Source organism: Melitaea cinxia, chromosome 1, assembly GCF_905220565.1.
Source record: "Melitaea cinxia chromosome 1, ilMelCinx1.1, whole genome shotgun sequence".
NCBI lineage: Eukaryota > Metazoa > Arthropoda > Insecta > Lepidoptera > Nymphalidae > Melitaea > Melitaea cinxia.
The window spans coordinates 3,930,348-4,174,788 of NC_059394.1; the positions used below are offsets into that span (position 1 = coordinate 3,930,348).

Here is a 244,441-nt window from a genome sequence, read left to right on the forward strand (position 1 = left end):
AGCCTAGTCTGAATTTGTAAGTTTCGTTCTGATATATCAAAAGGCCGGAGCCAAGTCTGAAGTAACTTTATTGTTCTTCTGATTCGATGACTGGTAGAGTAAGGCCGAAACCAAGTCTGAAATTTCATATTTTCGTCTACTCTTCTTTGTCTATAAGTGATAGGCGAGGTCGAAACCAAGTCTGTAATAGGCCGAAGCCTGAAATATCAAAATAAAATTTCACATCCGATGAATGAAGGTCCTGATCCTGTTTCAAATATCATTGATAGTATTGCAAATAAATTCAAATATACTAGTATAGTTATCCAAATTAGTCAATAAATCTTGTGTATTGCGCGGGACATTTTTTGGTCCAGAAGTTGATAACAAGTTGGCTATAAATAAGAGGCGTTCCAGATTAAAAGCGGAGCATTCAAAAAATATGTGATCTAAAGACTGTGTAGAGTTGTTGGTGCAATGTGGGCAAACGGGCGATGAGATGATACGCATACGATTCAAATGTGCATTAAATCTGCAATGTCCAAATCTCAAGCGGCATAGTATTGTATAATATTTTCTGCTTCTATGTTGATGCGATTTAGTAAACCAAGGACTTTTTCCAATATCTTGATTTATCTGAGCATACCAAGATCCTTTTCTTAACAAGGTTTGTCGCCAAAGATCACGCCAATCAGATAGGATTTTTGATTTAATAGCAACTAATAGATCAGTGTATGGTACGGCAACATTCTCATCAACAGGGCTGCCGCTGTCACTGTCAACAATTGAACGTGCCAGAAAGTCCACATGTTCATTTCCCCTTACTCCTATATGTGAAGGTGTCCACAATAATTTGATGTTGTAGTTTCTTCTGGATAGTTGATAAAGGAGATGTCTTATTTCTAAAATGATGAAGTTTGTATTAGCACTGAATTGATAATTATCTAAAGCCTTTAGAACGCTCATACTGTCAGTAATGATCAGCCAATATTGATTAGTTTGTTTTTTAATGAATTCTAGGGCAGCAGTAATTGCTAGAGCTTCAGCTGTAAATATTGATATCTCCTTTTTCAATCTGACGCCTTGGCCAAACTTCAGATGAGGTACATAATAGGCCATGGAAACATTTATATCATTTTTTGATCCATCTGTGTAAACTTGTTTGAACTTATCAGAGTATTGTGCTATGAGGTTGTAAACTTCCTGGCGCTCTTTTAGCTTATGGCCAATAATAATATCGATTTGATTAATAAGACAGTCAAACTCCTTTTCGTAACACATCCAATTGCTAGAACTGTGTATTTTGTGTTGGTTATTTAGATTTAACATGAATGAATATTCGAAGAGAATAAATGGGTTATTAGAAGTTAATGGAGCATTTACAGGATATTTACTATGTAAGTAATTAAGCTTTTTAATTAGAGGATGATTACTAATGGAAAACAGTTTTAGCAAAAAACAGTATTTCAAATATTTAAATCTAAGGTGTAAGGGGGAAATGTTGCACTCGACCTGTAACGAATTAATTGGGGTTGTTTTCATGGCGCCAGTGATAAGTCTCAGGCTGTGATTTTGAATAATATTTAATTTGTTAACCAACTTGTCATTAGCAGAAAAACATAGAAATCCATATTCAAAATGACTGCGTACAAGAGATTTATATAGGGTAAGAAGGATTTTTGGATCAGAACCCCAATATGTTTTTGCAAGAGACTTTAAAATATTAAGAGCCTTAAGAGCTCTATCAACTATGTGGTCTACATATTTGTTCCATGATAAGTTATTCATGAATATAACACCTAAAAATTTAACTTCATTTGTGATAAGAAGAGATATATTATTATAGTTTATTTTAATTCTTTCAGACCCTACTTTATTAAAAACTATGACTTTAGACTTTTCAAAGCTAATGTCCAATGCAAGATAATTAAAATAAGAATTTAATTTAACTAAAGCTTCGTTTAACTTAAGATTTAGGGTAGTTATATTATTACTAGAACAATAGACTACCAAATCATCAGCAAACTGTAAATTGTATATATGAGAGCCTAGAATTAAGTTTAATCTATGTATATAAAGTGTGAAAATCAATGGACTCAAAATGCTACCTTGACATGTACCTTTATGAGAAAGCCTTGGACCAATAAGTCTATTATTATACTTAACAAATACCTTCCTACTGTGCAAAAAATTAAAAATCCATTGTATAACTTTTACAGGTAAACCAATCGCAGCTAATTCCGTGGATAGAATATGATGGTTAACATTATTAAAGGCTCCAACTACATCGAAGAAAACTCCAGCGAGAGCTTGCTTTGATTGTATAGCATTATAAATATCAAGATGTAAGTGAGCAATGCTCTCCCTTGAAGACCTGCCTCTTCTAAAACCAAACTGATTAGAAGGTAAAATATGATTAGACTCTATGAAATGTTCCAATCTTTGTTTTAAAAGTTGTTCAAATATTTTTCCCATGCAAGAAGTCAATGCTATAGGTCTATATGAATCAAAGTTAAACTTGTCCTTGTTGGGTTTTAAGATAGGTACTAAACAATCAACCTTCCAATCCATAGGAATAAGATTATGCTCCCAAAGAAGATTCAGGATATTTAATAAAATTAGTTTAGATTGAGAAGACAGGTGTTTAAGCATTTTATATGAAATGTAGTCAAGGCCAGGTGTAGAGTCTTTTCTGGATGAAATAGCAGAATTTAATTCGACAATGGTAAAAGATTTTATAATAAAATTTTGATTAGGAAGAATATGGCAGAAAGAATTAAGATTAAAGGCTGGCTCTACAGTATCTGGAGTATATTTTTTGAGAAAATCAAAGATCCAAGAATAGTCAGAGTTGTTATGGGAAGGTGGAAAATAGCTTTTGTTAAATTTTCGCATATACGTCCAAATGACTGATATAGGAGTCGATCTGTTAAATTGTTCACAAAGTTTTATCCAACTGTTTCTTCTCTCATTTCTGATAATATATTTTTTGGTGGCTTGTAGTCTTTTAAAATTAATGTAATTAGCCTCAGTGGGATCAGATTTAAAAGTCAAATAAGCGTTTTTGCTATTTAATACGGCTTTGGTGCAATTGAAATTCCACCAAGGAAGAAGTTTTTTTTTTTTATTTAAGTTAGAAGGAGAGCATGAAGATAAAGCTGTATTAACCAAAGAGTGCTTAGAAATAGAAGATGATTTCCACAGTGCTGAGTGTAAAATATCTGTAAATTTTGTGTAGTTATGAAGGGGGTCTTGTGTATCAAGAGGAAATTCAGTGAGCAATAGTTGGACATTTAAATTATAAATGTTCCAATCAACGTTGTTCAGGTTAGGGAAGCAGGGTAGTGAGCTACTATTGGGAATAGGAGTGGCATTGTAATGATTGTTATTAAGTAAAATTTTTGTGATTACAGGAAAGTGGTAGCTGCCTAAGGGATCGTCATGTACTGACCAGTCACACTCTAGAGCCAATGAAGGTGATACTATGGTTAAGTCAAGAGCATTCTGTCTCCATATGTGCGAACCAACAGTGGTCATACTTCCGTCATTAAGTATAACCAAATTATTGTTATTGATAGACTCTAAAATGTCTTTGCCTCGACAATTAGAAGTAGAACAGCCCCAGGCTGAGTTTAGGCCATTAAAATCTCCTGCTAGGAAGATTGGTTCTGGTAAACTTTTAATTAACCTGTCTAGTTTAGATTTAGAAAAAGCAGGATTGCAATTAGTTGGACTGTAAAAGCTTATGATAGTAAGTTCTTTGTTGCTAGAGTATTTTATACGAACAACAACATTTTGAATGGAGTCATCATAAAAAGTATCAATTTTAGAATAAGAAATAGAGCTATGTATTAATATGGCTACGCCATTGTGGGTGTTTCCTGAATCAAGACGAATTACATTGTAATGACGTATCTTAAATTTTTGACAAGGCTTTAACCAAGTCTCACAAATTAACGCAATGTGAATATTTTTGTCCAAAAGGAAATAATTAAAAATATGTTGATTGTGTAGAATACTCTGAGCATTCCATTGCACAATATTTAAAGTATCCATAAAGTACAAATTATTTATTAGTAACCTTTTTTAATGTATCTTGCAGGACATTTTTAATATTTTGGGAAGAGATAGGTATTTCATTATTTTTGTTTAGTGTTATAAGTTTTACTAAAGCTTCTGTAATAGATTTGAGTATTATTTCGGAATTTAAAAGAGATAAGAACTGATCAGTTTTGTTTAATGATGGAAAGTGAGAGCTGTTTAAAACATCAACAAAGCTTTTTTTCTGAAATTTATCTCTGTTAAGCTGGATTTTTTCTTTTTTAACAGGGCATGCAGGGGATATGGCAATGTGATTGCCAGAGCAGTGACAGCAACTGGCTGCAGTATAAGGAGTCTGACAATCTTTAAAATTGTGACCTTCGCCACAAATGCTGCATCTTTGTGAATTTTTACAGAATTTTGCAATATGACCATATCTTAAACACTTTAGACACTGCTTTACTGGCGGGATGTACTGCCGTACTTCGAACCGCCAGCTGTTGAGGTCCACACTATCTGGTAAATTGGGACAGGAAAAGGTTATAGAAATTGTTTTTGTGGGGATTAATTTTATTTCTCCATTTTCTCTTACACGTCGCATAAATCTACGTATAGATATAATATTTTTCGTGCTAGTTAGAGCTGAATATATTTCTTTATTGGATAATTCTATAGGCACATGAGAAATTACCCCAGTGACCTCTGTAGCGGCAGCCGGAAGGGAAGCTTTAAGTTTGTACCCATCAAGATATTTTTTGTTGCCTAAGACCGCGTTAGCAAAAGCAGGTCTATCAAAGATAACTCCAACTTTACTTTTATTAATGCGTTTTAGTTGTTTCACGCCTTTATTATATTTTTTTATGCTATTAGCGAGTGTCATCATGTCTCTTGTTCCGATTGGCTTGTCAGCCTCTGTACTCTCCAGGAATACAATATAGTCAAAATTACCCCCGTTCTCAGGGTAGTGCCGCACGTAATCGGCTACCCGAAACGGGGCATACCTTTCGGCGTCTGTTAGCTCAACAGATTTTATGGACTCGGAGTCGGAGCTCAACGAGTCGTCCTCAGCGTTACCTTCCTCCTTCTTTTTCCTTTTCTTACTTCTCCCCATCTCTTGATTAATTTATAAGTATTTATTTATAAAAAACTCCAGTGAATGAATTATAAAATTAATAAAATATTTTTGAAAAAAAAAAAGACCGCCTTTTCACTTCAAAGTTCCCGCGCTTTTTTTCGTGAACGAATTGGTTTCCACATGATTTCTTTCATAAAGGTTTTTTTCTAACGTTCCTATTTACGTAAATATGTAATACGTTTAGCATTAACAGTCAACATTTTTAAATATAAAACATTTTCATATTTATAATTTGACCTGTTTTATTTTAAAATTTGTTTGTATTTGTATTATAAAAAATAAGTCATGTAATAATAGAGATTTAGATAATAGAGATTTTAATAAAAGCTTCAGAAAAAAATATTGCTATTTTTATAAAATTATAACTAGGTCCACAATTTATGTTTTAGAATATTATGGTTTTTCAACAAAATCTGCATTAGTTATATTTTACTTATATTGAAAATGAGCTTTAAATATAAATTAAACCTAGTTGTAACGTTTCTTTTTATTGTAAATATATTTATATTAATTTGGATACGTTCCGTCTTACGATACAGGTTGCCAGAATAGTATTGATAAAATTATCTATGAGCAATGTAGATAATTAGATATTGTCTGTGTCTATGATTTTTTGACATCTTACAAGAATATTGCACATTACGTAAATCAGCGAGCAAAATTTCATTTAGTGCCCGGATAGGAGGAAAAATGTTGAAAGTAGCGAGTACTTTGAGATTAGTTTCAAATAAGGGCAATCATGTCCGGGCCTTGGCAACTGCTGTAGGCTACAAGGAAGCCCTTGTAAACGTTCCTCCGACTCAACTTACATTACTCGACAATGGTATCCGCGTTGCTTCAGAAGATTCTGGCGCTGCTACAGCTACAGTGGGCCTGTGGATTGACGCTGGATCAAGGTACGAAACATCTAAAAACAATGGTGTTGCGCACTTCTTAGAACACATGGCCTTTAAGGGTACCAGCAAAAGGTCGCAGACTGATTTAGAGCTGCTGGTAGAGAATATGGGTGCTCATCTGAATGCGTATACCTCTAGGGAGCAGACTGTATTTTATGCGAAATGCCTCGCCAACGATGTTCCCGTAGCCGTTGAAATTCTCGCTGATATCATTCAAAACTCATCCCTCGCTGAACCCGAAATCGAACGAGAACGTGGCGTTATCCTTCGTGAAATGCAAGATGTCGAAAGTAACTTGCAAGAAGTAGTATTTGACCACCTCCATGCCACTGCTTTCCAAGGTACCCCATTAGGACAGACTATTCTTGGACCAACCAAAAACATCAAGAAGATTTCAAAGGCTGACCTCCAGCAATACATCAAAACTCATTATCAGCCAAGTAGGATTGTACTCTCTGGAGCTGGTGGTATTGAACACAGCAAACTTGTGGATCTTGCTAACAAGCACTTGGGTGGCTTGAAGAACACTGCCTTAGATGTACCTGAGTTGGCTCCCTGCCGTTACACTGGCTCTGAAATCCGTGTCAGAGATGACTCAATGCCACTAGCACATATTGCTATCGCTGTTGAAGGTGCTGGCTGGACAGATGCTGATAACATTCCTCTAATGGTGGCCAACACTCTTATTGGAGCTTGGGATAGGTCTCAAGGAGGTGGCACTAACAATGCTTCCTTCCTTGCTAGGGCTGCTTCCTGTGAAAACCTATGTCACAGCTTCCAGTCATTCAACACTTGTTATAAAGACACTGGCCTGTGGGGTATTTACTTTGTTTCCGAACCAATGCAAATTGATGATATGGTATTCAATATTCAAAGAGAATGGATGAAATTATGTACAACTGTAACTGAGGGAGAAGTTGAAAGGGCTAAGAACCTCCTCAAGACAAACATGCTTCTCCAGTTGGATGGAACTACACCTGTGTGTGAGGACATTGGCCGTCAAATTCTATGCTATAACAGACGTATCCCCATCCACGAACTCGATGCACGTATCAATGCAGTCTCAGTACAGAATGTCCGCGACGTCTGTTACAAATATCTCTTTGACCGCTGCCCAGCTGTTGCTGCTGTTGGTCCTACAGAAGCTCTACCAGACTACACTAGGATTCGTGGTGGAATGTACTGGCTCAGAGTTTAAACTCATAGTGTATTCGTATTATAGTAAATTCAAAATCAGTTAAGATCATTAAAACTCTCTCCCAAATGCCTGTTGTTTTATTGTAATAAAACACAATGTCTTTGGTGTATGTATTTATTATAGTTACATAAGTAATAAAACATGTAAATAAAACATTCAAACACAATACTATGGTTCTTTTAATTAAATTTAATTTTATTATTTAGTATTCATGGAAAAAATTATTTTTATTTAATAAATCCTTATCATAAAATAATTATTTAAGGATTTTGGTTAGATGGAGGCAAATTTTTTTGTGGTTGGTGGGGATTTGAAGTGTTTTCTGGTAAACTGGTAAGACTAGGCCTATGAGTGACATTTGTTGGCTTCTTTTTTCCATATGGTAACACGGGTTCTGAATGACTAATCAAACTTGCAGATGAAATAAACACAGATACTTGTTCGGGTGTTGGGCAGGCAACTATTAACAAGTCATCATATGTATATCCAGAATTAGCAAGAATTTGCTCCAATTGCACAAAATATCCCACAACATTATTCTGAAACAAAAGTAAACAAATTGACTAGTATGTTTAAGGAAAAGATACATTTGACTTAATGGTAACATAGGAAAAACATGAAAAATAAAATACCGTTGTTAACATTTATGTACACACAGCTAACTGTACAATTTTTAAGAGTTCCTGAGAAATTCTTTCGATTGTGATAATATGGTGATTTATTTTTTTATTTTTACATTAGTATACATGAAAAAGATGACATTATAATAAAAAGAGATTTTACCACATAATATATACCATACAACAACTGATATTATTTAATAGTAATTAAAGTTATTTCTTACTCTTATAGGTCTAAATAAAATAAATTCCGTCTCTTTGTTGGCCAAATACAATTGCATTGATCTCTGCAACGGCGCTAAATGGGTTTTAATGCATTTTTGGGCCTCTTTCACAGCAACAGCCAATTTTCCTGGTGTCGCCCATAATTGAGATTTTAGTTGATCAGGTGGAGTAAATGCCTGTGCCTAAAAGAATATATAAGAAATGAATTATAAAATATCGAAAAATTAAAACTGTATCAGTAAATTTTAAATCCATAAGGAGACAATAATGAAGCTTTAATTTTAATTTCTGGTTACATAGTCTAAGGTAATAGGATCTTTATTCTTCTTAAATTAGTATACTATTTTCATACTAAACATTTTTTTGAAGATTAGGATAAAAAATAAAATAAAACGTTTTAGGAAAGACAGCACTATTTTGGACGCATCTAAGTTTCTCGACGTACCTTTTCAATAAATTCAATTAACGGTCCAGCAAGTATTTCCGTGGAATACTTTATAAAAGTTTCGCAGCAACTCTTCAATTGCCTATCAACCTCCTTTCTGGAATCTAGTAGATGTTCTCTAACCATTGGCGTACCTTCTAACAAAAATTCTAGCAAGGCATTATTACTGTTCAATGAAAAAATTTGTCTAGGCTTTTGTATTAACCCATATGCTGCATTCTTCATATTACTGAAATCTAATGTAGTTTCTTTCACCACGAAATCAACTTGGAATGGAGCTATTTGCTCTCTTAAGATCAGCAAATGTTTAATCTGGAACAATTCTCCGTCGATATTGGTTTTGTTGGAAGATATCTGTTTCGCCGCTATGTCCACGCTTTGGACACATAGAGAAATAGCTTCTTGGGCAAGACCTTGGAAGACACGTTTTTCAAGACATCTGTAAAGTCTAGATAGTGCTGCTAAAGTTCTCCGAACTCCTGGGTACCACATGCCGTGGAGATCAGCTGGGGACGCTTGTGGTCGTCTTTGTGCTTCTACGTTAATATTAGCTACTTCTTGAGATGTGGCTGACACGTCAGATATCATTGAGTTTCGTGAATCGCTTCGTTTCAGACTTTGTTCTTGGAGTGATAGAGCTATTTGCTGCAAAATATAAACGAAGATTTTTAAAATATATACTATAATATTCCTAATTCATTTATTATTTGGTACCTAGCCAAAAAGTAAATCATGTCAATTCGGTCAGTTTTTCCCGTAAGATTAGAGATAAGCAAATATGTGTAATACCTGTGATTTAGGCTTTAACTATAATAAATAAAGTGATAAGTAACTTTGTCAAAATAATTATTTGCTTAAATATTGCTAAATTAAAAATCTCTGATTTACAGGTTTAACCTCTGCGTCGATGTATCGAGTGGGAGTTAGTTTAAAGTTTTTAATTATTGCGAACTAATGAGCAGGCCCAACCTCCCTTAACAACAGTGAGTAGGAGCAGGTATAAGATGATTTCTCCCTCAATAGCAGCGAGCAGTGGTGTGGTGTCAGTGAGTGCGTGCGCTCACCTCCATCATGAGCAGCTTGTCGGGGTAGGCGAGGTCGCCGGGCGCGGCGCGGTAGCGCAGCACGTCGGCGCGCAGGTGCACGTGCGCGCGGAACACGAGCCGCTCCTGCGCGTCCTGCAGTCGTATGGTGTGGTGTGGTGTCAGTGAGTGCGTGCGCTCACCTCCATCATGAGCAGCTTGTCGGGGTAGGCGAGGTCGCCGGGCGCGGCGCGGTAGCGCAGCACGTCGGCGCGCAGGTGCACGTGCGCGCGGAACACGAGCCGCTCCTGCGCGTCCTGCAGTCGTATGGTGTGGTGTGGTGTCAGTGAGTGCGTGCGCTCACCTCCATCATGAGCAGCTTGTCGGGGTAGGCGAGGTCGCCGGGCGCGGCGCGGTAGCGCAGCACGTCGGCGCGCAGGTGCACGTGCGCGCGGAACACGAGCCGCTCCTGCGCGTCCTGCAGCAGCGCGCGCGCCGCTGCACCCAACGCCGACAGCGATGCTAACGGGCCATTCAACAATTTCATATAAAATAACAATTACGCGGCTTTGAAAGCGCGAACAAATTCAAAGTTAATCAACATTCGCTTACAGTATACTATAGTCAGTTGGTAATAAATTATATCTTACGATCGTTGTTAACTTGTTCCTCGATCACTTCGACCCTGAGAATGACGCAGAGTTCTGCGAGCGTCTCCAAGTGGTTGATGTGGATGATGTGAGGACGGAGGGTTTCGTACAGCCCGTTGCACAAAGACTGGAGGTATTCACTGTGAAACAATATATAAAGATGCTATAATTAAAACAACACAAAACAAGAATAAACTTCGGGTAAAATTGTTCCTAAAGGTCTAACTCAGTATTAGGCAAGCTTTGATTACAACTATTTTATTAAAATCATTTTTTTTATGAAATCACGTTAAATGAAGAAAAAATCCACACCACATTAAATCTATTAAAAATATTATTATTTTAAAAATTAAATAAATAATTAAAAATAAACAATAAATTAAAATCAATTTTATTCTTCAAAGTCAACAACAACTTAACAGGTAACTCACTCGAGCGCGGGCGAGGGCTGCGCGAAGAAGTGCCCGTAGAGCGCGCACTCGTCTCGCACGGCGAGCGCCAGTAGCGAGCACGCGGCGCGCAGCAGGGCGCAGTGGTCGCGCGCGTGCCGCGCCGCAGCGCCGCGCAGCGCGCGCTCCGCCGCGCCGCCCGCCACGCGCCCGCGCCGCGCCGCGTACTCGCGCTGCACATCCGACAGCAGAGACGCGTAGCTGTAGAGATGAAACCGTGAGGACTGATCGACACAAATTACTTAAAAATATTGCGGAAGTTCGACAGCAGCGACAGGTAGGGATGTGGAGTTAAACCGATCAGCACCACAATTGACCTAAAAATGACACATCAGAACTTATCGAAACAATTGAGATGAAAATATAGTAGAAATGCAACAGCAGCGACGAGTAGCTTTGGAGATAACCAATCGAGACTGATCGACACAATTTAACAAAAAATATTGCAGAAATCCGACAGCAGCGACAAGTAGCTATGGAGATAAACTAATCATAGTGATATTAACACTATAGTTATTGAGCTAAATAAATTGCAGAAATCTATGTGTGGTAGCTTGTTTTTAGCTTTTTTTTATTCATATTCTGTATTAGTTATAGTTATAATAAGCTGTGAGCTATCCTAATAAAATAAAATAAGTGCGACAGCAGCGATGAGAAGCAGTGGAAGTAACTTTTTTATTTACAAGTAAACTTATGATATTGCATTTTAGATAGGTGGAAAGTTAAATGCGCCCCTAAGTTTATTTTATCACCATGCGGCGATAGCGTGGATAAAATTGTAATGAAAATGTGAAACAAAAGTAGCCGATTTCGCAACATTTGTTGGTAGTAAGAATTATAACCAAAATTATATTATTAAAGACAATAATTGTGTTTGCTCGCAAACGAAAAAAAACCGACTTCAATTATATCGACAAGTAATACAACGTAGATCGACGAAAAAATAGTCAAGCAACTACGCGTTATCAAAGATTACTCAAAAAGTAGTTATCGGATCTCAATAAAATTTATATATGACCACATGACAAACATCAGCTTTCGATTAAATTAAAAATTATCAAAATCGGTACACCTAGTAAAAAGTTATTACGGATTTTTGAGAGTTTCCCTCGATTTCCTCTGGGATCCCATCATCAGATCCTGGTTTCCTTATCACGGTACCAAACTAGGGATATCCCCTTTCCAACAAAAAAAGAATTATCAAAATCGGTACATGCAGTAGAAAGTTATGCGGTATAATACAACGTAGGTCGACGAAAAAAGCGTCAAGTAAAAACGCATTATTAGATATAACTCGAAAAGTAGTAGTTAGATCTCAAATAAATTTAAATGGGACCAATTGGCACACACCACCTTTCGATTAAAACAAAATTTGTCGAAATCGGTCTGCCCGGTCAAAAGTTCTGATGTAACATACATAAAAAAAAAAAAAAAATACAGTCGAATTGAGAACCTCCTCCTTTTTTGGAAGTCGGTTAAAAAAAAAGAAAATAGAATGGAAGTAAGGAAAGCATACAATTTTCATTTATTTGTAACGAAAAACCTATCTTGTATGTAAACTACTACTTTTATTTGGTGCATGAAATGCTTCGCTTCGCTTCAGCCTGTAATATCCCACTGCTGGGCATAGGCCCCTTACACCATGTAGGATCCCCCACGCAGCTCCAATGCGGGTTGGTGGATATATTCCCTACTATGAGTAACGATCGCTAACAGGTGTACATGATAACAAACGGGACCGACGGCTTCACGTGTTCTCCGAGGCACGGTGGGGAGACCCACAAGGACTGCACAAACACCCAGACCACAGCAAACACCTGTATGGCCAATACAAATGTTTGTCATGTGCAGTGATCGAACCCGCAACCGCCAGCGCAACAGGCACAATCCATAGCTGTGACCGTTGCGCCAACGCGGCGGCATGAAATGGTGTGTAATATATGTGGGTTATTTTAATATCTCTTACTTAATATCTACTTGTATATTAAATTATATACTCACTCTTCATTACTCTCTGCCCTCTTCTCAATTTCACTGATCACCATTTTCAATTTAGGGGCAGCTGCTTGAAATTTACCAAAATATACTGCATATGCAGTGTCCATTGTTTCGCTTTCATTTGAGTCATCCGGAGCTAGAACTTGTTCAGTTGCATGGTTCAGAATATGGGTAACGTAACTACGAATTAGAGATATGGCACGGCTTTGAAGATGGCGATACTTGACTGTATATGTGTGGGCTTCTTTAAAAGTATTCTGAAAATTGATATAGATTAAGTAAAATATAATCTGTATAATTTGTAGTTGAGAAAAATTTACAAAATACATGAGAAAGTTTTACTGATTTTTTTAACATTACTATGTAGTATTATAAAATAAATTCACATAAAAAAAATATCAGTGCCTAAGGAAACTATATCCTGAAATTATCAATACTTAAAATGGCAAGAAATACACACCCATCTATGAAATTAATAACAACACAAATAGTATAAAATTCTACACAAATATTTTGAGAGCAATAATATCAATAATTAAATAAAAACAGGTGCAATATGTTGTACATTAAAATTATATATTTTTTTTTAATTTTTGTGTATGCCTTTTGTCATGAATGAAGCTTTGAATACTGAATGAATTTAGTATGATTCAAGTCTATGATACAAGCAAGACAACTGGATACTTTTATAGTCTTAAAAAAGGGGTGAAAATAAAAATGAGAAATTGCGAATAAATTGATGGTACAGCTTTGTAGGATAAAACAGTCAGTAACATACTTATTACTATAACTTACATTTGCTCTCATGTAATCCAAACATTCATCAATTTTTCCTAAGACACTGAAAAATTGTTCACTGTTGACTGACATTGTCGGACTGTTAAGACGTTGTGATAAATGTTCTACTTGAGTAAAGTAATGCATCTTTTGTTTTATGTCATCACCTGTTGAAAAGAGTGGAGAATATTTAGTATAAATTAATATATATTTTTATCAGGTATATGTAATATGTTACATTATAATGTTACTTATTTTAGTATTTGCAAAAATTTACTGAGCATGTAGGATTAATTTCTTATTTGATTTTTTGACAAATTTTAGGCTGTGTATAGTAACGATTTTATTGTTGTTTTTCTGACACGCAATAATATGGCATACCTTTTACTAGTAACATTAAAAGACAAGATTCTTAATCATACATACTATTTATTATTATGATTTATTTATTTCTATATAATTCTTAATTATATTCTTAATAAAATTTGTACTTATTTCACAACTTTTGGTTAACACACCGGCGCAATAGAATGTGCATATCTTTATTTGCGGCGTAGAGAGCGCGTTGGTGGAGGGAGCTTACTACCTTGGGTAAGTTTGGGCACGCACATGGAATTTTGGTGACAATGAGTCACTTCGACGGAAAGGGTCTATATTGTTCTGAATATGGGCTACGATGAATTAGTGAAGCTCCGAGTGCTAATTTAATTAAAATATGGGTATAGCGTTTTAAAGAGATTGGTTCAACATTTAAAACTGGTGGGTGGAATTTTGAGAGAGTTATGCAGTCTGTACGAGAAGTTCCACGATTGTCTACTCGCAAGACATCGTCTGTCTTACACTTATCGCGGCGAAGTTTGCAACAAATTTTAAGCTTGGATTATAAACTGCAACCATACATGCTTCAATTAACAAATGAAAGTGTGACACTTCAATGTCTTCAAATGCTTAATGTATTTTCCAATTTTGACAAGGTCCTTTTCTTTGATGAGCCCCATTTCTGTTATTATTTGTGAACCGTCAAAATTATCGTTACTGGGTGAATATTCCAAACTCAAACACCAGAAACCACGGCATAGTTCTAAAGTGACAGTATGGGCAGCAATCTCGAGCAGAGGAATCAAGGTCTTTTTTTTTCTTTGGTAAATGAGCGGGGACAGAGTTCACTGTTAACGAGCGTTGTTTTTTTTTTTATATAAGTAATACACATCCACGGGCTTTTGAACCCATGTCCTTTTTTATTTCGTAAGCATGCAATTTTTTTTTTAATCAAGGTAGGCATTACTCAGCAACATCATTGTTTAAGTTAGACTAACTTAATGTCTCCAACAGAGACGTCAGTCCACCGACCGGTTCTTATTCTAACGTGATACAATTTTTTTTAAACTATTTTTATTATTTATTCTAGATGATTTTTATATATGATGATTTTTTTTATTATTATTATAATTTTTTTTTCTTTTTTCTTTTCTTAATTTTTTCTTTTTTGTAAAAAAAAAGAATGTTATGTTTCGATGTTATTATTATTAATGATGTTGTTATGTGGGCAAAACACATGAGTTCACGTTTTTTTTTTAGCGTAAACTTGTGGAGGCCTACGTCCAGCAGTGGATTGTATAGGCTGTAATGATGATGATGATGATGATGATAATGTTTCGATGTTGGAAGGTTATTTGTCTCCAGAACTTGAGACTTAAAGAATAGCAAAGCCAGTAGTTTACACTGCTATACCGCTATTTTTGCACATCAAATGACTCCATGGTGGTTGTATTCCCAGGCAGACAGATTTCGAAAAGAGGTGATATCCCATGGCCCCGTCGTAGTCCAGATTTGATGCCCCGTGACCTTTATTTGTGAGGATACTTCAAACACAAAGTCTACAGTAATAATCCGAGAACATCGATCAGCTCAAGGAAGGTATTTGTGGTGAAATAGCAGTATATATATCAGCATTCCTGAAGAAAGTTGTCAATAATTTCCATATGCGGATGATATTATTTTCAAAAAAATAAACTTTTCCTTATTTTATTTTAACTATACCTTTTTTATTAATTTTTTAAACTTAATGGAATTTTTTTAATCATAATCAAAATGTATACCTATTGCAGAAAGTTTATTTTGGTCAGCCAATAGCTGTTCGCTCATCGTATGCAAGGCATTGGTCTTGTTTGCAACAAGATTATATTCATCAGACAGTTTGTTCAGGTCAGACATGGTTGAGGTTATCTGGAAAATATTAAGTTATTAAGTAATACATGTCTTACACTAAACAGCCCCATATCAGTAGGATGTGAATACTGAGATAAGAGGTAAAGAAACACACAACATATGCGTAACATCCGACAGCTAAGACCTGATTCAGTTGCTATGACACCCTTCTACGCTAATTTGTTTTGATAAGAACCAACCGAAATTTGTGATGATTGATGTGATTGCAAATAAATGTGAAAAAATAAATAAGGCTCATAGTCTACGTGACTTTCGGTTTCTATTTTGGTTTCGACCGTAAATAAGACTTCAGTCAGACACTAATTTTCAATCAATAGTATTAAAAATTAATGTTGAAAAAAAATAATCATTACTATGATAACTTTTTCTATTGTCAACTATTTTGAGTTCCTTTCTTTTAAACTGTTCTGGTTTTTAACAAAAAAAATTTAACATACTTGATTTGTCAAAGCAACACACTCATTCCTCCTGTCTTCAAGCTGTTTGTAATAGTCTTCATACAATGCATCATTCCTTTTCAAATTTTGCTCATTTAAAGTTTCGTACCAGTTTAAAAAGTCATACGCAGTCTCAACTGGGGCTATATCTTGATTATTTTCTTGAGGAATTTGTTTTTCCTGAAAATTATAGCAGTTCTTTGTATTATTTTAAACTAGTTTAAGTTTTATTAAATTAAAATTTTAATTAATTAAATTTTTTTAACGAATTAGATTTTTTTAAATAATATATTTATAATATATTATAATAATATATTTATAATTTTTGAGTGATAAGGCTAAATACGTTCTAACTAAATTTTTGAACCTATAAAACCTATAAATCATGTAATACGCATATATTAAATAAAATATAAATGTTTTACATACTTCTTCAATATCAGAAGATACACCGAGGATAATGGACTCTATATCCAAAATAGCTTCTCGTTGGCATGAGGTTAATGGCGCCAGAGGATTTTCTGTCGCTTCCCATAATAATAGTCTATTCTGAATTTCTTTTAACGTCATATTATCCATAATTATTTAGATATTAAATTTATAAATACTGAAACTTATTATTAATTATAAAACATACTACGCAAACTGTCAAAGCCATTTTGACAGCGAGATGTCACACTATTGACGGACGACGGTGGAATTTTGTACAATGTGGAATAATGTTAGAGTTTAAAAATACAAAAAAATATACCTACACCTATTTATTTCAAGAGTTTACACATATATGTTTTTATAAAAAGTACTGAATAACTAATTGTGTACAGATTGCGATATAAATTATGTCGCTTATTTCAACATTTATTATACAATGCAATGTTAAATAATTAATCATAGACAACTACAAAAATGGAATACAATTTTGGAAGTGATTATAGTAATAAATATTTTGATAACAATATTCATTATTTGCATTTTTTTTTCGAGTTGAAGTAGTGCCATCCCAAGGATTATCATAATAAAAATATATTTTTTAAGTTACTTGTTTTATGTTAAACAATCAATATGTATTAGCAAGAAAACGATAATAATACTACTTTAGGATACATATCCCTACTACACTATACGATACCTACCTAGTAATTAGGTACCTATATCATTCAAGGTACTGTGTGGGTATAATTATGATTGAAACAGACAAATGTAAGTGTATTTTCTTTTATTTTAAATAAAATAAATTAAAAATTAAAATTTAGCGAATGAGCCTCTGAAGGATATAAGAATAGAAATAGATTGCACGAAGATATGAAGCAATATGAAAGCAGAAGACAATTTGTTTGGATTTTGTAAAACAATATTCTAAAACTTTTAAAGTTATTTGCATGGACGCTAAATCGAAATACATCAAAGATGAAATAATTATGAATTATATACTTCACACGATAAAATTCAATGCACATGGAACATAATAAATAGTACCTATCTGTGGGTCTGTGGGAAACGTAATAAGCAAATTTCTCCAATTGAGTTAAATATAAATAATATTAATTAAGTTCAGATAAAAAGCTAGTGAACGTATTTGAAGCCTTTTTTATATAAAGTACGCATTGATTTATCTTCTCAACTAAATTCATCTTCAACAAATTCTACTCAACGTCTTAAAAATAGCGTAAGCAAATAAGTAATATTGATAAGATTGCTAACGCTAAGACTTAGCGCTTTAACTTAGTTTAGTTACGAGTAGGTGAAAATTATAGTTTGAAGGAATCAAAACAATGGCAGGCAGAGAGGCCATTAAACCATACATTATTTATATGACAATCTTCTTTACATATATTAAAATATTACTCGTTGCTATTTTTAATAATTTTAGTTTCTGTTTTTACAAATTTTGAGACCAAATTGTTTTGTCTTCACATTAGTAGTGATATGCCTCATGTAGAAATCTGTATTTTTTCAGATTTCTATTGTATCAATTATTGGTTTCCTGCCATCTATCTTGTTATGTAGAAACTTTTACAGTTTATTTTAACGCCATCTATGGTACATAATAAGGTTACTTTATCCACAAAATGGACGCTAGATGGCGCTATCATATGCGTTGATATTTCAAAGTAGATAATATTTTGATTTTTTTTGTGGATGATTGATTGTTTTTACGAGGCCTAATCTTATATATTGCAAAATAACGGAATCATAATGATGCTTTTGAAAATATATTTTGTTACTGATTTGTGAAAACATCTGTATGTAATTTGTATCGGGAACGCCGATAAAACACATATAATATGGTAAAATTTACTTTTACAAAACATATACATACCTATTCACTAATGTATCTATTGTATGTTTTGTAAATTTAATTAATGCCATATTAGTTTCAAATACTTTATGATTAATTTTTTTATTATTTTAAATACTTTTTTACACATTTAGCGAGACTTCCTCCAAACCTAGGCAAGTCCGCACTGTTAAACTGCGTGTTTTGCATTAATAGGTATTTTCATCCCCAGATTCTATTGAGTTCTTGAACGCAAGGTGTACTTTTAAAACTGGGATTGAATAATTCTTTTGTTGCGTTTAAGCCACTTATTAATACATTTTACTTAAAATTATAGCAAAGTGACAAAAAGTATTAAAATAAGTAAAAGTGATAATTTTAATTCATGAAACGTTAACGCGCATAAGCTTATCTTTAAAAAAAAAAAACGTAAGTCGATTACAAAACAGACTAAATAAAATGCAGAACTTAAACTTGCCAGTAGATGAATTGTCATTGTTTAAGAGGGCGTCGAGCGCAAGACGCTGGTGCAAATTAGGTATTTTACAGCTTGTGTGCGTAACGCACTCACACAGCCATGCCTTTTAGCCGGCCATCAGTCGGTAGCGCGGTAAAACGAAGTAACTCATGTAAAATCACTTTCGCAATCACATTTATTAGTAAATTTAGAATTTTAGTATTTTGCTTGTATGTGTATTACAAAAAGTAAATGTTGTAATGATGGATGTTTGTTAGGACCTCTTTCATACAAAAACTACAAGTAAATTTTGCTTTCCTGTAAGTAAATATAGGTACACAATTATAGTTTATTTTTGAAGTGAAAACTGTGTGTATTAAATATTGTCACAATCTTGTACAGCCCGTAATATATTCAAATAAAAAATCTTATCTTACTAATATTATAAATGTGGAATTGTGTTTGGAGTGTTGTGGAGAGGTTTGGATGTTAGTTACTCAATCACGACAAAACTACTGAACGGATTCAATCGGATTTTTTTTAAATATTCTTTATTGAAAGACAAATAAAAAGTTCCTGACTATTTACGATAAAGTTAATATTTTTAGAGATATGGACTTTTAAATGTTCGAAAAATCTCAAATTTGGGTACTTTTGACCCATGAAAAATATATTAAAAAAATAAATAAAATATAAATTCTTCTATTTTTTTAAATTCTTTATACAATAGTGAATAATATTATTTATAGAGATTAAAATAAAATAACTTTTTATCAGTTTAATAATAAATATTTTTTTTGTTATTAAAACAGAAATTAGTATTTGATAACTTTTTCAAACGAAGGTTATATATGTAGAAATATTAAATAATGAAACAAGATTTAAAATCAAGTATTTATTTAATATCAATATCATTTTTATATATTATATTTTTCGGTATGTTATTTGTGATTCTTTACTTCTTATTTCTTTTAGTTATTTGTTCTTGTTCTTTAGTTGCTTTTCGTTTTTTTTATTATCTTCTCTTCTCTTTCCTTTATTGCATTAAGAATATAGTCTGGTTCTTTAATTTCCATTTGTCTATCTAACCTAGAGTCAATGAATTCTGGAAGCAAACAATCAAAATAAAAAAAGTTTTACACTTTTTCGTAAAATATTTGTCTTTTCGCTTCCCCATTTCCACTAAAACAAAAAAAACTATGTAATATTAAATTCTTTCGAACATCAATAAATATGATCTAGTAAATCAAAATTTTAAAAAGTATACATAAATCCCTTTGGCTTTGTGCCGCTGTATACGCACACGCTAGATCGCGATGAATATTTAGGAAGCGTCGCTCGGCAAACTGACGTGACCACTCCTTGAGCTCTGCTGAGCGACTGAATTTTTAGAAGCGCGCGTCGCGAATTAGGTGCGATTGCGTGCGCCCATAGTAATAATGTATGGGGAAAAACAGTCACTTTTTAAAAAAATCGCAATAAATAATTGTAAGAAAACATCCAAAATGTAATGCGGTCAAACTGTAGTGTAAACTTTGCTAAATTGATTGAATCGAACTTAAAATATTTTTTTGACTGTTAGACGTTGAATATTAACTAAACGCGGACATAGTTTTTTCGATTTTTGTCCTACTTTAGATGTGTATATCACTATACCTACACATTATTTTAAAAATTGGGTTCGGTGTAATTGTAAAGGCTTTCATTTTCATGCCAACAAGGTATATTTGATGCCTATTATAAGAATATTTTACTTGCTATCTACTTAACCCGGACAGCCTTTCGAGCCATTTTTGCTCGATACAGTCTTAAGGATTTTTTGCTTACAACTTCTTCGAAAAGTGATATTATTTAAATATTTGATATTATTTTTGCTAAAAATTCTACTTACAAAGTCAAATAGTAATAGCATATTAATTAAAGGATCTTTTAAATACGGTAAATAAAAAAAATACCTACTATGGAGAATACCTATATATATTTTTTTGTATACGCCTTAATAAATTGACATTTTTAGTAGGGTAAGGTGAGGTAGAGGGTTAGGGTATAAATAAGTAAAGGAGAAAAACAAACAACATTCTATTAATTTTGCATTTATTGGGTACGAGGAACCTTCTGGTCAACATAAGCTATATTGGACATTCTGTTTACAGTATATTTACAATATCAGAATCATATATTGTTAATCTAATAATGGAGTAAATTACTGCATATTCACAATAATAAAGACGACATCATAAAACTTCTATACACATACGTTGCCTTGTACAAAACTAATCTATCGATAGTAACAGTCGCTGGGCTGCCATCGTATAGAATATTAATAAATCAATTCAATATATACGATACGCCAGACTCAGCCACTTTGTTCGATTAATCAACTATAAACGGTAAAGCGTTTTAAATACAGCATTTTCATTTTCTTATATTAGACACATCTCGCGGAGCGTCCTACATCCTTCCTTGACAAGACTCTTGCCTTCAAACACTCTCATTATTTACATTCCGACTCACGATTCTATTACAACTTGTACTATATACAAACAATTTTAATCATTAAAAAAAATACAATGTTAAATCGCTATAAGTTCTATTCGTATAAGTATAAGGCTGGAATAGAAATAGTTTTTTTTTTTTTTAGTTTCAGCGTGCAAATTCACTAAAGCCAGCGTAGACGAGGCTACCTCCCCGCAACGACTAATTAACGCCTTATTACACTAACATCAATTACAGATGAATACATCCAAACATTATATTAACTGTAACAATTAAAAGTATAACTAAATGACAAATCCACACATTCAAGAACTTCTAAACAGATCATTATTCTTGGGGCGATGAACATATATCTTTTTTAGTTTTATTACAAAGTATTAAATACTGATCGATAATGAAGGCTTAGTTGCCGAGGATTTTACGTGTCGAAAAAAATTGCTCATTATTTTTCGATTCGACTGTGACCTCATAATTTGATCTAAAGTTAATAGAGATGACATCTGTAATTCAACAAGAACAAGATTTTTAGTAAATTAATTACAATATGTCAATGTAGTTTTTTTCTTTTTTTAGGAAAAACTCTTGATTTCGATAATTTATTTATTTGGCAGCTATATTTCAGGGTTAATATAGAAAACTAGAAACATACAGCGGAGATGAAGGAATCTTATTCGTATACGTCCAACCAACCAAAGCCTTTATATATCTGTCGTATAAAGTTAAGAAACAATTAGAAAAAAGTTCAATCTATTGAGTCATTCCGTTCATCTCGGCAGCTGGCCCTCGGCGACGGGTGAATCGAACGCACCCGGGCTCGTACGGACCGAGTCCACATAACACAACAATGTCATTTTCAAATGTTACACGATAGAACTCGATAAATAACTTAAATTAGGGTACCTAATAAAATTATAGAAAATAAATTAACAGTCATTGTTCAATGTGTAGATATATTCAAATATTTTTATATCGCTATAAACAGAAGACTTAAGAAATACTTTCTTATATGGAATACGTTATGGATAGCGATGTCTAGACGTTTAACCAAAGAGAAATATTGCCATACATCGTCAACTAGACGGGCTCGTTGCCGCGACGCGTAGCTAAAGCGCGGCGGATAGCACGATTTTACACCCTAAAGATTAAATAACAGAAAAATGTATATTTCTATAATTCCAAGCATAATAGTACGAGAGGCTCGGCGACCGGGGCGATGTCTTGGGGCCGCAGTTGGGCAGCGTCGACGGGTTAACTAGACGCAAACGGCTCACGGCGGCCGGTTCGACGGGCAGCGCGGCCCTTGTTAACGCACGAATTAACATAGCACAGCCATAATAACAAGGCCGGAGCTGGTGGGCGGGGTCACAGGCTCCGGGCGCCGGTCTACGACACCGGGGGCTGCGGGCCTTGGGGCTGCGGCGGAGGCTTCGCGCCCGCGGCCGGTAACTGAGCCAACGTATCCTGGCTGGCGTGCGCGCGAAGGTAGCTATTCTCCACTTCGAGCTGGTTAATCCTCTCCATAAGTTCGGCGATGCGCTCCTTGAGGACTTCCACTTCCTCGCGCACCGCAAACATCAAGTGGCTCTTAACCAGATCCTGCAACAATAAAAAAATACTGTTATTGTACTTCGAAATACACACTAAAATAATTTTAATCACTTAAAAACGGCTTGGGCTCACAACATAATTTATGATTTAATTCGATCGATGATAAATAAGTGCACTGTTCGATAAGATATTAAACATGGAATATTAAAAATACAATCGTCGAGAAATTTACGAAACACGAAGATATTTTATAAAATTAAGGTCGACAGCTCGACGCGTAGTTATTTAAAACACAGACGTAATTAAATGTCCCACATTAAACAGAATTTAAAAATTATTAACGTACTTTTGTATCTGGCACGACCACATAGCAAGGGGTTTTCTGTCCTTTTTGTCTGATCTCGTAGAGACAAGCATCACGAGGTTTAATAACATCAATCATGTTTGCGAGTTGAACTTGTTTTTCAGGGTTACCAGATACGCGTTACAAGCCAACGACGGCTAAAAGGCGACTGAGGACAATATGACTCGCGAGTGGTGTGATCGAGTATCGTCTCCGCGTCCTACCAGGCGACTGATAGTCTGCGCGCGCGCATGCCCTATTTAAAATGGCGGCGCACACGTCATCGCCACGCGATCCGCATGTGGACCCTGTCTCAACAACAACGATATCAACAAAGCTCTTACGTTAAGATTGTTGATGTACGTGTTATATGTTTAAATTTACACCAAACAACGAAAAATAATAACTTGCTTATTGTTAAGTTCTTAACTTCATGAATAATTATAATTTGGGTTTATATAGCTCGTTTTTGTACTTTACTTCTACGGGTATTGTGTAGAGTTGCTTTAATGTATAATGTAAATTACACGATTCCTAGTGAGATATAGAATATTTATTAACTCATATTTATAACTCAGACAGCGGTTAAAATATCTAGATTTGGTACCAACGCTTATTATATATTTTTCCATCCACAGATATAAGTAAACATAATATTTCGCAAGGAGACTCTACTTTTACATTATTTATGTTTAGTCCTAATATAAAGTTTTTCGTATCAAATAAACAAAAACAAAAAATTGCATAATGGTTGAAATATTATTAGTTTATTTAGTAATGTTTTTTGTTTTATCTATAAATTATTAATATTTGCCGGATTTCAAGTTTAATATGATGTGAGAGAATGAAAGTGATGGATCGGATCCAGGAAATGTCCGTGATTCCGCTATTATCCCCTAATCCCTCAGAGTCATTGATTTCTTCGACCCCGAGGAAGCGGAACATCTCATCTGTTCCGACTCAGATAAATTTGAAACAGCCAATGATATTGACTCTTGAATGCCAAAGAAAAGGAAGAAATAACAAGAACAAAGTGTCAAATATATTACGTGTACCAAATGTTAGGCTAACGTCGAAGAATTTTTAAAAGAGTTTAATTTTGTCCAACCGACTCCAATTATGTTACCAAAAATAGCGATTGTGACCAGCTGAGGGTAAATTTTGGACGTGGAAGGATAATAAAACAATATACTATTTGCAGAAGTTGATACATTAAAAATAGTGTTGATTGTAGTCTGAGTTAGGGCACAGCAGGAAATATCTTGCTCAAATTCTGGAGCATCCCGATTGAGGAAGTACCTTACAGAAGATTACAGCTAATTTCACTGCTTTCAAGCTACTGGGTAGGGTCTGGGGTAGGTTCGGTAACGGGCATGCGATACTTGTGGTGTTGCAGGGGTCTATAGGCTATCAAAATCGCTTACTATCAGGTGAGGTTCATCACTTCTTAGCCGACCTAGTTGTATAAAAAAAATATAGAACAGGGTTAGTCACTATTCTATGCTAGATCACATCAATTACTATAATAGACTTGACTCGATAAGGACAAATGGAATTAATCGTTGTAATTTTATATGATAATACAAAGTAAGAATGCGGAGATAACTCGCGATCAAAAAATAAATAAAAATATATACTTATATAAAGTTGCTCATTAAAGCTATTTACCAACAGTGTTGTTGATAATGAATACACGATACAATTCGAAAAATGTGTCTCCTCATTCTCAGCGAACTATCTTTCACACACCCACACAGTATCTAGACTTTATGACGTGCGAGAGTCAAGGTGCACCTGTAACCGAACATAACACTAAAGGTGGACTGAATCTGATACTATTATTAGAACCGAGTAAAAATAATTCAAATGATGCGATCTCGTATTAACGTGGGCGGTGCGACCTTCAATTAGGAGGAGAATTAAAATCTTCAATGATACTGGATTTCGCCGGTTTGACTCGGCAGTATTGCGTCGGACTCGTATATTGACGGGACGCCGATAGCTCCATTGTAAATTGTAATCAAACAACATTGAGAGTCAATTGGCCACATCGATAATTTCTAAGATGGAAACAACAACCTGCGTACGACTTGCAGGAAACTGTCGATTAGACGCGCATCACTCATCCGTTAATGGCACAAGCATAAATTAAACAGTCGTTTATATGTATAGTGTCAACGCTTACATGTCAGTAGGTAAAGTAGATAACGATAACGAGCACGAGAAATATGTTAAGAGGACGAGATAAGATGATGGAGATGATTTTATTGATATTAAAACAGCGGACCACCATTTAGCTGGAGAGTAATCGAAAACGGTGCAATGTCCCCGACGCGAGTGCAGTGAACTTTTTCGCAGTCACGTAAAAAAATACAGAATGCGGTGATATAATGGGCCCAAGGGTATAAGACCAGAACCTACTGAGTTGCATTAAACGGTGATCGCAACGAAGGAAACAATAAGTGCTCGAGGGTTCTGCTAAACTACTCTATGAGATGCCGTAAGTCTGGAGCTTAATGCATAACAAAACATGAGAACCGATTGATTGATCGAAAATAAACTATCAATTTAGGCTAATTGCGTATTGATAAATTTAATAATCATCCGATGCGCAAACAAAATGATACATTATCTTTTAATTACTACATTACGTTATCAAGAAAATCTATAAAATATCAACAGGACAAATAAAAGTACAAATTCGATGTGAACAAGTATCCGCATAGATACATGTTAAAAAAAAAAACAATAACAAAATTTTTTATTCGTTTCAGAAGAACAAAGTGAGATAAGCAACGGTGAACAGGTTTGACTGGTGCAATAGCTAAACAAGGCAAAGTCAAAAAAGTATTGGCGACCGTAAACTTTATGCTCGGGTGACATCACCGCCATATTAGGCAGCGGCGATACTGTACAATTGAATATAAAAATAGCACGATGAATGTTTGCGTGCCACTATCGACACACTTAATACGTAAATTCTTTTGTTTATAATTTAAGATAAACAAACCGTTTGTTATTGTTTTTTTTTTTTGTGAAATTTCGCTATTATTAAATCAGAAAAAAAAGTATATAAGTCTGAAAAATATTTTTAGCGATTATAAATTGTTATGTAACAAAGTGTCGGCATGGACTTAAATTTAAGTAAACAAGTGTACGAGAATAAACATTTAGCACAATTTACATACTACACGCATACATTATGACAGTAATGTATGTTCGCATAATACCTACTGTTAATCACTACATCGTACAAGCAGATGACATTAAAAATTTGCTCAAACATTTGCCGAGAAGAGTTATTTAAAAACCATATAACTATATTTTCTGACATTGTCATGACAGTGGCTTGCGTTTGTTATTCTTAATGTATTCTCTCGCCGGGTATAATTCTAATATTTTTTATATATGACACGATTTCAAGACTGTTATGGTTAAGTGTTTACGAAGCGTGAATTTCTTTACTAGCTATAAACTAATTAAGTTTTTAACGTAACGCTTCACGACTAATGCTTAATTTTAATGAAGCTAGTTCGAAAACAAAGCAAAGGCAATTTCATTACGAATAGGTAATATTTTCGTTCAACACTTATTACTTTTATTCTTTATTCTTTGCTACACGATGCTATCATTTCTGTTACCTGCACATCAGGTATCTATTTGATAATATTTTACATTATAAAGGGCCTAAAGTCTATTTCACCGTCAGCTAAAATTTAAGCACATAATTAAAATTAGGTATTTTTTAGTTTATTCTTATCTGTATAAAAACTTTTACAATATGAACTTTATAAATATTATTTATCTACCAATAATATTAGCTATAAAAAATAAACTGATAAACTAGTACGTATCACGATCATGACCTAGGGATGTTCAGACGTTAATATAATCTTCGTCCAATCTATAGCTACATATATGTACCTATATTTGTAGTAAATGTAAAATGAATAAAAAACAATGCAAAGAAGATAGGTATTGCTGTCGTAGAGTTATCTGCACGAGATAAAAGCAATGACGAACGAATGAAAACAAACGAGGGTCATTACAAAAGTAAAACTCTTGACCTAAAGTGTACAATGACATGTGATGATGTGACGAATCATCCCACTTATCCCGATATCTAAAGGACCATTGACCTCAATGAAAACGTCATTAGAGGTGTTCAGAGAGTTCGTTGGCACGATGACAAGGATTTAAAAAGAAAAAAAAAGGATACAGTAGGTACTATATATAAGGATAACACGATTTAAATATTATGTACAGGAGTGTTTACAACAATGAAAATGAGAAACATTTATTGCAACGACAAGAAGATTGTCAGTTTTTATGATTAAAAAAAACCAATTACTACCAACCAAGGGAACGAAAGATTAAGGGCAATTTCATTTGGTTTTTATTATAAAAAGAAATCGTGCGAATAATAAGGAAATGCGTAAGCAGTTGATAGGCCGATAGCTACATGCCGGAATAGTATATTTTAAATGTACGCTTTGTAACTAAATTGTTTCATATGTCTCTGTAAGATACAAAGGTTACAAATATTTTATCGTAATTAACTTACAAATTGATCACCCAACCTATGTTTCTGTAGTCTTAAGTTTTTAACCGACTTCCAAAAAAGGAGGAAGTTCTCAATTCGAGTATATTTTTTTTATGTATGTTACTTCAGAACCTTTGACTGGGTGGAGCGATTTTGACAAATTTTATTTTGATCGAAAGGTGGTGTGCGTCATTTGGTCCCATTTAAATTTATTTAAGATCTAACAACTACTTTTCGAGTTATATCTAATAATATGTTTTTACTTGACGCTTTTTTCGTCGATCTACGTTGTATTGTACCGCATAATTTTCTACTGGATGTACCGATTTTGATAATTCTTTTTTTTTTTGTTAGAAAGGGGATATCCCTGGTTTGGTACCATGATAAGGAAACCAGGATCTGATGATGGGATCCCCGATAAATCGAGGGAAACTCTCAAAAATCCGCAATAACTTTTTACTGGGTGTACCGATTTTGATAATTTTTAATTTAATCGAAAGCTGATGTTTATCATGTGGTTACATATAAATTTTATCGAGATCTGATAACTACTTTTTGGGTAATCTTTGATAACGCGTTGTTTTACTTGACTATTTTTTCGTCGATCTACGTTGTATTACTCGTCGATGTAATTGAAGTCGGTTTTTTTTTCGTTTGCGAGCAAACACAATTATTTTTAATCAGTTTTATTCAGTCAGTATAGTTGTCGGTTATATTTAAATAGTTATTTTCTTACATTTTTAGTTTTATAGTTAGTTTGTACAGTCGTAACTTGCTTCTAAAGAGGATTTTGAAAAGCGATCTAATAAATCCCCTACCTACGAGCAAACAACTCATAATCTCAATAATATTATTGTAGATAAGCGAGAAAGATATTTTTGGATAATTTTTCAGAAAAATAATATTTACAATAACATCTGATAGTTTGCATGATATTGCGATAGATAATAAAAAAAAAATCGATAATGATCGGACACAGTTCAACAATCCATGTACTTTTCCACTGTTGGATTAAACGTGGAAATATACAGACTTTGCAAATAACAGATAAATATTAAGTTTAGATATAGATTTTGTAATCAAACTGTTTGATATTTTAAGTAAATGTTTATATTGGATTTTAGCAAATATTATTTTTATGGTCGCTAATTGCATAGTTAGAGTATAGGTGATAAATTTTCTGTTTCTACCCACACCTACAAATGATGATCATCCACAACACAGATTATACTAATAATCCACATAGAATGACCAGTCTGAACTGATGTAATTAAAACCTTTGCATGAGTAAATTTTTGTAATTTTTTTTTTTTTGTTTTTTACGTGAAGCAAACATTTTGTACCCCTTCTTTACGAAAATTGCGCGGACGGGGAGTGTGAAATTTCGCACACTTATAGTTTATAAAAAGAAGGAGTGCAGAATGCTAATATATTTTTTTTTATTATGCTTAAAAATACATTAAATCAATAAAAAAGACATTACACACACTACCATATATTTGACACTCACTCACACACACACACAGAGATCATATATTTTTTTTATGTATCGAATTTCGACCACTGGGCGACCACTAGTTACTTATTATTACGCCAACAAATTTCCATAACAGAATATTCAATTACTAGAGACGAAACATAAAGTGGGAACGTAAAATGGTTGTCTCATTTAGAAAATAGAGTATTACATTTTATAGCTCACGACTTTAAAATAGTGTGATAATAAAGGGCCATTTGTAGCTTTGCCACTAGTTCTCGCGAGTAGAGCCGGCACGCGACGGCCCTTACGTGACCCTTGATGTCAGCCAATCTTTATCCTGCTTTAGCGAAGCAATCAACAGTGTAATCAGTTGAGCACGTGTCTCTACTCCAGTAGCACAACGGGGCCAGCTTTCCTTCCGTGTCTATTCTTAGCCCCGGCAGGTCACGCCTGGTTCATGCAAATCACGTACACAAAGAAAATTAGCATACAGCGGTATATAAAGCACACAAAAAACTTACTAGCACACAAAAACTTACTAGCAAACAATTACTTGCAACGGCTTTAAAGAAAGAAATGGTTTTTAAAACGATATCTTTGTTAAAGTTATATAATACTCAATTTTTTCTTGTCACTGATTAAGGAGCAAATTTTAAGTAAACTCAGAAAAATTCATGACGAAAAAAAAAGCAAGCGAATTATCATTTATTGACAAAGCGTTTAATGTTTCTAATTTTTGTGATCAAAGGAGTGCAAAGACGAACCTTAAAGAAGGGAAATGAAAGAGAGTTGTAAAAATTAAACAAACAAGACGTTTAACATGAGACGAGTTGTGAACCGCGAATGATCAAAGAAAAAACGAAATAGCTCATTCCAAGCGTTACAACTGCGGGAAACGGGGTCAGTGGTGTGAGCTATGGATCCTAAACACCAATTGGGAGAAACTTGTGTAAACATATAATTATATGAATGATGTAACATTGTGTGAACGCGTAGACGTGTGCGAACTTACGAAAGAAGAAAAAGTAAAGGAATTGTACTGAGAACGATACTCGGTATGAATATACTTTATTCCGAACGCTACGTTTGCACTACAGTTACATTCGACGGCGCCCCAAGGTAAACTGGTGTTACATATACCACGTGACTATTTTTGTAACGATAGGTCGTAAAGCTATAAATAACTAGAATTAAAAATCAATGTTACTGCCTTGATTAATATTTCTGAATAACATTTGTACGGTTATGCAAATAAGGCGTATCATATGCAGACAAACATGTTTAATATGTGTTTTATCAGAAAGCTTGATTAGTATTATCAAAGTTATCTGTGAAGTGTTTTACAATACTCGTAATTGCATTCTAAAGTTATACTTAAAACTGTTTGATATAGAATAAAGTTCTAGATAAGCTTGTTGAACATATAAAATTAGATAATGATATGTGTACTTAGATTCTAATTTCCAAAAGTTTAATGATATCGATTATGCGATATTTAAACATCAAATTAACCAAAGATTTCATGATATTATTAAATAAATGCGCCTCATTGTTGACACAATAAAACTGAAAGAAGCCAGGCGTATAAATAGCAATAAAGCCATTGCGTTATTAGAGCAAAAATAATCAAACGAGCGTACTGGACATGGAGAGATAAAAATACGACGCGATGTTAGTGGGCATTAGGGCTGGATTGGGGTCAATCGCTTGAGGCCATCTGTGGCCGCTAATTATAGACGATACGCGTCGACTCCAATAATGCACATCTATGAATCTCAATTGCAATCACAAAAATATTACGAGTCGTGGAAGTGCGAGCTAATGGAAACAATATCGAAAGTAATAATTATATAAAATGAAGTGCAAACGATTTTACGAGTTTATCAGTAAAAGAACATAGTTATAATTGTGTATAGTGCCAGAAATAAAAACAAACAAACCAATGCAAAATTGCTAGACAAATATATTTGGGGCAATACATACAGAGATATGATATCATCAAATGTATCTGAATTGAATTTTAAGCACTCACATTAATTTTTATGAAGAGTGTAAGTACTGGACGGTACGCACACATAAAACGTTTACTGCTACTTGGCATTGATGAAACAATCAGTGCTCATTTGGCACAAATAAAAACTATTAAAACAAGACAATAAAAAATCTAATTTATAAAATAAGTAGTAATAACATTTTAAACGTAAAAAAAATATGTGTATATAAATAAGCATTAGGAATATTTCCATCCAATATTTACTCCGAGATCTTGTAATGGGACTCAGTAACATATCTCAGATGAATTGCTATTATAATTATGTACTGTTCTGAAATTGTTGTTTTCGTCAAATACGCCTGACAGCCAACTATAATTCATAAAAGAAACATTGCGGCAATTAGTATTTTGAATTACTCAACGACGCAATAGTTGGTGAGAAAAACAGTGTAGAAAAAATGGATTACTATAAGCGTTTTGTAATTCTATGTAATGGGTAATTTACATTAGGTATATTTGCATTCATTAAAAATATTTTACTTTGTACTAGTATTATTACTACGTAACCGGACGCTTTGGTTGGGTGGAGAAGTTCTCAATTGCTAAATATGGGTATTTATGGGCTACAGTTTTTGTTTTCGTTTATCATTTATGTTTGTTATTTTTTTTTAATAGAGCACATTTTAACATCACACCTGATATCTGTTTCGTTCTGTTCGCAATTAAAAAAAAAGCTGTTTACTTTTAAATAATTTCAACAGTGGCGCTAAAGTTCCGGCTTTATGATATTACAAAGGTATTTATTAACTATGGTTTCAATTTATTACCAAATGCAGAAACTCAAAACATGTTATGAAACCTCGTTGTTATGAAATGACAACTTACACACCCAGAGATACTTACATACATTTTACGAACAACAACAACCGCTGCTTGTTTACTTATTGTTATACATAGGCAGATCCTTATTTGTACACGAATTTTTTCGTAGCTGGTGAGAGTTAGGTATTGCATATGAAACAATTTACGTTATAAAAGACCGAAAGAGGACATTCTCTGTCAGCAGTTATTCATCTTGTTTTAAAGCTAACTGACTTATTTTTGTATAGAAAATTTGTGTTGTGAAGAGTCCTCAATCATGGTTCTGATATTTTCCAGAAACTAATTTGAACTCCGAGTAGGCTTTTCAACAAACGAGCGGCTGTTTTCTCAGCCGTGTGCATACCGTTTCTTAGAATCGGTATTGAGCGCACGCGGAACTTACACGGCACACTGACACAGCACAGTCACGCGTCGAAGTACGATCAGATCAGATCAAAGAATTACATTACTGACGTACACATAGTGATCAATCGTTTTTCAGTAAAGAAAAAAAAAAAACTAGAAACACTGCCCAAGTGGTAGTAGTGGCGTCTTTTATGGTTTGTATAGAAAACATAAGAAACAGTTTTAATTTAATAAATCTAAAATAACCCTCTAAAAGTTGCAAACAAGAAATAAAGACTCTAAATAATTCATTAAAAGCTAATATTTTTATAGCTTCAAGAAATATTAGTATAACTCAAAATTGTATGATTATAAAATGTAAACACACAAGCTGATATCTATAATAATAATCTCTTGACATTTAAATGATGATCAAACAACAGACTTTCTTCCTATACGAAACAATTTTTTACAAATGTGAGTTAAATATAACTTCTGAGATAGTTCAATATTAGTGATAATCACAGCTTATCGTCTGGGTGAAGTTTGTTCAACATTTCTGTATTAGAGGTCAACAACTTAATACTAATCTCAGACAAATAACTTTATAGTCACCACAATCGCAGTTACTTATTTATATGGAGATAAGATCATTCGCATTGTTTTTAAATAGCACTTTATTAAAAAAAAGACTGTTAATTGGGAAATTAGAAAATTGTCAGACATCAAACACAAAGGGATCCCAAATACAGTTTTACAAAAATTATTTTTATCCATACTAATATTATAAAGAGGAGAGATAGAAAGGAAAAAAATATTTTGAAATTTTTGTTAAATACCCGTTCGAAGCCGGCGTGAAATGCTATAATAATATATATATATATAAATCTCGTGTCACAATGTTTGTCCTCAATGGACTCCTAAATTACTTAACCGATTTTAGTCAAATTTGCACACCGTGTGCAGTTTGATCCAACTTAAAAGATAGGCTATATTTTATTTTGATATATTATGTTATTATTATATTTCAGAAAAAAATAAGGTAATACGAAGTTCGCCAGGTCAGCTAGTAATAATATATTTTATAAATTGAGAAATTTAGTAAACAAATATTTTGATATGTCATTGGTGAAAACAGCATTTCACAAAATACATTTATCGATAATTCGAAATTTAAAAAAATATATATAATATGCGGATAGCATGTAGCTTCCCAACAGTGAAAGAATTTTTCAAATCGATTTAGTACTTTCGGAGCCTACACAATACAAACAAACAATCAAATCTTTCCTCTTTATAATATTAGTTTATTATATATATATATATATATAATAAACTAATATTATAATATTGGACTAGCCCGTTGGCGCAGTTTGTAGTGACCCTGCTTTCTGCTCCGAGGGTTGTGGGTTCGATTCCCACCCCGAGTCTGGGTGTTATATAAATATTTATTTATATATGTATTATTTATAAGTATGTTTATCGAAAAAAAAAAAAATATGTAGCTATATACCAGTCAGCTGTTACCTATAACACAAGCATTAAGTTGCTTACTTTAGGAACAGACGACCGTGTGTGTATTGTGTAAATATTTATTATTATTATTATTATTATATATATATATGTAAAACTCTATTACGTCGTATCACACGTAACGTTTACTACTTAAGACTTGCAACAGATACCACCGTATGTATATTTCAAATTTCGAAATTCAGGAGTTTGATTTGAATACTACGTAATTTTCAAAGAAAGTTCAATTAGTAAAAGAAGTCTAGAAGACATAAAATATTATGTTGACTTTTTAGAATGGATTCGCAGTCTTAAATGACACCAAGAGTCAGGAATGTCTATATCATTTAAAATGTCAATCATAGCCATGTTATATAAAAATGCCACCACCATGTAACTAATATGACTAACGACTTCACTAAATACTTTTGATAGGTAACGTCTCACGTGTAGAATATTCTCGAATACAGAGAGATGTTTGAGTTTCTTCCACAAGGGAAACGGAGAGGCTACACAGCCAATCCTGCATCTCGTCAAACTCGCTTTACCATAAGTAGCAGAGGTTAACTTTTACCAATCATCACGTCTTAAATATTGGTTGAAGCAAATTTTATATCTAGTTATCTGGACAAGTCTACAATCTCTTCTTTACGCTTTAAAATTATAAAATTTATTTGGACTTTACAAGATAGTGACAATGCGTAAATGAAATTGTTTATTGACAACACATTTTGTGTCAATCAATATAAATAATTAATGTGGTTGTTTGATTGATTGATTATGTTTCGTGCAATCATTCTAAATTTACTGGCATATAAGTTTTTACAACCAGTTTAGGCCACAAAGAAAGAGTAGGGATCTTTACCCAAAAAGGATCTCACAAATATACATAGCATATAGAATCAATATTTTGAAGATACGAGCCGAAAATTTTTGCAAATATATTTGTAGAGGGCCGTGGCTGTGAGATTATGAAAAGTTATACTAGGCACTCACCATAGCTTGCTCGATCTTGTTATCGATGGCCACGGCGCTTGTACCCGATGCGCTGTAATAAAAATAATATTTAATTAGTTACATGTTATTAATTTTACGTAGAACATTATTTTATCCGTCGATTTAGTAAAGAAAAAAAAAACTAAGTTTGAAATTTATTAAATTGGTAAAATTTGTAAAAAGAATTTACCTAAAATGTCAGAGTTGTATTCAAACAACGTTTTATCAAATTGATTAGATGGTTGAATGTGCATTAAACCTTATTTTTGTTTACTATATTAATGATATCATAATTAACCATAACGTAACGATAAATTTGAAATTGAATGAATGCCTAATTATCATGCAGGCGGCAGGACGCAGCCGTGTTGACGCCGTTGCAGCTAAATTCACATAAATTCATATATTTCTAGGTCATTTTCCTACGCTACAATATAATTATGTTGATTGATTTCAACGAAGCTGTATTAAAAAACGCATTTTTTCATTTTCCTCTGTTGCTATCGTCATGGAATGCGCATATAAAATGCTTATCGGACATTTTAAGCATGATAGATACGGCTAATTCCTTTTATAAGGTTATGCAAGGACGAATAAGAATAACATTGTTTATGCCGATCGTTTATTAGAAATACAAAGAAAATTTTATGTTTTGGTATATGTCTGCATAGATGGTTGGTTTACGGCAGATTAAAATAAAATATTCTGCCGTGCGTGGGGCACTGCTGTGTGGTTACGGCACTAAAGAATATAGCCTCCCCCTCTCATCCCGTGGGTGTCGTAAGAGGCGACTAAGGGATAACACAGTTCCACTACCACCTTGGAACTTTAAACAGCCGACCGAAGGCGGGATACCCATCCAACTGCTGGCATTGAAATACACATCCGAAGACGGACGGTGCGACAAAACCAGCCCTGCGGTCACCGACCCACCTGCCCAGCGTGGTGACTATGGGCAACACAGATGAGTTCACGCTGTTTTTGCCGCGAGTTTGTGGAGGCCTATGTCCAGCAGTGGACTACGATAGGCTAAAGTGATGATGTGATGATGTGTGATGAGATTAAAATAGCATAGTGTTGAGGATAAAACGCTAGAGCAGTGACCCAGCGTGACTCTATGTGGCAACAAAGAGAACAATAAACTAATAGTTTGCAATGCTGCTTAGTTTTGCACTTTTAATACCCAATTCATATTAAATGAAAGTATACATAATCCACCGATAGCTGACTATAACGACCGCTTACAGAATTCCAGGAATATTTGTATGTTCATGCTTGGTTATTATTTTCACTTTTTTACTTTTGAAAGCCCATCCGCTCTTGACATTTGACAATAATTGATGGCTCTAATAACCTGTTCAGTCGAATACGTAAAATGTCGAGCAAAATGCAAATGCAAGAGAAAGCACTGAATTTTGACTCGAGTAACTCGACTCTTTTGGAAGACGGGATTGATTTATTTAATACGTTTGTAAACCTAAAATTAAAGTAAACGAAACCACGTGTCATTTAGTTTCGCAGACGCAAACGAAGTGCAACCACGTGCACACCTCAACACAATCTGTGCCGACACACTCTACTTGGTGGCATCTGGTGGTCACACTATTGTCGGACCATTATGATCCATTATGATCCAACCTCGCTCGTGTAATCATCCGGTAGCTAGTATGTGGCACGTTGTACGGGTATGTACTTGACTTTCTCCGGCTTCAGATTCCGTGCCGCGTCAATGAGGTGAACAGCACAACGCTAAAGTTGGACCCAGTGAAGCATTCAGATTAACAGTGTCGGCGATTGCGTATCGATTTCGACCAGTCCGTTACTGAAGTGAAGTATTGAATAACGCTCGTAGACCGCATGACCGCCAGTGACGCATATAATCGATATCTTAACAGATCAGCTGTAAAACTGTTTATTGAGGACTAAGCTGTTAATCGGCACGGTATATTCGAAAGCTAAACTGAAGACAGGAAAAATAAAAACAAAACTAGCTTTCTCTCGACTGATTTCGGTAAAACAAGTTTTAGTGTTTTGTGGGTGATTATATAAGACGGTGACAAAATTGCACACAGTAACGGGGATGTGTAGTTGAATTGGCAGGCAAAAAATATGGGGAAAGCAATTACGATACCGGTGATGACTATTTCGCTGGTAATGAAGTCGATAATAAGATTATTATGATGGTTTGTAAGGAGTATTGTTTTTTATTAACCAATTGAATATTAACAATTCCAGCGTCATGTATTTTACGTTTTATTGTGATAACAAGGACATTGTCGAGAATACGTTTTTAAAGAGTGCGTATGAAACGAGTTATAAGTTGAACAAAGAGTAGATAAGGGTTTTGTCATCACGCACGTGTGTTTTCTTAGCTCTTAACTTTACTGCGCCATGAATAGAATTTCAACAAACATCGCAATTGCGAGCCTGAGTGTACAAAGAACAATATTGGTCAGAGTGGGCTGAAATGAATATTATTCTGTCTGGCTTTGAACTGTATAAAAATATTTTAAGCAAATAATTATTAAAAGCTACGTTTTTTGTCGTTTATTTGTGAAAAAGTTACATAGTTGTTTGTTAATTTATATAAAATAGAAACATGATTCAAATGAAGTTTTAAGTAATAAACACAATACTTAATTTTGCTTTGTCTTACAATCGATAATTCGTGTCATTTAATTCCTTAAAAAAAGACAAAAGGTATAAAAACGTGTTCCTGTTTAAATAACAGTATTTTATTGTGACAAAGAAATTTAAATAGTTTGATTCGAGTTTCGTGAATCATTCAAGTTGTCACGTTGAACAATGCGGCTTAGATAACAAAGGTCATGAATTAAATATGCGAGTCTCATTAAAATTTAACTTTAACGATTAGTCATATCGGTTTTTATCACCTTTCGTTAGTAACTTAATGACAAAAAGTGATCTATCCATCCACCAGCCTTTAGAAGTCCACTGCTGGACGTAGGCCTCCTGTAATATTCACCACTCTGTCCGGTTCAGCGCCCTTTAAATCCAGCATTCCCTTCTAATCCCGCTTTCTTCTTTAGGTCGTTAGTCCACCTCCTCCAGTCGGTTGGATGACGGCCTCATCCGGATCGTCGGCAAATCGGTGTGTAAGGCTTTCCCACTCCGTAAGCTTAAACACGTCTTCCAGTGCAGCGGTAAACAGTTTCGGGGATATTATAACATCCCCTTGTCATTACTCCGAGCTGCAATAGGTTCAGTGCTTACGTCGTGGACTTGGGACTGTTGTTTGCGGCTTTGAACTTGTGTGTGTGTGTTTTAAGTGTGATAAAATATTACTATTAGAAGAAATAAAGTAAGTTATAATAACTTAATTGTGGTTTAAAATGAAAGTTGTGATAGACGTTAAAAAGTAGCGGTTAAATATAGACAACAGTAGAGTTATAATAATGCAATCCGATTTGCATTTCGTAACATTTCAAGCTGGTGTGAAGTTAGATTGTGATAAATTATGGTGCTGCAGTGCAGTATGTTATCGCGGGGCGAGAGGCCTGCGCCACTTCCAAGGTCGTTGAAGGGAAATCAACGGGTTTCGATGTCGACACGCTCGCTACCAGCTCATGGCGATCATTACATCTCGCTGTTTTGTCAATAAGTAGTGAGAATGGAGTAAAAAATAAATTTACTTTAAAATTATCGAAATAATGATCTCATAACAATATTTTCACTATATTCTTAATGACTAATCATTAAAAATGGGAATACGCATAAAAAGCACATATATTAAAAACAAAATCACGTTATCGATCAGCAAGCGGATCAAATGAGATTTAACTATTTTTTTACTCGAGTATGTTTAAAAAATATTTTTATAGTACTTGGACTGTCCACGATAAAAACGAATTGGACACAAAGGGCACGGTAAAACAGTGGGGGGACGCGATTAGTCAAAAGTCGTCACGCACAAAGGTCACGCAACAATACTCTTCCCCATTTTTAATTGTTAACAACACGCTGCGATCTCTGTTATGAATGGCTCAATTATAAACGACTTCGTTTCATAACACAAATTTACGACAGTTGTAGGAGAATTACTAAATAGGAAATATTTGTTTCAAACAAATAACTTATAGCTGCTACGTTTCATAAAATGTACTTCGATATACTATCGTTCTACCTATATAACGACTATGATGGTTTCTTCGGACATCGAAAAGATCAATGCCAGTCTCTAAGCTCGTCGAGGTCAGCGGCGACTTTTATATATTGACATGTATAACGTAGCATGTTAAAACGATTTGGAGCCCAGTGCAGTGGATCGATACAGCAGCAGTGAGACGATAGAGATAGCTAGGTTCAATAGGCGGCGCTGACGTCAACCGTCCGCGTTTGTTTGTCCGGCTGCAGACGGAGTCATTGCCGTGGAACCTTCACCGACTTACCGGTTCGCTAATCAGCTGAACTTCGCCACATCCTTCGCTGCGCCGCTCCACCACTACGCTGACATAACAGAAAAAGACGCACTGCGTCAGACTATAGCGATATCGTAATATAACGTAATACTCACACAGGGTAGAAGTAGTCGATGTACTTGACGACGACTTCTCTCAGCAAATCCTGTTTGTTCATGATTGACGAGTAGTTTGCACTTATAAGTTTAGTTTGCATGGCTCCCGTTTCGGCGAGCGAATGTTTTATGCGGGACTGTCGAGTCCCCTCCTTCGGTTGTAGCGGAGCCGTTTTTGCGAGATAGTTTGTAAACGTTGTGCGTGTTGAGGTAGAGCTGTATTAGGTTGTAAGTTTTAAGACGCGGGCGAGCTGAGCGACGCGTTGCGGTGAACTGGGTCCGGAGCCGCTGCGAGGGGCGCTCGGAGGGGGGGGGGACCGACAAGCGGCGCGCGCATGGCTCTACCTACTACGGGCTACGATGGCGCCTCCGAATACCTAGGTAACGCTTTTTCGACACACCCGCTCCGACTCAGCCACTCGAAATCGAAAATGAATCCATTACTGCTGAATTTTTGCATTAAATAATCGCTTTGAATGATACAATCGCTTAGGTTCAAGGCTGACGAGATTTGGCCACTTTTTTGTTGAGATCTGAAGGTAAATAAATATAAAAATAAAACAAAGAAAACAGGTATCGGGAGCTAAATTTAAACCGGTTTATATAGAGTACAAGCTTAAAAAGATTAACTGATTCACGTTGTTTTATACAATAATAAGAGTGACGTAATGCAACAAAATGCAAATGAAATTAATCATTTATTTTCTTAATAAGTCATGGCTGTTTAAAGTAGTCAATAGATCGGCCGATTTTTAATAAATAGATAAGAATTAATTTAAAAATTCAAACGTGATATTTAAATAATTAAATGTTTAAAAATAAATCGTCGTGTTTCTAGTTTATTACGATAAAAAATATCGTAAGTTTTGTAAACAACTCTATTTTAGTTGTCGGCTTAACTGTGTCGTAAACCTGTTATGGTACATTACGACAGACGCTTCCGTATATAGTTGAAACAAATTAGGTATAATTAGGTATTATATTCTTAGAAATTAGGAAATTATGAAGAGTGCATTTACTAACGAGATACTAGCTAGATCTTTTGTATCATTAATAAATACATAAGAAAGTGACTCTTACGTCAAGAGTGGAAGAAAGTCGTATTTATGTTTAGATATATAATAAATAACACAAATATGAGACTGAATAAAATGAACTGCAAACGAGAATATACGCCGAACGTTTCAAATATATGCATCTGTAAAACCAATAGTGTCTACTGTAAAAGAAAATGAATTTATTCTTATAAAATCAAAGAGAAAAGCTGTCACAATGCCGGCATTGTCGCTCTTAATAATGCCTTAGAAACAATAAAACACGAAACGGTAAAACTAAGTAAAACGATGGATAAAATTGCAATGGTGCAGATTTGCATTTGTCCACAAGTATGCAGCATCAAATTATTATCGCAGTAATTACGAAATTGCTTCCGCACATTGTTCTCGCGGCAAAAATCTGAAAATTTAATACAATATAATACTTAATTATCAGTTTTCCTGTTGACTGCAATAAACAGTTAAAATAAAAATTGTATTTAACTAAAACACTTTTCGTATCCTTATTGATAAATAAAATTAGAAGAATATTTACTAAGAAGAGAAATACAAATTAACGCCAGAAAAATAACCTTCTAGATCTTATTTAAAATTGAAGGCGCCGCTTCACATATGTGTTCTAAATGAGACGAAGTATGGGTGTTTTACAGAAAACAGAACACTACTTGCTATCGAATCGGAAGCTTGGCGTCATCTCAAGGTGTATAAACATTGATCCTCCAATAAACAAACACAATTCGTAAGATATTCAAGGTTGGCTGCATGGATTTAGCCTAATAATGATTACCAACTTAAAACACACAGCAAATACCATAGCATTTGTTTTCTAACATTTTATCCAAAACCTTTAAAAATTGCAACAGCAGCTTTATACGAAATAATGCATTTTTGCAACAGTCGGATGCAAAAACGGGCATCACAATAATGACTTACTAGCGAACAAACATGTTTTACGAGATAATCCAACTTATGTTGCAAGAATTGGACTCAGCGACGCATCTCACAAAAGTCATATTATGCAACCAATTACACACGTTTGGAAATATAGTAATGAGTTATTTTAGTTTCAGACGCTCGTTTGGAAACAAAGTGTTGATTAAATTAATTTCCGCAGCCACGTTAACGGTGAACAAATATTATTATTTTGCCTACTACATGTGCTACGATAGCGACTAATAATGTAAACACAATTGTACAATTGATTTTCATAATAGATAATTAATTCTTATAACAATGCTAGGAATAGTTTACATACGTTTTTATTTCAATTGTTTATAATCATTACACTGAGGTCTTTCGTAATTTATTAAAAAAAAACTACGTTTATTCGTAATTAACATGCTAATTTAAACTAATAATAGAAATATAACCTATGTTATTTTACTCAAATCATGAAATATTTAAAATAAGCAGTTTGGTCGTCTCGTGTTACGATGCTATAATATATGTATAGTAAAGGCACAGTGTTCCACAGTGACATTAATATAGTATCCTATGAACGAATTGTATTTTTTATACAAAAAGGGAGTAAACAAGCAGTCTACATTGTGGTAAGTAACTAAGTAGTCACTATTGCGCATAGACACCTGCAATATAAGGGGGCGTCGCTGACACGTGCCCTTGAAGCTGTACAATGGATATTTGAAAGGGTCCATATTATTACATTATTATGACTTATCATGTTACAACCTTACAAAATTCTATAAACACGTTAAGATCAATAGGTATGTAAACCATTATTTGAACATGAAAACAGAGTTAGAGCCAGTGTTGTGAATGTAAACATAGTCGCACTTGTTCAACAAGCGACAATGAATATGTATTACGCGACAGGAGCGTTTGACGACGTTACGAGTGTTTTATATGCGTTGCGTTGTTTATAGCGACCAGCAGGCCTAGCATGCGCGCCACGACAAAATTTTGTCTACCCCTTTTCTCGTATTATCTCTCTATGTCTACAGTAGCTAACATGCGTGCACGCGATACTCTTCTCGTTACGTCAATAGAAGAGATAATCATTAAATTTTAGTGATCTGTGATATTTATCTCTACGGAAGCTAACATGACATCGTAATTTTGTCGAATTTTGTCGTTTTAGGAAGAGAAACTTCTCGTTTTCAATATTATCGACGAGAAAGACGATAAATAAAAAATAAATAAAACCGGGTGCCTATTTTTTGTATACCATGGCGTTTCCCTATTATAATTATATAATTTCGGTATACGAAGAGCGGGAAATGCGAAAAGTCGAGTGAAGTGTGCCATATAATGACACAAAAAACGTATTTGCGCCCTGTTGCTTCTTATTCTAAATAATAATAATAATATTACTTTATTTCAGACCAAAGTATAAGTCCATATTGGGTTAGTACAACAAGACAAGACAACATTCAGAATAAAAAACAAAACAAAATTATATTAAAAAAATCAATAAGTAAAAATAAAATTAAATAGAATAAAAGTAAAATCAATAATCAAAAAAAAAAATTCAAAAATTCAAAAAATTTTAAAAAAAAAAAAAAAAAAAAAAAAAAAAAAACAATGCGTGATAGAATTACAATTATCTAATGTGCGACAAGATATAAAGCACAACACGAGCATATTGTTTTACATATATAATTAAATTCATTTACTTACGCCGTTTTATTTTCCATATTAGATTTTTTAAATTAGATATACACTTTTTATCTTAGCCAAAAGGCCGAGAACATTGTTAAATAAAACGTGTCACTCGTTTGAAATTATACAAACGTTGGCTCATCCCGGTTTGGCACGATTGGTCAATAACCTTGTAAATTCAACTTTACGACATAAGAAATAAGAATGATATTCAGTTGTGATTATGGTTGATAATGTTTCTCTACTCGACAAGGCGAAGTCTTCGGAAGAGAATTTTGTCTCTCGTAGTGCGCATGTTAGGGTAATCGAGAAAATACTCGATGTAGACATTATCTCTCTCTCTCGTCAAGAGATATCTCGTTGTATGCATGCTAGGCCGGCAGGAATCGTAAACACTCGACCTTGATTAATGATTAATACCTAACGTGAGATAGAAAACTCTAAGTTAGAAACTTAACTGTATAGAGACACTAAAATAAATATTTCGATAACCTTCCTCTGTTAGCTTGTAAATTGTATAAAAGCAACGAGATCAATATTTTGTTTGGTAAAGTAGGTTACGCTTTGATAGATAGTAATAATACCTACTGATATTGTCCACTATAAAAAAGTAAATGAAAAACGTTAATCTGTTTAAAATATTATCCGTATTAATTTATTGTCCAAAATGATTTCGATAGATGACATTATTAGAAAAATGAAACGAATTAATATCATAAATAGCGTGTTTTTAAAACATACATTGAGTAAAATAAACTTAATGAGGTTTTCTTACTAATACTTTCAATAATGCTATTATATTAAAGCTTTATGCGTTAACTGAAAACGCAAGTCATATTTTTTCATTGTATAATAATAGTGATTTTTTTACTGATACCGTCATTACTCCTGGCAGTAATTTAGTATATATCAAAAGAAAATTTCGCAATAGCATATGAATGGATGAAAAAAAATCAATTGAGGACTTCATTGTTATAACCTTGATATTATTACGTTTTAAGTGTTGATTTGGCAGAAGTAACAATAACAAATAACTGAGATGTAATATCTATCTGAATAAAAATGAATCGACGAAATGTATGCATACACATACCTCCGAAATTTTATATTATAACAACTGCAGCAAATTATATTTATATTTTTTGTATTCGACTTCCTCATTATTAGCACAAGATTAGTAAAAGTTAAATGAAAAGAAAAAACCAAATATTCATTTTAAAAAAATATGGTGTTACGAAGTTATAGCTACGGAATAGATTTATAAATCGGAATGACAATATTTTTTTAAGCGTTAGATAATCACTATGAAGATTAAATGGACAAATATTCTTGAGGTAGACGTTTGCGATAATTTCGATGATGAAATGATTCATTCACGTCAACGAGTGTCGTTTGCGTCAATATTGGCAATGAGCACTCCCTAACATGTAATATTTATTATAAGATTGATAAAAATTGTTGATATGATAACAGTGTTATTTTTAATAATTTAATATTAATGTTATGAAAAAATCTGATACACACCTATTAGTAAACATATGTATGTTGCTAATTTGGAATGTATATGAAACGTAACTATCTCTCTTTCTATCTTCGAAAACTTAAATCACCTCTCAACTTCCGTTCACCTCGCCCGATCACACTTTTCGTAACGCTCTCGTCACGCATTCACCAGCTTGCGTAAAGTAGTTTTACTTCAAAATTACTTAAGTTTTAACAAAATCAAGACAATCAACACTAGTGTATAAAATTTATTCTTCATAAAAAGACAAATGAATAGACGACCACTTTTGTTTATATATATATATATATATATATATATATATATATATTGATATTGTATGAATTATATTAATTACTGAAATGGTGATTTGTAATTGAAATACACAACTTGTGTTTGGCTGTAGGCACATTACCGTTTAACGCTGACGCTTATCTCCGACCAGCCGAACATTAGATTCGCAATCGCTACGTGTACTCTAGTAGAGTTAGGGAGTTCTATGTTAAGCAATATGAGCGCGGTTTGCATGCGGCATTAACATTTCTCAAACGTTCTATCTAACTAACACCTTTAAAAACGCTAATATTATACTATATATCGCAACCTTAAAATGCTTAGAAAATATTAGATACTAGAACTATAGGCGTAAAAATACGATATTAGGAAAACATTTAACCGCAATACTGCAAAATACATAATGACATTAATTTCTACTGATAAATATTAATAATAATAAGCTAAAAAGTGTTTATATGAGTTATATGCAGCGAGATTAATTAAAAAAAAAATAATAGTAGTCTAGCTGTGACTTTCAAGCAGTTCTATAAGAAAATGTCATTAAACACAAAAAGGCACTTTACAGAAAATATAAAGGATACAAAACGTAACAAAATGACAGGACTCACATGCGCTCATTAGTCAGACAAAACCACGAAGGACGGCTAGTAATTAATACAAAGATATTAATGACAACAAAGGTTAATTACGTGTTAAATAACGTATAACATGTAGGTATATAAAATGTTATAGAAATATTTATATTAATGGACACATTTCCATGCAACACGATATGAATTAAAAATACCTAGTCTTATTTTATGCGGACGTAGGATAAAAAGGATTTTTTTGATTTCTTAGCAAAGTCGTTAGTAACTGCGGTATTTTTTTTTTATATCACTAGTTCGGCAAACAAGCGTACGGCTCACCTGATGGTAAGCGATTACCGTAGCTTATAGACGCCTGCAACACCAGAAGCATCGCAAGCGCGTTGCCGACCCAATCCCCAATCCCCCCGGGAGCTCTGGTTACCTTACTCACCAACAGGAACACAATACTGTTTGAAAACAGTATTATTTTGGTGTGATCTTCTGTAAGGTCGAGGTACTTCCCCAGTCGGGCTGATCCATATTTTGAGCAGGGAATTCCTGGTGATAAATGCTACAATATAAAAGTTTAGATTTGTTAGAAACGAACTCATTTCAGGCTACAGGATTACGATTTGTAAACCGATTTTGCATTAAACGTCTTTTTTAAACAATTAGTAGACACTATCATAATATATTACGTAACATACATCGAAAATATAATATAATAAGCGAAAGAGTTATTACGTCCTTTAATCTAAATTCTTACGGTATGATTAAAAAAATAAAATATTTCTTTTTTCGCTATATAGCCTGTTTATTGAATAAGTTATAAAACATTGCGATAAAAAAATACATATAATTACCATAAACTCAAGAAAAACGATAGATATTATAATGACTAAGAAATCACCAATACGTACAATTATGTAGGAGTTAAATGTTAAATAATTCCTAATAATTATATTTGTTCTAACGATTAAATAATGGTAAAGATGAATTATTCATTACAGTTACAAAAACGTGTTTCTTAGTTTCCTTGATAGATATAAATAATTACGAAATAAGTATTATTGTTGTCTGCAGTTGTCAGGTGCATAAGTGGCAGATAATGCTAATTATCAAGTTGTTAGTACATTTCAATTGACATAATTGTCATCTAAGCTAATGGCATGCGTAGGTGAAGATAGTCTGTTACGAGTGAAAAAGTTTAAAATTGCAATAGTGTTTTTGAAGGATTATTGGCAATTATTTGTTTGTTGCGATTTTACACGAACGACACGACACATTAAAGATTGCTCCTCCAGAAAACACCCTGAAGGGACACCAGCGATCTTTGGTGTTCATTAAGGAACAATTGATTGCTATGTAAACGCTATGCTATAATTAAAAACATAAATAAATTATTGAGATTGTACTTGACTACAACTACTCAATACGATAGCGGTAGCAAGATATAACACAAGCGGAAACAATCGTAGTATTTGAAATTATTTGTGTAATATCAATTCTTATATTTTAAAGATAGTGAGTCGGTCACATCGATGCATGCACATTATCTGTAAAATGTCATTATCAAATGAAAAGTCTCAAGTGAATCATGTCGACGACATCCTTATTGTTATAACAGGGATAACTTGAATAAATTGAAGTTTCCGCTAGTTTCGGGTTGTTGAACGTTACTGCAACAGATTGTACTTCACGACAGAAGAATTTAAAATGTATCCGTTGTACATATAATTCAAGAATATCATTAAGCTCTATGAGATGTATAAAAATGTGCACGGCATGTGGAAATACAGGCTTATGATTCAATCATAATATGAGGGTAATCGTTATTAAGACATATGTTTTATGCAACATATAAACGCAATGTTAATAGAAGAAAAAAATATTATAACAATTATAAAACACGAAAGTGAGGCAAATTATAACAATTATTTTTTTAATTAGGTACTTTGTTTTGTACGAAAAAAAGTAAACAAACTGTAGAAACGTTGACATGAGCAAATGTAATTTTTTTATTTAATTACAACATTACGTTCAAGGTTAAACCATATTATGTAACAACGTTAAGGTCTTTTGTAAGTTTAGAAGATCGCTAGAGGTAAGAAGCAATTCACGAAATAAAAGTTTTTGGTAGAAGCAACGTACAACAAGTACAACAGTAAGAATCACGCACTTAATACAAGACAAGTAGTAGATACTGATATGATATGAAGTGATATCGATGATAAGTGATATAAGGAAAACAAATTAACATATATAGAGGTGGAGCGATCAATTCTGTGATCTGACAGGACGCACTGATAATATGATAAGGTGTCACTAGTAGGATGTTTAGAAGATTGCAGCAAAAATCACATGTTACACTTACGAACACCAAGTATTTCGACGAGTACAGGTCGGTCGTGTCGGGGTGACGGAAGTTTTCTGGGTGGTTTCAGGCGCGAGGTTCAACTTAAAGCCCGCTATTGACTTCCGTCGTTTCGCGGCGAGGGCGCGTGATGCTAGGTCCGAGTCATGTAGATGTTCCGAAGGGGGCGAGGCATGTGAGCAAGTCCTGATGTGCGCCTGCGCTGTCGCCACCTGAACAAGCTTGCTCGAGAGACTGCGCCGCCCTAGGGCCTCGCAAGTGGCACACCGTTTTTCCTCCATGAAAGTCCTCGTGTGTTCGTCTCGCGCACGGCGCCCGCACTGAACGTGTATTGTTTTCTAGCGGACGTGGTGGCTTAACTGATGTCATCCGATGAGCGACACGCGCGCTCGCCGCTCACACTCGTAACTCATAAAATTCAAGACTAAGTTCTTGGCCGACGGCAAAACCGATCGATAGCCGACCGAAACAGGCTTAATGCGATAATAGGAGAGCGATAAGGTGTACACGCGAATAAGTGTAATGACCTAAATGGTGAGGCATAAACACGGCTTCGGGGCGACCTCGGCGGGCAGCCATGCGCGGGCGTCTCGGTGCAAGCGACTGCGGTCACCACTACAAAGCACCCCCGCCGCTCGGCGTAATCCGAACGTATGCGATGATATCGATGTTTGCGGTTAATAATATGACAAGCATAGAGTGACTTCCTAACATAAGCAAGTCAAAGATATAACCCGATCTTCACATCTCTACCACATTCCTTTGGAATCCATCCAGGTATCTGTTATAAATTATGACTTCACTACACACTCATCTCGGAACGACAAACACTCACCATTGCAACGAATAATTTTATGTAGCTAATGTAAAAATAATGATCGCAGATAAATGTGGAAATTTCGGAATACAAACGCGTATGTATTTATTAACTGTTGCCCTATTTAAATTTCAAAATAGTAGCAAAGAATCAAAAACAATATAATGTCAAGGTATATTCCGTCAGTCCCAAAAAATCAGATTTTTAAGGGCCGTTGAAACTTTACGGGATGCCGAAGCTATCGCTATATTTAAAAGTAATGATTTTAAAGTAGCTTGTTTTCATATTTAATGTTTAATACAAAGTTTTTAATACTGTTAATATAATCGTTATACGGGTGCTCTTGACAGATTACAGAGGTCAGTTTAAGCCGTATTGAATTCGATATAAAGTAAACAGATAATTTTAATGTATGTTGAGGAATATGTCACCTTTATAAAATGAAATTACATTTTCTATTTCAGATGATTTATACGTGATAACTTCAAAATAATCGATGAGATATGAGTAGTTAGGGACAACACGATCGTAGTAACTAGTTGCTTCTGTCTTAAATACAAATGCGTTATGTCATCATTACTTATGTCCTAAGAAACTAACTTTATTTTTAGTACATCTAATTGCATTAACTCGCTCGTCGTAACATGACAAAAAACGTAATGATATACCAATAGATTATTATTGAGACATAGGTCAACTCCATAAGTGTTAACAACTAATAATAATGGTAAAGCAGAATAAGTTTAACTACTAATTTTAGATTCTAAATAAGATATGTGGGGTCCAACAAATAAATCAAGGTTGGTGCCAATGTAATCGCATGTTAATAAACAAAAGATTGGCAATAATTTGTTCGACACGCCTCTCAATCTTTCGTTATGAAATGTGTTGGCAACAGGTGAAACTAAACGCGTGTTAACATCAATTGGAACACTTTTAAAAAATCCGTTAATATCCTACCACTAGCCAGCGACTTTCCATTTTAAATTAATAATATTGGCTAGTAAGCCGACCTGTAAGGTTATACTAGCGTGAACTTTAACGGTTACCATTCCGTTTCTATGAGTCAGTGGTAATGTTTTTTAACCTAAGGTCATCATCTTCCTGCCCTTATCCCACTTATGTAGGGTCGGCACAACATGTTTTCCTCTTCCATTCCTCTCTATTATTCGTCACTTCAGTGCTTACTCCTTTCTTTCTCATATCCTCACTCACACAATCCATCCATCGCTTTTTCGGTCTGCCGATCGCTCTTCGTCCTTCGACATTCATCCCTAACATTCTTTTACCGACATAGCGGTCATCCCTCCTCATTACATGCCCATACCACGCTAACCTATTGCTCCTCATTTTCTCTGTCACGGGTGCTACTTTCAAACTTCCCCTTATTTCATTTCTAATCCGATCTTTCCTCGTTACTACGTTTTTTTCTTTCCTCGTTATTACTCCTAAGGTATGACCAAATATATAGGCCATAAATATATCAAGTTTTATCAAAGTCAGTTTAATACTTTTGAGATTAGCGTCTTCACACAAAAATATAAAAATTCCAAAAAATATATTACAGTGCAATTACCTACATCACGTAAAGTTTATTGTTTTTAAAATTTGGTCAATCGTATAAGCTAAAAATATTTTTATGGTCCCATTTTAAGGTACTCATATATACATACATACATATATATATAATAAACAGTTAAGAGTAGGATAGGTCGAAAACGTTCTACCGCTACGTGTAAGGCTTACAGAAATACAGATGATTGCCGTGGTCTTGGCGTTTCCACACCCCTAACACAAGAGTAAATCCTACTGATAGCCGTTGATTGTGAGGCCCTTTTATTTTTTTAAGCTGTTCTACTGCAGCTTGGCGAGTATTATTTCCGCTCTACGATGGCTTAAATTACAAGGACGAATTACAGTAATTATAGATAAAAATTACATAAGGATTATCGCGGTATCGACTTAATAAAACAAGTCAAGTCTCAATTTAAGTATTCGAGATATAATTTTGTTATATTGTTATAATAGCTTAAGTGTTAAAAAATATAAAATTTGTTTGTTTTATTTCTATCTACTTTTTCATACATAAATATAAAAACCATATTTTACTGAACATTGTGGTAGCGATTGAAATTTTACCATCTATCAATTGTCGATTTGAATCAATTGTTATACTTAAATTAAAGTTCATTAAATTAAGGCGGGCAGCGAGGGAGCGGTGACAGGTGCTTCTGCGGTTACCTTGAGACACGACTGTTATAACGGCCCTTCTTCGAGCCGCTGAGGCTGATCTTACGAAATACTGTACCACTTCGCCTCGCAACAGGAACTTTTCATAGTTAAATGTTTCACGGCAGTTAAATACGTAAATTACAATTTCATTTCCATAAGTTTTGATAACGAAGTATCATCGGTGTTTGCTGTGTTCAGTGAATCGTTTGTTCATAGTTTATAGTACATCCTTCGATACGGGAAACTTTTAGAGTCAAATAACGTAAATACGAGCACGCGGATTTCGATTGCAAACTTGTTACAATATCACTAACCTGTCAAGTACAATACTCATATGCCTATGAAGATTAGCCTTCAAATCTTTCCGTGTGTAGTGGTGTTGGTGCGGCGAAGGCGGGCGCGGGGGTGCGGGGGGCGGTACTCCCGGCGGAGCCCACTTCCCTATCAGCACCCGCAGCTCTGCCATCAGAGTTTGCACCATGCGGACACGACTTATCAACGCGGCGTTACACACACTAGTGTTGAAGATCCCTCAATCAATCACCTTGCCAAGAAGCAGTAGCGCGGCGGTTGCATTGTAACCTGACGTCACTACAATTACACATGATGGGTAATGAAGCATCGATATCGACGCGGGCGTGCATGCGAGTCGCGTGAGGTAGCCGCACTGTGTGTCCGTAGTCTACTCTGACCTCGCCGCTTTTTATAAGTGTCCGATGAGTGCGCAAGGTAGTGTACGAGAACGAATTTTGCGTTTATATTTAGGCGAGAGCATCGTTGACTACGCATGATATGTCTAATAAATATGTAGAGAAACGGGTGCCTACAATTACTCTATATTCGTCAACTTGGCACCGGGAAAAGTGTTGATACGTGACCGATATGTAATCACAACATAAGACCAATGTCTACGTTTCACTTTTCTTTGAATATTTAAAACTTTTAATTATAAAAACAATGTGGGAATGCAAATAAGACAAGACAGCTTACGGAGTTATGAAAAAAAAGTTCCATGAAAGTCGCAAATAAGAGAAGTTTAACAAATTCGTACCGTAGTAAAATCAGATCAAGGACGTTTATAAAAGTAAAAAGAACAGATAACTTTGAATTAGGTTTTCAGAAAAAAAAAAAAAAAAATTTTTTAAATGAAAACTATGTCAACTAATAAATAAAACAGAGTACCGATGACAGTTGCACCGGTATTTAAAATAACCGACTTTGAACGTGAATCGTGAGTCGGGCCAGTTCACGGAGAGGTAGAAATAGCACCACCTGACGCTACGGGAAGCGTGGACGAGTGAGCAGGCAACGATGGCAACGTCGACAATAATAAATACGGACCAAGTGAAAACTTTTTCTAAAATGACACAATCGAAATAATAAAAGTCAAACGCTGATGGTTACGAAACGTTCTTGAACCTATTCAATCATATTTAATAGCAACATTATACGGGACAAAGTTCTTTGTGTCATGCGAACTGCAATGAATTACTGGTTCACACCCATTCGAAACTGTACTACGAGTAGCCCTACGTAATAAATAACTTTTATTTCCTGTTGTACGCTTACTATACGCCATAATAAAACAAAAACACAAAATTACTTCACCCGGTCTGCAATATATTATATGTACACGAAGTATAACGGCAATAGTTGAAAGGCAGTAGCCACTTTCCATAATCAAAAAGCGAGTAGCATTACGTATTTTGTATCTATTAATTCATTATACATGCAATAACAAATGCACCGTTGTGTAATTGTGATACAATGTCTTCTGTTGAATTAACAAGACCATTCAGGCCTAAGTGTACACGAGTAGTATAATCCTATGGAATCGAAACTTTCTCTTATCGAACCGAGAATATCAAGATTATCGAAGTATAATAGACAGGCGTAGACTATGCTTCCGACCATGTTACAATATGGGAAGGAAGTTTATGCAATTTCCTGGACTCTTCTACTATCAACAAATATTGAGCTCCATTCACATAATTTTAAAAATACTCAAGCAAGAGTCACCTGCAGTGTCGATTACCGTCGTGCAAGATAGGACACCGATTTGTTATCTCAGCTAAAACTAAATGACTTCCTATATCAGAAACGCAATTATACTACTGCACTTGATAACAATAATTTTCAATTTATAATCTACTCATTGCTATCGGTAATAATTTTATAATACAATCTAAATTACTTAAAACAAGAAACGTAATTGTTTAAATGGATATGTGTTTCCAGCCTTCCATATATCATGATGAAAAACAAGCCAAAACAAAGGCGAAATTAGTACAGAATAACAGAATATTTTACACAAGTAAAAAGTATTCGGGTTGAGGACGCGGAAGCATGACCCAGTTAAACGGTACAAAGGCCAAGTAAGTGTTCGATCAAACTGAAACTTACAGATGATTTTTCAATCGGTCCTCCAGGGTACCGGCTGTTAGAATCAAGTTATCGTCACTCTTTTAGTCACTTCGGCGGCAATTTAGTTTTTTGCTTGGAAAGCTTACAACACACGTCTTTCGTTCTCGGGAATCGTGTACACACTGAGTTTGCGCGTCCCTATTCCCAGCGTCCTTGCGTGAATGGGGCGGTATGGAAAGGGTGGCCGCCATAGTTGGTGGCGATGTCAATCAATATACGAGAGATGAGTTTGCTCAGTTAATCATCAACATTTAAATTTGACAGATATTCTGATTGACGTGATTACTTATTAAAAGTCTATTATCATAGTTACATCAAACACTTGAAACTCGTGTTGTTCTGCGATTTTGATCGTTATACGAAATAAATAATGAACTAATATTACGTTAATATCTGATTATTTAAAGCACGCACGCAATACACTCATACACATTTTCCAGTTATTAAATCGAGATACGAGATAGTAAGCTAATATTAATGGATTAGGAAGATGTGAAAAGTACATACACTTATAAAAGTGAACGCTACATACACAACAGGTTACAAGTACGCATCAGAGCAAAGTGCATATGCAACAATATTATGCAACATTACGTGAAGCGATTTTTATTCGACTCCCCATATCTTTTCGAAATTACTCGTCTGACATGTAGTAAATGTTGGTTGGTTTGGTAATTTATAAAGAGAAATTTCCTATTCTATCAATGGCGAGTATTAACGTTCATAATCTATTTAAAAATGTTATTTGGCAATAAAATTGGATTTCATGCAAAGTGTCATTTAATCGTTTATTCAAACACAAGTGGTTTATTACTACACATACACATCAGCTTATCGCAGTCCACTGCTGGACATAGGCCTCCACAAGTTCGCGCCAAAAATGGCGTGAACTCATGTGTTTTGTCCAAGCTGGGCAGGCGGGTTGGTGACCGCAGGGCTGGCTTTGTCGCACCGAAGACGCTGCTGCCCGTCTTCGGTCTGTGTATTTCAAAGCCAGCAAAATGAATCCGCCATCGGTCGGCTTAAGTTCCAAGGTTATCACAACTGTGTTACCTCTTAGTCGCCTCTTAAGAAACCCACGGAAAAAGAGGGGGTTGCTATATTCTTTGCTGCCGTAACCACACAGCCTAAATGGTTTATTCCTATGTTTGAGTTAATCCGATTTTTGTTATGCTTATTTTAACGACTATTTACTTAGCGATATACTTTACAATTTTTTTTTATTTTGATTTCTGTATCATAATTTCAAAAAGATTACGCTAAAGTTGTTTATTTATTATAACTAGAAATTTAATAGTGAAAACGTAACAATAACAAAATCTAAATAAATTACACGGGCTAGTATAAGATAAGAATAATAATGGATTCTTTAAAATGTAATAATGTTTATGATCTAAATTAATGAAAGCTTAATTGTCAAAGAGTTGGTAAACAGCTAAATTAATCTGTATAAAAAGTACTACGACTATTTAAACTAAATTTAGTATTTTAAAAATATAATCAATTTGCTTTCTTAACTGACCAATAATAGTTATATTGCATTGGCGTTGTGTATATGTAATTATACTATAATATTTGTATGGAAATATTGTGTGCGCTTGTTTTATCGGATTAAAAATTCTAATTTACTTTTAAAAGTGCACAGACAAGCTGCTGGCATTATCAAAATAGTCATAGGTACACGTCCGCTTAATTATAATTATAACACGAAAATTAATTAAATACAACGGAACGGGGCAAGCTTTTATTATTAAGGTCACTGAAACAAATAATAACATTGGCCTCAATTTGCATTTTTATATTTCATATTATAATTATATGTTATTGTGAATATACAATGGTAGGTCAGACAAACCTAAAATACTCAGAAAAGAAAGATAAACGAAACACCTAATTTATTCTACTGATTAACACATTATAATAAATTTCAAGAAGTTAAAACATAATAAATATATTATAGATATATACGCAAGTTAAGCTTGATGACAATGATATAATAGGTGAAGTCTCAAACATTCATTAATTTTATTTAAGCGCATATTGATTATTATCATCACATCAGCCTATCGCAGTCCACTACTGGACATAGGCCTCCACAAGTTCGAGCCAAAAATGGCGTGAACTCATGTGTTTTGCCCATAGTCACCACGCTGGGCAGGCGGGTTGGTGACCGCAGGGCTAGCTTTGTCGCACAGAAGACGCTGCTGCCCGTCTTCGGCCTGTGTATTTCAAAGCCAATAGTTGGGTGGTTATCCCGCCATCGGTCGGCTTTTTAAGTTCCAAGGTGGTAGTGGAACTGTGTTATCCCTTAGTCGCCTCTTACGACACCCACGGGAAGAGAGGGGGTGGCTATATTCTTTGATGCCGTAACTACACAGTATTAACACAGATATAATTAAAGATAATATTGTATACCTGTAAAGAAGTATCAACAGCCGATCCCATAAATATAACTAAATAAGAAAATCTTATCACAGCGGAAGTTTAGGATAAATGCAATTACAGACTTATTAACTAAATTCGGTACGATAAAGTATCTAATGATAGTGAGATAGCATTAGTGTGATATAACCGTATTCGAATGCGGTGCGAGTTAACGAAGGTTGTGCAACGTTTATTACGTGCGGCTGTAATGACACGCACTATCTCTCATCATATCGAAACGCATCGTTGCGAGAGCCGACAGCTGATATCCGAGCTGGACTAAAAGAGTGCAAGCTACGAACTATTCTTTAATATTATAGTTTATTGATCACAGAAGCAATTTGAAAGAACTTGAAATCAATTATTATGTACCAAGTTTATAACAATACGCGAATAGTTTTGGTACCTGCTAATTAATATGTATAAAGAAAAAAATGGGTTATCTGTAAAGTTGGTTTACGGACGATAGTTTAACGTGACAACGTCATAACAAAACATCTCCTCAGACGCATAGGCTAATCGAGTGGAAGTGGAAGAGAGCTAGATGCGGCGCAAGCGTGCAATGTGCGTAACGGGACGATGAGCGTCATGCTACAATGGGCGTAACTCTACCATAAGTCATCCGTTTTCGTGCATGCAGCCGGCGTTCATCGATTTATTAGTCACGTCAAAAAATAAAAATTATATGATTTTACGGTCACTTTGCGTAATTTGTTTAAAAATATATTTGATAAAAATCATTAATACAGGTATAAATTGCATTTGAATAGATTATATCATTAAAATAAATAAATGTGTACTAAAATAGGTATTTATAACGTAAAATTATAAAATACTATGAAACAATGAACGTTGTCGTAACTATCAAGAAATGATAAGAATTGTCAAATGATCCAAAATAAATTATTTTAAATTCGTAAAATAAAAAATATCAACACAGGTTTAAACGTTTGTTGAGAAACAAAAGTTTTTTATCAGTATTGTAAAAAAGATTTTAGTTTATGTCGACAACGTGACAAAGGATTGAACTGATAACGAATACGACAGAGATATGAAACAATTTACAGTTAAGATTACTATTCTGAATGATAAAAATCAAAATACGTGCTGTCATATGTATCTTCGATTAAGTAAAATTACATAAGTTGTATCAAATAAAGATTGAAAGTATGATAAGGGGGTATTAAACGACGACAAAAGTTAAGAACGCTGTTACCGCTAAAGGGAAATTGCTTACAACAACTGTTTTCATAGTGAAACCAAACTAATATCTACTATATTAGTGGACAGTCATTAGTGTGAAATGAAATAAACAAGAGGAATTAGCTGGGCAATAGCTCGAGCTAATCTGACCGCAAGGGAGCGGGCGCCAACGACTTTCCCTTTTGTTATTGTGAAAGTGATGATAGCTAATGGAACAAAGCAATGGTTTGCATCCTAATTTCACCCACTAATCAAATGCATTTCAAATGTATCGTGCAATTCTATAGTTTCTTAACAATGTCGTGTGGGTCGTATCTCAACATAGAAAGATGAGACGGAGGATGTAGTTGGGAATTATAGACATGGCGTAGAAATACACATATTTTTCATTTGTACAGAAACAATTTTGAATAAAATGTCTTGATATGAACATACATGTCGTATATTAATAATTGTGTTTGCTCGCAAACGAAAAAAAAAACCGACTATAATTACATCGACGCATGCTGGTATAAAATGTAAAATAAATATAATATACTCGTATGCGCAAAAATGTGGTTATTTACGACATCACATAAGAAACCTCTAAAACTATCGGTGTTCCTCTACTATATTTTGCATGTATTATAAGTACATATAAACCTCCCACTGGAATCACTCTAAAGTAAACTAAAGCAAAGTGCATCAAAATCCGTTACATAGTTTTAAAGATCTAAGCATACTGACAACGGGTGACTTTGTTTTATACTATGCAGTGATTATTAATATCTTGCATGAAATACATCGACACTAAGTCCACACCATCTTTATCTTTGTAATCCTGCACCTAATAGGGCAACTTTCAATAAAAATGAAAGATATATTTTGACAAGCATTGCCAGAAAACAAATGTAACAAAGGACAAACGTAATTTATCAACACGACACGTAGCAATGTCTGTAAGTGAAAAGTTTCTTAACCTCCTAACGCCCAGCTTTTTTTTGCCCAAGTAGTGCTAGACACCCAAAGTCCTTTTAAAAGGTTCGCATGGTAGACGCCCAGAGATATCGACATTCGAAAATGTACTTAAAACTGATCATACAAATGTGGGATTTTTTTTTGGTAGATCAAGCATGTGTAAATACGGTTTTTAGCTAGGTAGAAAGCCGAAAATAAACAACCTTTTAAAAGGCATCTGGGTCGCAGTCACTAGGTAAAACCAGTTGTATTTTTTTCCATTTCAAAGAAATTTCATTGTATCTATTGCAGAGTGGTCGATTTTTATAAAAACATGATGTAAAAATATAGCACTATGCAATGAAAAAATGTTTTGTATTTTTTTCATCGTAATCTTTTTTTCAAATCCGGCCGTCATCTATACTATAAAGGTATTAGTCTAATTTGCAGGAAAAAATTGGCATTCTATTCTATTTAATGGAAAGCTAGATAATTAACCTAGAAGATGAAAGTGGTTAAAACTTGAATTAACAATGCTATTATTAAAATATTTCCAATTGTTTTTAGAGAAGTGATCAATCAGCTGTTATAGTGATAGAAGCCCGTAAGCCTTTTAAAACCCTCGCTTTAATACGCAATATTTTTTATTAAATTATCATTTATCAATCTGCCATTTATTTCTTTTACATCAAAGTAATTACCTGATTGTTGTTTCTTAATAACATTAGGAGGATTAAGGTGACCAAAAATATCAATATTCTATTAAAAAAATATTTATTTTTCAAATAGAACGTTATAAAAACATTTTTCTTACAAAATAAAACACAAAACAGAACATAGCCATTTCAATTTTAATTACAACAAAAAAAAAAAAACAATAAATCTTCTCAAAAGGAACTAAAACTCAACTCAAAATAATTATATAAATTAATTCTAAAATCAATACACCTTTTTCCTTCTCATCTGCGAGACAAAGAGAATAATAAGTATAACATATTCATTTTAAAAATTTACATAAAAATAGCCTTTCCGTAACAAATGACGAAAACCAAAAACTAAAACATAAAAAGGCGTTTTCTCTCACCAACAAAATAAAACTTATAAACTTCCATATTTTTAGGAGATCAAAATATCACAAAATAATTATATTACCTACTTTAGTACTAATCTACTGCCTAGGAACGTGAAACAATTTATAACAGCTTCTTTCATGAGTTAGACACAAATGAATTTTGCAAGAAGTGCAGATAATTTTGGTTTTCATTTTGCAGCCTGGAAGGCGACACTTTCTTTGCACTTCGCTTACTTCAGGTAAGTGCCCAGCCCCACGGTACCGTTGTGCTGCCGACGGGATAGGCGCAGGTACACATCTTCTACGGAAATGAAGATGCTGCTCATCTTGGTTTTCATGATGCCGTTCTCCAAGATTTTTTGGTTCATCTAATGAACTATCTGTATCAATATTGGCATCAATAATTACTTCAGCAATCTCCATTTTGAAATACCGCAGTTGTAAGATTGATTTCGGGTCTGCTCCTTTATTTTTTTTATCTTGACGATACAATATCCAGGAATTGCTGACAGCCAGGTCAATGCAGTGAGACATAAGTCACTGTGTCCACTTTTTTGTTCTGTAGCGATATGGGCAGTACGACAACATTCTATCCGCCATATCCACACCTCCCATGTTTCTATTATACATTTTGACAACTTCGGGTCTGGGCACAGAAATGTACTTTTTTTGTGTCTTTGACCAGCGCCGACATTCATCGATGGTTTGATCTGCATGTACATTAGACAGAAATGTTACAGGCTTGCTGTCGAGCCATTTGGTCAAAACCAGTTTTTTTGCTTTGTTCACCACAATCTTCCAAGATCCTCTAGGTTTCTTTTTCATTACTTTGTCATCCGTCATAACACTTCGCGCAGACCGAGGAATACGATTTTTCATTAGTGTCCCCGTACACTTTAGTCCTTTTTCTTCAAGTGCTAAAACTAGTTTCTCTGACGTGAAGTATCGGTCGCAGTAAATAATATGCCCAGGTACCAAATCTTTAGTCAGTGATAATACAGCTTTTTCTGATAGGCTGAAATCTGTATTTTGAAAGTCTGGATACGTAGTATTTCCTTGATAGATATCAAAGTCACAAACTAAACCCTCTGGTGTAGCCAGTACGAAGGCCTTCAGCCCTACGGGATTTGGTTTACCCGGACAGTATTGTTTCATTCCGCATATTCCTTGAAATGGTATTATCATTTCGTCCACCGACAGATTTTGTGTCTTCTCCTGTAACTTACAACCTTTCAATACAGCTGTTATAAGAGGTCTCACTTTCCACAGTCTATCAGAAGCCTTTTCTTCAGGAGTTACGTCCTCATCGAAAACTACCTTCAATGCATTTCTTAGAAGGAGAAACCTATTTCTTGCCATGTTGTTTGCTATGATTGGGATTCTAAACTTTTTGCTCCAATACATTCTGAGGCTGGGATAGTTTATGCATGACATCAGCATTGTAATTGCAATATACATGCTACATTCTTCAACAGTTAGATTTAACCCTTTGGTATAGCGGGAGAAATGGCTCCAATTCGATTTTTCAACTATATTTGCAATGACAGCATCATCAATGTATTGCCTAAAATAGTCAATTGGACTGAAGGAGGTTCGGTCGATTGGCAAGTACGAAGGCTGAGTTAGCGCCACATTGGGTGTTTCGAATACTGTGTTTTCTTCCCATTCTTCTTCATCACGCTCAGCTTCGTGGGATTCACCATTTTGATTCGAACATGCTCCACGAGAAAATCGGGGTGCACGTGCTCTTGTTTCTCGACCACAGCCTCTTGTTATAGTCACTGATTGCTCTGATTCGCGGTCAGAAAATGATTCTGATGAAGATGAATTATTAGTGTTATTTTCTTGCTCCAAAATAAAATCACTGTCCGTGACATCATCCCAAAAGGGATCAAGTTCGCAATCGGAATCTTTTAAGAATGATGCGATTTCTTCATCTCGAAGGGTGTTTACTGTAAAAAAAAAATTTGGCTAAGATCTAGACTAGGTAAAACCGAATTAGAAAAACCGAATTATGGGGTTTTTGGGTGTGGAGGGTGGAGGGTGTAGGGGAATCTATACAAGGTAACACTATCACACCTCAAAACCCCATGGTTATGGAGATATCCATGGTTAAAGTTTTGAGGTTAGAAGAAGAATTTAAAGCTATTATAATACCTTTGAGCTCGTACTGTTTGCATTGTGTGACAAATCGACACTTTTAAACAAAATAACGCGTCAGACATAATATTCTAATAAAATTAGTAACATTGCGTGCTAGAATATAATTTAGAAATTCGAAAAATACCCAAAACCGAATCGGAGCACCCCACTGTCCACGTGGTCTTGGTCTGTCGTACCCCTAGAGTGTTTTTTTTTTGTGCCGCGGAGGCGCGGAGGGAGGGCAGCCCTCGCCCGCCGCGCGAAAGCGCGCGAACAAATGCGTAGAGGAGCGGCTGGAGGAGTAGTGGTAGGAGAGCCTCCGCTGCGGAACGGAGCATGAGTGAGCGTGCTTTCGCACGCAAGGGCGGAAGGGCTGCACTTCCCGCAGCGCCGGAGCCAAGCGTTCCTCTAAATTTTGAAATTCTTCTTCTAACCTCAAAACTTTAACCATGGATATCTCCATAACGATGGGGTTCTGAGGTGTGACAGTGGTACCAGGGGTAGCGTCCCCCCCTCCCCCCCTCCTTCCCCCCACGGTCCCGAAATTCGGTTTTACCTAATCTAAAGCTTTACCAAAAATTATAATAAAACTTGTGAATACTGCAATCTTAAGTTGGATTAGAGACAACCACATTTACGAAAACTAGGAAAATAATATCATCAAAAAAAGAAAAGGAAATTAAATTAATAATTATAATACTAACAAGATAGGCACAAAGACCCACAAGCGTTTTAAAATCCAATCAAATGTAGGAACCCGTAAGTCTTTTAAAATCCAGGATTATTTTGAAGCCCACATACCTTCTAAAAGGTCTACTGAATTTAAGAGGTTAAGTAAAAAAAAGTTTTTAGATTTGGCTTTAAATATTCATACTAAACGAAAATATAGTTTTTCAGCATCAGATTCAATAAAAAATAACAATCATTAAAGCAAAGATAGCAAAGTAAAACTCGAATTCATTTACCATGCCTGCGACGTCTCTCCATCTTTTTTCACGATCCGTCGAAAATGACAGATAAAATGAAATTCTGTTAGCACCACTGATGGTCCATAGACAATACAGACACTTCCGGAAACGTTCCGAAACAAATATCTGTCATACCAACTAAAATTGTGTAGTCTAAAGACTATTTAAAAATGAAGGTTTTAAAAAATCCCTTGGGCGTCTAGCTTGTAAAAGCGAACTAAGCGCTGGGCGTCAACCATTATCTTGTCTAAGGATTTTGTTTAGGTCTTCGGGCGTTAGGAGGTTAAGGCATTGTAAATATAGGTTGTTCATACATGTAAGATGAAAAGTCTGTGCGTTAATTGCGAATGCATTTACTATGTACCTATCCCGAGAAACGCTCGAGTAACTGCCAAGTCGGTCAATGCAAACAGCTAGTAGAAAGAGTTTTTAGGAACGCATTCATAATCATTACTGATCTACAGTGTATCTAATTTGGTGATTACGTTCATAGATACAAGGATACATATAAACATTATAATATTTTAATTTATGAGTGATTATTTTTTCTCGACTGCTTTGATTTTTACTGTACAAATTTTGTGCATTTTCAAAATGTCAGCAATAATAATATGAATCGATATTTTTGAAGTAATACTTCTTTACGCTCGCTTGATTTAGGGAGTAAGCTGGTGAATGTGTTACGAAAGCGTTACGGAAGTGTGATTGGGCGAGGCGAACAGAAGTTTAGAGAGAGATATAAGTTAGATGGAATATATATAGAATTTTTACTTCATTGGTGTGGTCTAAAACAGACAATTTTTTTTTCTTACTCATTATCAGTAGAATGTATTGCGTTTTTTATCGAGTAGATAAAAAAAAAATACAAAAAAATGTCTCGTTCTCAATTTCATAACAAAATATAGCTTTATTTAATAGTTGCGTAAAATAAACATCTGTTTATAATATATTATATCACCTTATAAAGGTTAAGTGATATAGGAGTGGGCAGAACTGCTCAAGGTTAGAAACGGGTAGGTATCGCCTCGAATGGATCTTATTTTTTGTAGGATAATATAAAACCATAAATAAAACGAATGAAATATACTAGAAAATTTTATTTTTTGAACAACCGGCCAAGTGCGTGTCGGACTCGCAAACCGAGGGTTCCGTACAAACAAAATTATTTAAAAAAAAATTATATGATGTAACTTAAAATTTATGCTTTTTGTAATTTTTGCTTTATCTGTGCTATAAGACGTTGCTTCGTACTAAATTTCAAAATTCTGAGTTCACGGGAAGTCTCCTGTAGGTTTTGATTGCCTTGAGAATGTCGAAAATTTGCAGCATAAACAGCTGTATCTTTTGATTGCGTTATCTTAGAAGTTTGATTTTTTCATAGATCCAAGAGACAGTGGAGTTGAGTATTTGATATAAATTACAGCTTGATACATTCACGCGTTCCTGAGAAAAAGTCTTGACAGACAGATGGACAGCAAAATGATCCTATAAGGGTTCCGTTTTTTCCTTTAAAGGTACGTAGCCCTAAAAGAGGATCACTAAATGTGTTGCTAAAGCGCAAATCTCGAGAACGGCTAGACAAATTTTAGCTGGAATTTGTTCTGAAATTTTTGAATACTTTATAAAAGTTAAGAAAATTTTATAGTATCAGAAAATTGAAAAATTTCAGAACTTTATATATCTTTTTATATTTTTAGACTGTGTAACATTTTATTCATCAATATTATTAGTGATTATGTTTGGATTTATTATCTAATACTATTAAACGAGCAATTATTGTATATAATATATAATCTGAAACTCGGAAACGGCGCCAACGATTTTCATGAAATTTAGTATAGAGGGGATTTCGGGGGCGATAAATCGATATAGCTAGGATTCATTTAAAAAAATGTCGTTTTATCCCTGTTTTTATGCACTAAAGAAATGGCTACAATATTGTTAGAATACGAATGTAAATTTCGCATATGTCAATAAAGTTTTAATAGCTCAGGTGGGAGATCGGCCGGTTGGGATCGGCCAAGAAGACCACGGTTCAAATTCTCATGTCTTCAGATCAATTTTTTCCTTTTTTTCTAATTGCACATTTTATTTTTTTATTTATTTAACCAGTTCATACTTTTTTATTATTATATCGGTAAAGTCGGAAAATTTTATTCATATTTTATCAATATGTAATTCACGATTTTTATTATTTTATGTAAACACGATTTACTAAAAATACCGAGAATCGCCTCTTATAACTTAGGGGTATGAAAAATAGATATTGGTCGATTCTCAGACGTATCGGATATGCACACAAAATTCAGAAAAATCATCGGTCCAGCCGTTTCGGCGGAGTATTGTAACTAACGAATTATGACACAAGAATTTTAAATATAAGAGTATATACATACTAGCTGACCCCGCAAACGTTGTTTTGCCATATATGTTATTAGCCCCCTTAATCCCCCACCCCACCCTGTATATCAGAGGCATGAAAAATAGACATTGGCCGATTCTCAGGGCTACCCAATATGCACACAAAATTTAATAAAAATCGGTCCAGCCGTTTCGGAGGAGTATGGTAACTAACACTGTGACATGAGAATTTTATATATAAGATCTATAAATAAGCCACAATAGTCTTTTACATTTTTAATAAAAACGAATATTTTTAAACACTTGATTTTTACATTATATTTTATATAATGTAATAATACTTTAATTAATTAAAAATTTCACACAAAGTATGGGAGTATTAACGGACGGCGTTAGTTGTTTAAATTGATTAACATAAACACACGATGTTAAAGATCATTAAACACGGTTTTATTTAACTGTTCGTCTCAAGGTCTTAGAATTCGTTTGTATACATAACAATATAGTAAATGATCTGTTCGTGTATTATGTTTTATAAATTACGTCTCATTCATGTCAGTAATTATAATTAATTTTATTTATTAAGAAGAACGATATCTATATATAAAAATGAATCCCCGAAATGTATGTACTCACAAAAGTTTCAAACGACAGTATCAAGTTAAATAATTCTTTTAGATGACTTTATTGTCAATACAAGATTTGTATAAAAGAATACTTAAGCAAAATCGATACATTTAAGAAAAAAACATGGCGGAACGAGGTTTGCCGTTGGGCCAGCCAGCCAGTTAGTAATAATATATGTATAATAGGATTTTGGACTTAACATACAAAAAGAAATCATTGACAAGCAGAACGTCATATTATCTATATGAATAAAAATGAATGTTGCTAAGTGCATAAACTCGAGAATAGTTCGACCAATTCGGCTTATTTTTTTTTTTGAATGCGAAGGTTTTAATAATAATAAAAAAATTATAATAATAAAAATTAAAATTAACTTTTGATAGAAAGAAGTCTGTCCGGGCAGCTAGTGTAGAAATAAATATATCTTGATTATGAAATATAGCATTTAATTGTAATAACAATTATAGTATTTAATTGAAATAAAATTGTATTAAGTTTTGTAAAAGAAATATGGAACGCACGTTTAAATAGCTTATAGTTTACTCGAAATTGCAGACGATGTGTTATCATCGTCAAAACACAAAAATACCTATTTTTTAATATTTTGCCTACATTACTCGTATTAATGCTTTCGATTACGAAACTGCCTTGACCGATAACATTACTAAAAATTTCTTAATCAGACTATAAGTCTGCCGAAGCCGAATTCACCTACATATTTATAAAATACATTCATAAATCATACGATGGCCTTGTATATTATATATAAATTAATTCATCTATGTTGTTTAACTGTGGGTAACACTTGAGTTACTTTTAAAGTTCTAAACTTGATTTAATTATTTTTTTACATTAATGTTTTTCCCAAGCTTAATTATTTTATTAATATATTTTTTTCGCAATGTAAAGATCTCTTGCGATATAATAAAGACGATTTATATTTTCGTATTTTACACAAATAATAAACAAACAACGGAAACTTAATTGATAAGAATATATTTTTATAAATATTAATATGCATTGTTACTTACAATTTGTTTGTTACTACACACTGAATAACTCTTTACTTATACATTTATAATTATTATTTGAATTAAAGTTTTTCCTATTATATCAATCAATAAGAGGTTGTATGAATTATATTTTCACATTATTCTATAAAGCTTAAATTGGTTCAATTACACGGACAAATTTATTTTTATAAGTTGAAAACAGAGTTCTTAACTCTGCCATCTTGGAAAACTTTACTGAAACGACAATATAGAAAAATCGATTGCAATGAATATTGACTCAGAAAACCATTCGAGACTTACCCGATGAAATTTTTGATGAAACAATAAACCGCAAACAGGGTGGAATCGTTGAGTCCCAGTTCGGGCTTGATTCTCGGCAGTGCGACAGGCGGCGAGGCGGCGTCGGCCGGAAGGCCTCGCACCTCCGGCGTGGCCGCGCTCATGGCGGCGCCGCGCGGCCGCGTGCCCGACGCGTGCGGGGCGATCTTGACGCAGAGTCAGCACCGCGCGCAACCGCCCCGCATAACACCTCCGCCGGCACCAGCGGCGCTCCCGGCACGCGGCTGCACCGTCGCCGGAGCCGGAGCGCGACACCCGCGTCCGAGCGTGCACACAACACGCGTCGAGCCTCGCACCGACTCGTCTCCGAACGTTGCGAGTATTGATCGCGGAGTCGCGCCTGCGCCCCGTAGGTTCCAACGAAACGCTACCCTCGCTTCACACGTCCAGCATGAGAAACGCTAGGTAGATCACGAGAAAAAACCACGGGCAGAACAGATACATGCAAATTGACATCATTCGAATTTTTGGCTACGTAAAAAAACCAATCCAGAGTGAGGTTTCAGTGATGAAACAGCCGTGAACGATCCGATTATTAGTTGCACGTGCAGGTCGCGCGTCTGTTTGGCAGCGCGGCGGCACTCTGACTGGACGCGCTCGCACCGCGTGCTCAGCGCGCCCCGATATCCGCTCACCATGATATCTATACGTACAGTTTGTACGTGCGACGAGTGTACACCTTGATTTACATGCTGGAGATGCGATAGCCATAACATCACAAAAGGCTAGTTCCAAACTTTCTTCGAGATAGAAAAAAGATAAACCTTTACGACGACAGCACTAATGATACAAATCAAATAGAAATTTTTTATTGCCACAATCATCATTTATGTGGAAATAAAGGTTTGCTTTATTTGAATTTATATTCAATATTGTTATATTTATGTATAATATTCATTGTATACTACACCAAGTATATATTACTTGGCATTTATACGAGGTAAAATTGCTGACATTTTAAAACAAAGAGTAGCACACTTTGGAACGACCATATAATAAATAATTTTGATTATAAAGGAACTGACAATATAAAAACTATATATAATTAGTAGAAGTAATAAAAACCCGTATAAATTATGTAATCTAAATATTTTAATATTGTTATGCGCTTCGGTAGTAAGTACTAGTCTAGATGCCTTAAATCATTCGATTAAAATCGTACTAAAGTAGGTTAATATTTTTTTTCATTGCTTGAAAAAACAACGAAAATGCGTACGCATGAAAAGAATTATCAGTCACGTGTTACGAGTAATCGTATTCGATCCCCTAAAGTAGGACCACGGTCAACGTCCTCGAGGCGAACTGGTGTTTTAAAAGATGGTAACGAAAAAAAAGTATACATTGGAAACGTGGTGAAATGACGTACACATTTTTTGCTATAGTTACAAGAGATTTTTTACAAGAAAGAATTATGAAATACTTTTATAAATATATTACGCTCAGTCCAATTTGTTTATTTTATAAAGCACTAATCTGCAAAAACTTATATTGTCTACAGTAAAAGTATTATTGTATTTTGTTCATGAATGTGCGTAAATGTTACGACGCATTGCGTTGCATGCAACGATCGCCTCAATAAGCAGATTGGTCACGTCAATTAGCGAATATAATACATTACAAATATACATAATCATGGAGATCCCGAAAAAAAAAAACGCAAACCTCGCTGATACTTTTAATGAGTATCAAGTCAAAAATATTGATATGTTGAGATTCGCGACTTGTGTCGTAGGTCCAAAAGTTTCCATTATGTAGCTTCTATTTAGGAGAAAAATTAGAACCACTAGTGTAGTTCATAATTAAAGACACTTAAATAGTGGTACGAAAACAACGAGGAAGTCGGCGAGAGTGAAGCGGCAAGTGTCAGGACGTTTGACAACGTTAAACAATAAGCCGAACGAAATTAGAAGATTGTTCCCGACTCTCCGACAGTGTCCTGGGTGATTTCCAAGAACGTCGACAGATGCAGCTGCAATACTCGGTGATTAGTTGCGGCGCAATGCAAAGGACGAAAATTTGTTCAAGTGAAAATGTATAAATTTCACCTACCAAGTCATAATTAAATCAAAAATATTTGGAAAGAAAATAGTTTTCTTAAAAAGGTATGGTCGAATTTTATGGTCATTTAATTAACCACAATAAGGAAAAAAGTGGCCTAAGTTACTAAAATTCAACAATTATTCGTGTTAAACAAAACGTGCTTAAAATTTATTAAAGTTATTTGTAATTACTAGTTATAAAAACACATTGTAGTCAGTAGTATGGTGCTAGTATTTATCATAATTATGTCCTAATAGCGGAAAATATTTGTAGTAAAATTTATTTATGACATGGTTCATTTTGTAAAACCGAATTCGCTTTGTTACAACAGACCAATTTTGAAGAAGTTGTTTTTAATTATTACTATTGTCTTTCATGTAAACATTTCTGCTTTTTTCTATTATAAAACTTCTACATTATCTCTATGTATTCTGGACAGAAATTCAATGTATCAAATAATGTATTATTTGTAGATAATTTCTAATCTCATTTCAATTTAATTATGATTACTACAATTACTAGTAAATCTCTTTACAATTCATTCAATAATAAAAAAAGCTATGAACTGATTTCGAAAAAATAATATAATCATTTATTATACAATATTATATATTGTTAGCATAATGTACGTCGCATTCGCCTCTCTTTAGAAATGGATAGACGGTGTAACCAATCTTGAACCACGTCTAACTAATATAATAATAGTTCAGCCGATTTTAAATACAAGAGTTATTTTTGTAAAACAATGTATATACAACGATGCATAATGACATACATTGTGTAAATGACTGTAATGACTTTCATTTATAATCCGCGCCATGGTGTCTCAGACCGCGTGGATCACGTTATATTGATGCAATACGACCTAGTTGTTATTCTAAGACATCGTTCAGTTCTCTTTTAAAGATATCATAGTTTTGCAGATTAAAGAAAATGTTATAAACATTACTCTTAAGAGTTTATATACTGTAATACTTAAATTTTTTTAGCAAAAAAATGACGGTAGCGAAAATTACGCATTTTTAAGCTGTTCGATTTAATTCTAAGAAAAAAAAACTATGCAATTTTCGTTATAAATAATAAAATATAATATTTGTAAAATAAGGTTTATATTAACGAAAACGTTTAAAGCATTACCTAACATGTGGGCGATGTAATGTTTAAGTAGAGGTTAGACACAGACTTCAGATGGAAATCTGGTCGAAACCGGTTCTATGAAATTGAATTTAAATTATGTCTCAAAAATAGAACATGATATCAGAGTAGAAGATAATCAAATTATATACACGGTCGTTCAAGCGAGAAAGCTGCGACGTCAGTGCAAATTCAGTGCAGCGATATTATGATATCAAGAGATAGAGATCGAGCGACAAGCGTATTTAGGCGCAGGTTTATCTCGGGCGTTTAATTTTAACGCCAGCGGCTGTGGCTACCGTATTTACGCAAGTGTCGGTAATTTCTCGCTATCGGCAAGCGCACGCGCAGGTTGATCTATGGCGCAAGCTTCCATCATTATTCTCATTACGAACGACTGTTCGCAATCGTGGCACGCCTGTCTCGTGCCAAATGTTGGTATGTCAATTTTATCGGGCAATTCACACACCATTAATCTTGATGAATCCCATATTAATGCGTAACTATTGTCGTCAATGAATTTTTCGCTCTAGAAGTTTCTTAGATCATACGTTAATTCTTATATTTCCATTCAAAAATTAAAATAACGATCATTGCAATTTAATTGCAATATTCATTCAATGCTCCATCGATTAGAGCGATTCGATTGGTCCACGTACATTTGCGAAGTTATTCTGGAAACGAATTCGATTAAAGCTTGAGCATAAACAAAACCGATTTTAGATTTTACTGGGTGTCAGCATCGTGCGATGGTGCAGTGCAGGTAGAATTACTACGCTACCGAGCTATGTGCAGCGAAGGTGAATGTTGGGAAAGAATGCGATAATGTGTTTGACACGTTATCAGAGGACCGCGCCGCTTGTATCTGATTACTGATACTAAATACTTGTGTACGAGCTCAGCTGAATCGTCCAACGCTTTAACTTATTCCGGATATCAAATCGAAATTACCAGATATTTCGATGTTTATCCGATTTGTATATTACAAAATACGGCAATTTATTTCGAGTATTTTTAACATTATGACTTAACAATAAAAGCAAAATATTATATGGATCTAGCTACAAATAAAGTACTCAAGTATATCTGCTAGCGAACTTTGCTAAGTGTTCACAAAAGTTTTAAATCTTAAACAGCATATCTGTATAAAGTACAAACATTTCGACTACACGCCCGTATCCCTCATTGTGTAAAGACACTTCAGGTGTGGGGTGACGACATAGGTAGACAAACATGAGTCAAGAGTTACTTCACGTGCTTTGGCTGAAACATTGTCGAGTGATCCGGATTTAGAAACAATAAATCTTGTAACTTGTTTCGGAAGCCAAATTTATATTGTTCGCTTAAAATTTAGGAGAAAACGTCTTTTACATTGATACTATATACTACACTGACACTATATACTAGGTACTGTACTTATACTTACATTAAATACGCTTATACCGGAATCTATCGCTTTTTAATTTTTTACATAATATGATATCAATGTGTGTGTGTACAACGTGCAATATATAGATACATACATCCAACCCGATTTTAAGAAATACTGTTACGTTTTAGTTAGTTTAGGGACGTAAAATACTGCTTACAAATACGGAACAATTATAAGTACATGAACACGACGCCTGTAGGTACTTTAAGTTATGTAAATATATAATTTATATAAGATAATTGTATATATATAAAAATTAGATATATTAGTAGGTCGACAGTAGATATTCTTAAGTAGCATAGGGGATACCCATGAGAACTCCTATCAGCGGTGGGCGGAGTTCTCACGCGACCGTTTATCTCCCGACAACAATTAGTGCTAGAATTGTATGAATCGGCGTTCCTCGTAAGTGCGTCGGGTTCTCAGAAATCGAGTTAAGGAAATTGATCGCAAGATGTGGGTAAGATTCGGACGATTACTCCTTTGTTAGTTATTATTAAATTTCCTTCTAAATTAGTTTGTACCACCATCTCTCCAATTCCTCGTACCTACGTTCTGCAGTTTAGATGCAGTTTAGTGAGCAAAGATTTGAATTCTTTGTTTATGTCATAAAAGTATTTTTAAACCGTAATGTACATGGCTATCAAAACAAAGATTATTACGCTGTTGAATTAGGTCAATGTCTTCTTTGTCCAGTTAAACGTCCTCCTTAAGTTATTTCGAAAACAATTCGTCAGAACTACACTTGAGACAGTGTCTCGTTTACAACACATCAACAGGATTCGTATGAGAGTCGAGTGAAGACGTATTATTTTTGTAAGCAAGGACACTGAGCAACATTGTATGAAGCTTATAAATTAAATAACATACCGATATCTATCACATATAACGTTAGTAATGCCTGAAGATTCACCGAAATTATTCGTATAGTTGCAAAATTAGGTAGCGATTAAAAGAAATACTAAATGATTACTGTTGTAGATACGTAAAGTATTATTATAATATGAACATACCAAAATACCAACGTTAAAATATAAAATCTAATGTTGATTTTTTCTAATGGTGGAATATAGCAATTAATTATTTTTAAAAATCTTAGTTTACTTGAATATTTCTACTTAAATGTAATTATTAGCCTAAGTCGTATCATCTACTCGATAAAAAAAGTTATTGACATAGCCTGCTTCTATTTTTTCATGTTTATAACTAGAAACAGTACGTTCTAACCAATAAAAATAATATCATGTAGTATTCCGACACCAGAAACTGACCAGTTGTAAAGATCAAACCGCAACCAACACGTGTAATATTAAAAAAAAAATGTATATAACTATAGACACCATTTAATTAAACGTTCATTATAATTAAAACATTGGTTACTATCAATCGCTTACAAACATATATTTAGTACTACTTTACAGATAATATAAAAACGAATAGACGAAATGTATGAAGGTACACGCATAACTTCCAGCGGTAGCACCTTTTGTTTTGTCAGGATAGAGTATGTATTAAAAAAAAAATGATACACAAACGTAAAAATAATATGGCGATACGAAGTTCACCAGAATACCTAGTAATTCTTACTTAGAGACTATCTCTGAACGCTTAAATAAAAGACAACATTTACGTATATTTATGTCAATATTTTACAGAGGGACAATTCTCAAATTAATTAATTTCGGAGAAGTTTACATACTGTAATTGTTTTTGTCGCGCTTGTCAAAGTAGCTTTCGAATTGCACATTTAAATTAATTAGCCTGTTATATTTTAGATATTGAGTAATGCTTCCTATAAAACTTAAATACGAACAGAAGTAACTTTTACCTATATAACACGACAAAAAATGAATGAATCTTTCCTTTTGTGACGCCATAGCTAGAGATAGTCTCCCGTATTAATTCATGTGTCATGTCATTTTCTAATTCAAAAATCTTCTAATACTTTGTAGAAGGATTTTACATACTAGAAAAAGTTTATAAATTCTATAGAAAATTGAAAAAAAAAAATCAGTTTAACGACCCTTTAAAATTCGTCGGACAATTCGAAAAACAGAATAACACCTGTCGCCAATGAAACTTCTTACTAGGACACAATATAGACGTTTTTCAGAATCAAAATGCTACTTACGATTGTATAATTATAATCCTTTATTTTCATTAATTTAATCTTAATAGATTGAGTAAAAACAACATAAAAACTGCTATGGCCATTTAATAAGTTAATTTTGTATGCATATATATAGTTTAATGATATACATTTATGTATCTTGTATACAAAATATAATCAATAACCGCAAGTAGGAAGACCGTCACTCGATAACAGCTCAACTGATTTGTCTGATTTTTTGTTGTACAAAAATCTTAGTAAAAAAAAATGACATCCAATTTTATACTTTTTATGACAGAAACAAGTATTATGTACTAACCGAATAAAAAAACCAACGGTTTAGTTTTAGTAAGTTAATGTAGAGACGTGTAATGGTATATAGAATTTTTTTTCTCATTTAACCGCCACCGAATTAGGAGCGGTTCTCTAGTATAATTATAAATAACAACACTACGGACGTCATTCCAAGATGAGAAATAATCGTAAACACAGACGCGGGACGCAGGCACAGACACAGACGTCCTACAAAAGGATACCCTGTAATCTGAGCCATTAGTACTCCTGTCACTTCGCAGACCACTAACACGAGCTCTTTGATCATCAGCCGTACAAAATGAACGCCTTTTTTGTCACTAAAATTATCAATAGAGGGGTTAATAACACAACAGTGAATCTAAGAATAACGGGGTGTCAAAACGCGGTGAGACCGGGAGGAAACCGAGATTAAAATAAAACTGCCGATGCTAATGAATTTAATTAATAATATCCTCAGGTCTTACGGACGTAAACGGGTTGTAACACGTCACCTGTTATTATGTTCTTAATAGATAAAGAGTGAAAGTTCCTGCGATATGTCCACGGTTGTCATAAATTGCGTATTTATTATAGTTTAGGTCGATGTTGTTTTAGAGTTATTGTAATGTTAAATAGTTTTATTTAAGACTTATATTTGTGTATAAGTATGTATCCATTTTGATTTTGATTCGTCATATTACTAGCGACATAGGGGTCATTGGATCGTATCGTATATCGTGTCTAAAATTTTTTGTGGACCTATGTATTCGCTTATATATTCTGTCGATAACGATAATCGGTTTGAATTAAATTTAGTTCGAAAAGTGGCACTATAGAAAATATTAATTTAGAGAAAAACAAGCATTCAATAAGTTTTAAAAGTAAATAATAAAGCAAATACAGCTGAAGTTAAAAGTAGAAGTTAACGGCAAAATTTGCGCGGATAAGAACTCTACATCGAGCAAAAGCATAAAATTTAAATAAATTACAAGGTTTCGTGTATTCCGCGTGTTAACTAGTATAATTACTGCTGTTCCGGTTAAGTCGTAGTGCAAATTAAAGAGTCGTCATTTGTAGAGATAAGCTCGAATTTTATAACGATTGTCTTTGTATTCTTTTTAATTTATTACAGTGTAAATTTAATATAATATATGTTATAATTATCAAATTGAATAAGTATAATTACTAATAAGTATAATATACTTAAAATCGAACATGCTATCATTACAAAAATATAAACGAATTGATAATATCCTCCTTTTTTAGAAGTTGGCTAAAATACTCATAGTTCTATATTAAAATTATTATTATGATAATAATAAATGCAGTTGAAATACTTCACAAAAACAGCAATTATTCATTACATACCTGATTTTTTTACTTATTAATCAAAGAACAACACTGAACAATAATGAACGAAAATATAACTTAAAGACACGCACACACACATAAAACGCATACTTATGTAGGTCCAAACAATTTGCTCAGCGGACAATGTTGCAGACAGAGATAAATGAAAAGCGATTCAATTTTTGTGAATATTTTACCGGACAATGGTTACGAAAAAAACAAGTTCAATGAACTTATATGAATGTAATTGGTATTAATTATAAATAGGAATACAATAACGTAGATAAGAAAATACAAAATACCGGTTCAAATTGCTTCTTTAAATTGAACCATTTTCTTATTTCGTTTAATAAATATTAAACTTTCAGAATGACGTTCATTACCTAATTCAATTTATTTTGTAAATTACTAGTTGGAAAGTAGCAACTTTTATTTTATTTAAGCGTTTGTAGCTTTTGTATTTACTTTTTATGTTACATTCCCTTTAAATTAGAATTTTATATATACAACAATGAAGAAGAGTCGTTGTTTATAAATATGGGGGATATGTGTTATTATTTCACATTAAAACAGAGTCTTTGGGCAGAAAGCTGGCCAAAAGAAGATCAACATCATACACAATGTTTATCCAAATAAAATTAAAATTCGCGCTTCAGCCTGTAATATTCAATGCGGGTTGGCGGATATATTCCCTACTATGAGTAACGGCCGCTACCAGGTGTACATGATAACAACCGGGACCGACGGCTTAACGTGCTCTTCGAGGCACGGTGGGGAGACCCACAAGGACTGCACAAACACCTGTATGGCCTATACAAATGTTTGTCATGTGCGGGGATCGAACCCGCAACCGCCAGCGCAACAGGTACAATCCATGGCTGTAACCGTTGCGCCAACGCGGCATCTTAACTAATAAAATTAAAATTCACTTATGATTAAAATCTGTGGAGGTCCTTAATATATCCTTTGTCCGCGGTTAATGTTTCGCATAAGTAAATTATACAAATCATTGTGTCTTAGACTCGTGACGACCACGTCAATTGCCAGCAACTAGCAATTTTAGCTACTTGTAATTTACGCAGACGCTGTAAGTAGGTATGTCATCCAAAATCAATCGTATTTTTAATGTATTTTTACTTTATAAAATTACATTAACTTGTTTTTAATATACTTTTCAGTAGATTTGAAATATTGTTTTTTTAATGGTCGCTTAATGGTACGTTACCAAATACAGTAATTCAATGTTATTTATTGAATAAGAGTATATTGCAAAATTGCAGCAAAATTTTTTTTATCTTATAACATACACATACGGTCGTCTGTTCCTATAGTAAGCAACTTAATTCTTGTGTTACAGGTAACAGCCGAGTGTTATAACTATATATTTTATTTTATAAATATACATAGAAATAATAAATATATAAATACAAATATTACACCCAGACTCGGGAATCGAACCCCCAACCCGCGGCACAGAAAAACTACAAACTGCGCCAATGGACTGGTCAATTAAATTAAAGGTCAATGTTTTCATAAATTCGGACATTTTCATGATTGATTATTTTTTCCGAATAATACTCGTAGCATGATATTAAGTTAATATAAGGTTTCGCTGAAGGCTCAAGAGCCAAGCGTTTATAAGAGCTAATGTGTGTGTGTGCCAGATTGCACAGTAACCGGTCCCCCGTGACTGGCCATTAAATTATTTCATTACGAACAACCAACCATCTAGTCCATCGAGCTTTGGCAACACGAAATAGCGGGGAGACGATTAAAAGCTTGATGTATAAAGCGTATTATTTTCTTTTTTCCGGCCGGAGAAAACGTTTTAAGTGATTTATAAGAAAAATGAGACGCATCGTGTTCGCAAGCGAAACGCCTGAGGCGGTCAGGGCATCATTAAAGGAGTTCTGACATCATCGCCGGAGTTACACGGGCATTGTTGTTAGGCGAAACGCTAAACGAAAGAATCGAGATAGTGTTATCTATTATCTATGACAGGGCGGGAATTTTAAGTGTATTTCAAACGCAGGGCATTATATTCACATAGCACATGGGCTAGTTTGAAGTTCAATACCACCGGTGTCGTTTTACATGCTTCGTTGCGTTGCTTCATTGGTTTCCGATGCGATTAATTTTGCAAGCATCGTGTTAAATGATCCATCGGTCAACATAAATTAAACGACTTTAATGGCTGCAATAAAATTAATCATAAGTAATTGACGATTTTATACAATAAGCGACTGAAATATTGTTTTCGGTTTAATATTGTGATACTTCGTACGCAAATATATTTTTTTTTCGATTGCAATATAAACAGTAAATTTTGCATAAACTTTGTCGTGTCGTTAACATTTGACCACTGGATAATATTCTAAATCCATATTTGTTTATTTTAAACATACGTCAATCAAAAAAACATATTTAGATTTTGTTAAGCAAACACTACTAGGCGAAGCTAAGTAGAAACTAAATAATATTATAATATGTAATCATTGAATCCTCACGCATAGCCGTCTATGTTCGTACACGTTTTTTTCTGGTACCATGAAAGAAATTGGTGGTAAAAAAAGACAGTGTACAATGAACTTTCGCAAATGTGTGAGTGATGTATAACACCATACACACATCATTTACATTTACAACTACTCGAACATGGTCCGAATGATCACTGCGTTCTTTAACCTTTCTGGAACGTTCTTTTGACGTCTTACTTTCAGATCAAGAGAGTAGTTTGTCACTACCACAAATAGCAACGTCGAAGTAACGTATAATCATAGATAAAGCAAAGAATAGAACCGACTTCAATTTTTATAATATTGAATATTCAATCATTGTTTAAAATTTATTTGCAGTAATAATGGCAGCGCTAATTGTCCATTGTGAAGCATTGACGAAATTTGATCCTCGGTCGCATAACTGTACTTATAATATCAGTTATAGTTTCAACATTTGATAAAAACTGATGTATAAAAGTAGATCTAAAATTGAATTGTGTATTACGATTGGTGATATTCGGATGACGCGTTGGCGCAACGGCACTGGTTCGTGGCTGTTGCGGGTTCGATCCCCGCACATGACAAACATTTGTATTAGCCATACAGATGTTTGCCGTGGTCTGGGTGTTTGTGCAGTCTTAGTGGATCTCCCCATCGTACCTCGGAAAGCATGTTAAGCCGTCGGTGCTGGTCGTTATCATGTACACCTAATAGCAATCGCTACTCATATTAGAAACATATCCGCTAACCCGCAATGGAGCAGCGTGGTGGATTAAGCTCTGATCCTTCTACTACATGGGGAAAAAGGCCTATGCCCAGCAGTGAGATATTTACAGGCTGAAGCGAACGAGCGAGCGATAGATTCGGAAGCGGCGTTTTTAAGGTTAACTTTATTTAGGTATGTAAAAATATTTAAATAGTATTTTAAAAATATTAAAGAAAATTACATAGTTTTTATAAGGAAAATAAAATAAAATTTAAAATATGTTATTAAATGGCAGAATATACTAAAACAAAAAATTCGCATTTTTTTTTCCTTAATCATAATATATTGTTTAATAAGGCCATCGAAACTGCGAGCTATTTTTCTATATACATATAACTAACCACAGGTGGTATGTATATTGTATACGTTTTAGTTATTGTATGAGCGGTGATGTCATTATTTTTTGCCATCGCTCCGTTACTGCGAGATGAATTGCTATTAGTACGCGCTCAACAAATGGCACTTACAAGGCTTCGTTTGCATTTAAATATAGACCGTCATTAGTGCCTACAATATTTGCTCAGTTGGGTGTAAGTATGTACAGGTGCGAAGAATTGAATTTTAAACAACAATCATTTAATTTCTAAGTGTCACACTTTTTTTAATTATTATTTTCATATACGGAAGCCATATATACGCAAGACTAACCCATTTATTCTTGTTCCTCAATACGTCACAAATAAATCCTTTAGAAGTGTTGCCAATGTAAAAGAGTTTAATATGACACTTTTTTAAATATAATGACCGGATAACGTTAAACTGTAAAATGCTTACTAATTAAAGCCGGCGATGATCTGTCTTGGCACTTGACAACTTCTATTCTTGTCCGTGGCCAAATTAATCGGAGCCGTGAAAAACACTTGAGGAAGATATATTTTACTTTGTTACGTCAAAATTATCATCTATCACGTCGTGTTAAGGTTCAGATTATGGTACGTTTCCTTTGGTGAAGTTAGTTTAAAAATTGGCAGGAAGACATCAGTCACTCGAAAGCTTAGTGGGTACTGACGCTCTTTCTTGTTCTTAGAATATTATAATAATAATAATATGAACTCGTGTACGCTAGGTAAAGATATATCTGTGTATTCATATGTATTGTTTTTTGTAAGGTTTCTTGTAAGTATACAACGTGTTTCGGAAACTGCGTCAATCGATTGGTAGTCAACTTAAGAGCTCGGATAAAATCTTTTTAACGATTGCAATATTTAAACAAGTATTTAAGCAAATAGAAAACTATTATATATTCGTTTGTATTATAGTACATTTATATATATCTGGAAGACATCAGACAAAATATTTTGTATTACATGTTTGCATAACAAATGCAAAATTAGAAGTGTAATCAGTAGTATAAATCATATCTTAAGGTGATGTAAGAAAATATATCAGTGAAAGACACGTTTAATAGGCTGAGGCGCCATCGTTTCACGGCATATCAATCAGCAATGATATTGATAGCAATAAAAGATGCTCGTTAAAGCATACGGCTATAAAATAACCTTTGATTCTCTCGGTATTTTGAGGAAACCATAAGAACTACAGCGAAACAAACAGACCACCGCAATGAGCCGCTGCAGTTTGAAGCTACGCGGTGTTCTGTAACCAGTAAAAATAAAAGTTAGCAACGCGACGATCAAAAAAAGTTTTGCCTGAAATAAAACAATTCATCCGGCAGTAGGTACGTGGTAAAAAGATCCAGTACCATTTGCCAAATTCGCTTTAGACAGACGGGCAGGGTCTTTCGATCTACATTTTGCAGTCGGAATTTTAGGGATGTTGTCCGTCATACAGAAACATCTTGGCATGATACAATCTCCAATGAGATGCTAATGTATTACTTGGCACTGATCTTTATTCTAGTTAAGATTATCATATTTCTTCATTTTATTTTTTATTCACTATCGTGCAAAAAAAAGTTCTAGTAAACTGTGAAACGGTTCACATAATCAGTATATAAATTTTTTCTTCCGCTGATTTAAAATATTTCTTTTGTGTAAGAACAGGTGGTCGTATTTCAATTTAGGAAATAGTATTTTTGATACGAATAAAAAGAAATGGTTCCTTTTATTTTTAAAGTTCATTGCTTCAACAAGTGCATTCAAATTAGTTCGCTCCCGGAAACGGAATTCCGTAGGAGTCCGTGATATTCACGAAACACTCAGAGCCCCTACATACAAAATTGGTCCAATGGCGGGAGAGTCGAAACGACGTGATTCGTGGAGGAAAACATGTCCAGCGCCCGTGACCTAGGGTTTTGTTTGCGTCGTGGTAGCCGACCGAAAGTACCAGACAGCCTGTCGCCGCGACCGCCCGACAAAGACGAACATATAGCCAACCGCGCGCGAGAGAAAGACGGCACATCGCCATAGTGCGAATATAAAAACCCGAGTGAGCTGTGGTGCATGACGTAATATGAGCGAACATAAAGCATAAAGCAGAACTTTATGATGATCGATAAGAATGACTCTTGATACATTCCGTTTGTCGGGTTATTGAGACATTATTTTGTGGTTGAACAAGAGCAGCGATGGATTTGTTTGAATATACATCATCGCGCTCATAATAAAAGTAGTGTCGTGAATCTTTAAAACAAAAAGAAACAAATTTTGTTGAAGGCATTTCGCTTAGTAAAAAGTATCTGAGAATTTAGGTACAATCATGTGTTAATATTTTAAATAAGGTGATACTTATATTTACTACAAAAGCAGTTAGTTGGCTATCGTTCAGTGACTTCCGAACTTTTAAAACTGTGACCATTACTCAAACAGTTTTTAAAGTATCTACAATAAGTAGCCAATAATCACGTTAAAACGATCGATTTTATCAAGAGAATGAACCTGAAATTTTTGTATAAATCCGAATCAAGCTAGTTCAGAGAGCAATATTTAAGGAGATAAAGATTTTACGGCCAATTTAATAGTTCGAATCGTAAAATTTCAATGGCTAGCGTAACAACGCAAACACTAACAATCATTTACCCGTAATTGAAAAATAAACAAGCCCACTCAGTGTTCTAGAAGATAATAAAAGTGTTTTCTAGTTCTAGTTAGATAAATAATCGCATAGTGCCGCATGTGTAGTGAAATCGTTTAAGTGCAGGCTTATAAAAGTTATGTGAAATAAGCAATTTGTTAGTTATCGGTCAATAATAATCGCCTAACGAGGAATATAAGAAATAAAGTCTAATAAAATAGACAGAAATTGGTGAAAGTAAAATAAGTTTGGCTATAAAACGATATTAATAAAATAAAAGTGTAAATAACTCTTTCCATGTGGGTGTGAAATGACGGCGGATGACATCACCGGGACCACTTCAGGTTGGGGTTGCAAAATCGGGGAGTGACGTAATCGGTTATAGTAAGGATCTAAAGATTTTTCTTGCTTGTGAACGATGACGTATTTTAAGTTTGCACACGCATATATACAACACCACGTCCCTGCATATATACAACACCACGTCCCATAATTTTTGACCACATTTATATTCTAGCAAAATGTTGGATTGTACATGAATAAATTTTCTACTCATTAAAATTATACAATACTAATTTTTAAAAGATAACTTGTGATTATGATCCGTTCTTTTAAGAAAAATTTAAATAATTAATCGGGTGATAACTTCACATCAACTAAAGTATATTATTGTACACTGACGATTCAAAAATGCTTTTCTAAAAAAATCTAAAAACCTAATAAAATAAAGTGAATTTTATTTCGTGATTCGATTTGTATAGCGAAGAAATGCTTTAACAATAGAGTATTAAGTTTCTTTAAGCAAGTCATACTCTTGTGTTATTGGTCGTACAAAAGGTTCAATTTCCAACAATGCAGTAATAATTTATTTTCGTATTTATTATACAATAATGTAACCTATGACAACCACATAAATGACATCATAGCTTTATGACACTATTTTAGCTATTGTTATATTTTATGAAAACAACTATAGGGTCACTATCTAAATTACCAGGAATTCAGAATTATATCTAATATATAAAATTCTCATGTCGCGGTGTTTGTAGTTAAACTCCTTGACCGAAACGGCTTGACCGATTCACATGAAATTTTGTGTGCATGACGGGTATGTCTGAGAATCGGCCAACATCTATTTTTCATTCCCCTAAGTTATAAGGAAGGGGGGGGGGGATTGAGATGGTTAATAAAATATATGGCAAAACAACGTTTGCGGGTAGTTTTATAAAATAATTTAATTTTGTTCCCCTTCAAACAGCGAAACTTTCTCATTTAAATCTGTGTGAATTTGTTTTCTGATACTCTCGTTAGTTAGTGAATCGATTTTAAAATATTTTTTTGTCTGATATCCTTTATGTGTTCAGAAAAGTCAGGATACAATAGATAAATATTATGCGAATAGGGAAAACTTCTCAAAATGAATTTTCCGTTTTTGTGTTATTGTTGTAATTGAAAGTGCATATTACCGAGATATTACAAATGTTAATAATTTGCTAATGTGCCTAGAAGATAAACAACAGAATAATACTATACGTTCAAGGGCAATTTATACAAAGAAAAAAACTGTTACTTATTTATGACTATTAAAATTAAAAGGAAAAAAAATGGTTTTTTAAAAATTTTAAACCGAGTAAGAAGCAGTAAGATGTCGAAGCCCTACAGCTTACAGTAATGGTCACTTATAAGCAGGTTAAGTACGCCTTAATACCTATTCCGAAATGGACCGCAATTGGATTTACTTTCCATATATGTAATTGAAAAGTAAATCACATAAACGAATAATATTAAAGAAATAGAAAACTTAACAACGATTCAAATAGATATTTCTGCAGTTATAATAAAATAAAAAAATTATAGACTTTCGATCGTAAATATTAATAGGCGAGCCAAAGACAAAATTAAAAATATAAACTGGAAACCGGTCATAAACCCACGCCTCTGTTTTTAGAGTACTTACATAAATTGCGACGACGTTTCTATCGCCAATAAAAACTCATTTTAAATACGTTTTGCGTGTTATTCATGAAACAAATAAAGCGCAGTTGGAGCTGTAAAATATATCGCGATGTATCCGGAACGTGGGTAAGTTGACATGGGATTTCAACATTTCGTAGTCTACTGTAACGATGATTCGTTTGCCATGGAATGCATAAATCACTAAGCAGATGACGAGGTGTTGCGCAATGCGGTAGAAGCTAGCACTTGTGTTTTAGGAAGAAGACACGCTTTTTGCGACTCACTATTACGTTTGGACAGTTATTGACAACGTTATTACATGCTTCTATTTTCCTTTTATACAAAATGTTTTACGAAAATTTATTTATCGTACGTGAAAATATAACAAAATGTTGGTATTTGGGAGTAAGTAAATTAAGTAAACGACGGTATTTAAATAGGAATTTAAATAACTAGAAGCTAGTGTAATTATTAAATATACTATCTAGATCAATCAAACATATTTTTCTGTTTAATTGATCTTAATTATATATTTATTCGCTCTAAGACTAGAGTAACACAGTTAACTACTTATCAATACTTACATAACAACTAAAAATAACGTAAACAGTTTCGTTAGCAACAGTTTGAGGTCATTCAAATAACAACGCCGTATGTAGAGCGAGAACTAAAACTAAAGGATCCTTGAACTGATATTTTAAACTTCAATCTAATCAATCATAAACTATAGGATTCTCTTGATCTCTTCCAATAAATCTGAACAGTAAATATAAAAATTGTTTTTCTTACTAGTCATGTATATGACCAGATCGATGCATTTAAAACTCAACCTCTCTACAACATTAGCACAGATAAGTACCTATACATATAGTATGTACGTAAGTATGTTTGTATATAATATAATAACGGACATATGTATGTAAATAATATAGCAACGGACCTTTACGTAACCTCATTCGAACAATTAGGATCGTTGGCGTAAACGACTGTTACAATAACAAAGTGGCAGATTATAAAATTACCTACATTATAAATTATAAGATTTATGTCAATATTTTTATGAGTTAATTGATATAGACATAGCTTACACGTTTTATAAAGTAATTAAGATTAAATTATCTCGATCGACGAAGACATAACTAAGTGAAGAGTTACGTAACCCTGACCTGTAACGAAGTGGCTAGTCGTCCGGATATCGGAAAGATTTGACGTCAATGGCGGACGCCGTGAACGACCTAAGACCTTTCTTTCAATGCTACTAGATCAGCATCGTCAGATAGGAACAATTTTCCATTAAAACCAATTAGCAAACGACGAAATAAACTTTTTCATCTGTGTTATCTTTGTTTAAAATTAATGTTATAGAAACAAATGATTCACTTTAATATTTTCGTAATATAATAATGATACTTTGTTATACAATGTGTTATTCTAGTAGTGTTCTTCATTATAGGGGCATATAGATGTAGGCTTACCATGGCCGAAATTATAAAGTGAAAAAAATTTAAAGTCAGAAATTACAATTAAGTCGGCTATGTATATCCTGTATATCCCTCTTTACTTATCACAACACGTTTTATTCAAATATGTCGATCTTAAAGGTACTATTTTTTTTATATTTAAGGAGGTTTAAGCCATAAGGACTACGCCACTCCATAGGAACATCACACATGCTACATACAAGAAAATTAATGATGTTGTCGTCGCATACCAATGTTGTAATCTTATACAATAAGTTTAGCTGGTTCTGAGAGAGGATAAGGAAAATTTTTAGTACTTAATAAGCTGTAATTTACTTACTTCTTCCTTTTTTTAAACTTATAGCTTTGACTACGGTATGCCTACATGTATCTCTATATGCCCCTAAAAGGAAGGACATCAGTTTTATAACACGTTGTATATGAATAATGTTTAAACTATTCTAAATATATCTTTGCAGCTACTCATTTTTCGGCTTATTTTTGATTCTAGTTAGTAACTCTGTTCCAAGTAACGTTACGCAAACGGTGTCTGTGAGTTTTTTTATTGACAGAGCATGCAAAACATCGTTATCTTCGTCGGCAAACAGCAGCCGTGTCAATGTAAACAAACCCAGATAACGCTGATAGCTGGATCCAAAGCGATGGGTGCGAAAGTTTATCGTGTGGAACGTGACCCCTTTACGAATTACCCTACAAGTTATTGACGAAAAATAATAAGATGATAAATTCAATAATATTATTATTAAATGTGATCTGATATAATGAAAATTAACAGTAAAATTTATTAAAAACTGGAAGGTTTAAAGAGCCGCATAGAATCATGGACCTTGTAGTAATTCTCAAATCTAAGAAGTTTTATTGTTTTGCGAGCATTCCGGTCATATACTTTGTCACCTGTCAAAAACTCTGTATTTTGTAAGCACAGCTGTGACAGTGGAGCAGATCTCATCAAGGTACTTAACCCAATAGCATCAAATACTTTAAAATATATTTATAATTACTAAGATCCTGATTACTGCTGGCTTTGAAATACACAGGCCGAAGACGGGCAGCAGCGTCTTCGGTGCGACAAAGCCAGTACTGCGGTCACCAACCCGCCTGCCCAGCGTGGTGACTATGGGCAAAACACATGAGTTCACGTTATTTTTGGCGTAAACTTGTGGAGGCTTATGTCCAGCAGTGGACTGTATAGGCTGTAATGATGAAATGATGATACTAAGATCCACCAAAGTACTTTTCTAAGACTCTTTAAACTTAGTATACATCAAAACATTAATTCAGTAGTTCATTTACAAACGTAGTTGCGAATATCAAGATATATTAGTGATGTACTATATCTAGCAGTGTTTCACATTTACTCTAACAGCAAGGGCTACGATCACCATTTTGACGTTCCACCCGTATGCACAGCGAATAGGGAGCATAAATAATTAAACATAATCGACCAAGTCGCGGCTTGAATAGAATTCAAAACCTAAATATAACATTATTATAAATAATTTTGCAATGTTATTCTGTTACGTAGCTAGCACTAAGTTCAGTTACGAGTCGCGAACGTGACGTCGACTAAATAAGGCAAATTGAATAACACAAAGTGTCAAAGGAGACATTCGAAGCACGATTATCGAAACAATAAATGATTCATAACATCGTATAATCGTTATCGCAAATGAAGATCGCAACGATGCAAAGATATCGTTAATGAAGACTGACTTGTGATAGCATCACAATTGGCTATTGTCATGTGCTATTATCGCATCGTAGCGGCGTTCGAATAAGGATACGAAATTCTTATTAAACATATTGTATTTGAGACACGTATTCAAATTATTCTGTAGAATTTAGTTTTAGCAGAAATGGTATATTTGAATACATTGCGAAAGTCAAATAAAACGCTGTTGTAACTGTTTGAAAGTATACACATTACATACAAATTATACCTAAGTTATTAAAGTCTCAAATAATATTTTATTGAGTAATAAATTTTCTCTCTAAAGTGCCTTTAATAATCTAGGATAGAAACATTCACGAGATAATGTCTTGTTATAACCTAAATTTTTAAGACAACATGTAAAAATTAGCAATAAAAAATGAAATGAAAGTTATTATGTGCCTAAAATGTGCCAAAATATTACAGTACGTGTTCAGGTGTAGGTTGGCAGCGTGCCGGCCGTGGCGTAAACAAGTTATTTCAAATCTTGAAAGTTAATTTGATCGTGTTATTTATGAAGCCCTTCCTATAGCGGACCGAGTATTGAAAAGGATAGATTAGGTAACGGTCACGTTTTGAAATATTCGTATTTTGAATTAGGAAGTTAGAGAGGGTAATGAATCAGAAAGAGTATTACGAAAAGTATGAAATAACGTCAGTCATACGATGAGATCACAAGTTTACAAACATGAGTAATGTCAAGTTTAAACCGAGCTGTTTACCCATGTTATCTGCTGCGGTTTTTGACGAAATGATGCGATCTTATTATGAGGCAAACGCTATAATAATATTCACTTTGGCTAATGACTAATACGTTATACTCGTATATGAAGTAACCATCACGCCGAGGTGGATGACCGCCTGTGTTTGTCCAAAGCGAGGGCAGGTTCATGTATTTAGACAGACTTCAAGAACACCGTCGACAAATTTAACATTCACTTGTAATATCAAAGCTGAACGTACGCTGAGATGCAACATAACACATGACAATTAACTGGGTATGACAATGCTATCTTATTTTTTTTAAATTGACGGCATCTTCATCTCACGTAGTTGTTTATGTTTCAATGTTTGTAGTTATTTTCTAGATAGGAGTAATTTAACTATATATTATCATACGCTTAGTCCACTACTTGCGAGTGGGATACAGCAATCTGATACATTGCCCGCTGTGATCCAAACGAGTGTTTGATAATTTGTAATTTTTGACGTTACCACGTACCTCCTTTTCGGATAAGATGACACCCGCCTGGAATACATTGTCTTACCTGAAAAAATAAGAACATTTATTATTAGAAAATGAATTTTTGTTAAGTGCCTAAATAAAATGTACAATATACGATAAAAGAAATTAAGAAATGAAACACCTTAACAATTAGTACCAAAGAGAACTTTTGAACTTTTCAATTCTGTATGTACCTACAATTAATATGAAATAATTATTACGGTTTTTATTTTTGCTACTGCACCAAAATGATAATAATTTTTGGTTATTTGAGAACCGAATCCAGAGGTAGCTAAAGGTAGTAAAACTTTGCTGTCAGCCGTTTTTCCTGTCTATTACAGTTATATTTTGAACCTTTTGTAAGTATTTGGTCACATAACAGGCCATAATTTTATGGCAAGTTACGATTTTAATTACAGCGAAAGAGGAACTATTAACTTTAAAGTAGCTCTATTTGCTAACTATGTAACCAAACACGATACAAATATTTGTAATCCTAAATATATTTGCACATGCAAATAATTACAATTTATAGTGTACTTAGTGCGACTTATGTCATGACAAATACAGTGATTATCGTCAATATAATCGGCATGTACATTGTACATACGTTAGTGTGCGAACAAATAATAAACTTCGCGTAACGGCATTGAATCTCATTTGCAGACCGCACATTACATGCACCGACTGCATGTGAAAATTTTCCACTGTGGAAGCATGGCAACACATAGAATATAAACAATAGCTCTGAATTGTGTGCATGGCGCGTGTTATATTCTATATATTGGTACTATTTCAATCTAAATATTCTATAATAATCTAAACATTTCTCTGGATTCTATTTCACGTTTCTTACTACGTTACTATGACTTACAGCGCAATGTATTACAGCCTATTATATATTAAAATATATAGGAGCTTATACATAGTAGCGAACTTTTCTCTTTATACTATCTATACGAATAACTGAAAATCATCTAAGAGGTTCACTGTAATAGGCAAGCACAAGGATGAATTCTACAAAATTGAAGCAGGAATAATTTAAAACTTTGCTATACGAATATGCTTAAACAAATAATTTAATATCTAAATATTATAATAAATACTACAAACTAGGATAGATGTATGTTACTATATGTCGTGCAAAAACTTCTTAAGCGATTGCTATTTAACTTGTTACTTAGACAGCTGAATAACACATAGTTTTCTCTTTATTCTGTCATTCCCATGAGATTTCATTGGACTGACGGAATGTGACGAGGTGTGAGTAAAGCGGCGAGGAGCAGCTAGTATAATACAAAAAACAAGCGGACTCAAAACTGATCTCTTGACTAATCAAAAACAAATTATACATATAACTTTTCTCTATAGTAACCTTTACACCCTAAATTATTTCGTTTAGTTTTGGTAAAATGTTAAAGCTGAGTGATGAACGCAATAACTAAGCTTGTGATGTAAAACAAATACAAATAAAATACAGCTTGATAATGATTTTTTTTAGTCATTCGAAAAGGTTACTAATTTAGTGCTATTTTACTCAAAGTGTATTTAGTTGTATAGTGGTTGGAAACTAAAACACTAAAGTATTACTCGTAACTTCTTCTTCTTTCTACATTATGAATTGCCGTAGTATGTGTATCATAAGGACTGAAAAAATTAAAAAAATTACAAAACTTTAAACGAGCGCTATAATGCCGCAAAGTTAAAATTAAAACTTTAACGAATGAATTGATGTCATTAGACATAGCGCCTTCAAGCTTGTGAATTCAAACTTATTTTCCCATGTAATTATTGGCACAGCTGTACTGGTACTGATCGATAAGCTGCTATGCTATATAAACGCAGTCAACACGCGGAAACAGCGCTTCATGTTCACGTTAACGTATATGGATTTTCGATAAATGTGAAATTATCCTAACGCCAAATGTGTTTCAATGACCAAATACGTTTTAGCACGTGTTATGTGCGATAGGCAACGTTTCCCCTTATCTATGGCTAATTGTTACACTCTAACAATCACAGCCGCATTCAAACCAATATGGTCATTTTTGATACTATCATATATAATTTTCGTTGAAACTTGAGGTCCGGCTTGTTAATGTAAATTATATAGGACATGAAACGATCTGAATCAGTCTATAACGTTCCACTTCTGGGTAAAGTTTCTCAACATGATAGAAAGGTTAGAGCGTGATCCAACTCTGGCTGCTCAGTTAGAGGTCGGCAGATAATATAGCTATCAACGATTGCTATCGGGTGTCTATGATAACAGCCGGGACCAACGACTTTATATGGTCTCAGAGCAATGTTGGGGAAAATTACAAGGACCGAACCAGAAACATATATTAGTACCTAGATAAATATCGGCCTTGAACGAGAATCGAACCGTAAAAGCCGGCTTCTAAGTAGAACTACTCCCACCACAACACGAAAACGATTATTTAGATACAAAATATAACAACTAATCAATAGTGATTAGTTATTTAGAGAAGCTTTAATAAATGTAATAAAGAGAAAATGAACACGTATTTCTCATAGTCATTTCACTCCCCACCCCGTCGTTATACACGCTCGGTATAACTGTATCACCCTTAGCGATACGACGTCGGCATTGTGCTGAAAACCGTTACGAGTAGGCACCGTCCATCAGATATAAAACCTACTGACAGATGGTAACGGTATTCGACGTCGTTTCTTATGCGTCGCAGCACAGCCTAAGCACTAAGAAGAATATGGGATGTGTGCGGCTATTGATTTTGCGACTTATGTAAAGTTGTGTTTAATATGAGTTTAAAAAAAATTCAATATGGTTTCTGACAGACTAAAGACTTAACAAGACATTATTCAAGTTAAATTAGTACACAGAACAGAATGATCAAGTTTAGTTCATCCCTGCCTACGTTACCTACTAACTTTTTAACTCACGCACTGATATTAACAAATTATATCCGGAGAACAAAAAAATTAAAGTACAATGTTATCATTGATAATTTTAAAGCTATAAAAACTTTGTCTATTTTTGCGTTAAATTTTTAATTAAACGTCTAGGTATATGTGGACTAGGTCAATGCTAGCGGGGTGCTAATTAGAACGCCTTTCGCAACTGCTTGCGTCCAGAATTGTCGATTTCAATTAGGCCATGAAGTTGATCGTGGTTGGCATTTATTGGCATTATTGATGGACTTCTTATAACAGCTGTTTCAACACACCTTTTTTTAGAATAGCTTTCGTTCAACACAACAAAATTTTTAAAACTTTAAAAAGATAAGTAAGTCAAGGTGGACAATAAAAATAAGAAATTAATATAGAGTACTTCTCATTGACGATAAGGCAGATAATAACTATAAATTAACTAACAATTAAATTAGAACAGGTTACATTAATTTATTAGCGTACTATGGTAATTATGCATTTTGTCTAGTATTGATGTAGAGAATAAATTGACACTTATTCTTTTCATGGTATGTAAATACAGTTTTATTGGCCAAGTCATTTTTATAAAATTCATGTGTCTGTCATCTACATGTATATATGTCATATTAGCTAAATTCCAACGTAAGTTTATCTATCATTAAACATTGCAAGCTGCTTTTGAGATATTGTACAAATAAATAAATCATAATCAATTAAAAATTTTAATTATCATGAATTTCTGTTAATATTTTATGGTTTCACATTACTTTGACCGTTTCTTTCTTTGTACGAACGCGCATCTGGGATGATAAACATCAATGTCATACGTCAATCACTCACGCCAACGCGGGCGAAATCGCACCAGTTATGTAGGAAATATATCGAAAAATCGTCATGGTCCATTGCAAACCTCAAAATGGTGAATAACAAAATACATGGAGAAAGTCAAGTCATTGTTCGTTTTTGAGACGCCGCAAAATAAAACAAATTACATCTGAAGTTTTGTTACCTTTTATAAGGATCTGACGATTAAATTATTATCAGTATTCCATTATTAGTCGCTGAATATCCACACCTGTACGTATGAAATGTATGTATTAAAATTCAGTAAACGAAACTAATGCAATGAGGTCGCTTAGAACCGAATATAAAATCATCATATCAAAAATTTCGACTTAAAGGGTATATCGTTCCATAGCTTAATTGGCTATAGAGCACCGACACGGTAAGTCTGAAGTGCAGGATCGATCCCCGCTGGAGCAGTCGGTTTTTGATAAGATATTAAAAAAATTTAGAATTCCCTAATGTGTGGGTAGCAAAAAAAAAAAATTAATGCAATATATATATATATATATATCACTTCGAAGATTCCGCAATGCTTGAAGACAAAAGTTTTCGAGCAATGCGTCCTGCCTGTGTTAACATACGGAGCCGAGACGTGGACACTGACCAAGGGACTGGTCCACAAGTTTAAAGTCGCACAACGTGCAATGGAACGGGCTATGCTTGGGGTCTCTCTCAAAGACAGGATTAGAAATGAGACTATCCGCGAGAGAACGAAAGTAACCGACATAGCCCACAGAATTAGCAAGTTGAAGTGGCAGTGGGCTGGTCATCTGTGTCGCAGGACCGATGGCCGTTGGAGTAAACGGGTCCTAGAGTGGAGACCGCGTCTTGGCAAACGCAGTGTGGGACGTCCTCCGGCCCGTTGGACCGACGATCTACGTAAGATTGCCGGTGTAGGCTGGATGAGGATTGCGGAAGACCGGGATGTGTGGCGCGAACTTGGGGAGGCCTATATCCAGCAGTGGACTGCGATAGGCTGAAGTCCTACTTGTCTTTAGTGTACTTACAATATTATTAAATACAGTTTATTATAAAGAAAATGATAAATTAACATTACCTAGAACAATATACCCTATATTAACTCTTGCGTCATATCGTAAAATAAAATATTAACTCAATGTAATTGCACCTCATTTGAAGCGTTATTAAATCTAGGATTTACTTGTTTTCACATTTCACTAGATTTATAAACATGAGTCAGTACTAAAAGCAACGTTACGAGCATTAATTTTTTGTAATTACGTCAATGTTTTTTGTGTGTTCATACTATTGGAAAATAATAAATCCAGCACTGTTATTTCAATATTATTTATTTCACACAACACTTAGAACACTTGCTATTCTCTTGAAGACCAAAACGCGAGTGTGTCCAGCGACATTCTCTTTTAGCTTCGCTCATACTCCCCCCACCATTTAGTTCCCCTACTAAACGGGTAACAGACCCGTTTAGTCAATTCAGTCTCTTTTAATTCAGTCTTCACGAAAATAAAAAGATTTAATATATATATTTACATTCAACAATAGATTTTCATTACATTTATCGTTATTATTACTAATATAATTGTATAAACATTAGCGATTAGTATAATATTATTGCCTGATTCTTACAAAAGTTACGATTTAACCTTAATTATGCTTACAGCTCGGCCATCAGACAAATGATACGTCCTCGTATCTATACATGTATTTATTTAGTAAATTAATAACCATTATTTACAACGAAAAATAAAATTAAATTAAACTTACAATATATAATCAAGCTTTGATACTTTACATTTTATAATTCTATTAATATCATAATCTAGAGTGCAATCAGTACAATTATTTAAATTAAATATAATGATTCTTTATTGAAATTACATAGAAAGATAATTAACAATAGAAAGGATCTTACATTATTTCGAGAAATATCAACTAAAAATCAAAATACTAGGTTCCTAAAACAACATAACATTAAATTTATTCATTTGTCAATGTGTCGATTTGATTGTCGCAGTCACTGTCATTGTCATTGTCTGTAGAACTGTTCAGGTCAGTATTAAGGTTTAGCCATGGGCGTATTTTGTCTATAGCTACTATGGACTCATAACGTCGTTTAGTTTTTTGTGTTATGGGCGTATCTTCTATCAAAAATCTATCATTAGGTAAAAGTTTAGCTATACGGTAGGGTCCTTGAAATTTGGGTAAAAGTTTCTTTGACTTCCCATCATTAGAACAAATGTCACGTTCTACGCGTACTAAATCGCCTATTTTATAGCTAATTCCTGACTTCCTTTTTCTATTGAATCTCTCACTATCTTTTTCTTGTTGTAATTTAATCAGTTCCCCAGCCTTTTCCCTCATTCTATCTAATTGTTCGGACGAATTTACTTTAACTGTGTCGCTTATCGCATCATTCAATATACCTTCCGTAGTATTAATTGCTCTAAAGCCAAACAATAGTTCGGATGGACTTTTTTGTGTGGTTTTATGCACAGATGTATTGAGACCAATTTGTATGTCAGGTACAAATTCATCCCAAGATTTATCGTTTTTGCCGTGGGTTTTGGTTGATAAAGCATCTAAAATTGTCCTATTAAAGCGCTCTACTTGACCATTTGCTCGTGGCGTTGCGACCGCGTTAAGTATATGCTTAATTCCTGTTTCTTTAATAAACACTTTAAAAGAGTTGCTAGTAAAACACGATCCCCTATTGGTTATTAGTCTTACCGGAACCCCAAAGTAGCTAATGTGTTCTTTGAGCACTCTTATAGTTGTAGCGGCTTTAACGTTTGTAACAGGTTTAATATTGACATATTTTGTAAAGCTATCTACTATAACCAAAAGGTAACAATTTCCACGTTTACTTTTCACAAATGGGCCTAGGTGGTCAGCGTGAATTGTATGAAATGGCTTATCAACTTTGGGTATGGGGTGAAGGAATCCTTCACGAGGCCCACCTGATGCCTTATGGTGTGCGCATTCTAAGCAAGCACTGACGTACTTCTTTATAAACCTACGCATTTTAGCAAACCAAAAGGAATCTCTGACTCGGGCTAAAGTTTTCTCAAAACCAAAGTGGCCTAAGTCGTCGTGATTCCTCTTGAGAATTTGCCACCGCATTGGTTTCGGTACCACCCACTTAAGACTGCCATCAATTTTTCGATAAAGTCTGTCATTCTTAACTTCATAATTATTTAAAACATCTGCAATATTTTTACTCTCCGGATTTTTGAGAATATTTTTAATAATTTGTACTTCCTCGTCTACTAATTGGGCAGTACTCAACCAGTTATCAGACTCCACATTTAAAACGTCCAAAATATGTCCTTCTACGATTCCCGCGTCAACAGGGTGCCTACTGAGCGCGTCAACATGGGCCATTCTATCACCAGATCGATATTCGATTTCACAATCGAATTCCTGAAGTTGTATCCACCAACGCGCTATCCGTGGGATAAGATCTCTTTTCGTGAGAGTAGTTCGCAGAGCGTTACAGTCGGTATAAATTTTAAAAGGGATTCCTAGAAGATATACTCTAAACCTATTAAGTGAAGATACAACTGCTAGGGTCTCCAGCTCGTAGGAGTGCATTTTTTGTTCGTCCACTGTAGTTTTTCGACTATAGTATGATACAGGGCACAAAATACCATCTTTATTTTTCTGTAATAATATGCCAGCTACGCCTAACTTACTTGCGTCAGTATGTAATTCCGTTGCAGCTTTTGGGTCATAAAGAGCAATAACGGGACGTTCAATCAACTTTTTCTTAATACCATGAAATGCGGCGTTTTGTAATTCTGTCCATTTCCAGTCGCAGTCTTTACGTAGAAGATCTGTTAACGGCCTTGCAATTATAGCAAAGTCCTTAACAAATCTTCTAAAGAAGCTCGCGAGACCCATAAACTGACGCACCTCGTGTTGGTTCTTTGGCGTCGGAAATTGTGCTACAGCGTCTGTTTTTCTGCTACCAGGACGAATACCACCTGAACCTACTTCAAAACCCAGAAAATCAATGTTTTTAAAGAAAAAGTTGCACTTACTCAGGTTAAGAGTCAAACCACCACTTCTTAACAGCTCGAGTACCTCTCTCAATCTTAAAAGTCCTTCCTCGAAATCATGTGCTGGAATGAGAATGTCATCCATGTAGATGACTGCATATTTAATTTTTGCATGGGACAAGATTTTATTAATTGTACGCTGAAAAACTGATGGTGCGTTAACTAATCCAAAAGGCATTCGAAGGTACTCGAACTGACCTTCGGGTGTAACAAAAGCCGTTTTGTGTCTAGACTCTTCAGCTATTGGAATCTGGTAATAGCCTGATGCGAGGTCTAGTGAAATAAAATATTTATGTCCAGCAAGGAGATCGAGTTGGTCTTCTACTCGTGGAATAGGGTAATGCTCTTTAACTGTTTTCTTATTTAGGGCTCTATAGTCGACACACAATCGCTTTTCCCCAGTTTTCTTTTGTACTAAGACGATAGGACTCGCATAAGGCGATGTTGATTCCTGGATAATATTTGCGTCAAGCATCTCCTGAACCATGCCTTGTACCTGACTTCTATCTATGTGAGACAAGCGATAAGGTCTATACACTACGGGATCAGAGTCTTTCAACCTAATTTCCATTTCTGTCACCGTGGTAAAACCCAGATCTTTAAGGCTAGTAGAGAAACAGTTCCTGAACTCTTTTATTAAAGACTCTAGCTTTTCCTTTTGCACAGGAGTAATGTCGTTGCCGTGCTTAATTAAATGTTCCGATTGGTCCCAAAATGTGGATACTTTGTTTACATCAACGGTCCTCTTAGAGGGCAAAGCGCGAGTTAATAATGAATCTTTAGCTAATTTTAAACGATTGGTTGTTAGATTTTGTACTAATACATTACCTGTTCCATTTAGAACCGTATATTCACCCGGTAGTAAATAAAATTGGTTCGTTAAATGCCCTCTAACAGTACCGTTGATGAATATATTTCCAGTATATTCATCATCTGTACTAACCGGAATTGCCCTAGTGCCTAGTGGGTCAACGTGAATTTCGTCTTTAATTATTAAAAACAATTTTTGTTTTTTCTTAATGGGTTCAAATAATAGCCGAGTTGGTGTTTTTGTAATGAGGATACCGGGTTGCTCAGTGAATGTATGCCCAAGCAGTATGGGATACTTAAGTATATCATCATTAACTATAATAAGCTCAATGGATGGAATAGCTATCCCCTGTACTTCTATTTTAGCAAATGTTTTACCAATAGGCGTAACAGGATTACCCCCTAAGCCTTTCATCAAAGGCAAGTTACTAACGGTAATCGGTAATTTTAACAATTTTGCATCAGAATGACGTATAATGGAGCATTCGCTACCGAGATCTATATAACAAGTTAACGGATTGTCGTTCACTCTAATCGTCATGATGTATTTGTCATTGGAGGAATCGGTCCTATTAATTTCTCTATGGGTGTAAATGTCTTGTTTCAATAATTCAGATGTAGGGGTTTGGTTATTTTGTTTTTGCAAGTCAAGTTTAAGTATACTTTTTTCATTATTAGTTACATCCTTAATTGGAGTTTGAACTCTCGACAACCCTGGACATGTTACAACCTGGTGTCCTAGTCTATGACAATTGCTGCATTTCATAATTGGCTTGGGGCATTTGAAGCTAACGTGCCCTTCTAAGTCGCAGTTAAAACATTTAATAGAGGGCTTTTCGGTACAACCTTGTGCAGTTTTGTTAAAATTAGTCATCTGTGATCGTCTGTCATTTCTAACCCTACCAGCAGAAACTGTAGTAGTCTTTATCTGACCTACCATAACCGATTTCAAATACTTTAACACTTCTTCCGGCGACTTGAATTGAACCGCTTGAGCACCTAATTTTATAGCTCTGTCTTCGATGCCATATAGAATACAATCTACTGCTTTCTTACCGGTTATTTGACAACGGTTGAGGAGGTTCAACTTAGAATAGTAGTAACGTTCTAAGGGTTCTCCGTATTTAACTCTTAAGGCTAACATCTCAGTCAATAACTCGGCATAATTATCACTACACGGGAACGATGCTGTGAGTTTAGTTTTCCATTCAACCCAAGAGAATTTAACGCTAGAAAGACTTTCATACCACAATTTTGCTAATCCTACTAATTTGGGCAAGGCGTAATGTATAACTTCACGTTCGCTCCATTCGTAGATTTCCGCGCATTCGTCTACTTTAGCTAACCAGTCAGTTATAGTCTGATTTTTATTCATAGGGTCAAATTCTGGAATTACATTATTCATAGAATTCAGCTTGTTTCCACCACTATTAATACATTTTAAAGCCTCTAAAAACTGATTAATCACGTGAGAAGATTTTTGACTCCCTTCTATAAACTTATCGCGGTCCGTATCTTGCCTAGTGTCTGAAACTCCTTGTCGGCGACTGGGTGTCGTTATCACAGAGTTGCGGCTGTCATGTCGGATAACTAAGTCACGGTTAGTAAATTCATCGTGTCTCAACCTCGATCGCTCACGATAATTATTAATCGAACGTCGCTCAAGCTCATCGTTCGAGTAACGATAGTCGTTAACCGAACGTCGCTCAAGCTCACCGTTCGAGTAACGATATCTAGAGTGGGTAGGTCTAGAGACTGGCCGTTGCTCGAGCTCATCGTCCAGTACTCTATCCCTACGTCTAATATCTCTGATCAAATCATCCCTTAAACGTTGCTCGTGCTCATCGTCATCAGGGGTTGGGGTATGCAAAGATCGCTGTGCAGACTTACGATTATAACTACGTTCAGGCGCGAGCGGCGCCGGAGCACGTCGTCCCTGTCGTCTTTCACAAGGCAGTGTAATACTACGGCTCCTTGACCGTTCACGAGAATGCACGCTTATCGCCCTTGTCCTCGAAAGACAAGGTTCGTTTGAGCTGCAGCCGGGCTGCGTGTCCAGATGGTCAACCTGAAAATTCTCCATGTTACGGGCGCTTAAAGATTCTTGCCACTTCTGAAGATATTGGAAAATAATAAATCCAGCACTGTTATTTCAATATTATTTATTTCACACAACACTTAGAACACTTGCTATTCTCTTGAAGACCAAAACGCGAGTGTGTCCAGCGACATTCTCTTTTAGCTTCGCTCATACTCCCCCCACCATTTAGTTCCCCTACTAAACGGGTAACAGACCCGTTTAGTCAATTCAGTCTCTTTTAATTCAGTCTTCACGAAAATAAAAAGATTTAATATATATATTTACATTCAACAATAGATTTTCATTACATTTATCGTTATTATTACTAATATAATTGTATAAACATTAGCGATTAGTATAATATTATTGCCTGATTCTTACAAAAGTTACGATTTAACCTTAATTATGCTTACAATACAAGCTTTAAACAAACACAGGTAGTGCTTGTTTAATAGCTATAGTTATTTGACTAACATATTAAAAAAGTAATGTTTTTTTTATAGTAAATTTGACATAGGTTTGTTGAACTGACTAAAATCATTGAATAAAACTATTTGTAAACGTTGAGACAAGCTGGTTTCAACCACATTTCGAAAGGATGATGTTCAGTTAGTGTCGCTATTACAACTCGAAGCATGACGTTTTAGCCTAACTTTGTTTAGTGCGAAAGTTATCTTCTACAAAAAGAACTATTCCATTAGATCGGTAGTTTTGATATGATTGACCTTTTGATATAACCAAAGATCACATTATATTAGAGTAGATAGGTAACAAAATAGTCTTAGGTAGGTAGAATACCTGTTACGATAACTTCAATATTACTTCAAAATATAGTAAAAATACTCAGAAATGTTAAAGGAAAATGATTATATTAACAAAAAACATAATCAGACGCACGCTTATTCAAAGCGGCAAGATCAAATCGCATATGATTTGAATTAAATGCATGCAGCGTGGGATATGAACTTTTTAAATACAACGATAAATATATACCTACATACACCTGACGTTCTCAATTTATTGTTTTGTTTACAAACATTTCGAGCGCATTACGATCTTTTGTATGACGTAAACTATAATAATTGATTTTAATAAAAATAATATGTTCATATAAGGGATACATACATATTTCAAAATGACTTAAGGTTTTTTTACATAATATAAATATTTATTGTGCTCAAAATAATCAAAACTCGATGGTAACTTTATTGGTGTATCGAAGGCAACCTTAGTTGCAACTAGTGGTAAAAATAGTTAATGAAAAATAGTAAAAAGTTGAGAAGGTTTATTTTTTACATAAACAAACGTTAAATGTTCCAAATGACCTAATTACTAAGTATCTCCAATTATCCTTGAATCCTTGATATCGATTCGTCCTTCAAACGTTCTCAACGCTCCCTAAGCTACTATTTACTATTACTATGAGACTTCTTTGTGGCCTTGGTTTATAATATTCTAATACTTCTTGATTTTAATTAAAAAGTAGTGTTAGTTTTACAGTTTAATACGATTATTTGGCATAGTTTATGGAATTGTTTTATATAATAAGTACATTGTTTTATTATAATAAAATTAATAGACAGAAATATGTATCGTTAATATGTACTGTTGGCCTTATATATCACAGCAAGCTTATGTAACCTTGCTTGACAGCTACGAGCCTTTAAGGAAAAATACCAATTATTATAATAGCAGTAAATAATAAATATATCAATAATATCAACTATCGTGTAATCAGAACAAACGTTTGTAATTTATTACATTAGGCATACGGATTATTTTTATCTATTATAATATTACAAAGCACTATTTTTATTAATTCCAAATAATATTTTTGTTTTAATATATTTTATTTGTGCGTTGTGGTAAGTATACAAATCTATTCTATCTAACCGTGATCTCAACCGTTTCGAGAATCGATATGGTTAGTTTAGACGATATTTTTGATAACTGCTTCATATGATTGGTTAACTTTGATTGATTCTACATTTTAACACTCCATTATGGGCATAGGACTCTTCCTCTACGCAGAAAAAGGGTCAGAGCTTAATCCGCCACGCTGCTCCACTGTGAGTTGGCGGATATGTAATATTTTTTACTATGAGTAACGACCGCTATCAGGTATTTAACACATCAACCGGGACCTATAACTGCTTCTTTTTTGTTTGTGCTTTCTTATTTTTTTTTGTACAGCTCTTTGTGACTTATTATATAAGAATGTACAGCTCGCATATGTATACTATAAAGCCTCCCTTCAAGTACCTATATAATTAAAATTTTTGCAAAAAATATTTTTTCACGCACTTATAAAACGTCAAATTAATCATAAATAATAGATCCACGTGAACATTCGCTTCAGCTTGTAATATCCCACTGCTGGGCATAGGGCTCTTTCCCCATGTAGCAGAAGGAGTAGAGCTTAATCCACAACGCTGCTCGAATGCAGGTTGGCGGATATATTCCCTACTGAGTAACGATCGCTATCAGGTGTACATGATAACAACCGGGACCAATGGCTTAACGTGTTCTCCGAGGCACGGTGGAGAGACCCACAAGGACCGCACAAACACCCAGACCACGGCAAACATCTGTATGGCCAATACAAAGGTTTGTCAGATGCAGGGATCGAACCCGCAACCGCTTGCGTAACCGCCATAAGCCCGTCCTGTGACCGTTGCGCCAATGCGTCGTCATGTGAGGATTCACTGGACGGCGAAATAACAATTAAGCGTACAATTTAAACGTCAAGAGATACTCGTACTATAATATTCTGCAAGACGTCTCGCCTTTTCTTTCGAGGTTAAAATAATAATTCATCAATCTTTCTTGACAAACAAATGTTATATAAATAAAAAGTTGTTTTGAATATCACCAATTGCATTTTAAATGTCGGAATGTATTGAAAGTTCGTGTATTTAGTAATAATTGTGAAAGAAAACGAGTCTGCTTAATATATTCATGTTTTTTTTTTTTCAATAACTACAAGTCGTTTGCTATCTAGTCGTAATATGTTCTCAAATCGTTAAAAAAATCCTGTTCACAGTTTCAAAACTCGAGTTCTGTATAAGAGTCGGTATAAGAGTTTTATTGAGGAGATTACAATTTTTGATAACTTTTGTGGAAAAATTTCATCACTTTGCGACGTTTTCAAGGTAAGATTCACAATTACGATTAAAATTTAATAGATACGAAACTGCTGATTGTGATAAAATAACAAAAAATCAAAGAAATCCATTTATTGACCAATCCAATATATATTTTTATAAATTCTACTGTATAAGATTTTACATGGCTATTTCTATTGTGGGTAGATCTTGACACTGCTAATGCCGTCAAGATCTACCCGCAAACTTGAGTCTCGTGAACAAGACATTCGTAGCTCATGTAAAATATCGAGCTCTGCAAAATGAAAATTAAAACAATAGGTAAATATCCCTTTTTGAATAATTCTAGCAATTCTAGTGTAAAAAGTGTGCAACCTAAAAGAGCCGATATTATGGTTATTCATATGTTAATAATTGTATCTACAAATAATTCTTATATTTGTCAACTTATTTTGGTCATTAGGCACAGAAGTAAATTTATATTACGACACTCCACACGTAAGTAAAGTGTTTTCATCGAGTGTCTATGCGTGCCGGAGTGTTTCTAATTGTAACATTTATTATGACACGGTAATTAGTGTTGAGTTAGTGACTGTGTGAACACCAGTGGTGTAACTAGTTCTTAATGAACCCTGTAGCAAATTTGGTTAGAGGCCCTTTCTACTTTGTATGTCTTTGAACCCTTACACGAACACTTTATTACACGATATTATTTTACAAGGTATACATATTTAGGTCGTGCGAGCTGGTTTGTAAGGCCACTTCAGTAATAATAAATTTAATTTAGTTCTATCATATGTATAATTCTAGTATCGAATTAAAATCCCCTTTCGTATTAACCCAGAACAATCGTAATGATAGCAATGAAGAAAACAATATTCTTTTCCATTTTTTGTTAAACAAAATTTTACGTAAATATTAGTAGGGTAGAGCGGGGCTTAAAGGTCCGCGGGTATAAAGGTCCACATAAGTATCTAAAAACCTAGTGACATATCGTTCTTTCCGACTATACAAGTTGTGAGAGGGGTGCGCGGGAGACGTAACAAGGTATCGCCGGCAGTCGAGCGACATCGCTAGCAGGAGATATACGACTGCGTCTCGAAATTTTAACGTAAGTAAATTTTTTCATTATTATTCTTTTTAGTTTCGAGCACTGTTATTTCGTTGACCATGCTTAAACGAAGTTTATTCGTATAGGTAATTTATTTGTTTATCACGATTTATTATCATTTTTTAGCTAGTTTGAACGGTAATTTTTTTTATAACCTGTTAATACACTTACACATGGTTGGGGTAAAAAGGTCCACTATGGACCTTTTAGCCCATCGTTAATATATTGGCAAAATAAGATAAAAAATATTTTTTCTTTCAGTATGCGAAACTATAAAAGAAAAACTGATCGGGGCACAAAATCTGTGGAGTTAATGCAACGTGCCGCAGATTTAGTTATCAATGAAAATAAATCATTGAGACAGGTATGTCGTGACTATGAATTAAGTAAAACTTCATTGTCAAGATTTATTAAGCGTATGAAAAATGATCCTGTCAACTTGAGATTTGGTTATGGTTCTCCAAGGCAGGTATTTAGTAAACAACAAGAAGCCTGTCTCACAGAATACTTGCTTAAACTTGCACAAATTTTCCACGGCATAGGTCCTAAAGAAGTTCGTCGCATGGCTTATGACTGTGCTATTAAATTCGAAATAAGTGTACCGGAAACATGGCATACCAACAAAATGGCCGGTAGAGATTGGATGACTGCTTTTCTTCAACGAAATACAAGTCTCTCTATTAGGAAACCTGAAGCAACAAGTCTCAGCAGAGCTACATCATTCAACAAATCTAATGTGCAAGAGTTTTACACGAAATTAGCAGAAGTTATGGACCGATTTAAATTTACAGCTTGTTCTATTTGGAATGCTGACGAAACTGGCGTATCGACGGTCACTAAGCCATCAAAAATAGTTGCTGCTAAGGGAAAGCGAAATATAGGATCTGTAACATCAGGTGAACGTGGAACTAATGTAACCCTATTAGTAGCGGTTTCAGCTACAGGTTCATCGATTCCACCCATGTTTATTTTCCCTCGCAAAAAGTTTCAAAAACATTTCATCAGGGATGGTCCTACTGATTGCATTGGTGTGGGGAATTCTAGCGGTTGGATTACTAATGACGAATTTTTCATATTCGTGCAGCATTTTATCAAGCATGTTAGGCCTAGTAAAGAATCTCCTGTTCTGTTAGTTTTAGACAACCATTCTTCACATTTATCTGCACCAACTTTAGATTTGGCTAAAGAAAACGGAGTGGTCATGCTCTCTTTTCCTCCACATTGTTCCCACAAGTTGCAGCCACTCGACGTGTAGGTATATGGACCTTTTAAAAGATATCTTTCTTCAGCTCAAGATGCATGGATGCGAAATAACGCTGGTAAAACTATGACTATCTACGATATCCCTGGAATCGTCCGCACGTCTTTACCTTTAGCCTTAACACCGAGTAACATAATGAGTGGATTCGAAAAAACTGGTATATTCCCCTTCAACCAAGATAAATTTAACGACGACGATTTTGCATCAACTTATGTAACGGATCGCTCTAAGGCATCTGAAAATGAACCACAGCCTTCAACGTCGTCTATTCCTTTACCAACAGTATTGTCTGATCTGAGAAACGAACCACAGCCTTCAACGTCATCTACTCCCTTGCCAAAAGTATTGTCTGATCCACAACCTACAACGTCGTTGGACCCGCAGCCATCAACATCATGTGGTGCACCGATATCAACATTAGTTGATCCATACGGAAGTTTTTCGCCCGAAATTGTACGACCGCTACCTAAAGCCGGACCACGAAAGTCAACTATTGTTAGAAAACGCCGCAAAACTGCTATTTTGACGGATACACCAGAAAAAGAAAGTCTACGTCAAGAACAAGAAATCTTGAATAAGAAAAAGGCTAAAGGAGTAAAGCAGAAAAGCAAACCAAATAAAAAAGTTGAGAAAGTAAAAAAAGCAATTTTACAAGAGATTGACAGTGATTCTAACTCTGATGATGAATACTTTTGTTTGATTTGCTACGAGAAGTTCAGTGACAGTGTTGCAGGTGAAGGTTGGATTCAATGTAATCTTTGCAAACAATGGGCCCATGAAAAATGTATTCAAATAGAAATCGCATTTACTTTGTTTGTAATAATTGTGATTCAGGAAACGATGAGTCTGATTAAGATGAAATATAGATACCAAAAACGTTAATTATGTTATGGTTATTATTAGAAGAATTTTATTTTTGTTTAACTTTAAAAAAAACATATTTTGATTTTTTTATGTTATAAGACTAAATAATTAAGTAAAATAAGTTAAAAGATTTCAGTCATATTATGGCAAAATTCACAAGGATAAGTGTTATCTTTTTTTAACTATGTTGTATTGAGACTGTGTAGTGGTTAAAACTCAACGGTTAGAAATTATTCATATGTAATGTTTCAGTTATTGTGATATGATAGGAAATCTAGAAGAAAATAGTTTTTATTTTTTAAAAAATACTATTTTTGTTATAAAAGACTGCTTAAATATTATGAAACTTAATCTAAGTATGAAAAAGATTTTTTTTTAGGTGAAAATAATAGTTGTTTTTTACTTTTGGTTTTTGGAATAAAAATAAACTATCGAATTTTATTGAATCAAGTATTGTTATTATTTCATAAAAACTTTTAAAAATACAAATTAAATAGTGGATCTTTTTGCCTCCTGGCTGTCCCTTTTTACCCCAACTATGGGGTAAAAAGAGACAGACGACAAGGTCTAGAAAAATTGGAAAATGATACATTTCTATCATCATGATTCAACCGAAAATTGAGTTAAACATAGTCAGATAACTGTTTGTTTGAATAGCATTATATATTTTGATATAGCAGGCTCGGTTTTCACGGTATAATGCAAAATAGTCAAATTGGACCTTTAAGCCCCGCTCTACCCTAATTTATTAATAGACAAAAGCGAATTAAAAAGGTACAATTTCACAACCTTTGTAAAAATTTATTTATTTTATTAAAAAGAAACTAAAAAAGTTATTACCAACCACAAAAAATACCTCGAACAATAAAGATATTTCGTACCAAAATAAAGTTTGTTTACGCAAACATTTAATGAAGGAAAATTTATAATAAAAAACTAATCTTTATTTCACAATCGGCTCTTTAATCCCTCATATTTTTATAAAGGTAATCATTTACATAATAAATATCATTTATTTCGTCAGCAAGACTATTTTTATACTACGTTACAATCTAACAAAATACTAGGTGTGCCCGCGACTTCGTCCGCGTGGAATTTAACAAAAAGTTATTGCTCAATTTGCAGAGTAATAAAATAAATAAATTTCTAAAATTAAAGTAGCCTAAGTTACTCCTTTTTACATCATCTATCTGTCAGTGGAAGTTCCGTCAAAATCGGTCCTGCCGATTCAGAGATTAGGCGGAACAAACAGACAGATAGACAGCAGACAAAAATTGTAAAAAATGTTATTTTGTTTAATGTAACCTACTCATGTTTACATACTCATGAATTTAGTAAAAAGCGGTTCTTTTAATGTTACAAGTAGACATTCAAATTTAATTTATTTGTATAGATATAGATAATTGTTATGATAACAGTTTATATAAAAAAATTCCACCCTATGATGTAAACATCTACTTGTTGTATCAGTTACTACTCGAGGGTTGCGATTTCAAATAAATAAACTTTAGAAGTATATTTTGTTCGATGGGAATAAGAAATATAGACATATACAATGTAGTAAGTATAAGCAGTCTTTACTTGTAGACCTTTATAACACAAATTTCATTGCAATTCTGCTATAGTTTTGAATAGACCTTGAAGTGAACATTTATACCTAATCATAGTTGTACATTTTGATTGTTTGCGAATATTATTATTAAATAATTATTATTCTATTTCAATATTATTAAAACACAAGTAAATTAGAGGAGCCAATAGCCGATACATATTTGGCAACTTAATTTTTGATATGTAAAAAGTTGCTTAACTATAAAATTTGTGAAATAGGGATACTTGTGTTACATTTTAATAGTTATAATAATAAATCTTTGGAAAAAAAAACTGAATTTATAAATTTAACCTTTGTAATATTATAAATTATAAATATTAAAATATTGAGTAGTAAAATTATCGCAGAACGCACGACACAGATAACAAAACACTAATAAACAATCAAACTCGGCAAATGCTTATCATAATTCAGCAAAACGTTTCCGATACTCGGCGATTATTATTTGCCATATGACTTTTTACAAATTTATCTCCCAAGGCAATATTCGTCGAGACCGGAAATCGTTCTATGTGACAGATTTTAATCAATTCATGCCCATTTTATATCACCTTTCGTAATTAGATTCGAGCACGTGACGTTTCCTGCGTTAAAAATATTAATATTGTTATACTGATGTCATAAATAATATTATTCATCACGTGTAAATACAAATATACTTATCCCGTACAAAGTTAGCTTTTGTTTTGGTTTATTCAACCAGAAAAACAACTAGGTATAATTTATGTATATTCTAAGAGAATAATTGATAATTGATTCAGCACCTTTCTCCTTATATAGGTACATAATTATATCGTGTAGACAATAGTTGTTTAACATCGCTGTGTAAGCAGAAGCACGTATCAGTCAACATTTTACACTATTATTTTGGCTTAAACTAAGTATATTTTTCAACTATGTACTCTCTGTTATTAATAAGAAGAAGATAAGGTAATTTTATATTATAAAAAGTTAAGATTAACTTTGGGTGTAATATTAAAAATAGCGACATCAACATGAAAATAATTACTATAGTGTGCGTAAAATCTGAACTGATTTAATCAAAGCACTTCTTCATGTTGGCAATAGATACTAGATAGTAGTACTAGTAGAGAATAGTGATCATGCACTCCCATTTTATAAAATGATTTCGAACCTGTCCTGAAGTGGTCGCTAGTACAACCCGGCTATGGTAATTATGTATTTTTTTATATTGGTGTTTGAAAGGTAAGAAATGAGGTGGTAACTAAGTTATCTGAATAGGTCCTAATACGGAATTGGAGAAATTTATTTAGTATTTTTTTGAGTAAATACTTTGCATAGTTTGGAGATAAACCGTGTGTACACGCAAAGCATTAAATATTCTCAATTACACCAAAAATTAATATACGACCATTCATATCCACGCGAGTTCATTGGGGGTAATGCCCAATCACCATACTGGGCGAGCGGGCTGGTGACTGCAGGGCAGAGCTTTGTCGCAGCGAAGATGACAAGAAGATGCTACTACCCAAGTTCGGTCTAGGTAACTTGGGGAGGCCTATTTCCAGTAGTGGACTGCTATAGGCTGAAGCGACGTGAAAGCACGGTTATCGCGTTGATAATTATTATCGGTCTTTTATACATATGTGCTAATAAATAACATAATATGTATGCGCATCTACAAATCAAAAACATCGTTTGAAGCGAATTTTAAAGGAGTTTCACAATGGGTTCTCTGACGTCATTCTCAGGATTAGTTACGTGTCAAGAGCATTCTGAAGAGTGATGACGGATTGTGGTTAAAGCCATTTAATGCGGTTAGCTTTACAAGACGTCGTAAACATGAGAAAAGCCCCAATGATCGAATATAAAAATGTATAAACGATCGCTTGGATTACTTTACGTGACACATAATTATGTACTAAACTTTTTATTTCATACATTTAATTATCGAAGGATTAAAAAAGAATTACCTAACAACAATGTGAAACCATTTCGTAATAATATAGCTAATGTAATACAAGTAATTTCTATCAGGACAATGTTTTACATAATATGTAAGTTCAAATCCTATAGGAAGGTCGGAGCGTAAAGCCAATGTTTTATTCCTTAATTTTCAGCTATCTACGTACCAAATTTCATTACAATCAGTTCAATAGTTCTGCGTTACTGAATAAAAAACGTCCATTCATCCATACATCCTCAAAAACTTATGCATTTATAATTATGATAGGATGTTCCATTAACAATATCACACATAATAAAAAGTTCGTACTATTACAAACAAATCACACCTATAAATATAATATATTGCTAACCACAGTACAAAATTTCTAGAACCTAGGCTGGGAACAATTAATTATTTTCCTTATTACAATGATGGACACAATTTTAAATAACAATAATATGTCCTTGTGGATGACGTAAATTGTCCTTGTCGGGTGCGCGGAGCGTTTCCAAGGCTAAGGCAACAAGAGGGATTAGTTTCAGTGTCACATGAAACTCCACGGACGCTTATATACACGTTATGTAACTAACTATATGAGTAACTAAGATTTATTGTTGTTGTAACTTTATGTTTCGAGTAATTCGTTCGAGAACTTATGAATAGTGAATGATTACAGTCTATTTATTGTGTCCAATTATTTTGTGTTTAACTTTTTGACACAGTTTAACGTGGAAAATACTTTAGTTACCATGCTTTGGACGAAAATGATTTAAATCGGTTAAATTAATAGGTGTTAATAACTAAATTTTCTGACTTATAAATGGCAAAGAATTCTAGATCTTGTGCATCATTATTTACAGTTTAGTGTAATATATAAAGCAAAATTGAAAATAAATTAGTCCGAAACAGTTGTTACTTTTTAGACTATACTAAACCAGTTCTTTTATTTAAAAGTCCATATTAAACAAAGCAATATACGCACGACCACAAAATCTGGTAAAAGTAGTTTCTACTTTCCTGTCAACAAGGAGTTTCCCACTCTAACGACGCTTGGTTACCAGTTACGAGCACGGTAGAAGAAATACGGATTGATTTACCCGTTCCATAATACATTTTCGGCATCATTACCGGTCACGACGCGTCTCGAACACGGTACTGGATCTCGTCAGGTCGTGACTGCGGGCGCTCTCTATCGGAACGTCGAGAAATTTAATGAAACCCTATAAAATATTGTGTAGGGTTTCTTATTTGATAGCGTTTGAGGTGTCTTGTTATGGGAAAAAAAAAATACGTTATTACTCGTACCTACTTAAGTTTTAGAAAAACAGCTGATAACTAAATCGCCGTGTCATAAACGTTACCTACTTACGCAAATTTATATGTCTGTAAATATTTAAAACTTGACGCATAGCGTGATATAACAACGAAGATGTTGAAACTATGTGTACGTAAATATTTTAATGTTATCTACTAGCTGAGCCTCAAAATTACACCAGAGTAATTTCCGACACTGTGGCAATGTCAGAATAAAATATAGTCTAAGTTTTATTCTGTATTTCCAGCCATCTACATACGATGTTTTGTTACAACTTGTTTGGACGATTTTACGTGAAAGAGTAACTAACATTCACCCATGAATCCGTTTTCAGAAACTTTCACATTTATAATACTAGTTAGAAGGATTTAAGTCATGTAAAAATATACCCAAAACCAAAGGCATATTTAGGTATACCATTTCCAACATGTTAATCTCCGCCTACAAGAAGTGACCTAAAAAATTTAAAAATTCTACATCGCCTATTTGATTGACAGCAACTGTAATATGATGAATGGCGACTGGCGAATCTATGAGGTCGGAATGAGGCTTTTTACGGGCATCGAACTCTAGAACTGTTGCTAGGCAACGAGTAACGGCTCACATCGGTTATTTCAGTACAACAAATCGCGATTTGCAAGTACTTATCACCCCTCTCAACGAAATTCTAATATTTTATTATGACAATGTATTTAAAGTCGATATTCGTATGCCAAATTGAAACTTTTGTAACAGGATGGACGGTTGTAGTGTTTTTCTGATTGACAATAACCGATTCAGCCTTATCATAACGTGGCATAAATAACAGTTCATTAAGTGGATTTATTTGATTTACCCATTTCTGTGCCTAACTATTAATTATACGTTTTGCAACGGTTTTATGATTTGCTACCGTTACAAATGTTATAGTTAAACTAGTTTTTACAAATATTATATAATTTTTAAGACGTCGTTATTTAACGAGAGTTACGCATACAGAGCTTTATTTAATGTTCAAAGTAAGTCATTGTTGTTGTATTATTTAAACATTTATGCACCAAATAAAATCATATTTATTTACACTTTTAATGTGACTGATCAACAGTGACTATGACGTCTATAATGTCGCCGAAATATCGGAAGTATCAAAACGACAGTCCCGTTAAATTAAGTGTTAATAGTAAACGGGTTAATATTTCATTTTCCTTTTTTTTCATTTTTTTAGTTTAATTTGTATTGAATATTATAATTATCTATTAAATAATGGTTATCAACATCAAAATTATCAAAATCTTGCAATTAAGTACACGAAATACATATAAGTTATTTATTTTATTGAAATCGATTTGTATAAGACGTACGGAACAGTACACTGCGACTATAGTGACTCGTATTCGACTAGTTCTTTATACATATGTTACAAAATGGCAATTTAATAAGGGGGGTTAATCGCTGGCACCGGTTCTACGCTCTCTACTAACATAGATTATCGAGATTACCCAGGGTTACTACACGTATGAGTGACCTAGATACATGTTGCTTTTATAATTTTATGTAATTTAATAAATTTATTGCGTGATCATTTTTGAAGTTAAGTCAATTTTTGGAGTATAGTTATGATTATTTATGGTTATAATATTTGTTGTGTGGTTACGGCAGTAAAGAATAAGCCACCTCCTCTCTTCCCGTAGGTGTCGTAAGAGGTGACTAAAAGGGACAATACAGTTCCACTACCACTTGGAACTTAAAAAGGTGACCGATGGCGGGCTAAATAGGCTGAACTGACTGAATGACTGACTAATAATTAATACTTACTGTCTATATAAGTATCTACTTACTATCTATTTTACTATATTTTTTACTACTGCTGCAGCTTTTAAAGAACATTCGAAAGAATGCTAGAAAGAATATTCCAGATAAAAGCCGATTAATTAATAAATTGAACGAAATCATCGATTTCGTAATAAAGTATCAATATGCATATCGACGAAAACAAATAATGCTGATTTCTTAATAGACATCATCAGACATATCGAATTGCCTCGTAATATATTTTAATAGATTACTATTGAATTCTTTTTATAACAAAAATATAGAATATCTTGATTTCGGATATTAAATCGTTTCAAAAATCTACATTATACCTAATAGGTATTAGTAACAGGTACATATATACGCATAGCAGACGATTATTTTGTCTAAAAGTTACTCCTACGTACATTGAAAATAATATTTTAACAGACAAATAATAAATAAGTTAGTAGAAATATTCAAAACATAAATATGAAATGATATAAAACCTAACTGCCTCAAATAAGAAACGATCTCATTACCTACTACATTGTTTATAGTTCTAAAATAAAAAATTGCTCATCCAACAGTAATCAGCTGGTGATTTTAATTATTTATTTAAAGCGATTTGTAGTAATATACCATAATTGTTTATTATTTAATACCGCCATTACTATTAAAATAGCAATGACATCAGACAAACACATATAGTTAGACGCATGGTTTGCACATTTTCCGGTAAAGGAATTCGAGTCGCAATTCAGCGAATAATCTCGAACATTCTTGCTAATACATCGCACGTAAACGATTTGTGCACATCTATTGCAATCACCAACTATCCTACTATTAAATTTTTGTTTTTAACCGACTTCAAAAAAAAGGAGGAGACTCTCAATTCGACTGTATGTTATTTGTGTTACCTCAACTTTTTATTTACTGGCTGTATCGGTTTTGATGGTTTTTTTTTTTAAATTGAAAGCTGGTAGCTTGTCAAGTGGTCTAATTTAATTTTAACTGAAATCTAATGAGTACGTTATGTTATGTTAGCTATCCCTAATAACGCATATTTAATTGACTTTTTCAACTACTTACGTTGTATTACGTTTATTACTTTTCGATGTGAATTGAAGTCGGGTTTTTTCCTTTGTAACCAAACACAATTATGTTGTTAAAAAAAAAAAAAAAAAAAAAAAAAAAAAAAAAAACGTGTAACAAAAAATTGAAACAAACACCAAATTAGTCGGTAGCGTACATCCTTGCCGTGACATCCAAACGCGAGTCAACAACCTCGAGCAGAAGATCGCGGTAGAAAAAAACGCAATAACTCCACATTGACAGCCGGCTTCTATTCTCGTCGCATGACATAAGCACTTAGCCATAGTCCCGAATTATGAGCGAGTTATAACAAACAACGCTGCGTCGCTAAACTGCCGCTTTTAGAATGAAATGTTTGTAAAATATTTTGATTTTCGAATCGATAATTTGATTTAACCTACACGGCTATGTTGGAAGCGAATAGCGATTTGATGTTATTTAAAGTTTTAACGTAATAATTTTGATGTTGTTTTAAAGGTCAGTATTATGATTATGTGTTTCTCATAAATCATCATCATCATCATCATCATCACTTCAGCCTAATACAGTCCACTGCTGGACATAGGCCTCCAAAAGTTCGCGCCAATAATGGTGTAAACTCTGTTTTGCCCATAGTCACCACGCTGGGCGGGCGGGCTAGTGACCGCAGGGCTGGCTTTGTCGCACCGAAGACGCTGCTGCCTGTCTTCGGCCTGTGTATTTCAAAGCCAAGTGTTGGATGGCTATCCCGCTATCGGTTGGCTCATAAATTAGACTACAATCAAAATTTTTCCGCATATAAAACATTGTACCAATACGTATTGGTCGTTGACAACATTGTTATCATTTGTCATCGAGATCTTGAAAAATTTTTTCGAATCATATATGAGTGCTGCTACTTATAAATAGAAATGGAAATCTTAATATATACCTAATTTCTGCCTGGATAAAAATTTCACAAAACACGTATAAAAATGTCAAATGTTTTGTCAAAAGTATTTTCATGTCCCTGGATAAATTTAAAAATAATGCCAAATCTTAGTGACCATTTGGTCCATGAGAAACAGGCAGATGCTAACAACCATCATTAGTGCTTAATTTGGCAACGCCACTTATTATTCAACTTATACGAACAGTATTTATTTTGACGGCAAAATTGTAATTACACAAAATACCGTTTTAAACATATTCAATAATCAAATTTATTATATATTTGATACTTTATATAACACTATATACATCTACTAAATATAAGTCCATATACATATCTACAAACAAAAAAAAAATAGTACCGACAAAAATCGCAGGACAATAACAAATCAGACATACACTAACACCAACAAAACAACAACAAGCATGCATAAACAGCATACAAGATAATAGAAATAAAATTTGAGGAACAAAAATGTAACAGAACAAAAAAAAAACCAAAACCCAATCATGATGAATGAACAAAACCCACACCTTGATATTTCAGAAGAGAAAGAAATACTAGCTTTGATGTTAAAAAAGACTGATAAGATTATACGAATTTAGTCGTTTTAAAGTGTAAAATTAAGCATTACCATATCGACACCTGATATGAAGAACATTTGTATCTGATTTTGTTAAGTTTTCAGGAGAGTATTTTTCAATTTTGTTGCATTTAAAAAGTGGCCAAGTGATATTGAGTAAAGCCGCATCCGTAATGAAGTAAATTGTTCTATTATTATTTTTTGCGTTCTGTAGTATGAACTTGACCATGTTGTGATACATCATTACGGAAAGATGTTTTTGTTCATCATTTCAGACTATCATAGTCCACTGCGGGACAGAGGCCTCCACAAGTGCGATGCGTGCTCTCGTGCGATTGTTTTAGTTAAAAAAATTGAATGAACAGTTCCAATAATGTAGTATATCGACGTACTGTATATTATAAACTGCTGTTATTGTATTCAAAGAAGATCAATATTATCGCTTTTATTTATTTACCAAACTTTATTGCACACGCAAAAAGAAGATATATTTTAGAACGATTAGATACAAACACAAATAATGTATGCAAAGGCGGCCTTATCGCTTATAGCGATCTCTTCCGCTTTTATTTTTTCTTAACCGATAATACAATTTTTTTTAGCAGAAATCTGGCTCTTTTTGTCATTTAAAAATCGTTCTAGTGGTCGTATAAATACGGTTCCTCGATTGAAAGATACCTTTTTGTTTCCTCAGTATTTTAATAGTATAGTTAGAAAGCATTGTTTCATTAGTTACAATGTTCTTCATATCAGGTGTTGATATTAGGCTTAATTTTGAGGCCGAATTATAAAAATCCAACATAAGTCAATTCGTAAAACGAGGTTTCGTTACAAAGCCAGTATTTGAAAAAAAAAAAATCATAGTGTGAAGCCAAACGTTCCTAACATGATGCTACCTTGAATGTTGCTGTCTGTCGGAGGGCGGTGGTGAAGGCGCGCGGGAAGCAGTGGTGGAATCACGCGCGTCCGACGCTGTCGTAGGGCTGCCGGAACTGCTGCCACCCAGCGCCAACGCCAGCCCGCTGATGCTGCCGACACATCACCACGTCACCACAGCCCTAGCGACGTACTCCGATATCGGTACAAACTTACCTGCTCCACTTTCAAAATTCCGAACATACGGTTACGTTACACGTGTCTGTTATGGTGAAAATATGCATCTAACTCTATGATGACACTCATGAAAACACTGGAGCAGATAAGGCCGCTAAAATGAAACTAGGATCGATATGCTATCACTGAACTAGCCTAGTTAACGATAAACCCAACAATTTTATCACTGTTTAGCTACATTAAAACTAACGTACATTATATGATATCCCGCCAAGTTCATTTAGTCGATGACTATTAGTCTGGTAAATGTTTAACACTAGATAGCCGAGCTAAGCAGAACATTCTCAGCGGGGTGAAGAAGTACATAAGCGGTGATGTTCAGTTAGTGGCAAGGCAACGAGGGTGTCAGTATAATTTGGTAACGCAAGCAAGCAAAAAATGATTGTTTTAACGTGACGTGAATGTCATGCAAAACCAAAAGTAAATATGAACCTAACGATTGAGAAAATAAACCAATTAAAACAAATCGTGATAATTTCAAACACGAAACAAAGAGAAGCTTTGAAGGTTTGTTGTCGTGTCTAGGTATAAATCAATCTCGCTAAGTGAATGATGATAAAGTCTCCATTCAGGTGCCAATCACCGCGTGAGACTGACAAAGTGCCGGTAGCAAGTCTAGAAATCCGTCACGAGGCAGAGTGGGCGAGAACACGCAATTAGCGGAGATGCCCACGTCAGTGAACTAGTAACATTCTCGTAAAGTTAGTAGCGGAGTATGAATGGAGCTTGGACACGACAGCTACTCTTTAAGTATTACAAAATACTTATTACTTCCTAAGATAAAAATTTGTCTAAAACTTATTGAATTATGGCCTATATCAAACAATCTAATTATTTAGTTATGGCGTTTTTTATAGAGATCAAAATATAACAATTTGTCACGGTTTCAAAACAAATTACGAAAATCGGTTCTATTTTATTGTATAAAATTTTTACCGTTCATGTAGTTGAATTAAAATCCACAGGAACTCAATAACGACATTACGATTTTATTTCGCTTTACAGTAATCGTGACCATAAAATAATATTAATTGTAATGTCGAGTAAAAGTTTTCTTACGAGGCAAAATTAAAGCGCAAATAAGTATAATAAAGTCGAGTAAGTTTCCGACATGTCGTTAATTATTTCGCAAATATATTTTCTTGTGTTTTTAATGGTAAAAGTTTATTTCCGTACTAATAAAATTGTCTATATTGTAGTTAAAATTGAAGTGACGTCATAAGCCATGAGGTCACACGTTTAGGCGGAAGTTTGCATCGCAACAAAGGACATTAACACTGTGATGTTGTTTCAATGCAATACTTAAGACAAATAAAATTATACATTAATTTTTTTATTAAATTTATACAAGGTAAAAAATACAATAACAAAACATAGGTTATAAATAAAAATTTTGGTCTTACTCAAAATAACCTTAAAATTTTACGATTTAAAATATACGATTCTAAACTAATTATACATTTGCTTCATCTAGCAAACCAAGTTAACTGAACCCAAAAAGTAATAAGGGCCTACTTAGCCAGTGTTATAAAAGATGATTTCCATAAAACCGTAAACATGAAGAAAAAATAAACTGCATTGACACGAACCCTATGTAAATGTCACAACCTTTAAAATTAAATTAACTTTATCGAAGCAATAAAATGTAATAAGATATAAAAAAAAATATTACCTCCGACATGTAGTGTCATTTAGGGTTCTGAACTTAATATTAAGGACCTAAGACCGTACTTAGCATACTTTATATCAGTATCGTAATCATTTTCTTATGAGAGATTTGATGTCTTCACATGTTTAAAGCATGACCTGCAGTGACCCGAGCGCGTGAAAATAACTCTCTATCACGCTTTAATCAAAGAAAAAAATAATAAATCGGAAACTAAAGATAATCTGTTTTGTAGGATGTTAACATTTTGTTGAGCTTATTCGTGTAACGAAGAATAAATAGATTTCAAGTGGTATGAAATTTATCAAGTAGATATCTACCTACGTATTAGGTTTAATAAACGTTGCATTGTCTTGCGAACTGTCAAATACATGCAGTTTGAACGTTTAGGTTTTCTGGAATGTCTCAATTTTCTACGCATTTTTTATTTAGAACTTGCTACAAGTATTAGATAAGTTAAACATAGCCCGTAGTCCAGCCATTTTAGAGTTTTGAACTAACACATGTAGCGATTCATTTTTATTTATATAGATTATCAGTTACTGTTTAGACGGTGTACTGAAAATATATAAAGCAGGTGCATAATATTAAATGCAATATAGCCTTCCGTCTGACACGTGTCACTGTGACCGACATGTCGTGCGGCCTCGACAATGTACATGCAAATTAAGCTTTAATTACCGTCACGTTATGAACTGGAGCTATTTACAATTATGTGGAGGACTGCTCCGTTAGTTTGTTTATAAGCGTCAATGTATGTCCTCAGCTGTTTCCATTGATTTATTAGGGGAATTTTGATAAATTTGTTACGATATTCTGCGAATTGTATTTAAGACATTTTACCACCAGTTTATTACGTTATATATAAATAAACCAGATTCGTTTTCCTTATCAAGGGTTTCTTAAAATATAGTAGTATATATTTACAACGAAATTTTATTTCATAAATTCGGTCAACACATTGTAACAAGAATTCATATTTAAAACCATTGTTATGATACATATTAAATAGTCACATATAAAATTATTTAAGGTGCTACAGCTAGTGATAACACTAGCCAAGTCACAATGAAGATTCAAAAACCAATGACACGTTGAATCACTCACTATACCTGGTCTAAATTTACTCACACATCCGGTGGTCACAAGGTCATTGGCGAAGGTTAAGAAAGTGAAACGATTAAATTTATAATTAAACAATTCAATTACGCCACCTGTAGAAATGGTGTGCAAACTGTCACTACCAATGTCTCTAATGAGGTATATAAAAATTAATTTCGAACGTACGTGAAAAACTTACATATTCTTATCCTATTATTCGCTGAGAGAATTACGTGTATTGAATTATTATAATAATTGAATTGAAAGTAGTAGTAAACGATTAACTATAGTATCGAGAAATAAGTTCGAGCACTTGTATTATTATTAATTGATTACAAAAGAAGACGATTGTTTATAAATAAAAATAATAACTGCTTTATTTCTCGGTAAAATCAAAGTGGATAGCCAGTGGTTCTTCGAAGCGCTCTGTAGGAACAAATGTAAATAGTTACAGTACAGAAGTTGCGAGAAAAACGGAATTGCTCGCTAATTGCTCAATAAGATATTCTGCGGTCTCATGGTGATTGATGGCCTGATAAAGCTATTATTGTATTCTGCTATACAACACGTACTGCACCTAAAGGTCGGAATTGAAATGAGTCATGAAATCAAACGACAGCTTTTCGTGCCGACACGCTAAAACACCATAAACTTTAAGGCACTATTAGAAATAGTTTTCAACTACAGCTAACACTTAATTTTGATTACTAATAACGTCACTATTACTGTGAATGACTATAAGTAGTAGCACTCTTAACTAAAACTAGTGTGTATAACGTAGAATTTGTCTTTTGGTAATCAGGAAATAATGTGTCGCTCGGTATAATGTTTTACAGGTGTTGAGCGTGCTATTTTGTCAATAGGTGAATTATTGATACAAACAACATAACACCCATTCGATGGGAATTTAGAATATTTTGGCAATTATTCAATTTGAATGACGACAGCTTTAATTTTTCAATGAAATTTGCCAAGTCTTTTGAAGACTAAGAAATTGATTGTGTCTAATTGGACAGTTTGCTGGCTGTAAATCTTATTGCTGTTTACATTCAATATATTGCTCGAATATTTATCTAAATGGAGATAAATTTATGTCGCTGAATAATAAATATGAAAACGACGGTAGTAATGCTTCGTCCCACTATCACGACAATGAATATTAAATAGCTGGAATTCGTTCAGAGTTAACCGCACCATATTTTATTGCGCAATATTTTTTAATAATCCAGGAATAAGTTTTATAACACATCTTATTGTTTACTATAGTAGTCATTGACAACAAAGTCTTACTCAATATGTACGATTAAAGGATCTCATTACTCAAAAATAATAACAAGTGGTACAGGAGAGGACGAACAAGTCGCAACTAAATAAATCCTATATCTTTAGATCAAAACTTTTTTTTTATTTCTACGATGTTCCAATAATGCTGTTAACATATTGAAAATTGTTAAATATAAAAAAAAATATATGAATCCTTGAATAAAAATCGCAAATAACGTGGAGTTAATTAATAATCTGACTAATAAAAACATTACAAGACTACAAAATCATGGTAAAAACAGATAAGTTGCTTCCTTTAAAACGGGTAAGTTGGTCGTAAAGCCTACATAGTCGTCTCAATGGTCAAGAAGCACATATGTCTGGTTTAGATCGTCAGCACACGGATTCATTTGTGGGTCGCAGTAACTATTTTAAGTCGACAATTTATTGTTTTTTACTCGCATTGCTGTTGACACTTTCTTATACTTCATTATCATAAGATTATAATGGTATAAACTAATAAATACTGTATAGTTATAAAATAATATATATACTGTATAAAGTTATAAAATAGGTGAAGATAACATAAGAATATTTTAAAAGATATATTAATAAAATTTGCAAATAAATTAAATAGATAGATATAATGCTAGATAATAAAAACAAAGTGATAAGAGATTATTTTCTTACTCGTTTTTTTTAATTTTATTAAACAAAGACCATTAAAATTGACACATTATTTATGTTAATAATAAAATACATAGCCATTCATTTTTGTAAAATACGGTTAATGTGATTACTAATATTAATAAACAATGACTAGTATCAATAAACAATGTCGCATTTGTTTAACAGATACTTTTTCCGGTAAGAATAAATGAATGATTTCACAGTAAAACGATACTTCCGCGTCTTTGTAAAATGCGATACCTACGTAAATAACGTTTTAATTTCTTTGTTAGCATTATTTAATACACACTATCAAAAAGTATAATTACGATTAATATTACTTTAATCGTCATTTTGTAATGGGAATTTTACATTTCGTTTTACTTTGTAACTAATTGTATGTAGTTTATTATTCAATTAATTATAACAGCAGATTTAATGACAGTGTCACGCCGGTATGTGCGGCGTAGATCCAGATTTAAGCTCCCGCGGAAAATACTGGAATAAACTATAATTAGAAACGTAAACTAGATAAATTCGGACGAAAACATGCGATGTTTTTAACGGTAGTTACGACAGGTGACTGGTCTGGTATTGTATCTTTTGATGGTTTACGAGATATAAATGTCAGTGTGTGTCGAGGTCTTGATTCTAGCCAAACTAACGTTATTTGTTGCAGAAGCTGTAAAATAATTGATAATATTGTTGGTTACCCACGCAATAAAATAATAGTATGCGATGCATATAAATTGCATATTACTCTTTGAAGATAAAATTAAATACGATCTTATTTGTCTAAAACACACAAGGGTAATGAAGTTTAGACATCAAATCAATATTATATATTTTATTTCCGTTAGTTTTAAAGTCGTCACTTTAGAATAAAATGATATAATAACTGTGAAGCCACCACGATCTACAGATGCAGATTTATTCAATATAAACGTAAAGAAAATGTGTCACAACACTATATTTAAAGAATTATAATGTCCTGCATGAATGTCAGCGTTACTAAACCAAACCCACACATTATTATAATTTGTATAATCTTGCATCGAATAGTTTGTTTTGGCTATTCAAAAACTTTAATTTTATTTATTGCCAACTGTAAAATCGTTTTCGAGATTTTATTTTATACACGAATACCCTGCCCTAGAAAAGAAACATTGACTTTGCAAATTCAAAAAAAAAAAAACTTAAGTTAGGAGTATAAGGATGTTTTAATATATTATATAATATAACCATAACAATATTTACTGTTTTCAAACACTAGTACAAAAATTGTATTGATATAAAAATATATAAACTAGTTACATACATTTTATTAACGCGTTTCTTTTTTAATTTACTTTACTTACTTTTTAGTAACTTTCAAAAATTATTATATTACTTTTTTGAATATCATATCAAAAATTGACCGCTCCAGCGGGGTTCGAACCCGCGCCTCCGACATACCGTGTCGGAGGCGCGGGTTCGAACCCCGCTGGAGCGGTCAATTTTTGATATGATATTCAAAAATGTTTAGAATTCCTAATGTGGGTAACACAAAAAAATAAAATCTTAGATATTATATTACTTATTTACCAAAGACCAAAGTAATTATTGCTCTACACTGTATTGTCAAATTAAATAGCATAATAGCATAGCGTGTTATATGAAATAACTAGCTGTGCCCGCGAATTCGTCCGCGTGGAATTTAACAAAAAAGTTATTGTTCAGTTCGTAGTTATAAAATAAATAAATTTCTAAAATAAAAGAAGCCTTTTTAGCGTGGGGAAAATCATCATGGACACCTGCCGGCGTGGGGGCACCAGAGGGGATTCAAACTCCTACTGAATAAAAACCGCCACGTGTTCCGCCGATGCGCCTATGTGGCTGGGTCGCGGGGACGCTAGAGCATGCTTCCGCAAAAAATAAAAAAAGCCTAAGTGACTCCTTATCACACCAGTCTTATTATCCCGTCAAAATCGGTCCAGCCGTTTCAGAGATTAGCCGGAACAAACAGACAGACAAAAATTCTAAAAAAATGTTTCTTTGGTATATTTACCGTGTACATCCGTATGCATTTTATAAAAAGCGGTTATTTTAATATTACAAACAGACACTCCAATTTCATTTATTTGTATAGATATAGATATATTATATCATAATTTACAGTTTGGCATAGGAAAGGAAAATCTTAGTAAATTACGGAAACATCAAATGGCAACATAGAACTATGCCACAGAGGACATTGAACCACATGTTAATTACGTTTTTGAGGTTGAACACAAAAAAAAACTTTCTCATTATCTCATATATAACTAAAAAGATTCAGTTAAAATTATCATTATTAATACATAAGCCAAAAATATGTATAGCAATTGTAGGTATACCAGTATCGTACAAGTGTAACAGTAGGAAGTATCAGCGACAACTCTCAATAAAGCTCGAGTCGATCACGTCTTCGAAAGAACAAAATTTGTAATACTAGATAAGTAGATTTATTGTTCCGATTAAAATTATTTTATAAAAGTCAACTACTTGGAACTGGGTGTAGCAATTTTTTAGGTACTCCACAGCCAAGATTTTTTTTAAAGTTTTCACGTTAACTCCACAGACCAAAGTTTGTAATCGTTCTTTTTAGATAAGCTTTAATTTTAGACTAAAGAGGAATTATACTCATATAATTTGCGCCATATCATAGAAGATATAATGTAAATCCTGTTGTTTGAATTTTCGATACTGTCCAACCTTGAACTTATGATAAATTTAACTGAAACAGGCTGAACGTATCATACTACTGAGCAAAGGTCTCTTCATGAAATGAGAGAAAAACTGTCAAATTTATAAGGCAGGATCGAAGGCAGGTAATAATAATAATAATAATACTTTTTTATTTGCAACATCCACACAAATCAATATTACATATCCATTAAGCTAAACAATTAAAATAAACAATAAGGATATCGCAAACCCGGTCTCAAGCTCGGCATATGCTGGCAGAGCTGTCAGCGCCGATCTTCCGCTTGAGCCGTCAGGTGACAACACGGTCGCACCAACACCACATACCATACAAAATCGGAATACAGAAAAATTTCAACAAATCGGATAAATATACGTTTTTTTAAAAATCACCAATTAATTTCCAAAGCAAACAATAATACTTGATTAGATTGAAATTGTATTTAAATATGCGTTTTTACGTTTAAAAAAAAAAAAAAAAAAATGAAAAAGATACAGAAAAAAATAAAATAAAAAATAAAATAATAACCTAAAATTACAGGCATGAAACGAAACGTTCAATGATAGGGATTGACACGTAGTTATCGGCTTAAAATAAATAATCGTAACGGCCATCTTGTAAATCGCGTCAACTCACTGACTCGAGATATCTCAATCAGTACAAACTACAAAGCAATTTATATACGAGTCCGCCATGTAGTACCGATCGGATCAATTACAATTTAATAAGCCTTAATAATGTACAGTACAACAAAAATCAAATTACACTTACATCGTGCACAAAATTTTCCTGGCTTTGCTGGCAATGTAAAATATATTCTTTCAATTTTAATTTATATTTGAGAAAACTTTGTGTATTTCTAATTGGTGGGGGTATGTTGTTCCAGCACCTGGAGGCAGCATAGCGGAAACTGCCCCTGAAAGAGGCTGTCTTGTGCTTTTGTACAACAAGTTGTATGGAACATTGTCGCGATTCACAAGTCCTATGACTTGACATCCAAGTGAGCTTTTCATACAAATATGACGGCTCCTTACGCCTTAAAAGATCGAAAAGAAGACAAGCTAAGTGAAATTTGCGACGGTGTTTCATTTTTAAAATTGAGTGTACATTTAAGTAAGGAGTAACGTGTTCTCTAAAGGGTATATCGAAGCAGAAGCGAGCACAGGCATTCTGGATTCTCTGTACAAGTCTCTGTGTTTTGGCGGTCAAACGAGGTCCATATACTATATCTGTGTAATTCAACTTGGACAATATCAGTGACTCAGTAAGGCGAATACGTAAATCTACTCCCAGGTGATCTCTCACATTGTAAAGTATTTTTAAGCGGTAAAAACAATCTCTCACTAGTCCAATGATGTGATTCTCAAATCTAAGATTACAGTCCATCTGTAAGCCAAGGTTACGTGCTTCCCACACCCTTTCAATAGGTTGACCCATTAATAGTATTTTATTTGTATGTTTTAGCCTTGATATTTGAGATTTTGTGCCACAAATCATGTATTTGGATTTATTTGGATTTAAAACTAAGCTATTCCTCTTGGACCATAGCACAATCTGATTCAGATCTTCATTTAGTCTATTAATTGCAATGTCAATATCAGATGGTTTGCAAGAGATATATATTTGGGTGTCATCAGCATAAAAATGATATCTACAGTGCATTATATGATCTTTCATGTCTGCTGAGTACAATAAAAATAATATGGGTCCCAAAATAGAGCCCTGCGGCACGCCTTTGGATATTGCCATTCTATCTGAGATGAGTGAGGAACCATCATGCTTAGTTATTTTGACATACTGATAGCGTTCACTGAGATAACTATGAAACCATTGTATGGCATTACTGTCAAAACCGTAATAGCTCAATTTGGACAGGAGGAGATTTATATTCAAGGAATCGAAAGCCCGTGAGAAGTCAAGCAGTACGAGGAGAGTGCACATGCCCTGATCCTGTGATTGTAAAATATTGTCAGTCACATCAAGCAGTGCTGTGACAGTACTGCGACCCCTTCTAAAACCTGACTGGACCTCTGGTAACATATGGTTTTTTTCTAAGTAAACTGTTATTTGCTTCGATACTGACTTTTCAAGTATCTTCGATAGGCATGGCAGAATACTTATTGGCCTCAGATCCTTAAGATCTGTGGGATTTGAAATTTTTGGGAGCGGTCGCACCACTGCCGTTTTCCAAACATCTGGATAGGTTGAGGTTAAAATAGACGCATTCACTATAGAAGTGATGGTTTCCAATGTATCCGGCATCGTTAGCAAAAGCATCTCCAGATTTATTGAGTCACATCCCTCTGCTTTAGATCTCAATGATTTTATAATATTAATAATTTCGCTTACTGTAACCGTCTTCAAATGAAATGTGGCTTCGCTAAATTTATGGAATTCAAAGTAAGTTATATAGGAAAATAGAGTGTAAGGTAAGCCTGGAACATTTATGAAGTGGTTGTTTATTACATTTGGATCGTTGAAGTGGGGGGGCAGATCTATATTTTTTTTAGGTAAAATGCTTGTTTTTATATTTTTCCATAATAATTTAGGGTTGTTAATTTTGTTATTAATATTATGTTTGTAATATGCTGATTTTTCATTAAATAGTGCCTTATTTACTGTAGATTTTAAACATTTATAATATTCTTTTTTACTATCAGATTTTGTTTTATGATATTCTGCAGAGGCTTTATCACGCAGTTTCATCATCAATTTTATGGTATCTGTGATCCACGGATAGGAGTGAGTCTTTATAACAGTGGAGAGTAATGGTGCATGTGTATCAAATAGAGTCAAGACACTGTGATTGAATATGTTAACCATCTCGTTAACATCATCAAGTGTCGAAATCTGACTCCATTGTATAGCTTCTAAGTCTAAGTTAAAGTTTCCTGTATTAATGTGTTTTATAGGTCTATAAGTCATAGAATATGGTTTTATTTTCTCGCATTTAATATTGAACTCACATGTCACAAAACAATGACCATACAGTGACCCCACATGCTCCACAGTAATACTTTTAGCTGGTAGATTTGAACAAATAACATCAATCAGAGTCTGTGAAGTTTCAGTAAAATGAGTTGGTGCTGACACCAACTGGCTTAGTCCTAGACATGCTAAAAATGTTGACAGCTTATTTGTTTTTATTTCTTCAGGACTAAGCATATTAATGTTAAAATCACCAACCAAGACCAAATAGTCATGACCGGGGATTGCATTAATGGTGTCTGTGAGAGCGTCTAAAAATACATCCACATCTAACCAAGGGGGACGATATGCTGTACCTAATGCTATTTTTCTCCCACAAATTGTTAAGGTCAACCACATCTGTTCTACTGCTTTATGTAGTGGGTCTACAGGATGGTCCCAAGTACGCGCATTAATTCCACGTTTAATATAATAACCTACACCACCACCCCGCGAGCGTACCTCTTGTGCTCTGGGTCTATGGCGTAGATAATATCCCGCCACACTTGGGGCACGTCCTTCCTCGCCTACTCTTAGCCATGTTTCATTAATCGCTAAAACATCTACACAGTGCCGGCTTACTGTAGCTACAAGGTTATCGTGGTTTGTGCCAAGGGAGCCTGCATTAAACAGCCCAACCCTAAGAAGTTTGTTCGCCATTTTTCAATAATATTAATGTAATAATTTTGTATAATATTTGTCTATGTATATAAGTGATAATAGTGTGCATAACTGATGTAAATATGTAGATAAGAACACGGTTATTAAGAAATTGTAAATAAATATAATTAAAATTACTGAAATATAAATATGTAGTATATAAACCTGTAGTATTAATACCAAGAAACTTTAAATAAATATAGCTAAAATTATTGAAATGTAAATATGTTTTATAAAATCCGATCAACCCTTCATGCTTTGTAGACAATATTGACAGACACGCAATTATATATTGATGTAGCGTATAATTAATTAATGGTTTTATACTATGGCTAATAGATGGCGTTAAACTGAATTGACTATGTGTATAAGTAATAATAGTGTGAATAAGTGATTTAAATATGCAGATAAAAACACGATTATTGTGACATTGTAAATAAATATAGCTAGAACCATTGAAATGCAAATATGTGTTATATAATCCGATCGGCACTCCATGCTTAATAGACAGAATTGACAGATACGCAATGATATATTGATATAATGTATAATTAATTAATGATTTTATACTATGGTTAATATACGGCGTTAAATTGATTAATACAACATACACGGGAGAAGCATACAATCTAGCAAACAGTAGCAGCCCCAAAAACCCGAAGCATGTCCGCTTCCGTTCGTATAGAGAAGGCCCGTTTCCCATCGCTTTGTCGCGCAAAAATACGCCCCTTTTTTGTCCACGAGTATCGCCAATGCAGCCTCCGACACTCTTCACGAACTCTGTAATATAGTTGGCGATTAACGCGCGTCAGCCTCTCGTTGACGTATATACGACGTGGCGATCCGCCAGCGCCCAGGTCGACGCTAGTAAGAGTGCGACGCACCCGGGCCGCACGGAGAAACTCGTCGCGCAGATGTCGGCGCGTCAGGCGTACTACGATGCGACGCGCTCGTCCACTCTCCACAATCTCTCCACCTTCTAAGGTGCGTTCGAGCACCCCCACGCGCTCGGCAAAAACAATATCAGCTGGCACTAGCGTCACCCCTAGCTTTGATGCTAAAACGGTGACGGTATGGATGACACTTTCACCTTTTACCTCCGGTATGTTGCTTATTTCTAAGTCCGTCAGCAGTGCTTCCTGATCTTTGTCATTTAATTCACTTTTGAGCCGCTCCACTGTCTTTTCCAGTTCAGTAACTTTAGCCGGCGATTCTGACCTCAGTTCCACCGCTTCAAGTCTGCGTTCTATACGATCTACGCGCTCATTAAAATTTGTTAGGGCGTTTCGGAGCTCCGTCATCTCTTTGCGATATTCCCGAAGCTCGGCCATATACTCGGCGAGTTCCCGGCGCATCTCCTGAATGTCGGTAGTAAAGTCGGCGGGAGAAGAAGAATTTGGTTCGAGGGCACGCATGGTGACCTCGGTACCGCAAATAGCTCTGACGGGGGTTGTGCTGTTGTCGCCCTTTCTTGTTTTTTTCTTGCACTCTGGGCAGGACCAATCCTTAATAACATGTGTAGCGTCAGAGATTCCAATGCAAGCTTTATGGAATAAACTCGGACATGTACTACAGGTGGCGGCCCCTGCCGACGAGAGGAACTTGCCACACGCTGCACATTTACCCATTGTGTTGGCTTGCTGAATATTAGTAGACCTCGCAGTACACGAATAATCACACAGATGGCAGAAGCAGCAGATACGATGACTCGCCGCTAGATGTCGTAGTCTATTGTATTGATTAGCGTGATTTATTCTAATAACTTAACTTGTAGGTATGCTTTACCGGCACTCTTATACCTTCTTTTTATAACAACCAACAGTAACAATTTATTTGATTTTGATAAAAAACTCACTAGATTGGAGATGTACAGGTTTGCAAACAATCACTGAACTCCCGCTGACTGCGAAACACTTTCTTATAATAAACTTATTACGAAATTAGCCCGTTCTTTATTTATTTTCAAAACTATTGAGCGAACGTATAGTCGTGTTAGAACGTCCGTGACGACACTCGTAGACAATTATTCTACCAAAAGTATCCATCGTCATCGCGTGATTAGAATTCTTGTCTGTTACATTCAATTGTAAACATAAATCGTTATGAATTCGTTTGGTAGAATTTGGTAAACACAAAATGATTTCGCTAACCAAATCCTCGATATTTGTACGTTCTGATAGCATCCAGACGGTTTGCAGATTTATGAAATCATTTGATCGTTCCAAATTGTTTATTTTCATACCGCTACTGGCAGGCGCCGAGGTCACCTTGACCGCTGTTCTCGGGCGGTACAATTAACAAACCATTAAAATGTGACCTTCCTACCCCCGCGAAATCTTTTAGTATTCATCTCACATTGGAGTTTTCTCTTTGTTTAATTAGATATCTGCTCACAAAATATAAAACTTTCTACAATATTTTCAGTTTTTCCCGTAAATCTAGTAGTTACCATTAAATCAGTTTTACTGCACCAAATATTTTACGCTGAATGTTTGTTTTTTCACTATATTGTCAATCATGTCAATAATAAAAGAAATATTGTGTTCAAATTTTAACCATTCTGTGTTGATTTTTTAAAATTTCTCGTTAAATATATTTACTAGTTTATAGTACTTATATAGTATTTACTAGTTTAAAAACTAAAGAGTCATAAGAACAATTTTAAATTTCCAATTTTAATGGTTGCATATGTATGTATAAGTGTATACATAAGTAAGTCTCTTTCTCCAATTAATATGATGATAACCTTTGCTTGCCTCTGAATAAGATAATTTACTAGTTCATTAGAATTTAAATGATCAATAAACGTTTATAAAAATAATTTAATACAATAATTTTAGAAGCTAGATCGTAAATCAACGCTCAACTTAAATAGTAAAGACAAGTATCTACATAAACTAGACATAAAAATAAATAACAAAACAATATTCATAAAGTACAATGCGTAATGAAGTGATGAAACTTTCATTACAAGAGAAAGACGTAAAGTATGTTTGAATCGTAAGAAAAATAATAATGACTCAGTTACATTTACGCGAACCGAAGATAAAACAGACGTATCCCACACGAGCTAGAACATCCTTGGCACCATCTGCATTAAATAAAATACTCCGTTCTCGTGAAATTAGAATGCTGATTGCGATGGCGACACTAAAATGTTAGTTTTCATTTGGAAATTGTAGAATCGTGCTGACTAAAAGATTTATAACTTCAACAAATACTAAACATTCTGAATCAGTATTTTAATTATTTTATGACGACATAAGTTTTTATGTGTAATAATAACATTTCTTATAACTTTATTTAATTATAAAATTATATTAATGATTGCTTTACCAAATAAATTGAAATTGTATTTGTGTAATATATTTATATTAATTAAAATAAAAAATGTGTGTTTTTCTAACCTTCGTAGTCAAACCTTGATATTCAAAATTGATACATAAAATTAAAATTAAAATGATAAAAATGCAAAGTTTTTTTGCGATATCATTTAAAACGTACTTGATCTTTCAGTTGTATCATTAATATTAGTCTTAAAAGAATCTGTTCTCACTGCACGAGAATAACACGTCCGGCGACAGTCACAGGAATTGAAAATATGCAGTTAAATACCACCCACGGTACACCCAGAGAATTTTTATGACGTCATGTTCAAAGTTTCTTCAAAAAAGAGCGTGATTAATAACTTTTATATAATACTAGCGGGCTTGACGAACTTCGTATTCTTTTTTGGCATAAATATAATAAATAATTGTATAGATAAATAAAATATAGCTTGAATTTTAAGTTAAAAGCTCATCAAATCTGTCTAGTAATTTCGGAGATTAGACCGGAAAAACAACTATTATATTTATATATAGATTATATGATAACGTGCGTATTTTAAAATACATATTTCAAATTGAAATTAAAAATCAAAAACAAAATCGATTTTATTTAAATAGGCTTCAAAGTCCTTTCGAAACACCATTTAACAAAAAAAGTGATTATTATTTTTAAAAGTGAAGATACCACCGGTTAGGAATGTAGATTCTGCAGAGAAGAATCGGCACCCATCTCTGCAGTTACTCTTTTCAAAATAATTTATAAAGAGTGTTATAGTACAAAATCTTAAATACAATATCTTGCATGAAGAATGGAAGGATTTTATTATACATGCGAATACCATAAACCCTGAAAGGAGACGTTTACTTTACGCAGTCGAAAACGTGAATTTTGTTATTCCATCTCGTGTTTACACTGCGATTATATTACTATATAAAGTATTTACGTTAACATCAGCAGGTTCTGAAAATGAAAAATTACACATTACGACTCATATTTAAGAAACATTCAAAGTATCCAATGTTAATGTTTAAATAGCTACCAAGACACCACCTACAACCGAATACCAAATAAGCGTAAATTAGAATGCGTGGTGTCAGTAACAGAGCACTAATGTGATTACTGAACAAAGCCCCGATGAGTGAAGGACGGTCGTCGAACCGTAGGGGCGAGTTTAAGGGTGATGAACTCTGATGAACACGAAAGGACTCGAAATACGTGCTTTTGTGTCAAAATCTAAACATACATTTGTTATTTAAAATGATACATCATAACCTTATTATAAGAATCTGTCACGGGTTATGACATTAAATGTGACATTAAAGTTATTTGTCATGCTTTAAACACATACTAATTGAGTCGTCCCAAGCAAAAAAAAAAAAAAGAACGATATGTAAAACGAGACAACCCTATTAATGTTTAGATTTTAAATGGGACCGTTTTTAATTCTATTACACTCGTGCTAAGCCTTTCTAATAACTTAGAAGCATAGAGATTATTTTAATGCTGCGACAATGTTTTACCATTTACGGAATTAAAAGCGAGTCGATGTATCGATTATGGATTACAAATTGGATTTAGAAGTATTTGTGTAACGATGTTTATTGAATAGATAGTGACACGGTCATTGGTAGTTGTGACATAAGCAATTGTGATGTAATTCGCGATAATTACAACATTTTCAACGATCCGGGGAGCCACGCTCGAGCATGGTGTGGTCAGGGTCAACAACGTGTAGGTAAAGTTGTCTAACTGTTCTACTTCGTTCACCATCGCTCGCACAATTGAACTAACAAGTCGTTTTGCACGATTTTGACATTTAGTGGCAGCTTTAGTAGTGAAACGTAATTTAGTGTTTCTGATTCTCCGCCCACCAACACCCTCACAGGTGCTAGGAAATAACATGATTCCAATATCTGCTTAGCTTGATCAAGCTTCGCAGTGATTAACAATGCACTATATTTTTAATTTTACATAGTTTTCTTCTACTGATAGGATATATTTTAGGACTTTAATAATTAACTGCTAATCCTAAAATATTGAATGCTTTTAAGGCAGGTTCTGTTCAACAAAAATAAATTTATTTACAGAAAAGTCTAGCAACTTATACTATACACGTATAGTATAGATAATACAATCGAAACCAACCCTCGCAAGGTCGTATCGAGGTTAAGGTCATGGATCGAACTTTCTAGTCGTCTGTGGGTGCCGAATGAATGATGACGTGTACTTATTGACTTGGGTTAGACTTTTGGAATAAAAGAGTGGCGTGGACACAGATTTAATTGGATATATTATGACTTAGATGTAGGTTTAAAAAATATATATTTAGAAAAATGTTGTATTATAAAATAAACAGTTTGCTAAGGAATGCAGTTAAAATAAAATAAAACCCTATAGTAATTTTTTCACAATGCAACCTATACATAATGATGAAAAAGTAAGTAAATTATAATTTTATCTATTTTGAAAAAAATCTAAACTAAACATAAGAAAATGTAAGTAACTAGTCAATACTAAGAATGAAAAATAAAGCAGCCTTTTAGAACAGCAGAAAAATCACAGATACTCTTTCGATCGAATCAAAAATATATCAATAATTGTTTGAAGTAACTATTAAATAACAAACTTTCTGAATTGACACTAGTACAAAGAATTTGTGAATTATCGATAATATATATATCTGCAATATCCGCAAATACTGTTTATCTTACAGTTTGCCGGCAACGGTATCAAACATCCGGCGATGATTCAATGGATGCAAGCGTTTAGAACAATTTGTTACAATTAAACGATTAGTCATTCCGCGATATCGTTGTATCATTAAACTTTTTCCCATCGTTTTTATCTTGAACCGCGTTTGTTTATCGGATAGGGTTAGTATGAACAACGCATATATAATTAACTACCGTTTAAGGTGTCACTGAAAGGGGTAATAAAGTATAGCTCATTATTACATAGATGAAAATATTCTCATAGATGTATTGGACCACTGACTGGTATAGTGTTGACGAAACTTCCTTCAAAACCTGTAGTTACCTGTAAGATTGATGAAAAATGATGTAATATGAATTTTATTTTATCTGGGTATTTGCCCACCGTGGATTGAGGAGTACATAAAGTCGCCCGTTCTCTCGGATAATTTCTAACTCTTGGTAGGGAATTCATAAACCACACCGCAATGGATTTCGTGGTGGAAATTCCAACTTTTCTCTGATGTATTACGTTCGTATGAAAAAAAGTTTTTAGCCTTCTACGAGAAAATCCTAGTATATCACGCGACCATCCAAACGTTTTTTTTTTTAAATATAATATCAAAAGTAAATAATACGACCACCCAAAATTAGTGGTTGGTAACTTTATACATCAATGCGGGTGAGAACAGACTTGTCGCACAGTTTATATCTTTGTGTAGGATTAACCAACATCAGTAATGTAGACGATTCACGATGGCATAAATGCTTTATTAGATGCAATTAACCTTGTCTGCGCAATTTTATATTCACTGATGCTAGCCGGTCGCTAACTGCCAAGTACCGACCTTCTGACTATAACTGTGTTACTTATTCAACGCAAATATTAATTTGTAAAACAGAAGAAACGTAACTTTATTTAATCCATCGACCTTATATATTCCTGTTGTAGGTGTCTAGAACTAGAAACGAACTTAACCCATCTGCTTAATGGCTGAAAATTATTTTATATTTCATCATCATCACAGCAGCCTTTCGCAGTAGGCCTATAGGTAGGTATATAGGCCTAGGAAGACTTCTTTGGTATCTCTAACGAGATTCTTAAGGTTTCTAAGCTGGAGATAATAATTTGCAATGGTTAAATTTTTAAAACAAGAAGAGCTAAAAAAAAAAAATAATTTTAAGAAACGAAACCTCTAAAAATTTGTAGAATACAATAGGTACAGTAACAAAGCTAGAGTTATGCAAAGAATATTTCGCCTTTACGGCAGGTTATAACAAAAAGATTTAAAGATGGCAGTCTTATTTTAATTTATAGCCTATTTAGCAACAAGATACGAGGAAATCAAATAGAATAATTTTATTAGTAAGGCGATGAGACCTAGGTTGTTGTAAATAGCGGTGGTGTCTTAACAGGTTGTTAATTTCCATGTAACATTATTAGTGGGCAGTTAAATGGCTTAACTGTTTGTGCCGGGAACATTTCGCGAGCGGTTGCTAAATGCGACGCTAAATGCGTTATTTATGTGATTCCGCATTGCGACCGGTATGGCGAGGACTTTACATTTGTTTTATTACCTCCGTCCGGTGTTAAACTATCGAACTTTGAAGATTTTTGGATTGTTAGGAGCATTGAATGAACTAAGTAGGTACCTAATATTCGACACGTCACTAGAGAAGGTTCAAAAGTTATATATCTCTTATGAACTGTTTTCGTTTAAGTAAATATGTACTTATTGTTAAAAGGTATAATCTATGTCCTAAATACGAGTAAGGGTAAGCTATGCTCAACTCTATGTTCAAGTATAATTTTCTAATTTAATGTAAGCATATTTAAAGGTGTGTGAATAAGCTTTGCGTTAACTTTACGATCGTAGTAAGTTGTAAATCAGCGAGATCGGCAACAATTCTTGTTACAATTTTATCGTCGGCAATTCTGTATGTTAACACAGTCGTTTGCGTGTAGCCGAGCGTATGTCTTTCTAATAAGGCTAGTGAGTGAGACTTGTATTTAAGGTTTATTTATTAAGACGGCTAGCAAACAATGCAACCAGTGTTGCACCCGCGTTGATTTTTGTGTTAACTGCTCCTCGTCGCTCGTTATACATAGTCTTAAAACTTTCCTAATTTGTTTTTTTAAAATCAAATAAGTAAATTTAGGGATTAGAACAACTCTTCAGCTTATACCTTGCGTGTATATACTTTAAATATAATTTATTAATGATTAAACTTCCTTCTCACAAGATGCAAAATTCAATTACCATTTTCGAATGTGATTTAAATTACACGATGATGTCATATTTTTACAGCGCTGAGATCACGGATATAAATAACGTATCCCGCTGCAATAAAAATTACATATAATTTGTTATCAGCGCTCATACGATCCGAGCAGGGCAGCAACCTTTAACAGTAAAGTGAATGTTCTGGAATTAACCTTAATATGAGTTAAAATAATTCTCCACTTGCAATATATATATATTTAAGGTTTGCAGTAACAAGCGTTTAGATTATTTTTATATATAGATTTTTACAAATGTTAGTTGCGTTATTCATAATAAATAGAATTCTTTTTAGATTATTATATATTTAATTCTTATAGATTTTATTTACAGAATCAGATTATATTTAATTCTTTATAGATTTAACTGAGGTAGGGCACAGCAGGAATTTCCTGCGCAAAATATGGAGCAGCCCGACTGGGGTTGTACCTCGACCTTACAGAAGATCACAGCTAAATAATACTGTTTTTAAGCAGTATTGTGTTCGTGTTGGTTAGTAAGGTGACCAGAGCTCCTGGGGGGATTGGGTAGGCAACGCGCTTGCGATGCTTCTGGTGTTACAGGCGTCTATAAGTTATGGTAATCGCTTACCATCAGGTGAGCCGTATGCTTGTTTGCCAACCAAGTGATATAAAAAAAAAGATATCAATAGTCTTTCTTCAACAACCCAGAAAAAAAAATCTTGTTAAAATAAAAAGGAAAAAAATTTGATTAAGATGAAATGTATAATTATTAGTCAGAGCTAAAATTACGAACACATGTGAAGAAAGAAAAACGATTCTAATTTGACAAGATCATCCGATCGTTAGAATTGAATCACCATTGTTTGACGTGTGCGTGTAAGATGAATATTAGCTCTTACCGGCTTTAATTGAAACACGAAAAGTTTATCGCGATCGTAAATATTTGGTTATCGAGGAAGAGATTAGGTTTTGAGGTCATATATAGAAAACATTCTTTAATCAACAATACCGTACCAATTTTGTATCTAAAGCAACTGTAATGCGCGTCAATTTATAAAACAAAGAATTTCATATTATTAAAATTTACTGAATTATTGCTTATAAATTTCGACGTAACCATTAAATTAAAAGCAAAAGTTACTGAAGGATGAGAACATAAAATACCTTTAAAAAAAACAACAAAGAGATAACGTTTATCTGAAGAGATACATCTAAATATTGGTACATTTATATTAATCCAATGTAACTGATTAACGAATTAATCACCACTAGTTATTGACGTTATCCGATGTCAAATAAACGCATGTTCTACGCCTACCACGTGACTGGTAGGAAATTGTAGGAATAGCGGTCCTATTCATTCATCGGATAGTATCGCTTCGGTTTCCGCGGTAAGTTAAATGCCAATATATGAGAAATAGCTGCTAAAACAGGTTCTCTTGAGATCCAATACTATTAAAATCATCTTAATTGCATAAATGCTTGAAAAAAGATAAAAATCTTTGTGTTTTATTTCGCTTAATTGTTTTATTAAGATGCTACCGTATAGTATGTAGTTTATTGTTTCATGGACTTTTATTCTTAAGTCGGAAAGTTTCTTTAGTCAGATTCAGGATCGATCAAGTCAATTAAAAATGTTCATTATGCTAAAAATGTATTTGATTTATCCTGGGTATATTTTTTTATAAAAAAATAATGTTGTCAAGGCAGTTCAATGTAATTTTTTAATGTTTTGACAACAAGGAAAATTAGCTCCGCCCTGGAAGTTTTATTATTATCACGTTTCCCGATAGCCTATATATTAGTAGGTATTCAAGATTTTCAATACAAACATCTTGGCATAAGTTACTTTAACCTTCCTATACCCGCGCATGGTCTATAGGACCGAAAATATTTGCCGTTTTAGTAGATCATTTAAAAAAATATCGTACTTACATGATCTAGATAAAAATGTTTATTTACAATTGATGCAATTGCACCGAGATTTGTGTCTTTTATTAGTGAGCCAATAATAACAACTTCGTATTTTGTTGTTATCAACTGTCACAGTTGTCTTAGAACCACTCACTTTGCAAATTTCGTAAACGTTACGTTTTCGTTGTAAACAAGAGTTCTTTAATGCATTCTTCATCCAGTTTTAGGTTATATGGTGTAATATAAAAATAATTTACAAAAATGTATAATAATATGCAATTAAGTCATGAACAAAGGCAACATAAAAAAAAACTTATCTAATTTTGTTACGCGTATACCAGCGTAGATATGACAGACCGATGGTTGTCGTGAACACAGACATGTGTCGCACGTACTTTACACGAACGATTGCGTTTTACTAATTGTTGAGCTTTACAAATTTGTGCTTTGTAATTTAGCCACGAATCATGAAGCTATTTTATTTATAGAGCTAACATTTACCTATTTTTTAATAGGTAAATGTATGTCGACGAACTGACAGACCAACGCTCAGGTACAGGAAGGATAAATAGTTTTGGTTATGAATTGTAAATGTAATAAAACAAATTCTACATTAAGTGTATATAATCACATAAAAATAATAGAAAATTAATTTGCAGTAAAAAAAAATAAATAAATAAAACCACAACATTAAAACAATCAGTCATTTTACTATAGTAAATCTTTCAAAATGATTTTGGTATTTACCGTTGAATCATCTAAACCCTAATCGATAATCATCCAAAACCTTGACCCTTGAGAGCCTACATCGACTACAAATCTCAAAGCCATACGACCATAAATCACTTCATAGATTTACAATTCGCACAACATACCACGTGGAACACAACACAAAATACTCTATTCTAGATCGTAAGCAACAGATTCCATACAAAATTTCTAAATAAACTCGAGTAAACTTAATAAAATGTTGAATACAGAAGGACGCCTGGTTTACGCAACAATAAGTATTGTCTATGGCACCATATTACTCATGTTGCTCTACATTCGCAATGACCAATAAATGCAACCTAGTATTATGACTTACTGCAACGTTCACACCGACAAAGAGCCGAGCGATCATGAGGTGTGTTCGAAGTTGCTCAAACATACAAATTTTAGTACTTGTAATGTTTTATTCACGTCTCTGTGATCTTAGTGTTTAAAATGTCTAGAATATTTCAAGCGTTTACGATGATATATTAATTTTATGTTTGAAGTAAAACGACGCTATTATTTATCCCAGGGATTAAACAGCATGTAGAAGATGACATTGTGTCATGATGGTCACGTTTTACTCCTACAATTTATATATATATATATATATATATATATATATATATATATATATATATGTGTGTGCTGTGTGGCTACGGCACTAAAGAATTTAGCCACCCCCTCTCTTCCCGTGGGTGTCGTAAGAGGCGACTAAGGGATAACAAGGTTCCACAACCACCTTGGAACTTAAGAAGCCGACCGATGGCGGGATAACCATCCAACTGCTGGCTTTGAAATACACAGGCCGAAGACGGGCAGCAGCGTCTTCGGTGCGACAAAGCCAGTACTGCGGTCACCAACCCGCCTGCCCAGCGTGGTGACTATGGGCAAAACACATGAGTTCACGTTATTTTTGGCGTAAACTTGTGGAGGCCTATGTCCAGCAGTGGACTGTATAGGCTGTAATGATGTAATGATATATATATATACAAATATATAGTATTATTTTTTATATTACAACTGTCAAAAAAAGCCTGTAAGGCGGAACGGTAATAATAATATATTTATATTTGAATATTATTATTTTGTGTGTCAGCTATATATATTTTTTGTATGAGTATATATGTATATGGACTGTGTGAGTATATGTTTGCGCGTGTGCATGTCTATATGTGTCTGTATGTGTGTGTGTATGTGTGTATATATATGTATGTGTGTGTGTGCGTGCGTATATGTGTATATATATATCAATTATTTAATATTTTCTTTTGTACGTCTGTCTACCTACTTTAATTTCTGTCTGTAATCGTTCCTTTTTGGGTGTGCTGGAAGAAATCTCTCACAGGGATAAGCACATCCATTATACGTGAGTCTCCATGACAAAATATTGTGTATAATCATGTACGTATAAAAAATTGTTAAATAAATAAATAAATAAATAATACTTGTGCGGAAAAAATGCAAGCAAATTGTTTACCATACTTGTGCTATTACACACATTTAAAATATTCTTTTCTTAGAATATTTATACACATAACGAAGCCGTGTCAGTAAAGGAAAGAAGTCGTATGATATAGTAAAACTCGATGAGGCTACACTTAAACGCAGCTAGTCAGCAGAAACTACTGACGCGAGTAAAGCCGCTTACAGTTAAATCTATTTTTCTGCATATTAATACATAATAAGTATATAATATAATGCACTTGTTATTTCTCAATATATATGTTCCAGAAATCATTAATTTCTAGCACATGTTGCAAGTAATGCTCTTAAATATAATCTGAAAGAGCCAGAGTCACGTGAATTATGGGAGTTTTCCCGGGTGTTATCAATCAAAATAATAGAAGCAATTTACATTTGACACGCAACGACGCATTGCTTTGATGTTAAGTGGACGGTATTTCGCAATAAACCCGTAATAGCGGCAGCGCGTGCTCAGATTGACAGCAGGTAGCCTTCGTCGTAGGATACCTAGTATTTACTGTTCAAAATATCATAGGTCAAATGTGTAAGAGTTACATTAACGCTCCGCGATACGTTGCGAAATTCATTTTATTAAGAGTTTTAACCGATCGCTTGCAATATATTAACGATTTATTTGCATTTACTTTATGGTTTAATATCAAAATGACAGGCAGTATAAGCTCGTAACATGCCTTGTTTATTGAGTTTTTCACCATTGACGTAAATTTTAAACGAAGGATGATAATGCATTTTATTTTGTTACCTTACAAACAGGGCAATCATCATCATCCTTTCAGCCTATCACAGTCCACTGCTGGACATAGGCCTCCACAAGTTCACGTATATTTTTATATTTGACTAAGGTGTAGAGTTTTTGAAGTTAGGGCTTGTAGAGTTAGGGCGTGTAGAGTTAGAAGCTTGGCTCTACATGAGATCTGATACCTTTTTGACAGTGCGAGCCATATGATCTCGTCTTGGCAACATTTTACATGAAAATGTTTTTGGTGGGATCATTTTAACAATTTATAATTCCAATATAAAACAATTAAGTTATTTTGTATTATAATTGTTTTATATTGGAATTATAAATTGTTAAAATGATTAAGCGATCTGATAACAATAAATAAACGCATCATATACTAGTGGTGGTCTATGGTCATGGGTCTCGAAACACACCAGGCATATGCCTAAAACCCAAACGAATACAATTAATAATTATCTCTAATAATTATCTCTATGCCTATACAAATATTTGTCATATGCGGAGAGCAAACTCGCAATTTTTAACGCATCTATTAGTCTCGTGACTATACCATGCCAACACGTCGTTCTTAGTATAGGAAGTTACTTAATACGCCAAAAATTGCACTTAAAGTACATTCAATCATTTCGCTTAAAACAGACATACCTATAAAATAGCTAAAATGTTTTAAAATGATATTTCATATACCTACAGATAAAATTGAACAATCCCGTTTTCTTTTATTATACATAGAACATCAAAAGAAAAATACAAAGTAATCTTAACAGCGCATTAATTTAATTTATTTTTTTATTTTATGGTTATTTAAAAGAAAAATAGATCGAAACGGATGATGAGTATAACAAATAGATTCTTCTCACAGACCATTAAAACTTTTCTAGGAACGATGTCTGTTGTGAAAACGTTTCAAATTAACTGTTAACGAATTTACGTTATTTTATCAGGAAATATATTAAAATAACTCTAACGGGAATTAAATTAAAACAATTTGCTCTATATCGTATCGATATAACTGTCTTTTTAGGTACAATAGTCACGCATATTAAGAGTAGATACAATGTCTTTGTATAGTAATGGCTTCTTGTAAGCTATGTTTGTTTGGTATACACTAGTAGTTAGGTATATAAGGCTAACGTTTGCATGTGGTTAAGAAATTGATAAGAATAAAAAGAAGAAGCCTTCTTTAGCTTTCTCGGCTTGGAATTATTAAAATGTATGGAAACCTAAAAAAACGACTTAACGACTAATAAACATTTATGTACAGCTCCTTTTGTATATTTTATATTGGTACTTATGATAGCGTGACAAACAAGTGTGCAGCCCCTCTGATGGTGCCTGAGATGGATTAATATTAAATATGGCGCTAAGCAATCGTGCCTCGGAAAGCACGTTAAGTCGTCGGTTCCGGTTGTTATCATGTACACCTGATAGCGACCGTTACTCATAGAAGGGAATATATCCGCCAACCCCGCATTGGAGCAGCGTGGTGGATAAAGCGCTGATCCTTCTCCTACATGGCGAAAGAGGCATATGCCCAGCAGTGGGATATTAAACATGAGAGCGGTGTTATTTAGCTGTGATCTTCTGTAGAATACAGCTCCTTTCGTATATTTTATTTTGGTACTCGCACTTGTTTATTATCCCCATACGTCGTCATATTTATGTTACTTTAGTTTATTTATTTATATATTATTAAACAATACATTAGCACTGAGAGCATCATAACAATCTCGACTACTCAGGAAATCAAAATATCTACACAGTGTATAATTATAGATAATTACATCGTGATACGCGGCACTCTGTTTGGGTAGGAATTTTTAATATGGAGGTTTGATTTGTGTGTTCTCTTTAATTATTGTATTAACCTCTATTATTGTTAGGTATTACTCAAGCGGTAGCTTATGGTCTTTCCTACCAAATGAACAAAGAACTACCTAACGTATCAATGCCTTTGTTATCATTCGAAAAAATTATAATTAAAAAGTTGTTTGAATATAAAAAATATAAAATAAAAAGTTGATACAATCTTTCTTCTAGATTGAATTTGAATTTAGACACACTTGAAATTGACAAGTTCAAGGTAAATTTCTATTGATAAAAACTCATTTGTTTGTACCTCTAAACCTAAACACGCATGTTAAAACTACGTCAACACAAGCTTGACAGATAACTCACACCATACCTAAATACTACGAGTCAAAACTACTTCAAACGATCTGACTACGATTGAAAATTTTTTGAAAAAATATTTGTCATCGCAATAAAATTATCGCTATCATTATTTGTAAAGTAATGAAGAACACAATGTCACTAACTTTTAAAGAATGACTAAAAATACTTTTGTGTTTTTTAATTATTTGTCTCCAAAATTTTTAATTGTTTATATTTGTCTTTTTAGGATAAAAATTAAGGCAAAGTCGTGTATATAGCAACTTCAGACATTTTTTTTTAAATTTTTTTTGAACGAATATTTTCTTACTAACCAGGCAGCTAACTTATTGGCTGTTTGATCTGTATACTGAAATTTTTGACTAAATACACAAAATCACCCTTACAATATTTATTATTACGTGGAAGTGCATTTTATGTTTTAGCCATTGTAAATTGATATTTACGTACAGAGCGCTGGAGATTCCAAGACCACACATCTCCCTCGTCAGTACATGACTTACATTTATTTATTATATTGTGTATATGTGTTGTTGAGCTTTATCTATTGGTTTGTGCACTGAGCTTCTGGCACAACCGAATTCCTCAATACGATAGCTTATAGTAGTCTTATTATCGTGTGCAGGTCTTTATATATCTGAATGGTTACACAACACCACCACCTGGTCTGTAGGACAACTCATAAAATTTATAATTTCATGCAGGTGTTATAGCCCTTGTGAACTGGTCTGTACACTGAAGCTCCTGAGAACAAACAAGCTGATTAACAGCGTAATTCATATCGTTTAATCCTAAATGTAGATTTGTTTTACATTTAAAGCCTTTGCCCACCGCTCTGATCATTGAAGCGTCCAAATGAGTATGTACATATTATATCCAATATATTCACATATTGTATTTCATATTAACATAACCTTCTCAATTGTCATATCTATATCATGCTTTAAATTTATAAGCAAATAAATAAAAAAAATAATAAAATTGGATACATCTTACGTACAAAAAATATACACCTTTCTCTTAAAAATTTTAGCGGTATATTTATGAAATCATTAAAGGAGTCTTAGACCGAAAATCGTTCGTAACGGAAGTAAATTCGAGTTAGTTTAATTGATAAGGTTCTTTATTCTTTCAAATTGAAATAAAATTAGTTGTTAATATCTACAATTTTATTTTTGTGTTACCCACACATTAGGGATTCTAAACATTTTTGAATATCATATCAAAAATTGACCGCTCCAGCGGGGTTCGAACCCGTTCGTCGCTCGACACGGTCAGTCGGAGACGCGGGTTCGATCCATAAGTGTGGATAACACAAAAATAAAATTGTAGATATTAAAAAATAGCATAGTGTCGTCTCCTGTCAAAGATTTTCATTGCAATATGACTTTGAATAGTTACGGGTTTCTGTAAAGAGCTCACTATAGACGGCGCCACGGTTCGCTTAAACCGAATATAAAAATCATCATATCAAATATTTCGATCTAGCGGGTACATCGTTCCATAGCTTAATTGGCTAGAGCTCCGACACGATCAGTCGGAGACGCGGCTTCGAACCCCGCTGGAGCGGTCAATTTTTGATATGATATTCAAAAATGTTTAAAATTAGTTGTGTTGTAAGACATTATGTGTGTTCAATCCGAATCGTTTTTCTGACTTCTTTTGTAATAAGGGGTAAATTCAATTATTTGCGTGTTTTTTGTATGTGATCACGTTTTAGTAGAAATGTTAAGATAAACAATGCCAGGCATTAAGGATTCAAAAACAAGTACATATGTAGAAATGTCCAAAATTATTATAGTTTATATTGTGTAAAGACAAAAGTACTGTTAGTTATAAATAAAATTTTTGGTATTACCTAGTTATTTTATAATGTTTATATTTCATCACTTGTTATAGAACCCTAAAAATGAAAAATATCTTTATCTTACTATGATAAAACGGAGTTTAGTACATTGCAACAGTTACAACGACCCAGATTTGAGCGGCGATAGTGTGAATACACTCTTACTTTCGTAAGCTCGAACCGAGACTGCACAGTATGCATTATGTAGAAATAATTCCTTTATTGGAGAAGAATAAGGAAAACAAAAAGCTTAGTATAGGTAATATTAACGCTTCAGCCTGTAATATCCCACTACTGGGCATAGGCCTCTTTCCCCATGTAGGAGAAGGATCAGAGCTTAATCCACCACGCTGCTCCAATGGCGGATATATTAATAATATTAAATATATATAGGATATAAGGTAATATTAAAGATTGATGCAAAGCAGTCCGTGATCAATGAGCTCACGATTGTCAATTAAGTTTTGGACTAAAACTTTTTTAACATTTTATAGGATTGATGAATGAAGATAAGAACCAATATATTTCCTTTTTCAGAATGTAACTCCTTTAATTTTAAAAATGCCCCTATTTTAAAACATAGCCTAAGGCAGACGATTTTATTTGAAAATATTTCGTAGAAGTAACTATCGCTAAAAATTAAAATATTAGTATGTATGTAACAATAAAATAATTTGAATTGATTCGATATTTTGAGTTCCTTAAAATTTGAAAGTTGAAAGCATACTGAACGACATGATATTTCATAAAATTTCGATCGAAAAATTACTTAATGATGTAATTAAACTGGTCTAGGATTTAATAGTCTGGTCAATGTGTATTTATTAGTGCGTTCGTAACGCAGTGCGTATTATTTACTTTGACGTAATCTCAGTTTGTCGATTACACCGGGAATTTATCAATTAACACGTTAAAGAACGTGTTTTGGTATCTTGATAGTTAAATTAATCAATCGTTTCATATATTTTCCTGTCATTATCAGGTTTCTTGCAATTTTTATAATAAGAATAACGATGCCTCTTTGTAATCTACACTAATATTAAAAACGCACACTTGTTGCAGATATGTGGCTTGTTTGTGTAACTTTGGAACTACGAAACCGATTTTAATTTTTGTAACAATTCCAAAGCTACATATGTACCTCCTCATAGAAGTAACAGTCAAACAGCTGTTCAATTTCCCCTCATGAAAAACTTTTGTATTCTTGAAACTTTTGTAGTATACTTTTGTAGACACCCAACAATGAATATCATCCTATTTGGAGATCAATCAGTGTACGGCATTAATTAAGAGCCATTTCACAAAAATTGGCAATAATCCGCGGATTCGAAACATTTTGACGTCGTTAATCTCAGTATTGGATGCTATAATATAATTTCTATTCTTGAAATTTAATAGAGCTACCCTTGTTGTAAGGGAATAAGGAGAAACAATTTAAAAAATATCGTTATATGTGGAATATAATTTTGTTGAATACTAGAACAGAGTTTTATTCCATTTTTATCTCTATTAATCGATAAAAATGTTTAAAGTTACGAATATTTTCCAAATAGGTACAATTTTAAAAGCGATATATTGCCAAGCGCCTGTTGTTATAGTGGATAAACCGAATTTTATACTTTCATAAAAATAAAAAAATATTACGAAAATGACTGTAAAATATATAATGATAATTTCTGTTAACAAATATATAATTTATTTATTTTTTCTCACGTTATCAATACAAATAGGCATTTCAATCTGTTTGTCTTGTTATTTGTTAATTAATATGTTTGAAATTTAAATTTAAAAAAAAAATTGTTTCATAAAATTAATTTTTTATTTTTATTTTAAATTTATTGACTGTTGTTATATGACAGACTCGAAATTTTTAACAAATTAATTATGTAAAAAAAAAAAACATTTTATATCATAGTTATTAATTCTTATTATACATTAGAAAATGATCAAGATGGTCTTTTGGTTGTCACACTATACTAACTAGCACAAAGATCGCGCGGCTCGCACGACTCGCGCGATGCGACCAAATTTACCAAAACTTGCAGACCGAAAAATCGTGAAATGCCTCTAATTATTAATCAGTATATTATTACTAATTATATATTGTACCGTATCAATTGTTTCGGTTGCACTTAGTAACCAAAGTAAAGTACAGATTATAACGAATATAAGTATATATAACTTCAAGTTTACATCAAGCATAAGTCTGATTATGAAATTTTTTGTATGATATAATTAGAATTATGTCACAATCGCAGCATTTAATGTAACAGGCTTTTCAATTATAAGCCTAGGATATTATTATTTATAATACATTTTTTTTGTCGACATAATTATAAACCGTATTGCATAATTAAAGAGTTGGGTACTTAAATGGTATCATAAAAAACAAATATTAATTACAAAAATCTAACAAATCCATAGCATTAAAAATATTAATGATATCAAATATAGGTACACCAATTTGCCTGAACTGTAAGCAAGAAATAAAAAATAAAAAAATAATTTATGCTTATGCTTTGTCGCTCCCATACCCTATGTTTACAAAAAAGAGGAACTTATGAATTTCCTAATATACAAATAATAGTAAATATTTTTTTTTAAATACACTTTTAGTGACATTCTTCGCCTTTTTATTTGACATCAAAAAGGTTGACGAGTAGTTTTTGGAGAATTTCTAATAATCTATATTTTACTTAACTATTTTTTGTCACTTTATTTCACGCTCAATTGTCGACGTAATTTAGGTCAGTATTTTTTGTTTGTGAGCAAACACAATTATTATTTACTACCTTTTCAAAAAACTCAACACACTAAAGGTTAAGCGTCTCAGAGCCATCTAGCAAATATAGTTATAACTATTTTCATAAAGTTTGTGCTGCCACCTATCGGACGTATTCTATATTAAATACTAAAGTTGGAAGTTGTTCTTCGTAAGCCTGTAACGTAGAGATTTCATTCTATAAAATACACACGGCCACGGTAGGTGGCGCTAAATAGAAAGAGAAAATATTTTGAGTAAAAAATAAAAATAGAAACAAAATTATTTTCCGAGAATATTTTTTGAAGGAAATTAAAATTGCTAAACCTAACTAAATTAGTTAACCTAAGTGACGAGTATTGAAAAAACTGGGCCCAGGGCTTTTAAAAATATTTTCTATGTAAACTTAAATACTTAATCAAAAAATTTAATATGAAATATTTAATTAAATAAAAACAATTAAATAAAAAATATGACGCCCGAACAGGGACTTGAACCCTGGACCCTTGGATTAAAAGTCCAATGCTCTACCGACTGAGCTATCCGGGCCGATATTTATGTTAGCGTAAATTGTGAACTGAATGTACATGCCATAAACTAGTAACAAGTGACGTTAATAATTTATTATGATAAAACAACATTAGAATTTCTAAATTTCGACATCAACGTTAATTTCAGATTAATTTACAGCTCCTAAGCTACTGACAATTTTTATTAAAGGCCTGTTTCAACAATTGTGGATAACGCTATTTGACAGATGACGATACAGACGACGATACGATTGACAGCGGTGAAACAGGCCTTACATGTTAATTTCCATATTACACAGATAAAAATAGGTGTAACGTACATATTGTAAAAAATTGTTATTTATGACTTACAAAGAGGCTAGCGCCATCTATCAACTAACGTACTTCATGGCACAGTGACACATGATACAGCTACCGAACGGCAGATGGCGCTACAGACTTTAAAATTTAATTTTAATCAAATGTTATATCAGTAAATGGACTGATAAAATAGCAAACTATTAAGATGCAAACAAACGATCAACACAACATTTAGAAGGGAAAATACAGATATGATAGTATGTAATGATGTACTGATGATATAAGTAATGGTAGCCTTGCCATTGAACCATGTAGAACTTTAAACCCTGAGGATTGTCTGCCGCACTCGTTGACTTCTTGGCGGAAACATCGCTAAAATTGTCATAACACCATTCAAATTTGTGAAAAAAAAAGTGCTTTGAATGGCATTACGACAGGTAGAAAACAATAATTAACACAAACGCCCTAATAGGTATTGTTTAACCAGTACTAATAGATTTATCGTGAAAACAATCACATTATGTTGTGAAATAGCAACATCGATTTAGAAATTATGGGAAATTCTTTTACATCCGAGATGTTAGTCAACAGTAAACACTATTATAACAACCAAAATGGAAAACAACAAAACCCTCGCGTATTGACGAATCGATACTTATCGATAATATAAGAAAAAAAAAATTATACCTTTGCTATTGAAATAAATTAAATAGTAAGTGTGAATTGCTGTTTTTATTTCAAAATATTATTGAACATGACATGAAAAAAAAAGTATTGTTCAATTGTTATTTTGTCAACATTAAATGATGAAATATTTCGCTATTTTTAAAACAGTTAATATTATTTCATATCAAATAAAAACAGTCGAAATTCTTCACGACCTGACCTGACGTCGAGTTCCGGATCTTAATTATATTCATTTATGCCATTCATCATACATAAAGAAACGATGATTCGATTAATCGATAATAAACCGATTACGATAAATCCGATTCGTCAATAGGCGTCGTAGTAGCTCGACTCACTGTATGCGTCGCAGACTGTCATTAGTACCTGTAACAGACACAAGGTTATTTCGTTAGTTATTAGTGTATGTTTAATATAGGGTTATTGCGCCTGTTCGCGTCCACTTAGTGCAGTTGGCAAGTTTGAAGAAGAAAATAAAAATGTCCCCGCACTAATTTCTATGAAAAATTTATTTACTGTGTTCGTTATATAGTCTATTTAAAGATTAATTTTTAGTTTTGTTCGAAACGTCTTGTTATTATTTTATTTAAATACAAACTTCAGAATTAGGCGATTTACCCAGTTTGCGTCCATTAAATCCAATTTGCGTCCACCCGCTGGACCACTTCGCGTCCACCAGCTTAGAAAAGGAATAAAGAGGTGATATTTTTATGATAATGTAAAGAGAGGTTGGATTTTAATAATTTATTTATTGAAGAATTATAGTTATTTAAAAATCAACATATTAACATTAATAAATCACTATAAAGAAAATAAAACACCTATTTATTCTTCTAAACATTGATAAAACTTAAAATTAAAAAACAAATTAGGTACCCATGTATTTAGTAAGTAAATAGTAATTCCACCTATAAAATTCAACAATTATCTGTTCTGTGAATTTTAAAGGAATGTAAGCAATCTAAAGGATCAGCCTGCAATTACAATCACAGCAGCCTTTCGCAGTCGACTACTGGACATAGGCCTCGACAAGTTCACTCCTGTGTTTTGCCCATAGTCACAACGCTGGGCAGACAGGTTGGTGACCGCAGGGCTGGCATTGTCGTACTGAAGATGCTGCTGCCCGTCTTCAGCCTGTGTATTTCAAAGCCAGCAGTTGGATGGTTATCCCGCCATCGGTCGGCTTTATGAGTTCCAAGGTGGTAGTGGAACTATGTTATCCCTTAGTCGCCTCTTACGACACCCACGGGAAGAGAGGGGGTGGCTATATTCTTTGATGCCGTAAGCACACAGCACCACAAAGATCAGCCTTGATTAATAATTATGGAAACAAAATACGAGGTGGACACATATCTCCATTCGCATTAAATATTAATAATACCGTTATGTTTTCTTCTTCGTTACTTGGTTTTATTTGATACTAGCTGTGCTCGCGACTTCATCCGCGTGGAATTAAAAAAAAATATTGTTCTGTTCGTAAAATTAAAAAATAAATAAATTTCTAAAATAAAAGTAGCCTAAGTTACTCCTTATTACATTAGCTATCTGCCAGTGAAAGTCCCTTCAAAATCAGTCCAATGGTTTCAGTGATTAGCCGGAGCAAACAGACAGACAGACAAAAATTCTTAAAATGTTTTTATTTATTTATTTATTTTATTTTCTCACATCTAATATTACAGGCATAACTCAATTCATTAGACATAGTAAAGGAGACAAAAAGCAAAAGGAAAAAAAAAAGTTAAACTATAATTAAAAAAGAATTAGCTGACTTAAGCATAATACTAAAAACAAAACAATGTAACATTAATAAATATAAAAACATTAAATTCAATTCTCATAACATATTATATACAAAGTAACTTTTGCGAATTCACTCCACGAACAAGAAAAAAGGTCTAGTGTGTCAGCCACCAAGTTCAGCGTTCTGACTGAACGAGCAAGGGGTCCGTTGCGCACTAGCTCGGTTCTGCCGTGGGGTACTGCAAATAAGCTCGGTCGCCGCTTTCGTTGTAGATACCTATCGGGTACGCTCAAATCTATCCACTGCAGTAACCCTGGATTATTGACAACACCGCGGAATAATTTTAAAATATAAGTTGCCAGAGCCAGCTCTCTCCTAGTCTCCAACTTGTTGTATCGAACCATGCCCAATACAAACAATGTTGAATACATCAAGGGATACAAGGGATACACGCCATTAAGCCTAAGGTAAAGAAACCTGGTGAATTTATTTTGAATATGTTCCAGCATGAGACTGTATTTGACTTCATGTGGAGACCATACTACCGCATTATACTCAAGCTGACTTCTTATTAGGGCATCATACAGTAAAGAGATTGCTTATTTTGGTATATGTACCATGTATAAATCAATATGCATTTAGTAAAAAGCTGTTACTTTAATATTACAAACAGACACTCCAATTTTATTTATTTGTGTAGATAAGTTTTGTACCCTCTTGGTCTGCACCCACTGATTTTGTCCAATATCGGAATAGCATATTTTTTGCATAGGTGCTTGTCTTACCGATTTCCTCTTCTCTTGAATGTCATGCAAAACTTCCCTTAAATCTTCCTCTGTGTATGTTCTTTTTTTCTTCTTCTTATCTGCAAAGAACTCATCTTAAACAGAAAAAAAAATAAGAAAGAAATTACATATTTCATTCAAAGTAGAATAGGTATTAACTTGTAGTTATTAGTTTTATGTATTAAACTTATAGAATTAATTTAAGAAATGGACGCGATTTAGTTTTATTATTAATCCCTTTAGGTATAGTTTGCGTCCATTGCGGACGCAAAGTGGAAGTTTTATAAATTCGGTGTAGTAGTTCGCGTCCACCTTATTTTAACTGTTAACTATAAAAAAAATAAGCAAATTCATAATTATTATAATTCCTTTTATCATAACCAACGCCTAGAAACAGCTATGTATTCAAAATAGACATAAAATAATAAAAGACTTACCTTCAAACGAACCGCTGCCCACTATTTTCTTCTCATTATTCCGTGCCTTCGCGCTCTCTTGTTGAACAACTATTTTTTTTACCCGGGATTGCTTGGTCGCACAGAACTTTTGTCTATGCGTGCGTGCCTCTTATACATTGAGGTATTGCCGGTAATTACTTTTCGACTTATTGGTGTCTTAGTATACTTAATTTCGAGACTTTTGAAACTGAGATCCGTAAAATGGACGCGAATTGGGCGGTGGACGCGAACAGGCGCAATGACCCTATATTATTTAGCGTCACATTGCACTGTTGTGCTCTGGGTACTGGTGTACCGAGACATTGTTGATCTCAGATTGTTCGACGATAAAAAAATTGTATTTGTAGTATTTTACGTAGTTAACAACGATGCCAATACCTTTTAAAATGGCGCTTATATCAATTACATTTATTTACTAAAAGATATGAACTTATAAAAATATTTTTTTTATAAATGTTATAAATATTTAATTATGTTATTTATTTCAAAACAAGTTAATGTTATAAACGTTTGTTTCTTGTCTATCTACACGTATTGAGGCGATAAGTATAGAAACTAAATTTTATTATTATATAGTATTTTTTTTTTCGAAATGCAGAAAATTGAAAAATAGCAGTTGCGGCCTTTACAGCATCGCCGATTTAAAGGGCCGGGTACTGAGACCCAGCCATTCAAATAGGAAATTATAGTACCCGAAATATAATAAGTCAATGCCGTTGGAAGGATCGCTAATTTATTTATAGCATCGTTGAAGGTTTATAATACTCGTATACTAGATCCTTATCTAGGTTACCTAATATAAAACTAATCAACATAGAACAGTTCTTATGTGAGCTGAAGCGTGGACTGATACACGATGTAATAAGTCAATGAATTCTTATTTTCTTCGATAAGATATTAAAAGTTTGCACGTGTCATACAACCTTAAATTTTAAATGAAGAAAGAAAATACCAATATTTATAGTTAAAAAATAATTTTAAAAGGTCCAATTCTTATTTATTAATTTTACAATTTACTTGCTAAAAATTTTCGACTACAAACCTCGTTTCTACATAATAAATATCTGGCTGCGGAAAACTCGGGCGCAATTGGCTTTTAACATTTACTTAGTAATCAAAAGCGGCGCTGACGATTCTAGCCAAAATAACTATTTCTGGGTAGAAGGTCGAGTTTAATAGATTTACCGCATTCATCAGTCTCCCACAAATCCCTGTAATCAATGTCAGACTGAAACCTAAAAGTTGAACCTAATTAAATTATTATGAGCTAGACGGAGACATGCCGTGCGACGGCAGGCTTTAATCCTTTTCCCGACGATTTTTATGCTGTACATAAAAAAGGCCTTTAAATTTTCTGAATAAAAAAGTCTCAAGTGAAAAAGAGAATATCGTGATTGATGTTCCAAGCCGCTTTATTGTGAATTTATTGAAATTGATGTACCGAAACGTGGTAAAATTTCTCCTGGCATAAGTAAGAAGTCTTTTTTTTTCAGGGCTATTAACGAATTCTACATATGAACTTGAATGTATGTAACTTTAGTTAAAGCAATCGTTGAAATTTAGAAGTTTTTTAAGTTACAAATGATGACGTTTTCAGTTCAGGTCAGGTACTGTATTTTGTATATTAAAACTATCATTATAAGGTTCTTTTTGGTTAGTTTCACATCCGCTCGGCACCTTGAGATTACTGAACCGTATTATATTCCTTGTTAAAGTTATTATATTTTAATATTAAATCTTATACGTGCTTAGGCAATAAATCGTTATATAAAACGATTCAAAAATTATTTCAGCCACTGTTCCGATTGTGAAGTTTAAGACACAAATTTCGACACGAAACTAATTAAGCAAATATGTAATTTTCATTATGTAAATAACGCTTTTAATATATTTTCGAAAAAATAATAATAGCGATAACTTTCAATAACTCTCCATTAAAATTACAAGTTTGTTTTCTTGAAAGCGTTGTTTGTCAGGAACTACTTGGTTCGAAACGATAAATTATTTGTTGGGTAGCTATTTGCCGAGAAAGACTAAAAGCTATATAATATTTTAGTATTTTTTTTTCAAATTAACGCGGATGAAGCCGGAGGGCACAGCTAGTGAATCCACAAAATATCACACAAATTTTCTATTTAAGGATTATTCATAAAATTTTTATTACGTAATAGTAAATGTGTTTAGTTTATTTTTATTCTGAATAAACAACCGTATTAATAAATTAAAAAGTTATTTTTTTTTCTTTTAATACTTTACTTATTGTACTCAATATATAATTGTATACTTATTATAGTTACAAAATACATATTATTAAAAAAAAATAGGCGATGTGGAAACGGAAATATAAATTAGGCACTATTATCCTACAACATTTATGAAAATATTAGTATTTTATAGCGGGATCAATTTACAGCTGTAATAACGAATGATAAATCTCCACTTAATTTCTTTTGCTAAATAAATTTCTTAGGACGGCTATTCATATGTTATGTCACACCAATTTCACATTTTGTAAATAACTTTAAGATTCAATTTTTTAATTTTTGATACAATATTTTATTTATTTTCAATACTTTAAGATTCAATTTTTTGTATCGCTATTATTATTTTTTACTATGACTTCCCTCTACTTATCAAACGATGTCATACTTTGTTGGCCCTCTTTCTCCGCTTTGACAAGTGACGTAATGGATGGCTCCTTGTGTGCCTACCAAAGTATGAATTCCTTCAAATGTTTACAATAAACCTGAAATTCAGACTTCGGTAGTTTACAACTTTAGAGTTGTGGCAGTCACGTGAAGTAGTGGATACATATACATACATAATTAATTAAAGACATTTCACGAAGTAGTTAAAAAGGTTACATACGTTGAAAAGTAATTTAGTGTTTTCAAGAAAATAGGACGGTTAAAATTGTATTTTTGTTCCAATCTTCAATCACATGTTTTTATTCATTTACATAATCACATTACTTTACTTACAAGGAAGTAAATAACGGCTAATTTAGGAAGGGTAAACATGAATGTATAATAATGATACCGCTCTAGCCTCTATTGTAGTGGTGCTACATGGGCATCTAAACATCGGCGGTTGCGGGTTTGATTCCCGCTCTAAGTGGATATTTGTATTAGTACAAATATTTCTTTCCGGCCAGGGAGTTTTTCCTTGTGGGTTTACCCCCTACCGTGTCTCAGTGAGCAAACAATCTGTCGGTCTCGGTTATTATCTTAGACACCTTATAGCAATCGTTATTCATAGTAGGATCCTGTCCTACATGGAGCAAGAGACCATGTCCAGACGTGGAATGTTACAGGCTGAAGCGAGATATGAATAAGTGTATATGTATGTGGTATAACTTAATTAATAGGTAAAATTGAATGCTTTAGTGAAAATTCGCTACAGAGGCAATTACGGATTATGAATGGCGTATAGTTATGACGTAAATGAACTTAGTCATTGATATTGCAATTGATAGAAACATGTATTTTTATTTTTAAATAATAATTATTAAAAAATTAATATAAAAATAATAATTTTTTTTTTAATTTAACGACTTCAGTTACTTATTTATGGAATTAAAATATAATCAAATATTAAAACTAATCTAATATATAAAATTCTCGTGTCGCGGTGTTTGTAGTTAAACTCCTCCGAAACGGCTTGACCGATTCTCATGAAATTTTGTGTACATATTGGGTAGGTCTGAGAATCGAACAACATCTATTTTTCATCCCCCTAAATGTTAAGGGTCCTCCCCCCTAATTTTTTTTAATTATTAGATAAATTATTTATTTTTTATTTTATTATGATTTGGCGTTGAAAAATACATACAACCCTAAATATTCACCCTTCTACCAACCCCTATTTTTAAATAGCGTTTAGCGGCAAGACAACGTTTGCCGAGTCAGCTAGTAATAATATAAGAATTGACATTCATTCAAATTTTGGGTGGGTATGGGACTGCAGCGACATCTATCAAGCGACATATAAAAAACTAGAGAAAACTAACGTATCCGCATGACGTAAGAACCCGAAAACCGTTGGGGGCAGTCATAACCAGACATAACTCTCGTCTGGTTGGAGGATCCTCCCTTTTCAATGGGGGATAAGGAACTATTACCCAGTACCTCACTCACCCCAAAGGACGTTTATGTAATTTCCGATCGGGTATGTCTTTTTTGAGGCTCACATTAAGGACAACTTAACGTACCACACCTTTACCTATAAAACTGTCTATAATATTATTTAGGTAGGTCAATTTAATAAAAAATTTTACGTGACTAGTAATTCAATTCTTACAACAATCTTCCATGTATGCCGCAGTGCGAAACAAAGATACAACGTTATAATTAATTTAATTCGGCCCGGTAAAGAGTAAGGCTGAAAAAGGTACGACGTAGGGTTAGAAAAATACTGTTGTAACATTAAATAACTGTGAGGCGACGAGATTTCGCCTCAGAAGTCCAGTAAAATTAAGATATTTCGATAATTAAATCAAATAAAATACCAAAAATTGCATTGCATCTGTAAAATAGAACGCAGATATTATTATCATTGCAAAAGTATTAGTGTTATCATGGTAACACACCTGTAGGTTACAAATCATTTTATATCAGAGTTAATAATTCGTCACATATTGAGCTATAAAGAATGGGCGTAAATGATGAAACATAAACGATGTTGATTGCTTGGTGCAATATTGCTAATATCAATAAACATTATTAATATTTGAGTATATAAGTATTTTTATTATAGTAACAATGTAATAATCATAAATTTTCGTTAGCAATTTGGCGTAATATTTTTTATTACAGGATTACATTAGAAAGCCGCCACAACCGGACAACGCCTACCGACTAAGCGAAGCTTGACGACTAAGTACGGCTTTAGTCATTTCACTAAATATCTGTCCGAGACTAATCAATAAGCTTTTAGACGGTCAAACTTTGGCCTGTATTGTATTCGCAGACAACGGAACACGTAGTTCATGTAATTTATTTGAAAACGTCGAACGTTATAGAAAACCTCGTAAAGTACGAATGATTTATGTTTTATGTTTTATTACTATTCGTGTTTTCAAAGATACAATGTAGGCAAGAATCTTTTCATATAAATCGAAATACTTAATCTTACACAAAAGACAGATTTTTATAACAATAAAAAAGAATAGGCTATCAATGTTAGATATTTGAAAATCAAGTATTATTAAATGTTCAAGTTATTATCAATGCACACATTATAATATAATGATAACATGTCAACAAATAACATTAAATGACCAAAATCAACTTAATGAATGTTAAATAACATCGAATAGGTTACTTTGTGTCTACAACTAATCTATAAAACGAATCTGTAATTTTAAATTATATGAATCACCCTCAGTGTTTTGTGCCATTTTTTTTTTATTAAATAGAATTACCGGAAATAAATTACGTATCATATTAAAACAAAGTTTTTAATTTACAATTTTTGGGAATACATAGCGTAACGTAAATCTGTGCATATGTATTTGAGCTCCCTTTGCCTTGGTTTTCCCATGTTTGGTAAGTTCTGAAGGAATCATTCGCTAGGTACATTCGTCGCAATTATATATTCGCACCAGAAAAATTCTAAACAAAACTTTAAAAATTGTTATTCGAGTCACATACTACATCATACCATACTCTTGTATGGTCAATAACCTGTTGCTCACGTCTTTCTTATTGTTTAAGCTAGGCCGTTTTCAAAATGTTTACGAACAATTAATTAGAAAAACTGTTCACGTAATTTTTCTTTATTATTAAATTCTTGGTCAAACAATTCCTTTGTTAGGGGTATAAGAATTTTCACTTTTATTTTAGCATCGCTGTATTTGGGAATAGCATCTTTAGAAAACAGCTAGCAGTTTTTATATGAAAATTTACATACATTAATAATTTGAAAATAATCTTAAACAGGCGTGTTTTTAATGTTAAGATGTATGATATAATATAAAATTAAAGCAATGGAATATTTTAAATATCAACGTAAACAATTTAAGTGTCTAAAATATTATTATTCAACTAGCATAGCGGTTTAACTGGTGAATAAAAGTTTATTGCAAATGACTGTTTATGGAAAAAATAATTATTATTATAAATATCTATAGTTGAAAAAAAATGTGTAATATTAAAGACTAAGCAGTTATATTTTATAATGCTACAAATGTTTACAGTCTGAAATTATTGGATAAGTAATTATGCTAAAAATGGAAAACACAAAACAAGCAATAACGAAAACGAAACCGCTTCCACTATTTTCTGTGTTGGTTAGTTCTGTGGTTTTTAGGAAGGACAACAGGGATATAACCCAGTGGCAAATAATGTTTACTAACTAACCGTTACATTGGTTATGTCTACTTCCCTATTACACTCGCCTATAAAATTATTTCTAATTTCGAACCCCATTAGCGTAACTTAGCGGTAACGACATAACAAGGCATGTCTATGCAGAAGCTAGGTAGTGGACAGATCAACAGATTAATATTCGTTAATAAGGTTAAAATTCTGGCTGAAAAACAACTTCAAAATCTATTAAGAAATATTTCATATATTTGTCTTTAAAATTTATCTCATATTTAGCTATTAATAAAATATGATGAGTAGAAAAGATGGTACAGTATATAAGGTAAAAATTTATCTCATATTTAGCTATTAATAAAATATGATGAGTAGAAAAGATGGTACAGTATATAAGGTAAAAATTTATCTCATATTTAGCTATTAATAAAATATGATGAGTAGAAAAGATGGTACAGTATATAAGGTAAAAATTTATCTCATATTTAGCTATTAATAAAATATGATGAGTAGAAAAGATGGTACAGTATATAAGGTAAAAATTTATCTCATATTTAGCTATTAATAAAATATGATGAGTAGAAAAGATGGTACAGTATATAAGGTAAAAATTTATCTCATATTTAGTTATTAATAAAATATGATGAGTAGAAAAGATGGTACAGTATATAAGGTATAGAATGGAGATTGGCATTACATTATATGTATTACATAAAAACAGGTTCTTCAATTTTATTTATATTCCTTACATAGATTAGCTGAGATTCATATTATTTTCTTCATACAACATAATTATTTTTAATTTATTTCTTGAGAGCAACATAGTCTCAAGCTACATTCCTATTTAAGCGTTTATTAAACGACTTTCAAAAGAGGAGGAAGTTCTCAATTCGATTGTATTTTTTTTAAAGTATGTTACCCTTCTGAGGTTTGACTGGTGAGTTTGGTGGGTGAAAAGTTCTGACTTTTGACTGGGTGGACCGTTTTCGACGTTTTTTTTTTTTTTATTTTTGTTATTTTTACGTGTGGTACGTGTCATGCAGCCCATTAAAATTTAATTGAGATCTGACAAGCACTTTTTGGTTATATCTTACTAGCGACCCGCCCCGGCTTCGCACGGGTGCAATGCTGATACTAAATATACTACAGAATGTCTTTATTTATAGTGTGAAGCTTATAGCATGGTTATTAACACAATAACAACATTCAAATATGCGTCGTTAGATTACACGTTTTTACAGAATGCGTTGAGGAAATAAAGGTTCACTGCTCGTTCCCCGTAGGTGATAGCGTGATAATATCCAAAAATAAAAGTCCTATTTTGTAAACAAATATGGCGGAATGGGTAACTATAGACTACTAAGTGCTGTGATGTATGTTGATAAATGTCGATGTCGGTAAATTCACGTTTATACTAGGAAATCCATGTAATATTATCTGATAATCTTTTCTTTATATTTTCCTGTAATTTTTAGAAACAAATAGTTTTTTGATAAACTGAACGATATAAGACTAGCAAAATTAGCAGGGCGCAGCCCGCATGCGCGTTTCAAATTAGATTTCCGAAAGTACTTTTCGGTATTTGAGGTTACTTTGTGTTGTGACAAATTTTACTCTTGTGTTGTGACAGCCTTTTCATGCATCGCCATTTCGTTCGGGTTGTACCTAATTAATATCTAATTAAAAAACTTCTACTTAGAAACTAATGAAAGTACAGCGAAATGTTAATCAATATTTAAAGTCTATTTGTATTATGAGCACATTGCCTTAGCTAAGGCTCCACACTGTCGTGTAAAAAAGTGTCGTTTAAAAAAAGCGTTTGAAATTTGATGACACAAAAAACAAAAAAATAAATTAAAAGGAAAAAAAAGAGGAAAACGAATACAGCGGCAAGATTTGACATTAAGAAACAAAAAAGTTCAAGAAGGCCAACCAGGTCTCTGCCTCAGCATTGCTTAGTAGCAAATGTTTGCCGCTAAGGCGCTCTTCTTCTGTTAGAGCCTGCTTTGGTGACATCAGACGTCAAACGCTACAAGAACACACTGAACGTATAAAAAAAGATATAAAAAAAAAATAAGGAACAGAACATAAAAAAAATATAAAATAATAATAATAATAAAGATAATAAAAACACAATCACATAGTTCCTTTCATTAAAAAATTAATTAATTTGACTCAGTTTTATTCGACTTAACGATGCTCATTTATATGTTGCTAACAATGCGAATAAATAAAAATAATAAACTGAACACATAAAAATAAATAAAATACTGAAATAATAACTTATAATATAATAAATGATATGCATGAAACGCTAATAGTATTTTCAAGGAGATTTAAAGCAAATGTTACCACAGATGACATACGGTCTTATTGATAAAAAAATTAAGTAATGTCTCTCTCAGAGTCGTTTTAAGTAGTGGCCGTTTTAACTTTTTATTTTTTATTTTTTTTTTACAAAAAGTTCTAGCTAAATCTCTGTTATTTTTTTAAATATAACTGACCTTGACTTTTTGTCGATATGAAAGAACGTCCCAGCCCTAAAAATCAAAGACAAGAACAGAGTAATGATAGATATCACTTGTAAGTTTGGGGTTACAGCGAATTCGGTTTTCTGCTAAAAATATTAGTTTGACGATGAAATATACGTTATACTTACAAAAATAATGTTACTTCATGTGATTACCCAGATGCTACAATAATTATCTAGTAGGCATTGTGTGTGATTACACAGGTAATGCGTATTTTTCTTCCGGTAAGGGGTTTGTTTACATAATAAGACTTTTATTTTTGGATGGAATATACAGCATAACTTTTTACTGGTTGCACTGATTTTGATGATTCTTGTTTTAATTGAAAGCTGATGCTTATCTTGTTGTCCAATTTAATTACACCAATTTTAATTATCCCATTTAATTTCACTGAGATCTAATGACTACTTTTGGAGTAATATTTGAAAACGCGTATTTACTTGACTATTTTTTCGTCTACCAACGTTGTATTACTTGTCGATGTGAATTCAGAACTACAATACCTCCTATCCTTTACTACAGTTTAAGTATAATTCTCACAGATAGAACTTAACGTGGTAATTTCGTTTTACAAGTATAAAGTTCATTCCATTCGTTTAGACTGCTGCTTAATTCCGAAATAGCATAATATCGAGGCAATAGGAATTAATCAAGGAATACCGCAAAAACGGCGTATAAATGCTCGAAGAGTTCATCAGCCGTTGACCTTGTGATTTTATTGACCTTCTAAGTAATTACGTATTAACAAATGCGACATGAAAATACAAAGAATTTTTGGCAACATGGGGTGTATAAATTACCAAGTGCGTGTTCCTTGAGGCCGGTTTATAAGAATTAGTTACTTAGTCTTTTATCGTAAGTCTGAAAAACCGTCTAGTGGGTTATTACTATATTAGACGCTTTTTTCATTATGCTAATAATGTATAGCTAAAAATATACTTTATAGAGAATGAATATAAAATAGTCGTAGCTAGTCAAACGTGGGAATTTACAAATAGTTATATAAATGATTCATAATTAATTTTATAATATACAACATTATTGAATTCCCGTCTCGAGATCAACAACTTTTCAAAAGTAAAAAAAAAATAATTATCGATCTCCGTAAGATTGCCGGTGTAGGACGGATGAGGATTGCGGAAAACTGGGATGTCAGGCGCGAACTTTGTGAGGCTCATGTCCAGCATTGGACTGCAATAGGCTGAACTGACTGATTGACCGACTAAAAAATCTATTTTTTTTTTCAGTTAGTCTATACTATATAAGAAGATCCCCGCGTTTATATTTATTTTTTCAGGCAGCAAATGATTAGAAGTGTTTATATTAAGATATGAACATTCTGCGACATCAGAGAAGCTTCGAATGCAGGATTGGCGGATTGAGAACACGAAAGAAATAGCAGCTAAACAAGAAATAATTTATTGACAAGACATTTAATAATTTGAGTAGTTGCTTCATAATATAGCAGTCGATTGATTTTTGTTGTGACTTTTAAAACTTGTTTTTATACTCATATTTTTAATCTTAGCACCCGTTTAGTTGTTGCATCAAACTTATATATGTCATTAATGAGTGAAGCACTTAGACATTTGTTTGCATCGTAGAAAGGAACAAATTTTATAAAATACGATTTACTGTTTACGTGAGATATAAACAAACTATATAGTCGCTCTCTTAAGATAACTAAAAAAAAGATTAAAATATTTATATGAAAATTTGCAAATTTAATCAATAGTAAATTAACAGATAAGTGAACAATGTCATCGCTACCTGATAAGTTTATTTTGTTTTCTAAAATATAAGGGTATTGAACGGCTAAATGTTTGTGACGCATTTTACCGTTTTATTATCTACTTTATTTGTAACATTTTTTCTGTTCGTAGCTTGTGAGATCAAGTAATATTTTATCACTTGAGATGAAGCAAGACACCTATGCAACCAAAACTTTTTATTTATTAGTCGAAGTGAATGACACATTAATGGACTGTTACTGTCAGTAACATATTAGCAAGAGATAAAGTTTATCAACAAGTCCTGAAATTAGCTCTCGGTCTAATAACCGAATACTAGAAATTTCACAAAGGAAATATAAAACCTAACCCAAAGGAATAGTGAAATATGTATTATATACTATGTTAAAGGTAAATTTTTGGTAATTTAGCTTTGAGAAACGCTTGAGTGAGGGAATTGAGAGAACTTATCTTTACTACTACTTTTGAGGTCTACCGTAAGTTATACGAAATATATAGGCGTGTATATATATATATATATATATATATATATATATATATATATATATATATATATATATATATATATACGCCTAGATTCTGAAGATTTTAATATTCACTAATTTTAGTTTATGTCAAACACTTCACGTAGGTACGTTATTAACGTAAGACTACTCGTATAGCAGAGCTTTGTTTAAAAACTATTTAGCATATACATGTTATAGGAAACAATATACACACAATAAAATCAAAATAGACATAAAATTATTTCGTACTACATTATATTGAAAAAAAAAAAACTAATTTAAATAGAAATAAATTATAAAATAGGTCACCCACTCAGGCGTATTTGTGGAGTGCGTACATATATTAAAATAGTACCTACTAATAATATTTTAACATAATATTTTTCCATATATTTAAATAAGCACTCTATTATATACCGATATATTCACTTTTTTACGAATTATAAGTTTAATTTGCGTATAAGGCTATATTGTTTTATACAAACCAAATGCGTCCACGCCAGAGTATTATAAACTTTTAAAACTTGAACTTAATTAAAGAACATCATACTCAAATTATTAACCCCGAGAAATTCGCCTTTGAGGAATAAGTATTAATTGGCTGTACCAAAATTTAAGCTTCCTTACTTTTTCCTAGCCTGGAGTATTTTACGCTTATCAGTTGAATTTAATTACATTGTATGACTTAAATGACATTAGGATAATTTTATACACATATTTATAAACATAAAATTATTTGTAACCAATTTACGGAGCAGTCGTTCCGATTTTACGATGATGTAAGATATTAGCCTATAAAAGTTTAGAATCGTCGTAACATTTTAAATTTATGTAAATAATCTTCTGACAAAACAAAATATCTTCTGAAAAGATACTAATAATATTATCTTAAATACTCTCACACATACAAAGTATTCATATTTACGAACACAGAAAGATTTAAGTAATACATTATACTATCTTTTGGGTGAATGGGGCTTTGTACTCCTTTATGAGCAGTCGGAAGGTGTCTAACAAGGCTCGTTTGGCTGTGCATAAGGGGGTGTTGGTTCCGACACTCATGTACGGAAGTGAAAGTTGGGTATGGCAGAAGAAACATGAAAGCAGAATAAATGCAGTTGAGATGAGAGCGTTAAGAAGTATGACAGGAGTTAAACTGAGTGACAGGATAAGAAATAGTGAGATAAGGAAACGTTGTGGTCTGAAAGAAGATGTAGTGACAAAAATTGAGAAAGGTATGCTCAGATGGTTTGGTCATGTCGAGAGAATGAGTGAAGAACAATGGACAAAAAAAGTGTATAAGGCGAGTATGAATGGAAGGGTTGGAAGGGGTAGATCTAGGCGGACGTTCCGAGACCAAATAAAGGACGTCTTAAAAAAAGGCCAGCTCAAGAGTACCCTAAACCAAAGAGCATGTATGAAGGGAATAATGAAAGTGGACGAAGCGAAAGAAGTATGTAAGGATCGTAGCGTGTGGGAAGAAGTGGTCTCTGCCCGCTATGGGAAAGAGGCGTGATTATATGTATGTATGTATGTATCTTTTTTCTAGTAAAATTATAGGATATAATATATATGGATGGATAATGCTATGGCAGGGTATTCAACTTCAGATCATTTCAGCAGTGTCGATTTGCCCGATGCGATGGAAAACACATTTAATTTTGCAAAGTCAATTAAGTAATGTTGATCCTTTTGGACTATTAACAGATCGCTGAGGATAAAGGAATCAAAGTTTTTGGAGAACTAATCGTAAACAATCGAAGCAGAAAATGAGTGCAGATACAGTTGAAACGAAATTTTCAACAAAAGAAAATTTCAGGCAAAAGAAAATTTCCTGAACTATGACCAAAACAGGTTCTGTTGAGCAGTGAAACGCCTGAAAATGTTTTTCTGTGCAAGTGTCGTGAAAATTACGTAGCTTTTAATGCGTGGCGCAGCGGTTACAGCTATGTATTGTGCCTGTTGCGCTGGCGGTTGCGGGTTCGATCCCTGCACATGACAAACATTTGTATTGGCTATACAGGTGTTTGCCGTGGTCTGGGTGTTTGTGCAGTCCTTGTGGGTCTCCCCACCGTGCCTCGGAGAGCACGTTAAGCCGTCGGTCCCGGTTGTTATCATGTACACCTGATAGCGATCGTTACTCATAGTAGGGAATATATCCGCCAACGCGCATTGGAGCAGCGTGGTGGATTAAGCTCTGATCCTTCTCGAGTGAGATATTACAGGCGTTAGGCGTTACGTTTCACGCATTGAAGCGTTTAATGCGTGAAAGTGACATTTTCAATTTGTACTCAATTTTTTAAATTTTAGTACACTTTTATATATTTAAATTAGTTTATACAATTATTATCCGTTCCATAGTGACAGTAGTATTAGGACCGTTTTTTTTTCTGATAATTTTGATTCTTAAATACTGAGGTTGTTCATTTTATTATTTTCCAACAATTTGTTTTATATATTGCAGTTCCAGATGCAATTTGAAAATTATAAAGCCTGCATAGCCTGAAGATATTCGAGGGTTAAAAACACTCTCAGACACGAGTTCCTTTTGCATGTAATGTCAGTCACATGTTGGTAAATAAGTCATACTTTACAGTTTTGTTTTCATATTTTTTTCCTACAGAGGGATATATAATCATAGTCAAACCTTCAGCTTCTTAAAACTACATATAGAGCAGTGATTGATATCAACACTAAATACCAGTTGGCAAATTTTACCCAGTGTTTCTCGATTTGTGTCGAAAATGTCATAAAATTAACTTACGACTTCTTTCAACATGTACTGACAGCTAGTGAATTCCTTCTCTACAATTTTAGAACTAGCTTTATCTAGTCGAACTGGTGATTTGCCTTTAGATCTCATTAGTCGGCTTTAAAATTTTACCTAATATTCTGTATTCGTTTTCTGAACATAGTAAAGTAAGTAGTAGTAAAGTACTTTTTTAGAAAAACTTTACCGAAATTAAACCGAGTGCTTTTACGAATATTTAGTAATAACGTAGCTTACGTTCAATTTACTTATTTCGCCACAAATGTAAGCTTTAAGTAAAGTTTTTCGAATATAGAGGTATACAAGATACATTTACTTTGACAGTGCCATGTCAACAGGCGAATTCAATTTAATGAAAAAGAAAACTAAAAAAAATAGTAAACATTGCATAGCTAATAAAGTGATTTTATCAGTATTTTATATTTTAAAGTTACGTAACTTTTTAGAATAGTAAGTACCGTATTAAGTTTATAGCACTTCTACTCAAGGACGAGCCTAATCAAAAATCAAATTTTTATGGTCACTTTAGTCATTAGATCATTTACATATTATGTCATAATATTAATAGATGAATGACGACTTAATATTGTCAAAATTTGCCCCTGAAGCAACTTACGGTTTCTACTTATTTTTTGCTTCAAAGAAATAGCTTTTGAAATATATTTCGTTCAATATGCATTATTTATAGTTATAAGCTGGCTTCTCAGGATTATCCTTTAGGTACTAAGTTGGCGTCGTAGCTCATATAACTAATCTGATATTAAATTTCTTTAAAGATATAGTATTTAATATATTTGATCAAATTTTTCATTGGAATTTTAAAAAATATTAACTTAACTTGAATGGAAAATAAGCCCTCTTTAATCCAATTCACGCTTCATATCTGTACATAGGTAATTACGACTATATATATGATAGCGAATTTTTCCTATACTATACGAGTACGTGAAGTACTTTTCCAAACATGACAAGAAAACCGACTCATAATACGGCGGCTAGTTGTATGTGAACTTACTTACTATTTATACTTCTGTTTCATCATAAAGCAAAGCTTCTCGACATAATCATTTTTTAATCATAGGTACAGTTCTACAAAGTCGTCAAATTTAATAATATATATAAATTAGGAAAAAGGAAAAAACGAACAAGGAAAAGTTAAAGTTACAAAGGAAAAACGTTAAAAACTGAATCAAAATTTGAATACAGACAATGCAAATTTGATGATAACTCGTTAGTTAATTAGGAAGAAGTGACGCAAGCGTTGTACGAAATCCTATGATTATGCGAACGGACACGATCATACGATTATGTACAGTAGTTATGATGTCTGTCTGATTATTGAAACGATGAAAACAAAAATCGAAATGTAGGAAGTAGTTGCAACAAGCCGGTAATATTTTGTCACGCAAGTTGTATAAGTTTGGGCAATAGGTAATAATCAATTACCTCGCTTTTGTTGGTAGCGTATTCCAAGTTCCGAAGCGTTACAAAAAGAAACTAATTTAACGTCCGACGATGGATGTAAAGGAAATTGCATATTTTAGAAACACGTGTAGTTTTTCTGATATATAAGAAACTTACGAGTATGCAACGTTCATGATAAGTAATAATTATCCAATTAATGAAGAATGTCGGACGACACCTAAGCTAAATCATAAACGTGATTATAGTTAATTCGATATAAATAGATTTAACGAACCGCTAATTTTACATATTACAAGTTTTACATAATTATAACACTATCGCTCGAGTGTCGATACAAATTTCAAACTTGAATAAATACTATTTGTTTAAACATGTAGCGTTACAACAATTTGCGTGTACTTAACATATAAGCTTGATCGTGGGAACAATCAACCACTAAATCGGAAAAAAATATTTGAAGCTTATTAATAAGATTATTGACATATAATTAAAGATATTAAAACTTATTTTTCTACATTCGAACGTCGTTTCTAGACTCTTGGCATAGCTAAAACAGGTTAGTTCGATACCTGTTTAGGTAAACATAGTTATATATAAAGAACTACATATTTAAATACATAGGAATCTACTCTCCGGTACGGAATGTGGCGTGTCTGAACATAGACTATATATAGATTCAACGATGAATTCTAATCCTATTGTCTCTTAAGTTAATACCTATATATATGTGAATAAGAAGCGCTTAACGATGTTCCTTTAATTTTATTCACACGTTCCTTACACGCTTATTATTATTAAATTTAATGTTAAAAAACTTTGAACAAAACTAATAGGACAGTTAAATCCTTAAAAGCATTATTTTGCAGACTTGACGTAAATAAAAAACGATGTGTTTGGAAAATGTACCAATTGATAACTGATTTCAGACTATAAAACAAAGTACATAAATCAATTACATAAAAAGTGCTAGTCAAAAGATTCGTGTCTTATTCTATTTTTAAATTATAAATTCAATTACAAAAACTTACTATTATTGCCAATATATTCTCTCCAAAATCGCCCGGACTCCTTTTATTCGGTTAAAGAAAAATTAAAAACTGAAGTTATATCGAAGAATTCTCTTTATAAATACCGCAAGTTGTTTACCCAAACAACACAAGTGCTAAAAAAATTAAATAGTAACTAACCTTCGATAGATTATATGTGGGGTGACCTAGACAAAAAGCTCACAATACACCGGATCCTCCTCTTTGATATTAAAATCAAAATAAATATACTTATCTCCTCAAGAAAATAATAAGCTTATTTATATTACACTTGATGTTACTACGACGTAAAATATTTGACAGAAAAACAGTATTTTTTGTTAGTTTAGAACAAAAAAAATAAAATAATAATAATAATAAATTAAATACTATATGATTGAAGCCTTTTTAGTTTATCTGTCTACTGTTGTTAATGCAAAACATATCTATACGTGAAGCAAAAACGTTGCATCCCCTTTTTTACGAAAATTGAACGGACGGAGCAGTATGAAATTTCGGACGTTTATAGTTTATAGAGGAGTGTAAAATGTTAATATATATATATTTTTAATTATGCATAACACACACTAGCATGTATTTGACACACACATGCATATATAGTCTTTTGTTTATTGTTAAAGTCTGCGGTTAAATTATGGTCGAATTTCGACCACTGGGCGACCGCTAGTTTTCTTAAATATAGAAATGTTTTGAGTGACACTAATAGATCTTAAGAACGATTACTCAAATCTCAAAAGTTAAGGCTAAACTTTGAGGTCCTCTTTAGCGTGATCACGTTTGAACCATGCGACTTATCCTCTCGAGAATATCTTTGACGTTGCACTTAAATATGAATTTATTAATTTATACATTTTGACCTAATTTATTCGTTACGATGATAATTATACTGAAGCGGCAGGTGTTAATTTTTTTTGTCTGTTGTAATGAGGTTCCAATTGTATTTAATTGATTTGGTAAATGACGTGCAGTTGAGAAAAAAAGGTTGATTTGTTGAAAGTTGTTTTAAATTTAAAAAGATTTCATTGCAGAGTAACGGAATAATTATTAACTGGTACTGAAATTTCAATTAAAAATAACTAGGTAAGAGCTACTAGCAAAGATAAGAGCTCCTATTATTATATATTTATTCTATTTTATGAACTCGAAATTTCTCGTCTGTTAAATTCGCCGACTAAATAACGGATCGTAAAGCGAATGCGATTAAACATGTTTCATAAGTAAATATCAGAGAGCAAACGAATTCAACAACATTCTCGGAAGGCTCTCATAGCTAAGTATCTAATCATAGAAAACTCGATATATATAACTCGCATAATTTAAATAGTCACAACACGCAGGCGTTGATCTGCGTGCCAAGATGAAAAGCGCGCAATTAAGATCTGCATCTTGTAATTTATAACAAAAATAATTTTATTGGGCTTTTCGGAATAAATTTAGATATAATTAAAGTACTTAATATTAACGTAATCTAGTAAAATAACAACCAAAAAATGCAAACAATTTTTCCTTAAAAATGATCAGAAGATTAGTCAGTCGATATATTCACAGTATTTGGGTTACTGATAGCTGAAAATGTTAACACATTTTTGCGACATTTCTTTTCGCTAATTAGTGCTCTAGCGTCATGTCTAAGCGCCGACGAGACGCCACTAACATAGAGCGCCATAGGATAAAACGGGCGTCTGACCAATGCCAAGTTTTTTCACTCGTGCACGCAAATGGCCGTTTACAACTACAAAACGTCATGCACTGTGACGGTCACGTGACCGGCTATAGGACATCAATTAGCGGACATATTTTTGTTTATATATCAAAAACAAACCAATTTTTATTTTGTATTCAAAACAAAACCGTTTTTGTCGGTCTGGTTATTACCAATACACTTCAGAAATATTTTGGCTATCAAAAGTTTCAGCAACCTGTCTATACTGTCGCTTAAAAGCAGTGATTGAGCAGAGGTATATTTGCAGCTGATATTATGATTTTTCAAGGATACAGATATTTCATTTTCATTTCAACTTCTAAATAATCAACCCCAATATAGGCGATACAGAAGGGAATCTATGTACATACATACTGTATCGATCTTTCTAATGTATATGTGGGACGTTGAGGACAAACTTTTTTTGTTTTTAGTACCTGTTTATAAGCATTATTCATTATATTTAACATTAAGGTTTCAATCGACAGCAACAACACTTAAAATAGCTTGTATTTGTAGTTAATTATTTAAATAACTAGTTATCTAAAAACAAAGTATTTATTTCCTTATTGATATTACAATCGACATGCGACTGCTCTAATGCTGGTTTGGTAAATATATTTACTACTACGAGTAACGATCGCTATCAGGTGTACATAATAACAACCGCGACCGACAGTTTAACGTGTTCTCCGAGGCACGGTGGGAGAACCCACAAGGACTAACAACCGGCACAGACCGGAAATAAATATTTATATAAACACAAATATCCACTCCGAGCGGGAATCGAATCCACGGCCGTCAATTTTTATGCACCGCCGCAAGGCACACGCACTATTGCACAAGAGCGGTCATCGCTCACAATCTCAAGTACCTTATATGAATTTATTTTAACATTAGTTACTACATACAAAAAAGATTTTACGTGTGATAAAATATAGACAGTGCACCTTTTTCCTTCCCGAGCTTTTATTAATTATATTTATTTAAATAGTTTCACAATAATTAAAATTGATTTTTCAAGTTTATTGTTGTATTTGCGATGAAGTTCAAAAAAGGTATATTATATCTTTAAATAGTAATAAACTTTGTATTTGATGATCAGGGCAGAAAAAATAGTTAGGTAGAGGGGTTATTCTACCTTTTTCTTTTAAACCGCTGATGTTTTAAAGGTAAGAAAGAAATAAATTAAGTTAGGACGTAAAATGTAGGTGTATATTTTCAAGGAAAGCAAAGGAAGTAGTTTCTTTTAAACATGTAGGTACGTGCCAATTAGGTCAGTCGTCATTACGTCTCGTCAGAGTAGGTGTACGGCTAACTGAATTTGTGATTATATATTTAACAGATAAAACTTTTAAAATTACCTTTGTGTTAACAAAATTTTCTAAATGTGGTGCTTCACTGGAAAAAAATAGTGAAATAAAAAAGTTACAGGATGCCAACTAGAGCCAATTTTCATTTATTTGAAGGTATTTTATATTCAAACTCGGTTATACTTCATACGCTTAAGTTTCTCTCCTTAAAGGTTCTCTTTTAAATTCTGCTGTTATAATATTCATTACATAAATAATATATTACACAAACAACTGGAATAACATTACCCGGCAATAAATTGGAAATTTAATATTTTCTGTAAAAGTAAGATGAAAAGCTTTATATTGAAAGTTACTCGGAATATTGAATGTTCTTAATGTAAGATGATCGTTGTGTACAAAATTATATTAAATCTCAATTCATATAATTGTGTTTGCTAGAAAACGAAAAAAACCGACTTCAATTACACAGACAAGTAATACAACATAAGTAGACGAAATAAATTAACAAAAGCACTAGTCATCACTACAATCTTCGAATATTTCCCTCGATTTCTCTAGGACGCCATTATCAGATCCTGGTACCATCCTTGATGGATGGAGGATGAAAGGAGATATCTCCTTTCCGACAAAAAATGAATCATCAAAATCAGTTCATAAACGACAACGTTATCCGCGAAATTACACACACACACACACACACACACGCGCGCGCGCGCGCGCGCGCCCACGCACACACACACACACACGCGCAGGCATGCACGCACGCACCACACGCACGCACGCACGCACGCTCGCACGCACGCTCGCACGCACACTCGCACGCACGCACGCACGCACGCACGCACCCACGCACGCACGCACGCACGCACGCACGCACGCACGCACGCACGCACGCACGCACGCACGCACGCGCGCGCGCGCATGCGAGCTCTCATACACACACACATTATAAAGATTTAACATTTTTTTAATGAATTTGAATAACTTATTTGTAACGTCTTGCTTTGATACAACAAATAAATAACACTGAAGATGCCAATTGCCAACAATCGTTCAATCAGTAAAATAAATAAATAAATCAATACAACGAAAAACTAAGGAAATTAAAATTTATTGTTTAACTTTGCACTGTTGCTAAAGTAAAGGTACTTACAATGCACGTGTATTCGGCTCTATGGTAACACCTTATCGTTACTGCCTCGACCGCAGCACACATACTTATACCCAACACGAGCTGGTGGAAGGAAGCAGACAACGAATAGACAGAACAAAATGATCTGGCCAAGAACTGGGTTAATTGAAGACAAAAGCTGTCGCCGCCGGCAAACATTGATATCTGACTACAGAACAACGCTCAATTAATATGTAATGTAATAACTAAAATAATTGCTATGAAAAAACAATGTCCAATAACTATTAGCAAAAAAAAATGTTTGTTTAAAGCAAATCGATTTTGTTGTCTATTGTCTGGAATATAACGAGATAAATAATTTAAAAAACAAAGAGGAAAAGGCACGATAAACTTTCTTCAATAGCACGGCGCGGGATGTAATACTTTGGTATCTGCAGTGCGACACCATCTCACATCGATTTCCTAGACGTCTGGAAATAGGCTAGCTTCTTACCTTCTTGGGTAAAATAGGGACCGAAGTATTTCGTTGCAGCCTGAGGCATGTGACCTTACGGCAACAATTTATTTGATTAGATTACGAATAAGAAATTGTGTTGAAAATCTCAATTGCAAGACTTTGCAAATACTATTAATTGTTATATAAAATGATATTGTAAAACCTGTAGCTTGTATGATAGCCTACTAATACAATCTATACAAATAAATAAAATTGGAGTTTCTCTAATATTAAAATAACCGCTTATTACTAGATGCATATGGTTGCAATACACGGTACATATACCAAAATAACATTTTTTACAATTTTTGTCTGTTTGTTTGTTCCGATTGATTTGTTGACCGATTTTGACGGCATTTCCACTGGCACATAGCTGATATAATAAGGAGTAATTTAGGCTACTTTTATTTTAGAATTTTGAAACTCTACGAACTATATATATATATATATATATATATATATATATATATATATATATATATATATTTATTTTTATTTTTTTTTAATTCCACGCGTTCGAAATTGCGGGCACAGCTAGTAAACTAATAGAACGCCAGATAACGGTAGGTACATAGGAAACCGTGAACGTTTTCCTGGTAGGAAAATTGGTGTTTTGTGAATAGAGAATATGCCTTAAATATTAGATTATCTAGAAAACTATTATTTTATGAAAATTAGAATAGCGAAGCAATTTATGTGGAATAAATAGTTTGTTTACGAATTTTTGATGAAAAATCGTCATTCGATATTTACAAACCAACGAAGAGTTTCTTTTTTTTTAAACTAAATTATATAATTTATAGATTTTCAGGGCATCGCAAAAGCCCTACAAAAGATGGCCCCTACTATTGCTTAGTGTATAAAAACTAAATGAAAATATAATATAATGATTTTTGCCACTGCAGATATTCGGAACCATAATTGACTCTTTTTTAGACTCGATGTATGGAAAATGGTTGATTTAGAAATTGATTTTTGTTTCATTTTTGTAAAAGCATCAGATATCTTATACAATGATTTTACATATAATCATATTAAAAAAAAAATGATTATTTTGTGAATTTATTACTAAAATTAAATAAATATCCGATTTTTTTTAAATAGATTCTTTCAGACAAGAAATAGCATTAAATACTTAGTTATTTGAATTAAAATTAAAATAGTTAAAATGGTACATTTACTATTATAATAATTCGTAACATACTCTCGTATTGTTAGCTTACCCATCCACACGATCTATTTACATTTTCGACACCCACATAAAATTAAACCAGACCAAAGTTCAGTGACATAAAGAGTGAAACTCATTCATCAAAATCACAGTTAGATTCGTAGTAAGCCGAGACGGGTGTTAGAATAGAAACAATGGAGAACGAGTAACAGGCGGCGATGACGTCATCGAGAAAGAAGTGTATTAGTTCGGCTCGCTTCGATTTCTCTCGTGCCCATTTAGGTTGAGGGGCATTTGTGAACTAACTTCACACATTTTACCCAAATAATGTGTGAAGTTAGTTCAACTAGTGGCAATAATAGCGTAGCAGGAAGGCAGTGCGGCCTACGGTTCCGGGAAACGGCCGCAGACGAAGAGCAGACATGGATGACGTCATACAGCAACCAGCCAATTGGGGCAGCGGGTTTAGGAGTCAGTTCGTTCACTTGTTATATGAAAGCATATCTCAAAATTTAATTCACCGTCCGGTTGGTGACTAGAATGTGTAATAATTTTTTTATATTATTATAAAGATAACATTAATTAAATTTAAACAAAGGTAACTATTTAAATTTACATTATGAATGTCATTAAAACTTGCGTGGTACAAATACATTAAATATTCCATTTAGTAAACAATTATAAACAGTACAAAATTTCTTGTAATATCTATGGCATGTAACACAATCGACCTTGAGAAAAAAAAACATGGAAAAATGACGCAGGTACAGCATGCCACTGAGACGAGTGGACGCCAAGGTCGCGGAGTCAATGTACAGCAGGACGCCACCTGTCTCCAGCGCCATCACGAATATAAATAATAATCATTGCGACACTACGACTTATACGCAAGAACCTTCAAATGCCGTAAACATAATAATACGCTCGCACATATCTTGGCAAATGTCATTAATTTTCAAAAAACCGCACGACTGATAAAATAGGAATAATAAATATTATTTAATTATTGGTTAAGACACTAAAAGTGGTATAAGGTATTTTGCAATAAAAATTCAATAATGGGATTCAGATACGTAAGCACCGAATCCAAGTCAAGATGTTCTTAACTATTTATATACCCATGACAGCTTTTGTGAGAGCGGCGGAGCTTTGTACCTAACTTCGCTATCTTGATATTCATGATTGATGTATTTAATAGTTTAGAAATTGAACGTCTTGAGAATGACGCATGAACCGTTTCAGTGGAGCTCTAATAAAAAGACATTAATAATCTATTCGCATCAGAGAAGTTTTCTCCACTTACATGAATTTGGTTGGAAGACAAGAAGATTGTTTATACGGTAGAAAGGATATTTATTGTTATTTATGCTAATGCGTATCTTAGTCACAGCATGAATCGCAATGAGTTATGATTAACGGCATATTCCTGTAGGCGTAGTGGGCGATTGTGTATGTTTCCAGAAATGGAATCTGAATATTCCAGAACTACTTTGTTGGTAGAGGGTCAACGAACGCCCTTCTATGAACATACTTAAATATATTAAACCAATAAAATATATTATTTCTTTTATCTTTGTGTATTACAGTACATTTTGGTGAAATCATAGACCTAAATTTATAAAAACCAGGAACCAATTTTCGACAAGAGGGGAGGGGAGGAATATTATTGAATTGTAAGAAGCAGCTTTAATGGAACGTTCACTCTTCTTTTTTTTTTGCATCCAGTGTTTGAAGAATTGGGAGTAGATATGTTTGCGATTAATCTAGGCTAAAATAAATTGAATTTGTAATCGTCAAAAGTGATGCAATCTAATATATTGGATATCAAATACAAAACAAACAACAAGTACAAAACAAATTTTTCGTCTGACATCTGAGAAAAAAATACAAGCAACTATTGATGTTGTTTTTCGAAATATTTGTTATTAAATACAATGATCCAACTTTTTTGGATTTTATTGCAGTTTAGTAAGTTCGCGTAAACATTAGAAAACAATATTTTTTATGTTAGTTTTGATAACCAATTGGTTTACTTGCTGTGAAATAATATATTTAATGTAAAAATGATTTAATTAATGGACATATATTGCTGGATGATAAGTTTTTCGATGATTGAAAATGTTCCATTTTAATATATTATAGCCAACTGCAGGCACGTTATGCAGTCTTTCATCGTTAGCTAGTTAACGACGTAGATCTTTTCAATGGTTGGTACGGCGGCCTTAAGCTAACAATATTGGAAAGTGGAAGTTGTTGGCATATATATATATATATATATTTCAGTCCACATTTACCTCAAAGGCGGAGAGAACCTTTCAGGGAAAAGTCTTATTATGCATTCGACATCATTAACTTTAGTAAAAGCACGTAGTACTTAAATATAAAACATTTTTCTTTTCTCGAAATCCATCAAATAGTTTATTTAAATAAAGAAAAAAAAAACAAATTCAATTCAATCAAGTTCAATATTCAAGGCTTGAATTCCTTAAGACACACGATGTAATATTTGTTCGGCTTGCGTAATGACATTTTCTTTAAATTCGCAATGTTTATACAGATAGGTCTGGCGGAAAGCCAATGGTGATTTTTAATCGGTCTAATTCATTGAGAAATTACTTTATCGTTTAGCGAATGTGGTTAAACCGGGACGACCTCTGAAGGTCGTGGTGTTTCGGAAAATGAAAAATTAGAAGTAGTGCAAACGATTAAGAATCGCATGTTTTCTGAATTTCTCATCACTTTATTGTACGACCTGTTGACGGTGTAATTTAATTAATATCTGTGAAGTTTCTTAAGTATATAGGCATGTCTAGAGTAAACGAACCATTTATAAGTACATTGTTCGCTTAATTTTCCTTTCATTTAAAGGTATTTTTTTTTAGCGTATTAATCTGTTTTCATACCTAAGTTCGACACATTACTAATTCTTTTACTATGTGCCTTTATTCAGAACTAGCTGTGAGCGCGACTTCGTTCGCGTGGAATTTAAGATCATAACTCAGTTCGCAAATATAAAATAAATAAATTTCTAAAATAGAAGTAGCCTAAGTTACTCCTTATTACATCAGCTATCTTCCGGTGAAAGTCCCGTCAAATTGGTCCAGCCGCTTCTGAGATTAGCCGGAACAAACAGACAGACAGACAAAAATTGTAAGGAATGTTATTTTGGTATATGTACCGTGTATACAAACATGTGTATTTAGTAAAAAGCGGTTATTTTAATATTACAAACAGATGTTCCAAATTTATTTATTTGTATAGATAACTAATCAATGGAATCATTCAATCTCAACATTTTTATTTATAAACGACCGGATTATAATATCGTTGTAAAATATTCTAAAATAATATGTGTTCCCATTTTACAATTCATTCTATAGCATTTATTAAAAGATAATCAGTATTTTAACTTGGTATGATTGTAAATCTTTACGACGTTTACAAGCTATGAGACAGCACAATGAAGATTAAACATTAATAATAATATTTCAATAAATAGCAAAGGTCTTGATCATAAACTTTAATAAATACACTTCAAATAAAATATATCTACAATTAGATATCTATACATTAAAACGTGAAGCAAAAACTTTATAGGCACCCCTTTTTACGAAACGTATATTTTATATAAAGAAGGAGCGCAGAATGCTACAATTTTTATTAAATTATGCATAAAAAATACATTAAATCAATATAACATTACACACCATGTATTTGACAGATACGCGCCAATCAAATTGGGAATAGATTATTATTATAGACTATAGATTAGATGTTTAAACTTATAATTTAAATTAATTATGGTCGAATTTCGATCACTGGGTGACCACTAGTTTGAAATAAAACCTTGAGAAACAACAGAAAATCGCAACACTGAGAAGTTCATGTGCATGGTCCAAAGCGGAATAAAATACAATTTTGTTTAATGTGTGACATAACTTCCAAAATTTTACGTTTCGACTACGATTTTTGCATAAGACAATAAAGATAATATTCGATTTTTACATAATTGTCTTTAGAGTATTATTATACTCTATAAGGAATAGTTCCTTATTTTGTCATTCATCCTAGTCTAATTAAAGTTATGAATATATAATACCTCTTTTGGTATATACAGTCAAACACATTAAGCTGGCAGTATATTAAAGAATAATAAGTAATTAAACTAGACAAGACTTGATTCTGCAATCACGTAGGCTCATTATTCACTTTCGATGGTATCTTTATATCGAACGAGCTGTAATTTTTTTACGTAATTTTAAATTAATAGAAAACAAAAATCATAAAAGAGAAAGTGTATTTCTAATCGTTTTATAATAATAGGTTACAAAATCGAGAGCGTCTGTAACAAATCAGTTTAATAGTCATTAAGATAAAATATCTGTCGTTTATTACTAATATAAAGCAGCGTCTACGCATTCTGAATTGCAAATAAAATTGTTTGCATTACACAACTTCTTTGGAAGTTTCATTACAACCCCCATTATCCTTTGCCACAATTTCGTATAAAGAAATTGAGAAATAAATGTAAATAAATAATTTCAAATATCCAATTTCATCCATGATATGCATAAAGTAGCGGAAAAATAAAGTTATTTTAGAAACTTTAGTTTTTTTTTGTTTACTTTATTTTATTTACTCGTCACAATGTCAAAAAGCATTTTACAGGAAAACTAAAACAAAATTACCCTAAGCGCTCTTTACTGCAAGTTTCAGTGAGAGTAAAACACACTGGCCTAATTTTACCCACCTGTAAAGTATTTTTTTAGTAAATTGAATACCAAGTTGAATGACCATGAGATGTATATATCTTTTTATTTTTACAAGATATGTATCAATATTTTAATGTTTTTATTTGCTTGATCTAATTTATATCTTAAAACAACTGTACACTTTCATATAACAAATAAAAAAATTGTGGGCGACATTATGTTGAAATATGCACGCCTAATGTGACATATGTAAATGTTAAGATTTATGAAGCAATGCCTTTGAAGCATTTTATTTAATTTATTAAACAAATAAATTTTATTACTCGGCTCTGCTTACCTTTTAATTTTGTTTTCATGATCTATTGATTTTACCGCTGTGAGAATGAGCCGAATGCATTGATCACCGTCATCATATTCAAATTGAATTTCATAGAATACCGTTTCGAAAATATATTGCTCTAAAAATGTAGAAATTTGAACGCTAAATGGAAGGAAATACAGTCTATCTAAGCTATTAGTGTTTAAAACGAGAACATTTAAAGAAAAGTTTAATTATTTTTTTAATAGACGGCACCATTAAAAACGTAAGAAGTTTTACACTAGTCGTGCTGCCATCGAATATAAGTCACTCAGTTATACTGTTTACATTAGTGTGACTGAAAAAGTTTGATGTTTATTAAGACCGAACCGGGCTAATGTAAACGCACCCTTAAATCGATATTCTCGAAGAATGTATCATTAAATTCGTGGAAGCGTTCCGAACGTACTAAGTTATGACGTCATAGCATACTTTTGATGTACGGTGATCGACGTTACTTCTCATTGATTATTGACAATAAAGTAAAAGATTAATAATGATAAATAATTGAAAGCATATATGGTTTAATAGGGATTAAACAATTACAACAGGTAGGTTTATACTAAATAACAAAACATTTCATATATAGATGAATTTATTAGTACGCTATGGACGTTCTTAATATTCCATATTATTATAAAAACGCAGTGTGGGACGACCTCCGGCCCGCGGGACCGACGATCTACGTAAGATTGCCGGTGTAGGCTGAATGAGGATTGCGGAAAACCGAGATGTCTGGCGCGAACTTGGGGAGGCCTATGTACAACAGTGGACTGCAATAGGCTGAACGAACTGACTGATTGACGATGACTGTATATGTAAAACCGTATGTGTTCTATATACTAATACTATAATATATTATTTCATTTATATAGGTAATGATAAAATGTAAAGAAAGACTATAGTTTAAAGACGTTATAGGGTTTTTTTTTTTGTAAGATACACTATTTATAACCTTCATGTCACACAACGACTTATGGGGCAGCATTAGCCTTAGGTAGGTAGTTTCATTTTTAATATAACAAGAGTTCTGCAACTGTAATGAACTAGTGGTGGATTCGTCTGCAATAAATTATCTGGGCATACACTGAGAGAGAGGACTAAGTTATTTATTGCTTTTCTCCGCACCCACTAAGAAGGGCATTCAATATTGCATGATCAAACGCGTTTACGACAATAATAAATATTTAATGCGTTTCCTTGTAATGTATTGAAGTTTTGTGTTGGAAATAGGTTTATTAAAATACAATAGTAAAGTTTAATACAAGCTCAATATTTATGTTATTCCTTATTCCTATAATGACTAGATGGTTCGCTCAGTTCCACCCGCGTTTATGTTAGCTGCAAAGAGTATATTCCTTAATAAACGTATTTGTATATTATTATAAAAGATAAAGATGTCTAGATATAATAAATCTGAGAACTTAGGATTCTTTGACGATGCTGGTATTAGGATTCACGACACTAAAATTATTTTTGTCGTTATAGGTACGTCTGTTAATAGAAGGCTTCAAATCGTAGGCTACAAATAATCACACTACGACTAATACAAGTATAATAAATATTTAAACTAAACACGAGTTAAATCATAGGAGATGTTAAGTCCGAAATATAAAAAAGGCACATTGTATAAAGTACGTTTTCAAAAATAAATTTCATTATACACCTAGCTCATAATTTTGAATTGGCAGTTTTAATCTTCCTAACGGCGAGGTCAATTAGTACCTCTAATGATTATATTAAAATTGGGCGTCTATTTTAGATGTGGTCTTAATCACGATTAAGATATACATTTAGCACCAAAACATGTTTATACTAAGGTGTCTTTGTATGCATTAGTAACATATCAAATAACATTTAATAAGCAGTCTCATATATTTACTGTCTAGCGATAAACATACAGAAAAAAATACAATTATCATAAGAGTCAGATACTTAACTGATTTGATTTAGTAAAAAATCTCACACGTCCACTCTGATATCAAAAGGAGGTTGTTTGTCTACTACGCGAAAGAATAACTAAAAAGGTTAACGTTCAAAATTGTAATGCATGTCACAAGCATGTCGTTATTACAATGAAAACCATGTTATTCATACTATTAAACACGTTTCGAACATTCATTGCGATATACGTACAAACGATAACGGTGTTATGAAATAAAAACTACTACGCAGAAATGTTAGGATTTTAATCACATTTGTTAATGGTCGTTCTTGTGTCAGCTCAGCGCCCACTGACCTCAGCGGAGTAGAGATAATGGCTATTTCGAGCGACGCGATAAATACAAATACGTTCAACAGATACGCCATTGGAGGCGCCGGAAGAGTCCGATCAGGACCTGTCATACTCGCCCGATAGTATCTGTCGAAATGCGATTTCATTACGTCTCCTCATTAATGGTAGTACCGAGTTTGTGTGTATGAGATAAAAGTATTGTTCGATTGGATAAATAGTATTTACTATGTGCAGTCACGTGCACGCGATTTGATCGGATATTTCTATTTTATTAGTACGTAGTTATTGTATATTTGAACAGATAAACGCATGTTATTTTTTAATTTATTACAATTGGTCGGTTTTTATTATTTTTCAAAAAAACTGCGTACAAATAATCAATTGAAAACAGCGATTTTGACTCATTATGCGTTCAATTTAATTGCAACTGCGTAATATTTAAACAAAGACGTATTAATTGTGGTACCGTTTAATTTATTACGATATAAAATTGTAAAACAATATAAATTCAATATAAAGATAATTATATCATATAGAAATAAGGACATTAAACTAAAATCTCACACTTAACGGCCCCTGCTAGGATTTACTTCTGTGTCGGGGGTCCGGAAACACAATGCACAAGCCGCCCAGACCACGACAAACATCTGTATGGTCAATAAAATGTTTGCCGTGTGCCGGGATCGTAACCTTGCGCTATGACCGTTGCGTTAACGCCTTCATACCAATTATATATATACTGTATAGCATAAAGCACAGATTAAAAAATGTTTAGTCAGTTTGTCAGTTAGTCTCCATCGAATCATGAACTTGACAAAACCGAGCCAACCAATTACCAGACAAGAATTCCAAGTATAACAAGATTAGAACGTCAACACGCTAATAACTGTGTGCTGTTTGTTTGATTGAGTATTAATAAATAGTGGTTTAGATAAGTCAAGCGCTATTTATACGACATGTCGCACTGAAAACCGAATCAATATTAATAACTTCTCTGGCGACAACCACTGAGAGAGAGGAGGCTTCGAGTGATACACAAAATGGAATCTTAACAGAATAGGAAAGCTGCAGTTTTTCAGTTGCACTATATCGAGATCGACAAGTGAAAGCGCGTTTGCCCGTTTGATCTCTAGCTTTACGAGAATATAATTGCACGCAAACTGTAAAGCTAACCGATTATTAAAATATGTTTGTTTTCAGCTCTAAATGGTTGCTAAATTGAAGGTGCACACATGGCGAAATATAAACTAAGCAATTAAATATGAAAGCAAGAGTAAGGGATTTAATACAGTAATGTATCGCGAGACTACGGTTCATGTTGCGTCTGCGCCGAGAAACAACCTTTAATCCCATTAGAAAGTCGTAGATTCGGATGAGGGGGCGATGACCGGCACAGTTCAAGAGACCCGCCCTGTAATTGCAGAACGTGTTATACCTAACGTGTACAAGTATAATTGATATTGCACTTTACATAACTAGCTGTTGATAAATTTGTTTGTAGCTAAATTTATACCTATTTTTTTACCCCCACCCTTATTTTAACTTGACAAGTGTCAGTAAGAATTAAAACGAATTAATTAATATAACACACAGACATGTAAATTAAATACGGTCTCGCAAATGTTTTAATTGTTCTATATTTATTAAGTAGACGACAAGAGCAAAAAATTTCTAATCTGAGATAAATGACCCGTCGCGTCGGGCAGACGTCGACGCGGTACAAAAAAATTCGGTCAGGAAATTACAGTTGATTTTGCGCTAGAAGAACAAAAGAAACACGGTGAGAGTGAATTTACTTTTGTTTTTTATTTCTAATATTAGACTGACTGAAATGTTACCAAACGAATATGGACAATGTTTGATTTGACGTGGTTTAGCTAAAACAGTATATAAGTATTAACTTAAAAATGTTAACTATGTAAGTAGTAATTCGTAAAGAATTTTCTGTAATCTTTTTAAAAGGTTTCGTCTCATTCATATATTTTAATTAAACAAGTTGTAAATTTGAAGGTATTCAAGGTTAAGCAGCATTTTAAATTACTGTACTGGCGACTGGAATTGTTAGAGCAGTGTATTTTATTAGGAACTGAATTGTAATGCTTTGAGTCACGCAAATCAGCAGTCTGGAGTTTGTAATCTACTCTGACTTTTTTTAAAAACGTACTAAAGTTGACCGAAGAAGAAAAGAAAAGAAGAAAGAAGAAAAAAAGAAGGCTTAGAATTTCACACTGCTTTCCTGCGGTCTAGTAAATATTTTATAACGGTCCAAATGTAGGGGAGACTGGGTACGGTTGTGACAATTGAGGTTTGACCGCCAATAATTTTGTTAATTTACTAGTTAGTTGAGACAAAAATTACTTAAATCGTAGCTTGTATATATGTCCACATAAAAATACTGACATTTTGCCTCAAAATACTTTGTATTAGATATAGCATCAAATTTGAAAAAAAAAGAAAAGTGTCACAACCGACCACACCCCAAGGACGGTTGTGACAGTGGTTGGGGTCAGTAGTGACAGACATAAATATTCACAGAATTGGTTTATAATGGCTTTTATTCTTAGAAATGTTTAACATAACACAAAATACTTTTCTTCTATATAAAGTTTTATAGTTATAAATCAAATTAAATTAAGTCTACTCTTATAATTAATAAGGCACTGCAACATCTGATGTTATTATCACCATCTTCTTTAAAATCATAAAATCAGTCAAAGTGTTAACTAAATTTAAATTACCGGTAACTATAAAACTATTAAACTATTTAACGGTATTATAATAACAGCCATCTCATTCTCATCCCAAGTAGCAGGTCGGTTTATGTTGTATTTATTTGTCAGTTCAAAGGCCAGTTTTCGTACCTCTTTTTTAATAAGGCCAAAATATATTTATTTACGCGCAACGTGTGATATATATATTGATAATAGCTCTTCTTACTCCTTAGAAAATACTTTATTATGAGCTGCATATCCCATGCTGATGCTGTTTACATCGTGATTCGCACCGACTTCATCACGTTAACGAATGTATCGTAACAACGACATGCGATAAATATTATGCAAATCTGCAGCTCTCCGTATAGAAGTCCTTAGTTTTACTTCATCATAAGCATCCTACAAATATCAAACCGTGCTCTTTTGGTCTTTAGCAAGCGTTTTCTGGGCATCTAAAAGCAAAAACATAAAAAAATATATGTCACAACCGTACCCACTACATTTGTCACAACCGTACCCAACGCATACTTCTGAAAACAATAAAACACCATGAGTAGCCTAAATTATCTACGTAAAAAGTAATCATTGGTAATTAACTACTAATATTCAATTGATAACAAAAAAATATTTGCTATAGTATATATGTATACCAATAAAAGTAAATAATAAAAGAATCTGAACAAAAAAACTTACTTTTGGCTGCTGAAAAGCAATGTGGCCTCCTGCTTTTTTTTACGTTGGGCACTGGCTAACGCAATACTGGGCAACATGTGTAGACATGCATCGCGCTTCTTTTTTGTCTTACACTCTTCCCCGTATTCCGTATAGTTTCGCGGTTATAACGACTGTCACTACCGTACCCTGGCACAACCGTACCCAGTCTACCCTATGATAAGGAGACGCCACAAGGAAACAAAAACAAATGGAATGCAAATTAACTTGGCATGGTCGGCGTTGAAGAATATTTGTTATTTATAATATACCTAAAATGCATTGGTATTGTAAAGTAACAAAAAATTATAAAAAGTATTCACGAGACAAACCAAAATTAACAATCGGACTAGACACCAAGAAAAAGATCAGTTAACTTGACTATCAATTTCATTTTGTGGCACATTTAAAAAGTTTCTAAAGCTTCCTGATTGATATCAATATAGTTCATGAGGTTTAATTGACTAATCAGTTTTTAAATACTTCTATATAACTTAGGAACAAGAAACGATACTAACAGATCACCATAAAAATGTTTTACAAGCTTGTAAGCTTTACCGCACGCATCAGAGTCAATCCATCTTATATGATCGTATCGCATTCTTTGGCTGCTGTGAAATATTCGACTGGTTATTATTAGAACGATCGTCGACATCGAATACTGACACAAAAAATATCCATTTCAGTCACAACCACATCCTGGAATTTATTTTTAGCAATAACGGCAAAAAGTTAAAAGACTATTTTTATAATTTTATTTTTATCGACCTTTACCGAAGAAAAATATCAGGATTTCTTTTAACTTTTTATATGTATACGTGAATATTATACTAAAGGAAGAAGTTCGTGCAGTATTATGATTATAGGTATTACTTACTGTGCCCGCGACTTTGTTCACGTGGAATTTAACAAAGAAGTTATTGTTCAGTTCGCAGAGTTATAAAATAAATAAATTTCTAAAATAAAAGTAGCCTAAGTTACTCCTTATTACATCGCCTATCTGACAGTGAAAGTCCCGTCAAAATCAATCCAGCCGTTTCAGAGATTAGCCGGAACGGATCAGATAGACAGACAGACAAAAATTTGTAAACATTTTTATTTGGTTATACATCCAGTAAAAATAAAAACATTATTATAACATATAACATTTTTTGTATAGATTAGACATGTCACGATGGCATGAGAGGCATAATTAATATTATTATTAATAGGCCATAGGCAAATTTTTAACCATCAAAATGTCGTCACCATTCCTTACATTTTGAAATCTAGGAACGTCTTTTTAATACTATTCCATCCAAGTGGGTTATCAGTATATATAAACCTTTATTTTAATACACATAATGAATTTAAATTTTTTACGATATTTATGTTTATAAAAAGCGCAGATTGTAGGATATAAGCCGTTTACTAAAAAACTATCAACAAAGTGTCAAAACTGAAATTATAATTACAAAAATATGTAAGTAGGTAAGCTTTGTTAAAATGCAACATGAAATGTAAAAAAGTTGCCATAAAGCTTAACAAATATAATTAAAATGTAAAAATATAATACAGTTTAAGCACTAAAAATAATAAAATACACCGGAGTTTTAAAATTTGCGATCCATTTACATATGAAATGTATATAAATGCATTCGTATTTGCATTAGCCATTTATAAAAACAGATTTATCATATACATAAATCTTTAAAAATAGTTTATTCTCAGATGATGATCATCCTTTCTACCCGATTACTCTACGCAGAGGAGGGTTATGTGTTTATCATTTTAGGCTTCTAAATTTTAGACTTTTTATTTAAGCAAGTAGCTTTTTTTGTGTCTCTTATAAGGTGTAGAAAGTAATAACCCTCGACTATTGATCGTCTACTAATAATTATGTTGAATAAAAAAAAAATACTTATACCTACTTATCAAAAGACATATTCAGTAGATCAAATCAAAGACCAAGAAATTATTGGGCCGGTAGCTTTTTACCTTTTTTATATATTTATTTATAACTTTTTAATCGATACCGTTGGATATGAACCACTGTACTGAAGAAGAACTGTATTTGCGTGGTACCACCTGGTGCGGTACCGTGACCTTGACTTGTTTGTGTATTAATCTAAGAAATCGATAACTTCACGACTTATACAAATTAGATATTATACAACTTAAATACGTTAAAACTTTAGTTATTTTGCATGACTTATTTATTGGAGTAATTAAGGTGATGCAAAAAAAACCGGCTGATAATATAACCGTATAACCTTATATAATAGAAACAGAAATACTAATTAACATGAGTAACTTCCATGATTCAGACGTAAAAAACGACATTTTATTTGTTAAAAGTTAAAACTACCTTATTGAAAATCAATTATGCACCAGATACCTGCCCACTTCTGACATGAGGTGAAATACTTAAACCATCTTAGAATAAAAAAAAAGAATAAATTTTTGGTGAATCTAACAAACATAACATCATCAGGAGAATCGAAGTAAATGATTCGTCGATGTTGCCTTAAGTACCATATCTGCTACTTACAGAAATGCAAAACTCAAAATGAGCTTAAAACGATGTCAGATGTGAATTTGAAATTAATGTTTTGTATTCGCGAGGCCGTAGTCGTATCAGTTGGCTTTGCGATTTATGTAAATTTTTATTGATTGCAAATATAGGCTCTGATCTCGTCCAACTCAGATAACAAGGTGCGCAATCTGCCTGATCAATAAGGTCGGCACAGATGGTTAACATCTGCCCATTTTAAAGAGAAAATGACACGTCATCCCGTTTCGACGAATAAGGCTTTTGTACAGTGTTATTCACTTGGTAGCCTGTGTAAACGAAATATGGTTGGTTTATCATGACAATGACTACTGAAATTTAAACTATTACAATATGATTGACCAATAAAACAATATAAACAGTAATGCTAGGAACACATCTATTGCGTTGTAAAACTCTTACAAAATGGTGATATTCTAGATGAATTCTATTGTAATCTAAGTTTATCCCTAAGCACTAAATATATGTTTAAAAAAAGTGCACCGTTAGCAAAGCTACTTTGTTTTGCTTGAGACTAATAACATGTCAATTTAGGGCTTGACCGAATGGGAAATGGCGATGAGAATGCCAGTGCCAACGAACTTCTGCTATCGTTGGGAAAGCAAGCGCAGCTTTGTGCTACTGGGTCACAAATATTGCCGCGAAACAATCTACCTAAGATGTAGACATCGACGTTAAGTTTATATTTTATACTTATTATACCGTTATAACCGTAGAGGCCAATTTGAACATTTTTCTACATACTTATAATTTTTAGCTTAGTATGCTTGGTTCCAAATTTCAAACTTACTGCACCGATTTCGATGTAACTAACAAATTTAACTATAGATGGTAAAATAATATTTATAAGTAACGTAGGTTGACAAGTCTACACTATAAATAAGAAATAACACAAACTAGTTGCAATTTTAACATTGTTTGACTTTTAATTATTTGTATAGTAGTAGGGCTATTGAATAATTAAAAAAAAAAACAACTTCTGTCTGTATCATTGTAGATAATAAAAAATGTTTAAATAATTGCTCTACAAATTTTTCGCTCCTTGGAGACTTTCTTACGAGTATATAATTATATATAATATATAGTCAATAGGATCACGTTACTAAAGTTTTTGAAAATCGTGTATTGTGTTTATAATATTTTTTAAGTTAACAAAAAATTAGAAGTAATTCATTTAAAAAATACTTCAATGTCAATAGTTTCAGAGCTATTAACAAGAAACGAAATTCATTTTTTATGCAACTTAATATTTGTTAATAACTTATACAATTTTTTGTGTGCTACAAAATCTTTCCGACCTATTTTTTAGACATCATTCCAGATCGAATGAGCTATGACTCATATTGTATCTATTTAACAGTTTTTTGAACTTGTTGGCTAGTCTGATAAATTAATTGCAATATTAAATTGATACACTTCAACGCGCTCTGGATAGATTCGGATATGTTTCGAGATAATCTTGACTAATTGAAACATAAGTTGACGTATAATTTTTAGAGAATTTTATTAAACGGTTAAAAGTTACATTTAATACGACTGGCATATTGCCATTACGAAGACGTTTCCGGCGAGCGCCGGCGGCTGTCGATTCGTTCTGGTGACGCCTGAATTGCAAGTAGATGGCGCAGCGGATGCGGCTGTACCATGCGTCATTTAACTCACCACGTCATTTCTATGGCTTCAACGTCATTCGCCATAGAGCGTTTAAACGACGATAGAAAATGACAAAGGTCCAAAAGAGAAATCAGAAAGAGAGTAACAGAGGAGTTATTTTCATTCGTATACATTTCTATGTCGATATAAAACTAGAACTGGACTGCGTACGCAACTTATCAGCCACCTACGCTTTCCACATTGCTATAGTATGCTATTCAACTACAATACAATATGTATCTCAGTTCCCTTGCATTTCTGTAGGCACTTCTTTGAAACACCCATCGAAAATATGAGTGTCTATATTCATATTCTTAAAATTTTTCACATTTTTATAGCAATAATAATCAACGATTATATTATAAATATAATAATTGATATAATATGAATTATACTCACCCGCAACGGCAAAACTTTATCTGGAAATGATATTAATAGAAATATCATGGTTGCAGAGTTCAATACAACACATTGCAGTTCCCAATGCCTCTATTATATTCAATATTACTAGACTATTATTGGATTAATGAACTCAAAGTATTATTCTTAGCATGAGCTTCATACTGATAACACGTATTACGTTATTGTTTGAACTTAAAGGTTATTTATAAAAGAAATTATAATTTTGATGCCTTTATGAAATGTAAATGCTCAGGAATTCGTACTGAATGAGGTCACGTTCGCATACAGAGAAATATTTGTTTTGGACAATATTTATACATTTGAAAATCACGCAGATAACTGGTAACACTATATACAGGTACTTCGGATTGTTGCCTCGTGTTCGATTGCGTTAGACGTGAAACTAAGATACGTAACTCACAGGATAATGACTGATAATTTATTTACAATATCAGTTAGTGAACCGAGATATCGATTTATTGGATTTTAACACAGTAACGATAACTTTGATCAGGGGTTTTGACATTATAAAGTCAATGTAAAATTCGTTTAAGTATTTGTTTATGTAATAATCATATATAGTGTACATTCATATATCCGTATTATGACCAAATTATGTATAATGATAAATAAAGGTTTATTTGCCAAAAGACTATATATAAATCTTACTCTAGAAAAGTTAAGAGGTACGGCTTCCCATTTTCAAAGTTCACACGAAAAAAGTCGCAACCAATCTTTATAGCTCACAAAACGTAAACACTTTTATTATCTTCCTTCGTTACACGTGACATCAGTGAAATAATCTACGTTCATTTGGCACAAAAAACAATTCTTAAGCATACAACTGAATTGAATTCATTGTAATAAATATTTCAGATACGTCACAGATAAGTAAATATTTTTATTCGAAAAATTAAAATACGAATTTATACCATACTTTATTTAGTCTTAACAGCCTTAAATATACTACTGCTGGACTTGAAACTTTTCTTGTATATAAAAGACTAGCTGTGCCCACGACTTCGTCCGAGTGGAATTTAACAATAAAGTTATTGTTCAGTTCGCAGAGTTTTAAAAATAAAATCTAAAATAAAAGTAGCCTAAGTTTACCTCATTACCTCAGCTATCTGCAAGTTAAAGTCCCGTCAAAATCGGTCCAGCCGTTTAAGAGATTAGCCAGAACAAACAAACAAACAGACAGACAAAAATTGTAAAAAATATTATTTTGGTATATGTAGGTACCGTGTATACATCCATTATACATTTAGTAAAAAGCGGTTATTTTAATATTACAGCACACACAGACACTTCAATTTTATTTATTTCTATGGATTAAGACTAAATCTAGAAAACCATTCTAAAAGACAAAATTTGCAATTTTAATCTGCATTTAGGACCCGTGGCGCGGACATCTCTTATCGATTAACGTTCTATTCACTGGTGCACAATAATATTAAATAAATAAAAACTAAGGCTACTAACAAATTTTGTAGGAAGAAGGTCGAACTAATGAGTAATTAATTGCTTTAAAATATTCTAGGAATGCACGAGATATCCTGTAGCTCACCGTAATTTAGACGAGTTTGTTCACACGAAAACATACATTGCATTACAATACATAACTACAGTTAAATACATTTTATAACACGAAACTCAACATTTGTGAAACGCAATAATCGTTTTGTTCACGTTCCGACACAAAGAACTTGTTCTAATACAGTGTATAGCATTATTATCTTCGAGTGATAGTTCTCAGATTAGAGCAAAATTCTTATTAATACTCAATTATTAATTAACAATAATAATCATCGCGAAACTTGTGTATTATAGTTTAAACGTATGCATATTGTTCACGAAAATTCTATCATCATACTACCTAAAAGGATTATATTGTTTGTACAGCTTTCAAAAAACACATAAGAAATTAATTTTTTTTCGAGGTTTAACAAATTTCGTGTTAGTAAAGCTACCAGCGCCCGACCCTGTGGAAGAGCGCTTAAAATATAAACTCTGCCAAGAAAATCCTGTTTTAACTACATTTTGCTTTAGTTGCACTTTTTTTTTTGTTTTTTAAGATATCCTTTACAAGCATAACAATATTTGTTAGTTAGAGGTTTCAAAATTCAAGTAAATTGTTACTTGAATTTTAGAGTGGTTTGAGAGTTGTGTATTAAAAAAGTATGAGTCGGGCGTCAATCAACGAGTTCTTCAATTCACATCTGTCCTTGCTCAACGTGTCAGTGTCACGCATCAACACCCCGCCTTTGTTTGAATAAAAAAACACTATTATATAATTGGGATACGCAGATATAATCAACAATAGAGATATATTGTTTTCATTTTAACATTTCTAAAATAATATACTATATAATAATTTATTACATCACGCATACGGTTTGATTAGTATAATTATATAGCGTTACTTAGCTTAATTATCGAGAAGGTATAAAATAAAGGATACGTACGATACGTAGATGCTGTAAATTAACCAAAAATGTTTTTAAAAAAACCTGAAAAGCATCATAACAACATGTAAAGTTGCGTCGTGTTTAAATTTATAATGTGATTTTTTCAAGTTATTTATTTGCTTGTTACAATAATCTATAAGTAAATAAATAAATATCTACACAATACACACACGGTCGTCTGTTCCTAAAGCAACCTAATGCTTGTGCAGGTATAGGTTACAGCCGACTGGTATATAGCTACATTTTTTTTTCAATAAACATACTTATAAATAATACATATATAAATATACAAATAAATATTTATATTACACCCAGACTCGGGGTGGGAATCAACCTACAACCTTCGGAGTTACTACAAACTGCGCCAACGGGCTAATCAAAAATCTATTAATTATTATATCAAATCTATTAATTATTATATCAAAGGAATCACGAAAAAGTGCATGTAATTTTATAATTCACCGCTTTATTCAATGAACGGTGACGTTTAAAAATTTACACGCAAACTTATAATTGGATCATCATTAATTGAAGTCGATAAAAATACCAGGTATTCCATACAATTTTAATCTGTGAAATAATGTTTTTTTTTTTTTTTTAAATACAACTAGGTCGGCAAACAAACGTACGGCTCACCTGATGGTAAGCGAATACCGTAGCTTATAGACGCCTGCAACACCAGAAGCATTACAAGCGCGTTGCCCACCCTACCCCCAATCCCCGAAGGAGCTCTGGTCCTCTTACTCACAACAGGAACACAATACTGCACGAAAGCAGTATTATTTAGCTGTGACATATCTGTAAGGTCGAGGTGCTTCTTCGGTCGGGCTGCTTCAGATTTTGATTTGGTTTGATTTTGATTTGGTTTGATTTTGATTTCAGGATATTTCCTACTGTGCCCTACATCAGTAAAATTTTAACGAAGTCGTGCGTGCATGAAATACAAAAAATAAAAATAAATATAAGTACTACTGTTTCTGCATTAAATCCGTTTTAAATAAAAAAAATATATCTTTGACGAATAAATAAATTGTATTTTAGTATAGATAAGAATTGATATAATGAGCTCGATGCCGAAGACAAGGTAAACAGACAAATTTCCGGTAAGTAATTTCTACTATTTTGTAAATCGTGTAGTCGTGAACGGTATATTTGACAATAAGTACTGAGAATGGAGCGGCATTTTGTGCATCTACTTTCACCGATTTAACACGCCAATAGCTTGCATTGACTACTAGAAAATACGTACCGGTGAATCTTTCCAATAATTTTCTTCTAAAAACGAACTTCGTTTAATATTTGCTACGTATAGTCCACGAGCACGTAATATTAGGGCTACATTGTCTGAAAATTTGAATATTTTCATTATTATAGATACAATAAAAAGGTCAAAGACATTTTTACACGCTTTTTATACCTTTTGGTACCTGTATGTTTGAAACCGACTACTTAGGACTTCATTTTGACTCACTTTAAACGTTCAGATTTCATTTAAACTTAGTACACTTATCGAGGACCAATGACAATACACTAATTTGATAAGAATTTCTACTTTTTAGTTTGTTTTATTTAAAAAAGCGTGTTTTTTAAATTTTTTTTAAACTATTATTTAAATGTGCTAACTGATTTTCACTCGATTCGTTAAAAACTGATTGATAAAGATATATTAGAAATCGACACCTACTACGTTGTTATATTATATCTACTACAATCGACTATCTACTACGTTGTTATATTAAAGAATATGTGAATGTGATGGTCAAAGTGGTGGCATAGAAGCTCATTTTAATCATATAAAATAATAATAGAATCTGCCGATTAGTGACTGCCGATATACCATCAATTCAATGATTCCAGTAAAGTGGACATGAAATCGTTAATCAATGCTCGAGTCAGGCGATAATGATTCCATGAAAGGAGAGAGTTCAAATACACGTTTAAACAATACGCCATTGAAAAAAATGAATACAGTGTCGAGATCAATTTAATGCAATTTGAATCTTCTTGCAAATATCAAAATTGACTTGAAATGGCAACACATGAATTATTTGCTTAGTATACGCATAAAATACTCAAAGTTACATTATTAATAAACGCAACCTATTACCTTTTAAAAGCCACAAACATCATTCAAGTTTTAACCACGAATGTTTGTTCAGAACAATGTTGAATGCAATTTCGAGCCTGCCTTGCGCATACCTAATCTACCATTTTTATGTTTACAAGCGAATAGCGATGCACATTTAGTCCATCATAGCGATCAAGAATCTCATATTTCCACGACCTTCCGATCTCGACTCGATTACCAGCGACGCCAGTGACGTTGCACTGGCGCCAGGTTAGACTCCTTTGCATTGTAACATCGTATTGGGAATACTTAAACAACCGTTTAGAATACTAATACATTCGCCATTGATGCCGCAATCGAAATCCTAGCTGTATTAGATCGTATCATTGATGAATGTGGAATGAATCGGAGTCAACAATTGTTATTCGAAAGAAAGACGCACGACACACTTATTGACTGCTTAGTCAAAGTACGTCCAGTCACTCTTTAGCAAGACCGTAATTCGGATACGTTGCGTGTGAGTCACCAACATACCGACGAGCACCATGCACCGTACGTGTCAACTACCTATTTATGTCGCAGGACGAAGCGCAAATAAACAGCATCAAAGGGACGTCGGATTCCGCTCGCTGGTACGAACCGTGGCCAAAAGCAAAGAAAACAACCGCCATTGTCTACGGATGAGTTATTTTCGCAAATAGTTATATATAGGTGGTTACTTGGTGCCCACATCATTAATTGCTCTGTTTTTACAAACTTAAACTTGAATATTACACCGTAAAAAGATATTAGTCTACACTCAAGTTCATTGGAATATTTGTTTATAAATTTCAAATCCATTTAAATTTACTAATTTTTAAGTTTGTTCAATAAAAATTTAAAAAAAAAAAGGACACTCCATTTATAGAAATAGGAAAAGACAATATTATAAACTCTAAAGGTTATTGACATCAAATTGTAATTAATTCCTATAATATTAAAGAAATATTTTAAAATAATTAATTTTAATACAAAAAATAAATGCATATTGCAATAAGTGTTTAATTTTTATAAATTTTCAAAAGAAGTGTTTTTTTCTCCAAAATAAGTCTAAAAATTTAGCCTACAAAATTTTGAATCATAATTGTATTTAATCATGCTAACGTTTAGCATAATACATAATTATAGAAAATCATTTATAATTAAAGCACACAACATAAAATTGTAACCTAATTATTATTAAATGTATGTCTTTGATACAACAAATCTGTAATGAGGACCGAATGATGTCTGAATGATGACCCTACACGCACTAAGCGATACACTAGTACATTCTTGATCTGTACGGCCAAAGAATGGAACTCTCTACCAGCCTGTGTTTCCGGAAAACTATAACCTGGGGATCTTTAAGTTGCGAGTGAATAGTTACTTCTAGGTAAGCGTGCTCATCAGCTGAAATAGTGGTCAAATGCAAGCCCATCGTTGTATAAAAAAAACTCATTTAATTTTTTACTTAAAGAAAATAAGTTTATAATTTAAGATCAATACTAACAAAATTAAAAAAAAAAGTAAACAGGTACCAATAAAACCTATTTTATGTTAAAAACATATATTATATTTAAAAAAAAATTAAGAAACTTTTAGGATAATATAACCTGGGACTTTCTTAAGCTTTTACCAATTAACTACATTTACTTTCTATTTGTTATATGGAGAAACATAAAGTACATACACACTCTAACACCAGTTATATAATTTAGCTGGAAATTCTAATCAGTGCATAAAAATATTTTTTTTTATAACTATCTTATCAATGTGTGAAGAGCTCAGTGATTGCTTTTATTTTATTAAAATCTTATCAGATATTAAGGTGCCAAGCACATAGTTGACTCACCTTTCATCCTCAGGAGGTGGCGCAGGCTGCGATTCTTCCTTCCCATCCGCGCTGTCACCAGCTTGCAGTCCATCTTGGGCCACATCCAGTGCACTACTATCACTCACATTCACATTGCTCATCACTGCTCCACTTATAGCATGAGACACCACCGCACTGACTGGGCTACCGAAGCCCTGACTATCATGTCCAGGCTGTACATTGTTCGACACATACGTGGTTGAGTTCACAGGCATTGAAACAACCGGTGAATTAGTCCCGGACACAGTTGCTTCAACAGGCGCAACGCTATTCTGCGACATCACTGGCACCACCCCACCATAGCCCATACCCATACTTGTCTGAGATTGCACCACATTCGCATGAACACCTCCCCCCATTCCGACTGGCATGGTCTGTTGCATGGACATCGGAATGTTTTGGTGTGCCATTGATACTTGTGGCACCGATTGATTAGGAACATACTGCACACCACCCATTTGCCCCTGACCGCTTACTTGTTGCTGCAACATAGTTTGAGGCTGCGACATATGTGTAGGCATTTGTTGTCCTACATTGGGTGGCTGCATGTATATGGTATCTGAAGGAGGTATTTGCATGCTCGGTTGATTAGTGTCTAGAGTCATTTGCATACTTTGGGGTGCAGCAGTCATAATTTGTATATTTCCTTGAGATACACTTCCTTGTTGTGGTGCCATATTGTGTACAGGAGCTTGTTGTTGCCCAGCCAGACTTTGGAGATTCGCAGGTAAAGTAGAGCCCTGGGGTTGAGTAACCATTGGTTGTAAATTGGTTGGAAGTGTTGCACCTTGTTGTGATGTTACGATACTAGTCAGCACCTCCTGAGGCAAAGTCTGCCCCTGTTGTGACATCTGAGATTGCTGGGTATGATATTGGGGTACATTGTGTTGAGTTTGGACCATTGGCTGCTGAGATGATGGAATGGTTGCAGTGATCATTGACTGAGGATTTGGTTGTTGGTTTACTGCTTGATTATATTGCGTTTGAGCAACAGCCATGCCTTGTTGTTGCATTTGTGGATGTATCCCAGGCACCACTGATTGTTGAGGCTGTGATGGCAGTTGGTGCATTTGAGTTTGCATTTGTGATAACTGCTGATTGGTGGCAGTTAATTGAGTAGGTATTTGCATTTGTTGTATGTGATTTGGCAACTGCTGATTTTGCAGGGCTTGTATTTGGGCCTGACTAGACAAATGTTGAAGTTGGGCTTGTTGGGTACCCATAGTTTGTTGGCCTTGTAGGTGATGAGACTGTCCAATATTCGGTATCTGCGCTTGTTGCATTTGATGGATTTGTTGTGGGTTCGGTTGACTTTGCATAGGTTGCATCTGAATTTGCTGCATTTGTGGTTGCTGACCAGGCACTTGAGTTAATTGTCCTTGATTAGGTATACCTTGCATCTGTGGCATCTGCTGCTGAATTTGCATATTAGTGAGCTGAGCTTGAGGCAAATGTTGACCAATCTGTTGCATTTGCTGATTAGGAATTGGCTGCATCTGCTGTGGCATTTGTTGGTGCATAGGTATTTGCTGCATGGCTATACCCTGCGACTGTGCAATAACTTGTTGTAACTGGTGCTGAGGAAAGCTCTGTGGAATTTGTTGAACTTGTTGCGGTTGCGTAGGCTGAGGATGGTTCTGTGCTGTATTTTGCATAGTGATATGTGTCATACTTTGTGGATGTTGTTGACCAACTTGTTGGGATGATTGCATAGTTTGATTTGGCATCTGTTGAGGCATCTCTAGAGGAGGAGATTGCACAGACACAGATTGGTTGACAGGTATTTGTTGTTGAACTATATTAATAGGTTGGGTCAATGATTGCCCAGGGGAAGCCATAGGAAATTGTTTCTGGACACCTTGATCCATTTGCTGAACTGTATTAACTTGATCTTTGGGCCCCTTGTTAGTCAGATCATTACACATCTCATCATGTTGACTATCATTTATCACAACGCCACTATCTGGAGCTTGCAGTGTATTTGATTCGGTCACTTCTAAGTTGTTATTGAGTGTAATTGGGGCATTTTGTTGACTTGTGGTATGATCAAGATAGTCCATGCACATCCATCTGCCCCGGCGGAAAGGTTCGGTACTTTCGATTTTCACAACTTTAAACCTTTCATTTCTAACGTGTTCCTGAATCTCCTTCATGCCTTCTTGAGGTTTAGAGTTGCCTAAGAGGTTGATAATGCTGCCCGTTCCGGCAGTCGTGACACTGACGTGCATCGTGTCATTAACTTCTGTGTTATTACTATTTGGCACCGCTCCTACTATTTGATTCGTGTTAGGTTCCTGGCCGACGATCGCAAGACCGTATTGCGAACTGGTCGGAATGACTGGAGCACAACCTAGTGATGCACTCGACGCGTTATAAAAAACGTCGTCTTTTGAAAAGGTGTCTTCTGAGTAGCTCGGAGTTTCATTCTCTATGTCGGTGACCCTTGAGATGTCGTCGGTGTGAGATTCGTCTAGATCGTCAGCTGAGTCTTCGCCTGCATCTGTGCTCACCCGAGAGCCAACAGTCACACTGGTTATCTGAAAGGAAGATATTTTCCTTGGGTTATGGGTGGATTGAAGACTCGTCGGGTGAGTCACTCCTTTCTCTGACTCGTTCAGTCGCAGAGATTCACTCGTGGTACGATGGACTACGTTGTTATACTTGTTTTTTTCACTAGTTTTATGTGACTTTTGAATCAGATTGTCAGCCATTATGCCGTCCGACTCGAATGACTACCTAAAGAAAATTTCACTGTTTATTGGCCTCAGAGACATTTGACAGACTTTTCAATCACAAAAACATATTTAAAATAAAACCATTTTACACTCACAATTTCACAAACACAGTAATTTTGCTGTTTAAGTTGTTAAAATCCATTAGTAAACACAGACAGATGTGAACATCTTTCAGACGGCAGCAACATGGCGGCCATTTATGCGCAATGCATTATGGTTGACAATTTGCAGTAGACTATAGACATTTGAGACCTATATTTCTGATATAGCGCCAATTGTCGATAGATGTCTCTCCTATCAAATGTAATGTACTATAAATTATTATATATTATTTATGATAAATATTAAAAATAATCTCATAATCTTAATCTTACAAAAATTTTTGAAAATATAGGAATTACGACACTTCCTTAAAATTTCGAAAGTAATAAAACTTTTTTCCATAATTTACTCACATCTTTATCCATTGTGGTATATTTTATTTGTTCCATAATTCATTAAAGCGCACTTAATCATATAATAAGTATGATGTCACAGTGCTAAGTATTTAAATAACACAAACTGGTGTTTGTTTATTTGTAGAGATATTTATAAAATTTGGCACTGTATTTAAAACCGTTTATGAAAAGAAATTAATATAATTTTATTTTAAGAAGTAGTAAGATTTTAAAAAAGAAAATAATTTTTATAATCTCTTTTGTTATTATCAAATAATTAAATGAATATTAAAAAATGTTTCATGATCAAATATATTTTGTATCTGTGAATCGTGTAATTTCTTATATAATTTTCATGTATGTGTTCTATTCGATAACAGATGGCGGTATGATGAATAAATATAAAGTATAAGTTTTTACATAGATGGCACTGCGAAGATATTTTTCTACTTTAGTGAATTTATCAATATGTTAAATGTAAGGAGGCATTAGTTTTTTCTAATTTTATTTTAAACTTATATATCTAATGTAATATTTTTGATTTCTATATATGAAGCAGTAAATGAATAATTAAATAAAGCCATAACATTTTAAATTATTAATGAGATTTTTACTTATCAAAATCCTTCAATAAATGGTACCGAATAGTTTAATTATAACTAGTTTTTTTTAAAACTTCATTCCCTAATGTACGAGTAAGTATAAGTAATAATTATAATTAATCTCATATAAAAATAATTATAACAATAGATTTCAATAAAATAATTTATTTATATGAACAAACGTCAAAGGCATAGGTCTAACGAATTATTTAGTACCTGCTAGGTATACAAGTATATATAGAATTAATATATAGACAAAAAATAAAATATTTTTTCATCTCCTAAATAATATAATTTTTAAATAATATATTAAATATTATAAAATATAAGTTGTAACTCACGTCGAAATCTGCAAGGAAGTTAGGCGCTATTTCGCAATGAGCGGCTTCATCTCGGGAACTAAAACCTAAGCGGGAGCGCCCCGACCTCGGCTATTATCCGCAAGGTCTTCGGATCACCAGTCGATTTAGCCAACATCCCCTCCAATCGCCGTGACACTTCTTAAACGAGGATAATTTGCTATTATTTGTAAATTGGCGTACAGCGACGTCCGCTGCGGCCTGTCCGCAGTCGCTCGGGAGCACGGGACCCTCCTGGCTTCCCGCTGCCACCGAGTCACGACGTTTAATCCCTAAATAAATAATCGTCATATCACCGACAACCTCAGCCTATCCGAGCACCAGTCGATAAGATATAGCCCGCGTGCAAACACTTAAACGTTGTTATGAAAATGTGAAAACTTGCGAACAAGAAATGTCAAAATCTTTAGACGATATACCAAAAAAGTACGCGGAAGACGACGCCAACATGTATGACGATACAGAAGAACCTCTTGGGTGCTATCGGAGGATGATAGTTTGGTTGCGGATAAATCCGAATCTCATTATGTTAAAAGTGACATTGTTTGTGATGTATGGGGCTACGGCGTCTCTCTTACCATACTTGACGATACACATGCAGAGTATTGGATTGACTGTGCCAGAAATTTCGTTTGTGTATTTAGCTTTACCGTTCACAACGTTTTTAAGTCCACCTATAACTGGTAAGTGAAATATTCGTTACCAAGAAAGAAACTTGGTCTTCTGTGATAAAAAAATGAATTGTTTTTAGGATTTCTGGTTGATCGCTTCGGGGAGTATAAACCGGTAGTCATCACAGCTCTAATACTAAACGCAGCATTTCATCACTCCTTGCTTTTAATTCCACACCAAGAAACACCAGGAGTTATGCCATCGGCCTACGTTATGCGACATCCAATTAAAAGAAGTGTTGAGGTATATTATAGTAAAAGTTATTTTCAAGAACGACTTTGTCTTCCAATGTGTTTGTAAATTTAACTCTTGTCCTCAAAGAATTTAAGCAAATCGTCTTCATCCGGTCTTAACGGATTAAGCAGTTTTGTCACAACGCTCTGTGACTTTGCTAAGAGAATAAAGCCAAATTTATAAATGTGCATAAATTGCGTTCATGAATTCAACACTTTATAGTTGATTTATGCGCATTAACATGTTGTTACCCGTATTAAACATACATACCTACTTAAATATTAGGCATAGTGTATGCTAAAACTACGCACTAGTTAAACTAACGTCTGATCAATTTATAGAAATTAATAAACTTTGAGATGCGTTTTAAAGTTTTTTTGAAAATTTCAAATTATATTGTTTAGATATGGTGGAGTCCATGTCCCAGTAGAGAATGTCCAGATGAGGACGAACAAGTAGATTTCGTCCTCGACAGATGTATCGACCACTGCATGCTATCCAGACCAACTGAGAGTCCATCAAGCGATCCAGCTGATGATAAGGACGACCTCGACTTCCACATCTCGCACAAAATACGACCACCAAATCTCTCAAACAGCAGGTTCATAATAATAGTCATTAATTTTTTTTACTTTAGTTTACATTAGATTTAAATCACATTAATGTTCTTGTAAATAGTCTGAAACAATTCGACAAATATATATAACGTTAACTAAGTCTTCCTTAGAGCCTACGAATTTGCTGTAATGATAACAATAACCTAAAAATCAACCGTAAAATATATTGTCTATCTGCTATCATTTTAAATAATTTCAGATTGTGAGAATGTATTATATTATTATAAACAAACTAAACTAAGTTAATCAGTGATAATGAAATGATTTTCAGCTTTGTTAATATCACCGAATACGATGAAGACTACAATGATGCAGCGTTCTTTTTGATAGAAGTACATGATGATTTAGGTGAACCAAAGGAACAGTTAGGAATCGAAATGGAAAGGGTTTGTGACCTCTATTCTTTAAACATACAATTTGTCTTAGGTAAATTTTATTTCATAAATTTTCTTTGTTCTAGGACGACAATGACACTGTAACCGACTTCAGATCAAGGTTTGGCGAGAAACTTTTGCTTGCACAAGGAGTAAATATATCAGCGCTCGACAAGGAAGACTTGAGATGTGGCGGTCTCGTGATGCTGCATAATATGACGAAACTTTCGCAACAGCGTCTTGAAACGTTATCTGCCGACTGTATGGTGCAAAAATGTGATTTTAGGTACCTATTAATATATATTGAAAATAGATATATTTTTAAATTGAGCCTCCGTTACTAGGTACTTGGTAATTTTCAGAAAGGGTGGCCCGGATATTTGTCCCCCGGATTATAAAGAGAGCGACGATAAAACATTTTACATTTATTTCTTTCTCCGTTTTTTGGGAACTATCATGTTGTCAGCCGGTGTGACAATAATGGATCCGATAGCCTTAATGATGATTCAAAAATACGGCGGAGATTTCGGTAGAGAGAGATTGTTTTCTAGTATCGGTATGGCAATTTTCTCCCCAATAACTGGCATGCTTATAGATATGAGGAGTAAACAAGTCGGTGAGTAGCATTCTGTAATCGTTATCTTCAATGTCAATATGCAGTTACTAAATGTTGACACCTTGTTACAGGATATACGGACTATTCAGCTGCTTTCTATACCTATGACGCCTTACTTTTGATATCGGCCATCACTGTCGCTGTAATGCCTCTCGGAGCGAAGTTACCAGCAGATAATTTGTTACACGATTTAGTAAACATAATCAAAATGCCCCACATCATTGTATTCATATTCTTCCTTTTCACCCTTGGAAATTTCTGGGGTTTCATCGAATCTTATCTGTTTTTGTATCTGAAAGAGCTGGGAGCACCGAACTTTTTGCTCGGTAAGAATGTCCTTTATGTTCATTTTATATTAAGAGTAAATCAAATAAACACTTAAACTATTACGTTTGAGATTTAATCATTTCTAACTGATGAAGTAAACTACGTATGATAAATATCAAACGGGACCGTTTGTGTACTTCAAATACGTCACTTGTTTTTCCATGCATATATATATACATACTATGTATTATATAAATACAGATGAATTTATAATACGGAATTGTTTCTTTAAGATGTAGTTGGAATAGAATAAAACTGTACAATCATGATATTAATGACCATGAAAATTAATGAGATTTAACCTTTTTACCGGTCATAATTCTGTATCACAGTCTCAATCATAGGTAATTGTGGACTCATCAAATAATTTCTCGAGTAATGACAGAATGACTTCCACATTCAGGTATAACGGTGACGGTCGGTACACTGAGTAGCATTCCGTTCTTATACGGAGCTGACGCCATCACCTCTCGCATCGGCCACGTCAATGTCATCATCGTTGCCTTTTTCTCCCACGCCGCCAGACTCGTCGGTTATTCGTTTATAGAGTAAGTATACTGTTGATTATATATTAATACGTGATGCAAAAATTTTGTACACCTTTTTACGAAAATTGCGCGGACGGGGGAGTATGAAATTTCGCACACTTATAGTTTATATAGAGCATAATAATAATATGTTTCAAAAATTATATATAAGAAATACATTCAATCACTAAATAAAACATTACACATATATACTCTTTTGTTTATTGTTAAAGACTATGGTCAAACTGTGCATAGATTTTAGATTATTTATAGATTAATTAATTAAATGAAATAGAATTTCGACTACTAGGCGACCACTAGTTATAATTACAGGACGTAACAGTTCATATCTCATGGTTGGCTCTCACGGCCAGAATTTGATTGACCATTATAAATATAGTCACATTTCGGGCACAGTTTGTCTTGACCCGATCTCAATTTGTAAATAGAGAATATAAACGTGACGCTAACAAAAAAGCACTTTTATGACTATTGCCGTTCATTCTTGGTGTAATCTCTGTTCGGTTGTTTGATTGAAATACAAATGTCTCATTAAATATACCAATGACAAAATTGCATACCGAGATGCTTTAAAAAAGTAAGTTTACTTTTATTTTCGCAGCAAAATATACACATTAGTAATAGCTTATTATTAACTGTTAATTATTGTAAAATGATAATGAAAAGTAAAGTATGTTAAAAATATCGTTTTTAACCGACTTTAATTCGACTGTATATATATTATGTTCGCGAATAATGTCGTCGTTTATGAACCGATTTAGATATTTCTTTTTTTGTTGGAAAGGATATATCCTAAAAGCGGTACCATGATAAGGAAATCTGATGATGGCGTTCCAAAGAAATCGAGGGGAACCTTCGAAAATCGTAGTGGCGACTACTGTGTTTGTTAATTTTTTTCGTCTACCTACGTTGTATTACTTTTTGATGTAATTGACGACGATTTTTTTCGATTGCTAGCAAACACAGCTAACCAGTTATTGAATAAAGTACCCCTTTTAATAATGTATTTCAAATGTTTGTATTATGTACTCAATTTGTATTTTATACAGTAAAAAAAATTGCTACAAAACAAAGTGCAGACGAGGTTTTAGGTACGTTGTTTGTAAACAAAGGTGGTACCGCTACTATTATATAAAATTCACTTATGTAACTTTTACTACATTTTTTTTTAATTATGTCACTTCTAAATTTTATAATGATATGTGTGTTTTTATTATCCTCGATGATAAATACTCATTGACCTTATACTCATGTATAAATAGAAGATGCGATTATTATATTACGGTAATCAACGAAGGGAAGTTCCATAACAATACTAAGAGATATTTCCATCACTGAAGATAGCGAATATAAATAATTGCTTTATTTTTAGAATCATCTTGGGCGAACTAGGAATATTTGCTAGAATCACATTCTGCTGGTAACTGCTCAACAATTAGTGACATAACAATGGCCTGCTTATCTGATAAGGGTTGACGATGTGTATCATTCAATTGTAATAAAAGTGATTGAATGATTATTGTGGGAGATATTGTACGGTATACGCATTTAGATGTAGTCAGCAATGATTCTTATAAGTACTTGATACATTTTGCGGTATCAAGGACGTGCAACTTATCAAAGAATTATAGGTTCCCTTTAAGAAGAAACAAAGAGCATTCACTTATTTACTGTTTACTACTATATTATATTTAATAAAAACATTCTAACGACAAAACTGCTTTATAAAACTTAATGTCTGAATTATTTTCAAAAAACAAGAATACCTCTTTGGTACTTAAATTGGTTTGAAATAAGAAAGTGTCAAAAAAAAAAAACGATTAAAAACAGAAAGAGTATTTAAGCGATATATTTATATACTAGGACTCGAACTAGCCGCGAATTTCACCCATCTGCTTAATGGATTAAAATTTGATAATTATCTTCTTTAGTATGCTAAAAATAAATCGCGATAAAGTTAGCTGGAAAATTCCTGGTCATGCTATACTATATTTGGCAATCGCCATTCTAACCAGACTTTTAGCAGGCAGCCCATCGTATTCTCAATGAAACAGCGCTCATTTTGCTATAAGATTTATTTATTTGACATGTGGGTAAAAGTAGCTTGAATAATATAAATTAACTAGCTGACCCCGCAAACGTTTCTTTGCGTTTTTTTTATTCCCCCCCCCCCATTATAACTTAGGGGTATGAAAAATAGATGTTGGCCGATTCTCAGACCTACCCGATATGCCCACAAAATTTTATTAAAATCGGTCGAGCCGTTTCGGAGGAGTTCAATGTTTAACACCATGACACGAGAATTTTATATATTAGAGAGATTTACCTGTTTGTACCAACCCAGTAGTTATGCCATACCTGTTTGTGGCCAACTCAGTAGTTATGCCAGGAAAATAATAGACAACCGTTTGCATTTTCTACAGGTTTTATGTCGGTAGTTAATAAATTTATTCCTTAAACTCGTAGGTGCATTTTTAAATAAAATAAATTTTTCAATTTCAAATGAAATATAGCCTGTTCATGAATTTTTAGTCAACTCTTTCGCAATTTTTTTTCTAATATACTAAAATAAATATATAACAATTTTCTTCCATTAAGCAGATGGGTTAAGTTCGTCTTTAGTTCGGATCTTCTACTACTAGGAAAGTATACATAATTATATATATACATTTACAAAGTCAATTTGAGAACCTTGCTAAAAGTTGGTTAAATATACCTAGTATATAAACGACTCGTACATAATGTAATATAAATAGTTATTGGGTCATATCATTGACACGTTATCCGGTTAAGTAAGACAATGTCTGTCTCCGTTTTCTAAATTATCCCTGTTACACATCACAACGAGATGACACGTCGAGTTGATAACGTATCAAGGAATTTGCATTCATTATTATAATAGGTACGTTTTATACGTATTTATTATTCAACGAAATTAATGGATTACTTTAATTTCTAAATTTGACCAAGTTTTTGAGATTACATAGCTTCTAATATTATACAAAGTAATGTCTAATTTGGATGAATATAAGAAGCAGTCATTTTATTTTACTTGACTGATTTGAAACATTTGTTTTTACAGGGTATAATACAAATTTTCTTCAATTACAAAGAATCTTTGACTGTTTATTGTAAAAGGTAAAGCAGTTGTCATAACAAAATTCTGAGCATTGCAAATATCAATCCTTAACAAAATTGCGCTTTTGTTTTTTTTTTTTTGCAAAGAGTATTTCCGAAAATATAACGTAACAACAATTTTTACGTTTTTGTAGCATTGAGTATGAAGACAATGGATTATTTTGTTTATTTTACATGTACGACATTATCAGTAAAATCTTTATGAGTAAAATAGAAAATAGTACTGAAATTGACAAAGTTTCCGTATCATTCATTTTAAGTTCCAAATTTTTAACGTTTTTATTTTTTATTTTGTACCAACCTGCCATATACCTACACTATAATTGTAGTAGTGTCGGTAGCATATCTTCTAAGTTACACAAGTCTATCATTACGTCCATTTACATTATAACGCTTACTAAGGTAGGGTATAATCCTTGTAATACACAGTTCCGAAGCATTGTCAAGTTTATGAGCGCAATGATCTAGTGTGGGTGTAACATCCACTACGTAATGCGTCGTTTACACAAATTATTGTACTGTTTCTACTTTATTTATATCTAGCAATAAAAGATAAAGGTAAAATTTACAATGCCTCACTTCTCAATATATTGTGAATTTCTTGTATGCTTCTATTTGTCTTTGTTTTTGAAAACTTAATGAAAGCGTTTGAGAATTGGGCAAGGATATTTTGGTTGTAGGAGCGTCGTGTTACAACTCAAATAAATGTGTTCGTTTTTTTTCTTCAATAAATTTACACAATACCTATATTTCTACTTCACAAAAGACAGGGTATCGCAAATGCCGGTCCAGGATTTTTTTTAAATAGGTCTGTTACCTAATTCATCATTCATCATCATCATCATCATCGTCATTTCAGCCTATTGCAGTCCACTGCTGGACATAGGCCTCCACAAATTCGCGCCAAAAATGGCGTGAATTCATGTGTGTTGCCCGTAGTCACCACGCTGGGCAGGCGGGTTGGTGACTGCAGAGCTGGCTTTGTCGCACTAAAGACGCTGCTGCCCGTCTTCGGCCTGTGTATTTCAAAGCCAGCAGTTGGATGGTTATCCCGCCATCGGTCGGCTTTATAAGTTCTAAGGTGGTAGTGGAACTGTGTTATCCCTTAGTCGCCTCTTACGACACCCACGGGAAGAGAGGGGGTATATTCTTTAGTTCCGTAGCCACATAGCTTACCTAATTAAAGTTGGTGTTTTATACGTAGACGGAGATATGTATTATATAATAAGATTTATGTAAGTTGACACAAGTGGTTTTTACGTCACTCTGGATAAGTAATGAAATTTCTACCAACGTCACTAGTACAATAAAGCGACGATAATACGTTCCATGCGTTGAAGTACGGAAGAGTAGAAGAGTAGTCATCCAGTTGTCGAAATTCGACCATAATTTAACCACAGACCTTAACAATAAACAAAAGAGTATACATATATGTATATGCGTGTGTGTGTCAAATACATGGTAGTGTGTGTGATGTTTTTTTTATTGATTTAATGTATTTTTTATGCATAATTAAAAAAATATATCAGCATTCTGCACCCCTTCTCTATATAAACTAATGGTGTGCGAAATTTCAGACTCTTCCGAACGCGCAATTTTCGTAAAAAGGGGTACAAAGTTTTTGCTTTACATATTTAATATATCGATTAAATTAGTTAATATTTCATTTTTTCTAGAAACTCTTGGTGGTGCTTCCCATTTGAAGCGATGGAGTCACTGTCTGTACATCTGATGTGGGTTGCGGCTGCAACGTACTGCGCTATGTTGGCTCCTAAGAGTTTGCTTGCTACTTTGATTGGTGTTCTCGGGATGGCACATTTCAGTTTGGGTACGGTTTTTGAAAGATTAGAGTTCGAGTTTGTTTCTGTAGCAAAAGATCACAATTTTTTATGTTTGAATTATTGGATTCTAAATTTAAATAACCAAAAACATAAAGCTAATTAGTTTTCTGGAATAATGATAATGATTTTTGTCACTCTTATTTGTAACGTTAACGGTTCTTTTGTGGTTTTATTAAAAATAAAAAATAAATGCTGTGATTTAGTGAAAAACAAAACGCACTAAATGAGAAATCATTTTTATCTTCAATAATTCAACGAGATTCTAAGCTTCCATGGTCACTGTCAAAACTTTATACCTAAGTACACACGAACTAACTCGGTTGTCATTCTTAAATTCATAGTATTTCGGCGACGTTGCAGTCGCGTTTGCCGCCCTAATATCTGATGTTTCAAAATAACAATCTTGATATAAGATTTTAGATTAACATGGTTACTTCTATTACGAAAATTATTCGAAAACGGGATATTTACCATGTTTATTATTTTCGCTTTGCGGAGCTCGATATTTCGACATTGACTTCGAATGTCTTGATCACGAGAGTCGTCCGTTTTCGAATAATTTTCGTAACAATCTTGATAATTTTATTAAAATTTTACTATCCATTAGAAGGCAAATTTCACAAAAATAATTATAACCTTTAAATTATTCAATTATAGGTAGAGGAAGCGGCAGTTTTGGGGGTGGTCTTCTTATCGCTTCTTTAGGGACGCGAGAAGCTTTTCGCTACATGGGGCTTATAGCTTTCTTAGGCGGTATATTATACGGTCTTCTGCACTATTTCTGGCTTAGAAAAATTAACATGAAAAGTATTCATTCCGTATCCGACAATGATACCGGTAAGTGTATGTATTTAATGAATATTTTATTTATTATGAAAAAAAATATGTTTAAAATAAAAGCTTAACGTGAAAGTAGTTAACATACAAATCCGTTTTTTTGTGCACCATTCCACTCGGACATGATTTGTACCATAACTATCTATAAATATTTAGTTACTAGCTGTCCGGACGGACTTCGTTCTTTCAAAAGTTGATAGTAACAATTTTTTTTTGTATTAAAACTTTCAGTGGGCCTTAAGGAACATACAAAAAAATCGGCCTAATTGGTTGAGCCAGTCTCGAGTTATGCGCTTAGCAACATCTATTTTTATGTATATAGATTACCTACGTTGTGAATTGTAAATGTGTATATTTTAGTTACAATTTGATTTATAATATTTAGAAAATAATTATATATTAAATACACCTTTTTAACAATAAATATTTACTTTAAAAAAAAAGTTTGTACTGAATAACATTAGGACGTAAATAAGAAAATCTTGATATTTATGCAAAAATGACAACAAATGACGATGAAAAACGTGATGAGACATGTTCATTTTCATCAGTATCTGGGTTATAAAAGACTTCACTGATTAAACTTAACTTAACTTTAACTGAGGTAGGGGCACAGCAGGAATTTCCTGCTCAAAATCTGGAGCAGCCCGACTGGGGTAGTACCTCGACCTTACAGAAGACCACAGCAAAATAATACTGTTTTCAAGCAGTATTGTGTTTCTGTTGGTGAGTAAGGTGACCAGAGCTCCTGGGGGGATTGGGGATTGGGTCGGCAACGCGCTTGCGATGCTTCTGGTGTTGCAGGTGTCTATAAGCTACGGAAATCGCTTACCATCAGGTGAGCCGTACGCTTGTTTGCCGACCTAGTGATATTAAAAAAAAAAAAAAAAATACTGAATATGAATACAATAAAATTATGATTTAAAAAAAAGTTTAGAACTACATTTATGACGTAGGCATATTTTGCATAAAGTTCAAGATATCTCTTATATATAAAATTCTCGTATCACAATGTTAGTTAACATACTCCTCCGAAACGGCTGGACCGATTTTTATGAATTTTTGTGTGCATATCGGGTAGGCCTGAGAATCGGCTAACATCTGTTTTTCATACCCCTAAGTTACAAGGGGAAGGGACTAAGAGGGTTAATAATATATATGGCAAAACAATGTTTGCGGGGTCAGCTAGTATTTTATAAAGTTCCGTATATATAAAAATCTTATGTCACGATGTTCGTCCGTGTATGTGAATCTACTGGATCAATTTTAATGAAATTATGCACAGATATTTAACTTTATCCATATTAACATATAGGCTATATTTTATTTCGATTAATAACCGCGATACCTATTTTTATTGCAAAATTTAAAAATATATATATGAAGGTACGAAATTCGCCAGGTTCGCTAGTATTTATAAATATAAATAAACATGTACGTGCTTTAACAGAAAGTGGTGAAGGAGACAAATTAAATGGCGAACCCTTACGGAAGGATGCTGAAACTATGGTGTCCCTTGAGAGACTGCACATGATCACTCGCTTCAACCCACTCGGTTCACTACATTCGCTGTCCAGAGGTTCGAGAGCCAGGGTCAGTTGTAGTTTTTAATATATAATTCTACTGCAACGCTTCAGCCTATAATATTCCACTGCTGGACATCTCTCCTCCACTCACCACCTCTTTCCCTATGTAGGAGTAGCTTAATCCACCACGCTGTTCAACTGCGGGTTGGCGGATATATTCCTTACTATGAGTAACGATTGCTATCAGGTGTACTTGATAGCAACCAGGATCAACAGCTTAACGTGATTTTCGAGGCACGGTGGGGAGACCCAAAACTACTAAGAACCAGACCGGAAATAAATATTTGTGTAAACACAAATGTCCACTCCTAGAGGGAATCGAACCCACGACCGTCGGTGTTTAGGTGCCGCCGACACGGCTACGCATTATTACACCAGAGCGGTCGTCAATAATTATTATTCTACTGTAAAAGATTTTTTATTCTTATGATAAACTGTAAAATCGCTATATACATAGTTTAGTTATAGTCCCTGCAGAGACGTCTGCATTAGGGATACTAAGACAGAATAATTAGGTCTCTTAATGTAAGCTGCAGTAGTGTAACAAGTAAACGATCAGTAATAAAACTAAAAATCGGAATAACAAAAGCATGGGCACTTTAAGCCTGTGGACATAACTTTATTTATAAAAAAAAAGTCCCTGCAGAGAACAACTTATGATTTTCAACAATTAAAAAAAAGTGTAGTAGTAGAATATAACATATGTATTCTTAATGTAATGTATGTAATTTACAATTTCCTCATGTGTGGTTATTACACAAAAAAATAATACAAACAAATTAAAAGTGTCTAATTCATTAAAAAATTAGGGTACGCTATGCTTCGCACTTAGGCCAATTAAAATTTAAATGAAAAAAATTAAGTTACCAGATTAAGCCCATTAATTAGTCATCAGTGGCACATATTTAATTTAATTTAATTTACTCTTTATTGCACACATAAAAAGAAGCTTACAATTTATAAAATAATTCACAAAAAATAATGTACAACAGGCTGGGTCTTTTCGCTAAACAGCGATCTCTTCCAGACAACCAGCTTGGAGGAGATAATATATACACAGAGATAAATCTATATAAATATACGATTTAAGATTTTAAATTAAGATGGTTGTTTTCAGATTTTTTTTAACGTTTGCACGAATTTCACTCATTATAATGAAACAACTTTTTCGGATTTTAATGCGACTTATTAGGTTTTTAAATACCCGACGTTTCTGTTTTCAATCCTCCCGCGACCATGGTTGCTGTAAAGTATACGAAACGTCGGCAATTTAAAAAACTAAATAAACTGCGATAAAATCCGAAAAAGTTGTTTCATTATAATGACTATTTTCATTACTAAAAGTTATGTAAAACGGGACATTTACCAAGTTTTTTTTTATTTTTATTTTGCGAAGTTCGATTTTACTATAATAAATAATAAAAATAAAAAACATAGTACTAATGCCGTTTTAAAAAAAATCAGTAATATACGATTTTTAAATTGCAGCTCTCCCAAGGCGACATCAACGAACTGTGTCGCAGTCGTAGTGGCAGTAATAGCCAGAGACGCTGCAGTAATATTGAAATATCTCCCAAAACGCCGCAGGGTTCGTCTTCTAAAGTAGATCTCTTGAAGTCGGCGCTGGAGATCAACCATCATCAGGGACGGGGACACATCTCCAACCCTGTCTTGTCCAGTCAGATAAGACCGACGCATCATTATAAGGTATTAGTAGATTTATTTTATAATAATTAAATTAATTTCTTAGAAGCTTTTCACAAGACAAGAAATTTGTTAACATAGGGTAGGTTTTGGTACATGGAACAGTCGTGCCATAAACAGTTCTCCCTTAGGCTTCTCAAGTCACTTTTAGGTAATTTTAGTAATACGAACTAATCTCCTATTTTACCACACAGAATTTCCGTAAACACTAGGATATTTATTTATGTTATATGCAATCAAAACCCTAAAAATAAAGTTTTATGCTTATAAAGTTTGTAGTCTTTCGACTTAATTGGAAGGTCCTTTTCTATATTTGAGGGCGCGGGCGTAGGTTATACTCGCACTCTTTACAATACTATGTAGGTAGTACTTAAAATGATTATAACAAAATTGTAATACAATCCAATCCAATCTATCGTGTGGCATAGGGAGTAACTCAGAGCAGTGCCTAGGACTTGCGACCCAGGTGTAGGTTTAAGGAGGCCCCCTTTGCAATGCGCATCAACGCTCACCTTCACTGCTCGAGTTATCCGCCATAATATGTAACAATTAATTCGTATGCACAAATTAATTATCGAATGAGTCTAGGTTAAGCTACTAGCAGGATACAACAAATGTATCGTGCCAAGCCAGAGCCAAGACTGCCTTAGCGGAGGTGACACCGTTCGTTTTATACATGTCAGAACAATTCGAGTAATATAATAAATGAGGGTAGGTGACTATCGAACGATGTGCTAGGTGGCGCGATCGTTGCATCTGTTGTTTAATAATTCCTTTCTAATTGCGTAAGACAGCGCTAATGCCGACACGGCCATCCTGCTAGCACACGCCCTCGTGTGATAGTCAGCCTGGAGTAGAAGAAAGAGCCACAACAGTGCCTTGTACCACTCAGTCAAACTCAACGTAAAAGGGGAAAGTAGACAAACTCTACGCTCTAAACTTAAGTTATTCGAAGAACTTTACAAGAATCTCAATCATAACTAATCACTACAGATAAATACCACAGCCATGTACCATCGACGTCATCACAACCAATACTATAGACTCCGACAACAAGTTACAACCAAACTTACAGAAATACCCGAGTAAATACCTCTAACACCATGGCTCTCTAGCTGAAGAGCAATCAAATTACTATCTCACAACAACGGTCTCCATTGACCACGACCTCCGCCAGAGTTAAACTCACATCGCTCAACGTGTTTATCTTTGTGTTGTAATGTGCCCTTCGGAGGTTGAACGCTGCTCACGTCCACGCGCCGCTCGCTGCGTGCTGCGCCGGCTTCACTGTTGATAGAAGCGGTCGACAATACAAGCGGCTATCGGGCAACATCAGCTATGTAACGTCTAAAATAGCTGGCTAAACCCTGACAATCACATGACCTCGTGCGTCCATGTCGTGCATCCGCTAACTCGGCGTTACTTCTCCCGATAACAACAACAGTAACGAGTGACATTAATAACTGTTCGGCTATTCCTGACCAAAACGCTGAGACTGTAATGCACTAGCGGGTCGGGCGTACTGGGCCCCTTCATCCCTTTCTAACATAGCATGGCCCGGGCGTACGTGGCCCCTTCAACCAGCTTTCTAACTGTGGGTCGGGCGTACTAGGCCCCTTCACCCTCACTCTGTAGCGTGGCCCGGGCGTACAAGGCCCCTTCAACCAGCTAACAACCGTGGGTCGGGCGTGCTGGGCCCCTTCACCCTCACTCTGTAGCGTGGCCCGGGCGTACAAGGCCCCTTCAACCAGCTAACAACCGTGGGTCGGGCGTGCTGGGCCCCTTCACCCTCACTCTGTAGCGTGGCCCGGGCGTACAAGGCCCCTTCAACCAGCTAACAACCGTGGGTCGGGCGTGCTAGGCCCCTTCACCCTCACTCTGTAGCGTGGCTCGGGCGTACAAGGCCCCTTCAACCAGCTACCCATGGCCCGGGCGTACAAAGCCCGTCCAACCAGCTTACTAACCGATAAGAATATTACAGAACGACCGAAAAGAACTAAAATACCGATGTACCCACTAATAAAAGAAAATAAAACGATGATCGATGTACCCACTAATCACCACAAAATATTGCAACTAACTTGCACACTCGCTAAAAACAGGTGTATCGTCAGGAGGTGGGCCTATAACTTCAGCTATTTTCTGAAATAGCTTCCATACCGGAAGCGAAGAGAGACATTTCTTCGTTCAATGTAACTAACTGAATTAGTTAAATCTTGAAAGTGGGGGTGGATCTTATCCCACTTCTGATGTAGTCTTTCGACTTAATTGGAAGGTCCTTTTCTATATTTGCAGGGCGCGGGCGTAGGTTATACTCGCACTCTTTACAATACTATGTAGGTAGTACTTAAAATGATTATAACAAAATTGTAATACAATCCAATCCAATCTATCGTGTGGCATAGGGAGTAACTCAGAGCAGTGCCTAGGACTTGCGACCCAGGTGTAGGTTTAAGGAGGCCCCCTTTGCAATGCGCATCAACGCTCACCTTCACTGCTCGAGTTATCCGCCATAATATGTAACAATTAATTCGCATGCACAAATTAATTATCGAATGAGTCTAGGTTAAGCTACTAGCAGGATACAACAAATGTATCGTGCCAAGCCAGAGCCAAGACTGCCTTAGCGGAGGTGACACCGTTCGTTTTATACATGTCAGAACAATTCGAGTAATATAATAAATGAGGGTAGGTGACTATCGAACGATGTGCTAGGTGGCGCGATCGTTGCATCTGTTGTTTAATAATTCCTTTCTAATTGCGTAAGACAGCGCTAATGCCGACAAGTTTTTACTTTTGATATGACAGGAAAACGTTTAAGAACTAAGTTGAAAATAACAGAATTCTTTGTACATTGTTTCTTCATAAAATCCTATCAGTATTAGGCTCCTGCCGTAAAGATTTTTAACAAAAAAAAAAAAATCTATAATCTTAGAATTTAAATCATAAAAAGCCAATTGTAAATAAACATTGCTAAATAAATAAATTCTACAAATACTACGTAAAATTTAATTAGTTTCGTGATTACTCTATTTAAGGTTATTATCTTGTCGGAGCTTAGCGAGTATTTATTGCCTTGACTACAGAATGATAACGCAATAAAAATACATTAAACTACATAAATAAGGATTTCATATTTATCAGTTAGGAAGTAGGATTTTCTTTTAAAATTGTATTTTAGTTTTCTAAGGTTTAGGTTCTTTAACATTAACATATTTATATTCTTACAAGTTATTTACATAGTGACTGTAATTAAGAAAAAAATTACTAATTTTTTTCTTAATACGTCACGATTCAAAATTAATAATTGTCTTTGCAGGCAAACGAAGAAAAACCGACTTCATTTATATCGACATGTAATACAACGTAGGTAGACGAAAAAATAGTCAAGTAAATACGCATTATCAAAGATTACCTACTCCAAAAGTTGTAATCAGATCTCGATGAAATTTAAATGTGACCACATAATAAACATCGGCTTTCGATAAGATTAAAAATCATCAAAATCGGTATATCCAGTAAAAAGTTATGCGGATTTTCGAGAGTTTCTCTCGATTTCTCTGGGATCCCATCACCAGATCCTGATTTCCTTATTATGGTACCAGACTAGAAATATCTCCTTTTCAACAAAAAAAGAATTATCAAAATCGGTTCATAAACGATGGAGTTATCCACGAACTCACTCACTCCTCCTCCTTTTTTTGAAGTCAGCTAAAAATTGTTAAATTTAAATATACATGTACGTAACAGTTGTATACAGACAAATATTATTTGTGTTTATAACTGTATTTCCGTAGCTAGCAAACAGCGCACCAAAGCTGACACAGCGCAACAATATATCCCAACCAGCGCTGGCAGAGTTCGATCGTCGAAGGGACTCCATTCCAGAAGAGATCGAAGAGGACCGCCTCGCCCCAGCTCCCAAACCATCAAAGACCAAAAGCGATAACTTACCTCCAACTTACGACGAAGCTACACGAGAAAAACGGAAAAGCTGGCATTCTGATGATAGTACGACAACTTAGTATCAAATCAGGGAGGTTGCACCCGGCGATTTTACAGCGATTTGGTTGCGATAATTACAAAAAAATATAAAACGCGACGTCGACGTCGTCGTCGTTTTCACTACGGGCAACGTCCCTTGTGTATAGATACTAATTTAACACATTTAGATATTTAAAAAGACGTAATTCTATCAAAAAATGTTAGTCATTATGATAGTTGTGATTAATTGATTATAAATAATTTTAAGATTAATTTTTGAAATATAAAGATCGCAATTATAAAAAGCGATCAAAAAAAAATACGAAGTAAATAAACAAAAAGAAAAAATAATTTTTAAGCCCTCATAAGCTTCATTAAAGCAAATATTTTTTTTTAAACTTGCTTGCTATAATAAACCAATATGAAAAGTCAAAAAGGTTAATTACGTTAATATATTAATTATATCGAGATAAATTATTCTAGACTGTGTAGTTGAGGTGTTCACAGAAAGAGTGATTCAATCTACTAAAATGTAAATAGCAAGCGTAAATTGACCAAAACACGGGTCATTTCAATATTTTGGAATCTTAACTTCACATGAGTTTAAATTAAGAAAATTTAAAATGAAAATAGCTTTTGAAATTTAAAGCTTTAATATAAAAATACGTGGTTTGATTTTTTGAATTTGTTGGTTACATTTTTGTGGTATGGTTGGAAAATCATATTGAAGAAAAATCTAGGAAGAATACTAGTGAATTTGGGATGCGTATTTTTAGATGTAAAAGTCTATTTGTTTATTATTAATAACATTTTTATTATACTCTAATAATATAACAGAAGGCTGATGCAAACACACAAAGATAAAATTATAATAATGTTTATTAAACAGTAACTTTTAATTCTGAAATTATTATACTTAAAAGTACTAACACAGATTATGTTTAATACATCACAATATATTAAATTTATATGTTGTTTATTAAATTTTATTCGTATATTTTATATTTATTCTTGTATAGTTTTCATATTAAATATGTTTTATAACTCGTTTGAATATATTGTTTAATTTTAATCCACATCAAAAAAGTTTTTATATAATCACAAAATTTGATAAATAAATAAATGTTACAGTAGTAATGTTATAGGAATAGTATTCATTGTTACAATAACTTTTAAATATGCTAAAATTTTTACAAATTGACACCAAAACTACACCAAAACGAATTGAACCTTACTAGTCCAATACAATTAAGCGGAAAAGCTTCTTTGTTTGTTTGTTTGAATGAACCAATAGGATCGATTGTAAAAATATTCTGTTCTATGAAGTCTGTTTATTATGAAAGATGGCTAAGGCTAGGCTAATGTCAGGTTTCAAGAATTTCATTAAGTTATTATGAAGGTAAACTGAAAAAAATATAAAATTTGTTAAATTTATTGTTCTTTCAAACAAATCAACGAGTGCCGTTCTCAACAAAACTTCACGGCTCGTGTGTCTTATATTTTGGAACACTTTAATTTGTCCATTATAAACTAGAAACGAATAATTCTATTATACAATACATTTCCGGTGACATCATTACTGACATTGAAACGTAAACAAACATAACCTTTTTAATGCGGATATATTAGTGATCTCCTAATAATATGGTTACACAACCTGCTGAACACAATGCAACATTTAGACCGCAATCGAGTTTCATCGACTTCTAATGGCTTATTTGATTAATATTTCCTGGTGCAAATAAAAACAGTGAGAAAACAATCACGCTGAATTTTGACATTAAAACATTTTATCTAATATATTGTTATTGTTTTGTAATGTTTACGCGATTTTCACTTATTGTAATGATGAAATCTAACGTTGATAAATGCAATAAAATTTTCTAAATTATTATAAATTCGAAGGATCCTTATTTTAGATAAAGTTTAATAGTTAATTTTATTAGTCATCCTCGGGGCAGTCCTTTTGGTCTGTTTTGAGGAAGTAAGCTCTGTTGATATTATTCTTGTCAGCAGCTGCATATGCCTTTTCCAAAATCTCCATAGGTGGGTCTCGTTGTCTTGTTAAAATCCACGCATTCCCTATAAAAGAACATATTATTATAGTAAGTTTTTATTAATCCGGGTCCTCTACAAAACGTGTACCTACATCCATCCAACTACGTTATATGCTAACAAAATAAAAAAAAATTTTTTTCTTTAGACTTCAGAAGGAATACATTTCGGTAAAATTCTGTAGTTAGATTACCCCAAATATTCTCTGTTCTTTCAATCAGAAAAAAATACAATACAAAGACACTATTATGCTATATTCCCAAAAAAATATAAATTACTCGTAGAAATTAATTGAGTATTTTTAAATCGTAAAGTGAAACGTAGAAAATGAATTTGTTATCAAAATGTATGATATCTTTATCTTTAACTTGTCTTCGAGAAATAAAATTATATTAAGGTATATACAAAATATGCCATAACTACTTTATTTACTTGATACTTTTTAGTTTTTATAAACTTACATTTTTCACAAACAATTATTTTTGTGCGTACCGAAGTACGAGTGTAAGTATAGCGTTCTTATGCCTCGTTTCTATATTAAGCAAAATATTCGCTTTCTCACAGACCGCTAAATTTCGAACTGAAAATCCAGCTTCTTCTGAATACCTATAAGAGGAACCAGTAGTTGCGTATTTGAACATTCCACGCCCCGGGCCATTATTGTCGATTTATTTTGTAAATTTTCAGCTCACCTTTTTATACCGTCTATTCATATAACTCTCTAATATAATAGAGATCTCTCAATGATACTAACAATACATTTCGGCTGACATTCTTATCGATTTTAGCAAATAATTATCGATTTGGTTTGCGCCGCCCTCGTAGATCGCGCCGATTTGGCCCGATCGTGACGTGATATTAAATAAATAAATAAAACCCTTTTTTAACGCGATTTGTTTAACAGATGTAATGACTTGAAAACTAATACATTTTATGTCGCGTGCCGAAACGAAAACAAAAGAAATAATATTGCGAAGTCAACCAAAATAAAAATCAATACTAATGATAGCTTTTACATTTTTTGACTATTCAATTTGGTCGGGTTCGCGATATCATCACTTTTGTTGAGTTTCGGAACGCGACGTTAGATCGTCCAACGCGAACACGCACACTGTTTTGATGTGTGGTTATGTTAGCCACTGGTGTGGTGTGTGTTAGCAGAGGTTTTTTAATATGCTACAAGTGAAGTCAACCTAGAATGAAAAATTGTCATACTTGTATGAAATACGCCAAATTCGTAGCAGCTCCAGACGAGGGAGTAGTTGTCGTAGTCGGTGTCAGCGACCCAATAGGGCGCGGCAATGTTGACCGGCAAAGACGGGAACCGGACGGCTAGCTTGCCTTCATCGGAGCGGCTCACTTGAATCGCTTCGCCTTCTATCTGAGACTTCATTCCGGTACTGATCACAGAAAACCAATTAAAAGTAGAAACAGAAACGAAAGAGAAAACTGGTACTATCTATACTAAGGGCCGGTTTCACCTGTTGTGGAAAAGTTTATTCTTCACATAAGTTACGAATAGACTTTAGCAGTAAGAGGTAGAATAGGCCATTAGGCCCTGTTACTCCTTAATTAATGATCTACAGGGCTTAGATTTATATTGGTAATAGAAATATCTCACAGATATAGTGGATAATAATAGTTAAAAAAAATCTATCATATGGTTTTATCTGTTGGATAGAGTAGCGTTATCAACAATCGTTGAAATAGGCCCATATATGGCTAATATTTTTAACGATCATGAGGTTTGTTGTGTTCTGAATATTTGTAATATGTGTGTATGCGTGACTGCGTGCTAGCGTGCGTGCGTGTGGGTGTGTATATGTGTCTCCAGATCAGATATCCAGGATCTCGTCTTAGAATGAAACAACTTTTTCGGATTTTATCGCCGAAGTCCGAAAAGTCCGACGTTTCGGATACTATACATGAACCATGGTCACAGAAGAACAGACATCAGAAATATCCGAAACGTCATGTATTTAAAAAAAAAACCTATTATAATAAACCGCGATAAAATCCGAAAAAGCTGTTTCATTATAATGCGTAAACATTAGAAAACAATCTCGTCTTAGTTTCGGGCTATCAACAAATTTGTTGTACTAATTTATCTTTAAAATATTTATCAGTAAGCAAAACAGAGCTTCTTAAGTAATCACGTGTCTTCATACAGTTCAAACGTGCTATAAGTTCTATAGTTCGTGTTAAGCTTACAATCTATGATTACATTATAATTTATAGAGTTCGTTAACTATTCACTTGACACATTTTTAGTCTTCTAAACACAACACATATTTACCAGTATCGTCATATATTTAATTAAACATAGATAATAAAAACAGTAAAAAAGTCATTATGATTTTTCTGTCGAGATTCATTATGCTTAATTTATTTTTCTTTACACAGATGTATCGTACTGATTAAGCAACCTTAACTAGATGACCTTATATAAAACCGTGTTGAAACCACTAGTAAAACGAACGCGGATTGCGTTGCCATGTCATGTTTTAAAGTTTTTTTTTACAAATATAATATTGTTATGACTTGAATATAAAAACAATAGCGTACCTCGGAGAGCATATTAAGCCGTCGGTTCCAGTTATTATCAAGTACACCTGATAGCAGTCGTTACACACAATAGGGAATATATCCGTCAACCCGCAATGGGGCAATGTGGCGGATTAAGCTCTGATCCTTTTCCTACATGGGGAAAAACGCCTATGCCTTGTAGTGAGATATTACTTCCATGTATATTTATCAATAATATATATTTAGCGATAGCAATCGACTGTTACCTATAACACAAGCATTAAGTCGATTACCTTAGAAATAGACGACAGTGTGTAAATGTTTAAATATATAATAATAACGCCCGTGGTAGTAAAAAGAAATCCAGTGTCCTTGACACAACACAAACAGAACGTCCTGTTAATACCACGAAAAACATCTCTATGGCTTTCACAAATATTTGTCATTGTAGTTCCGCTGCCACGGTGGTAGCAGACAAAGATAACTCTGTGAGTTCTTTTCCTTAGATAAGGGGGTAAGGATTACTTTACAGTAGTGCTCTCCAGCTTTGTACACGATAAAATTGCTATAAAAAGTTTTTAATGTTGTTATATGTATTATCTATTATAATCATCCACTTACAAAGAACTTAATTGTTTGTTAACGACACTAATAACGCCGTTGTCTTTCAGACCGTACTCGGCAGTGATACATTTGCCCCCGAGCTCGAACGCTGCGAAGTACTTCTCGATCTCGTACCATTTACCCAAATACTGAAAACAATGTTACAAAAAATTAACATATACATGAAACTAAGGAATAATGTAGGTACATAACTTTTTGAAGTAAAACTTCTTTACGGGCGAAGCGAACGGAGCAGAGAGAAAGGTACGAGCATACTTTTCGTTCTCTCTTTCTCACATAGTCAGTTACGTTTTGTATATCTAAGGCACAGCGTAGGCCTATTGTGCAGGCCTATTGCTAATTGCTAAAGAAGTTTTACTTCAGTCGTGTGATCTAAAGCACACACGTTTTTTACTAGTGTAAAAACTTTCGAACCCTTTTAGTGTTATTTATTAGAAAGCTCGCATTATTTACTAAGAATAGATTTTTTAAATATATATATATATATATATATATATATATATATATATATATATATATATATATATATATTTTTTTTTTTTTTTTTTTTATGCATGTAAATAGTATCACAAGACATAATGATAAAAAATGCGTTTGTATATTTCTAAAGTGATTGAAGTTCTTATTACTTTTTTTCTTTTGCAATTAGCGTAAACACATTAAAAATCAAGTAACATGTTGTACTTACCCGATTAGCATTAAAATTCTCCATAGCGGCTACGTCAGGACACGAGCCCGGAAACACCATCTGAGCCGCACACTGCTGAAGCGTCAATCCGCAAAGGAAAATGGCTATTGTCCTCAGTACTGACATCTGGGAATATATTAAATTTATTTTTTCAAAAATATCATTATTCAATTTTGAAGTGACTTTTATGTATTTTCACTTTAAATAATTTTTAACACCTTACAAAATATTACTATGATATATTTTCAACTGACTTAGAATAAAAGGAAGTGGTTCTTAATTCGATTGTATTTTTTTATGTATGTTACCTCAGAACCTTTGACTGGGTGGACCAATTTTAATACTTTTTTATGTAATCGAAATGTGGTACGTTTTATGTGATCCCATTTAAATAAAATAGAGATCCAACAAGTATTTTTAGACTTATATCTAATGATACGTATTTACTTGACTATTTGTTTGTCGACCAACATTATATTAGACCACATAACTTTTTACTGGGTATACCGATTTTAATGATTCTTGTTTTAATTGAAAGGTGTTGTTAAATTTGATTGAGATCTTAGGTCTAATTTTTGAGTAATCTTTGATAACGCGTATTTACTTGTCTAATTTTTTTTAATCTACATACTCAATTATTTTTAACTATGTTATCTGTATTTTATTTGTTTTGTAGAATCGGATAATATGAAGATTTCTAAAAGATGAGATCCATTATATATCTTTTTATGATAGTTTAAGATTCTTCGTTGTTACGAGAATCGGGTTTATTTATGTATATAATTAACACAAAAAATATTCGTTTGAATTGACGTCATCTACAGTTGTGAAATAAAATATCGATGTGATAAAACTAAATTTATTTACATATAGATAAACTATGTGTTAAAAGGCATTGTATTCATACTTACGTTGCTAAGGCTATGCGTAGCTTCGTAGTAAGTGCTTTTTTTAAGGACAACTCTGAATAAGACGTATGAATTCTCTAACTTTTACTTATGTATGTTAAAATTATTTGTATGAGTTAACACTGTATTTTAAGAACTGTTTATTTAAAGCTATATTTAGTACTACCGCTATCATATAAATCTATGTAATTTTTTTTTGTGATTGAGAATTGTTTGTTTGTTTATTGGTACTTAATCCAAAAAACTCTAATCCTAATCCTAAAAATTTACTTAACCAATTTTAATTACTCTTTTATCATTATGATTACTTTTTTAATACTTTTTTATACTATGGCCCACCTGATGGTAAGCGATTACCGTAGCTTATACACGTCTGCAACACCAGAAGCATCGCAAACGCGTTGCCGACGTTACGTTACGTTAGTGTTTCATTTTTATTTACTTATATCCACGTTACTATACACGGACATAGATTAACAAAAATGCAAAACTGCGATCTCTAGAGGGCAACTACTTTACAATACGAGCAAAGCATTCATAAAATTCATGCAAGTGACTTCAATAAAAGCACAGTTAAAAAGCAAATTTACTGCTAGTACTATTCAGTATAGCCTGTTCTGAATAAATGTACAGTAAAATAAACATACATGTACCAATTATAGTTTAATATAACTTGTTCTGCCACAATACCACATCAGAAGTAGAAAAAAAATAAACAATTTTTTACACAGTCATTTTTCGAGGTTGCGTCATGCAAATTCAAATATCAAGTACCGGTCAGTTCATTATAATAAAGATGGAAATATATTTACAGAGAAGTAATAAATGGAAAAAAAAGTGAACGCAGTTTTAACCTTTACATAAGTTACATAGTGGTTGTAGGATAGCTTTATGACAAGGTAGGATATAATGTTCTAGAAGTTATAGTTCTTCTTTTGTAGAAGTATAATTGGCGAGTTGAATTTATTATAAATAGATGTTTTTGCTCGTAAACGAAAAAAAACCGACTTCTATTACATTGCTAGTAATACAACGTAATAAGACGAAAAAATAGTCAAGTAAATACGCGCTCTCAAAGATAACTCAAAAAGTAGTCATCAGATATCGATCAAATTTAAGTAGGAGTACATGCTAAGCAGTAGTTTTTGATTAAAGTAAGAATCATCAAAATCGATAAACACAGTGAAAAGTTAAGCAGTTTAATACAACGAAGGTCAACGAAAAAATATTCAAGTAAATACGCATTATTAGATATAACTTTAAAAGTACTTGTCAGATAACACTTAAATTTAAATGGGGCTACATGACACGCAACACCTTTCAATTAAAACAAAATTCATCGAAATCGGTTCACCCATTCAAGCATTCGTGGCATAGCAATAAAATGCGAAAGACTCCTGCAGCCGAACTGGCTCCACACGTATCGACTTGTCGTTCCTGTGGGCCTAGTGAGGTCGAGAGGGTGGCACAAAGCTTAGGCAACTCTGGCGAGAGTATCTATTTGTGGAGAGGAAACTTTTCTAAATCGTCTGCAACAGACGGACTAAAGCCAATGATGATGAGTGTCTATGTATAATGACTTTTTATATTCTATGGTAAGCGGTAAAATAAAAAATAAATGTTTAATGTTTGTGTCATTCGGTCACGACTGAAATCGCTTACAGCTGTGCCAAAGGAACATAATCGATTTTGACAATGTCATGTATATAGAGGAAATGAAGAAGAGCTATCAATTTGGTTAAAATTGTAGACTAAATTGTTCTATTCTATTCTATCACTGACAAACAAAAAAAAAATTTGAAGATTTTTTGGTTAAGTCGCAGCATAGACCAATAACTTTTAATTGATTTTTATAAAGCATTTTCTGTCATCTAAATGTAACTTTTATAAGTTTAATAATTTCAACTAAGGGCAATAAGACAACAAGTGAGTGGTTTAATTTTATTTGGCCCTCCATACTATGTTTACAGCACTTCGTCATTGTTCACAAAATAATATTTGATAAAAAAACATCACTGCTATGAGTGGGAATTTTAGCCTTTATTTGTGTCATTCAAACCGTATCTACATGTTTTATTTACATTAGAAGTGTAAATATATTATATCAAAAAGAAGGCGTGGACGTTAGTCAATGCATGATATTCATTATTTACATTATAAGCATGAGTCAATGTTACAGTAAATGAAATCGGTGTACAAGTATATCTTTTATTTATTAATTAGGTTGAATATAAATTACAACACACTAGTATTTCAAACGTTTTAACAAAACGAAATTAGATTAACAATACAGACGGTTATTGTATGTTAACGAGGCTATTTTGAAATCTTACACGCATCTTATTACCTCTAAGCGCATTTCAACGTAAGCATGTGTAAGTGCACACGAGTTTTATTTTTATACAGTAAACAAGTCAATATCTATAAAAAATCTTCGAAATCGTACAACAGTTGTCTTTTTAACCGACTTCAAAAAAAGGAGGAGGTTACTCAATTCGACGTGTATATATATATATATATATATATATATATATATATATATATATATTTATATTTATATACTAATTACGTTTACTGCAGCCGATGGATCGAAAAAAAACCAAAATGACTTAAAAAATACTTTAATTAATTAAAATAAAATTACAATTAAGAGATGTGAAACCTATTCGATGCGAGAATTAGGAATGACAAAATTTTGTATAAAAATTAATAATGAAATTAAATTTAAAATATGACGAAATCGCTGCGTCGGCGGCTCGTGGCTGGACGGACGTTGCGACATGGGCTGCATCGGTTTTCCGTTGTTTATTGAATATGGATATTAAATGCATGCTCGGCATTTTCATGGATGAGCTTAGGGTACTGTATGATAGATAGTACGGTTCCGTACTTAACACCTCCACCCGCAGAACAGCAACTATTTTGTCAGCTTCAGAGAAAATGTTGCTGGAAGTTCATCTCGTCTCTTGATGCCTTTATCCATATCTTCATATACTGGTGTCTTAGGCGTTTGCTGCTTCTCTTCATTTTCTGATTTTAAGGGCCAACATCTATATTTTCGGCTTACTAATACAACGATAACTACTGATACACATAAAATTAAGATATAAAATGGTATCGTTGTATGGTATAAAACAATTGATTGTGTCTTGTCAATCTGTATAGGGGTTTCTAGTAACAATTTATCTTGGATGCTGTGAAGATCATCTAGACTAATCATCTTGGAACCGGTATGGGTATAGGTAGTCGTTTGGTTAATTTGGTTGTATGGGATCCTTGATAGCTTCAGCGGCTGGCCTTTTATCTCATCATTTTCGTTGATAACGGTGAATTCTTTAGTTCGCAACAGGCAGTTCATGGGAATAGTGGCCAAATAGCTTCCTTGTAGTATATTGAATTCTTTTCTCTCACAGGCTAACTGTACTTTCTCCGGCTTAGGTAATGAAATAACATAGTGTTGATCATCCAGTTTATCTATTGCTACAGCAGACAACATAACCTTCGTGAAGTGGCAGGTTTCCTTAAGATTTTGGTTGATAATAAGCTCTTGAATGCAGTCTGGTTCTGTACGAATTTGATGACTTATTTTTTGGTCACAGAGATATAATATCCTGCTATACTTCGGGCATTCAGCCTCTATGTACACGAATGCTTTTTCGTTTGTTGCTATATAAGGAAAGGGAGGAATAAGGGCTAGTTGTTTTTCATTTGGAACGATGGATAGTTTGTACAAGTTATACCTGTCTATGTATATTATAGGAAATTTGTAAACTATAACTATTGTTCTATCATGATAGTATGAACCTGGTTTGATTAAGTCATAATATTCCCGTAATTCTAAATCAGGAATTTGCTTCTTACTGTATATAGTTATTAACTTATCTAACATCGTTTTTAATACTCCTATATCTATCATAGAATGATGAGTGCTGGAGGCACGAATAAAAGCCATTATATTTTCTAATCTAATTATTTCTAGCACTAAATCCTCTACATTATTACTTATAATTCCTAATAATTGGGCAAACTGAGCAGACTGGACTAAACTGTTGTCTCTACGAGTATTTACTTCTATAAGAAATTCTAATGTGTTATTAATTTTTTCTTGATTTATAGTTAACTGATCTAAAATACCTTTATGTTGTAACATCCATTCTTTACTAAGACTAATATGACTATTGAATTCGGAAATAATTTTATTCTGGTTGTTTTGCAATATTTGAATAGCCTCATTATACTTTTGAGCATCAAGATAGTCTAAATTACCAGTAACACTTTTTATTAATGATCCAAGACTATCTACAAGACCTCTTTTAACTCTAATGGGTTCTAAAGATTTAACTTGACTTAGTACCTTGTTTAGCTTGTCTGTAAGATAATTAATCTGGTACTCGTAAAGAATGTAAGTTTCATTGTTCAGTCTGGTCTTAAAAGTGTTAAGTTGTGTCTGTACAGAATTTATCTTATCTTCAATATCAGTCAATTTTACATACTGTATAAAGGAGTGGTAATGTGATATTAGTCTGGTCGGTCCTAATTTGTAGGGCAAAAGTCCAGGTCCATCGGCTAAGCTCTCAAGTCTTATGGTTTGAGGATGCGTCACGTGTATTGTCAGCAGTAGCAGAATCCTGCAACAATCGGTTATTTTTAGGGGCGCGTTTTAGACGTGACTTAGCTACGGGGCCTCGCTTTTTTGATGTGTATATATGAATTGGTAAATCAGCTAAGACTGTGTCTTGTGTGTAGCGAGGTGCAGTTTTCTGACGAGAAGCAAAGGGATTTTTAATAAAAACTTGTTGTCCTGGAACATATTCTACTTCTGGTTCGCGAGATTTATTTCTATTTTCAATTAAGGCTGTTCTATTGCTCAGTGAGGACTCATTAATTATGTCATAAACCTGTTTCATTAGTTGTTTATGATTCTGAGCGTATTGTTGCAAAAGATGTTCGGTAAAATCTATGTCAACGGGATCTCTAGGATCGAAATGTCCGTTCAATAAATCAAAAGGTCTACACTTTGTAAAACTGTGAATAGTACTGTTGTATGCTATAATAGCGTATGGCATTAATCTAACTACTGGTTCATCTTTGTGTTGTAACTTAAGAATTCTTATGTGTTCTAATAGGGTCGAATGAAATCGTTCAATGTTACCGTTATCATTAGGGCTATGAGGTAAAGTTTTATGATGGATTATCTTATGGAGACGAATAAACTCTGAAAAAAGCTGATTAGTAAATTCCGTACCGTTATCGGTTATTATAGTGAAAGGTATTCCGTGGTGAGTACTGAAAAGTAATAATGCTTGTAAGATGCTAACAGCGGTTCCATCTCGTAAATGATACGCTTGACCGTATTTAGTAAAGACATCAATGAAGGTGATATATTTTTCGTTTTGAACTGTAAAGAGGTCCATGTGGATAATTTCAAATGGCTTGGTAGCAGGGGGTACTATATTAAATTGAGGTTTAATGGGATTTCTGTCGTATTTACTTTGACCACAAATAGTACATTCATTAATGTATTTAGTGATCTGCTCTCTCATTTTCGGCCAATAATATTTCCTAGACAGAGCGAGGTAACATTCGTTAATACCACGGTGGTTCGTTTTACCGTTATGATAATTCTGAATGATGTCTTGTTGTTGAAGATAATCTTTAACATTTTCGAGCTCAGTTTTACTTAATACGAGGTTAAGAGAGGAGCTTTTAAACTTTTCTTGTAAAATTGGTATTATCGAATACATTTCTAAGGGAGGATCTATCAATATAGCTGTTTTAACTTTCGGGTTAACGTATTCATTAATAGAATTGATAACATCGTTTTCTAAACTAGATTTCGACAACTGAATAGCTATCCGCGTATGGTTTTCAAATGGCTTAGTTATAATCGGTCGTCGTTTTACATCACTAACTACAGTAAAGTAAATTTGTCTGTGAAACTTGTTAAGGGGAACGTCAGTGATCGGGACTTCTAATATAGGTTGTTCATTACTAGTGTGTACGGTGTCAGTTGAAGAGTTTCTATGTTGAGATGGGGGTGTTTCTGATGGGTTATTAATCATTGACTCAAGCTCTCTAATACTATCCATTACCGATTTAATTTCGTCAGTTTCACTGATGTGAATTTGAACACGAGATAGAGCGTCTGCGTTGGTATTAAATTTACCTTTCTTATATATGACCGTAAAGTCGTATTCGCTCAGTCGAAGTCGCCATCTTGTTAGTCGTGAGTTAGGTTCTTTTAGATTCATCATCCACTGTAATGGTCTGTGATCAGTAACTATTTTAAATGTTCGGCCAAATAAAGAAGGTCTAAAGTATTTCGTTGCCCATACTATTGCTAATAATTCTTTCTCTATTGTACTATAGTTGAGTTCGCTATCATTTAATGTACGAGACGCGTAACAAACAGGCTTGTCAGAACCTATGGGTCCCTGAGATAATACAGCTCCGATGGCTACATTTGAAGCGTCTGTGGTGAGATTGAACTCTTTGTTAAAGTCTGGATACTGAAGGATGGGGTCGTTAATTAAAAGAGTCTTACACTTATTAAAAGCTTCTATAAATTCTTGACTGTGGACTACCTTACTACCTTTTTTTAAACATAACGTGAGGGGCTTAGTAATACGGGCAAAGTTAGGGATGAATTTTCTGTAATAACCAAGAAGACCTAAGAATTGTTTTATTTCCTTGGGTGTACTAGGTATAGGGTATTTTTCAATAGCTAAGATTTTGTCAGGATTAGGTTTAACACCTTCTCCGCTAATAATATGACCAAGATAGGCGGTCTCAAGTTTTAAAAACTCGGACTTGTCCATCTGTATTTTAAAGTTGGATTCTTTAAGACGTTGAAAAACTTTTTCTAGGTTTTCCATATGTTCCTGAAGGGATGTACTGTAAACTATTATATCGTCCAAATAAACTAGACATATGTTATTTTGAAGACCTTTAAGGACATTGTCCATGACTCTTTGAAATGTAGATGGTGAATTTTTTAAACCCATTGGCATTCGAAGAAACTCGAAATGGCCATGTTCCACATTAAATGCGGTTTTAGAAATATCCTGAGGGTCCATTTCGACCTGATAGAATTCACTAGCAAGATCAAGGGTTGTAAAATATTGACACTTGCCTAACTTGTCAAGGACATCGCTAATATTCGGTATAGGATACTTGTCGTCTATTGTTTTTTCATTAAGTTTTCGAAAATCGACTACAAGACGCCATTTCTGTTTACCGGATGCATCTATTTTTTTAGGGACTACCCATATGGGTGAACTCCATGCAGAGTCTGATGGTCTAATTATACCTTGTTGTAACATTTTTGAGATTTGGTCTCTAACCTCTTGTCGGTGAATAAAAGGATATCGATAGCTTTTAGTATATACAGGAACTTCGTCCTTCGTTCGTATGCGATGTTTAATTTTGTTAGTAAAAGTTAATGGCTCCCCATCTATATAAAACACATCTGCATAACGAGCACAAAGTGTTAACAAGTTAGCCTTTTCTTCTTCATTAAGATGATCGGTACGTAATCGCGACAATACTTCATTTACTCGGTTTGATTTTCCTAATGGTTTGCAATTAAAATTGAATATCTCAGCGTAAGCGGGTTGATCTAATGAAAATATGATGTCGTTAGGTGAAGGATTTTCTATTTCTACAAATCCGCGACTACCGGTAACAGTTGTAAGACATTCGTGAATAATGCAATTACATAGAACTTGTTCGTTAATAAAAACTTCGCCATCCGGGGCGTTAATGGGTATTTTTACTAATTTTGAACTTCTACCTGGGATAATATCTTCGTATAAATTAACGTTACGGGAATTGTAAACCTTAATAAAGTTTGTTGCATTTCGTGTAATTAATTTGAAATCTTTTAAATCTATTTTAGCTTGCCACTCAGATAATAAATCTAACCCTATTAAACCATCGAAATAATCATGAAAACGATAAACGAATAACTTTATATTATTATCTTCATTGAATTCGTTAAAACAGGGCAGTGTTACGGAATAATCATTTCTACTAATACCATGTACGTTTGTAACTTCGAAGGGGTCATAATTTAAAGGATAATTAGGATAAAAATTTTGTACGGCCTCGGGGCTAATAAACGATTGGTTAGCACCTGTATCTATCAAGAACTTTAAAGGTGGCTGTGAGATTTCAATATAGGGCAACTGTCGTTGAGTCTGTAAATTAACGTCTATCCTTGCTCTTTTGATTTTTTGTCTACTTGAAAATCCTGAGGTTGGGATTCACCGCTAGGGCCTGGCTGAGATTCTAACTCATTTACTATTTCATTGTCATAACTATCGTTACAGTAAGTCGGGTTGGCAGCATAATCATAGGGGTTGAAGTAGTCATTCGGGTCTGTATAATAGTCATAGTCCGGATAGTCAGTATAGTATGAACAGTCGGGTGAATAAAATTCATTTAGATTGACCTCGCGTGTTTTAAAATAATTAGTTGGTGGTGGGTTCCCAGATTTACGCCAATCATGACCTGATATCATAGGCTTAGGAGTATAATGTTGAACTCCACTCATTGGTTTCGCATTAAAATTTTGTGGTGGATTTGATCGGGGTGGTAAGCGAAACACATTACTTTGGGGGTTGTAATTCGGTGGTGGTGCGCGAAACATTTGTTGGGTTCGACTAGGGAAACGATTTTGTTGACTATTGAACTTAAAAGCTTGGGGCTGTGCGATAGGAGAGTTAAATCTAAAACCTTGGGGTTCCGGCTGGTAATAACGCGGTCCTACTGGAACGGGCCAGTTAGGTACGGGTCGCATAGCGCTGGGCGTATTTAATACTATGTTATGTGACGTAGCTTTAGACGTATTCTGAGTATTATGCTTAGGAAGATCATTACGCTGCTGTAAATAAATTACATTTAGTTCTTCTTGAACGAATTCTAAAGCCTTTTCAATAGTTTCCGGGCGCATGCAACGGATACGTGAACCTAGGGGTTCTTTTAAACCTCGTACGAAGGCCTGCATTGTAACCTTTTTATAAAGTGTCCGCTTAGCTTCAATTGTCGTCTGTAAGCTCTCATGTAACGTTACGTATGTCATTATAGTGCTGAACAAGGTTTGACATTGATCATAAAATTCCTGAGGGGATTTATTACCCTGCGTAGCTAAGGAGAGGTCATTGTACAAAGCCGTTTCATCTCTTTGATCCGAAAAATTATTAATTAATGCTGATCTTATACCAGTCCAAGTGTCAGGGATGCCGTTGGAATTAATAGTTGACGCGGCGGACCCTGTTATTTTATTTAGTATACCGTTTAAGAGACATAAATTACTTAATTCACTACCTGGCTCGGCACTCGCATATTGCAAAACTATTTGATCACATATATTTATGAACCTAGTTAATATATTCGGGTTACCATCGAACTCTGGCACCAGGCGTAAGGCCTTAAAAATAACGTCGGGATCGTATGACATGTTTGAATTATATGAAATATTTAAATTAAAATCTAATTTACTGTCTATATTTCTATAACTATCTACTATATAACGACGAGCCTGACGGGATGCAGGTTCCCGGGGACAAGGCTTTTCGTGATGAAAAATCTTGAGGATAAAATGACTTAGGATAGAAGGAAGCAACACGAGAAAGATTCAAGTGTACTTACATATGTTTCATCTCTGGCTCTTTTTCGTGAATCGATGCTTGGATTCTCCACTCAGCTTGGCAGCTCCGTAGATTCTGGATACTCGTAGCGTGACTTGACAGCCTCCCGGGCGACTCGCGAACGCGAATATCGATATGAGAAAATTCTAATGCTCGCGAACCGGCCCGCGAGTATCCTACCGACTGCGCCAATTACGTTTACTGCAGCCGATGGATCGAAAAAAAACCAAAATGACTTAAAAAATACTTTAATTAATTAAAATAAAATTACAATTAAGAGATGTGAAACCTATTCGATGGGAGAATTAGGAATGACAAAATTTTGTATAAAAATTAATAATGAAATTAAATTTAAAATATGACGAAATCGCTGCGTCGGCGGCTCGTGGCTGGACGGACGTTGCGACATGGGCTGCATCGGTTTTCCGTTGTTTATTGAATATGGATATTAAATGCATGCTCGGCATTTTCATGGATGAGCTTAGGGTACTGTATGATAGATAGTACGGTTCCGTACTTAACATACTAGCTGACCCGCACACGTTGTTTTGCCATATATTTTATTAACCTTCCAATCCCCCCTTATAACTTAGGGGAATGAAAAATAGATGTTGTTCGATTCACAGACCTACCTGATATGTTACTCAATTCGACGTTTATATATATATATATATATATATATATATATATATACTAGCTGACCCGCAAACGTTGTTTTGCCATATATTTTATTAACCTTCCAATCCCCCCTTATAACTTAGGGGAATGAAAAATAGATGTTGTTCGATTCACAGACCTACCCGATATGCACATAAAATTTCATGAGAATCGGTCAAGCCGTTTCGGAGACACCGTGACTCGAGAATTTTATACATAGGATTTTTTTTATGTATGTTCGGGGATAACTCCGTCGTTCATGAACCGATTTTGATAATTCTTTTTTTGTTGGAAAGGAGATATCCCTAGTTTGGTACCATGATAAGGAAACCAGGATCTGACAATGGGATCCCAGAGAAATCGAGGGAAACTCTCGAAAATCCACATAACTTTTTAGTGAGTGTACCCATTTTTTTTGATTTTTAATTTAATCGAAAGCCGATGTTTATCATGTGGTCACATTTAAATTTCATCGAGATTTGATTACAACTTTTAGAGTAATCTTTGATAATGCTTATTTACTTGACTATTTTTTCGTCTACCTACGTTGTATTACTTGTCAATATAATTGAAGTCGGTTTTTCTTTGTTTGCCTGCAAACACAATTCTTCGTTTTTCTTCGTAGGTATAACTTGAAGTATTTTACATAATCATTATCTAGGAATATATATATTTTTTTCGAACAAGTGACAAGTATTGATAGACATACATGAGATAATTAAAAAGAATAATTTTAGTGACATTAATTAGTAATTGATACTCCTGTTGTCATCGTCGATAATTAAATAAATATGTAAATCGAGTTCGTTACAATTTCACTACTGAAAAAAAACTCCTAGACAGACATTTCTAGACGGTGTATCTAAGTGTAAGCTAAATAAGATTTCCTAGATAACAGCTGTGACAACCGTATCTAGCTTCATGCAACAGACAGATAGACAAAATTTAAAAGTAATTGTTTTGATTTGACGCTTTTCCTAAATATCGTTCATGTAAAGGCAACCGCCGGTTACAATTTTATTGTACGTAGGTACCTATAGGTAGATGACATGATTTGAAAGATTTCGTAATTATTTATCTCAATTTTTATACAATAAATTTATAGATTTTTTTTTTGTTATTAATATTAAAGATATCAATTAAAAAAAGAAAGAAAAAAACATTTAACCTGGGTAGGGCAGAAATATTTGTTTTTGAGTGAATTTGTGTAAACTATATTTTTTCTATTATTAGCGACATCGTTTAAAATGCACTTATCTTAGGTCAGGAGGCTGTACGGTACTTTCAACGGTAATCTTGGACATAGAATCGCTGCATTTTCATTGCAAGTATCAAGAACTAGCGAGTAGGTTAGACTTATTTTTAACTAGCTGCTGCCCGCGACGTCGTCTGCGTGAACGCTATACAGCACCAAAAATACCTACGATTATACCTTTTAAAATAACATTCATTTACCCGTTTCTTCTTTACATTTCAGATCTACAGAAAAATTTCATAGATGGCGCTGCTTTAAAATTGTGTTGTCTTACTTATATTCATTTAATTATGTTTATCGGCTTAGTAACTTATATTGCGTGATTTTTATAGTATGAAGCTACCTTATAGCATGGTTATTAACATAATAAAAACATTCAAATATGCGTCGTTAAATTACACGTTGTTACAGAATACGTTGAAGAAATAAAGGTTCACTGCTCGTTCCCCGTAGGTGATAGCGTGATAATATGTAGCCTATATGTTGACCCGACTTCTTAATAATATTCGTGCCAAATTTGAAGTAAATCCATGCGGTACTTTTTGAGTTTATACCAGACATACATACAAACAAACAGACAAAAATTCTAAAAACCATATTTTTGGCTTCGGTATCGATTGTAGATCACACCTCAAGTATTATTTAAAGAAATATTCAATGTACAGTTTTGACTTTCCTACCATTTTATTATATGTATAGAAGATGATTGTGAAGCGTTGGTTGGTTACATCAAAAACTATTAAAATCACGCCAATATTACTCTACTGCATAAGTATACAGTTCATTGTATACTTGTTGATGATTACGCCTATTGCTCGCTTCTAGAAGTCAAAACTTTTTCTAGATACCACTAGGGTGGTAAAAATGCGTGTGGCTCGTCTAGTTAGTTAACGAACTTTACAAGCAGTTATAGGCCTATGGACGTCAGTAATAGTACGTTTAGACTACGACACTATACACGGTACACTTAGTGTATACATCGAGTATCTCTGTATGAACACGAGTCTCTCTAATCGCAAAATTTATTATGACACGATAATTAATGTCGCATCAGCTGCTGTGTTAACACATTGTTTCCAAGCGTCTAGTGTAGTTGAAAAGTTTTCGAACAGGTTTGATATTTTCAATACACCGCGCCGCGTTTGAGTGCACAAAATGAATTTTACGTGGAGCAAGGAGACTACAAAGAACCTACATTGTTCGCGACGAGAGTCCCACACTCCCATCATCACCTTTGGGCGGCGGCGGGCTAGTACGTAAATGCATATCCCAGTGTTAAAAAAAAAATGGACGTCTGTAACATCACAAGCATGTTGTCGATCTAGCTCAATGTCAACACAGCATAACCTTGGGAATTCTGGTTACCTTACTCAAAACAACAACGTTACTTTGGAGCATTATTGTTAGGCTGTGATTTTCAGTAAGATTGGGTTTCCCAGAGCGGTTGTTTCAGACTTTGAGCAAAACATTTCCTACGACGACGCCCTGAATTAAAGCTTAAAGATAGTTCTGAATTTAAAGTTTTATTTTAAGTATTAAATCGATCTTGAAATTTTCGTTTTACTTTATATATACAAAAAATAGAACACGCTTTATCTCATAACTTGTATGTAGCAGAAGTAAAGCGGGATCAAGTGAAGTTTACCGTTCATTTGACGAGCTTGTCATACCTACTTCATAGGAACTTCTAGGAAGATATTTAACGAGGCTTTAAATGTTTAAATGCCTCTAATTTTGTATCAAATTGTAATATTTTTGGTACATTACAATGGTAATTTCGGATTATTATGTAGTTTGTGAAATCTATATAATTCTATACTATGTGTTTTACATGCGGAAAATCTATGAAAAAATTTAGATTTTGACTTTAAAGGACTGTCGCACAAAGATTACACTAGGACACAAAATTAGCGATCTTTATTTTACCAAGTAGATAATAGGAAAGAATAATTATAAAAAATGTTAATGATATGACAAAACCCTGAAACAATTCACAGAAGAAACGTGGTGCGAATTACTAGTAACAATTTTATAATTTAAGCACTTCTGATAATATAAGATTTACTTTACGTCCAAAAAAATATTGTAATGTTGGTGTGGTTTCTATTAGCAAAATTTCAAGGTTAACATTGATCGAATATAATAGTTTTAAAATTATTTAGTAGATAATTACAACATACTTTGTTTAATTTTATAAATATTTCAATTTAATATTTTCCTTTACAAAAGAAAAATTTTAAATGACATTTAGCGTAAAGATAATATTAAGATAAATTAAAGTTGGAAAATGCAATTGAGTTTTTAGAAAATGCTAACATATAGAAAACTGCGTTATTCTTGGCCGTACATTAATTAAATGAAAGTTAGACAAACCTGCGAATATAAAATACTTAAAAATATAACTTTTATTGGTAACGAGATAGAAATCAAATCTGGATAAAGCTATTGTCGATCACCAAAAATAGTTAATTGATAATGATTAAAACTTACCTTGAAAATAAAGTTTTTAGCCTGAGTTATCGATGTTCACTATTTACACTACTTATTGTACGATTTGTCCGTTCCACCTACTGGTCAAGCGTCAACTGCGCTAGCGCAAATACACACAACAAGGTATATCGCACACGAGCTATTAGTTTTAGATGTGTTTATAGATAAATCTATGAAACCCTTAAGGTTGTAAATTGTATATTTGTAGCGTTTCAGTCTAAAAAATGTTGTTAGTATAGAACTTGACTTTTACTCTATTATTCGAAAATTTCTAGCTTCGGGAACATCATGATAGATTAGATTTCAATACTTTTCGTAATTGAAAAGCAGGCAGTATGATAGTAAAAATATGTAATGTGAGTCGTCAAAATTCGAGGTTTTGAGGGCACATGTCGTTGATTATATAGTTAGTATTAAAAAATTAAGTTCTTAATTATAATATGTTACCTATTTTATCAAAATGAAAAAAGGATTAAAAATTGAAAAAAAAATATATAATAAAAGAGACGGGTTTGGTCGTATTGGTCGGGCTGTCGCTGAGCGCCCACTCCCGGCCGCTATCCCACTACTGCCCGATACCGTTGATTATAATTATAGTTGGTATTAAAAAATTAAGTTCTTAATTATAATATGTTACCTATTTTATCAAAATGAAAAAAGGATTAAAAATTGAAAAAAAATAAAAGAGACGGGTCTGGTTGTATTGGTCGGGCTGTCGCTGAGCGCCCACTCCCGGCCGCTATCCCACTACTGCCCGATACGGGGACTTTTGGCTGCTGGGTTTCCCCCCTGGCCCGGTTCGCCCCTCCTTAGTGAACCTGCACCCCCCAGACTCCTCCGGGGGGTCCATATTAATACCGGGCTTAGTGTGGACGTCCAGTCAACATGGGCCACACAGCGCCAGGACTCCCGACCTCAAACGATCCTCCGGCCCCGACCTCCGAGTAGCCGGATTACAGGAGACGCCACGCTCCCAGTCGAAGTAACACTCGAAAATAAGATACATTACCGTCATTGAAATTCTAGATTCAAACCTCACTTTAAAAATATACATTCATTGACATAAAATTACGTTATCTATTTTGATTTTTTTTTTCATGTTTATAATGTTACTTTAATTTAATTTGTATAATGGCTCATATATATCAGACATTTATGTAAATTTTATTTTATTCTTGTTAAGAACTTGTGCTGCCCTCTTGAAGTTACATTGCAAAACGCAAGGCCGCATCAAAATCAGCATTCTGCACTCTTTCTCTATACAATCTGTAAGTGTGTAAAATTTCATACTCCTCCGTCGTTTCGTAAAAAGGGGTTAATATAAATAAATTACACAATATGTTTTACACGATATTGTATGTTTGGTTTCTTACAGCTAAATTCATATACAGGTAATTACTAATTTACATATGATTGGAATACAAACATTGTTTCAGTTGTAATCCTGCTTCGGGAATCCGAAAATACACAATACACAAAAATACATTTCCAGATCAAAATAAATATCCGAATAATCTATAAAAATAATTTGTCGTGAGAGATGTATTTGCGACCGCTAATACAATAGCTGCTGCAATTACTACTGCAAAATTCTGTCAAATGCAGTTTTTGCGTAATATCAAACAGAAGTGCTCTACACGAAGTAGAGTTTCAAACATAATCGGAGTTTCTAGTAAAAATATGAATTATCTCTATGATTGTGTGTGGCTATGCTAATCAAACACACACAAATATGCCTGTGAGTGATAATATCGTTCTAAGCACTTGCTTAAAATAGGAAAATGGGATCTCGTACTACTTTTAATCGTTAAAATTAAAAAAAGTTATAAACGTAACATGAATTAATTAAATACATCTACATGTAAATAAAATAGCAAGTTTGTTCTCAATTTTAATTAAAAATGCTATAAATATTATAAATGCTAAAGTTTGTATGTATGGATGTATAGATGTTTGTTCCTCTTTCACGTAAAAACTACTGAATGGATTTTAATGAAAGTTTACAGTAATATAGCTTATACATTAGAATAACACATAGGCTACAATTTTTAAAGATAGTGTATGAATTGTCCAAAATATAACGATATATGTCAAGTAAGTCGGAAAAAATCCGCCATGGGCGAGCTATTTTGGCGTAAGCTGCAAACACTGTAGCGTTTACACGTATACAAGATAAATGTTTGTTTTAATCAGACCTATAAAAAAGTCCGTGATAACATACATCTATCTTTTATGAGTAAGCCATTATCGCCAAAACAGTGAAACATAAAAACAATATTGACTAGCCCGTTGGCGCAGTTTGTAGTGATCCTGCTTTCTGCTCCGAGGGTTGTGGGTTCGATTCCCACCCCGAGTCTGGGTGTAATATAAATATTTATTTATTTATATATTTATATATGTATTATTTATAAGTATGTTTATCGAAAAAAAAAAATGTAGCCAGTCGGCTGTTACCTATAACACAAGCATTAAGTTGCTTACTTTAGGAACAGACGACCGTGTGTGTATTGTGTAAATACCTCTTATATGTCTGTGTGTAAATAAATATATAAAAAATAAAAATTGATAATATATTTTTAATGCACATTTGGTAGTAACAAATTGGTTTTTATATCGCAGAACCAATTTTGATGAATTTTGGTATAAAGATAGATACTCGAAGTACTTACTAATCCTTCGCAGATGAAGTCGCGAAACAGCTAGTTCGTATATAAATCAAAATCAATATATTATAATATATGTTATGTTATCTTTATATTAAAAAAACATGCTGACTCGACATACGTTGTCTTGCCGCTAAACGCTATTTAAAAATAGGGGTTGATCGTAGAGGGTTGAAAATTTTGAGTAAACACATAGGTACACAGCTCGAACTGAATAATAACTTTTTTTGTTAAATTCCACGCGGACAAGGTCGCGGGCACAGCTAGTATTATAAAGAGGTAGAGTTTGTAGGATAGATAGAGTTTTTTAAATATGTTTTATATGTTGGTATTGGCTAATCTCTGGGCTTAATGATCCGTATTTGAATATTCTGTTACCTGTATAAAGCTAAATTATACGTCAGCGTTGTAGGCGTATTTTGTTTTTGTAATAATACGGTTTCAGTCAAGTACAACTTGTCATCTGACTTGCAGAAGGAAAAAGCACTGCAGCGCCACTTTATACGCTTACATGGACGTATTGGTAAGTGATACGTCAATACTATGTGAAGTACATTCAAAAATGTTAATTTTTAGTAGACCAAAAAAAAGTTTACGATACCGTATATTTATTTCTTGGCAATGAGCCACAATATATACCATTTCGTACAAAACTAATTAAATTATTATGACTAAAATTTACTTCATCATCAAAATCAATGTATTAAGATAAACTTTGTCTTTAACAGTATGCTATTTGGATGCATATTTTAAGAGAAACTAGATGTTGAGCGAGTTTTTTTTTACATCCTTGATATAAAAATTACACACACATATATATATATATATATACATATACATATATATATATATATATATATATATATCATACATCGTCATTATCATTTCAGCCTATTACAGTCCACTGCTGGACATAGGCCTCCACAACTTGCGCCAAAAATGGAATGAACTCATGTGTTTTGCCCATAGTCACCACGTTGGGCAGACGGGTTGGTGACCGCAGGGCTGGCTTTGTAGCGCCGAAGATGCTGCTGCCCGTCTTCGACATGTGTATTTCAAAGTCAGCAGTTGGACGGCTTTCCCGTCATCGGTCGACTTTTTAAGTTCCAAGGTGGTAGTGGACCTGTGTTATCTCTTAGTCGCCACCCACGGGGAGAGAGGGGGTGGCTATATTCTTAATGCCGTACACGTATATAGGAAGATACCTTATAGGACGTAGACATCCTCTAAGAACAGATTTTACGAAACTCGACCCCAAGGGAGTAAAACGGTAAGTTTGTATGAAAGTCCTATGTTTTTGAAGTAAGAGACTTGAAATTTAAAATGTATGCTCAATAGATGGTGAGGAGGTGTCCAAATAATGTATCGTAATCTATGTGTATAAAAGAGGAAGGTCACTGATTCAGTCATCAGGAGAACTCAAAAACCGCTGGATGGTCCACCCATCCAGGATGGACAAAGATGAAATTTGGCAGGGAGGTAGATTATAGTTAGTAGACGTCCGCTAAGAACGAATTTTGCGATATTCCACCGCTAAGGGGGCTTAGTCGGGGTTGATAGTTTGTATGAAACATATACAGCAGGGTCGGTTTAAAGGAAAATAACCGTGTTTGCAACCCTATGTGTTCAAGAAACACTTATATTGATCACTTACAAGTAGTACAAAAACATTTTTTACAATATCTAATCTTTACGTTACTAGAAATCTTTTTATTTACCCCTGTCGTCACGGAGTCATGGCATATATTTACGTAGAACCATATTAAAAACTAAATTGCATGCAGTTTATTTTAAAGATATTTACACTACAATACTATTATTTAATTATTACTACATTATTTCATACCACAATTCTGACGAACCATTTTGTTCGACGCGACGTGCGCTTTACGCGGACGTAGTCGCGTTCAACAGTTAGTGTATTATAAAACAAAGTTCCTAAAAGTGTATGTGATCGATTCCCTTGAGAGAATCGATCTACTGAACGGATTTTCATGTGGTTTCACCAATGGAGAGAGGGCTTTATGAGGAAGGTTTACGGAACGGCTAAGCCGATTTTGATGAGAGTTTCACTGGAAATTTGTTGGGAAAACTTTGTGACACACTGATTTCAACGGGCGAAGCCGCAGGCATACCTAGTATATATATATATATATACTAGCAATACAAATGTACGTGTATATACGTGTTTCTAAAGCAATTTAATTCTTGTGTTATACATGACAGCCGATTATAATCAGAATGTTAGATTCGTTCTTTCATAAGTTTTGTGTTCTTCTATATAGAAGTAAAGTGAGATTATCTAGGTCCGTCTTGTTGTAGTCAGCTATTCTTAGACGAGTTACTACGGGTAGCGGATAATGTCCTTATCAAGAACGAGAAATATTACCATGTGTTGCAAACTACACCGACGCGCGACGGCAGTGTTCAACGAGTGAGTGATCTACAAAAATTCTGCCTTCAGTTTTTTAAAATTAATTGTATTGCTGTAACTTAATAAAGTACATATAATTTCAATAAATTTTACATTTTTTACAGTTATTTTGTTAATACTATTTTTATTATTATTAATTTTTCATCAAGACGATGTATATGAATATTAAGTTAAGTATTTTTTAAGTTACGTTAGTAAAGCGTGGAAATTTTCATTGGTTATATTTTACAAGTTTCTACATTTTCACCGTTTAAGAAAGTGAAAACTTGACATCGTAGCCCTTTATTTAGATTTTATCGGACGATGCCCACTTGCTTCATTCTTGATTTTATAATTGCCCATAACTTGATAACTCGTTTAGAGTACACAAAGTCACTTATGTTATAAAAAGCTATTAAACTATGAATATTGGTATTAAAGAAGTTTCTAGAAAGATTTTTTTAAAATGTACTTACGTAAAATAAAATGATAAGTATTGTAAAGAAAACCTTAAAAAGGGATTTTAAATTTTCATAAAATTGTTATACGAATAAATAATACAATTATTCATACTATTCCTTTTTATATATTACTAACAATTTTATACATTGATTGGAGAAGTTTTCTAAGCAATTTTTAGTTACTATTTATTGCAAGTAAAAAGGAGTCATTTTTAATTTTTACTCAACGTCATCTCCCTCCCCCCCTCCTCCTTTAAAGACTTTTTTGGAAGCTTAGTTACAACTCCTTCAATAAATATTTATGATTAAATAATTTATTATTAAATAATTAAAAATTAAATATTCTTTAACCAAGAAAATCAATAAGGTAGCTATATATGTACGTAGATATGCTAAATTTTATCTTAAAAAAAAAAGAAACGATTACATTCATTCTACTGAATAAATAAATGGATAACTAAATACGTATCTATATCAATACATTGAATCATCATTGAATGAATTAAGTTATGAACACATTTATATGTCGTGACAACTCTAGTTGTAAAAACCTAATCTACCCATATTCATCCCAATTCACGCGTTTGGTTCCTACATAAGTATTACTATACTCTGTGGTTCCTACTAAAAATGTGCATCCGACGACCGTGAACACAACTCTTACATTCGTCGTAAGGATGACAATGATCGCTGATAAAATATATTTTTCAGCGCCATCTATGTGCCAGCAATTGAACTCTGTGAAATGGTGTGCCAGTTTGTTAGGTCTTGTGCTTTGTTACGATATTTGAAGAGGGCAGCACTTGTATGAATGAGCACTAATATTTAATATGAATGAAATGAACTTTCATAAAAGTTTAAAGTAGATATTAAATTAATACAATAAAATAATTCGAAGGCTAGATGACAAAAAAAAAGTTAAAATGAAAGAAAATAAATGATCAAACATATAAGTAATAAAATATGTAAACTTTTAAATTATAAATCAAGTTGAGGTTTGAATTTAGAATTTCAATGACGCTAATGTATCTTATTTTCGAGTGTTACTTCGACTGGGAGCGTGGCGTCTCCTGTAATCCGGCTACTCGGAGGTCGGGGCCGGAGGATGGTTTGAGGTCGGGAGTCCTGGCGCTGTGTGGCCCATGTTGACTGGACGTCCACACTAAGCCCGGTATTAATATGGACCCCCCGGAGGAGTCTGGGGGGTGCAGGTTCACTAAGGAGGGGCGAACCGGGCCAGGGGGGAAACCCAGCAGCCAAAAGTCCCCGTATCGGGCAGTAGTGGGATAGCGGCCGGGAGTGGGCGCTCAGCGACAGCCCGACCAATACAACCAGACCCGTCTCTTTTGCATAAAAATAGTATGAAATTGATTTGATTTTGCTGTTATGTACTTATTATTACTAGGTACTTAAACCTGTGGCATTTTCCTATTCATTGTAGAATTGAGGTAGCGTACTGCAGGATACATTTTACTTGGGGAGATCTATGCCCAGCAGTGGATTGTAATAGGCTGAACTGACTGAAAGCAGGATATAATTATCTTACATAAGATATTTTTTATAAGATTAGGCTAACTCGTACATTTTTAACCGACTTCCAAAAAAGGAGGAGGTTCTCAATTCGACTGATTTTTTTTTTTTTTTTTTTTATGTATGTTACATCAGAACTTTTGACCGGGTAGACCGATTTCGACAAATTTTATTTTAATCGAAAGGTGGTGTGTGCTAATTGGTCCCATTTAAATTTATTTGAGATCTAACAACTACTTTTCGAGTTATATCTATTAATGCGTTTTTACTTGACGCTTTTTTCGTCGACCTACGTTGTATTATACCGGATAACTTTCTACTGGATGTACCGATTTTGATAATTCTTTATTTGTTGGAAAGGGGATATCTCTAGTTTGGTACCGTGATAAGGAAACCAGGATCTGATGATGGGATCCCAGAGGAATCGAGGGAAACTCTCGAAAATCCGCAATAACTTTTTACTGGGTGTACCGATTTTGATAATTTTTAATTTAATCGAAAGCTGATGTTTATCATGTGGTCACATATAAATTTTATCGAGATCTGATAACTACTTTTTGAGTAATCTTTGATAACGCGTAGTTGCTTGACTATTTTTTCGTTGATATACATTGTATTACTTGTCGATGTAATTGAAGTCGGTTTTTTTTTTCGTTTGCGAGCAAACACAATTATAAATGACCAACAATAGGCAATCGTATCGTCACCTTGCAGATAATTTCATTTACTTATTTATACATACATACTTTTATTTCAACAGTAATAATGCCATTAAACCCTTATTGGGTTTGTCTTGGCATATTTACATTCGAAGTTCTATATTTTAACACTTACAATAAGAAAAGAAATATATTAAAATATTTGTGTGTGCTACAATCTATAAGTCAAAGTTGTTCTCAGTATTAAGTACAGGAATACAAATCAAAATATAAATAAACAACAATTATGCAGTATATGGGGTAGGGTAACAAAACATTTCAGAGATGCAAGCATGTTTGTGCGCAAAATGCGGTTACATGTTCAATACCGTGCGGACAACACGCTCACTGACAGGTTTATAAACATATACAGTCTGTTTACTGATTCGATATAATTTAAAAATAAAAATAAAATAGCTGTGTAACATAGATTTTTCTTAATATGTTATTTTTTGTTTATCGTATATATTTAAATATAAAGAGATACATTAAATTTTACAATTTACAATAACGCAAACTAGAAGTAATAATTATTGTAATGATTCAAATTCATTCCTAATATTTTGTGTATAGTATTGTTTTATTTTATATTTTACGTTTGTTACGCTTAGCTTGATTCAAAAATTCACTGGCAATTTATTATAAATTCTAGGTATTAGATAGCTACACGTTCGCCTACCGTAACAATTCGAAGTTTTAGCGTTCGTGATCATATCTTTCTGATGGGTCCTTCTTGTGACAATTTTAGCATCTAAAGGCATAAGAAACCGCTGAGAGTTAAGGAATTGATAGATCAATAGCGCACACTTAACCTTCTCAAATATCGGCATTATTTCACAGTTGCCAAATAAGGCGCGATAGTTTTCCTTGAACTTAATTTTAACCTTATTAGGTACTATTTGTATAAGCAGTCTAATTATAAGTTTAGCAGACGCAATGTTAGTTACAGTTACAATGTAGTATACCTCCGAAACGCCTGGACCGATTTTTATGAAATTTTGTGTGCATGTCGGGTAGGTC

At 33.6% G+C, this 244,441-nt stretch overlaps 5 protein-coding genes, 4 long non-coding RNA genes and 1 other non-coding gene across 10 annotated transcripts; 5 read left to right on the forward strand and 5 right to left on the reverse strand.

The window, feature by feature from the left end:
* Positions 1-5,801: 5,801 nt before the first annotated feature.
* Positions 5,802-7,315, forward strand: LOC123655423 (mitochondrial-processing peptidase subunit beta). Its single transcript, XM_045591240.1, has one exon. It carries the CDS (start codon positions 5,846-5,848, stop codon positions 7,247-7,249), a length of 1,404 nt encoding a protein of 467 aa, XP_045447196.1. The 5' UTR covers positions 5,802-5,845; the 3' UTR covers positions 7,250-7,315.
* A 124-nt stretch (positions 7,316-7,439) lies between these two features.
* Positions 7,440-16,772, reverse strand: LOC123667076 (conserved oligomeric Golgi complex subunit 3). Its single transcript, XM_045601094.1, has 11 exons — positions 16,531-16,772; positions 16,102-16,281; positions 15,535-15,661; positions 13,454-13,602; positions 12,662-12,915; positions 10,643-10,861; positions 10,212-10,351; positions 9,926-10,083; positions 8,540-9,184; positions 8,094-8,276; positions 7,440-7,788 (listed from the first exon to the last, which is right to left on the reverse strand). Exons 1-11 carry the CDS (start codon positions 16,678-16,680, stop codon positions 7,510-7,512), a joined length of 2,484 nt encoding a protein of 827 aa, XP_045457050.1. The 5' UTR covers positions 16,681-16,772; the 3' UTR covers positions 7,440-7,509.
* A 4,144-nt stretch (positions 16,773-20,916) lies between these two features.
* Positions 20,917-197,160, reverse strand: LOC123655435 (protein bunched, class 2/F/G isoform-like). Its single transcript, XM_045591251.1, has 7 exons — positions 197,023-197,160; positions 194,172-196,928; positions 180,285-180,290; positions 127,673-127,705; positions 114,550-114,675; positions 34,954-35,005; positions 20,917-22,928 (listed from the first exon to the last, which is right to left on the reverse strand). Exons 2-7 carry the CDS (start codon positions 196,901-196,903, stop codon positions 22,716-22,718), a joined length of 3,162 nt encoding a protein of 1,053 aa, XP_045447207.1. The 5' UTR covers positions 196,904-196,928; positions 197,023-197,160; the 3' UTR covers positions 20,917-22,715.
* LOC123655470 lies at positions 25,386-26,510 on the forward strand. Its single transcript, XR_006743408.1, has 2 exons — positions 25,386-25,723; positions 25,998-26,510. It is a non-coding gene; the product is annotated as an uncharacterized LOC123655470 (long non-coding RNA).
* On the reverse strand, positions 58,771-62,175 carry LOC123655449. The gene is made up of 2 exons (XR_006743405.1): positions 62,118-62,175; positions 58,771-58,901 (listed from the first exon to the last, which is right to left on the reverse strand). It is a non-coding gene; the product is annotated as an uncharacterized LOC123655449 (long non-coding RNA).
* LOC123655477 lies at positions 126,768-127,760 on the forward strand. Its single transcript, XR_006743411.1, has 2 exons — positions 126,768-126,801; positions 127,393-127,760. It is a non-coding gene; the product is annotated as an uncharacterized LOC123655477 (long non-coding RNA).
* On the reverse strand, positions 146,235-146,307 carry Trnak-uuu. The gene has a single exon. It is a non-coding gene; the product is annotated as a tRNA-Lys (tRNA).
* LOC123655460 lies at positions 157,886-164,309 on the forward strand. The gene is made up of 3 exons (XR_006743406.1): positions 157,886-158,147; positions 159,842-159,848; positions 164,298-164,309. It is a non-coding gene; the product is annotated as an uncharacterized LOC123655460 (long non-coding RNA).
* A 1,559-nt stretch (positions 197,161-198,719) lies between the features above and the next one.
* LOC123655485 lies at positions 198,720-214,927 on the forward strand. The gene is made up of 13 exons (XM_045591268.1): positions 198,720-199,008; positions 199,077-199,240; positions 199,636-199,832; positions 200,120-200,234; positions 200,309-200,508; positions 200,585-200,838; positions 200,910-201,164; positions 201,569-201,713; positions 206,528-206,679; positions 207,350-207,529; positions 208,980-209,122; positions 210,604-210,822; positions 214,617-214,927. The coding sequence occupies exons 1-13, from the start codon at positions 198,720-198,722 to the stop codon at positions 214,842-214,844; spliced, it is 2,541 nt and encodes an 846-aa protein (XP_045447224.1). The 3' UTR covers positions 214,845-214,927.
* Positions 214,928-216,694: 1,767 nt separating this feature from the next.
* LOC123655497 (apolipoprotein D-like) lies at positions 216,695-220,823 on the reverse strand. Its single transcript, XM_045591278.1, has 4 exons — positions 220,697-220,823; positions 220,006-220,136; positions 218,074-218,258; positions 216,695-216,885 (listed from the first exon to the last, which is right to left on the reverse strand). Exons 1-4 carry the CDS (start codon positions 220,820-220,822, stop codon positions 216,746-216,748), a joined length of 582 nt encoding a protein of 193 aa, XP_045447234.1. The 5' UTR covers position 220,823; the 3' UTR covers positions 216,695-216,745.
* Positions 220,824-244,441: the final 23,618 nt, after the last annotated feature.

Coding starts and splice junctions, on each gene's coding strand:
- LOC123655423 (XM_045591240.1), top strand. CDS start 5,846: ATGTTGAAAGTAGCGAGTACTTTGAGATTAGTTTCAAATAAGGGCAAT.
- LOC123655497 (XM_045591278.1), bottom strand. CDS start 220,822: ATGTCAGTACTGAGGACAATAGCCATTTTCCTTTGCGGATTGACGCTT. Junction 220,137..220,696: donor AGAATTTTAATGCTAATCGG/GTAAGTACAACA, acceptor CATTGTTTTCAG/TATTTGGGTAAATGGTACGA. Junction 216,886..218,073: donor ATTTGGCGTATTTCATACAA/GTATGACAATTT, acceptor GTTCTTTTATAG/GGAATGCGTGGATTTTAACA.
- LOC123655435 (XM_045591251.1), bottom strand. CDS start 196,903: ATGGCTGACAATCTGATTCAAAAGTCACATAAAACTAGTGAAAAAAAC. Junction 114,676..127,672: donor ACCTGTACATCTCCAATCTA/GTGAGTTTTTTA, acceptor CGGCAGCATCAG/CGGGCTGGCGTTGGCGCTGG. Junction 35,006..114,549: donor GACAGACAGCAACATTCAAG/GTAGCATCATGT, acceptor TTTTTATTACAG/CGCATCGGGTACAAGCGCCG.
- LOC123655485 (XM_045591268.1), top strand. CDS start 198,720: ATGTCAAAATCTTTAGACGATATACCAAAAAAGTACGCGGAAGACGAC. Junction 200,235..200,308: donor TAGGAATCGAAATGGAAAGG/GTTTGTGACCTC, acceptor TCTTTGTTCTAG/GACGACAATGACACTGTAAC. Junction 206,680..207,349: donor GATGGCACATTTCAGTTTGG/GTACGGTTTTTG, acceptor ATTCAATTATAG/GTAGAGGAAGCGGCAGTTTT.
- LOC123667076 (XM_045601094.1), bottom strand. CDS start 16,680: ATGGATAATATGACGTTAAAAGAAATTCAGAATAGACTATTATTATGG. Junction 15,662..16,101: donor GTGTTGCTTTGACAAATCAA/GTATGTTAAATT, acceptor AATATTTTCCAG/ATAACCTCAACCATGTCTGA. Junction 10,084..10,211: donor GGAACAAGTTAACAACGATC/GTAAGATATAAT, acceptor ATGGCCCGTTAG/CATCGCTGTCGGCGTTGGGT.